At 41.8% G+C, this 288,358-nt stretch overlaps 2 protein-coding genes and 2 pseudogenes across 9 annotated transcripts; 2 read left to right on the forward strand and 2 right to left on the reverse strand.

Annotated features, from left to right (window-relative positions):
* Window positions 1-9,666: 9,666 nt before the first annotated feature.
* LOC137760605 (poly(rC)-binding protein 1-like) lies at window positions 9,667-10,959 on the forward strand (annotated as a pseudogene).
* Window positions 10,960-22,806: 11,847 nt separating this feature from the next.
* On the reverse strand, window positions 22,807-149,368 carry ABCA4 (ATP binding cassette subfamily A member 4). 7 transcript variants are annotated; one of them, XM_068540355.1, is made up of 50 exons: window positions 149,177-149,368; window positions 142,014-142,107; window positions 140,479-140,620; window positions 137,893-138,032; window positions 132,004-132,131; window positions 127,271-127,468; window positions 114,770-114,859; window positions 112,214-112,454; window positions 111,059-111,198; window positions 110,262-110,378; window positions 109,387-109,584; window positions 96,670-96,875; window positions 95,831-96,007; window positions 93,589-93,811; window positions 90,079-90,300; window positions 88,007-88,211; window positions 78,855-78,920; window positions 76,231-76,320; window positions 74,269-74,443; window positions 72,464-72,595; window positions 71,380-71,519; window positions 70,753-70,890; window positions 69,614-69,807; window positions 68,449-68,533; window positions 65,619-65,824; window positions 65,199-65,247; window positions 61,182-61,423; window positions 60,380-60,504; window positions 59,793-59,891; window positions 58,787-58,973; window positions 53,499-53,593; window positions 51,990-52,022; window positions 50,500-50,605; window positions 50,298-50,372; window positions 49,873-50,042; window positions 48,008-48,185; window positions 44,244-44,359; window positions 43,069-43,216; window positions 40,103-40,226; window positions 39,606-39,735; window positions 37,081-37,201; window positions 36,595-36,657; window positions 35,437-35,543; window positions 33,288-33,429; window positions 29,613-29,747; window positions 28,746-28,849; window positions 28,567-28,659; window positions 26,565-26,814; window positions 25,198-25,284; window positions 22,807-23,173 (listed from the first exon to the last, which is right to left on the reverse strand). In XM_068540355.1, exons 1-50 carry the CDS (start codon window positions 149,240-149,242, stop codon window positions 23,012-23,014), a joined length of 6,954 nt encoding a protein of 2,317 aa, XP_068396456.1. In that variant the 5' UTR covers window positions 149,243-149,368; the 3' UTR covers window positions 22,807-23,011. The 7 variants fall into 7 exon arrangements, with proteins under 7 accessions (XP_068396456.1, XP_068396457.1, XP_068396451.1 ...); XM_068540356.1 differs by having other exon boundaries at window positions 22,807-23,632; XM_068540350.1 differs by lacking the exons at window positions 142,014-142,107; window positions 149,177-149,368 and adding an exon at window positions 23,566-23,632 and having other exon boundaries at window positions 22,807-23,407; window positions 140,479-140,589.
* Window positions 54,678-55,562, forward strand: LOC137762425 (nucleophosmin pseudogene; annotated as a pseudogene).
* Window positions 149,369-192,285: 42,917 nt separating the features above from the next.
* Window positions 192,286-268,943, reverse strand: ARHGAP29 (Rho GTPase activating protein 29). Of its 2 annotated transcripts, none has more exons than XM_068540358.1 (23): window positions 268,822-268,943; window positions 251,571-251,807; window positions 237,813-237,947; window positions 228,363-228,459; window positions 227,922-227,994; window positions 225,318-225,366; window positions 224,750-224,887; window positions 223,782-223,846; window positions 223,247-223,357; window positions 223,058-223,138; window positions 222,261-222,449; window positions 221,370-221,507; window positions 209,242-209,399; window positions 208,559-208,698; window positions 208,174-208,278; window positions 205,602-205,700; window positions 203,827-203,966; window positions 203,349-203,537; window positions 202,945-203,082; window positions 198,280-198,512; window positions 196,729-197,059; window positions 196,487-196,595; window positions 192,286-194,331 (listed from the first exon to the last, which is right to left on the reverse strand). In XM_068540358.1, exons 2-23 carry the CDS (start codon window positions 251,773-251,775, stop codon window positions 193,448-193,450), a joined length of 3,807 nt encoding a protein of 1,268 aa, XP_068396459.1. In that variant the 5' UTR covers window positions 251,776-251,807; window positions 268,822-268,943; the 3' UTR covers window positions 192,286-193,447. The 2 variants fall into 2 exon arrangements, with proteins under 2 accessions (XP_068396459.1, XP_068396458.1); XM_068540357.1 differs by lacking the exon at window positions 268,822-268,943 and adding an exon at window positions 257,066-257,192.
* Window positions 268,944-288,358: the final 19,415 nt, after the last annotated feature.

Consider the following 288,358-nt stretch of genomic DNA (forward strand, 5'->3'; position numbering starts at 1 on the left):
TGGTGGGAGAATACACACAATAAGTTATATGATATGTTGGAAGGTGATAAATACTATGGGGAAAAAGGCAGAGCAGAGTAAGGAGGGTTTGGAGTGCAGGTAGGTAGGGTTGGCAAATGTGTTACAATTCTAAAAATGTTTCAGGTGAGAACTCATTTAGTTTTAGACAGAAACCCAAGTACTGTGGTTGGTGCAGAATAGAATCATTAAAAGAAGGGACATGGAGGGCGCAATAAGAAATAAAGCATATGGTTGAAACGAATTGCCTTGATTCATTATTCCTTCTAATAATGACTTGTGTTCAATTTTGTGTGGTCAGAATCAGACAAGGGTAATGTCAGCACTAACTCTGAATCAGGTTCCCAGCTAATTTGAGGCAGGCTTAAAATAAAGTACTGACCAAAAACCCAGCACAGTAATGTGACATTGTAGTCATGTGGTCTGCTAGGTGATCTGAGGACGGATAGAGCACTAGATAGGTGTGGAAGAAGCCCCCTTGGAAATGGGGTCCGTGAGGCCAGCACTGAACCTAGAATTGGCAGATTTATCTTTTCTTCCCTCGTTACAGAGCTGGATGTTGACATTCTTGAGATGTTGTACTCACTTGTTTCTGTAGGAAGAAGCTTCAAACAAACCCTGGGGTCCATCAAAACATGCACATTCCTCAGAGAGCTGTGTTAAAGTCTTATTGAAGTGACTGTTACAAGAACCGGCAAGAGAGACTTAGAACCGAGGGTAGGTTTAGAAGACGTTTGGTCATCTACTTCAACACCTCATTTTATAGATGCAGGAATTGCCCAAAGACACGGCAATTAATGGGTATCAGGTCTCCTGACTTCTTATATGGTGTTTTCTCCATCATATTGGTCTGTCCATATTATAATTTTATGCTTAGAGTTTGGAGTTAACCACATTTTTTATGAATAATTATTAAGAGTGACTAAGAACTCTGCCCCTCATAGGGGTGAGTCTGGCAGCCATGTTTCTACCAGGTAACCCTGATCCATAACTAACTGGATTAGTTGGAACCATTCACTTCTCCTTCCGAGAATTTGGCCTGAGTCCCGCAGTTGGGAACTGAGTCATGAAACCTGCCTCAGCTGTCAAAGGAAGGTCTTTAGATTCCCTACAAGCTGTCTTGCCCTAGTTCTTGGATTTCATCCTTCCAATAAAACCCTTGTTTTATTGATGCTAACTCAGATTGGTTTCTGTTATTTGCAACCAAAAAAGTCTTAGCCAAGAATCTTAGAAGCTGAGGACTAAGCACATCATTTATTTTCAGATATGAGTTTTAGAGTTAGAAGTCATGGTTCTTTAATATAGGTTATTACGACATTACCATTTTGGTTATGATGTTAAATTATGAGGGCGTGTATTAAGACTTAGTCTACTTGGAACTATGAAGAGATTGAGCAATCACTGTGAGGGGCTTGTCCTCCAAAAAACTTATTTTCTTTTGTGTTCTGTTAAGAGTCTTGACTTGTGTATTAATAATACTTATATGAGACAGTGTGGAAAAATGCTTGAGTTGAGTGTTCCAGAGGACAAACTCATTGCAAAAGCAATCTCAGTTTCCTCATCTGTAAAGTAGCCATAATAATACCTTCATCATTATGTGAAGAAGAGTAAATTCTATTAATGAAATAAAATAACGTGGGTGTTTAGAGCGGCAGACTTTGGTTCAGATCCTACTCTGCCTCTCACTAGCTGTATGAGTTTGGCAGATCATTCAGTCTCCCAGAGCTTGAGTGGCCTCATCTAAAAAGCAGGGATAAGAATAAATACTTCACAGGATTATTTTGAAAGCTTTTTGCTTGTAATGGGAACTTGACAATTGTTAATGTTCCTCCCACACCTGTTATGTCCTTTCAGGCTTCTCTGTTTGCCATGGGTGGGTTACAGAGTCATAGGCTTTGCCAGATGATTGTTACAGCTTGGGTAGTTGGAGGTTATGAACTAAGATGACAATCTGAGAATGGGAAGGACTCAGCCCAACCCATCTGAAGTACAGTCTCTGAGAGGGACCAGGCAGGTGCACACAAAGCCTTTTGTATGGCTGTTAAGATGAAGGGCAGACCAGCTGTGTGTGTGTGTGTGTGTGTGTGTGTAAATATCGGTCTCCTGAAACTCATGTTTGTCATATGGTGTCTGAAAACTCTGTGCATTTCTGAGTAGTGTCTCTGAGCTGAGGGCACTTGGGAGGGGTGGAAGCGTGGCAGTGGGGTCCCTGATTTTGATTCCTGCCTTAATGGCACTGTATAAATATGCTGGGGGTCATCCTAGGCCAGTAGGCCACACAGGACCAAAAGGTAGAGTTTTTGTTGTAATCTTTTTTTTTTTTTAATACATTTATTTATTTTATTTATTTATTTTTGGCTGCGTTGGGTCTTCATTGCTGCGTGCGGGCTTTCTCTAGTTGCAGTGAGCGGGGGCTACTCTTGGCCGCAGTGCACAGGCTTCTCATTGCAGTGGCCTCTCTTGTTGCAGATCATGGGCTCTAGGCATGCGGGCTTCAGTACTTGCGGCACGCAGGCTCAGTAGTTGTGGCGCAAGGGCTTAGCTGCTCAGCAGCATGTGGGATCTTCCTGGACCAGGGATCGAACCTGTGTCCCTCGCACTGGCAGGTGGATTCTTAACCACTGAACCACCAGGGAAGCCCTGTTGTAATCTTTGTTTACATCAGAGGGAAATCCTTGACTATAAGACAGAGAAACAGCTGTGTCTTCTGGGCAAGGCAGCAAACCAAGGTATCCTAAGTATGGCGTGGTGGAAAGAAAGTGTGGTGGAAAGAATATGGGGACTGTGGCAGACAGATCTGGGTGAATCCCAACTCCACTACTTACCAGTTATATTATCATGAATCTCTGAGCCCCAGGTTAAGCCTCTTAAAGTTGGGATAATAATATCTAGAATTAAATGACATAAAATGAATGTCATGTATGTGGAAATGCCTGACATGTATGTCCTTACTTTTAACAAAAAAGCTATAAAATGACACAAACATATCATTTTGAAGGCTACTTAAAAGTCTGTTTTAATTAAAATAAACCAATTTCTAGATCTTAAAGTTCTCTTGAGATTTTAGTTATCTTTATCCCAGGTCAAAATGCATAGTGCCAGGGCCAACCAGCTGGGCCAGTTCCAGACCCCTGTGCCCAGACATCACAGGCAGTAGAGAGACAATCATCATTGGATTGTCCTGACCTCTTGGCCTCTGTACCAAGACATATGGGTACTTGGCTTGGTCTCACTAATGCCAACCACTCAATTCCTCATGTTAATGAATTGTAATGACTTTATTACTTTAGTTCTTTAGAGTAAATAGTATCCTTGTTGGCTATCTCTTCAAGTTTTAATCATGGTATTGAAAGTTAATTACAAAAGATCAACTCTCTAGAAACTCAGTAATTATAAATGTTTTGACACCTATGTCAAAACTTACCCTTCAATTAATAATATCAGGTTGATGTTTCTTAGATTTTGTAAGGTATCAACTACATGCTCACAAATGTCATTAGATCACACACACACACACACACACACACAAATTATGTTTAAATGTTTATGGCCTAGAAACTGACCAACAAGTTAACATAGAAAAGCCAAAATGGGGCTTCCCTAGTGGTGCAGTGGTTAAGAATCCGCCTGCTAGTGCAGGGGACACGGGTTCGTGCCCTGGTCCGGGAAGATCCCACATGCTGCAGAGCAACTAAGCCCGTGCACCACGACTACTGAGCCTGCACTCTAGAGCCGGCGAGCCACAACTACTGAGCCTGCCCGCTGCAATTACTGAAGCCCATGCACCTAGAGCCCATGCTTCTCAACAAGAGAAGCCACTGCAATGAGAAGCCCGCGCACCGCAACGAAAAGTAGCCCCCGCTCGCCACAACTAGAGAAAGCCTGCACTCAGCAATGAAGACCCAACGTAGCCAAAAATAAATAAAAATTTAAAAAAAGAAAAAAAAAAAAGAAAAACCCAAATGTTTGAGGTAGGCCCCCTGTAGCTGATTTAAATGGAATCATCTCCTAATGGCTGTTTAAAGCACCTGAATAAGACGATTTTTCCATTTTCTTCTCTAGATCATCAATGGTGTCTTGCCAGGTAGTCCGTGAGGCTCCATCCCACCAAATTCCAGTCAGGATTCAGCTGGCAAAGGGGCAATCCTGCTAAGCATAAGCCAAAAAAATTATCTGGAGAGAGTTCAGGAAACAAATGTCCCAGTCTAGGGTCTAGTGCCTGGGCAACGGCAGATCTGAGCTGTTAGCACTTTGGCGGGGGCTGAGAGTGAGGGCTGGCCCACCCACACGGAGGCCTCTTGGTCATTTCAGACCTGCTCATCTGAGTAGCTGCTTGGTGGAGGGAGCCAGAAAAAAGAAGCCCAAGACAGGGTTCTTGCCCTCTGAGATGGTAGAATATGAAACAAAATGTTACGGACCACAGCATTGTCCAACTTTGGGAGAGATGAGACTTTTGCTGTGGACGAGGCATGGGAAGATTGAACAGGTGCTGGGCTCTGAAGGCTCATCGGGCTTGGACCTTGGGGTGGGCGTGGGTGGTGAACCAGGGAGAACATCACCCAGACTTCTGTGCTGTCAGTCAGCATCAGTCAGCCTGGATTTCTTTATTTTTTTTATTTTTTGGTCACACCGTGAGGCGTGGGGGATCTTAGTTCCCTGACCGGGGATCGAACCCACACCCCCTGAATTGGAAGCACGGAGTCTTAACCTCTGGACCGCCAGGGAAGTCCCAGCCTGGATTCTTATCATGCTCAGAATCACCAGGTTATAAGAAGGCAATTTCTGCAGAACTGCAGCTCAGTTGATTTGGCAGTTCCAGAAAATGAGTGTGCAGGCTCTTGGTTGGAATGTCATTGTTGTAGCCATCACAAAATATTTATCAGTGTATTTATCACCATTGGTTGCAAGAAACTAGGCCACGCTAATCAGGATAGGTTCAGTTCTCTGAGATGCCATAAGAGGCGTCTCAGGGGTAAATAGCTGACATGGCCTGCACCCAAATCCCCCTGGGTCTTTGTTAACCAAAGGGGCACAGGTTCTGTCCTGTCAGGAGCTCCTGGAGGCCTGACTAGACTAGACATGGATCTGCTCCAGGCTTCAGCCCCCAGCAGAGCCTGTGTCCTCCAGCATCCAGAAGTCCATCAGTGGACTTGGGGCCCCAAGGCTTTCATGATTTCACAATCAGCACCCCTTGCTGCCCTGGGTTTGGGGTTACAAAGGTCCAAACAACAGTCCAGGAGCATTCAGGCATAACTTTCCCAGTGGCCTCTCTTCTCAGGAGACTGTCTCTTTCAGAGCCAACTCTGAGCTTTGCAGGCTCTGGGCAACAGAAGGTTACTGGAGGATTATCAAAGGATTAGGGGGCTTTGCTGAGTGAGCATGTACGGGTACTTTCTGCCAGAGTGATTTTTCTGAAACAGATCTGATCATGCCACCCCTCTATGGCTCTGTGTCTCCTGCAGCTGTATTTGGAAAAGTGTTGCCCAACCACACTCTGCATCAAACTCACCCAGCCGATGTAGTAGTTATTAAAATGCAGATTCCTGAGTCTACTCCCTCATCGGTTGAATCTGAATTTCTGTGTGCAGCTTTCAGGAACCACAGTTAAAACAAGCTCCCCACTAAAGTCGGAGAACCAAAGTACATTACAGGATAAAGTCCAAACTGCTTAGCCTGGAGGACAAGGCCCACCAGGATGTTGCTATGCCTGTCTCTATCTTCTCACCCATCCTGGAAGCACTTACCTACCCTGCACCCCCAGTGATGCACCTCATAGAATTAGGGTCTCCCTCTCACCCCCATGATGTTCCTACTACTTAGAACACCCTCCCTCCCAGCCCCACCTCCCTTCCTCTCTTTACTCTTTTATTCTTAACAATTAGCTCAGCCATTGTCTTCTCTGGATTAGACATGCCTCCTCTAGGTACCTCTTAGTGGTGCCCACACTGACTCATAACCGTTTGGTACTTGTCTTTCTTCCCATTGCACTATGAGCTCCGTGAGATGGGGCCATGTCTTGTCTTGTTTTCCAAGTGTGTGTTATGTTCCCTGGCCCTTAGGAGAGGCTCAGAAACAGTTGGGAATAAATCAAGTTTTCAAGTTAGAGGTACCAAAGCCTTGGGTCTATTTGGGTTGCGTACATCTTCTTAACAAAACCCAAATATTGGCAGTGGTGATTGTTTTTAAATTCTAATCTCTCAAAGACAACGATGGGAATAATAAAGAAGTAATAAACTTAGGCTATGAGATGAATTACGTACACTTTACTGGAGATAGTTAGGCATTATATGTGCAACAAATTTCAAATGGAGGTACAATCATGGTGTGTGGCCCTGTCCTCACTGTACAAAATCACACTCAGGGGGCCGGAGTTAGATGGCAGGGGGTGTTGGACGGGTGGGCCACCGCTGGGAGTTGAGGAACCCAAGGCTGAAGCTAAGATAGGGGGTCAGGACCTCCAAGGAGAAAGGAGTCAGAGGTCTGGGTCAGCACTGGCAGGTGTCCTGAGGGTGGTTGCTTCCAGGATTAAGTAACCTGACCAAATCCTGAAGGCAGCAGTTTGTAGAGGCACAAACACCACCATCATCAAGAGTCAGGAGCTGGGTAAAAAGTGGGCCAAGAATGGTGAAGAGTTTGGAAAAGGCGGGCCAGCACTTCTCTCCAGGAGCCCTTGGCATAGCATGCCAGGCCTCCACAATGGGGTTTTATAACGAAGGCCTTGTTTTGGGCAGTCAGCTGAAGGTAGCTGTGGGCCCTGGGCACGTGTTCGTGGGAACATGACATCTAGGGGAGGATGGGCATCTGGACAGCATAGTCAGGAACCCCTGATAAAATTCTTACCAGCCTCCCCACCCCCCACCTCTCTCCCTTTAAAAATAAACAGCAGAAATTTATTTCTCACAGTTCTGGAGTCTGGAACTCTGAGGTCAGGGTGTCAGCACAGGAGAGTTCTGGTGAGGATCCTTTTCTGGGTCACAGACTCCTGACTTCTCATTGTATCTTCATGTGGCCAAGAGCAGAGAAAGGAAGCAAGCCTTCTTGTTCTGTCTCTGACTCTGGCACTGACCACGGCTTTTGTGGTTTTGGAAAAGGCCACCATCCCTCTTCCTGCTCTGGCCAACCGTAAATGGTGACATTTTCATCAACTGCCCTGCCCCTCCAATGAAGTCATCTCGTGAAATGGTAAGCCTCTGAGTCTGCGTGTTTGAAACTTTAGTAACACTCTGAAAGCTGTGGGCCTCTTTACAGCAGGTGTCTCTGATACAAGATGCAGGTCCCTAAACACTGCTGCCTGTTTTACCTCTGCACACTTTTCTTTCAACCTTGGCCTGACGGGACGCTCATGTTTGGCCTCCCTGGATTAACTGAGTCTCTTCCCAGAGCCCCAGGGAGTGTCAGCACTGGAGTGGTTGTTCCAAATGTCTCACCACTTATGCCTCTTTAGCTTTTTTAAATCCTTTTGTCTTTTTATTTCCAGTTTGGCCAGTACCTGCCATTCTTTTCACCTCATCAAAATGTTGAATGAAACAATGTTTGTTCACCAGACTTCCCATGGAACCATGCTTTTGGGGAGTATCAGAGAGGCAAATTATTTCTGTGTTCTCCAGCCTCTGTCCTGGGCCTTGGTCCTCCCAGCTTGGCTGTGTGCATGACCTTGGGCGTGTGCCCGCCTCCAGGTGGCCACCCTTACCCCCCAGTCCCACTGTACTCTGTTTCATCATCATTTCAACCCCTTCTCCATCCAACCTTGCTGTTCCAATCCCAAAGTTTGTTTCTCCTAGTGTTTTAAGCACTGCAGTGCCCTTTGGTGGTCATTGTAGATGTACTGTGCTTTTGAGAAGAGGGTCTGAGGGTCTGTATATACATGCAATTTTGGGCCCTTGCTTGATACTGGTCTGTTGCTGTGGTGCTTTTTTTAATTAAAAGGGAGGCAGGTATGAGCGCGGGCTGAAGACAGGACTGGGGTCATCAAGACTTGAGCCTCATCTATCTCTGACATTGAGTCTCCCTCTGGCCTTGGGTGAGTTCCTTAAATTTTGAATGAAGACTCTAATGAAGGGTCCAGGAGTTTCTTGGGGACATGCTAAATATTGTTGAAAACACTAATTATTGAAAATATCTTCTCGACGGCACAGCTGTATCCATTGGCAAATGCCAAATTTCTTTTTGCAAGTCCAGGACCAGATACCCTAGCTTCCCTCTGCTTGAGCACCATCAGATAGCTGTCTCATTTTTCATCAGAATAGGAATAGCAGGCATAGGCATTCATTAATTGTAGCTATTAAAAAAAAAAACAAACTCTTGAGCAAATTCAAGTAGAATGTGATTGTGAAAGCCAAGCCCTGTTGCCAAAGAAAGGTGTGTGTGTGCGCGTGCGCTCTGGGCCACCTGCTATGTTATGTAATATCTGATCCTTGACCCTTGGATGTTATCCAGTGAGTAGCTGGTTGGATTTGGGGTCTAACTTGCCTTGGGAGCTGTTCATAGCCTTGCTGGGAACTAGATGACTATGGTGTTTCAATCCTGCTTGATAAACAGTCTCTTCCCCTGGTCCATCTGACACAGCCCAGCTGGTTTGCAGGGCCGGCAATCGCCTACTGTGTCTCTAGAGAAAGGCTCTGAATGGTCAGCGAGGAGCTGCCACAGAGCTCTTGGCAGCCCATCCCAGGTTTGCAGGAAGGGTTTCGGGGAATTTTGAGGACATCTTCTATGCAGGGATTTACAGGCTTTCTCTGTTAAGGAACTTTAACATTCTAAGCAGCTGCCTGAGTTTTTTGGAGGGGACGTATGCATTACTTCCACTCTAAGCCAGGCTCTTTCTTTGGGGCTGGGCCAGGGCCTGTTGCTGTCTGTGCACAGGGCCTAGGGGACCGTTACAGCATTGGATTTGTCTAGAACAGCCTATTTTTAGCTGTTGAGTGAATCAAAAATGATATTTCTATCACACCACCTAAGTCAACCAAGCTAGGCTGCTGTAATGTAACCAAGATGCAGACTAATTTGAGGCACCTAATGGTAGGGGGCAGTGTGCTGCACTGCTAGACAGCTCTGCTCCACACACACACTCAGGACCCAGAGTCTTTCCATCTTGTGGCTCTGCCATCCTGAATCCTTAAGCTTGTTTCCATGGTTACCACAAAATCAAGTTCCAGTCAGAAGAGTTGGGGAAAGAGCATGGAGCGGCCCTCCTGGTCCAATGTCACACCTGTCACTTCCACTCCATTCTGCTAAAGAGAGCTTAGTGACCAGGCCACATGTACCGCAAGGCTTGAGTAATGCTGTCTCCACCTGGGCAACTTGGCACCAAGTCACTGCTCTGTTATAGTGGAAGAAGAAGTGAATGGATGTAGTGCATAGCTAGCAGCCTCCCCGTAGCCTATTCTTTTAAATCATTCAGTTACTTTATGAGTTCTGTGTTCAAAGCCTGCCCTCAGGGTCGGATTCATGGGTGGGAAGCCTGTGCGCTTGTGCTTGATTTAATGCCCTGCTATTGCCATCTTGAAATTCTAAATAATTTTTTAATAAGCTTTCATTTTTCACTGGGCCCGCAAAATTATGTAGCCAGTTCTGCCTGCCATTTCCCAAATTAGCATTTTCATTCTACCCTATTCAATATTAACTGAAAATCCATTTTATAGTAAGACAGTCATGAAAGGTCACAGGAGGGATGGGATGCAAAGGTGAGTGAGGTTCAATATCTGGCATCTTCCAATTCAGCGGGGGGGGGGGGTTGAGAGAAGTGGAGTAGTTATCATTCAGAAGAGTCCTCCACACGCTGCTGTGAATATTCCTGGGGTGGCCTCTGATGGTGGTGCTGTTGTCAGGGGGTAGCGTGTGGTGGTGTAAGATATTAGCTCTGGATAGGATAGTTTTTAAATGAATTGTTTCAAGCCTACAAAAAATAGAGAGAGCGATCTTACAACTATCTATGTATCCACCACTTAGTTTTGTCAACTCTTAATATGTTACCATGCTTGCTTCAGATATTTTTAAGAAATCTGAATATTATACATATAGTTGAGCCTCCTTTGTGTCTCTTCCTGAATCTCATTCCCCTCCCTCCCACCTAGAAGTGATCATGTCCTAAATTTGGTGTTCATAATCCTCAAGCATAGTATTTTTCACTGCTTATATATGTATCTATAAATAATTGTTAGTACTTTCACATGTTTTAAATTTTATAAAAATGACAACATACACTATTCATTCATTAATTCAACAAATACTTACTGAGTAGCTACTATGGCCAGGCACTGTTTTCGGCACTGGCGGTGGGGGAAATGCTGGCCAACTCCACCGAGCGGGCCGTCACCATTGCTGGTGTGCTGCAGTCGGTTACCGAGTGTACCAAGCAGATCTGCCTAGGCATGCTGGAGATGCTCTCCCAGTCCCCAGAACGGAGAGTCATGACCATTTTGTACCAGCCCATGCCAGATAGCTCTCTAGTCATCTGTGAGGGTGGCCAAGTTTCATGCAGAGATGCTGCAGGCTACCCCACACCATCCATGACCTGGAGGGACCACCTCTAGATGCTTACTCAATTCAGGGAGAACAAACCATTTCTCCACTCCATCTGGCTAAGCTGAACCAGGTGGCAAGACAACATTCTCACTTTGCCGTGATGCACGGTGAGACTGGATTTACCAGAACTGACTCCAGCCTTCCAGAGATCAAGGCTATTGGGCAAGTTTGGACGCATTTAGTCAAACTACCCATGAACTCACCATTCCAAATAGCTTAATTGGCTGCATAGTCAGTCGCCAAGGCACCAACATTAATGATATCTGCCCGATGTCCAGGGCCCAGATCAGAACTGCCAACCCAATGGAAGGCTCTCCTGGAAGGTAGATTATTGTCACTGGTTCTGTTGCCAGTATTAGTCTGGGCCGGAATCTAATTAATGGCAGGCTATCCTCTGAGAAGGGCATGAGGTGCAGCTAGAATGGTGTAGGTTCACTCATAACCCCTTTATGCTGTATTCTCATAATCCAGCTGTGTAATTTCTGGTCAGTGATTTCCAGGTTTTAAATTATTTCTGAGTGTTCAGTTTCTACACAACTTTATCTTCCCCTGAGAATTTAAAAATCACATTCTCTGTTCACTTGTTAATGCTGGGATTCATATTTAGTTTTATAAGCTTTTCTCTGTTTTTAGTTTTGGTTTGGGTTTTTTGGCTCATGGATTTTATTTGTGTTTGTTGATAAGAAATGTAAGAGCAGAATGTTAAATTCAGTTCAGTTCTGTAATATCAAGAATTAAAAATAAAAAATGGTTTGGTTAATAACAACCAGAAAAAGTAAGAGACTAAACAAAAATTCCTGCCCTCATGGAGTTTGTACTCTAGAGGAGCAGTGAGACAATAAGCAAGAAGAGAAAGTAAAAACATGTAGTATGTTTGATAGTGATAACTGCTAAGGATATAAGAAAAAGCAGAGAAGGGGGTATGATGTCAGGATGGGGATGGGCAGTTGAAATTTTAGACTGCGTAGCCAGGAAGGTCTTGCTATTTCTATCCTGCTGCCATTAGATATTTTTTCTAACCATTAAGTTTTGAGACTTATCAATTTTGAAATACATACTTTTAATTAGTTCATTTCCACTGCTTCATGACATCAATAGCATGAATTGGACATAATTCATTTATCAATTCTTTGGTTGATTAATATTCAGATTGATTTTTGATATTCTGCTATTAGGAACAAGGCTACAAAGAGTACCCCTGACCGTGTCTCCACATGCACTAATACAGAATAGACCTAGGAGGAGACTGTTGGGCCAGTGGACATGCATGTCTTCAACTTCATTAGACGTTTCCAAATTGCTGTTCAAAATGATCATATCCATGTACACTCTGCAGAAAAGGGTTGCCATAGCAGACTTGAAGCTCCTGCCTTCTAGAAGGGCCTGCCTGCTAGGTTGGCCCTTGGCTGGTGCCTGCGAACTCAGATTTCTGGAGTGTTCCCACTGTTCTTTAACAGATAAGGGTGGTTACCTGTGCCTCAACTGTGCAACATTGCTGTTTATGCAGAGCACCTACTTTCCCTCTGGGAGTCTGGAATTTTGGAACCTGCTAGTTGGAAAGTGTTTATGTGACACAATAGAAACCTTGGGTGTTGCGTCACTAATGGGCTTCCTGGGGCAGAAACACCCATGTGTTGCTGTGTTTTTGCTGCTGTGAAATGACTTTTTTATTTGGATTTTCATTCCTTGTCTATTAGTGAGGTTAAGCATCTTTTCATATGTTTAGTGACCGTTTGAGTTCCTCTTCTGTGATGTGCCTATCATATTCTTTGCTCACTTTTCTTTTGAGTTGCTTGTCTTATCTTACTGCATCATAGGAGTTCTTTATATCTGGATACTAACTTTCTGTTCATTATGTGTATTGAAAAATAATTTCTCTCTCTTTAGGGTCCGTCTTTATTTCTTAGAGTGTGTTTTGTTTTAAGGAAGTTTTTCATGTTAATGTATTCAAGTTAATTATTCTTTCCCCTGTGGTATGTGTGTGTGTGCACGCACACATATGTGTTTGTCTTGTTGTATGTCTTTTTTTTTTATTTCATTTATTTTTTATACAGCAGGTTCTTATTAGTCATCCATTTTATACACATCAGTGTATACATGTCAATCCCAATCGCCCAATTCATCACACTACCACCCCCGCCCCCCCCCACGGCTTTCCCCCCTTGGTGTCCATATGTTTGTTCTCTACATCTGTGTCTCAATTTCTGCCCTGCAAACCAGTTCATCTGTACCATTTTTCAAGGTTCCTGCAACTTTACCAAATTCATTGATTAGCTCTAGTAGTTTTCTGGTGGCATCTTTAGGATTCTCTATGTATAGTATCATGTCATCTGCAAACAGTGACAGTTTTACTTCTTCTTTTCCTATTTGGATTCCTTTTATTTCTTTTTCTTCTCTGATTGCCGTGGCTAGGACTTCCAAAACTATGTTGAGTAACAGTGGTGAGAGTGGACGTCCTTGTCTTGTTCCTGATCTTAGAGGAAATGCTTTCAGTTTTTCACCGTTGAGAATGATGTTTGCTCTGGGTTTGTCGTATAAGGCCTTTATTATGTTGAGGTAGGTTCCCTCTATGCCCACTTTCTGGAGAGTTTTCATCATAAATGGGTGTTGAATTTTGTCAAAAGCTTTTTCTGCATGTATTGAGATGATCATATGGTTTTTATTCTTCAATTTGTTAATATGGTGTATCACATTGATTGATTTGCGTATGTTGAAGAATCCTTGCATCCCTGGGATAAATCCCACTTGATCGTGGTGTATGATCCTTTTAATGTGTTGTTGGATTCTGTTTGCTAGTATTTTGTTGAGGATTTTTGCATCTATATTCATCAGTGATATTGGTCTGTAATTTTCTTTTTTTGTAGTATCTTTGTCTGGTTTTGGTATCAGGGTGATGGTGGCCTCAGAGAATGAGTTTGGGAGTGTTCCTTCCTCTGCAATTTTTTGGAAGAGTTTGAGAAGGACTGGTGTTAGCTCTTCTCTAAATGTTTGATAGAATTCACCTGTGAAGCCATCTGGTCCTGGACTTTTGTTTGTTGGAAGATTTTTAATCAGAGTTTCAATTTCATTACTTGTGATTGGTCTGTTCATATTTTCTATTTCTTGCTGGTTCAGTCTTGGAAGGTTATACCTTTCTAAAAATTTGTCCATTTCTTCCAGGTTGTCCATTTTATTGGCATAGAGTTGTTTGTAGTAGTCTCTTAGGATGTTTTGTATTTCTGTGGTGTCTGTTGTAACTTCTCCTTTTTCATTTCTAATTTTATTGATTTGAGTCCTCTCTCTCTTTTTCTTGATGAGTCTGGCTAATGGTTTATCAATTTTGTTTATCTTCTCAAAGAACCAGCTTTTAGTTTTATTGATCTTTGCTATTGTTTTCTTTGTTTCTATTTCATTTATTTCTGCTCTGATCTTTATGATTTCTTTCCTTCTGCTAACTTTGGGTTTTGTTTGTGCTTTCTCTAGTTCCTTTAGTTGTAAGGTTAGATTGTTTATTTGAGATTTTTCTTGTTTCTTGAGGTAGGCTTGTACAGCTATAAACTTCCGTCTTAGAACTGCTTTTGCTGCATCCCATAGGTTTTGGATCATCGTGTTTCCATTGTCATTTGTCTCTAGGTATTTTTTGATTTCCTCTTTGATTTCTTCAGTGCTCTCTTGGTTATTTAGTAAGGTATTGTTTAACCTCCATGTGTTTGTGTTTTTTACGTTTTTTTCCCTGTAATTCATTTCTAATCTCATAGCGTTGTGGTCAGAAAAGATGCTTGATATGATTTCAATTTTCTTAAATTTACTGAGGCTTGATTTGTGACCCAAGACGTGATCTCTCCTGGAGAATGTTCCGTGCGCACTTGAGAAGAAAGTGTAATCTGCTGCTTTTGGGTGGAATGTCCTGTAAATATCAATTAAATCTATCTGGTCTATTGTGTCATTTAAAGCTTCTGTTTCCTTATTTTCATTTTGGATGATCTGTCCATTGGTGTAAGTGAGTTGTTAAAGTCCCCCACTATTATTGTGTTACTGTCGATTTCCTCTTTTATAGCTGTTAGCAGTTGCCTTATGTATTGAGGTGCTCCTATGTTGGGTGCATATATATTTATAATTGTTATATCTTCTTCTTGGATTGATCCCTTGATATTATGTAGTGTCCTTCCTTGTCTCTTGTAACATTCTTTATTTTAAAGTCTATTTTATCTGATATGAGTATTGCTACTCCAGCTTTCTTTTGATTTCCATTTGCATGGAATATCTTTTTCCATCCCCTCACTTTCAGTCTGTATGTGTCCCTAGGTCTGAAGTGGGTCTCTTGTAGACAGCATATAGATGGGTCTTGTTTTCGTATCCATTCAGCAAGCCTGTGTCTTTTGGTTGGAGCATTTAATCCATTCACGTTTAAGGTAATTATCGATATGTATGTTCTTATGACCATTTTCTTAATTGTTTTGGGTTTGTTTTTGTAGGTCCTTTTCTTCTCTTGTGTTTCCCACTTAGAGAAGCTCCTTTAGCATTTGTTGTAGAGCTGGTTTGGTGGCGCTGAATTCTCTTAGCTTTTGCTTGTCTGTAAAGCTTTTGATTTCTCCATCGAATCTGAATGACATCCTTGCCGAGTAGAGTAATCTTGGTTGTAGGTTCTTCCCTTTCATCACTTTAAGTATACCATGCCACTCCCTTCTGGCTTGTAGAGTTTCTGCTGAGAAATCAGCTGTTTACCTTATGGGAGTTCCTCTGTATGTTATTTGTCGTTTTTCCCTTGCTGCTTTCAATAATTTTTCTTTGTCTTTAATTTTTGCCAATTTGATTACTATGTGTCTCGGTGTGTTTCTCCTTGAGTTTATCCTGTATGGGACTTGCTGCGCTTCCTGGACTTGGATGGCTATTTCCTTTCCCATGTTAGGGAAGTTTTTGACTATAATCTCTTCAAATATTTTCTCGGGTCCTTTCTCTCTCTCTTCTCCTTCTGGGACCCCTATAATGCGAATGTTGTTGCATTTAATATTGTCCCAGAGGTCTCTTAGGCTGTCTTCATTTCTTTTCATTCTTTTTTCTTTATTCTGTTCCACAGCAGTGAATTCCACCATTCTGTCTTCCAGGTCACTTATCTGTTCTTCTGCCTCAGTTATTCTGCTATTGATTCCTTCTAGTGTAGTTTTCATTTCAGTTATTGTATTGTTCATCTCTGGTTGTTTGTTCTTTAATTATTCTAGGTCTTTCTTAAACATTTCTTGCATCTTCTCAATCTTTGCCTCCATTCTTTTTCCGAGGTCCTGGATCATCTTCACTATCATTATTCTGAATTCTTTTTCTGGAAGGTTGCCCATCTCCACTTCATTTAGTTGTTTTTCTGGGGTTTTATCTTGTTCCTTCATCTGGTACATAGCTCTCTGCCTTTTCATCTTGTCTATCTTTCTGTGCATGTGGTTTGTGTTCCACAGGCTGCAGGATTGTAGTTCTTCTTGCTTCTGCTGTTTGCCCTCTGGTAGATGAGGCTATCTAAGAGGCTTGTGCAAGTTTCCTGATGGGAGGGACTGGTGGTGGGTAGAGCTGACTGTTGCTCTGGTGAGCAGAGCTCAGTAAAACTTTAATCTTCTTGACTGCTGATGGGTGGGGCTGGGTTCCCTCCCTGTTGGTTGTTTGGCCTGAGACAACCCAAAACTGGAGCCTACCTGGGCTCTTTGGTGGGGCTAATGGCAGACTCTGGGAGGGCTCATGCCAAGGAGTACTTCCCAGAACTTCTGCTGCCAGTGTCCTTGTCGCCACGGTGAGCCACAGCCACCCCCTGCCTCTGCAGGAGACCCTCCAACACTAGCAGGTAGGTCTGGTTCAGTCTCCCCTGGGGTCACTGCTCCTTCCCCTGGGTCCCGATGTGCACACTACTTTGTGTGTGCCCTCCAAGAGTGGAGTCTCTGTTTCCCCCAGTCCTGTGGAAGTCCTGCAGTCAAATCCCACTAGCTCTCAAAGTCTGATTCTCTAGGAATTCCTCCTCCCGCTGCCGCACCCCCAGGTTGGGAAGCCTGATGTGGGGCTCAGGACCTTCACTCCAGTGGGTGGACTTCTGTGGTATGAGTGTTCTCCAGTCTGTGAGTCACACACCCAGCAGTTATAGGATTTGATTTTACTGTGATTGCGCCCTTCCTACCGTCTCATTGTGGCTTCTCCTTTGTCTTTGGATGTGGGGTATCTTTTTTGGTGAGTTCCAGTGTCTTCCTGTCGATGACTGTCCAGCAGCTAGTTGTGATTCTTGTGTTCTCGCAAGAGGGAGTGAGAGCACGTCCTTCTACTCCGCCATCTTGGTTCCTCAGTTGTTGTGTGTCTTCTGAGAGGCTGTATGGAGTAGTGATTAAGAATATGGGCAGTGGACATAGACATAGAGAATAGACTTGAGGACGTGGGGGGGTGGGTAGGGGAGAAGCTGGGGCAAAGTGAGAGTAGCATCGACATATATACACTACCGAATGTAAAATAGCTAGTGGGAAGCAGCAGCATAGCACAGGGAGATCAGCTCGGCACTCGGTGCTTTTTGATGACCTAGAGCGGTGGGATAGGGAGGGTGGGAGGGAGGCTCAAGAGGGAGGGGATATGGGGATATATGTATGCATATGGCTGATTCACTTTGTTGTACAACAGAAACTAACACAGTATTATGAAGCAATTATGCTCCAATAATGATATATTAAAAATTAAAAAAAAATATGGGCAGTGGAGCAGGACTCTGTGGGTTTAAATCCCAGTCCCACAACTACTGCTCAATTTAGGTGAAGTTAACCTCTCTGGGCCTCTGTTTGTTCATCTGTAAAATGGAGATGATCACAGTTCTTGCTTATTAGGTAGTTGTAAGGATTACATGATTAAACATGTCAAGTGTGTCAAACAGTGCTTGGCACACCGCTGGTGCTCAGTTAAGTGTTAACAACAAACATTATTGTTCAAGAAAACTCTTCTCACCCCAACGTGATGAAGACAGTGTCTAATGTTTTCTTCCTAAAATTTTCAGGTTTGGCTTTTCAAAAGTCTTCCAAAAAGTCTTTAGTTACTCTTCCTTTTCCTTTTCTGTTTCCTTCCTTTCCTGAGCAAATCATTCGTAAGGCCATTAGCTGGGGTAGAGCAGGGTAGGTGTCCACGTGGGGCTGAGGGGGAGCCTTGATGGCCCTGAGTGGGGTGTAAGAGCCTAGAAGGGGTGAGGAGGGATCCATGCAGGAAGGTGGACTGGTGTGGAGAGTCAGATCCTGAGCAGGGAGAGGAAAGTGTGGTATCAGAGCCCTAGTACTGTGAGGTGGGATCCTTATGGGAGCGAGAGTGGTGGCAGAGATGGAAATTAGTTACTTCTAGGGGGAGTGTTCAAATAAGTAAATACGTATGTAGTAATAGAAGTAGGAAACTAATCAGTTCAGAATTTCAGAGAGTGACAACAATTAAAATAACAAAAAGTGTAAAGTTGTATAATTGCTTAGAATTCTGTAGTTCTCAAAGCTCATGTCTTTATAGTGGTAAATAACACTGGGTACTCCAAAAAAGGGAGCCCCTCTCCAAAGGGGGGACTAAAAATAAATGGGGACTTCCTGGTTCTTCCCTGACACCTTTGCCCAAAAGCCCAAATTTAAAAATGTATCAACCCTATTGACCATGCTATTATGTTTCTAAGAGCTTCTGAGTCAGCTGAGGAGACCAACATGGATGTTTGGAGCTGGGCCCTCAAACACCACTGGTTTATAGGTAGGAACTGATGTTGTGCTTTAAGACGTCTTGTTGCATGAAGTGAGGTAGATACAAGCCAGGTAAAAACTCAGTCTCAGTTATACCTTCCTGTAAACTGGGCTGCTGTCAGTTTTTATCACTAAGGATTATCTTGTACACTGGGGCATCAGTCAAGATTGGAGATCTGAAATGATAGTTTCTGAGCTTGAAAATTATCTCCATTCTCTGTCCTTGGACTTATCTTTGAACATCTGCTGTCCCATCTAACCTGGAGTTACTTGAAGTCCCTATTATAAAACAGAGGAAAGGAAACAAGTGGTATCAGGGTCCCTAAAAGGCACCTGGAGCTGCTTTTGCTGGTCTTCTAACCTCTGCTTTCTCACTAGAACAGGGGTGGGCACAGTATGGTCTGTGGACCAAATCCAGCCTCGCCCCTTCCATTAGATATTGTCTACAGCTTTTTCCCTGCTAAAAGAGCCAAGCTGAGTAGTTGCTACCAGAGACTGTATGACCTGCAAAGTTAAAAATATGTACTATCTGGCCCCTTCAGAAAGTTTGATGACCCTCGCATGAGAATGTTAACACCATAGAGACATTGGCTGTGTCTTGTTCACTGCTTTAGTTCCAGAATGTGGAGAACTGGATGTTTTCCGCCCCTCCCCTGCCCTCAGTGTCCTCTCCCCTTCTCTCTTACACCTTTGCTTCCCTAGTAGGCATAAGAGGATGGACTCAGCAGTCAGTATCATTCAAGAGCAAAGAGATTGCCAAGCTCTGGTAGAAAATGAGAATAGCACCACAGCAAAGCTGTGTGCCTGGGATGCTGTTGACCAGGTGCTATGTGTGCACTGCTTTGTAGATAACATGTGCCCCCTGAAACTCACTACAACCCAAGACTATGGGATTCAGCTACAAGAGGCTGTGGTCCCTTATGAAAGTTACTAATGTACAAAACCAAGAGGATGACTGGTTTGGCCAAAGCTTGACTCACGAGACGTAAATATCTGAGCCTTGATATCAGGCAGCTGCTCAGAAAGCCAAGTGTGTGTCATGGTGAGCTTTGGGAAAGGCTCTGAGGAGAGTACCTTTTGGGAGTCCTCATACCATATATGTCTCAATTCTTAAAGTAATAAATTAAGCTAAGAAACTGCTAAATAATGACCTCTATGATGACCTAGGCTCAACTCTGGAGTCCCACATTGGACAGTGGTGGTGCAGAGCCAGCTGCCCCATGACTCACCCCTCTTTTCATTGCTTTCCTGCTTTCCCAAAGGGCCTCGTGTGTCTTGTGTAGACTTGAACCTGTGTGATCAAGGACCACCTGTGACACAGGAAAGAGGCCCACCAGGCCCTAGAAGCAGACTTTACACCAGCTGGGCCGGGATTTCTGGGTCTGGTGGGCGTATCTCCTCAGACATGGGAGTGAAGTAACTGGAGGAGGACCAGAGTGGGGCCTGAAGGGAAGGCTGGATGGCCAGCCATGTAATTTAATCCTTCTGGGACTTGGTTTCCTTTTCCATTAAAACAGTGTAAACCAAGCAATTATATAAGGGCTTAGTTTTTGAACAGGGAGCTATTTTCTAGCTCTGCAAGCCTGTAGGTCTATGAATCTGAAAACTTCTAGTGCCTGTGCTTTCCTCAACTTGACAAAACACCTTGGACAAAATGTGGCAGCAATTATGCCCTGTGGACACCAGCAGTCATGAACCGTTCATCCCAGAGGACCTGCTGAGACATTGAATTACCACACTGAGGAAACCAAGCCCCAAATAGCCTGGGTCCAGGGGGCTGAGTGCTTCTGCCTGTTTCAGAAAGGTAATGCTGCCATTTTTTTCTAGGGGAAAACCTTCTTCCATTCTCCATAAGCCCCTCAGGCCTCTGGTGCAGAACTTCCTCCTCACTGGTCCCTGTGCAAATACCTAGGCTGCCACAGGAGACCCTTTCTCCCAAGCCCAGAGCTTTGCTGACCTGTTTCCTGCCCTACTTCCCTCTTCTTCTTTCTTTAGGAGAGCCATAGTAGTGGGACCAAATGAAGCTATGAGCTGTTCACTCATAGTAAAAGAGATTCTCTTTTGATCCCAGCTGTTTTAAAATCTCGAGTTCCACAAGGAAGTATGGAAGCTTAGAAAATCTGGCAGCAAGTCATATTCCTGGAATATCTGCTGAGTGGTCTTGTTTTCTGAACTGACTCTCTCCATTTTCTCCTCCTCTTCTTTGTAAATCTCTCTTATTAAACCAGATTGGGAGAGTTTTCAATAGATTAACATGTTCTCAGGAGATCTGGGCCAAGTTTCCAACTTGAATGTTACTCAAACCCAAACAAAGTGTGTGCATGCCTCCTCCTTCTCGAGTTTTCCCTGCTTATGTTTCGTGACTAGTATTTTTAATTTTTATTTTTAAATGTGTGTTTGTTTTTTTTTTTTTTGGCCACAACTTGCAGCTTATGGGACCTTCGTTCCCAGAACTGGGCCCCCGGCAGTGGAGGCACGGAGTCCTAACCACTGCACCGCCAGGGAATTCCCCGTGACTAAAAATTTTTTTAAAGCATAGCATCCCTGTTGTTTTGCCTGCCCTTCCCTACTGTCTTCGGCTGTCTGGAAACATCATTTTTTGGACCTACTTCTTTTCTGTTTTTTTCTTTTTTCTGAGTTTTTAAAGTGTTCAGTTCAGCAAGTATTTTTTGAGTGTTTTCTGTGAGTCAGGAGCTGGGGAAAATGATGAAAAAGACAGACCTTGCCATTGGAGAGCTTGGGTGTAGTAGAGACAGACAGTTAAACTGAGCTTTCCTCCCCAAGGCAGGGCAAGATTTTACCTGTACCTGACTCTTCCCAGCCCATGATGCTCGCCTCAAACCCTTACCACCCACCACGAATGACTGCTGATGCCCCTCCCTCCTTAGTCTTCTTCCTTGTGATATTGTAGTTGCTAATATAAATTTACAGAACCAGCTGGACACAACAGGGTGATGTAAGCACCTAGGTGATCAGGGTGATCAACAGTACACTCCTGGGCTCTCCCAAACTCTAGTCTAACCCTAGCTTAAGTGATTTTTTTGGTTTTGGTCAGTGGTAGATTAAAAAAAAAAAGTCAAAACTAGATTAAGCTCTGAGGCTACCAAAGTGGTTTTGTAAACTCTATCAGCAGTTATTTGCCAAGAATCTATTATCTGCAAAGCTGCAAGCCAGCAGCTGTGCAGGATGTAAAGTTGTGTTGCCTTCTGCCCTCTCTCTACCTCTGCAGAAGCACAGGACTCTCGTCGCCCAGGGAAAATGTCACCACTTCATGTTCAATTTCTCCCATGTCCGTTTCTCAATAACAGTTATTGGGTCTCAGCATTTTTCTCTTCCTCTTCCCTCCCTCCTTTCTTACCTCTGATGAAAGAAGTTTTCACATATCGAAGTATGGGGAAGTCATTCTGGCTTATACATGAGTTAACTTAAATTTTATGCTAACTGAAATAGCCTGTTTGTGGCCTATCAAACATACATTGTATATCTGCTTTAATTATTAAAGAAAAGGGCACACTGACCAGAAGTAAAGAATGTCCATGTTGAAAATGAAATGCCCCTCTTCCTGGGACACCAATGTCGGTACTCTTTTGATGATAAGAATCTCTTCCCAGGTTCCAAGGCCATACTGCATATGCTGTAAGTGTATGTGCTGGTCTGTCCTTTTTTTTTTGAAGAAATGTATCCCTGACTTGTTTACTGTTCTTTGCTCTGACAAGATATAAAACTGTGCTGAGAAACACTGCTTCTCCAGAGCAGTTTCTCAGAGTAATCTGGGAAGCTGGCTTCCAGGCTATAGTCCTCAGTTTGGCTCAAATAAAACTCTTTCCTATTCTTATTATTGATTGTTTATTGATTATTTTCATTGACACCTCCCTCTATCCCGGACTCTGGAGTATACCCACAGTGTAATGTGCACTGAGCTGCACTGCTCTAGAAATTGTGTGAACTAGGAAGCCCATCTGTGGGTCACGGAGGGGAGGCTGCTTGGCAAGGAAGCCCATTTGCCCTTCTTGTCCATAAGTCTTTTGAAATAATTTGGTTTGAAAGTATTTTTTTTCTGATTCTTGGTGTGTTTTTATGTGAACAAGTAGATGTCCTGTAAAGCACTGCCTCCTAACATCATTGCAGAAATGCACACGTCAGCACTGTGGAAATGGCCTCAGCATCTTCAAACAAAGACATGTTGGATCTCAAAGCCAACCAAAGAGCCACTCTCACCTGTTCTTGCCTCTCTGTATCCTGTCTTAATTATACCTATGAGATAGGCATTCAAATAAGCTGGGCAAACAGATGGAAAACCTAGACGCAAATAATACCCAGCTGACAGTGGATAATGTTTACATGCATTGCCAGTTGGGTGTTGTCTTCAAACCATATGAAGCTGACTTGACATGGAACATCAAGACTAGTCCATTCATTTCCACCACAGCATTGCAGAATCTTGCTGTGACTGGCACTCCTGTGGTAATAATTCTCACAGAAGCTCATGCAATGATGGGAAGCCATATAGGCACAAAGAACGTCTAAATCTATACCAGATGGTGCACACCGGGAGATCAGTGAATTTGGATAGTTTGTGATAAGTATGTTTGCATTTTATTTTCTCCTTAGAAATAAAACACACACAGAAAAAAGCAGATCCACTTGAAATGAGAGCAGTGTGGAGGCCACAGCCACTAGGAATATGGACCGAGTTTTCCACTTCTGTGGTTCTGATGAAAAGGGTTTTCATCAACTGGCTGGGTCAGTTTCACCATCAGGTGTTCCAGGTGAGCAAGTCAGTTCTGGTTTCCTTCTAAAAGAGCCCCCATTTGGAATTCGCTGTGTGCCTCACATGTGTTTGTTTCTGCTGCCAAGGGGTTACTTATGCTGGCTGGCCTGATTGAATGACCATATGGCAAAGGCTCCTGCACTTCCAGCGGCCCAGAGTTCCTTTCCGGCTTCAGAGGAAACACAAGCAGCGTAGGAGGAGATCAGATGGACTCTTCTCATCTCAGTTTTCTGGAGAGGTGGTGCGATGGCTTTTAGATTTTAAGTCAAATAGCTGTCAGTCAGTCTCTGAAGGAAGCTCAGCTGAGGGCACTGAAGTCTATCAGATCACCCAAGCTTACAGTTTATGCTCGTTTCCTTGTCTGTAAAGGTTGGAGCCGATGATCCTGCAGGTCCTTCTGATTCTACAATCCAGACGTTTTAAAGACTCATGCGCACACCCCTACCCCACCCCCGCCCCACGCGCTACATGCTGACATGCACGTCAGCTACGCCCTCTGTGCGATTTCCTATGGTGCCTTTTGGTTTGTTTTTTAGCCCAAGAAAGTTATCATGCTCTTACTGTCTCAAAAGCCCAGAAGTCACCATTTAGGTCATCCTTGAGGTGCAGAATTCCCTTTGTCCACTTCCTACGGAAGAAAATTGTTTTAAAGTGGGATAATGTAAACAAAAACGTTATTACTATTTGTTTCATGACATTTATTTATGTACAATGCTATGCAGGAGGATTTCTGCAAACCTTTATAACGGTGGTATGTCATAGAGTCAGAGTTAGGTTTTGAATCACAAATTTATTATAGAAAGATACCAATTTAATAAATGTGTTGCAGTAGGTCTTCTAATATTTGTATGCTAAAATGTGACAGACAAAACAGAAAAATGGTCACATCCAATAAGGGGGGAAAGTTTGGAATTAACTGCTGCAGATCATAGCCTGTGAGTGCCCCTTGTTGGGCCCAGAGATGACCTAGTATTAGCCCTTTAAGAGGGCATATGCCAGGTTGGGGTGCGGAGACCATTTGTAGCTCTAGGAAATGCTTTTGCTACCTAATTATGTATTCTGAGTTATAAAAAGGATTTGTAACTGCAAGTGGTTTTCAAAGAATAATTTTCTACTGGTGTAAACAGCAACTACGAGATCTATAAATTAGAAAGAGTGGCTGGAAAATCTCAGCAAAACTAACTTTCCCTGGACAGGTGCCTTTACTTAGGCATTTCTGGGCAAAGTCAGCTTTGCTAAGTAGCCATTAGGTCTCCACGGGTCCAGAGAAAGGGGAAAATTCATCCCAAGCCGTGCCTTGGAAAGGAGTGTTTCAGTCGTTACCTGTACTTGGTTTTTCTTGCAATCAAGAAACTGGTGGGAGGAATGAGAACTTCATGGGAAATAAGGCTTTGCATTCTTTGTTTATTGGAAAAATGCTTTGCTTTTATTTGATTTACTGTCCAGGTAAGTCAGGAGAGGATGGCTGAGTTCGCTGGACCCTTTAACATCCCAGGCTTAGGCCAAGGCACCTGGGTCCTGGCACCTCCTCCAGAACTTTCTCCAGATCTCTCTTGTTCTCTTTCTGGGGAACTAGGATGAATGTGCTCCTTACGTGGGGCGCTGTGTCAGGGCAGGAACCTGGAGGCACCTGCCCCGAGAGTTATCACAGGCCAGGATGCATACCTTGTGTTGTTTCTTCCTTCATCGTCTTGATATTTTGGTAAAGAACAAAGAGCCCTCTTCATAAAACACACAGTAAGTCTTGCTCTAACCAAACGAGTCCACCACTGAAATGAGTGCCAGTTAATTTCCTTCCTTTGAAACTCAAACATATGATCAGACATATATGTCAAGTATCCCAACAACTGAAGTGTTTTAATATTCTCTCCTATCTTCCCTGCTTATTCCCAAAATCCAAGTGCTTTTTTGCTGTAAGCAAAACTATGCGGGAAAGTTCTTTTCAAAAATGCTCTCCCATACCACCGAAAGGTTTCCTGATTATAAAAGGAACCTGCACAACTACTGATAGAAAAGTCCTGCAGCACAGAACAGGTGAGGAGAGGCAGGGCGGCGGTGGGGGTCTGATATGGGCGGGGCTCTCTGTAGGAGGCATATCTGGGCCTTGGGGCCCCGCAGGCCCAGTGGACCAGTTGGGTCCCTGAGCCAAGAATCTGCCTCAAGCAGGGGATGGGGGAGGGGTGGCAGGGGTACCTTGGCCTGTCGACTGGCTCCAGCAGCTCGAGGGTGCAAAGGGAGGTCATGAGTTTCAGTCTGCTGCTTAGCAAAGTTCACAAACACCTGGAGGCAGGGGAAGAGCAAGAGTAGGTAGATATTTCCAGAAAACGGCACCCTCCACCCACCCACCCACTTTGCTTTCTGTTTTCCCCAGTTAAGGACAGCCCTGCTGGAGCAGCTTGTGCCCTGCCCAGGGCACAGGGCTTTTTCTTGGAATTGTGAGCTAAGCCAAAGGAGTGCCCACAGGAGGATTAAAAGGTCAACAAGGCAAGGCAGATTCTCAGCTACCGGTGTCCTCCTGAAACTCTAAAGGAATAACTAAAATATCCCAAGCCAGGAGAACAGGAGCTGATCTCCCCACTTTTCTCTCTTCAGTGTGCCTGTCCTTGCCTCCACCTGCTTATGCTGATAAGAAGCTCCTCAAAGGGTAAACAGAGGCTTGCCTATTTCCACTGCTTTATTGAATAGTCTTTAAGGGTGTTTATTTAAAAAACAAAAAACCCCCAATAAAACCCAGAAACAAATGTCCATATGGATGAATGGATAAACAAAACATGGCATTTACATGCAACTGAATAGTATTCAACTTTAAAAAGAAAGGATATTCTAACACATGCTACCACGTGGATTTACCTTGAGGACATTATGTTCACCAAAATAAGGTAGGCACAAAAGGACAAATATCATATGATTCCACTTATATGAGGTACGTGGAGTAGTCAACAGAAAGTAGAACGGTGGTTACCAGTGGCTGGGAGAGTGGTTACTGGGGAGTTATTGCTTGATGAATACAGAGTTTCAGTCTGGGAAGATGAAAAATTTCTGGAGATGGATGGTGGTGATGGTTGCACAACAATGTGAATATATCAATACTTAATGCCACTGAAGTGTAATGCCACTTAAAAACGGTTAATTATGATATATATATATATTTTTATATGTATTTTTTACCACAATAAAAAGTGATCACGTTACAAAACCTGACACATGGCACACATTTATCAAAACTCACTGAACTGTACACTTTAAGTGGGTGCTTTCTATTGTATTTAAATTAAGCATTAGTAAAGTTGATTTGAAAAGAAAAAAAATGGCCACCACCACAAACCAGGAAGGAGAAATAATGTCCTAGAGTTGTGGGGAAGGATGCTGTAAAAAAGTCCATGAAGTCTGCTGATGGCTGAAATATTGTTAGAAGACAATTTCTGATATTCCAAGTTTTGCCCTAATGGACAGAGGGACTAGAGTGTTGGCACTTGGGCATGTCCTGCCTCGCTCTCGTGTGGATTCCAGCCCAGCCTCTGCCCGGCCCCGCTCTGCACGTGGCGCCCTCTCGGCCTTGCCTGGTCCAGCGTGGTCTGCGTGACCGAGTACTCCTCGATGAGCAGGCTGTCCTTGTGGGAGACGAGCAGCCGGAAGACCCTGGCCAGGGAGGAGGAGGAGACCTGGAACTGCAGCATGTTGTAGTGCCTCTCCCTCTGCACGCTGCCTGGGAAGTTCCCCTGGAAGAACTGCTCCACGGGACCCAGGTCGGGAAGCAGGTCGTCCTTCGGGGATTTGATTTTCATTGTGACGATGTAGCCATCTCCAAACCTGAGGGAAGCATGTGGTGGTGTGGTACAGGCCTGTTAGCAGTTGGGTCTAAGGAAATCCTGAAATGAGGACTAGACTCATCAAAAATATTGGGGATTAAAGGCATGTACTATAGACCTTGTGTACATGTTTAAAACTAGGATTAAAAGGGCCATGATGGTTCCTGGAGAAGTGGTTTGATACTAGTTTTTAGAGGTCTAAGTGCCTTGTGTGGTGAAGTGGGTCTCCAGACCTGTGTCACAGCTTCCTGTGTCCACCTCTTGGAGACAGGGGTGTTCCCTGCTCCTTGCCCTTTAACATACTTGCTGAAGTCAAGGGTGGTCTGAGCCCTGTGCTGAGATCACAGGCTGCCCAGTGCTTACTCGGTGGTGGAAAGACTGCCCGGCCCTTTAAGAGACTGGCCTGGTGGGAGCAAAGGTTTGGGAAGGCAGTGCTTCCCTGGGGAAGCTTCCAGAACAAATGGAGCTGCCAGGGCCAGGGCCATCGGTGCTTCCCTCCTCCCCTCACCAGGTCACCCACCTGTGGATCAAAAATGGTCCACCAGAGTGAATGCATGGCTAGCTGGCTTCCCTTCACACTTACACCAGGGTATACTTACTTCAGTGCTCCCTCCATGATCCAGGATTGTTCCCCTTTACAATGAAATGCCTTTACCTTTCAGCCCCGGAAAATTGACCATCCTCCACGTGGGAACATTCCCTCTCACCTGCTCTCCCATGGGGATATTGAAGACTGAGAGGGAAAGGAGTAGGGAGCAACCAGGTCTCCAGCAGGTGGCCACTCTAAGTTGCCGACATGGGTCTGGTGACCTCACATGCTGAAGTCCCCCTAGATATCTGTGTAGTGTGCAAGCTGTAGTTGCTCAAGATATCATGGGTCAAGTGCCCAAGTGCAGCTAATCTACTAGACCTTCCTCTCAACCACTTATCTGTATGATGTGTACGAAGCATGATGTGTATCGTGCAAGACACTCCCCTGGATACATGGAGATGAAGCGTCTCGGTGTAGATGAGGTGAGTTAGGTTCTCTTCCTTTCACCAACGGGCATGGTGACTTTTCTGTCCTGGGCTCTCATTTATCTCTGATAAATGAGTGATAGCTATAAGTCCACCCTTCCTAGTTTATAAAGCATATCAGAAGGCAAAGGAGCATGACATTCTTAATAAAATCTTATTTTAAGTGATGGTCGGCTTTGGCGCACAAACTGTTATTAATAACACATTATTTACAGCTGTCTACAATTTACAGGGACGGGATAATCCTGCTGAAGATTACTGGCATTGCTGGTTTGTCATATAATACATGGCCATTTCTCAAATTCAAAAGCATATGACATGGCTGAAAGGAACACTGATTGCTCAGGCCATTTGGTCTCTGAATCATTCCTACCGTGGTTGTGGACTCTTATTAAATGGGTCATGGGTCCTGGATCTGTTGGGCTAAGTGGTGGGATAATTAGGCAGTGGTAGTGACCCTCCCTTATCCCAAGTGGGCTCTGCATTTGCCCCGATCAGAATCCCCATCTGGAGGCTCGGGGAGCCTTCAGCTATAGGCAGTTAGCCCAATAGAGAGGAGTTACATTCAGCACAACAGCTTTCTCCATCTACTGCTGCAGAATGAGGCCCAGACACCTCTGCCCGTGGGATGAAGGGGCAGCAGGATCCCCCCACATGTCAGTAGAGAGCACAGGCCCTGGCTGACTGCCCCTTCCTCCCCAGAAGGTAATAAAGGCAATCCCCACCATATCCTTACTTGTACTTGAGGTGCTGAATGGTGCCCAGACACTGAAAGGCGCCCTTCGCCATGATGGCAAGCCGGGTGCACAGGGCCTCGCACTCTTCCATGCTGGGGGCGGGGGAGAGCAGGTGAGGGCTGGGAGGACTGGACTCCATTGCCCGCCTGCTCCACCCCAGTCCCTGGGAATCTCTTGCCTGTGGGAAGTGAGGACCACGGCTCTCCCTTCTCTGATGATGCTCATGATGGTGTTCCACAGCATGCGGCGTGCCTGGGGGTCCATGCCTGTGGTGGGCTCGTCCTGTGGGGAGGCAGAGAGGACAGGGGGCTGGTTCCGGCACCCTCCTTGGCTGACTCCCTCTGAGCAGCTCTGCTCTCTGGTGGACAAAGCACAAATTCACTCCCCCGTGGGGCAAGACCCGGGGAAGCCAGCACAGGGCATGGAAGGCGGGAGGTGAATCAGGACCGTGAAGAAACATCATGCACACCTCTAGACCCATTTCAGCCCGTGAATGGGTTAAGGTTGATTAAAAGGCAATGATAGAGTTATCTTAAAAAAAGGAAAAAATTCTCTATATATGTTTGCAAGGAGGCAGGAAGATAACTCAGGTGATTCTCAGGGTCCCTCCAAGGCCTGTGATCCATGCCCTCATAAACCCCAGACTACAAGGGTATGGGGGCCTCAGGCCTGGTCCAGCTTTGGTGAGAACCACATGAGCCGTTGCTCCAGCCCAGTGCGCCTGTCCAGTTAGGACCCCAAACAGGCCTTGTCAGGCAGTAAAAATTTTTGACCAGTCCCTGACATTCTGCAGAGGGGCTGAACTTCCCTGCTAGAGCCTGCAGCCCCCAAGAGGCTTCCCAGGAACCCAAAGTGAGAATGTGTTGCGACTCTATCTCCCCCCAAGAGCTGTGAACCAAACACTAGGCTGATATGCTCAAAACGAGCAGAATAGGCAACAGCCCAGACAAAAACAGCCCGCTGCATTTTCTAAATCTGCTGACCCAACAACAGAGATGCAGCACTCCGCTCTTGCAAGCCCTTTGGTGGTCCCGGTGGTGCTCACCAGTAGCACCAGCAGTGGGCAGCCTATCAGTGCAATGGCTGTGGAGAGTTTCCGTTTATTGCCTGCACTGTAGGTGCCGGCCAGGCGGTCTGCGTAGAGAGACAGGCCCAGGCTCTGAATACTCCAGTTTGTCACCTAGGGAAGAGAAAGAAATCCCATTTGGGATAAACAAACAAGCAAACACCCCAAACCTCCACCAACTCAAAGTCTTGGGCTCCCAGATCGCACACCTTCAGGATGACAGACCCAGCTAGGCTGAAAAAGGACCACCTGCTGGCTCATGGGGTGGCTCGTGGCCTTCAAGGGCCAGACGTCTCCTTTCCACCGTGGGCCTTAGATCTCAGTGTGGTTTGGTCTGCTCCACACCCGTTGGGTGTAGCCCCCTGAGAAATGGCCTTCAGCTTTACAAGAGTCGGACAATGCTTCTCACCCAGTGTCCTGGACTATCGCTAGGAGTAGAAGAGGAAGAGTCCTAGGGTCTGTTTAAGAAGATGGTGGGTCCCAGACCTGTTGATACCACCCCTCATCACGGTCACACTTGAAGTCTTGTGTGTGCATCTAATATACACTTATTGAGCACCTTCTATGAACCAGGCATAGAAGGGTGCTAGAGAATAATGGTGAACATGGCCATTGCTGCTGTACTCACAGATGGCAGGGGGTGGTGACAGACAACCAAAATACACAGAATGACGACAGATTGTAACAGCGCTTTGAGGGAACTCAACAGTAAACTATGATAGAGAATACCGTGTGTGTGTGCACACGTGTGCACGTGCATGTGCACAGAAGGAAAGCTAGGGAGGTCTCTTGGAGACAGGCCCACCATGCCTCTGCCTTCTGCACCTCTACCTGGAATGTTCTTCCCCTAGATATCCACATGGTTCACTCAGGCCTTCACCCAGAAGTCACTTCCTCTGTGAAGCTGTCCCTGGGCCGCCCTACATAAAAGTGCACACCCCACAATTCTTCCCCGCTTTATTTTTCCCCTAAGGACTTTTTACTCTCAAATGTACTGTATATTTTACTTGTTTATCTTTTTAGTGTCTGTCCCTCCCACTAGAATATAAGCTCCATTTTTTACTTTTTATTTGGAATAGTCCCCAACTGACAGAATCGTGTAAGAATAAGAATAGTACAAAGAACACTCATAGACTCTTAGTCTCTATTTTCGCTCTCCTTCTCTTACACACACAAAAATACACACACACACACACACACACAATGTTTTCAGACTCATCTGAGGGTCAGTTATACTTGGCCCTTCATTCCTAAATACTTCAGTGTCTATTTCCTAAGTATAGGGACATCCTCTTACATAACCACAGTACAGTTATGATTGTCAGTAAATTTAATATTGTCACGATACTTTTATCTAGATTATTACCCTTCACAGTCTGGTTTTGCCAATTCACTCAGTAATGTCCTTTCCAGCACTATTTTCTCTCCAGTACAGGCTGCAGTGTAGTGTACATTATTCAGTCACTGTGTCTACTTAGCCTCCTGTGATCAGGAACATCTCCATAGGCTTTCTCTGCCATTCCATGTCTTTTATGACTTTGATAATTTTTAAGAATACAACCCATATATACATATATATATTTTAATAGAATGTTCCTCTAGATCTTGTCAAATGTTTCCTCACGATAAGGTCCAGGTTATGCATCCCAATCAGAATATTCTGTAGGTGAAGTTGTGTCCTTCTCAGGGTATCACATCTAGGGGTGTGGGATGTCCATCTGACCCTCAGCGGTGATGGTGGTTTTGAGCACCCAGTTAAAGTGTTGTCTAATTTCTCCACTGTAAGATTATCAGGCTTCCCCCTCACAACCAATAAGCAATCTGTGGGAGATACTTTTAAGCCATAAAGATATCTTGCTTTTCATAAAAAATTGCCCCTAGACTCAGCAACCACAAATCTTGTCACAATCCGGTCTTTACTCTGACCCTTGCAAAATGATTTTCGAGCTCTGGAACTTCCTGCACACTAACTAGCTGGCTCTCAGCATTTGACTGTAGGCAAGAACCATCCCTTCTCTCCTGATTATTTACTTATCTACTTAACAATATGGAGTTATAAATCCCTACCTTTCCTCCAATGTTTTATAACTGTCATGGTATTTAATTACGTTGATGCTTAAATTGTCCCATATTTGGCCATTGGGAGCCCCTTCAAGATGGCTCCTGTGCACTTATGACATGCCTCTATCATTTTTTTTTTAAAGCACTCTTTACTTTCTGACATAATAGGATGTTCCAGGCTCATTTTACCTATGGTGTCTCAGCCCTGGAATTTGTCAGTTGTCTGAAGAGTCATAATTCCTTTTAGTGGGGAATGGTATTAGAGATCAAAATCTGGACACTTAAATATATTCATTTTAACTGGGGCATTTTTGTTTCTTGGCCTTTTCAGAGGACAGATATATGCACACACAAACATACACACACATGCACATACCTATGTATGCATATGTGCAATATACATGAGCACATACGGCATGCATGCACAAACATAAGCACATAACTATTTCATGGGTTCACAGTGATAGCTCCAATTCCAATCCATCCTTACAGGATTCTTTCTTACTTTCCCCCTTTTCATATTTGTATGTCTCTTCTTCCACGTTGAGAACTCTGGCTCCAAACAACATAAACGCATTTATTCATTTACTTAGTCCTATGAAACATGTAAAATTGTTTCAGAATTGCTTTGCCTATGCCACTATAAAAAACAAATCAACTAAAAAGAGCCCACAATTTGCTTGCAGCTCTTTCTCTCTGCTCCACCTGCCCAAGACTGAGGATATACTGTCAAATATTATATCATCAGTTATTCGTATTAGTTCTTTTCCTCCCCTCCTGTATGATTACTACATTCATTTGAAATAAAATTGGATTAATTTGTTTTAGTTTGCTTTCAGTGTTAGGATTTTCTTTTTGTTTTCATTTTTACCTCTTCTTCATTCTTACTGATTTAGTTTTATTTTTTTGAATATGTAGAACATTAACATGCTTCCAGAAGTTTAAACTATACAAAAAAAATACCGAGAGAAGTGTTATTCTCTCCCATTTCCCTCTTGCTGATCACTACATTTATTGTTTTCCAGTTTATCCTTCCTATATTTCTATTTGTAAAGGTAAGCAGACATATTTATGCTTTCTTATTTTTCCTACTTTCTTACACTAAAAATTAGCATTCTACATGTGCTCTTTTGCACTTTGCTTTTTTCACTTAACTATATCTCCTAGAAATAACTCCATATCAGTTCACAGAGATTTTCTTTGCTTCTGTTTTTTTTTTTACAGCTGCATAAGACCTTATTGTATGTATTTATCACAAATTATTCAGCCAATTTCCTATGTCTGAACATGTAGCTAATTTCCCATATTTTACGAGTAAAATGCAGTGAATAACCTTGTGCATAAGCATTTTGTACTGGATCAAAGGGTAAATGTGTATACCGTTTTGTTAGATATTAGGGCAGGACTTTTTTTATCTGTTTTGTTCACTGCTATACCCTGTTTTCCAGAACAGTACTTGACACGTAGCAGACACTCAGTTGAGCATTTGTTGAATGAATAAATGGATAGCGTGCTCCAGCTTTGCCATCTCTAAACAAATGTATTCTCATAAAACAGGTTCTCGAGTGGCCATAACAAACCATGTTTATTTACCCTCTTGATTTTCTCTGCTGGTACACCTCGAAGCCGGGCATAAAGGTAAAGATGTTCTCGCCCTGTAAGCAGGTCATCGATTGCATCAAACTGAGGACAGTAGCCCATACTTTGGTGGACGTCAGAAATATTGGTTAAAATACTGCAAGAAGAAAAAGCAGTTAGCAGGTTTCCTTCACAAAGTGGGTGACCAGAGATCTAGGGCTGGAGGAGTTTCTGCCAATAAGATAAGAAAGCTGCCTCTTCTCTTCTCCCATTTTGCTTTAGATATGTGCACGACATTTAGCAATCAGAGCAGGGGCTGTTTGGTTAGAAACGGATAAACTCCAGGAGTTCTGAGCTTTGAATCCAGTCAGATTCTCCCGTTTCCCTGTCTAGGATAAACTGAATACCTGCTACCCAAAGACAGCTATGCTTTTGGATTGGTTCACCTCTTAAAAACAAAGGGAAGATCAAATTTAAGAAAATGACTAGTGGTTTTTGATCCCTTTCAAACATTTGGAAAGTTGCTAGAGAAGACGTGTGCTTTCCAATGGAAGTAAATTTCTCCATTTGTGTTTACTGGCAGAGATACAGTCAATGAAAGAGGAACCAATCAGATCACCACCTAGAGCAAGAGGCTGGCAGAATAGAAGAAGAAATGAAATGAACTGAGTCTATCAACTCCCTTTGACCAATATATTCTCTCCCGCTAGGAAATATATTGCCTTGATGAAAAAATAAACTGTCCATAGACTGGTCTAATTTCTTTCCCCCTTCTCTTATAGCTTAGGGTCTGTGAATAAAGGATGGATGCAACAGTATGCAACAGGATGGGACAGAGAGAGGCCATGTAGTTCCCCACTATGACAAAAACTACTTAGGTATGGCTGGGCCAATTAAAACCACCCAGAGAAGCAAGGAGGGTCCTTCACCAAATTCACAGGAACTACTCCACTGAAGAACCTGAATCCTGTGTCTTAAACCTATACGTTCTTTCTGGCTTCTGTCTTGGTTTTACCTTCTGGGCATCTGACTGTGTCTCACTTGGAGTATAACTTGATGTCTCATGGTAAAACCTATTACATCCCTCTGCCCTCCACTCCCTGCCCTTTCCCCTTTGTTACCATCATGAAGTCATTTGCTTGGCTAAGCTAGATCTGAAGATGAGATAGACCCAGCCATGGCTCCACCTCTGCCATTCCCTTTGCTCTAGACCCAACAGGGATGGCTGGGAAACCAAATTCATCCTATTTGAGCCAGTGAAGAATGCTCAGGACTCCCCCTACCCAGGGAGCATTGGGCCATGTTGAGGATGGCTTTCCGTAGTCAAGCAGAAGTTGGTTAGATATCAGCAGTGCTTAACTCCACCCATAAACCAGGGCAGAGAGTTTCTCTGGGCACATCTAATGTGTGTGAGCTCTGCTGATCAAGGGGCAGCCTGGAAAGAGGCAGACAAGTGCAAGCTCATGTTCTCTGTACTGTCCTGTGGATGACCAGTCTGTTTCCATGCTCCTTATTTCAGAGAGCAGCAGGCACCCTCCCAGAATCCAAGGGCACATGCCAGTTTTCCCTTTATAGAGGAAACTTGGCCTGCAAAGCCAAGTGTTGACACAGAAATAGCCAATGCAGATTAAGGCCTCTGAGGGCCCCAAACCATCGCCCATCTAGAAACTCAACCCAGAGAAAGGATGTGTCACCACAGAGGTTCTTAACCTGGGGTCCAGTAGTTCCTGTAGGGTCATAAATGTGCTTCAGGGCTCAGTAAATTCCCCAAATGCAAAGAATGTATGAAGAGAGGTAATGGGAAACAATGGTGTATTTTTATAGGAAGAAGGTGCGTGTGTTCATCAGAAGTTCAAAGGGTGAGATGCTTATGACCCACAAAAGACTAAGAACCACTGATTTGGTGCTTCTCAGAGCTTTCCTAGAATTCACGCTAACAGAGGAATCTCTTAACAATCACAATTCAATTAAATTTTCCAGAGAGTCTATGTCTTAGACTTTTTGGACCATGTCCTCTGGGAGGTCCACCCTTCTGCACAGATCTTTCAGACTCTCAGAGTCACCCTCAGATACAGGGTCAATGCTTACCCTTCCTATGGTGGGACAAGGACATGGCTTAGGACCTGGGAGAGACACCCTGAGACAGGATGAGCAGGACACTCACCTCTTGCCTGCGACAGTGGCATCGCCTGACGTCACTGTGCTGTCCCCAGTGAGCATCTTGAACGTGGTTGTTTTGCCAGCTCCGTTCACTCCCAGGAGGCCAAAGCACTGAGGGAGAACACACAGAATTGGCCTTGCCCTAGAGCCCAGGAAGGTGTGGAGTGTCAGGCCCTAGGGCAAGTGTGTGGGGTGGGGGGAGGCATTTTAGGCCTGTGCTGCCTTTGTGGAGGTCACTAGCCATGTATGGTGTAAGGCAGCAGAATGTGCCACTTTGGCATAAGGATGCTTTTGAGCCGAAGGCAAATGAGAAGAAGCAGATATAAGAAAAGCTCTCTGCCCTCCCCCCTATTTGCTTCAAAGCAGGACATAAATTTACAAGGTGTTTCCCTTTCTTCTCTACCAAGATGGACAAAAATTAATCACTGGAGACAACTTTAGACTCTTACCAGCTTGGAGATGAAACCAGAGGAATCTATACAACTAACTTTACTAACTAGCCTTTATCTACCATTAGTTACCCGTATACTTGCTTTCCTACAATTTGCCACCCTAGAAACTATAAGTCCCTTTCCTTTGTCTTGCAACTTCCCTAAAAATGTATTGTTCCTTTGCTAAGATGCTATATAAGCCCAAGTTCTAACCACCCCTTTGGGGTAGTCCTCTCCCCTGTGTATGTACGGTACACATGCTAACAAACGTCTCTTTGTTTTTCTCTTGTTAACCGGTCTTTGGTCAGGCCAGTTGACAGAGCCCCAGCCCCAGAACCTAACAGGGTAGTAGGAAGGAGAATTTTTCCTCCTTGACAGTGGCTACTGAGCACTTGAAATGTATCTACATGTGCTATAAGGTAAAACACACACTAGATTTTGAAGACTTAGAACAATAACAAAAAAGAATGTAAAATATCTCATAAATAATGTTTTATACGAATTACATGTTGAAGTGATACTATTTCAGATATATTGGATAAAATTAATGATTACGATTAATTTCACCTGCTTTTACTTTTTTCCTGTGGCTACTAGAAAATTAGAATGATCTGACCTACGGTGGCACATGTTTTATGTCTACTGGCCAGCTGTGCTTGAGAGGAGACCAGAGACAAGCATAGGAGCTGATTTTCTGAGGCCCTTTCACATGTGGCCTGCAGAGTACCCACCTCTCCGGGGCGGACTCCCACACACAGCCTGTCCACCGCTGGGCTGGAGCTGCCTGAATAAATCTGTAAGATCCAGAGAAAGTGAGCTGAGGACTGAGAGAGGGTTAAGTAGGGAGGGCAAGAGAGCAAAGGACGGTTTAGGCGAAGGTTACATTTTGACACGAATGTGCAGAGAGGTGTTGTGAGCACTGAGTCTCGAAGCTGACCCCGTGCGGAAATGGAACGGAGGAAGGTTAGCGGGGCTCAGCTGCAGTGGCTGTGGCCGAGGCCCTGTGTCCGTGCCCAAGATGAATACTAGGGAAAGCGCATTGAGTGCTCTTGGAAGACACGTTATAACACCGAGGTTTTATAACCTCACATAAAATTAGGGAAAGGAATTGCTTGGATAAGCATATTGCTTATTCTACAGAAGGCAAATTACAACGTGGTGCCCTCTCTGGTCCAACTGTCACCTCCAAACTAAGATGCCTGCAACTATTCCCTTACCTTGGTTAGTTCATTTAGCCTTAAGATATCAGTTTTATTTCCTCCACTAACAATTCTTTGTCTTTCTTCAGCCACATCATCATCTTCATCTATGATAGGCTCCTTAGCGGGCTCGGTAGTCCTAGATGAAGAAAAGAGGACGGAGTGGGCTGGGGTACAGCATCCTTGGCACTGTTCTTTTCCTCTGACATTCTTCCCATTCCCTGGCTTCTGCCCCAGCCTGGCCTTCCACCCCCGCAGGCTTGAACTCTCAAAAGGACTCCCCACAGGACAGGCATTAGGCATTAGGCAGAGAGGGCAAGTGCTCGAGTCCAGAGTCTGCCCTGGGCTCCAGTCCTGGCCTTCCCATGTGTGACTTTAGGCATGTCACTGAACCTCTCCAAACCTCACCTCCCTCAACCATAAGATAGGGAGGGGCTGGTAAGAGCATGTGCCTCATGGGATTGTGGTGGAGATGCACTTGGCACAGTGTGTGGCACAGAGTCAAGACTCCTAACCTGGGAGCTGTTATCATGAAAAACCCTTCGTCTATGGCAAGCACTCAGCAAATGATAGTTACTAGCGCCCAAGCCCCCACTTCTTTTAGTCCATAAGGTTATCTCACGCCCCCAACCATAGTTCTCCAGCAGCTGTACGTTAAAGGCCTAACTCCCCAGCTGAGATCCCAGAGCCCTGCGGTCAGGCTGCACCTACTCTTCCCACCCGCTCTCCCGTTTATCTCTTGGACTAACTCCTCCGCCAACCACTCGATCTACCCATGGTCCCCAGCCCATGCTAGCCTTTCCCAGCTCGAGCCCCCGCAGGCATCTCCAGTGGCCCAGTGTTCTCGTTCTCCTGCCCTGCGGAGGAGAATCCTCCTCGTCCTTAAAAGCACAGTGTCTTCTCTGAAACCCTCCCTGAACACCTTGACCTCCATGCTTTCCTTCCTTCCTCCCTGGCCATATCCAGTTCATTACTAAGTACTGTCTAACAGACTTCCTACTATTTATCCAGTCAACTTCTTTTACTCCATCTCCTAATGCCCCCACTCCTTTCCAGGCTACCACTGTCTCACACCCGGGTGCCAAAGCAGCCTCCTGTCTGGTCTCTCCCCTTCTAACCCCGGCAGATCATGTCATTCCCCTGAGCAAAACACCCCAACAGCTTTCTGCTGCCCTCAGCCTTAAATTCTACGTCCTCACCAAGGTGGGGGGCATTTCACCACCTGGCTCTGCCCTCCTCTCCAGGCCCATCTCTCATCCCCCTCACCCTCTCCTTTCACGGACATCCTGAACTCCCCACAGGCAGGCATGTCCTCTACTGAGAGCACCTCTTCTTCCTCCCTCTCCTTCCTCTCTTTTCCTGGTTGCTTCTCAGTATGGGCATGGCTGTCTTCTTGAAGCCAGAGACTGTGGCATACTTCTCTGGCCTTCTTTCCGGCCTAATGCGGCAGGACGCGCTCAATGGTGCTGACACCAGAGTCTGAAGCTAATGAGTCTGTTTTAGTAAATAACTCCTCCCCCTCTCTCGCCCCATGCCCCCTAAGATGTGGCCAAAGCTGCGGGGGTCCTGTAAGGGCTGAGGCTCCCGTGGACGGCGACTCCTCACACCGTCTCTCCCACACTAGAACCACGTACTGGCCATGTTGTTTTATTCTAAGTGTGTTGACACCCATTATCTCATTCAAACTCTTTCCAACAATTCAATTCCCTGTGGATCAAAACCTAAAGACAAGTCCTCTGAATCTTTATTTACATGTGAGCACATTCAGCCTGAAAGGATGAGAAGATAAGAGACAAACACTGTCAAGGAAAGTTTCTTCTGAGTGCCCCATGATTTGCAATCTGGGCCTCTGGGCTGAGCCCAGTAAATGTCAGCCTGGGTTGCAGAGGGGGCTGCCTTCTGGAAAGCTGAGCACCCACTTCAGAATGATGCAGGGCCTCAGGCAAGAGCATGGGAAGAACGGCACAGCTGGGGTGGGTCAGGGTTGGCAGGGACCCCCTTCTTCCCCAACCAGGGGGGCACAATCACTGCCCCACCCGCTCCACACTGCACCTGGCTGCCTTCACCCCGAATGTCACCCCCATATTACTCCCTTCCTTCCCTGCCCTGTCCGCATTCTCAAATCTCTAACTAGCATAGGGGCCTGCTTTGTCTATTTTCTCATGAATGCATAAATCTATTTCCTAGTACTTTGGATACCAATGAATCATTATCATTTGCAATGCTATGATGCAATTTAATATGACTATCTGTTTCTTAAATGAATGGGATTAAATATTAGTGATTGAAATTAATAGCATTGCATTTTAAACACTTTAAAGTTTAAACTTTTAAACTTTAAATACGCACAAATTCTAATGTGCCTGTTTTAATGTACCTCTCCTTGTACTATTCAGAACAAGCCAGGCTTTGAGAGCATAAAAAACTTTATGGAGTGGGGCTCATGAGGAAAGAGATGACCACTTGGATGTGAAATCAGGTTCCCTGACTGACAGGCACATGGAGCTGGCCTTGGTACCCCCAGGGCAGCGGCGCGAGCGTACCACAGGCTGAAGAAGAATTGGTACTGGATGAGGAGTGTCAGAAGGAAGTACACCAACCCTTCTACTGCCATGGCAACCAGGTTCTTCCCAATCAGGTCCCACTGGAACGGATTTGAAGAGTGCTCCTCACCTGGGGATGGAGGCCACCGGAAATTGACAGGAATTAAGTCCACTTAGCTGCCCCAGCTGTCCCGAAAGACCTAGTTACAACACTAGGCTCAGCTAGACTAGGCCTTATGCAAGGGATTAAGTCAGAGCCAAACCCGAGTCTCATACTGGCTCCTCAAGTCAGAGTAGGGAAGAGTAGGAACTGCCCTTGACCCCTCCTAGTCACCTTAGCCATGGATACAGAGGCACTCTGGTTCCTTCTAGTGTCAGGAAAATCCCAGACCAACCAGGCACCCCCAGCCCCAGCCCAGGCTGCAGGTCTGTCATAGGAACTCCCACTGCAGCCCTCCTGGCCTTGGAGGATCCAGGGCCATGTGACTGCTACCCACCAAACCGGGCATAGACGTCTGTCACAGCCTGGCTCAGTGCCAGGTCAATGAGGCCCCGGCCCAGGCAGAAGTGGGGGAAGATAATGAGCAGCTTCCTCAGCACGGCACTGAACCTGAGCAGTGTCTGAAATACAGAAAAGCAGGACAGTCAGTGATGGAGGCCAAGCTTGGCTGCCCCCTCCTGAGCGGGGTGGGGCTTGGATGCCCTCACAGACCAGGACCAGTGGAGGGCCTGCAGCCAGAGGGGATGTAGCAGCCAGACTGGCTACCGGAGGGATTTGTCAAGCAGATAGGAAGTTTTGGAATACTCACAGGAGGTGCCTCTAGCCGGCAGCCTGCTTGAGGAGCTTTCACTGCAGACTCACTTTGAAAGTACACAGGAACCCTCCAAGGCTTTTGTTAGCAGGAGATGCAGCTGCTGGGAGTGTGGCCCAAGCTCCCTCTCCTTTGGCACAGCTGTGAGCCACGCTGGGGGCTGAGGCTCTGTCACCGGCAATATCTTAGCCTAGCTTGTGCTAAACGGGAGAGGGGGCCTGAGCATCTTCTAGCTCTGCTTCTCAGCTCCCACAGGACAGCTACAGCTGTCTGCAACTGTCACCAGCAGAAAAGACGGCTGAAGACTTTCCCTGGTGTCTGGGTTGAGTTGTGGGGACTTGTTTTCAGGTGGTAGAAGGTACTTGCTGCCTTAGCCTCAAGTGTCAGTGTCAGGCAGAGGGGACACCGAGAGGGTGAGGCTGACCCACTCTTCCGGCCAATCCCTGCTGCACAACCTCCTTCCTCTCCAGCCTCCGAACTTTTGCTAATGTTACCCCATCTCCTTCTATCTACCCCTCCCCACGGTCCCGCCCCACTACTCCTGGAAGGAACTATGCTCTTTTGCCTCTAGGCCTTTGCACTTGCAGCTTCTATTAACCACTGCTATTAGCTGGAAAGAATGCTCTTTCCCCGCCTGCTCTCTGGAAGATTCCTGCCCTTCTTTAGAAAGCTAGCTCAAATAACCCCTTCTCTCACAAGCCTTTTCAGATTCCCATGGTAAAATATCCGATCCTCTCTTACAGGACTTACCACGTTGCCATGATTAATTATTCTTTTACCTGCCTATTTTCTGCACTAGTCAGTGGTCCCCAGGGAATAGGAACTGGGTCCAAATCCTTTCGGTGTCCTTCCTAAACACCTTACACATGATTAGTTCATAGTAGGTACTTCATTGTTTATTAAATGGGATAATAAAATCCTACTTATTCCACGCCAGGCTCAAACTGAATTCCTCTACCAAGATCCTCTTGACCCCCATAGCCCAGCTCTTTTGGCCCACTCTGGTCTGTAGTGTTTTATCTGTCTTGCTCCTTTGATGTTCTGCCATACACTGTCTTATGGAATGTCACGTACCGTGGTTTATATCAGTTCCTAACTTGGTGCGCAAGTCACTTACTGACTGGAAGGGGAGTTCCTGGGGCCACGCTCGTTTATATCAGCACATCCATCACACGGTGCTTACCTAGTGGATGCCTCTGGGACCTGGGGAGCCTCCTGTGGCATCCTGGGAATTTCTGCAGCATCTGTCTATTCCACAGTTTAGGTGAAAGAAACAAGCTTTTTTTTTTTTTTTTTTTTATGCAGGGGAGGGGGTGCGTTCAGTTAATTGTTGGCTAAGTAAGTGCAGCCCGCAGGAGGGAAGTTGTTTTGAGTTGCTTTAAGCTATTTAATTATTCTGAAGTAACACGCTCTCTTAAGACTTAGTGAGCCGTGAGCCTGTGACACAAACAGCTCCGAAGAGCAGCATTTTCAGTCTTCCGGGATGCTCTGACCATTGGCAGAGTCTGTGTTCTCATCCACCTCCCTGCTGGGGTCTGACTGTGACATGGTACGTTTTTTTATCAGTCATGGGACAGATGGGGTTTTGCTTCTTGTTTAGCGGCCACAGAAAGCCTGACAAGGTCAGGGAAAGAGTCGCTCTCAGGCCATTGGACTGAGTGGTTAGTGCAGGTTTGCTCTGGGTCTTCCCAGCAGGGCCCAGAGGCAGGAGTGGGGACAGGGGCCACAGGGCATCTGTGCAGATGCTCTGGCTGGTACCAACCCTCTCAACTTCAAAGACCTTCTGAGAGAGGGAAAGGCTAGAGAGGTGCTGGGGACACAGGCACACAGGAGAGCCCACCGATCCCTGGGTATGTTCCCAGGACAGTCATGGCCAGGGCTCAGACACAGGGGTCTGGGAGAGGGAGTGTGGAGCAAAGACAACCCTGTAGTCACCACCGCTGTTTTTAGGATTCATTCTTGTCAGTTCTTTCTGGGCAAGGAGAAGTCTGGGGCATGTGAACGGGACAACTGAACTTCACAGCTCATAAAAATGAGTCACTCAGCACTACAAATTCCTAACCCTAACCTCAGGATTAATTTTCATGCACAATAGTATGTGTTACTCTGTTACAATATATGTAAGAAATTTGGAGAAAGGTTACATATGTATTTGCTTATATGCCTCTAGAACACATAAGAAACTCATATGAAAGGTTGCCTCTGGAGAAGAGAACTAGGTGAGTGGGAAACAGGAGTAGGAAGGAGGCTTTTCATTGTATGCCTTTCTGTTCTTTTTAAATTTTGAAATCACATGAATGCATTACCTCTGTGTGTGTGTGTGTATAAAACCTAACACCCAAAGTCCCCAAGGAAACCTTCTTGAAGAAGTAAGAAGATCTAAAAGCTTAGGATTATGAAAGGTCATTTATAACCTGCAGAAAGGGCTCAGAAAACTATGACACTCAGAGCACACAAATGAACAAGGAGCTTAAAGAAAAAAAGAAAGGAAGGGAAGAAGGGAAGGAGGGAAGGATAAAGGAAGGGAAGAAGCAACATTCATTTATACACTAAGATTGTACAGACACAATGCTTGCCTCTGGCTCTGCTTGACCATCACACTCTCCAGTATCCTAATAATCAAACAAAGAAGCTGAGAAAGTCATGCTTACCCGGTTATTCTCAAATAATTCCAAGATGAAGGTGATGGCACTGCTGTTGATGCCGATGAACAGATTAGCACAAGATAAGGCCACATAGGCTGTGCTGGGGACATCAAACAGGAAGGATGCTGGGTACATCATGGGAATGACTGCCCATCTGTGTGAAATGGCACAACACAGTGGATGGAGTTCCAATTTCCATTCCATCTACTGTACCCCTAGATATAATACATTCCCCTCTCACATGGGGTGGTATGTTTGAACTGGTGAGAGTCCTGGGGAAACCAAAGAGATACTTCTCCCCTTGGTCTTTGCTCTTCATCTTTGAATGGAGATAACAATGCCTTTCCTGACCACCTCTTGGAGTTTTTGTGAGAAGCAAAAGCTGTGAATGTATTTTGTAAATTATAAAGCCTTACATAACATAGGAGTGTTCTTCCCACTCTAGTCTGGCTCAGCAAAGCTGGGCTGAGATCCCAACAGGCTCATAGTTCATTGTAGCTGACGTGTCACAGTCACACTGGTTCCTGAATTCTCTATTTCCAAGAGAGATGAATGGAGACCATTGCTCTGGCAAGACTCTACTGGCCCCCCCATAGGTAGGGCTAGGTATCATGATCTCCATTTTACAGATGAGGAAACTGAGGCTCAAATGGGGTGAATTACTTGCCCATAGTTACATATATAGTAAGTGGTGGGCCTGGATATAAAGTTGCATGCTCTATAATTCTATTGGATTTAATCCCTGTGTTATCCTCTGGCCCTGACCCAGAGCGGCTTTTCAGGTGCAGTCTCCCATGTGCAAATAACTCTTGGCTGGTACAGGAGACACTGAGATGGATGGACTGGCCACAGATGAATGAGAGTCAGAGCTGAGTGAGGAAGTGGGGAGTGATGGATTCCCAGACTTTGGTCAGGTCACAGTTGGAGCGGAAGAAGACTAAGATTCAAGCCCTGTGGGGCGTCTCCACCGTACCCGAGTGGATGAGTGGACTGAGCTGCAGGAATCCCTCTGTGCGTGGAGTCGGAGACAGAAGCCAGACAGATTCCTGGTCAGCAGCCGCAGACCCTGCTGGGAGCTGGAAGCTGACCTTGGCACTGCAAACCCTGGTTTTCTGTCAGAACTGCAGCCTCCTCCCCTGGCTTCCCTTTGGCAACATTAGCTAATGGCCCACACAACTCACCCATACAGCATGAGCAGTGCAACCAGGGCTGGAAGATTGTCTGAAGAAGTGTAGGCTTTCTTCTGAAACCCGATGAAGACGCCCACCACCAGTGCAGCGCTCACAGTGTAATTCATCTTGAAGAGAGAAGAGGGGAGGGAGGCACTTGACCTCTCTGCACCTCTGCTTCCTGTTCTGCAGAATGAGGGCTGGGCCAGCCTCCTCCAGCACTTATGTTTTGGGATTCTGATTCCATTCGTCTAAACATTTCTTGGCTAGCAAACGTATGTTAAGTTGTCCTTAGTCCTCCTACCCCATGCCACCCCCACCTCCCTACACAGGAGGGAGGGTACAGTCTGTATCTTTTGAAAGAATGAATTATAAAATTCCACCTGATCTCTCCTTCTGTCCTTCCAATCGATCTCAAAGTCCTGTTGATTCTACTTTCTGAGCATGTCTCCAGAATTCAGAAAAACTTAAAGTATAATCCTTGGCCTCACATCACTTCCTCCCTTCCCTTCGTACAGAATTAAGCCCTAAAGCCAGCAGGCTTGACAGGGAACTGTGGGCAGCCACGGTGGGGGGAGGGGAGAAGTCAGAGTGGTCCCAAGCAGAATGAGAACCTAAGAAGGGTGAGAAGGGCGTCCACGGAGGTGGAGTGCTGTGAGGTGTTGGAGCCCCCGCGGGTCAGGAGGGTGTCTTTACAGGGGGCTGATCTGTTGCGGGATATCAGAGCCAGAGCACATGAGGAGGACCTGCGCCTGGGGGGTGGCTGGAGCAGGGAGAGGAGCGTGGCCACACAGGGGAGAGGGTGAGGGCAGAGATGGGGGACTTATTACACACAGGTGTATTGCTCAGGTAGGTACATGAGTCAGGGGCAACAGAAACCAGTTTCTCACTTGTGGAGAAGGGAGTTAAAAATATGGAAGGACAGAAAACCAGAGGGAGCCTGTGGTGCTGGATTGGAACTAGTGGTTTTAGTGAGTGTTTTGTTCAGTGTATAGATAGATAGAGATGTATAGATGTAAACGTGTGCATGTCTGTGTATATACCTGCATATCTCACCTAGTTCTCTCCACTGAGAAGGCCTGGGACCAGTGAATATATCTAACACCGAGATCTTGGTTTTTGAGGGACATTTTCCCCTGGAAGGAACCAGAGCTCCTTGGGGGAGACAGTTGATTCCAGGGTAGGGCTGTGGGGAGGAACATCTTGCTGGGCAGAGAACTTGGAGGTACTCAACGAACGTGGGGACACAAGTCAAGAGGGCACAGGAGCCAGCTTGAAGGGGCTCCCACTGGCCAGACTGGGGATAATCTGAGCACCAAAATCAGTAAGAATGGTATCAGATTGTAGTCTGTTGATTAACACAGGAACCACAACTCCATACAGGCATAAATAAATACATGAATAAATGGAAAGCTTGATAACAAACAAACAGGATATTTACATAACTTCAAAGTACACCTCTCTAAATTCTTATTAATTATAAGGAAAAAAGTAACTTTACAGTGAAGAAGCTCAGCAGACACCATCTTAATCAAGTGACTGAAGTGACCACCATCAGTAATAGGACAAACTGAAATCAGAAGCTACCTGACAGGATGCAGTGAGCAGGACAGAGCATCCCTTCATGAAACTGCTGCCATGACCCGAATCCAATCATGAGGAAACATCAGGCAAACCAAAATTAATGGACTTTCTGCAAAATAACTGGCCTATGATCTTCAAAAGTGTCAAGTCATGAGTGTCAAGGAAAGACTGAGAACAATCCCAGGCTGAAGGAGACTAAAGAGACAGGACAACTAAAAGCAATGCATGATTCTGAGCTGGATATTTTTCTATAAAAGGCATTATTAGGGCAATTGACGAAACTTGAGTAGGGTCTGAGGATTAGATGGAAGTGATACATCAGTGCTAGTTTCCTGACGTTGACAGTTGCGTTGTGATTGTATAGGGTGAGTCCTCGTTTGTAAGAGGTACACATTGGAGGTGCCGGGGTGTGTATGTGTATGTGTGTATGAAGGGTTATCTTGTTTGGAAGTTACTCTCAAATGGCTGAGGAAAATAGTTTTGAATGGTGTTTACAACGTTTCTGTAAGTTTGTGGTTGTTTCCTAATTTAAAAGAAAAGAAAAACAGATGATATATAAAAAATAAGAACTTACAACATCATATATGCGCTGCATGAATGATATAAACAATGAGTATCTGTTCATTTATTCAACAATGACCCCCAGGCCAGTGTTATCTTTTCGCCACTGGCTAAGGAGGGTGCTTAGCTCCAATACCATAGCTCCTTGAGCTCAGATTCCAGGCCAGCCTTAAAATTCTAGAGCATCAGGAAGCCTGCTGGCATCATAGTCACTGTCTCCAAACCCTTCATTAGGCTGCCAAGTGTCTACTTTGCTAGTATCATCTCTCATTCAGACACCCATTCTGTCCTTCTGTCCACAAATTTCTCCTTAGGCTCAGAGATCTCTGTCTGTAGTCAAGCACACACGTGGGTCAGCCCCAAGTGTTAATTCTATTCCTTGTCTTAAAAAAAAAAAGTAGAAAGCAAAAACCCAGCACTTTAATAGCTTTTCAGTGCAGGTGAGCCTAGCTCCTCTCATGTTTTAAGCACAGGGCCAACTTGGGTGGCTGCAAGGGATGTTCTCATCCAAAGTGAGGTTTATTGGCTCTGACCTCCTCCCCATGTGTTCATAAGTGTTTCCTCATGTAGACAGAAGAGAGGAAGGAAGATTAGTTGGGACTGATGATTTCTGGCTTTATATTGTTAAGTGATGGCTGCTTAGTAAGTTGAGTAAGATATTTGTCATCATTATTAAAAGCCATAGTGGAAACAGTTGTTTGTGTTGGTCTCCATCGTGATATACATTATCATCACCATGAAGTGGAGACTCACGTTAGTCTTAGAATGTTGAGATAAAACAAAACATCTTGTTCCCCAAGACGCCTGGAATAAACTGGAGTTAGTGTCATAACAACTTCCACATTATAACCAGGCCTTCACTGTCAAGTCATTTTGACCCTGTGGCCTGTCGTAAGGTAACCCATCCTGACCCCTCTCTTCCCCCACCAATCCTGATTGTGAGAGAGGTGGTAGTCTGCTGTTGATTTGATAAATAATTTTTTCTTCATGTTCCTCCAAGTGGTAGCTAATCTAATATAGTGAAGTTCTGGTTGGGTAGGCAAAATAAGGCCACTGGATAGGGTTCCCAGATTTAGCAAATAAAAATATAGGATGTCCAATTAAATTTGAATTTCAGACAAACAACCAATAAATTTTTTAGTGTAAGAATGCCATATTTGCGGGGGGCGATTAGGATATACTTATACTAAAAATTGTTCATTTGTTTTATCTGAAATTTAAATTGAACTGGATGCCCCTTATTTATCTGGCAACTCTACCACAGAGCAGTTTCCAGTTTACCCCTTTGAGGGTGGGGTGGGGCCTAACAAGAGGATGTAGGGTGAAGGGCCTCTTGATATCATCTCTTCAGCTCCCGGTTACTCTCAGGAAGGCCAGCCTCAGTGCTGCAGAGCAGTGATTATTTGGTGCGTCAGAAGGCCCCTTGTGCAGGGCCTACAGAGTTCCCACTCAGCAGTTGCTAAGCTGTGCCCTGCATCTTTCCCCAGCTTGGGCGCTGGGCACATCACCTTCCAGCAGCCCTGGCCGTAAGAGAGCCCCACCCTGCCATGTCCCTTCAGTCAGAGCACACACAAACGCCCACCCACCTTGGGCCCAGGGTGGTGAGGGAGGTGCTAGGTCCTGATACTTACGATGTCCCAGAGGAAGTTGGTCAGCCAGTAGGTGGTGGGGCTCACCCCACTGACGAACTGGAGGTGCTTAGCTTTGTTCACCCTCTCCTGGATCAAATAAAGGACAAAGCTGGCAGGGACGAAGGACATGGCAAAAATCACACAGATGGCCACCACAGCATCCACAGAAGTGGTGAGCCTGCAGAAGGACGGGAGACAGAGGGAGAGAGGTGAAGGAGGAGCAGAAGCAGGAGAAGAACAAAGTTAGGCTCTCGGAAGCCCTCACCGATGCCAGGGAGCCGCCTCCAGAATGCCCTTCCCCAGCCTGAAGCTCGTCATCTCACTCAACTGTGTAAATCAAACTGGGTCAAGCGTAAATGGATATTTGTGCATTTCCTGTTCTAGGTTAATGTTGAATATCAAGGTTAATATCAAATATTGTCCCCTGTTAATATAAAACTCTAGATACATTTTCTTTTTATTACATTTTCTAATTATTTGTTGATTGTGTATAGAAACGGATTTTTACATTAATCTCATGCACTGCAATGCTCTTATTAGTTCTAATAATTTGTCTATAAATACTCTTGAATTTTTATGTAGATAGTTATAGCGTCTGTGAAAAGAAAGAAATTTTTAAAAGAAAAATTTATCTTTAATTTATTTAAATTATCTTGTTAAATCATGCTTTCAAGAAACATCATAACATAGGGAAATGTTACGTTATAACATAAATTTAAGTAAAAAGGGAACAGGCTGATTTTACAGGATCTTGGCTCTATTCACCCTTTCCCAGATCAGATAGAAAGCATCTGGCTAAGGGGGAAAGTGTGGGCTGAAATCCAACCCGACCTTCACATACAAGCCATGAACTCTGGTGTAAGCCAGCGCCTGCCTTGAGAAAGGAGCACCTTTTACTAATTCCCACAAAGGCACCATATGTGCTAGTCGCTGCCCTGTTAAAATTACAAATAGCTTGATCCACACACACACTAAGATTAGAACAAATTACTGGAAGGAAACACCCAAAAATGTTTAGAGGAAACACCCTAAACTGTGTTGGGTTATAAGTACTAAGTTCTTAAAACTCTATTCTATAAACTTTATTTAATGAACATATACTATGTTATATACTATTTTTATAGTCACAAAAGACTCCTCTCTCATATTTCATATTCAAGAGGCTTGGCAGGAGGTATAGAAACTTGGGCTAAGTGGGAATGGACATAGACTCCTTTTCCTCAGTCTAGGGCCTCAGAGGGTGTCCTGAGGAAGGTCCCATGGGCCCAGGACCCACCCAAGTTTAGCCATGACCCTGGGCATGTTCAGGGCACTTGGGGTATATTGGGTCCCCTAACTGCCTTCCAGAAGGAGTTTGCTCTAACAAAGGCATTCTCACCAAATGTAGGCCTCGAATAAAGCAAACATGCTACAAATTGCAAAAGAGTGAGGTTTTTACTGCTTGAAGCTGAGCCTAGGCTTTAGGAAGGTAAGGATCTGTCGACATGCCCAAAGCCTGACTGTCTGGGGGAAATTACCGGAATCTAAGATAATTACTACTGGGGCGATGAAAGATTTACTGAACTTCCCAGTTCCTGGCAATCATTTTGCATACTGGAAAGGAGAGTATTTGTGTAAGCTCCAGGAGCAATGTGTTAGCAAGAGCCAAAAGGGAATGGAACCAAACATATGCTCACTTTCCAAATAAATATGAGGAGAAAGAATGGCCAAGCAGTTTGGCACACGAAGTCTTATGCTCGTGTGTGCGTGTGATTAAACAAGCTTGCCATCCAGCCCAGCAGCTTCTGCTGGTGAAAATCCTCTTGGGGTGTTTAGAGCGGAGAAGGTGACAAGAAAGCTGTGAGGCCGGGGCCACAGTAGCTTACACTGTAATTTCGGAGAGCTGCTCCTTGGTCAGGTTCAGGGGCTGGCTTACAACGGTGATGCCATACTCCTCGGGGTCCCCGTCCTCATGCAGGCTGGCCCGTAAGATGGCGTTGTGGGCCACGTTGAGGAAGCTGACCACGGCATGCCAGCCTTTGTTGTTAAACCACACCTAGAGGGCAGAGATGTGGCTTTGTTAGGCTCTGCTACTACATAGGAGACTCTGCACTAACAGCAGCTGCTTAAAGAAAAAGTGAGCCGCAGGAAAAAGAATGTGAGAGGGAGGAAGGTTTTGGCCGCTGGGAGACATTCCATGCCAGATTTAAACAGGAGGAGGGATGGAATTTAATTAAGCTGGGAAAATAAAAATAAAACAACCGGCTCACATGAGTTTTTAGCTCTAGGGCAGATTGTGTAGGGCCGATACCTTAATGTTGTCTTCAGTTTCTAGATGTTTAAGGAAAGCAGACATTTCTTTAGAGGCTTCTCTGGTGATAGGGCCCTGGAAAACCATAATAAACAACCAAGAGGTTTTTTTTTTCCCCCTTCCCTGAGCACTCATGATCATTTCTATTTCATGATAACTGGCAAGTTGAAAGTCCTACGAAATCTCCAGCTGGTTTACATACCCCGCTCACATTCATTAACTGGCCAAGGTCACTTAAAAATCCAACAAGGGTTTCTCCAGTGATGGGGGGAGCCGGGAGCTTTCCTCCAATGGAAATTCCTCCGTACCTGACAAGGGAACAAGAAGTTCTCAGACCTGTGCCATGAACCATGTGTGTGTGCCTCGTGGTTGCCGTAGCTCTCAGTTTCTGTAGGAAAGTGTGTATTTTTGCAGGAATTGCCTGGCCCATCGGGAAACATAGCTCCCCTTTACAAACCAGCTTTAACATCTTCCTCACTGCCTCCAGGACTGACCCCTTCTGACCCTGGTGTCTGCGCACCTCTCCAACCTCACCCCTCCTCAAGTCTTCCCTCCAGTGGCCCATTCCGGCCATGCAATCATTTCCAGAGCTCCCAGTGGTCCAGGCTGCCTCTGTGTCTCTCTGCCTTTGCAGGGCTCCCAGTTTCCCCGGGTGCCTTTCCAGCTCATCTGTCCTGTGTCATCTTCTCTTTGAGGTCTTCCCTGACTTTCTCCCACCCCTACCAGTGGTTCTTTTTCTGTGCTGCTTCTGTACTTTGCAGGTACTTCTGGTGTGCTGGACTCATCGAAACTGGGCCAATCCCGCCGTGCCTCTCTTGGTGCCTCTCACCTACCCCTGCCTTGACTCCTGCTCTAGTCCTTAACTGGATCCTAGCCTTGGGTCTCTCCCACTCTAACCCATCTTTCACACTGCTCTGGAAGTCTTCAGTAACGGTGCTCAAACACTGGCCTGGGCGTGTCACTCTCTGGCTTAAAACCCTTCAATGGCAGCATAAAAGCCAAACTCCTCAACAAACAAAATTAATTTGCTGGACAGGCAAGGCAGAGGAGAACTTTATTTCTCAGGGACTCAACTTGTCCCCCCGCCTTTCTGCTTCAGCTGAGGCCCCTCACTTCCCTCTCGGGAACAATTCTAAAAGCTGAATTTCACTTTTATGGTCTAGAATTTGCCCAGGAAATCAAGTCAACATCAGCTCTGCATTCATTCTAGAGGCCCTGTTCCTGAGGGAGCCCGGGAGGCGGGCTCACTCCTAGGCCATCCCTAGAGGATTCTCAACCTTGGGAACCGTGTGAACCTTCGGGATGCCTCAGGAACGGGTGAGGCTGGGGCTGGGCCAGACGCCCTGAGGCTTAAAAGGAATGGGCCAAGGGGTGCCAGGGCTTAGGTTACATGTGCTCTTGCTCTAAACTGTTAGTTGCTCGGAGGTTTTAGAACCTTCCTGGAGTGAGAGTGCTCTGGAACTCCTCTTCAGGGAGCATCACCTCTCGTTTACGCCCTCCAAGGAGATCTACTGCTGAGCATCTCCGGGCCCAGGGTGTGTGCAGCCATGCATCCTCCAGGCATGTCTTATGAGCTCCTGAGCACATGCAGAACAGCTCAGCCACATGGCTTTGAGGTGGGGCTTTTTTATGTGCAGTGAATTTAAATAGATCACTCTGAGATTTTAATTTCTTACAAAAATAATTTCTTACCTCTGTTCATTGACCCAGTATTTGCTCTTCAAACTGAAAGCCAAAACAAATCATACAATGAATACAACAAGTATGCAGTAGTGTTAACTTTCTTCCCCAAATGCTCACTGGGGTCTCCCAGTCTTCAGGGGTATTTTTTGCATTTCCTGATGTCCAAGCAATGTGGAAACCTCCAAGGCCAGGGGCCGAGCCTGAATAAATATGTGGAGAAAGGACTGATCTTTTCCAATCCTGGCTGTCCAAGTCACATCCTGCCTGTCCAAGTCACATCCTGCCTGCAGGGCTTTCTGAGTGGCCCTGTTGTAAGGTCACCTGTCAGATGATCTGGACCCAGAAAATATGGCAGCCCTCCCCTCTTCCACCCTGTAAGAATGAGACTTTCATAATCACCTGCACACTTGGAGGAAGTTCTGAATTACTCCTAGCCCAAAGTTAAGAGACTGACTTCCAGTCAATCAGGGGCAAAATTACAAGATAGGAAACACACAGACACCAACTCTAGTACTCATAGTTCAGCCCCATGAACTATCATTGTCATTAAGCACAAAATCCAAAATTCCATACTGCAGATTTGCTGCTGAGAACAAAGTTTGGGATGGTCGTTGCTTACTGCACTACTGAATAGATTCTATGCACCCTGTTTTTATTTTTGTGCTTGGATGCTGTCCTTCATTTTGCTAACTGCTGGCTTGGCACCGCCTCCTCAGCAGCTGCTTTCGCCATCTGCAATGTGTTGTAGTTAGCTGAGTCCATTTATCCCTTGTTGAGGGACTGGGAGGGAAAGCAACTGTAAATACTACTAAAATTAGACAGTATGTTTTATTTTAAAGTTCCAGAGAACATGGGGCCCAGATCAGGGTCCCCTATAATCCTCTCTCCATAGCATGCTCTTGTCATGCTGCTTGCTCTGATGGGACTGCTGAAGCAGTCCCGGGGTGGGGCTTGTGAGAACAGTTGCAGAGCTGCATTTGAAAGGGCAGTGATACAGATGATAATTCACAGTTAAGAGTGTGACAGGTGCAGTTAACCTGGACAACCTGTGGGCTCATGCAGACTATCCCACTGCCTCTCTCCTATCTTGGTCTAATTGTTTCCTTTCTCCTTTTTGCTTCTTACTTTTCCCTCTTGCTTCTCTCTTTGTCTCTACCATTTCCCCTTACTCTCCTTCCTCCCTTCAAACTTCACCTCTGTTTTTTAACTAATTAAAATATGAGGCTGTATTTTAGACAAATTCTATACTTTCTTATTTTACTTGTAATAGTGCATGGCTTAAACGTTAACTGCTTGTCCTAAACAAAATCAAAAACAAAGCAAGATTAATCATAAGTTGCATTCGACTTGTATATGCTTCTATTGCTTTTTCTATTGGATGAGGCTCTCAAATTAGGAAAAAGAAAAAATTCCACTGCCCTGATTGTTGATAAATCATGAGAGGAAATTATCTTCTGTCCCTACTTAATATTTCCCACAGGGAGCCAGGATGAAAAGTATAGAAAGGTCTCTTCTTACCTGCTTCGTATAAGAGCAGGATACGTTTTTACCAAGAAGTCGGAGATATTCCTGTCTGTAAGGTCCTGTAGAATTTCAGTGCTGCGCTGTGTTCTCTGAGGCAATGAGATATCTGCATTAATTACTTCAGAATTTGAGGTGAAACTTCTTGTTCTTTTCCAAAAATTATTTATAGACTCAGCTACTGGGAAAATACTAAGTAAAGCACTGGCATCTCCCCATTTCCCATAGCAACGATGTGGGAGTCACCTTCGAACCCTCTCTTTTCTTTATTCCACTGATGACACAGGACAGTTCTCACTTCAAAATAAATCTCCAGTCCATCAGCATCTCTCCAGTTCTACCACTATCACCCTAAACCAAGCCTCCACCTACACATCACCTGGACCTCTACAGACACTTCCAAACTGGTCTCTGGTTCCACCGTGGCCCTGCACAATCCATTCTCCATTCATTAGCCAGACTGAGCTTAACAGTATCAATCAGAACATCCCATTTGCCTTGCTTACCACACTCCAGTAAACCCTAGGATCAGATCCAAATTCATTACCGAGGCTGAGCTCACCTGCTGCTACCCACCCCCACTGCCCACCTCCCCACTTCTTCTCCCTGTTTCTCAAATGCACACCTCTCATTCCTGCTGTAGTTTTGCACTTGGCAGCAGCTCCCTCTGCCTGGAATGTTCTCCCTGGACAACCTCTCATGGCTAACTTGTCATCGTTCAAATCTCAGCCCAAAGTTTATTCCTCAGAGAAGCATTTTCTATTTCTAGTCACATACTGTAGTATTGTCTCCACATCTTCGTCTCTACCTGAAATTTTCTTTCCAATTAATCTGTTTACTTGTTTTCATCTGTTACCCCCTTTTGGATACAAATTCTGTGAGAGCCAGGACTTTTTCTGACTTGTTAGCTATTGTGTCCCCAGCACCCAGAATAGTACCTGGCATATAGCTGGCACCATAAATTGTGACATGAATGAAAGAATTCAAACAGTGCATTACAATTTACAAATCACTTTCAAAATACATCTAGAAGAACTCCGAGTTAATCAAAAGATTTTAGAGAATGCAAAAGTGCATGAGCCCTGGTGTGATTCTGTCCTGCGCGACTGTTCCCTGGAACAGTAGTCTTTTATCTCCGTCCGCCTTCTCTCCCACCTAAGTGCATGCCACCAACCCATGGAAGATTCGATGGACATGGACATGAGCCCTCTGAGGCCCCGGAACTATCTTTTCGGTTGTGAACTGAAGGCCAACAAAGATGATCACTTTAAGGTGGATAATGATGAAAGTGAGCACCAGTTATCTTTAAGAACGGTCAGCTTAGGGGCTGGCGCAAAGGGTGAATTGCACATTGTCAAAGCAGAGGCAATGAATTATGAAGGCAGTCCAATTAAAGTAACACTGGCAACTCTGAAAATGTCTGTGCAGCCAACAGTTTCCCTTGGGGGCTCTGAAATAACACCACCTGTGGTCTTACGGTTGAAGTGTGGCTCAGGGCCCGTGCATATTAGTGGACAGCACTTAGTAGCTGTGGAGGAAGATGCAGAATCAGAAGATGAAGGGAGGAGGATGTGACACTCCTAAGTATGTCTGGAAAGCGCTCTGCCCCTGGAAGTGGTAGCAAGGTTCCACAGAAAAAAGTAAAACTTGCTGCTGATGAAGATGAAGATGATCATGAAGATGACGATGATGATGATGAAGATGATGATGACTTTGATGATGAGGAAGCTGAAGAAAAAGCTCCAGTAAAGAAATCTGTAAGAGATATTCCAGCCAAAAATGCACAAAAATCAAACCAGAATGGAAAAGACTCAAGACCATCAACACCAAGGTCAAAAGGTCAAGAATCCTTCAAAAAACAGGAAAAAAACTCCTAAAACACCAAAAGGACCTAGCTCTGTAGAAGACATTGAAGCAAAAATGCAAGCAATTATAGAAAAAGAGCATTGAACAATCCTGGGCACTACTGGTAAATTAAGCCCAAAGATGGGGAGAGAGGAAAAGGAGAGACAAATATAGTGCAAACTGAGTATCATCAACAATCCAGACTGAAGTCTTCTATTTTAATCTCAATCTCCTTTCCTGATTTGCCCCCTTCCAGGCTGGAAGCAATCTCTTGATCTCCTAAAACACTTTCTTTTGACTGCTGTGATTCAGTGAACCTTATACTTTGCTTTCTATTACTTGTGGATTTGCCTCACCTCTTTGACCATGTTTTAATCACCTTTGTATCTCCCTAGCTGCTCAATAAATATTTGAATCAAAAAAAAAAAAAGTGCATGAGTTTGGCCACCAGGTGGCAATATCACTTTAAATTTGGGAATACATAGCGATTAGTTTCTGGTGAATCATGAACCTGCGGTATCAAGGGTGCCACCCAGAGGCAGCCGAGGAAATTTCTGGCAGTGTTACACCACCATCATCACACTATTCATTTTTCGTCGTTTCTGTCTTTCCCGCCCCTTTCTCATTTTATTCCCTTCTTCAGTTCACTTTCTTCACCTTGTTGCTCTCTAACCCTAGGAGGAGAACTAGCATCCCCTGAATGCTTACTGTGTGCCAGGCACAGTGTTAAATGCTCTGCATTATCTCCCTTAATCCTTATATCCTGTGAAAGAATTGTTGCCTTAATTTATAGACAGAGAAACTGAGGTTCAGAAAGGTTAGCTAACTTGCACCAGGTTAGAACTTGCGGGTGGTGGACCTAGGATTTGAATCTGCATCTGTCTGACTCCATAGCCTTGTTCTTTTCACTCCGTCACCTGCTTCTCAAGCTGAAAATGGCACCCAGGTAAACTGCCAGGTTCCCCTGGTGGAATCCAGGCTGGAACAATGGCTGGTGCCTGGGAATTTATGACAAAATATTTTCTAAAAGTTCTGTGAAATGAGATCTTCCTACAACTTTATCTCTGTGTATTCCAGAAGTCAGGGATGGAGCACCTCCCCCTCAGGACCCAACACCATTCAAAGAATGTTATAACAGGAAGGGACCCTAGAGAAGACCACAATCCACCACCCCATTTTCCAGATGAGGACAATTTACCATCTCTGAATCAAACCCATACTCTCTGGTCTTATTCCAGGCAAATGGGGGAGTGTGTGTGAGTAAGTGTGGTGAGTGGGTGTGAATATGTGTGCATGTATGTGTGAAGGAGAGAGAGACACTCACACACACACAGAGCAGCTTCTGTGCAGATGCCTGATGCAGATGCTCCCAAGAGAAGCATGAATGATAGTGAGGAGAGGCAGGAGTGATAGAAAATCACAGGAACTGATTTGCTTTTTACCAGACTTTGGCTAAAAGTCTTTTACACTTTTTCCTCAAGGACCAAGGATTAACCACTGAAAATACATTTCTAAGTGAGGCAGTGAGCCTTAAAGTCAGGATTCACTGAGGAATGATTCCCTTCACAGCTATGCTTGGCCTTTCCTCCCTGTTCCAGCCAAGGGCTCACTACACAGGGTCACAGCCTCGGTGCCCTGCCACTGGATGTATTTGAGTAGAAGCAGCCACAGGGGTCCTCCGTAAACCCAACAGAAGCAAAGCTTCCTCTGGGGTGCTGAGAATTGGGACAAGCCCCTGAGTCCCTCTTTTGGGATCCCTGTGATGCTGTAGTGGCTGAGTTATGATTCAAAGGGAAAATATATTGCTTGAGAAATAGAAAGGTACATGCTTTTAGCATAAAAAAGGGAAAGGTAGGATGTTCATAAACACGGAATCATTTATATACAAGCCAGCAACTGTGACTGACGCTGTGGCAAAATTTAGTTGTCCCCCATTACTGCTCTGCCCTCTGCCGTTTGCCATAGGAATAGACTGTTTTGCTGGGTACAAGGACACCCAGAATAAAGACGATAGTTCCCAGTCTCCCGTGATGTTCCGTTCTGGCCAATGATGTACACATGAAAGTGTCTCTGTGGTAGCTTCTGGAAATCTTCCTTTAAAGATAGTGTATTCACACACTTTGCCCTCCCTTTTTCTTCATCCCTTCTTCCATCTGCTGCCTGGAAAGTAGATTTTGCCATCTTGGCCAAGGAGGTTGAGACTTGTTTACCAGAAAGGAGGGAGCGACAAAACAGAACGCCATGAACCACCCACATAAACTTTTACATGAGAAAGAAACGAGTTGTGTCATATTTTATCCACTGTTAGTTTGAGGTTGTCATCAATTGAGTTGAAACTATTTCTAACTAATAGTTCCTTTATCTCATTGAATTCTCATAATAATGCTGAGAAATAAGGGCAGTTATCCCCAATTTATAGGTGAAGAAATTAAGGCTCAGAGAGGCCAAGTAACCCACCCGTGGCTCTCTGATGCCAGGGCCGGTGCTCACCCCACCTGCCACACTGCCTCATGGGGAGTCGTTCATTCATTGGCAAATCATGAGAGAGGACCACATAGGACCCAGCTCTGTGCAAGTCAGCTGGCTGTCCCGTTATCAACCTGAGACAAGGTGAGACTTCTCCGGCCCCATTCACTGTCTCTGAAACCCCTGGAGCGGTTTACTGTGACACATTATGGCATTCAGAACTCCTGAGACAGGAGGCTGCTCAGAGCCAAGACTGTTGTTATCCCTGCAAAACATAGGTCGCTAGCTGTGTGTGTGTGTGTGTGTGTGTGGTTGTGTGTGTGTGTGTGTGTGTGTGTGTGTGTATGCATGTTAATTACACAGCACATGGAGAGTTTCTTAATTAAAATTGTTAGTGTGCATTTGAAGGGACACTACAAACACTGTTGATAACAGAAAAATTGAAAGCCCACATGTCCAGCAATGAGAGAGTAGTTAAATAAATTAAAGTAAATCCAAACAGTAGGATAGTGTGCAGGCATTAAAAACGATAATGTAGATGTATATTTATTGACATGGCCATATGTTCATGATACGTTGTTAAGTGAAAATAGCAGGTTTCAGGACAGCATTTTGAATATAATCCTGCTTGAATGGATAAAAACTAAATGTTATTGGTGGTTATCACCAAGTGATAGGGTAATTTTTTTTTGTTCTGACTTGCCTGTATTTTCTAATTTTTCTATAGCGATCATGCCTGATGTGTAATTTTCTCAATACTTAAATATATTTTCTTACTAGATTGAATGGGGAGTGTCTGCTGGAAATGAAGCTTTTGGTCAGTGGCTTCCTCCAGGCGGTAAGGACCTGGAGCCTCATTTAGTCCTTCACTCAGCTGTCAGTTTGAAACGTTAGTTGGCTAGAAACTCAGGAGGCGCAATGGCTGTGGTCACAGGCAGGCTCAGGGCCCTAGCAGTCCCTGGAGGTGGAGGTACCTGAGGGGGCGGGAGCCCCCCTGCGCCCTCAGGGCACTCGGGGAGCATGGTGAGCTTCTCTTTGGTGCTGCACGTGCAGGAAGGCGAGGGGTGGTCTGCTGTCCATATCTGCTTCTGGAGCAGGTGGGTGACATCCGGGGACACAGAGGGAGTCTTCCAGGGGGTTGAATTGCCACAGGGGAACGCCCTCATGGAAGACAAGAACATATTCCACAATCAGCTTCAAGGTTGATAAAAATTCCTCAAAATGAGAAATAGTACCCAACCCTCTCCTTCCGAGCCTTTCCTCCTCGGACCCATGCATTTTCTTCTACTCTTGGAGGTTGGTTTCCTCTCAAGAAAAAATCAAGACTAGAATTTTATGATTCACTAGATGTGGGTGGGGCTGGGAAAAATTATCTAGCTTGTGGATGGCTTAATCTCCCTTTTATCTGCTGGCAGCTCTCGCTGTTTAGAGAACAAATACAAGAGGTTTTGAAATTAATCTATTTTGGTCCTTATCAATAACTCTGGAAAAGACTGGATGAGAGAAGCAGTTAAAATTACATTGAACGTTTTGAATTCTTGGTGGATTTCAACTGCCCTCTAGAACGCTCTTCTCCACACTTAAAGCAATAATTGAAAGTTGGCCATATATGTAACTAATGCCATTCTAGGTCCAATCACACTAGGGCACATCCCCCATCTCCCCCCCTTCTCCGTTCAGATTCCTTTCAAATAAGTTGTGAGTAGCATATGTCAACTCAGTATGGTACTTTTATATCGAGAACTACAGAAGTACAGAGTTGTCCTGTGGTACAGGGGCTTCCTGAGGGGTCGTGAACACCCTTGCATACAGGTGTTGATGGAGAGTCCGGGTGAGCGCTGCTCAGGGGTATGGTAGTGTTCGTGTAACACAGAGCAGGACTGAGATGGGGCCTCTCCCAGCCCTGCCATCCCAGGCCCCCACCATCAGGGTCTCCCAGGGCAGCTTCTGGTGTTAGGGCAGCGGTGCGCAGGGACTTACGGAAGCCACTCTTCCTTCAGGCAGCGGTTGCCAAAGCCTGGCTTATTCACGAGGACGTCTGCAAGTACCACGAGCTGCTCGCTGTCTGGCTGGTCCATGCTAGACAGAGTGAGAGGGGCTTACTCGATGGGCATGTGACTGGGACAGAGGGACAAAGCAGCCAACATGCAACTCAGCAAATGTCTGTTGAATGGCTACGACATGCCAGGCATGTAAACAAGGCAAAGGATGCTGCCTTGAGGTGGCTACAGGTCTCCTGAGAAGGGGGGTAAGGCTATCTGAACACACCAGTGGTCTGATTCCATATCATGTCTGCACTTCAAAAAATGGAGCTTCAAGCCACTCACCCAACCTTTGCTTTCTCTTTCCTTCCTTCCTTCCACCTCCCCCAAGGTGTCCACTTGGGGGTCACCTTTCCCAAGTGGCAGACACATTAATTTCCTTTCTGAGGGCAGCCTGAGGACCACTATCACGCTGGTGACTGTCCCAGAGAGTGGGAAGGTCAGGGCCGCACCAAGCAGCAGGTGACCCAGGAGCCCCACAACCCAAGGAGGTGGATGATGACATCTGAGGATGAGTCTACGCACCTGAAGAAGGTGTACTGCTGCCCATACATCCAGGGGTGAAGGGTCAAAGCAGGGTATTCGCCGAAAGGAGGGATGATGAGGGAAAGCATCAGAGCCAGAAACACAAAAGTGGCCGGGAGCACAATCTGTGGGAAAATACACATGGTAACTGGGGCTGTGGTATGTGGCATGTTACACACACACACACACACACGTGCACGTGCACATGCACGCACACACACACACACACACTCTTTTAAACATTTATCCAGCAGCCTCAGCACTGGGCCCTGATGGAGAAGGTCAGTCTTCTGGGGAACATGATGGGAGGATGTGCAAAGGCAGGCTGTGAAGGAGAACACAGAATGTTCTGGTAACCTTTGAAGGGTGGTTGAAGCAGGTCAACGTTGAACCCTGAAGTAGGCCAAGGCTCAGCCAGAGGTGAACCAGAATTTCTGTTTCTGAACAAAAAGTATAAAAAGAAAAAGCGGACAATGACCTTGATATGTAGGGTCATTACAAAAAAATGAATGAAAACATGACTTCACCCTCCCCTATAAAAATAAAAGCAATTTTAACATATCCACTATTATTCTATTTTCTCTGCTAAGTGAGGTAGAATACTTACAAAGAAGCTTTGTGTTACCAAGAAGAAACCAAGGTTGGCAAGGAGGAGACAAAGCTGACAGAACCCTAAGAGGGTGCTCATCGCCGTGTCTGATCCCACGTGCACCAGAAAGCCTGGGAGAGGATGCGGAGGCTGGGAGAGGGCTGGTAGGCGTGGCCACCGGCAAACAAGCACAGCCGAAGACTGCAGTCATACCTGGGCCAGGAAGTCCTTGTGGCTGCGGACAGTGTGGTGGAAGCGCTTGACCAGCAGCGCCTGCACGTGCTGGAGGGCCAGCTGCACTCCCGTGTTAAGTCGGCTGTGCCCCTCCTGCTCCGGGGGAGCAGCGGGCTCCGTGGGGTGGCCGTGGGAGCCCTGTGGAGTCTGTCTGGCCTTCCTGCTGGAACCCGAACAGGGGTGTCGGAGACTGATGTTTTCTCTTTTCCGCTGAGCGCCGCCTGGTTTGGGAGATGGAATTAATAGTTTAGAAAAACATGCACAAGATCATTGTTTTCTTACTGTGTACATTTTCCCTTCATTTAAGTCAGTGACAAAATATCAGGCCAGGAAGGTTAATAAACTTCTTAAAATTCTATTTTCTGATATAAATCACCTATAGACAGAATTGCCTGAAATTTCTTTAAAATCCTCTACAGTAGTTAAAGGGAACAAGACAGAGAGGTCTGAAACATAGAAGTAAAAAAAACCAAAAAACAAACGTGCAGAACAATATGTGTAATAAGATCATATTTGTGTTAGACAGCACATTTATCATATGCAAAGAAACATATTTTATGTATACACATACACTCACAATGTGTACACATGTGCAAAGCTCTGAAAGAATACCTGTCAATTGTTAAAAGAGGTTACGGCTTCAGGGGCAGAGCTGGATAAGGGCATAGGATGAAGTGGGAAGGATTAGTGTTTTTTGCATTATTTGAATTTAACAACAAAATATATTCATGTATAACCTGTGTACATAAAAAAAGTAAAAGTCAGAGTTGATTTGGTTCTTTCTAAATTTTTAGAGGTCACTGAGAAGTAGTGGAAAGAGCAATGAACTAGGAGTCAGGAGACCTGGGTTTGAATCCTGACTCTTACTAGATGTTCAAATTTGGCTAAAAGTGACTCAACCTGTCTGAATCTGAGTTTTCTCATCTGTAAAATGAAAACAAGAAAAAGGTTTTTATGAAGATTAAATGAGCTAACACACGTGAATGTGTTTTATAAACCATTGCCAAGTCATCTGTTAAGTTGAAGCTATAGTTTATCATCACTGATTAATATTTATTTGCAGAATATGTTGTTGGACATAGAGGGCCTAGAGGATGGCTAGTTGCCCCTAGCTGCTTTCTCCTAAAGTCTCCCAGGACAAGAGCAGCTGCAAAGGGAGCTGGGTCAGCTGAGTCATCCTTTCAGCTAATGTTCACGGGCACCTGCAGTGTACCAGGCCTGCTACTCAGAGGGTGGAGAACTTCTGCAGGCTCGCTGACTACCTGGCACCAGAGTCCCATCTCCACTTCCTTTCTCTTGATCTGGGCTCAGACTTGGTGTCTGCTGTGGATGGCCCTCCCTCTGGTAGGATCGCTGCCTGTCCTCGTGTCTATCCTCTGAGCTTTGCTCTCTCCCTGATGCCCCATCCAGACTGGAGTCCACAGTCCAGACCAGAGTTGAGGGCTTCAGGTCTGTTTGTCCCTGGCTTTCTGCTGCCCTCCAGAGGCCACTGGCAGTGAGCCACCCTTCAGAAATGGCTTGGACCCTCTTGGTACCATGCAATGTATGACTCCACAGACAGCCACAGGCTCCTTCAGACTCTGAAGACAAGATCAGAAAAATGCCGTCCTCTAAAACAGAGCCTATTCAAAACAAATGCAATTAGCCACCTGAAAAATGGGAGATAGTGGGAGTGTATAATTGAGGGTCCTAGATTTGAGAGCTGAGACCAGGGAATAATAAGACTCAAAAGCCTGTGTGACTTTAAGGCAAGTCATCCAACTTACATGAGCTCAGTTTCCCCAGATGGGGCCAATCCCTGCCCTACCAGCCTCACGAGGTTATAGTGACAATCAAATAAAACAACGGGTATTTAGCCCTTTGTAAAGTATAAACTAGGGCTGAGTTGACATAAGAGATATTTGTAAGTGTTGAGATTAGGGTGCTGCTGAATCATAACCAGAAATTGCATACTGTGTTAAGACCTGGCATGTTTTAGCTCATTTAATTCTCTCAATAACCTTAAAAGGTGGATACTATTATCATCCCCATTTTGCATATGAGGAAACTGAGGTACAAAGAAACTAAGTATTAATAAGTACTAGGGATGTAATGTACAACATGATAAAATTAATTAACACTGCTGCATGTTATACATAGAAGTTGTTAAGGGATTGAATCTTAAGAGTTCTCATAAACAAAAAAAGAGGATAAGTATCTACCCAAAGCCACTCAATTAGCAAATTACAGAGTTCAGGTTTGATGTTTGGTCTGCTTCATTCTAGAGGCTATGCTCTTAACCCCTACCCTTGACTGTCTCTTTGGAACATTCTATTCTGTGCCCAGAATGACCAGTCTTCTGATGTGTAATTTATTCTTCTAAAAGGACCTAATTTTTCTTTTAATTTTATTTATTCATTTATTTATTTATTGGCTGTGTTGGGTCTTCATTGCTGTGTGTGGGCTTTCTCTAGTTGGGGCAATCGGGACTACTCTTCATTGTGGTGCGCGGGCTTCTCTTTGCAGTGGCTTCTCTTGTTGCGGAGCATGGGCTCTAGGTGTGCGGGCTTCAGTAGTTGCAGCACACAGACTCAGTAGTCGTGGTGCACGGGTTTAGTTGCTCCACAGCATGTGGGATCTTCCTGGACCAGGGATCGAACCCGTGTCCCCTGCATTGGCAGGCAGGTTCTTAACCACTGTGCCACCAGGGAAGTCCCAGGACCTACTTATTAAGAAGGAGCATTCTGTGCAGATTAAAGGCCCTGATTCTTGAATCCATCATAGCTTCTAATATAAATTAGCATGTTTTCATTCTGGTCTTGGTTAATGTAAGTTTTTGCCCTTGGGTGAGCTGAGGGAATTTAATTCCTGTGCCTACAAAGCTGGAAAGAAGACCTGGGCCCTGTGGTGAGCTGCTCCCACCCCCTCCAGAGCACTGCACCTTCCTCCCCACTCTGCCTGGATGGCCACCTCTTCTGGCTGCCACACAACCTACCTGGATCATGGCACATGTCTGGGCTGATATATTTGACTATTGTTAGTTCTAGGCATAGCTGGGATCACTTACAAAGCAAGATGAAAACCATGACGTAGAGCTAGCACCGGAAACTAACAAAGAGGAAACAGTCTTTGCACAGGAAAATACTGTGATGTGTTACACTGGGTAGAAAGAGGTAACCAATGGCAGGTGCCCAAGACAGCAAAGGAGAATTGCCTCACAGCTTTGCCTCTGACCAGGAGAGAGGAAAATGGAATGGGAAGGGAGACGCCAGGGAGAGGATTTTATCAGAGTGGGTGGATGCCTGTTGTTCTATCAGAAGTGGCCTGTGTTGTGGCAGGTAAGTTCTCCTGCATGTCCATCTCCCCATCCTCCACCCTCCACAGTAAAATCCACTGCACTCATGAGTGCTTTGTGTGGCTCTGAGATTTGGTAGAAATCACGGAAGAGGATGGTTGGTGGCCGGGCTCACACATATGGAAGAGAAACCCCCAGAATCCACAGCAATTATGGTCCCCCCAGTTTCAAAGCTCCGCAGTGCACTAAATGAGGGCTCAAAATAATTTTATCTCCATCTCAAAGAGGCCAGGAGGTCCTAGCTGGCATCTGGGTTTTATTTACTGTCACCATTATCTCTAAGAACTCTGCGAGCTGTCACTCTTGCAAGCAGGAGTGGATCAGAGGCCTGGTAGAGATCAGAGGAGGAGATGAGGATGGTGATGTGGCAGGAACAGGAGACCAGGAAGTGGGGTGAGAAGCTTGGGGGTCGCGAAGCTCCCAGCCTGACCTCCTTAAGAATCCTGATTTTGTCTAGAGTCTTCCCACCCAGACCTAATTCCATTTGTCTTTCTTTCGTCAATCAAAGGAATTGAGAGTGCAAAATGCCTGTTATTTTGGGGTCAGATGAAGGCGATGGAGGAGTGTTTGCCTGCTTTGTTGTTTTATGCGCTTTTCCTTAGGCTTTCAAGATAGAGCTTGTGGTGTGGTAAGGGAACAAACTCCACGCTCGGGCGCCATACCAGCAAACAGAGGTCCTGACCCACAATCCTCTGTGACCTTCAGAAAAATCTGTCAAGAAGGAAAAAAGAGAGAATTTGGTTTAGGCATTCCCACTCTCAGAAAAATCTAACCCAAGCTCAATTTTGTTGGGGATTGCTTCATCATAGAAAGATAACACATTATGACTCTTTGTCTAAGAACCTAGTCTTCTATAAATACAAAAGTGTATGTATATGGTGACCACAACTATGTAAAATATGTGCGCGTATGGACAAAGGCAGGAGGAAATAAGCCAAAAATGAAGATAGTTGCTACGCTTGGGTGAGGAATTATGGCTTTTTGCCTTTACAGAATTTCCCTTCTAGACTTTTGTGTTAGACTTTGGCAAAGAACCACCTCTTCTGGTACCTGACAGCAGCCGCCCGGAATCTCTGCCTTACCTCTTCCAGGGGAGTGTCAGAAATTCCAAAACTGCTGAGCCCCAGGTCAGCCAGGCTCTCCTCCAGCTCTCTGAAAAGGCTGGCGTATGCCCTCTGCTTGAAATTCTTATTTGGAAGAAGGAAGATGAGCTCTTGACCGATGCATTCCACCAGCTTCGCCTCCGGGACATGGTGGCGAACCATATCCATCAGCTCATTCACATCCCCTAAGACAAGAAGAAAGGCTGACATCAACTCTGTTTTCCAGAACCTGGAAGACTGTGAACTTGCCCAGGTCCCCTACTTTCTTCTGCCTCTCATTTGAGAAAAGGGCATTTCCTTTCTCGGTAGTGACTCTTGTGGAGAAACAGCACTCCATCATGTCTGTTTTTAGCTTAGTTGGCCCTGTGATGGGCACTGAAAGGGAGATGGAGATGGAAGCCAACACCCCCCCTCCCCCGCAACTAGCTGTGCAACCTTGGGGAGCTCATGTAACACTCCTGTGCCAGTTTTCTCCTTTGTTCAATCAAATGTTCTGTTCTTTACAAGCTATGCAACATTAGGCAGGTCATACTCTTGTTTCTTCATCTGCGTAAAGGGGAAAATAATGGCACCCACTTTATTGTTATTTGTGAGGCTTGGATCCGTTAACATGCATAAAACACTGAGAATGATGTGCCTGGCCCATAGATGAGTGTTAGCTGCTACTGTTATCATGAACATCAATCTCAAGTAAGAAAGCTCTTGTCACACACCCAGGCCTGGTCTAACTTTTGGGAGGCCTGCACCATTTCCCCTGGGAATGCATCTGCCTCCTCAAACAAACAAACAAACAAACAAAACCCTTAATCCCCAGCTCACAGGAAATGCAGAAGGGGGTTGAGAAGCTGTGGAAATGGACCATGGGATGGAGTACAGGAAGCACAGCATGGGGTGTGGGGAAGTGTCCAGTATCAAGTATTCACCTGATACACTCATACCATCAGAACTGAATTTTATGCATGAGCATGCGTTACTTTAAAATTAAAAATCTAATTAAAAAATTTAAAGCATGCATTTAAAGAGACAGTTCCCTAGCACACTGTCTTGAGAGGCAGGTCAACGGGGAAGGGATTCTGGGGACTCAGAGCCCAGGTCTTGTGTGTTTCTGCAAGCCATCCTCTCAGAGTCAGGATCACCCAATGAGTTCTCTTCCTTCTTTGTTTTAGAAAATGACTCATGTGGAGGGATTTCATGGCTTTCAACCCAGATCCTTCTGCCTAGCTGCACTGGAAGGCTTGTTTTAAGTCAAATATGCAAATTAGACTCAATTGTCTTCAGCTCCAAGATGACTTCATGCAGGGGCCGGAGGGCTCCTCACGGGAGGAAGCAGCTCTGCCCTAACAGCTCTCTAGGGGTCACGTTCATTGTTCTCTTAGGAAGGAAATCGAACCTGAAGCTGCTGGATTCCCAGGAATTGTGTCTTAGACGTGTGTGTCAGCCTTTCCAGCAGCAGTCCTTCAAGGCAGTAGGGCTTTCAGCGTCTGGCAGGGAGGTCTGCGAGTGTGCGTGGTATGTGGGTGTGTGTGTGTGAAAAGCCTTCCAAGGAGCTAATGGGGATTGAAATGATCTTCCTTCTCTTATTTCGGGTACAACTACTTACTGTGCTTCCCACCCTTCACAGCATCCCTCTTCTAGTCAAAGAAAATAAACTTTTATTTAGAAGTAAAGTAATATTTAAAAAATTCACCCCAGCCAGCAGGCTCTGTTTCCACCTTAGCTTTGGCGCACACAGTAATTAAATGTATTCTTTTAAAAAGAATTATTCAGAAAGCAGGGAGGGGCCCATGGCAAGGCAGACTAGGAAAAAGACACAGAAATGTTCTAAAAAGATGTGTTCATGTTCACCACAGGTTCTGTCAGTGCAAAGAGAGGGTGGGAGAGTAAATATGATGCACCTCTGGGCATTTTCCCTCAGCTTTTAAGCATGGTGCATAAATACTGTCTCGTCTTCTTGTTTCACCAGATTTTAGTTAGAAAAATATCTGTGCTAAGTAGGAAACTTTGTCTTTTCTTTGATAAGCAGATATTTTCCCCCTTCATTAACTTGGATCAGTACATAGGTTTAGTTTTGCTCCTACTTAGGAATATGGGAAGTGTGGTATTCCAATTGTGAAGACACCCCGGGGAAAGGATGAGAGGCAAGCACTCAAGGAGAATGGAAAGAGCTGTTGACAAGCACTCTAGGGCAGGAGGTCAGGTCCTGCACGATGACTGCTTCTACAGCGAGAGCCTCTCTTTGGCATCTTCCTGGAGTGGAGGCATCCCTTATGAGGTTTGACACACCCTAATCCAAGCAAGAACCACTGGAAAACTGGGAAACTGAGAGGAAAGCTGGGAGTGTAACAGGGAGGGATGTGCGATATTCCTCAGATTTGGCATCTACACCGTGCAAACTGACTCTCTGGAAAAGTGCACGATGAGGGCTGTGCATCGCCGTGGCTCCACCGTAGGGCTCCAGCTGGCACCTTTAGAACCCCTTCTCTCCAGACACTGAGGAATGTGGCTTGGAGCCAGGCAGGAGGACCCCAGGAATGGAGGCTTACTATGGGCAAGGGCAAGGAGTGTACAAAGACTGGATTCGTCATTAAAGGGAGAGGGCCTGTAGGTCCATGACTTTAACATCCCTTTGGGAACGGAGGAGGAGAAAAAACTCAAAGAAGAAGATGAGCAGTTGCATGACTGTGGGCTTGAGAAACACACAGAGTGTTCTATTTGCTCCCGTTGAAATGCACGACAGCTGGACACACCCAACAATACCCAGAGATGATCACCAGACAAGAACTGAGGTACAGTCTGCCTGAGTCCTTACCGTCCAAGACTTGTTCTGGAGTTATCTCATCAACACAGGACGGACATCTGATGGAGAAACCCTTAGACGCACAGCTGCAGTTCCCCTAAAACAGATGGATGTCAGTCATTTCTATAGCATCTCCCTGATGCTGACTGAAGTCACCACCATGCTTTGTTTCTCACGCCAAGTGTAGTCAACACATTTTTCTTCACTGTTTTAATCTATTACTTCATCTGAACATTTTGAAGCTGTGGCTGTTTGATTTTGTTCTGCAGAGTGTGTGAATCAGGCACAGAGAGAACCTTGAAGGATCCCTTTGGCTTGTCATTACTTATGTGAAAGCTATAGGTTGGCCTGTACAAGACATTCTGCTTCTCCCTCCCCAGGGATGCACGCTGGGCTGTGGAAGTCTATCCAGGACTGGAAAACCCAGACGCAGCCAGACACTTAAACTACAGGGGCCAGAGGCATAAATAATGCTACCATAAAATAAGCATGACAAGACAACTTGAATGCGAGCAATGCCTTTCTCGATGAGCCCAAAGCACATTTATAATACTTTTTATCTCACTTATCTTCACCACATCCCCAAGAAGCAATTATCAGTTTCATTTTCTATGTGGAAAATACCCCACAACAAGGAGGAATTAAGGAATTTGCCTAGGATGACACAGTTTGTTCACCTTGCAGCCCAGACTTGAACCTGGGGCTCCTAACATGCTGAGTTGGTCTCTGCTGGTTGGTATTTCTTCACTTCACCATTTTCAGGTTATAGTTATCAGGGAATCTTTTTCTTAGCTTTCATTTACCAATGAAATTTGGGTTTAACTAGGGAACATAAATGTTGGAATGAAAAAAGGAACTTAAACTACTGTCCTTTAATTAGTGTAACCTTGCAGAATAAGTCACTCCCTTCTATGCTGCACCAAACCACATGTGTAGTTTAGGATTCTGGCCTATAACAATCAGAGGTCGTTTAAAACTAGTTGTTTTATTTGGGGTAAAGCATCTCTGTAAGAGAGTTCAGAATGCCCTTTTATCAAAATTTACAAATGGTTCCAGAAACAAAGAGGTCAATTCTGCTGGCTGGAGTCTGATTTGGGTAGAAGTGTCCAGAATGACAGCACCACCCTGTGTGTTCCTTCTCACCCAGGACAGGCTCCTTCCCTGGACAGACACAGACCTCACAGCCTCCTCCTTGGCTCTGGATGGTCTTCATCTTGCGCACCAAGGTTAAGTAGAAGCCTGTGCCAAAGCAGTTCTTTAGGAAGAGCGGGGTGCCGGAGCAGTAGAGCCGTCCCTGGGCTATGATGGCGATGCGGTCCCCGAGGATGTCGGCCTCGTCCATGTGGTGAGTGGACATGATGATGGTTCTGCCTGCAAGGGCAGGGGTCAGGGGAATCACCAGGCAGGCCTGGGCCAGGTGTGGATGGGAGAGGATGTATGGCAAGCTTCCCATTACATGGGTTGCAAAAACTGGGAGTTAATAAATAAAAACAAGTTTTCTGCAATAAAGTCTAGAATATTAGAATAAAAATGAAAAAACAGCTAACGTTTTTAGCATCCTGCATATTGTAAAGCACTGTTTCACAGATCATTTCTTCATTAGACATAGGACCTGATGCAAATAAATCACCATACATGGGACATGTTTATTATTGTCAGTCAGCATCTTTTGAGTTCTATATGTATATTCTCTGGGTTATTAAGCACTGCATTTATAATCTTTGCAAAGAACACACACACACACACACACACACACACACACACACACTTTGATACTAGCTGGAGATGTCATTGAAAGAAAATGGTAATGAGGATTCCAGGAAGGCAAATCGACCGCAGGATTGAACCACACAACCGCTTTTACGGGCACTAGCTCTGCTTGCTGTCTCTTCTGGATCTGTACCTCTGGTTGTACGTGCCACGACAGAGGAGGAAATGTCACACTTTGAGACATCTCCATCTGCAGCAGTCCTCTGTAGCACTGAATACAGGCTCACTGTCCTCACACCTGGTTTCCAAGGGGGAATTTCACTAGAGCTGCTCCCATTGTTCCAGACAGAAGGGCTGCAGGTCGAGAGAACTTTCTAGAGCTTTTTGGGAAGTAGGCTGCTTCATCGGCAACTCCCTGCTTGTACTTGTGTAAAATATCTCAGGAGGCTTCATCTAGAACTTAGACTCCCCCAAGCCAGTGATAAAGCCCCATCTGGGTATAGTTGTGGCCCTTACTATACTGAGTTGCAAAATGCTAGGTGTGAGAGAGTGGAGAGCACCCATAAAGCCTCAGTGAGAGCACAGGCGATGCACAGTGGCCATTACCTGAGCGATATTTCAGGAGCAGGTCCCAGATTGAGCGCCTCGAGTAGGGATCCACCCCAGAGGTGGGCTCATCCAGAACCACCACCTTGGCATCTCCCACGAAGGCAATGGCAACGGACAGCTTCCTCTGCATGCCACCTAGAGGTACAAGGCGGCAGGGTCACGGGAGCTGTGGACAACTGGAAGAGAAGGGCCCGGGGCTGACCTCATAAGGAAGGTACCTTAGATCCAGCAGCAGCTTGATGCTGCCTCCTTAGATATTCATACAGTGTTCAAAACTCTAGCGGTACAGGCCTCATAATGCAGGAAAGAAAATCCCTGCCTCCTAGGATCAGACCATTTGAAGACTGTTCTCACCTTTGAGTTCAAACACATAAACATCAGAGCAAATACAGCCCAGGCTGCTGCAAGATAGTGTTCCATGTGGGAAATAATCCAGAGGTGGGTTGGTCTCAGATGGTCAGAATAACTTTATAGAATGTTCCAACCCTTAGGAGCTCTCCTGTTATAAGCCTAAGAATATACACACGTACACACACATGCACACATGCATATGCACAAGGCCCTGAGCACTGGGAAACCACGGATATGCCATCTGAAGCCCTGTCTTTTCCCAACACCAAGCACCTGAGAGATCCTGAGCTGCTTCGTTCCTCTTGTGGTAGAGGCCTGTGTCCTCCAGCATGGCTTCCATCTCCAGCTGGGCCTCCTCCCAGGACCTCCCTTTCAGCTGCGCGTAGAACAGGATGTGTTCAGCCACTGTGAGGCTATGGGGACGGGGCAATGAGAAAGGCAGTGTGCTCAGCAATTCCACTTCTAGCAATTTACCTCATAGAAATAATTAAAGATGAGCACAAAGATTTAGCAATCACGATGTTCATCATGGTGTTGTTTCTAACAGAAAAATGAGACAAGATACCAACCCCGCCAAAATATCTACGACAGCTTAAATAGCACGTTATACAATGGAATAGTATGTACACCTTAAAAGTTACTGCATAGAAGGATATGTAATAGCACGAAAAGGTGTTCATGATATCTTAGGTTTAAAAAAACCGCAGGTTACAAAATGGTATGCAGAGTTTTATTCTCCTTTATAATTTTAAAGTATATATGTATATCTATACATGCATAAGAGAAAGGTTTGAAAAATTATATATCAAGGTGTTAACAGTGGTTTTCTATGGCTGGTGAAATTACAGGTGACTTTTATTTTTTGTTTTAATCTATATTTCCTTCCTTCCTGTCTTCCCTCCTTCTTTGCTTCAATGACTGTATATAACTTTTTAAATAAGAAATAAAAGTTTGGGAAAAAAGCAACTGAAAAGCTTCCTCAAAAGTCAGTTTTTAATGCCTGGCTGAAGAGGAAAAAAGGAGCGATGGCCTCCTCTCTGGTCCCTAAAAGGGACCAGACTTCTGGGCAAGTACTGAGCAAGGGGCCCCAGGACCAGCCACCCTGACAGAGAGAAGGCAGCACCACCCTTCTGAGCAGGAAGACCTCAGCTCTGAGTGCCAGAGGCACAGTCACATGTTCGGAGGGACTTTCTCATTGCAAGCAGGACAAAGGACCCCGAATGTGGGGGAAGCCAAAGAAGAGTACCGCCTTCTGCCCCCAGAGCTGGCATCCCTCAGCTGCGCTCTAGAGAACATGTTGTTGGAGGGCAAGGTGAGGTTATGGCATGGGGAGGGTCTCAGTTCCTGTTCTACTTACTGGTGGAACAGGATGTTGTGCTGTGGACACATGCCAAGGCTCTGCCGGATAGCATCCAGGCTGGTTTCAATGTCCTTTCCCCTAATGAGCACAGTCCCGGATGTCGGTGGCAACAGACCAGTCAGGATGGACCTGCCGAACGCAGGAGTCAGTGGTTGAAAGGCTGGCCTTTAGTAAGGCCTTGGGACAGCAGCCTCCACCCCAGGGTTGGTGATTCTGCCCCTCAATTAAACCCCAACCATCATCAGCTGCAGGAACCAACAGTTTCCTGTATGGGGCTTGGCACCAGTGTGTACGTCCAGGCCCCTAGGAGGATGAGCACTTATTTCCTAGTTCTTTCAGGCAAGCACTGATGGGTGTACACTGATTCCCAGCTGTAGAATGCTCACTTGCAGCCGGAGATCCCTCCCCAACTCAGCCATCACAGCTCCTGGCGCTGTAGGGGGCTCAGTTAAAGGTATTCAGCCCATGGGTCCAAGTTTTGCCTGATGTCACCATTACGAAAGGCAAGGTCTTATTGAGAAGCCCAAACGTTCAACATGTATTTGTTGTTTAAGTGATTGAACCCAGGCCTGGGAATTATCACCACAATAATTTTGGATCCAAAATAATAAAAAGCCCAATAGCAATGTTGATTTATTTTGTGAAATGGGAAATGACGACTCTCACCTCATGGGGGTTTTTGGGGAGGATTAACTATAGTTAATACCTGTAAAGTACTTAGAACAGTGCCAGAATAAAGGAAGACTCAAAAATAGTATATTACTTTTATTAAACGTTGTGTTCCAGCCACCAGGGGACATTGCATTTCACATTCGTGAAGTAATGTGTTTGCCTTTGGGGTCCTGAACAGGGCTTGGGGCTCTCTGACCATATTAGTTAACAAGGAGAGAAATCAGCTAACCCTCCCAGCTCTGTCCCTGAGCCAGATACAATCTCAGGCTCTCTGAACTGGCCTGTTGATCGACCACTAGAGGGAAACAGAACCAAGTATAATGGCACCAGCCCCACATTCCATTCACACGGAACCGCCCTCAGAGAACATTCCAACGCAGGGTGTACACAGCTGTTCCTTCCTGGGGCTCTCTAAGAAGCCAAAGGACTTGACGACTGCGTTCATACGGGTTCCCTGCCCTGCTGCTCCTCTGGAAACCTTAGCCGGCCCTGTTCTCCTTCGCAGCAGATGACGCTCAGGGCCCTTAGAAAAGTGAGGGGAGCTTCCTGACCTGAGGCGTCCATGCAGAGCCTTCATCTTCCCTGAACTTAGTTTTCAGTTGCCAGGCAGTTACCCCACAGCCCCTTTTAACTTTCTCCAGAACTACCACCAACCCTCATAGGTAGGAAAAGGGACGCTCTCTGAAAGTAAGTAGCGCTCTACAGACAGAAGGCATGTGATGGTGGTGGCCATGACTTTATCACCACCATCATGACGGTAATGCTGGGGAGGCTGGGGGTAGGGAGGCCGGCTCGCAGCATCAAAGACAAGAGACAATTGTGGAAGGACCTGGCTCTCGCCCCCAGGGAACCACTACAACTTGGTGACCTTGGGTAAGTCACTTCAGCTCTCTGGATGTCCACTTCCCTGGCACAAAGGGGGCAATAAACTTACTACTCCACCTCTGTCTCCAATTTCATGTGAGGATCAAATAAAACAATATATGCGAATAAGCTTTGAAAACTGCATTGTGCTTTACATCTTCCTGGGACACAAATATTGGCACATTTTTGTCACTAAAATTCAGTGGGAAAGAATAGACTGAAGCTAAAAGAGGAAGAAGAGAGCCAGAAAATGAGTGGAGACTCACAAGGTCGTGGTTTTCCCTGCTCCATTGTGACCGAGGAACGCGGTGATCTGGTTTTCATAGAAGGTAATGTTAAGACGGTCCACGGCTGGCCTGCCACTGGGCTCAAAAATCTTTACCAGATTCTTCACACACACCCCCGGAACCAAGCCTGGGAGCTCACGTTCAAAGAAGCAGTCTTGTTGGAAAAAATGAACATGATGTAACAATGCCTCAGTGTACACATTTCCCAAGGTTCTTTCTTCAGACTATTGTTTTCTGCCCCCATGGCTTTAGCTATGACCTTTGTAAGGATGACTACAGAATAATAATGGTAATAATAGTGTCCAACATTTATTGAAAGGTTACTCTGTGCCAGGCATTATTTCAAGTGCTTTATATGGATTTCCTCATTTCACCCTTACTACAGCCCTAGGGGAATAGATATTACTGTGCCCATTTCTATTACTGAGGAAACCTAAGACACAGAGACATCAGGAGTCCAATCAAGGTCACATGGCTTATAAGTGGCAGAGCTGGGATTCAAACCCAGACCGCACTCACTGTCTGTCTGGAGAGTTAGCCCTAAGCTCAGCCTTCAATCCCAGGTCCTCATTTCTGATAGTCTGCTGGGCTAGAAATCCTCATGGATTTCCTGTAACAGCTCAGGCGCCTCATTTTCTTCCCCAAACAACATTTTCCTTCAGTCTGTGCTATGTTCATTCTTGGAGCTGCCATTCTCCTGGTCACCTTGGCTCACATCTTTGAGCCAACTCTGACTGAAACTGACTTCTTGCTCCTCAGAACTCCAGAGTTTCTCCAATTAGGGTGGAACAGTCCACTCTTCTTCACTATCGTCCCTCAAACTCTGTCCCTCCACTTTTCGATTTCCACACCACCCTACTGTGTGAGGTCCACTTGGTGTTCACTTCTGCCTGTCCTCCAGTCTCTCCCTGCTTTAGTTCACTCTATACAGCGTCACTTAATTTGTCATCATAATATTGTAGTTCTGAGCACTTACTCCCCTGCAAAAAAAAAAAAAAAAAAAAAAATCCCGTTGCTTCTTCTCTCTGTGCCTCCTGGTCTCGCCTAAAACTGAGGTGGGACCAGCCCCCAACCCCCTGATTTTGGTCTTGGAATTACATTCTGGGAGGAGGGTCTTCCCACAAGTTCTGCTGACTGGAAACCACAGGAGCCACAGGTCTCTGACCTCAGCTTTGTGAAATGGCACCTGGGATGGACCAGAGGCATGGAGGCTGGACCCTCTTATGCAACATCAGGTGAAGTCCAGAGGCCATGCTGCCTCTCTAAACCCAGGGTGAGGATAGCAACAGCACTTAGTATCCACAGAGAAATTCTAGAGAAATTCATATGCTTAAGGAATAGAGAACATGGTGCGGGGGGAAGTACAGAACTGGTTCAAGAGGGAAGGTAAGGGAGGCAAAGGCCAGGGGAACACTTGCAAACTTAGTCCATGGGTTGAGGAATTATTAGGTAACTTCCACGGTCAGGAAAGGCTTTTGATGGCTTGAATGAATGGACTTCTAGATTTGTAAACCACGAATGAAATGTAGTCAGCTCCTTTAGACTCTTTCCCCCTGTGCACAGGAGCATTTATTTTTGTCTTTCCTTATAGCTCATATCCGCTTTAAGACCCAGTGACCCAAGTTATTGTTCTTGCTAAATCCTCGGAAGTCAGCACATTTGTGCAATTCACTTGGGGTTTGCCTAACAAGGGCACGAACACACCACATACTTTGGATTTGCTTTCTCCAGGAAATATGCGTTAATGTCTGGCTGGACCATTCATTCCGCACATGTGCAGCTGGACCCTTGAGAAGGTATTAGGTTTAACCCTTGTCAACAGAGACAGTCAGTTTCCTGGGTTCCATTTCACCTCAGTCATGAGGTATTTTACTCCGGCCCTGTGCAGTGTTCTGAGCCTTTTCCTTGTCTCTGTTCTGCATTCTTTACTGAGGTTTTTACCATTTATTCCTTCTGGGTGTTCCGGGTCCTCCATTTCCTCTGTTATGGGTTCTGTCTTTTCCAAGGCCCTTTCTTCTCTGGTTGAACACCCTGCACCAACCAGAAGCCACTGTTACTCTCCTGGTGAGACAGGAGAATCAGGAAAGGCAGGAAAGGAGGGGAAAAGAAGGCGGAGCAGAGTTTCCTACCATAGCTGGAAAACACAGTTCCCTCAGAAGGCCAAGTTGGCATTCCCAGGACAAGCCCTGAGCAAGGCTTTGCCAACCTCCGACCTGCGGGGCTGTGAAGTTCCGGCAGTGGCTGGAAGGGCCTCCCAGCTGGCTGATTTGGCAACCTTTGCTGAGCCCAGAGGGAGTTTTGTAACAGGAGTTTCACACATCCTCTCAAAATGCCAGGAGGAGCCCACAATGTCAGACATTGTGATTAAAAAAAAAAAAAAAAATTAACAAAAAATTAACTTTGAAATGGGTTAATTTTCTTTAGCTCGTTAACAGTATTTTTCACTCCCATCCAAAACATGTCAAAGTCATGGTGAACCTTGAGTAAAAGTCCATTCAAGCTGATATGATGGGCAGCCAGACTGAGACATCGTTTACCTGAGAAATCTACTTTTATGGGCATTCAAGTATTTGGAGATTAATACCAGAGTTGAGTCTGATTGACGTACAGGCTTGCACAAATTGTGAATTGTGGTGTAAACACACACTCGTTCTCACACTCACACATACACCTACCTCGCCCCACCCCCCACTCCCCCCCCCTGCCACAGAGGCACTTTTTGTAAACTTGGCATTTGGTTTAAAAGGATATCAGGACATCCTGAAAGCGGAAGAGAAGCAGAAAAGCAAGCCAGCCAGAGAAGAAAGCAGGGGCAGGAGGAAACCATTGTCGCCAAGCATCTAAAGGCTCTGGCCTCAAGTGCACATACATGAGCAGGGTGAATTTTTCAATGCTGCAGCCAACCAGGGCCTCTCTGTCCACACTGCTGCCTGTAGATTTGCAGGCTGTGTGGTGGAGTGGCGAGTAATGGGCCTGGTGGTCAGGGACCCGCCCCCTCCAGTACTTCTGTTTTCTGAAGGACTTTTAAATCTATTGACCACAGTTCCTTTGATCTCTTTATTAGCTATCATACTGCACTAATGTATAATAATAAAATAGCAGGGGGAGATATTCTTCTAGTCACTGGAGTGAGTTCCTTGCCAGGAAATGTATGTCCCAGTTCCAGATTTTGTCCCAGGTGAACAATGGGAACTGGGTAAGACACTGGATATCTCTTGGGCTCCATGTCTTCATCTGTGAAAGGAGGGGTTTTGGTGGAAAAACTCACCTCTTTTCTAATTTTAGAGAAATTTAGGAATCTATTTCAGTCTAGCCTGTGAGACAGGTGAAAAATATTTGGCTTCTGTTGGCAAAAATATGACTCATTTTTGAAAGAGCACATTTGTCTTAAGATTTCTCTTTTCTTTTTTTTTTTCAGAGGCAGCGTATCTGCTGAGATTATAGAGGGGAAAAAATGCCCACAAGTCCTGATATTCATTGAAATTAGAAACATTCCAGGAAAAGACTTCTGTGTTGAAAATTCCCATTTATGATGGGTTATAACTTTATTATAGTGGAAATTTAAAAGTTTATAGATAGACAAGAAAGACAGACAAGCTAACATAATGGAAAAAACAAACAAACAAACTGAGCTGTTGAAGTGCTGTTTGTTTGAACCATTAAAAAAAGGCAACCCCCCCCACCCCAAAACTTTTAAAGGTCCTAGGCTAATCACCTAGAGAAAACAAATATCTATCTTAGTGCTTAAAGGATAAATCCTGGCCCAGGCCCAACAGTACAAAGTAAGGAGCAGGTAGGTGAGGAACAAACAGATTGGAAAGCATTTCCTTTGCTTCCAGAAACTCCTAGCTCCAGGGGAGTCCCCAGCTCTCAGCTCTGGAATTTCTCTGCCTCCTCATACCTCACAAGAGTCTGTGGTTTCCCCCCAATTCTAGAACTCTCCCTTGGCCTCCTATCCTATTCAGGAGGAAAGGTAAATTTTATCTAGGATGCATTCTGGGCAAATGTCCTTTTAACCCTCTTTCCCAACCAGAGGAAAGACCAATACTAAGAGAATTTGGGAGTATTTGCCTTGAAGATCACAGCTCTGTCCCGGCCTCCAGATGGGCCCTTACTTTGGGAAAATAAATTCATTTATATTTGAAAAAGTAGAGAGGAATAAAAAAGCAGATGAGGGGAGGCAGCAGAAGACGAATGTAAAGATTCCTCTATGATTCTCTGGATCTGCTTGCTTTAAACTGGGAAGTTGCAAAACTTATTTGCACCCTGAAGTGGTTTGGCCTTCTTTTAAGAGTGTGCCTTAATCTACTGGGCACGACCAGGACTCAAGGGTTTATCAATGCTCAGCCATCAACCTGGCCCAGTGACTCACAAAATATGGGCTCCCAGAGGCTGTGATGCTACACCAAGGAGCAGAGGCCCCAGCAGACAGCTAACTAATCAGGAATCTCACACTTCATGTAAGAGCCACCTCTACAATGCACACACATCCCATGCAGAGCCAAAGGAGCTAATTTCAAACATTCATTTTTCTTTTTTTAATTAAAAAATTTAAAATAACTTACCTTCACCACCTAGCCAATAAGACTCTTGTAGAAGGAAGTACCAAGGAAGTGGGGTTCCATAGTCCCCTAAAAATAGATAGGCAAATAAAGAGAAAAGCCTAAGTAGTTCCACCTTACCACAGTTGTATAAGATCTAGAATTTATCTTCCTGAACCTCAGATTGTAACTGTAGATATTTATAGTTCATACGCATTACGTGGCTATCCACATGCTTCCTCCAAGACTACTTCTTCTAATATGTTTTAATTCAAAAGGTCATGTTTTGGGGGTGAAACTGGCAACACTAAGACTGATGATCTTGGCCGACATTAGTTTTCTAACAAAAAAGAATCTAAGCATACCCCTTTTCTTTATTTTTTTCACATATTCTTATTCTATTTTATTGTTATTTTTTAAAATATAAATTTATTTATTTATTTATTTTTGGCTGCATTGGGTCTTTGTTGCCGTGTGTGGGCTTTCTCTAGTTGCCGCGAGCAGGGGCTACTCTTTGTTGCAGTGCGCGGGCTTCTCATTGCGGTGGCTTCTCTTGCTGCAGAGCATGGGCTCTAGAGCGCAGGCTCAGTAGTTGTGGCGCATGGGCTTAGTTGCTCCGCGGCATGTGGGATATTCCCGGACCAGGGATCAAACCCGTGTCCCTTGCTTTGGCAGGCGGATTCTTAACCACTGCGCCACCAGGGAAGTCCCAAGCATACCCCTTTTCAACAGTTACCAGATAATAATAATAATGATGATAATCACTAACATTTGTTGAATGCTCTTTCTGTGTCAGACATAACTGTAAGTGCTTTCTATGTGCTAAATAATTTAATCTTCAGAACAACACAAGGGGATAGGTAGTATTACTATTCTTGTCAATAAGGAAATTAAGGCACACTGAGTTTGAAGCATCTGCCCAAGGTCACAGCTAATTTAACAGAGGTGCAAGAATTCCAACATAGGTAGTCTGGTTCTAATACCACTGATCTTAACCACCCCATCCTACTGGATCTGCCTGGGTTTCAAGGAAAAAACTCCCAAATTTCTAGTCCAGTTCTCTTAGCAGGCTCTGCTCCCTATAAATGTTGATTTTGTGAGAACACTATCTTTGCTTATTTAATAGTTATTCTGTGTTTTCATGGCCAGTGCTAGACTGTAAGCTCCTCGAGGGCAGGCTTGTGTCAGTCTTTCCCACTCCTTTTTTCTCAGAACCTGTGCTGCTGAGCCTAACACATTGGTGCTGCTTAGTACATAGTGGTTGAACATATTAAAGCTTTAGGTTGGCTAAAATAAAGCTCTTGAAAATGCACAAATTTTATTTTCAATCTAATATGCACTTATTATATCTCTCTCTAATGGCCCAGTGAGATAGAAAAAAATGGAGGCTGAGAAAGGTCAAGTGTATTTTTCAAATTCATCATTATGGGTTGAATTGTGTCCCTCAGCCCCCCTCCTCCCTGAAAAAAGATATGTTGAGGTGTGTGTCAGAATACAAAATAATACTTGGTCTTTGTCCTCATTTCCTGGCACAGAGCTCCTAAAACCATTGGAGTTTCCTGAGTAATAGAGTGCCTTTTGTTATTCATAATAGTTCATTATTAGTGTGAAGAAATGCAAGAGATTTTTGTGCATGGAATTTGTATTCTGCAATTTTACTGAATTTTTAAATTAGTTCTAACAGTTTTTTTGATGGAGTTTTTAGGGTTTTCTATATATAAAATAATGTCATCTACAAATGTTACAGTTGTACTTCTTTCCCAGTTTGGATGCCTTTTATTTCTTTTTTTGTCTGATTGCTGTGGCTAGGACTTCCAATACTATGCTGAATAGAACTGGCGAGTGGGCATCCTTGTCTTGTTCTTGATCTTAGAGGAAAAGCTTTCAGCTTTTCACTGTTGAGTATGATGTTAGCTGTGGGGCTGTCATACATGGCCTTTATTATGTTGAGATATGTTCTCTATGTACCCATTTTGCTGACAGATTTTATCATAAATGGATGCTTAATTTTGTCAAGTGCTTTTTCTGCATCTATTGAGACGATCATATGATTTTTATGTTTCATTTTGTTAATGTGGTCTATCACATTGATTGATATGTGGACATTGAACCATTCTTGTATCCCTGGATTAAATGCCACTTGATCATGCGTTATGATCCTTTTTAAATTTTTATTTATTTATTTATTTACTTACTTATGGCTGTGTTGGGTCTTCGTTTCTGTGCGAGGGCTTTCTCCAGTTGCGGAGAGCGGGGGCCACTCTTCATCGCGGTGCGCGGGCCTCTCACTATTGCGGCCTCTCTTGTTGCGGAGCACAGGCTCCAGACGCGCAGGCTCAGTAATTGTAGCTCACGGGCCTAGTTGCTCCGCGGCATGTGGGATCTTCCCAGACCAGGGCTCGAACCCGTGTGCCCTGCATTGGCAGGCAGATTCTCAACCACTGCGCCACCAGGGAAGCCCCATGATCCTTTTAATGATCCTTTTAATTTATTGAATCTGATTTTCTAATGTTTGTTGAGGATTTATCACCTTTGTTCATCAGGGATACTGGCCTGTAGTTTTCTTTTTTTGTGGTGTTTGGTTTTGCTGTCAGGGTAATGTTGGCCTCGCAAATTGTGTCTGGAAGAGTCTTCTTTCTTTTTTTTTCTTGGTGAGTTTAACTAAAGTTTTGTCAATTTTATCCTTTCAAAGAACCAGCTCTTAGTTTCATTGATCTTTCCTATTGCCTTTTTAGTCATTTCATTTATTTCTGCTCTAATCTTTGTTGTTTCCTTCCTTCTACTTTGGGCTTCTATTTTTCTTCTTTTTCTAGCTTCTTGAGGTGTAAAGTTAGGTTGTCTATTTGAGACTTTTCTTGTTTCTTGAAGTAGGCATTTATTGCTATGAACTTCCCTCTTAGAACTGCTTTTGCTGCATTCCACAAATTTTGGTATGTAACATTTCCACTTTTTATTTGTCACAAGGTATTTTTTTTATTAATCTGATTTCTTCTTTGACCCATTGGTTATGTTAGCATGTTGTTTAATCTCCATATGTTTGTTAATTTTCCAGTTTTCTCTGTATAATTAATTTCTAGTTTCATACCACTAGATCAGAAAAGTTGCTTAATATGATTTAAACCCTCTTAAACGTAAGACTTGTTTTGTGGCCTAACATATGACCTATGTCAGAAAATGTTCCATGTGCTCTTCAGAAAAATGTTTATTCTGTTGCTTTTGGATGGAATGTTCTGTAAGTATCTGTTAAGTCCATCTGGTCTAACATGTTGTTTAAGGCTAATGTTTCCTTATTGATTTTCCATCTGGATGGTCTATCCATTGATGTAAGTGGGATATTAAAATCCACTACTATTATATTTCTGTCTATTTCTCCTTTAGGTCTGTTAATATTTGCTTTACATATTTAGTGCTTCTATGTTGGGTGCATAAATATTTACAAATGTTATATCCTCTTGTTGGATTGACCCTTTTATCATGATGCAATGCCTTCCTTCATCTCCTATTACAGTCTTTGTTTTGAAGTCTATTTGTCTGATATAAGAATAGCTACTTTGGGTTTCCATTTCCAAGGAATATTTTTTCCCATCCCTTCATTTTCAGTCTTTGTTTGTCTTTATACCTAAATTGTGTCTGCTGTAGGCAGCATATAAATGGGTCTTGTTGTTGTTTTTCTTTATCCATTCAGTTACTCTATATCTTTTGATTGAAGAGTTTAGTCATTTACATTTAAAGTAATTATCAGTAGGTATGTGCTTATTGCCATTTTGTTAATTGTTTTCGCTGTTTTTGTAGTTCCTCTCTGTTCCTTTCTTCTTCTTTTATTCTCTTTGTGGTTTGAGAAATTTCTTTAGTGGTATGCTTAGTTAGATTCATTTCTCTTTCTCTTTTATGTACTCATAGATTTTTGTAGTTACCATGAGGCTTACATATAAAAACTTATACCTGTAACAGTTTAAGTTGATAACAACTTAAGTTGATCCCATTCTAAAGCTCAACATTTTTACCCTCCCCTCCACATTTTATGTTTTTGATGTCACATTTTACATCTTTTCCTCTGTGTATCCTTTAACAAATTATTGTAATCAGTTATTTTTACTACTTTTGTCTTTTAACCTTCCTACTAGTTTTATAAGTAGTTAATCTACTACCTTTACTATATATTTACTTTTCCAGTGGTATTTATTCTTTCACATGTTACTAATTAGCACCCTTCCTTTTCAGCTTAAAGGAATCCCTTTAACATTTCTTATAAGGCCAGTTTAGTGATGGTGAACTCCTTTAGCTTTTGTTTGTGGAAAACGCTTTCTCTCTCCTTCAAGTCTGAATAGTAACTTTGCCAGAGAGGACTTTTGGCTGGAAGTTTTTTGCTTTGTTTTGTTTTCTTATAGCACTTTGAATATATTGTGCTACTCCTTTCTAGCCTGCAAAGTTCGTGCTGAAAAATTTGCTGATGGTCTTACAGGGGCTCCCTTGTCCATGACAAGTTGTTTTTCTCTTGCTCCTTTTAATATTCTCTCCTTGTCTTTAGCCTTTGACATTTTAATTATAAAGTGTCTTGACGTGGGTCTCTTTGGGTTCATCTTTTTTGGAACTCTCTGGGCTTCCTGTATCTGAATGACTATTTCCTTCCCCAAGTTAGGGAAGTTTTAAGCCATTATTTCTTCAAATAAGATTTCTGTCCCTTTCTCTCTTCTCCTTCTGGGAGGCCTATAATGTAAGTGTTAGTCTGTTTGATATTATCCTGTAAGTCCTTTAAGCTATCTTCACATTTTTAAAATTCTTTTTTCTTTTTGCTACTCTGATTGAGTTCCATTGCCTTGTCTTTCAGTTGACTTATCCTTTCTTCTGCTTCATCTGGTCTATTGTTGAGCCCCTCTAGAGTATTTTTCAGTTAGTTATTGCATTCTTCAGCTCTGTGACTTATATTTGGTAACTTCTATATTTTCCATCTCTGTGTTGAAGTTCTTGCCTTGTCCATCTATTCCTCCCCAGTTTGGGTGAGCAGCTTTATGACCATTACTTTGAACTTCTATCACGTAAATTATTTATCTCCATTTCATTAAGTTTTTTTTTCTTAAGTTTTATCTTGTTCTTTCATTTGTAACATATCCCTCTGTTTCTTCATTTTGCTTGACTCTCTGTGTTGGCTTCTATACAGTAAATGAAACAATCACTTCTCCCAGTCTTGAAGGAGTGGTTTGATGTAGGAGATGAAACTTTTTGTTCAGCCCTACCCCAGCTCTAGTTGTCCCTCACACCTCTGTGTTTGTCCAAGCAACCTATTATATTTTTAATAGCTCCTGGTAGTTGAGGATGTACCAAGACCTGTCAGTGTCTCAAAGGGGAGGATAGCAGCACCTAGATGCCAGGTGACTGGAAGCCAGACCCTTGGGCAGCAGCTTTTACAAATACTCAAATGTATACAGTCCTAAGGGGCCACAAACATAAGTCTCACTGGTCACCAGAGCCAGATGATCTGGAGGTGTCCCCTGGGTGGCAATCACAGAACTCCAGGCTCCAGACAAGTGCATTAACTCCTTTCTGGGAGATACTGGTGAGCTGGAGTAGAGCAGTGTGAGAGTGCCAAGATGGCATCCACAGCCTGCGTTCCTTGAGAGCAGCTCTGTAGGCCACTAAATATGTGCCAAACCTGAAGCCTTCCCCTCAGTCCAAAGCTCCAGGACAAGCAAAGCAGCCCCTCACAGAAAGATTGGTGTGTATTCCGCAGTCCACTGTCTGTGCAATGCCCTGTGGGTGGTAGCCTGCCAAGAACCATCCTTCTGATTGCCATACTCCATGGAACCCAAGAACCCAAGCTACTCCAGCCTCAGAGTCAGGCAATCAAGGGATGTCCTCTGGATGTCAGCTGCAAAAATCAGGTACCACATGCATGTAAAGATCCCTTCCAGGAGACACTGACGCTCTGGAGCATGGCAAAGGGAGAACACAAAGATACTGCCCACACTCCGAGGATTGGAAAGGGTTACAGTTAACCCCGAGACGCATGTTCAATTAGAAGCCTATCCCTTAGGCCACAATCATGAGGATTAGCTAATAGGCCTTCTTCACAGAAAGACTTAGCTCCTGAGTCTGTTGCCTCTTACTGTGCCCTGGTGGTGATAGCTGTTTAAGAACTCTTTCTTCATTGATTACAGTCCTGTAGGATCCACTAGCATAAGTCCCACTGGCCACCAGAGTCAGGGGATATTAAGGTGTCCCCTGGCAGCAGTCACAAAAACCAGGTCACCAGATAGGGGTATGAGCTCCTTTCTGGGTGACACCAATTATTACAGTCCCAAGTGACCAGGAACACAAGCTCCCCTAGCCTTCAGAGCCAGGAGATGAAGAGGTATCTCCTTAGAGGCAGCCGCAAAAATCAGGGCATGAGATACGTGTAAAGGCTTCTGTCCAGGAGACACTGGTGCTCTGGAGCAAGCAAAGGGAGAGCACAGAGATGGCGCCCTCCAGTCTCTGTCCACAGAGAATGTTCCAGCAGGCTACCAGATGTGTGTGTTAAACTAGATGCCTGCCCCTCAGGCTAACACTTCAGTGTAAGTAGGTGAGTCTCCTTCATTTTAAGCCTGGACTCAATCAGCTGCCTCTAAGCTGGGCCCTGGACAGGTGAGTCTGAGCACATATGCCCTTTAAGTGGCATTTCTTAGATTGCTACCATCTTGTGGGTCTCAGGATGTGAGCCCTGTTGGTTTTCAAAATTAGATGTTTTGGGGGCTCATATCTCAAGTGCATGTCTTAAAAGTTGGGATGCCTGATGTGGGGTTTGAACAGTTTGTTCCTCATGGAGAAGCTCTGGGTTCTGAGATCCCTCCTGGTTGTGGGTCACTGTGCCAAGAGTGGGGCTTATGGTGAGATTGTGTCCTAGACTCTCCTACCCACTTTGATGTGTTTTTATTCTCCTTTGCCTGATGTGTAGCCATCACTCAGCTAGACTTTAGGTTTTTTTTAAAGAGGAAATTGTTCCATATGTAGCTGTAGACTCACATGTCTATGAGGGGAGGTGAGTTCAGGATCTCCCTACACTGCCATCTTCTGAAGAATTTGAACAGAGGGTTGACACCATCTGACCTAGATTCTGAAAGGATCTCTCTGAACATAGTGTGGAAAACAGACTGGTAGGAGATGATGACAGAAGAAGGAGGCTTGGACTGGGAAGGTTGTGTAGAGGTGGTGACAAGGGATCAGATTCTGAATCTGTTTCTAAAGTCGAGCCAACAGCATTCACTGATGGATTTTTGGTTCCTGGACTTAAGTTTCAAATGCGGGTTCTGAGAGTCCAAGTTGAAAGACCTTAGAAAGAATAAGATTTTTTTGAAAATTGAAGTATAGTTGATATAGAACGTTGCGTTAGTTTCTGGTGAACAGCAAAGTGATTCAGCTATATATGTGTGTGTACATACATATACACACACACACACATATATATATATATACTTTTTTAGATTCTTTTCCATTATAGGTTATTATAAGATACTGAATATACTTCCCTGTGCTACACAGTCTTTGCTGTTTATCTATTTTACACATAGTACTGTGTATATGTTAACCCCAAACTCCTAATCTATCTCTCCCCACCCCACCCTGTTATCACCTCTGGTAATCATAAGTTTGTTTTCTATGTCTGTAAGTCTATTTTTGTTTTGTAAATAAGTTCATTTGTACCATTTTTTTTAGATTCCACATATAAGCAATATCATATGATATTTGTCTTTGTCTGACTAATTTCACTCAGCATGACAATCTCTAGGCCCATCCATGTCAACGCAAATGGCATTCTTTTCTTCTTTTTTATGGCTGAGTATTATTCCACTGTATATATGTACCACATCTTCTTTATCCATTCATTTGTTGATGGACATGTAGGTTGCTTCCATGCCTTGGCTACTGTAAATAGCGCTGCTTTGAATATTGGGGTGCATGTATCTTTTCAAAGTATAGTTTTCTCCAGATATATGCCCAGGAATGGGATTGCCAGATTATATGGCAACTTTATTTTTAGTTTTTTAAGGAACCTCCATACTGTTTTCCATAGTGGCTATATAAATTTACATTCCCACCAACAGTGTAGGAGGGTTCCCTTTTCTCCACACCCTCTCCAGCATTTTTATTTATAGACTTTTTAATGATGGCCATTCTCACTGGTACCTCATTGTAGTTTTGATTTTCATTTCTCTAATAATTAGCAATGTTGAGCATATTTTCATGTGCCTATTAGCCATCTGTATGTCTTCTTTGGATAAATGTCTATTTAGGTCTTCTGCCCATTTTTTGATTGGGTTGTTTGTTTTTTGTTATTGAGTTGTACGAGCTGTTTGTATGGTTTGGAAATTAATCCCTTGCCAGTTGCATTGTTTGGAAACATCTTCTCCCAGTCTGTAGGTTGTCTTTTTGTTTTGTTTATGGTTTCCTTTGCTGTGCAAAAGCTAATAAGTTTGATTAGGTCCCATTTGTTTGTTTTTGCTTTTATTTCTTTTGCCTTGGGAGACTAACCTAAGAAAACATTGCTATGGTTTATGTCAGAGAATGTTTTGCCTATATCCTTTTCTAGGAGTTTTATGGTATCATGTCTTATATTTAAGTCTTTAAGCCATTTTGAGCTTATTTTTGTGTATAGTGTGAGAGTGTGTTCTAACTCCACTGATTTACACGTGGCTCTCCAGCTTTCCCAAAACTACTTGATGAAGAGACTGTCTTTTCTCCATTGTATATTCTTGCCTCCTTTGTCAAAGATTAATTGGCTGTAAGTATGTGGGTTTATTTCTGGGCTCTCTATTCTGTTCCATTGATCCATATGTCTGTTTTTGCACCAGTACCATGCTTTTTTGATTACTGTAGCTTTGTGGTATTGTCTGAAGTCTGGGAGGGTTATGCTTCCAGCTTTGTTCTTTTTCCTCAGGATTGCTTTGGCAATTCTGAGTCTTTTATGGTTCCATATAAATTTTAGGATTATTTGTTCTAGTTCTGTGAAAAATATCATGGGTAATTTGATAGGGATCACATTAAATCTGTACATTGCTTTGGGAAGTATGGTCATTTTAGCAATATTAATTCTTCCAATCCAAAAGTATGGGATACTGGAATAAGACTTAAACTAGATGAAAAGGGGAGGCTGGGGATCTGAAGAACCTAATTACCTTTACCCTGTGGAGGGGGACACTTACCTGGAAACACCTGGTCAAGATACCAGGCAAGCAAGCCATACAGAGCAGCATCAATAAGCATCATCTTCATGGACATCAGAAAACTGAATTCATCCCCTTCCATGGGACTATTCCCAATATTGTTCCACTGTAGCCCCAGGCCTTGCTCTTCAAAGCGAGCCAGGTACTCAGTACCAAACCCAAATGCCACAGGAGACAGCAGGCTCTGCAGTGGGGCAAAAAGGGCATGAAAGATGAGCAGAGGGTCTTTTACCCAACCCAACAGAAATCTACAAGGTAGGGAGTAGGGCCAAAAGAGGATCCATGTTGTATCCAGGTGTAAGACCACCCCAGGGAGCGGGTAAGGCAGTCTTCCCACAGGAATATAATTCTGGGAATACCTTTCAGGCCTCAGGGACCCCCACCCAATACTCACTGGGCCACCTCTCACCTGTCCAATGGAACACAGTAGTATACAGGAGAAGACAAAACCACATAGCATAACACAGCAAAGGACCAAAGGTCTTCATGTTTATCTTCCTAACTTTCCCCCCTTCTTCCTACCTCTTTCTTAAGATCTTACAGTTTTTGGTAGAACAAAGCAGCTTACTTGAGCTGCTTTGTGAGAATCCCATTAGAAGGGTCCATAAAGTCATCAGTGTTCTAGGGCAAGCTAGAGGGCTAGGCAGGGGATGGTCTCATGACCTCCTGAGCTCTGTCAGCCAAAAAGCCCTCAGGTTACATTGACTATCACTTTTTCCCATCTCCAGACTGGGGACAATCATTTTCTTAGGTTCTCCTTGGAGAGCCCTGGTAACTGAATAGGTGGCATACAGAAGGAAGTCTGAAGAGGAAGTTCCCCATCCACATCCCCATAGGTGGTCCATGGCATGGCAGAAAGCACATAAGCACATGCAGAGGGATGAGCTATTCCCACTTGCTCTGCTGGGTGACCTACCTCTAGTTTGAAGGACCCACGGTGGTGTTCAGAGTGTCTCTCTGCAGAAGGAAGGGATTCTCTAGCTATATGTTCACAAAAACCATTAAAAAAAATCTCAGCCCAGCCCTGGTCCACAGAGCTTCCAGAACTATAGCTTCCTGGTAGACCCACACACAAGAAACTAGTTGTGGCTTCAAAGTACCAACTGTCTATGCAGTGTACCAAGATAGTCCAGCTCTGCCTACAGGCTGAGTCATAAGGATTTCTTGCCCTTTGTGATCATGTTGGAAAATTGGGTGCCATAAATGACAGCAATTAATTCTTATTTAACATGAGAAATAAAAGGCAGATGCCCTGGCAACACTAGAGCCAAATAAGTTTGAGTCGTGAGAACAAGTTTGACTTAGATTTTCCCCAACGAGAAGCCAGTGGTAGTCCTTTCTCAACTGCATTGTACAAAGAAGTACGGATAGGGAGATTCTGGAGGACAAGGAAATTTTCACCCTACAGGGCTTAGAAGCTATTTAGCCTGTTTATGAGAGGGTGTAAATAGATCATTTGAAAACAATTAGAGAAAAAGACAGGGTTGTTTGGGCATTGTGAAGAGGTCTCTAAGGCAATCCAGAGTCAATTTCCAGAGACCTCTCTTGGCAAGAGGGCCTGACTGGCTCATTTCTGCACCCCTCTCTGAGTGCACTGGTAGAACATGACAAGGACACTGTAGAGCTGTTCCGATTCAAATTCTTTTGGAGAGAAACAAAAACTTTTAATTTACGGAAACATCTTTCTAGACAGAATAGTTAGGGGGCAAGCTCCCTCCCTTATGAATCTTCTCAAATGTTAGGAAAAAGAACCTGAGTGAAATGGGCCCAGTTGTTCTCCCCTTATGGATACACAAAGGGACCCATGAGCTGAACTGGTTTTCAATTACTTCCCAGGGCAGACTAATCAAGCAGATTTGGTGAGGAGGAACTCTTAGGTTGCTCAGGGTGAAGAATGCTCCCACTTTTGTACCTGTGCCTTCAAACCTTGTGTTCCTTTGTGCCAAAAGGCAAAGTGGATCCCCTCAAAGGGTGAGCTGGTCCTCTCAGACTGCTACATACCCCTCAGATGGAATGCATCACATTCTAGGTATAAGCCCAGGGTTCCTTACCACAGCTAGCTTCAGGTCGGCCGTCATTCGGTCCTGCCAAGCAAAGCAGAGAATGTGTGGCAGGTAGAGGGTGAAGTAGATGATACCACTACAGGCTGCTGCCAGGCTGGCCTTGGAGAAGAAGGTGCTGAGCAGGAAGCACTGCATGATTGTAGCAGTGGAGAAAGCCAACAGGAATAGGAAGAGGATAAATGGATTGCTATAATGCAGGATCCTTCCATGCTGAAACGAAAGAGACCACTTGAGTCAGTAATTTCCACGCACATCCAGGGGCACCACCCTTCTCAGGAGTGACCTCTGTGCTGTGATTCTGGGGCTTTCAGAAGCCCTCTGCCCCAAAGGGATCTCTCCCGTCAGCCTGTTGTTGGTGTCCAAATTTCCACATTTAAGACTCAATGTGTTGAGTTCCTTTAATTCTAATTATGTCATTTTTCCCCAGGAGGGTAACATATTAAGCTACCTATCAGTACTGAGTAATTATTATGTGTTCACTAAGGAAATCCTTGGGAAGGGGATAGTGTGGAGAAATAAGCCTAGAGCAGGGGAGGAAAATCTGCAGAGGGAGTCTTGGAGCATCAGTAGCTCTTGGGATATACTGAGTAGATGAGGAACAAAAGAGGGAGGTGGGAGACCATCCAACAAGCTTTAACATTTTGCCTGGGGCCTGGCCTGCTAACTTAATCATTTATATTGGGTTGGCCAAAAATTTTGTTCGGGTTTTTCTGAAACATCTTACAGAAAAACCCTAACGAAATTTTTGTCCAACCCAATACTTATATTCTGAGATTTGCCTCTCACATAGATAAAAATATCAGTAGTTAATCCACATCACTTGGAAGTGGATTAATCCTCCAGACCCATAATATCATACAAATACATTTCGTAGAACCTGTGGGCAATATTCAGTATCTTTCATGTTAACTAGTGGGTCAATCACTTTGGCTATATAGAAAATAGGACCAAACTAGGTATTTTTAATAAGTGAGCTGCTGTCCAGTTACATTAAAGGATAAATTGAGACATTCAAATTTATTAGGCCTTCTTGGTTCTCTTTTGCCATAGGCCTCCTACAGGATTTTTACCTATGAGGTATCCTCCTATGAGGATTTTTACCCTTTGCACATAACTCCAAATTCATATAGATCATCCTGTTCTTTTCTTGGGAACATAAAGGTACAAACTGGTTCACCTCTTGAATTGGTTCTGATTAACTGGTAGTGGGGCACTGGGTTTCTCTCAGTAGAAAAGAGAGACCAAGTAGCAATATATATAATGGGCATGTAAGATTTGAGTAGAAAAAATGTGCCACTTATCTCCTGCTGCTACCGTTTCTTCTTCATTCATGCTGTCATGCCTGCCAGACACTGACAGAACAGATTGGAAAATGGAATAAAACAAATGGCAAAGGAGGTGGAAGAGAGCCATGCTTAACTAGAACAAACTTTGAGGAAATCTAAATAAAAGTCAAGGTTAAGACTCAGAGTTCCTGATTTTGTGTGAAAGCACTTCCGACATTACCCTGGGAAGCTCACTCCTCATCCTTAATCACATGCAACTCAATAAAAGCAAGACCATGACTGAACATGTGGCTTCTGGCTGGAAGAACTTTAAGATGGTTGCTGTTATTCTCAGAAGAATGAAATTAATTTCTTATCTCAGCTCAAAGCAAAGTCCTACAAACTTCTAGGCTATATAATTTCTCATTGACTTCAGGCAGAGATGAAAGTCATTTGGCTGACCCAACAATTTCACTGGCCTTGTCTTCTTCTAATGACCACTTTTCTTTTTTGTTCTTAACAGCTTGAATAACAATGGAACCTTTCCATTGTCCCAGCTTCCAGTTTCTTTCCTGCATAGTTGAGGTGGGAAGGAACGACAGGGGAAAGATGAGAGCGTCATTCAAAGGAAAATCCTATTTTGTTGTGGAAAGCTCTGTTTCCGCCATCACTGGAAACTGGAACAATGTCCTGGTTCCCACAAGGAGAAACCCCTTTGTGCAAGAAACTCTTAGTAAACATTCTTTACCTCACGTCCTAAAAGCTTTGAAGTCCTAATGTCCATTCTTAGGAAGGCAAATCTCAATGCCACTTATTAGCAACAAATCTCAGGGCCATTGCAAGATGTCGTGCATGTTTATGAGTTTTGCACAAGTCAGTTACTCATGCATTTTGACTCCTTTAATTCTGAGGACACAAAATGTCTTAGTAGTGGGGAAAGGAGTAGACTGAAGGATGGGAAGGAACAAGGGACCCCTAGAGGAAGACAAGTTTCTCAGCTTCTCCCCTCATCTCTGGAACTCTGGGACCCTTTGTGTATTTAAAGCTACATTTGGGTCTGGTCAGATTGAGCAGACTGACCTCTACATCAGCATTGGTTTTGATTGGGCTCTAGCACAGGGTCTGGCTAAGGCCACAGCTCACTGAATCTCAGTGCAACACTTAAACTAAAAGCATTCAGACTTAGTACATTTTACTGCAAAGAGAAGGGGCAGGATTTGGTTTAACTGGATATGTGTTGGTTGGACAGGATATGGGATGGAACATTCTTGGATCAGGTAGGCACCAGGTATCATCCAGCATAACAAGGGACACAGTCAGAATCTGTGCATCAGCACATATAGTGCTTAGTGCAAGGAACTCTTAATATCATCATGGTAAAGAGGCAGAACAAGCTTAATGACACTATATCAGAAGATTGCAAAGCCTGAAGTCTAAGGCTTATACTAAATCCCATCAAATAAATATAAAAAGTTACCTAAATTTATGTCCTATCATTCAACAAGTACAAAAGATCATCTACTGTGGAGGAGTTAAACATGAAGCACAGCAGTGTGTTATGAAATAATGTTTTATTTACAAGTCTAACTTGCAAGGGAGCTGCAAGTTTGCAGAGGATGGACCTATGCATGCTATCTGCGCCTATAAAATTCCTGTCACTGAGAAAGGATGGACTCCAAATTCCACCCTTTAAAACAGAGAGGTCTTAGAGATTTTGTAGGCAGCAGAATGTTCTTTGGTCAAGACATGAATGGTGTGACATGATGGTAATTAATAAACATTCCAGATCTCCTCTCCTAATACACTGAAAAGGCCCTCCACATTCCCACCCCAGCTGGTGGTTGGGACAGTAATCCCAAGAAAAGAAATGAAATGGATTCATTTCTTCTGTATTTGAAAAGAGAGAACGCTTTGCACACACAATCTCCCTGTGCTGGGCTCTGCTAACAGCAGCTTTTCCAGATAGTCCACGTAATGGGGTTGGATAATCTACGTAGATTGTGGTTCCCCAGGCAGGAAGTGGGAGCAGGGAAGATGCTATGACGCAGTGGCTCTTCGGGGAAGACTTTGTCTCTCTAAGTGTCTTCCATCTTGGCTGAAATGGCCAGGCAGCTACATGTCATGCTATCTTTGGTGGCCAGGTGACTAATCTAGGCACAAGTTCATTAACAGGAAGAAAAGTGGGAGGAATAAAATTATTCAAGGTTTTCTGAACCTTCTCCATCTGGCTTACCATGATGAATATTGTCAGGAAACAGATGCTTATCGACATGATAGAGAAGCTGTCCAGGAACCAGGTACACCAAATCACTGTGTTGGAGACACCCTGATTTTTCAAGGTCTCCTTCAGTCTCAACTCCTTCTCCAAGACGATGCTCTTTACTGTTATGGAGACAGAGTAGATCCAGGCCAGCACCATGAAGATAGGGAAACAGCGGTTCAGGATGATCATAAAACTAAAGCAAGAGGAGAGAAGCAGAATAGTAGACTGCCTTGTACCTGGTGGAGGTGGAGTAAATGTTTGTTGAATGAATATGTTGAGAACAAAGCCCAGGTGGAGGGAAAGGCAGAAAAATCTCCACCAGGCACTCAATGGACTTGACTCTTCTAATACATTGCACTTTGTCCCAAAGGATTACTTTTTCTTTAGAGCAAAAGACTGTAGCCTTTTGGTTAGCCCAGATGAAAAGTCTGTGAGTAAAATGTGTAAATAAAATTGTACTACGTATGTTACACAGTATAGATGTTCTTTATAAGATCTCAGGCAGCTTTTTGGTTAGTCCAGATGAGTGCTCTGTAAATGAAATGTGTAAATAAAATCATACTATGTATGTTACATAGTACAGAGCTTCTTGTAAGATCTCCCAGGAAAGGACTGCAGACTTGATGATGCGGGATGTGACTGGAATAGGTAGGTACATGCTAACTGACACTGAAGCCCAAGAAGGTGGACAAAGGGAACTGGTGGTGGTGAGGTCAATAACTGGGCTCCCCAAGGGGTCAGCCAGTGAAGCACTGTCTACCCAGGAGGATCAAACCCCAGTTACACAGGAAGAGGCACAAAATAACTGACCCAGCAACAAATCAATCAGTGATTCAATAGTCACTGACTCCACCAGCCATGTACTGGTGGAGTACATCCATGGATATTCATTCCAGTAAGCAGGGCAGAGTTGATATTCTGGAATTACTCTACTGTGAACTTTACATATGTTTTCCCTGTGCTTGATGTGCTAGTAAAAGCCCTTGAGATTATTATTTCTTGAAAACTGTTGGGTGTCACCAAGAAGGGCCCAATTCCAGCATGGGAGGGTTTCACTCAAGATGGCCCTAGGGAGAGAACCATAAATTCATAATGCCTGCCCTTCTGGGACCTGCCACCAGAGGGCTCTCCCACATTGAATGGCCAGAATCCCTACCGCCTCCTCACTGTTTACCCCACTTCCTTGCCGGTTACTCCTATCCTGATCTTAGAAGTAGAGCTGGGCTTTTGCCCCGGCTCCATTTCCCATCTCTGCCTATTGTCCAAACTTAAACTGACTGACTGCAGAACAGCCCCTGTTATCTCTTTTAGTCTTCTGTAGAGCTGAAGGAGAACGGATTGGACTGAGGTGTTACACCCATACTGGGCTTTATTTTACTACCTTGCCAGCTGGCAATTTGACTCTTCCTTTTACAGGCTGTGCACGTTTATCTCCTCCCTGAACCCTGCAAACCCACACGTACACTATGGTGAACTTCCCAGTTTTCTTCTAGGAGTTGAATCCCTAAGCCAACTGCAGATCTCTGCTGCTGTCCTTGGGAGCATTTCTGCCCCCATCCACCATAGTAAATGAGCCCTCCCAGCCCCTTCTCCCTCTTTATCCCTCCCTCTACCACCCCCCAAATGCATGTTCAGAAAACAGTGGGCTACTTGCTTAGTTTGCTACTGGCCAGCAAATGTACAGGCCTGGGGATGGGGGTGGGCAGGCAGGGAGGGCCCAAGCTCATCCAACACATCCCTCTACCTTTTCATTAAGCATACATCATGAGAATGTTAATTAGGGAAGGAGCTGCATTATTCCAAGGCTCCTAGGAACCGGACCTACTTGTGATGCAGAGTCCTAATTTGCTGTTTTGGCAGTCACTGGGCAAACACTCTGACCTGAACCCTTCCACATACCAAACATACTACGTAGTGGAAATTTTAAAAGCCTTTGTCCCCTCCCCCAACCTCACTTCCCCTGCTTTAATTTTCACCTTCCCTTTTCCACCCACAACACCAGCTCCTTTCTCCCACTTTACTTGTCCATCTGACCCTGCCCGGAGTCGAGGAGAAGCAGGCTTCTCAATCAGAGCTCCATTCTCCCGGAGCCGGCCCCAGGCCCCGGGTTTTTTTCTCCAAAGAGATTGAAGCCTGGGGAGCACCTCCACCTCACCCCACCCCAGCAACCTGATCAGCTTGTCCTGGAGGGGGATTGGGACCTCAGACTCACGAGTCATCCACGAAGCAGGGGTAAGGCATCTGCTGGAGGTAGATTCCAACTGGAACCTCAGCCTGGGCCTGACTCCTTGTGATCCCCTGTTCAACCATGTCCTGCAGATAGGCAAACCCGCCCCAGATGTATCGGAAGTCTTCCACAGGATCAGCTCTGGGGCCAGAATCCCAGTACCTAAGAAGAAAACCGGAGAGAGGGACAAAGGATGGGAATGGGAATGGACAGCTCACTCACTGGTCATAAGCACGAGGGGACTCCGTATTCACCCTCCTGAAACTTTCCCCTGAACTTTTCCACACTATCTGATTCTATTTTCCAGTTCACAGGTTAAATCTCAATTATGAACATTAGCCACAGCACGATTTGTAATTGCTTTCATTCAAGTACTCTACTTTGAGCTTTACAAAATATCTTACTTCCTCTGATTTAACTTAATTTAATTGATTTACAGGCTGAGTCCAGTCTGAATCCCCTACCCTGTACCAAACATAATTTCCCAGTGACTTTGGTGAAACCTCATTTGCAGAATCTCTATGTGAAGATAACTCAATAACTCAAACCTAGAGGTTTTCATCTCCAAATTGCACAAAGGCCAGCCAGGGACAAGTGCTGAGTTGAGGGGGTAAAGACAGGGTAGCTGAACTCTCCTGGTCCCACCAACTAGCAGGATCTACTGTCTAGCTTAGTTCTTTGATATCAAAGTGCTTCTGTGCCTTTCTGAGTAACCTTTCTGCCCCTGAAGGAGATGGGTGGCCTGAGCCCACAGGAGCCCCCTTTCCTTGCCTCATACATCACTGGGGATGCCCAGGTCCTTCTGAGATCTCCTGAAACATCACCTGTCTTTGATCTTATTGGTTTTCTCCACCACATCTATGTCCATTCGGATCTTGTACTTCACATGGGGTGGTAGGGAGCTGGTCCAGGGATACATGTCGGGAAATACCACACCAGCCCAGAACCTGTTTTCCTCCAGCAGAGACAGGGCTCGTTGGGTGAGTTGAAATTCATCATCGTAGCTTTCAAACTTGTCCAGGATCAAGCACTGTGGATAATCACAAAGGTTGAGAGAGTCTGAGGAGCACCACCTGCAAAGACTCAACTGCAAGAAAATGGCAGAGGATCAGGGCTGCTGCCCCAAGGGATGGGTCAAAAGCAAGGAGACCTATAAACTTACTGTTTGCTTAACTCCGGGGTCTGGTGTTTTCAATGTGTCTAGGTTTGGGGGTGAAAGGGGGCTTAGGAACGCTGACTTGCTCTCATCCCTGCAGATTTAGTGAGGACCGCACTATCGGGCTGTCCAAGTATGCAAGTCGTCAAAATGACAAAAATACTCCCAGCTCTCACTCCCCAGCATGGGGAGTTGAGGGAGTGGGGTCACATCAGATACAAGCTGCTTTGAAGATCAGAAAGCCTGCTAATAAAAGAGTTTTAAAGAGAGAGAGAAACAGTCCCAACGGTAAACCTTCCTGCCTCTCTGCAAACACACAAGGATGGCCAGCTGAGGCAAGAACAAGGAGGAAGAAAGAAAATAACAGAAAGTCAAAGTGATTTCGTCAGGGAAATCATTTCCAGTTACAATTTTATGACAGGTAATGAGGATGGAGGAGGAATTTCCTAACATGTCTTTTTTTTTTCTCCCCAGAAGAGAAAAAAATCATTACCCAGAAAAGAGCAAAACTAAGAATTTCTTTTAATTTGAATATTGGGAGTTGTCCACTTTTACAGATTTGTTAAAGCGGTTGTATTGTACTTGGATGTGTTTTATCCTTAACCTCCTGTTTCTGTAATACACTGGGGTTATTGTGCGATGTTTCTTTCTTAGAATGTAACTCACAAGAGGTCAGCTGGCCTTGTCTTGATTAATCTGTTCATGGAATACTTACTGAAAGCCTGCAATGTGCCAGAGCCTGCTTGGCTCCAGGGATACAAGGAGGAAAGATAAAATCTCTTACTGAAAGAAACTCCAGACCTAATGAGGGAGAGGGTTGGAGTAAACCAACAATCAGAATGCAGAATGATCAGGTTCTGGTGAAAGCAAGCCTAGGGTAGTCTAGCAGCCCAGTGGAGGGATGAGGCTAAGTCTACCGGGGGCGGGCGGGGGGGGTCTCAGAGGGTTGCCTGGAGGAAGAGACTACTGAGCAGGATGAGAATAAGCAGGAATTAGCCAAGGGAAGAAAGCAAGGGAAAGGTCAGCTCAGGCACAGGGAACAGCTCGCAGGGTTTCTGGAAACCTGCAGGAATAGAATAGTGGTTTCCTTCCTTGGCTGTGCTTTAGAACCACCACGGAGCGTTAAAAAGACAACTATACTCAAGTCCCACCCCAAACAATGAAATCAGATTCTCAAGAGGCAGGGCCAAGGCATCAGCATTTTGTCAAACACTCCCCAGCTTGTGCCAATGTACAGAGAAGAACGTAGGTGAGCAGAGGTGAGAGGTAAGAGATGTGTACTAAGAAGGCAGGTGGGGACCAGGTCAGTTGCCCTGCTGGGTTTGCACGGTGACCGGCCAACTGAGAGGTTTCATGGGATGCAGGGCTTTCCATGCTAAAATCAGGAGTTTCCTGGCAAACCCTAAAAAGCCACAAGAAACCACTGTAGGGTTTTAAGCAGAGGTAGGACATATGAGATCAGACCATGTTTCTGAAAGATCACTGGTGGTGGGAAGGGGGAGCAGGAAGCCTGGTTAGAAGGCTGTTGATGTAACACAGGCTTAAAGGAACACATTAACTCTCCCACAGAGCCTGTGAGTTACCTGGAATCCTCATTTTATTGAAGAGGAGACCTACCAGAGGTCACGCAGCTAGACAGTGGCAGAGCCTGCGTTCTCTCCCCATTTTTCAACGCCAGGCCCAGACTTCTTCCCACACCAGGAGCCACAGGCAAAGCCTGATCCACAGGCTCTCCATGTGCTCACAATTGTCTTGCAAAGTAAGAGAGCACAGCTATTACTTATCTCTCTGTTTTAAAATAATCTGTCTGTCTCTCTCTTCTTTTAAATCAGTTCGTCGAGTTTAGGACTGCATATATAGAGTTTTAGTATTGACAAATAGAGTGAACTTGAAATTAAATTTCTAAAATAATCAGGAAAGTTCTTGGGGAGATGGAAATTCTCTGCAGTTTCTTTTAGCTGTGACACACACACACACACACACACACACACACACGAGTATTCTACCAATTCCCTCATAGCATCACAGGGCACTTGGACAGACAGAGTCATAGAGGGGTCTTACAGTCTGATGTGCTTGCTTACTGATGAGGAAACTGGCATCCTAGGGCCTTGCCCCAGGTCAGTATAGGTCAGAAGCAGAATATGAATCCATGTTTTCAAGCGTCAAGCCTGAAGGGTGCTGCTGTTCCTTCACATTGCTCTAAGAGTAAGCCATACTCCAACTACGAAGTCAGAGCAACAGAATTCCTAAACAAGATCTCTTGCCCCTGTCCAGTAGATCAGCACTGTCCAGTAGAACTTTCTGCAGTGATGGAAATGTTCTATTTCTGCCCTATCCAACATGGTAGCCAGTAACCACATATGGCTATTGAGTACTTGAAATGTGGCTAGTGCATCTGAGGCACTGAATTTTTCACTTTAATTTATTTAAATTTAAATAGCGACATGTGGTTACTGCATTGGTTAGCACAGCTCTAGAGACAGTAAGTTCCCGGAGGTCAGGGGCCATGTCTTATTCATTAGGTCTCTGGAACAGTATTTCCTCATGAAAGGGACTCAATAAGTGTTTACTGAATTGAATTAATTCAAATTTAGAAGTCCCAAATGCTGCAAGAAATATAACTTTACTACTGTGTGTTGTGAACATAATCCTGTGCACCCGAAATCAGATGGTAAACTAGGAGAAATTAGTGAAAGGTGAATTTTTGATATAATGTTAGTAAGAGTATAACTCTCAGCGAAGCAAAAAAGCTAATAAAAACAAACACATTTTAATAATGTGACTTTCCGAGCAATCTAGCCCATTCTCTTTGAACTCTCCTTTCATGTCTTAAAGGGAAATCTATACTGGAATAAGCGCTGATGTTTTCAGTGATATCGTTGAGTCCTGCAATGACGTGGGCTCCATCCTGGCTCTTTTATCAGGCAGCTGATTCACAGTCATGTTTCCTGCTGTATCCCCCTAGGCTGGTACCCTGATACTCTCTGGAAAAACAAAACCAAAAGGTTCTCAAACACTCATTTTTACCCTGAAACATCTGACCCATTTTCAAAGTTGAATTATCATCTTTGGAAAGATGGTACAGGGTAGTGTTTGAATGCCATCCCCACTCTGCTGTTTCCTAACTGTGTGGCCTCTCTTTCCCTATCTGCGAGCTGGAGATACGCCTACCTCACAGGTGTGTTCTAAGGATCACATGAACTTGTTTGGGAAGGGCCAGCCAGTGCCGCCTGGTAAGAATAAAAGCTGATGCTTACTGCAGGCTCACAATATGACCAAAACTGGTCCAAGGGCTTCGCTTATATTAACCCCTTGAATCATCACAACCACTTTACGATTATCACTCCAAGCTCTCTTAAGAGGCATGATGAGCAAACTTCCCCTGGAGAGAGCCTGTGTTTTAACCATGTAGGATACTAAACTATTTCACAAGTAATGAGGACTCGATGAATACCATTTTTATTACTGTTTTTGCAAAATATCTTGAAAATCAAAAGAGTCTAGTGGCTTTTAAGCCCCTGCCAGGTTACCTTTCATTTATGACAGCTGTTTGTCTGGGGAAGAAGGCAGTTACCTTTTAAAAACAATATGGCTGGGAACATAACCCATCCCAAGCTGATCCATAGCAACTCATCTAGTTAGAACAATGCTACGGACAGAAGCCAAAGCTCTGTGTCCACGTGGGCAATGGAGGGTGGCAGTGGGGTGGGTCCTAAGCCACTGGTGTTCACTAGCTTGCTCATTGGCCATTAGGTGAAAGTCAGACAACTCTACCAGAGGAAGGTCTTATGAAGCTAATCCAGAACATCTTCCTGAGGTCAAGGCAGAGCAATTGCAGATTTGGACATGAGTCAGAACTCCCTGGGTCATCCACTGAGGTATGACTCATGATGTACCCTTGCATTCTCATGGGGAGGCCACCTGGCTAACAGCAAATGACCTCGTTCCCTTTTGGTACTTGCTCTGGCCCCTGAAGTTAAGATCTTGGCTAACGAGCATGTATATTGATGAGAGTGTGTACATGAGTGTGTTTGGGAGGCAATGATGAATGACTAAACCCTTAACCAAGGTTATGGATTTTGACATATCTGGTGTGGTCTGATTAGCTTGTAAGTTAACACATAGTAGGTTCTAATGAGACTGAAGCCACAGAGTCTGTTTATAAAAGCTATTTGGTTCTACACAGAGAGAAACTGTGTGACCATGGATGTTAGGGAAGAATACTGTAGGTAGGTAAGTAATGGCTAGTGTAAGAGGCTCAGCATAAAAATAGCACCAGTACTGGGAAAAAAATTCAAAGGGCATCTTCACTGATTAAAAATTCGTTGTCTCACAGCTTCAGAGGCAGATTCTGGGCAAATTTTGCAAGCAGAATTCAGAATCTCAAAGAGAATTGTTATAATGCCCTGTGATAGCCAAGGGCAGTAAAGCAAGAGAAGAGGTTTCCTTGTCTCCTTCCGTTCCCAACTACTGTGGCCAAAATCTGGGTGGCAGGACCACTGCCATTTGAAGCCCACACATATCCTACAATTCCTTGTTTGTTGTTTTGCTGATACTCACCAGGAACCAGAGTGTACCCTGGCGGAAGAGGTGTGGCTCTCTCCAGGGCAGGCAGCTGTGTTTAAGACCTCTGGAGAATGCAGTCACTTGTTTACACAGCTAAATCAAACACTACCTTGGGAGAAGAAGCTGCAGTAGCAGCAGGCTTCCTTCTTCAACTGCGACCTCTCCAACTCTAATTCAAACACATTAAATAATAGATAAATTATCTATTAAGTGGGAAACGATGTCCAGTGGAGGCAAAGAGAGAAAGAATCTCTTTTTCTGCTTGAACCTGATAATCAAAGGGGATTGGCACTCTGTGCTGACTCAGTACTTTGACTAATACACCCAGGACATGTGAGGGATAAGAAAAGCACTACACCCTGAGAGACACTGCCTCTACAATCCTGCCTCTTACAAATTTGACTTCCACACTCAGGCTGAGGACAAAGCGGCTGATGAATGCCAACTGAGGTCTCAAGTGGTCCCGCTGGTGGACCTGGAGACACGTGGGGTTCCTTCTGGAAAATGCCAATGGATGTGGGCAAACATCCCAGAATGAATTTCCTGGCATATCTAGACCATAACACTCAAGATTTGTTTCCCAACACATGGAAAAAGCCACTGGATAAAATAGTTTTGGGCTGTTTGAGTTGGTTGAGATGGTGAGGTAGAGGCCAAAGGCGTTGCCATACATTTTATCTACCACACCGGGCACCGTGAACAGACATCTGAAATGTTCAACCACAAAGAGTGAGGAAATGCACCACGACAGGAAAACAAAGGGATAGGAAATGCACAGCTGTTAAAAAATGTCCGTTCCTAAAATAAATAAATACAATAATGAAACAAATGAAAAGGTCAGGTTGGAGCATGAAGACTCACACTAGGACAAAGCCACCAGGTGATGCTTCCTGTGTAGTTAGGTCCAAGGAAAGACAGAACAGCCTGGCTGACGACGGCAGGGGATTTTAGCTCTCAAAGCTTTCTTGTTTAACCATTCCAACAACTTTGGGAGGGAAGTGTTACCATATTCAAAATATTTAATAATCAGCAGAGCTGGGCACTGACCATTGAAAGGACCTGCCAGTCACAAACACCCAGTCCAGCCACACTGGTGAACACTGCCCTAGCTGTAGCTTCACTTATCATCCTTATTTTTCAGGCAGGGGAACAGCGATATTGCCCGAAATCACAGAGCTGGTACATCACGGCAAGACTGGGGTTTCAGAAAGATCTCACTGGAGGCAGTCTGGGAGCTGAACAGAAGCAGTGAGAGACCAGAGGCCCAGAGACCAGCTAGGAGAGATGGTACAGGCCCTAGTAAACAGAGGCCATACATGGAGAGGGTGAGGAAGGGGGATTTCGGAGACAATTTGGAAGATATTTGACAGTCCTTGGAGGATTTGTGACATTTTGACTTTGGATTTGTGTAACTTGTTTCTCCTCCATTAGATTGAATTCTAGCAGCTCCTTGAGGTACCACTACTAAGGCCTTATTTAATGACAAGCTTATCTCTCTCAATAGAATGTGAGCTTCCAGGGGTCAGGGATTAATTGTATTTATTCAGAGGTAGGTAGTTCAATTCATGCGAATATATGAATGACTGAATGAGCTCAAATCTCTTTGGTTTCCTACTCTAAACCTAGTTATTTCCAAGCAGAAAAGACTGAATCACAATAGTGTCTGTTATTCTGAATATAACAAAATAATGGCTGTCCCTATCCAACTCATTATGTAATTTATCCAAACAACACTGACTGAACCCCCTACTAATATGCCCCTTGTGGTACAAGAAAGAACTTCCTCTTCAGAGCCAGACAGGTCTGGATTAGAATTCTGGATCCACCTCTTATCTGCTGTGGTATGTTAGGCAAGTCAGTTTTTAATTCTATAAAATGATAACAATTACGCCTGCTGGGCAGGTAGTTAGGAGCGTTGCATGAGATGACATGTAAGAGTGCCCAACATAGTGGCTGGCTCACAGCAGGCTCAAATACAAGTTCCTTTCTTCTACCTGCAACTCGAGCCCCCCCCCCCCCCCCCCCGCCTCCCCAAACTGTGTTCTCCTTCCTCAGCCCAGTTCTATGTTTCTGAGAGGCCGATGAGCCATAAAATAAGGTCATTGCCCATGAGTTGCTTATGATCCAGTTCATGGCTCTTAAAATAATATTGCTCTAATGGTGTAGACTTTTGTACCCTTTTGACCTTTCCCCTGACTTCTCCCTAGCCTCCCAATGCACATTTGGAGACAATGAATCAACAGAAGAAAGCACTAGGACAGATATTATGCGAATCCCTAAACATCTGACTAAAGTAAATTACACGATCAGTAGCTTTACCTTCCTTATCCTATTTTTATTTAGGCTAGCCTGAAAAATACGCTCCCTGAGCACATTCTGGTTGGGTAGTGGTGGCATGTGGCCAGGACCATGCAAGGTACAGAGGAAAGGTGGTCCAAAAAATCCCCCTACTGATAATTCATCAACAAGATAATCACCATGTAGATAATAAAGAGTTATGCACATATATTGAGTGTGTTGACAGCAGAGGTAAAAGCAGTTAATGAATACATGTTTTTTCAAGACTTAGGGAAAGGAAGTTGTAACTGGTTAAAGTACAATTTTATGCCTTGATCAGAGGTATTTTCATATTAAAGTTTGGCTGAATTCAGCTTTCTGATGCTAAATTCAAGACCTGAAATTCAAATATACTATGAAATTAAAATACACTGTGAATTCTAAATAGTATTCCATCTGTGCCAGGCCTAACCCTTCGCTAAACAAAGAAATCAAAGGGGAGGGGTGTGGATATTTGTTTTAACTAAAGGGTTATCAGAGGAATTTTTCTAATTGTGCTTTTCTCAGAAGAAAAATATATGTGAATAAGACATATAAATTATGAATGTAAGCGTATACACATACCAGTTTAAGATATTTACCTACATGAAGACTCATTTGCCCTCAGCCTCCTTGGACTTGGAGAAGGTGATCAGAAGGCCTGTAGAGATGACTCTTTCCACGTGTTAGAGATGTGATGCTCCCAAAATGTCACCTTCACCCCTTTCCCTAGTTGACTGCCCACCTTCTGACCAGGAAGTCTGTCTTTTATTCTTGATTTTTTTTTTTCCCTGCTAAGGGCAGGGGATCAGGGGAAAGACTAAACATGGTTATGGGATGAATAAGGTTATAGAAGCCCTTTATTGAGGACGTGCTCCAAGGACAGAAAGAGTTCTGGAGCCACTGAAGCACTGTCCACAGAAGGGCCAGAATGGCCCCAGAGACATCCTCCTGGGCCTTCAGGAATGGACTGAAAGTCCTGATTCTAAGCCAATTCACAAGGTTAATATGAAGAGTGGCTTCACATCCTGGTTAATGCTTACACAAAGTGAGTCTGAGAAAAAGCTACATTCCTCACGTGGTCTGTGGTTCAAGGGTGGACATCCTTGTGGTTCATAGCAAGAGCTGCCATGCATCAAATGGCTCTACTATGTGCCCAGCCCTCTCCAATCTCATCCTCACAGCCGCTTGGAAAGGGGGGCACTAACAGCCCCACCTAAGAGATGGGGAATCGGAGGCAGAGAATTTATACACAGGTTTAACTAGTCAATGGCACAAATGTATTGAGTGCCCTGCACGCTTCACTCACTTTATCTTTAACAACAACTGTGACGTCTGTTGTGTTATTATCTGGATTTTACGGATAAGAAAATTGAGCCTTAGCAGGTAAAGTGTCTTTCCCAGAGTGATGTAGCTCATGGGCAGAGATCCAGGCCCATTTATCCTCACTGGCAGGTGAGAAGGTTCCCCAAGCAGTGGCCTAACATGGCATACAATGACCAAGCAAGGCAGCTCCGGAGGAATGGGACACTCTCCAGGATACTCAGTGGAATGTCCAGTAACTAAGGCCTCACCCCGAGCAGAAAGAAAGAGGACTTGGCCCTTCTATTAGGTGAAGAGAAAACTTATTGAATCACTCCCCTTTCCTGTAATGACAAAAGGCTTAAAAGTTTGCTCTTAGTTCTTGGACCTTCTGTTGTTCAATACCACATCTGAGTGCAGCACTGACCGGAACTGACATAATTTACATTTTAGAGTATTTTTGCTGAATTTTCTTGAAATGATTTTTTTCGTTTTTGGAATAGGCAGGGAAGTAGGCATCAAGGCTGGCCCAGAAGTTCTCAAAGCTCTTTAATGAAAGTCATATTACTGAAAAGGAGAGGCTCAGTCAAGCCTTGAACAGCCTATGAAGGAACATGCTTGCTGCCCTGTCCTGGAGAGGCCATCATGAAGAGGTTTTCATGCCCTGTCTGCTACTGAGTAGTCCTCAGGATGAGAGCTGGGGAGTTTCCAAAGCTCCTCCAGACTTCCCAAAACACAAGGACAAAAGCGGAAAATTCCAGGACCAGTTGTAATGATTGGATTCTACCTCACTGCTTTACAACACCCGCCCCCAACACCCCCACCCCCACCCCCGCCCCGTCTTCTCCTTTCAGTTCATTCCCCATCACTTTCCTCCTTCCTCCCACTCCCCTGCTCCCCAGGGCAGGAAGATCAGAAACCTCAGCATAATTACCTGCTGGGTTTCTGCCACCATCAAAACTCCTCTTAGGAACCCCTGGGGCAGGCCACTGACCTGTGGCAGTCTTGGCCTTTGCTTAGGAGCATTTCGCTGGGCTAATGGGATTGCAAGGCCCCAGGGAAGTGTTGGTGGCTTATGTGAGATGCGATTAGCAGTTTTGTAATCCCTAGAGGAGCACCAGGAGTGGCTCAGTGGCTGGGCCTGATTTCACTAATTCCACTCTCCTCCTCCCAAATAGTATTTTTTGTTTGTTTGTATTTTACTAAAAAGTTAGTATTTATTAAGTGCTTACTAAATGCCAGGCACTGTCTTAAGTGCTTTGCATGAATTAACTCAGTTAATGCTCGTAACAAGCCTATTAGGTAAGTATTATTAATATTCCCACTTTACAGATGCAGAAACTGAGGCACAACTAGCAGGGATTTGAACCCAAGTGGTCTGGCTCCAGAGACTGAATTCTTAAGCATTTAATACATACTAAGTATCTGTTGGGTGCCTTGTGCTACATTAAGCACAAGCTACATGGAAAAAATGATCCTTCAAGAAAACAAGCCCTTTACATCACCATGCAAATGTCAAGTCAAACCTAAGAAGTATTCTTTATACTGATACGTAGTACCTCACAAAAATATTGTGAGACCCACTGAACTCTATTCTGCAAGAATAAAGGAACAGAGTGCCTCCATCTGCACCCCATCCAAAAAATCCTGCCTGTATTATAAGCACAGTGGTGGATGGTGGTGGGCATGGCCAGGGATGGGGACTTAGCTGGTAGAGGCACCGTGAGAAGAAGACGATGTCAACTGAGTAATTGTACAAGGGGACTCCAAGATCCTACCAATCCAACAGGTTTGTAAAAATACAGATTACCAGGCCTCTTCCCTGGGAATTCTGAGTCAGTTGATCTGGGTTTGCGTTCAGAAATCTGTTTCGTAAAAAGCACCCATGGTCATTCTTGTCTTCAGACAAGCTGGGAATCACTTTGTAATGACCTGAACTTTGGCTGTGCTGCTGCCACACCTGACCGCTGCTGAAAGGCCGCCTAGACAGCCTGTGCCAATATTTCCACGGTTCTGGAGACGGAGCATCACACACTCCAGGGAAATTCTGGGGGCGCCAAGGGCAGCAGGGAGTCCTCAAGAGCACCGTGGTGACAGCTGGTGCCGGGCTTTTTCTCACTAGTTAGCTATCCTCAGGACCAAGGAGTCTGGGGAGAGGGGCTTGCTCTTGGGGGCCACTGGCTTAATTCCCTCTCCTACTGCCCAGAGCATCTTCTACCTGCTAATGGTTCTATATGACATGAGGCCCAGTGGCAGGTGTGATAAGCCCTCAGGCGGAGATGTTCCCTGGAAGTTTGAGGTCGAGAATTCAAGAATAACTAGGATGGGCTCCTTGACTCTGATAACTCCAGCCTGCTGATCTGCCAGAGACGGACATGTTAACAGCGAACTTGAATCTAACTTGAATACGGTCTGAAAGAGATGTAAAGAGGGGGCCAGGGAAGCACAGAGGAGTGAATGACTTAACCTATGTCGAAGCGGAAGTGACATTTGAGAGCTCAGTCTCAAACAGTGAATGAAGAGAAGCTCAACAGATGGAGAAGGAAAAGTCCTTTCAGACTTCTCTGCCTTATGTTTCTTCTTTCGGGGAAATACCCTCCCCGAATTCACAGTAATCCTGCTCAGTCCATGAGACTCAGATGAAGCCAACTGTGCTTTCCTTACCTCGTGGTGGTACACAATCCGCTGAGGGACTGGGGATAGGTAGAGTGGCCAGGCCAATCTGAGAACTCTCTAGGAGTATTATGTATGCTATGGGAAAGCCACTCCCTCTTTCTGTGTAGTTTTTGGGGTAAAGATGACCTTTGAGGGCTGTGAGCAGCTGACACACTACCAAATGGAAAGGGTCTGGCTGAGATCAATGCTGGGCCAAGGCAAACAGAAAGGTAAGATGGAAGGACACAGTGTCCTAGGTCCCCTGAACTTCCGGGTTATGTCAACCAGTAAATTCTCTTTTTCATTTAAGCAAAAAGGCTCTCATAAATAGGCAGAGAAACAGCCATTTGCAAAGGATGAAATCAGGAGAAGCTGGGGTGTCCCTGAGGGTGGTGGAAGGACCTGTGGAGCAGAGCTGAAGGTGTATGAGTGAGCAGAGGCTGGGAAGGTGGGCTGGAGCAGGTTTGGAAGGGACTTGTGTTCCCTGAGGATGAGTCATTAAGATTGTAAGAGTGACAGTGATGCCAGTAGATGTGTGTTTGGAATGTAACTCTGGTGTCAGCGTGGAGAAGCGCCTGAACCAACAGAGACTGGACCCTGGAGTCCAGGGAGTGAGCCTTTAGAACAGGCTAGTGGAGAGATGACAAGGCCTCTGGGGCTCAGAGAGCCTGGCAAGCAAGAGGAGGAGTTGGGAAATACCTAGAGATGTGGAGACAAAGCTCAGTGACTGGATGTAACAGAGGCAGTGGAGGGGTCAGGACGGCAGGCTCTGAATTCAGGCACACCGGATCTGCATCCTGTCTGTTCTACCTAATAGCTGTGAGATGGGATCTTATTTAAACTCTTTAAGCCTCAGCTTCTGCACCTGTGAAGTGGGAATGATGATAGCATACACTTGATGGAGCTATCAGAGGATTGAATGAACTAAGGTACGTGAAAGCGCTTAGCACAGTGCTTGGCAAAAGGTTACACAGTAAATGAGAGCTGTTGAGTGGAAGGTGATTTAAGGTTGACCCTTAAACCTCTAGCTTGAGAATCTGGAAAACTGCAGAGGACCGTGATCAGGACAGGAAACGCTGGAGGAGGAGAGGCTTTATGGGTAGGGAGAATACAGATTTGTTTTGGACATGTTGAGGCTGATGTGCCTGTATAACCCCGGGGTGGGAGTGTCTAGCAAGCAGGGGGACCTTGGAACTTGAGGTTTGGTGGACACTACCAATGGACAGCCACTGAAGCAATGGCAGACAGGAGATGGCTGAGGACAGACACGACACTGTATGAGCTACAAGGCAGAAGGAGTAGCCAAGGAGGAGTCAGGGAGCTGTTAGGAGGCAGAAGATGTGAAGAGGGAACTATTTAATTGTGGATAAGCTGTTAGAGAACAGAATCCATCTCTGGGGGCTGTGGGAATTCTTGTTTCTTCAGGGGGGAAAATGAGATTTGAAACCCAAGACCACTTGACTTGCTAAGGGATCTCTGGCTCCACCTACAGGGCTGTCCTGGAGGGGCCCAATGTGGCCCTCAGGTGGCTTGCTGCCCTTACCTCCAGGTATTGATTAGCCAGGCGTAGCATGCGATCAGTGATGTTAAATATATCCCTCCAGTCGAAGCTGTCCATGTCATCAGCCTGGCCCTCTCGTGGACCCCTATAGAGGAAGTTCAGTACGGCTTCGGCAGTAATACCTTCTTCACCAAGCTGCCTATTCCAAGAGGCTTTTACTGTTGGGTTCTCCAGGGTGTCCTTGGGAAGAAGCAATACAGTTACAGCATTTAGAATTCCACAGGATCTTTGGTCTTGTTTTTAGGCCATTTCTAATTTTTAACAAATAGGATAGACTTTAAGGCTCCCTAAAAATCTAGTGGGTTTTCTTCCATCATAAGGCATATCTATCTATATCCCATTTCCCCCCAATACATAGGTCTCTATAACAGAGGGGAGACGTTTATGTGGGGATGGGGGAGAGGGGCAGGGAAATGGTATATAGGAAGCTTTCTTTTTCTTAAGGATTTTCTTTGGTTCCCTTTTAATTATCCCTGCTATGCAGGACTCTTATCTCCTGGTTTTGTGAAAGTGAAAATGAGACCAGAGAGACACACTCAACCACCTTTTGCAGTTACAGAGCTGGCCCCTTGGGGAGATGCCCCTCTGAATCTGAGGCCCTCAAGTGAATTCATAACAGCAAGAAACCTCAGGAGGTCACTGATCTTACGCCGGTTTTCACATTTCCCCAGAGTTTCAGAAACCTATACCCCACCCTAAGTTGGTGATTCCACATGATGACAGCTTCCAAAACTGGTGCTTATTATATTTTGATCTAACTCCAGGGGTGATTAACCCTCTATTGGGCAAAGGAAACAAATGGAACTTTCCTGGCCTTTCTCCTCCCCCCGCCTCCCGACCTCTAATGCCATCCGTACTCTGATCATGGTCATCTGCATGCTCTTGTCAAAGAAGTACCAGATCTGGGGCCCTACTTCTTCCCAGGCTTTGACCAACTTCCTGAAACGCTCCAGCTCTTCAAACGTCGAGTTGGCCTAAAACCAGACAGAGACAGCAGAAGGATGGAGAGAGAAAAAGTGAGAGAGAATCTTGGTTGTACCTTTCCTGTCACGAACCCTCAATACTTAGGAAAGGCTTTTCAAGGAAGTGTCTTTATTTTCTCAGTTGATTGATATTTCCCAGAACAATCAGCTATTTCCCAGCCTCCCAGATTGACAGAATCTTATTTCTTAGTATCTTAGAGGTACTCATAATATTGATGATGCTATTGTCTCAGAACCTCATTAAAGCTGGATTTGGACTCCCTGTGAGCAAGTGCTCTTCCTCCCTTCCTCCCTATCTTTGTCTGTTCTGGGTAGCCAGGCTTCAGAGAACTGTGAACTCTTCCATTAGGGATAGAATTCAGGAAGTGAGGAAGAAAATCTCATTGTAGGCTGCATAGAGAGGGCAGGGCCAGGCAGGGGCATTGGTGCAAAGCCTTCCAATGATGTCTGTGGATGGGGGAGGAACCAAGAGTCCACTTAGCAAAAAGCAAACATGAGGCTCACCACCAGGAGGGCACAGTAAAAAATACAGACACACACGCGCACACACACACGCACACACACACACACACACTCATTCACACATACACGCACATGCATGCACACACACTCTCATTCTACTGGGTAGCCAGAGGAGAAGGCAGAAGGGACAAGACCAGCTGTGACCTTACGTTCTTCAGTATCCTGCGTATTGCGGGGGAATCCGGAGTAAAGAGGATTTTTCCCATCAGCAAAGGCTTTGCTGCCCTCCAGGCTATTTTGGTTAGAGGGTTTGACTCCAGGCTCTGGATCAATGCATTACAAAAGGTTGCTGTCAGGAGAGAAGGGACAGATTTTATAGAAACTCCCCGTTGCTCAGAGCTAAACATAGTCATTAGTGTGTTCAAATCACATGTCTCATTCAACTGTATGCTGGAGGATTTGACAAATAACCTAAATTAATAGGCTGTACCCCACAAATAACAAGCTCATCATTAGTAAGTAAAAATGCCACACTGCATCTCAATAAAGGCCTCATCAGAGAAACAAAGGATGGGGCTTGCCCTGTGGTTTTTTTTCTGTTTTAGAGGAAGGTTGAGAAGCCTGCTTATGATTATTGCAAGGAACAGAGGCCATTCTCAGATGAAAGGAACCGAGAGGCCAAACAAGGCCTCCCCTTGCAATCTCAGCTTTAGTCTCAATAATTTCCTTTCAATTAGCTGCTTAACTTCTCTGTTGTGTGTGGCTGTCTTAGGGCCCAGCCGCTTTTGGTGTGTGCCTTGCTGCTGCTTTTCAATTTTTAACTAGAGGGTTGCCCAGCTGCATTTCGTCCACACCCCACCCTCCTTTACCCCACAGGAGCCAAAAAAAATAGTGAAAGGTGGGAAAGATAACTTGCCAGCAACTTGCCATTTGGAACGTAATTCAGTACTACACACACGGATTTTCACTACATTGTGTTTGTAAAAACATCCCACAGCTATGTTTACTCTCCAGAGCCCTTCTGACCCCAGCTCTGCTTGCAACTCTGGGTTGCCTCCTCATTTATCTTTCTCTTCCTCTAGAACGTAACCCTAGTTCAATCAGATCAGTGGGAAATGTCCCTTCCGTTCCCGTTCCAAGTGGGTCTCAGTTATTTCCATGGCTCACTTCCAGAATTCTTTATGAGCACTGCCCGCTTCCTACTTGGGGAAATGGACTCTCTGGAAGGAGAAACCTCTTTGCCCAAGGCCCCTCAACAAGACCAGGGGAAAATCAACCCCAGGATTAATTTCACCTGGAAGTGTTAACCCATCAGCTTAACCAACATCAGAAGCCAATTTATATGCAGGACTTAGAAAACTTACTTGTTCTTTTGTCATAAGAATAGATAGGATCTTTCCTCGTGGAGTCAATCCCCAGGAAGGCTTTATAGTTATTGTCTTCGTACCAGTTGAAGGAGAACACCCGAGAGCCTCCTCCCTCTGGGTAGCCACACAAGAGGTCAGACAGGGTGCCCATCAGCTGTGTGAAGGTCTCTGGACCGCCAGTCTGCACGAGTGGCCTGGTCACCCACAGCAAGTCTTGAACACTTGGTCGGTGGATGAACTGAGAGGCAAGGCAAAGGCTTCAGGTTATGCTAAGGTAGTCAGAGTCACAATCCACTGGGAAGTCAAAGCTCCAAAGTTTGGGGAGACCTTGGCATAGGCATTTGATTTCCACGTTTAAAAGAAAACATATATATGCTTAGCAATCCTTAATCCAGCTGTGAAATAAATTCTACTGCCGTCCACTCAGGGCCTAGGAGGAAACTAGGATGAGCCTTAAAGAAAATAAAAGAGTTAACCTCCAAAGTATTTCAATATTATTTCTCTTTTCCAGTCCATTTAGTTTGAATTCCTTGGGAATGTGTCCTTGGGGAAACACAGAGAATATTTCTCTATCAGTCAGTTCTTAGGTTCTGTTATCCCACCAAGATGGAGCTACTGGAAAACTGGGAAATAAAATAGAGGAGTAGCTCTGTCCTAGAAAGGCAAAGTCAGGGCAAATTTCTTTGGCCAAATAGTTTAGAATTTAGCTTTCTATATTTGGAAAATTATCTTCTTATTAGCTTAGTTTACCAAATGTGAACTCTTCCATTTCCCTGAAATGTGTGGCTTGTGGTTTCTTTTAGTGTTTGTGTGTGTGTGTGTGTGTGTGTGTGTGTGTGTGTATTTATGTATGTTTTAAGATCTAAGCAAATATAGAACAGATGAAGTCTCCATTCTTGGGAAAACTCTCTTTAAATTCTTCACCAAACTAAGAAGAGGCTGGTGGTCATCTCTCCATATTGGTACCGGTGGCACTCAGTGGCCTCGTTTTTTGAAGGTAGATCTAAAATGCTGAGAACTAAGTTGAGGGCTGCCAGAGTTGCCAGGGTCTCAGTTCCCATAATAAATACCATTTGACTTTAAAGGAAAATACAAAATAAAAATCATGCTACTTTTATTCCCAAAACACACTTGGTTACTCATTCTCAAAGGCACTTGGGGATTTAAAAAACCATTAGGATTCAAACAGGTGAGACTGAAAACAGTTCTCCCACTGCAGTAAGTGATGTTTACCTGTCATCTCCTCTCTGTCCACATGCCAACGCTTGCTCTCTGAAACTGCTGAGCGCCATGTAGAATCCACATATTGAGTCATGCCTATAATCACAGTCTAGGCTTCAATAAAAAAGATGGAATCTCAAATTGCTTCAACAACAGTAAGTCTTACGACAGTCTTGTAAGGGGTTATTACCATTATTATGTTGCTCATTTATTCAAAGCGCTCCGAGATGAAGGGGCTGTTCCAGAGTCAAATAGTCTAGTATCAGTTAACATAAACTGGGCCATCTGCTTCAACCCAGTTCACGAATGCTAGACTTGCTATCTAGACAGGCAAGAAACCTTCTGCAACTCCCACATGGAATTAAGAGCTTTAATATGTTTTGGAGATTTAAAAAAAAATTCTCTATCAACTTCAACCCTATTATACTGATATGAATTTTTAAAATGCTTATGAAGAAAAGAATGTTAAACAGAGACTCCCCCTGCAGCAGGTGGCCATCAGTATATTGGGCCCTTCTCTAACTTTCCCTGCACGGCACTCTGCCCAGGCTGAGCTTAGTTTTATGAGGACAGATTCTAACCATGCAGTTTTCCAGGTTGGCAAAGCCCAAGTCAGCTGAGAATACTGGAGGGGAAAAAAAGTTTGGGGAAAATTATATTTCCCCTTTTGCCTCTCTTTCATAATACTCATTACACTTGAAGATAATTGTTCATTTCATATCTCTCTTCCCTGTTGGACTATACATTTCACAAGGCAGTGACCATATCTGTCTCTTCATCATTATGACCCCAGCACCTCTCATCTGTTGAGTGGAGAATCATTTTCTATATGGGCAATGGCTTGGCATTTGATTAATATGTGCACATCTTTTACAAAACAACACAAAAAAGTCACTATCTTTGTGATGAAATGAGTATGTAATATGTATGTAAGACACTTAGTGCCTGTAAGCACTGTGTAAGTGTATGCGATTACTATTAATGGTATAGATTTATGTGGATTTTAAGAGCATAATAGAATATTGGATCACATCAGAAAGAGTGGAAAGACTTAGATTCAGCTGTCAGTCCACTGATAATCTGCTACACCAGACAGAGTGTTATTTCTTTCTAGGTGTGAAATTAGACGAACAGTTCCTTTCTTGCTGCCTCCGACCCAGGAGCACAGATAATTAAGGATATGAACAGGTATTTTGAAATTGCTAGATGGAAAGATCAAATATATTACTCCTTGAATAGGTCTGAGGTACAATTAAATTATTTGACATAATAAGTGTGATAAAATGGTGGAAAGATATAATGAAATTATATTACTACCATCAAGCCACTTACTTCTTGAATTCTTGGCGACATATCAGATAATATTCTTCCCCAGGATCTCAGATTGATACCTTGAGAACTGCTGTCCAGGAGTCTGGGAAGCTGTAATTGATAGGAACAAATATTTTAAAAAATATAGTATATATATATATATATATAGTTCTACATATATACATGGGTGCTATCTGATCTCCTGTATGCTTGAAAAACATTTCCTCCCTTCTTTTTGATCACGGAACCTCTTCTGAAAAATTGCTTTCAGAAACAAACTTCTTTTGTCTAATCGAGAAAATCAAAGGTTCTTATTCTCAGCCCTGCTGAGCTAGGCAATCACAAATAGTTTCATGGTGACATTAAATACACCAAAGTGATTCTGATTGCTGGTTTAGCAACACCAGACAAGGCTCCTGGAGGCAGGAAGACAGAGCACAGCTGCTGGGGTGTAAAGGAAGGCCACGTGCAGAGGGTGCCCACCTGTTCACCTCGGGCTTCCTTGTCATTGTTGTCCCTTTATGTCCTTTCCAGACAGGTTGTGTCTCTTCCTCTGTTCAGCACCACTCTTACGGAAGATTCGGCCAACTCCAGAACCTTTCTTTTTAAAGCTGCGGCTGGCAGCCTTAAAGAGAGAGAAGTTCCCTTGCAGATTCTCTAAGTGACGCCAGTGTTCTGGTGACCCCAGGCCCACGCGGCAACACAGAGCTGTTTGTGCGTTTTCCACCGCGGTGGGGAACGTGGAAGTTCACAAGCTTGCTGGCTCCAAGTCCCAGAGCCTGAGGTGAACACCTTGTTTTCCGGAAATCAAGTTCAAGTCCTGAATGAATAACTTCATTCTTTACAGTTTCAAAAATGATTGAATCACCGAGTCTGTTTTTTAGGACTGAATTCTAACTTTTAAGATGGTGATTTTCAAACTCAAGTGTGCATCCTGAGTAGGCCTTGAGCGGATCTTCATTTTAACAAGCTCAACATATAATTCTGATTCATGCATTTATGGACCACAAGCCACAAGCCTTGCCTTTTTATTTGCCAGTGTGGCTCTCCTTAATGATGGGTGTACTGATCTAGCTGTGGCAGAGCAGAGAAGCAGGTGGAGTTAGGCTTTGAGCAGCCCAGCCTCCTATTTCTAGCTGTGGTCCTGCTCCCCTCTCTCCCGGCTGTAGGTGCAGGAGCCCTCGTATTCTCTCTGACTCTGAACTGAAGAATAAGTGTACGTGCACTCTTGGAGCATCAACATTTCAGGCTTACTTTCTAACTGTAATAATGAAAGGCTTTGTTACATATGAGAGCTACAAAGCAGACAGGTGGAGAATTTTCTAGAGGAAGGAGCAGCAAAGCCACCATTGAAACTATACCCCTGAGAAGAGTCTTCTCTCCTTAACCTTAACACTGGGCCTAGGCTTTGGTCTTGCCATAGTCTACTTTTCAAACTCCTCGAAAATAGCTTCAGTGTATGTTGGGCAAAGCACTTTAATTGCCGAGAAGAACAGGTAGGAAGGGAGAAAGCCAGCAGGTAAAAATGTGTGCCAATGGCAAGATATCACTCAGTCCTGTTGACTCTCCCTCCTAGCTATCTCCAATAAGATCTGTCACAGATGAAAGGGGATCTAAGATACACATCAATTAAAATGCCATTGTGGACCTTATTTTGATTTTGATCTGAACAAACCAGCTGTAACGATCAGAGGGAAAGTGAACATAACTGGGTATTAGGTAATATTGAGGAATTAATGTTAATTTTGTTGGGTGTGATCATAGCACTGTGGTTTTGTTAAAACAAGTAAGTTTTTATGTTAGAGATACATAGGGAAGTATGTGAGGATGAAATGTTGTCTGTGGTTTGCTTTAAAAGACTTCAGGGAAAAAAAGGAACAGAAGAAACAGGAGTAGCCAAATGTTGATAATAGTTGAACCTGGGTGATGGGTACATGGGGGTTCATTATATTATTCTCTCTACTTTTATAATTATTTCTATTTCAAAATTTTAAAAAAGTTTATTTTTGCATGCATAAATGGATAAATGAACGAATGAACGAATAAGTCAATATTCTCTCCTCTCTTTTTTCCTTCCTCACTAGACTGCCTTTGCTCAGGCTCTCCTTGCTTCTGTCTCAGAACATTCTATCAGAACAGCCTTCTTCCTGTCCCCTTGCCCCTAGTCTCCTTCCTTCCAATGTACCCTCCACACTATAGCCTGAGTTACCCAACAGCCCGATCCAATCATGTCACTTCTCCTGCACAAAGATCCTCCATGGCTCCCTAGTGCCTCCAGGAGAGAAGGTCAATACCCATGCTGGACACACCTGGCCTCTCGTGAGCTGGTGCTTGGCTCCCTCTCTAGCCTTCTCTCTTGCTTCTCTTACGGCATCCAGACTTCATTCTACATTCCCTAACGTGTTGGTCCCTTTCTCATGCCTCCTGGCTCTGCACATTGTTCCCCCTCCCCGCCTTCTCTGCCTGGTAAAGTTTTCTTCATTCTTCAAGTCTCAGTCCTGATACCACTATCTATGTGAAAGACAGCGTCCCCACGGTAGAGTTAGATGATACTTCTTTATCTATGCTTCTTTGCTTGCCCTTGCCCTGTTATGTTCTTTTAAGGTGTCCTCCTTTTTTCCTTCCTTGTACTCTTCACCACTGGTAATTATTCTACTGTTTATGTGTTATCTGTCTCTCTTATTAGATTCTAAGCTCCATATAGACAAGAACTGTGTCTGTGTGCTAGGCACATAGTAGACATTCAGGCACATATTGAATATGATGAATGAATGAATACTTATATTCTAGCAAGAAGCAGATTGACTATAAATGTTTCTATGCCTGATACTCCATGAAATGGTATGCTCATTAAGGGCAGTGTATTAGTTAGGGTTCCCCAGAGAAACAGATCCAATAGGATGTATATAAATAGGAAGAGATTTATTATAAGAAATTGGCTCATGCAATTATGGAAGCTGGCATATCCCAAGATCTGCAGGGTGAGTTGGCAGGCTGGAGACACACAAAGAGTTGGTGTTTCAGTTTGAGTCCAAAGGCAGAAAAAAACATCAATGTCCCATATCAAAGCCAGTAAGGCAGGAAGAATTCTCTCTTACTTGCGGGAGGGTCTTCCCTCCTCCACCCCTTATTCCCACACTTCTTGGAAGAACAGTTCACATTCAGTGATTCATTTCCTCACCAACACTTCCCAGTCTTCCACCCGCATCATCCTACTAAGATGCTCTCACTAGAATTCCCAGTTTTAAAGTCTAATGGATGCTTTTGGTTCTTGTCTGTTCAGACCTCTCTGCTCTTGACACTTTTGGTCATGCTCTTTACCTTCATGACACTCATCTCACCTGGTTTTCTCTGTTCCCTCCCTGCCTTTCCCACAAGCTCTTCAGCCTCCACTTTCCCCTTATATGCTGAGATTCTCCACCTCCACACCCTCACTCTTCTCATTCTGTACACTCTCTCTGGGTTTTTTCATTCCCTCTCTCATTTAATCTGCTACTTTTTTGTCGATGACTTCTAAATCTGCATCTCCATCCCTCAATTGTCTGTTGGACATTTGCATAACTCCAACTTGTCCTGAACTGATCACATCATCTTCTCCCAAACCAGCTTCTGTTCCTGGATGCCCTTCCTCAATTGGTGGCACTGCCTCCTGCCCACTCACCAGAGCTGGAAGCCTGAGTGTCATCACTGATGCTTCCCCATTCCCATCCCATTGTCAAAATCCCCAGCCTGGTGACTTAGGAGCTGGTGTTGGGTCTGAGTTTGGAGCAGGATGAGCCTTCAGATTGCAGAGAGGGGAGCAAAGAGATATCTGAAAGACCACCTTAGGAAGAAGCTGGAATCAAGGAATGGAGTCTAGAGAAGCTGTGCAGAGAAAAACAACCAGGGTCCTAGACAATGGGAGGTACCTAGAGGGACTAGAAACCCAGAGGCACAGAAAATAAGCAACTGTCACACTCATGTGTCCAGAGAGATTGGACAGCAATCAATCAGTCACAGCTCCTATCGCCTTTAATTACTTTCTCATCTTTGTGAGTTTGTTGTCTGCTTTCCTCACTTGACTGTGGGCTGGAGATTATCCATGCCTATGTTTTGCCTAAGTGGACATCTTCTTTCCATCCCCTCTCCTTCATCTCCATAGGCTCTAGGCACACTCTGGCCTTAAAACTCCATCCTGCCTCAAATTCAACACATTAAAAGCACCTGTGTCTCTATCTATAGCTATATGTACCTATATCTATATATTGATATAGATAGGTAGGTAGATAGATAGATAATTTTTTAAGGTTCTTAATTTTGCTTTTGAAATTATTTGACCTTGACTAACTCATTAAATGAATGATCTGGTACAATTTCTCAGCAATCATTGCAAATACTTAGGAATGTTTGTAAAGGGAGAAAACCTGAACTATAAAACAGTTTTTTTAATTTAAAATTTCATGAATATTAAATTTAACCAAAAAGTTGAATAATATTACCTTTCTTAAACATTCAATTTAATGTTTATTAATTTTAATTCTAAAGCTTTTTCTTTGTATTTCAGAGCCATAATTTTAAAATTTCAATTCTTAAACATTCTTGTAGGCCTCTGAAAACCCTTTTTCCCTTAGGTACTACGCCTATCATTTTAGGGCCTAATAGATAAGACAGCCAACCTACCCCATTCCACCCCATCCTCACCTTACCCCTACTGGCCATAGTCAACTCATGTGAAACCACCTCACCTTCTCCAGAAAGCCTTCCTTCCCCCACCGTCATGCTCTTCCTGCCCTCCTTATCCATGGGGTAGATGCCCCTCCTAGCTGCTCCTATAATCTTCAGTGCATTTATTTATCACTTTTATATTGGTTTGCTATTATTTTTTAAGATATTTGTCTTTCTACTACACTGTAAACTCATTAAGCATAAGAATAGGCTTTATTTTGTTTTTATATCTTCAGGGTATGGTACACAGTAAATGCTCCATAAATATGTGTTGTATTACTTAATGAGGAAATAAATATACTCTAGTGGAAAAGAGACGGAGTCTATTGTGATTTTACATTTCATGAGAGATGTTTTTACAAGGTATGATGGTGACTTACAGGAAGGGGGTGGTCAGTTCCACCTGGGGATGGCGAAGGTGACACTTGGCTAATGTTTGAAAGAAGACAAGGTGATGATCATGAGGATGAGGGTAGTATTTGTGGACAGAACGGGAGGACCAGGAATTCCAGGTGGAGGGAGGAATGTAAGGAGAGATGGCAAGAGAGACTGGAGAGACAGCCAGATAAGAATAAGACCAGAAATTTGGGGAAGAGGGAACAGGAGGAACAACTGCTTGAGATGCATTTGTGTGTCTGGTTAGCATTTTCTTTTTCAGTCTTGTTAATAATTTAATAATATTCATTATACAAATATTTACTGAGTTCCAGCTGTGTGCCGGGTACCATAGCTGCAATGCCTTTCCTAGCTCTTTCCAGTGGAGATGGTAAATAATGAAGGTCTTATACTCACACTTTCGTTTTAGATACCACCTACATCTCAGAACAGTGCCCGTCCCCCCAGGGAACACTTCATACGTATCTGGTCACCAATTGTCTGACTGATGTTGCCATAAATTATAAAATAAATTTCCCAGGGCTCCCTCTCCCATTATCTATTCAAATTCGCATGGACTGTTCTTGCCAAAAGAACCGGAAGGGACTGTAAATTTATTTGAATGGAAATGTGAAACCATTTCTGGAAAAAAGGTCACAGACCAAAATGGCAAGTATCATCACTCACACACACGCGCGCGCACACACACACACACACACACACACACCACTGCTTCCTATGCCAAATAAGTTCTCTTAATTTCCCAAACAACAAGTAACCCTTCCATGTCACGACTGGCCTCAGCACTGCCAACCCAAGTTCAAGGTCTGATTAGACCCTGTCAGGAAGGAAAATTGGATATACAAATAGGGCTCTTGAAAAGGTATGTCTCTATCACCTCCCATCAGCTATGGTTGATTTGAGGGGTCCCTGGGCCTTGATCCAGTACTTAAGAAATGGATACAAGGTCCTAGACAGTAGCCAAGAAGATTCTGGCTACATGAGGTCTCTGGGTTCCCAAGGGACAAGATACATGTCTGTCCTTTGGGACTGTGTAATATTTTTTCCTAAGGCAGAATAAGGCATATTAGCTACTAAAAAAGTCTTGTTTGAGCAATTCTTGCTGATGCTTTGGATCCAATGGGTTAATCAAACAGATGTCACTCTGCCAGCACACAAAAGGAATGTTTTATGAGTTGAAAGTTTTGTTTTACTTTCTCTGATTCAAAGAAGGCCATCTGGAAAACAGTATTGATTTCTAAGTTGAGGATCTATCTAACACAAGGGTAAATAGGTAGCCTTGGGTTAAAAGTGTCTTTATAGGGATAATGTGGCCTCCGGGAGCTGGTGGAAGGCTCTGGAGTAAGGGATGAGCTGCTGCCTTTGAAGCACCCAGACAGAGGTGAAGAACAGATGAAACGGTGGACAGACAGTGAGGGGCCCACTGTGTTTAATTGTGGGCCGCTACAGGAAATCCAGATTTATCCGGTAGGGAAGTTGTTGCTAGGCAACTGGAGGAATGTAGATTTGAAGCATGTTTGCTGCAACCTGACAGTTGTGAAGCATCAGATGAAAAGAGAGGAAGCTGGCTTCAGTGGTGAGGGGGCGACCAGGAGGGGACACCCTGAGTACCAGGAAATGCGTCAGGAGTGGAGAATTCAGACTAAATCACTCAGAGCAGGGGGGAAATGCCAAACTGTCTCTACCGGGAGAGGTCACAGAGACATGCTGTTTCCCAGGACTGGAGGGGGCAGAGAGTCTGAACGAGAGGGTGGGCTCTTGAACAGACAAGTTATGGGACTTTTTTTGGCTCAACAGAAACTGGGCCTTTTTCTCTCTGAGGTGACTTCAGTCTTGGTATTTGTGGTTGATGAAAGCAAAACTGGTTTTGGAATCTATGGGAAGTCAAAAGGCGACCCCATGAGATAGACCTCTTCCTAGTCTGAGGGTCGGAGGAAGGAGAATGTCCCACCTAAGTGTTTGAGGAGGACGCTTCTGGGAGTGGAGCAATGGGGGCGGGGCACAGTGGGGCCCTCCACAAAGCAGCTGCATTCTTGTTTCTGGAAGAGCAAAAATGCTTTTTGTTTCAAAGCACTTTTCCAACTCTTCTCTAATGTGAATTTCACCACTGGATCCCATGAGATACATGGAATAGGTTTTGCGATCTCAATTTTACAGATGGAGAGGCTGAGTTCCTTTTCAATGACAGCAAGAAAGGAGCCAGTGCAGAGCCAGGACCCAGTCCCTGACCACCAGGAGATCTCTGTGGGCCCCAGCTGGCTGCCCACCCTCTGGTCCTCTCACTACTGGGTCCTGTGCTCAGGGGAGAAGCTGATTACTTCATAAGGAGAGTTAAGGAAGAATCTGTGGCTATATTGAGAGCCTTTAGGAAAGGACATATATTAATGGTAAGTAGGAAAGAAATTTTAACGCAAAAGCTCTTAACTTGGGGTCTGACCTCAGAGGCTCCAAGAGCCCCACCTTCTGTGTGTCTGTGTGAACTTACGTTTCTCTAGGGAAAAGGTTTAGAGCTGTTGTCAGGTTCTCAAAGGCAGTTCTAATCCATAAAAAGATTAAGAACTACTGTTCTGGAGAGATAAGAAATGTCAGAGGCCAAAATCCTTCTTTAAACCAGTTTACCTTGGAGAAAACCGGATGCCTAACATGTTGGTGCTCAATCTACAGCTACTGAATAAAGGCCAGAACCCCAGGACCCATTATCCTAAAAGCAGTCTTTGTAGGGGCCTGTTCGTGTTCTAAGTGACTTTAGTATTGACCTCTCAGTCTTTTTTTCTTTTTAAATTCATAAAACAGCATCTGATCTGGCATGAAAATGAGCCCTAGCCTACTCATGCCTGGAGTCTAAAAGAAACCAAGGCAGGCCAATGGCAATCAAGCCCATGGGCCTAATAGATATTTAATGTACATTAATGTTCCTCTCTTCTATTTCCTTTTTATTTCTTCCTTATCAAAATCAGTTCGCCAAAATTTTGAAATATAATAGACACATAATTTTGTAGATGTAGGAAGAACAAATACTAATGCTGTAAATCAACTATACTTGCTGTGGCTTAATAATTTTCAAAAAACAAAAAAATCCTATTTGCTGACTTGGTTTTGCTTTCGCTCAGCAGCCCTGCTGCACCTCCCTCCACACTGCTGGCTCTGGATACCACTCCTTTCTCCTCTTCCCTCCCTAAACCCCCCACACAGAAATGGGAGAAAGTTGACAGTCCAAAGATTCAGAAATCAGAAGGGAGAGAGATCATGAAATTAAGTCATTAATGGGACCTCATGGTAAAATCCTGGAGACATGGGGCCTTTCCAGAGAATTTTGACGCAGCAATATCACCTGAAAACTGAAACGCATAGTTGAAATTTAACAAACTGCAACGAATGATCCAAGAGAGCAGAAACCATGGCCAGCTCACACTGGGCAGGGGCACTCCACCCACATTTATTCCCAATGATTCAGGAATTTAGGGAGCAGAGCCAAGAACAAAGCGGGACACTGAAAAGAGCATGCAGCAAGCACCCCCAAGACCGGCCTTTCTTCTGTGGAACTCAGTGTTCAGCCACCCCATAGTCACAAAGACACGGGGAAAATGAAGTCAGAAAAGTAAAAACCTTGACTGAGTAGCAGTTGAGGGAAAGGAAAGAAAGCTGAATCATGTCACACTGGAAGCAACTGCAAAGGGGAAAACCATGGGCCAAAATGCCGGGGAGGCCAAATTTCCTCTATCAACATCCACTGAGAAGGGGGAAGGGAGGGAACACAGATTTCCCAGCAATGTGGCAGGTCTTGGCACCTCCTCAGTTCCCCGCCGAACTTCCACAAATAAACATGCAGAGCTGAGGGGACAGATTCGCTTCTCAGCAAGATTTCAAAGCTGTGCACCAGAGTCAGAGAGAAAACAGGAAGGACTGCAGAGGGAGGAGGGGGAGGAGGGGGAGGGACACGCACGCCCTGGGCCAAATCAGATGGGAAATGGCCCAACCCCTCACCCGAAACTGACACACCATTTTTTATGAGGTGTGAAACGTTTCAGGTAGTGTTGGCAGTCACCGTACCTTGGACCCAGGTCTGAGCTCTGGGGTTTCAAGCTGGGGGCGTTAAGCCCAAAAAGGCCACAGGAGAAGACAAGCTCTTTCAAACTGTCTCAACCCAGGTGAAACCAAGAGGGGCTAAACCTCCTTGGAGAAAATCCAGCCAGCTGGCTGCTGTTTTCGTCCCAGCCCACCTAGGTCACTGGCCATCCAGCATGTGTGCACGTGCATGTGTAGGCACACAGGCGCGAGCGTACATATGGGGATGGGTGGGGTGGAGTAAGGCGAGGGTACTGCATTTGGATTATTTGAGGATGACAACACTCACTTCTGATCTCCAAGGGGCTGAGGAAAAACACAGCTGGCCCCAGTTGGTGCTGAGTCCCCAACGCCCCTCTCTGAGTCTCTTGGCTCCACGGTCTAGGTTTGGAGGTTACACTTCCACCCACACGCCCAGGTCCTGACACAACAGAGGCAGGAGCCGTGCGGTGGTTTGCTGAGATGGCCCCTCTCTCTTTGTTAGTGAGCACCAACTTGGCATTTACTGAAACCTTATTTATACGCTGGTGTACGTGTGCGTGAGAAACAGCCCAGGAGAACAGAAGGCACAGCATTCCGGGCGCTGGACCTAAGCATGGCTGCTCGCCAACCAGCTGCAACAGCAGACTCGTCCCAGAGAGGCCCCTGCCCCTGCCTCCCGCCTGGCCCAAGCCCCTCTGAGAGGGTCGGAGGCTCTGCCCTGAGCCTTTCTGTGCCTGCCTCAGGGCTATTTTACTAAAAACACAATAGGATGGGTACAGGAGGAAAAATCCCATCTTACTGCCTGCAATTGCTTTTAGGTTTCCTTCTTAGTAATTAAAAAAAAATGTGTAGCCACTCAGTCCATTTGTCAGCTGGAAAAGCACATTTCAAGGGCACCACATAGGGTGTTTGTCCTCTTTGCTTGGGGCCGATGTGTCCTGTCTTGGTTAGGTCTTCCCACACAGAGACAAGCAGGAACAAAAAGATGGTAGGTAGGGGCAACACTATCTCCTGGCTAAGCCTGTCTCCTGCCACAACTTGCTCCTCTTGGCAGTCTCTGGGGTCGCTCAGCGGCTTCGTTAAGAGGACAGCAGGCAGGATGCATCTGCATAGCATCCTGGCGTTAGGGGTGATCAAATGAAAGTACTTCGAAGCCTTAGGGGCATTTGGGTACTACTACTATTATTGGGCTTGCTCTACAGAAATTGAGACTGTAAATCAAACTCCTATGTTGTAGGTCAGTGATTCTCAGCCCTGGCTGGACATTAGAATGATCTGGGAAGCTTTTAAAAATGCTAAAGGCAACTAATCAGAATCTATGGGATGAAGGTGGGGGGGGGCACTTGTAGTTTTTAAAAGCTCCCCAGGTGACTCGGTGTGCAACCAGGCCTGGGTACCACTGCTCTAGGGGCCAAATGTCCTAAGCCTCAGTGCTGTGACATGGCCTGTTTGTCCGTCTCAGGGTAACTGGGAATTCAGTGAGGGCATGAAAGCCATGTTTGGGCCCTTGGCCTCAGCACAGTGCCTGGCCCAATTCAGGTTTAAGTGCATGGACACGGGCGAGTACCTAGGGTCCATCTCGGGTTGGTGAGGGTGACCGGCCAAAATTCTCCTCTGGTTTCTGAACTCTAACACTTGCCAGAGCAGCATGTAAGCGCAGCAGGAAAGACAGTCTAGTCTTTCTTATCTGATAAATAAACATCCTGAAGCCAGTAGCCTGAGGTATGGGTTCAGACCCTAATGAAAAGTTTTGCCCAGGTTCCCCTTTCTCCTGCTATTATCCAGGCTGTCCTCATGCCCCAAAGGTACATGTACTATACCAGTGGCCAAGGTGCTGCAAAAAGAGATGCAGGACCCTGCCCGTTTTCTAGTGACCAGAGGATTGCACTATCCCAGGCACCCAGGGAAGCTCCCACAGCTCTGCAAACGCAGGCACTGGGCTCCCACTGTGCTGGGGGGGGGGGGGCGGGTTCAGCCGCTCAGAATAAGGATTTTTATCACCTACTCACTCTCCTGTCTGATTCTGAAAACAAGCTAAGAAGTGTGTCTAAAATCGGGTTCCTCATGGAACTTCGGACAGAGAAGTTTGAACTGCATGGCTTTTTAATCTCCCTGCAGAGACCTTCTCTGGGGCCCTTGGCTCTCAGGGCTGGTGGCATCCATAGATCTGACCCCTCTTACCCATCCTGGAGGCCCCCCGATGAGCTGGGGAAATTATGGGGTAACATTCCAAGGAAAAGTCACACTGAAAGGGATGAAGTGCGAACCCTGCCAGAAACTGTGGGGTCTTGTTTTATTCTGTTTTGTTTTGAAAAGCCTTCACCTTGCTTTTGAAGGCAAGGCTAGAGCAAGTTTCCTGGGACTTGAGAGAGCAAATGTAAAAAGACAAAACACAAATTCCTCTGCCATGTTCTCACTGATTGACACTCTCCGAAACATAGTTCCAGAAATTAAAACGTAGGCAAAAGAGAAAACACAATTCAATGCTAGAAAATTCCAATTCTAATTTTGAGTGTTTCTTAAAGCATGGCCTACGATGACCTCCATCAGAATCACCTAAGGTAACAGGTCAGATTCTGGCCTAGCCCAGGTCTCCTGAATCAGTCTCTGGGGGTGGGAATGTGGAACTTGCATCTTTTACCGGCTTCCTTGATGATTTTCCTACACTCTGAAGTACGAGAACCAATGCTTGATGCCTCCTTTATATAATTCCCTCTCATCTTACCCTTCTAGCAAAAGAGAAGATATGACTGGATCCCAAGAAGTCTGTCTGGGATGCACTTCTGAACACATTGCTGAGCTAGGTCAGGCTTTCCAAATTTTTGGAAATTTTCTATGACATTTTCTCTTGCTTTGTTGTTGTTGTTTTTTTAATCCAGAAACTGTAAAGTTTGGGGTCAAGAGCAGACCCTGAGAAGGGAATGTGAAGCTCTCATTTACTGAAATTTATTAAATGCTTTGCATGTATTTTTAATGTATCTATAAAGTATTATATTTGTTTTGTAGATGAGTGATGGGTCCAGGAAAGGTTAACAATTTTTCCACGATCACCTAGCTCCTCCTTTCCACACTGCCAGAGGTGGTGAAGAGGGCTTATCCCACATCTGGGGGGGGACCCAGACCTGCCACAGCACATATCTAATGGTGATCCTAACGGTGACTCCTGGATGTCTGGGCCACGGCTCTGGAAATACTATCAGTTGATTCCCGGGCCTTTGGAGCCTGTCTCGTCTTGTCTTGAACAAGGAATGTCTGGAACACCAGGTTTGTGCCTTCCCTGACTGTCAATTTGTGAGTCCCCGATGGCCTGCCACCAGGCCCTACTGCCTCCAGGAATTACCCCCCAAGGGGCGGGCAGCTGGATACCTCCCTTACCACATGGAAGAGCTTGAAGAAGTCCACGTTGGCGTACAGGGTGTCTTCCATCCATCGTAGGGTGCCCTGGGAGAGGGAGCACAACGCATCACGCACCGTGTGCACCGCACGGCGCTGGGGGAAGATGAGGAAGCGCTCCAGGAGGGCCTCACTGCAGGCGATGTCCTTCAGCACTAGGTCTGGGACTCCATGAGCAAACTGCAGAAAGGAAAAGCAACACTGGAAACCTCCCTGTCGCAGAGGAAGACTGGCCCGCCCAAAGATGTCCATGTCCTAACCCACAGAACCTGTGAATACGTTATGTGGCACGGCAAGGGGAATTAAGCTTGCAGATGAAACTAAAGTTGCTAATCAGCTGAATTTAAAATAAGGAGATTATTTTGGATTACCTGGGTGAGCCTAATGTAATAACAAGGGTCCTTTAAATGTGGAAGAGGGAAGCAGAAGAAACAATGTCTGCCTTGAAGATGAAGGGAGGCCACCAGCCGAGGAAAGTAGACAGTCTCTAGAGGCAAGAAAATGAATCTTCCTCTACTTCCCTCAGTAAGGAGCACAGCACTGCTGGCTCCTTGACTTTAAAGATTCTGACCTCTAGAACCGTAAAATAATAAATTTGTGTTGTTTTAAGCCACTAAGTTTGTGGTAATTTGTTATAGCAGCCATAGAAAACGAATATATTCCCAGGCCTCATTTTAGCAGAGAGACTTTACAATTTAAGCCATCCCTTCTTAGCACATGATGCTAAGGTACCATCAGGAACTACTTCCTGAAGCTGAGGTGGGGGACTGGTTAGAATGCATTTGGAGTGATGGTGAATGACCACCCCTGCCTTCCTGTCTCACCAGATTTAGCAAATAAAAATACTGCACGCCCAGTTAAATTTGAATTTCAGATAAACAGTGAACAATTTTTGGCACAAGTGATGTCCCAAACAGAGTCCAAATGGGACATCCTCATGCTGAAAAACTGTTTGTTGTTTACCTAAAATTCAAGTTTAACCAGGCACCCTGTAGTTTATCTGACGATGCTAAGCCCTGGAGCTCCCACATCCGGAAGCTCCTGTGGAGCACAATCCCCATGATGGCCTCCAGAGGCCAAGGAGGCCTCAACCCTGGCCAGGGACCCTTGTCCACCCAGCACAGTAACTGGCCTCCTGGAGTCCTGGACTCCCAGTAGTGGACAAAACCCTAAATACCATAAATAGAACAGGTTCATGAACTTCCCTGGCCTCCACAGTCCCATGCCTTCTACACAATCCTCTGGGCTGGAGAACGGAGCAGGTGGGTCTCTGTTGCCCCCTGTATGGAAACTGTCCAGACCACACACAGAAGCCCAGTCCCCAAATGAGGCCCAGGTCACAGCTGGTGCTGAGTGGGTGTGGACTCCGTGGATCTCAGGGGCCTGTAACTGGGTGCATATTCCAACAGAGCCTTCCTGTTTTGCCCATACCTTACTTCTCATCTCCAGGCAAAACCTCACCCCAACTCTATTCCCAGAGTCTGAAACATTTTGAGGTGGAGGGAATTAATGAGCTCATTAGAGTCCAAACCTCTAATATTCCAGAGGAGGGAAGTGATGGAAAAGGGGTTAGGTGACTTGAGAAGGTTACACAACAGGCGAGGGAGAAAGCTGGGACACCATGAAAATGCAGCTCATTCATTCAATGCTCATTCACTGCGTTCCCATTCTGCAGGGACTAGGAGAGTTACTGGGGATACAGCGAGAATAAGATGAATTTTCTGCCCTCCCCAAAACTAGCTAGGCTAGTTTCCAGGCTAGCTGGAAATGCAGGCATTTAAACAGCAGGAGGTGCTAGACTGAACGTCGTGAAACCAGAGTGCAGAAGAGGGAGTGTTGAGAATTGCTAGCAAAAGTAGCTGGTATTTATTGAGTGTTTATTATGTGCCATGCACTATTCTAATTGCTTCACGGATATTAATTCTTTTAACCCCCACAACCACCGTATATGGTAGGTACTTTTATTATCTCCATTTTACCAATGAGGAAACAGATCGCTTATTAACTTGCAGTGAACCTCGTGACCTTGCTGAGATTTGAACACACAGCTTGTGCTTAACCATTACCCGTTAGCTCTTTGTCGATTAGGGAAGGGGGAGGACGCAGGACAAAGAAGGGAGGGTTTATGAACTGTTTCACTGAGGAGGCAACACTTGAGCTGGGCCTGGAAGAATGTTCAGGAGGTTGCACGGCTGGGGGTGAGAGGTGTGATGAGGGATGGACCAGAGAACCGTATTACTTTAATTGCCTAATAATTCCCTCAATGGGGAGAGACCGAGTGATGTTATTCCCTTTGGAGCTGTGCTCAGACACTAGGCAGAGGGATATCCAGTTCTAATGGTAAAAAACGAAATTCCATGTATAATGAGGATGATCGGGTAGAGAGCTGCAAGCCCCATGTAGCTGTTTAAATTTAAAATAATTAAAATTAAATAACATTTAAAAATTCAGTTCCTCAGCTGCACTAGCTCCATCTCAAGTGCCCACCAGCCACATGTGGCTAGTGGCTACCCTACAGACAGCACAGAGAGAGCACTACTGTCATGGAGGAAAATTCGCGTGGACAGTTCTGTCAAGGAGACCGAGATAGAGATCAGGAGGAAAGCACACAAGGCAGTCGGGCTAAGAAGCAGGGTGGGCACGGAGGCATGGAGGGAGCTGGGTCCACATGACCGGCCTCTGGAGCACAGGAGCTGGGCTCCTTCCTAAGCTCCGAGTTTTGCTGATCAGGAAAGCATCAGCTAATCAGAAACTGCAACACTAAATAAAGGCACACCCCAGTGGCCCAGGCCCTGTCTTCTCCCCACATGAAAGGCCTCAGCCCTAATGCCAGCAGCACAGCAACTAGAAACCCAAATGTCACGTAGGTGAGGAACTGGAAAGAAATTTGCCCTAAATTCGTGCCCTTATCTCCATCTCCCTTTTATTACCAACTGGAAGTCATCACAGGCATTTCCAGGACTTGAGTTTTATGAGCTGAAGAGAAAGCAAAGGGGAAAGTGAGCAAGTGATGCTGCCCACCCCCCGCCCCCGGCTTGGGATGGGAGGGGAGCCAAGCAGGGCCGGGCAGCCAGGCCTGACCCCAAGGGCCGCCCCAGGAGCGCACTGTGGCCAAGCCTGGGCACTGGGGGTGCCGGGTTCCAAGGGCCCTGACACTCTGCCTCAGGGCTGAACCTCAGCTCCCCTTGTCTAGTTTCAGTGAAAACCTCAGGGTCTGAGAAGCCAGAAAAGCAGGTATGGGCTTCTCCACTGTTGTGCTGGGAACCAGCTTGAAAACCCCCTTCAAAGGAGCCAATCTCAGCCAGGCAGGTGGTTCCCCTCCCTTCTCTGGGCTCAGACAGCACCCTGTGCAGACCTTTGCCTCAGGACTGACACAGGCCCTGAAATTCTCTATTTACGTCTCCGTCTCCCCTGGAGTCTAGAGGAGGTGCAGTCCTGGCCAGGAGAGCCAGGCGGGGCGTCTGTGCTAAGGCCCCTGCTTATCATGCATTCTCACCATGTTCATCACACTAGGAATCCACACCCCCAGGATGCTGGGCCAGGAGCCCATGAGGCCCCAAACTAGAGCAGTGGTTCTCATCCCTGAGCCATCAGAACCACCTGGAGGGCTTGTTAAAGCAGAGACTGCTGGTCAGTCTGGGATGGGGCCTGAGAATTTACTCCCAGTCCTTGCTGAGGCTATTGGTCTTGGACCCTGAGAACCACTGAACGAGCACGGGACTAGGAACGAGAAGACCTGGATTCCGTGCCAGCTCGGACAATTCTAGCTCTACAGCTGTGCACAAGTCAGTCAATCACCAGGCACGTCAGTTTCCCCATCTGTTTGACACATCTCGGGATTAATGTGAGGAGCACAGGCGCTAACAGATGTGAAAGTCATATGTTAGTGGTAAAAACACTCTGAATAAATACAGGAGATTATGAAAACAGACAAAATCGATTTGGGGGGGATAGAAGGAGTTCGCCGGGCACTGGGAAGAAATGGTCCAGGAAATCAGAGGTCTGCTTCTACTTGCAGCCGTTATTGGGCTCTGTGACCTCGAAGGTCACCTCAGCACACTCAGACCCTGGCTTTGCCTTTTTCTTGGCTGGAACTCTCCTCTCACAGGCATTTGCATGGTGCCTTCTCTTCAGTTAGATCTGCTCAAATAGCACCTCCTCAGGAAGGTCTTCCCTGCCCATCGAATTTAAAACTGCCCCCAGTCCCTCCTTAACTCCGACCCTGCTAGACCTTCCTCACAGCCCCTTTCACAATCTGGAAACGCACGTAGGTGCCCTTGGCTTACTTGATTATTGCCTGTCGCCCCCGCTGGAATATGAGCTCCCAGAGTCAGGGGTTTCCTCGTATTGTTCCCACTGTATTCTGGTACCTAGAACATCTCTACGTATTTGGTGAATACATGAATAAAGCTCAGTTTCCTCAACTATAAAAGGAGTTTGAGCCACATGGTCTCTAAGGTTCCTTCCAGTCATAAACTCTGAGATGTTTTGAGGGCTGCCAGGATTTGTGCCGCTCCAGAATCCTGCGATGGGAATGCTCATCACCACAAGTGACCCCCAGGTATTCTCCTGAGTGTGCGGCATGAATGTGAATGATTCTGAATGTGAAAGCAAGAAGGAAAAAAGAAACTCAAGGTCTCCTTTGCCTTTCTCAGGCTCAGGCTCAGTGCCCACCCTTCCCCTCCAGGGACCACTGACCAATGACATCCACCTACCTGCTCTGGACGGACTTGGGAGTTGACCAGAAAGTAGACAACTGAGTCAGACAGGCCAATGTTCTTTATGAGAAACAGTGTCAGTGTTTCCTCATCTTTTAGGACATCCCGTGTTCGTATTCCTCTTCCTGCGTAGGAATGAAAAAAAGAACAGGGTGTCGGAGGAGAGATGGGTCAAAAAAAGGAAAACATCTAGAATTGATTTCTAACTTGACTCTCAGAGGAAGGCTCTGTTTTGGGTTCCCTGGGAGCGCCTAAGAGCCAGGGCCCCTGCCAGTGGCAGTCACAGCATTTACTGCTGGAGCAGACGAGCCAAATTTAGTGAGAAGGCACACAAGGTGGAAAAAGTTAGGTCGGGGTGGTGGCCATCGGATGCTTTGTGGAGTTGGTCTTGGACAATGGGGTGGGGGTGAGGAGCAGTCTTGTCCCCCTGGGAATATTTGGCAATGTCTGGAGACATTTTTGGTTGTTACAACTGGGGAAGTATTGATACTAGTGGGTAGGGGCCAGGGATACCACCAAACATCCCACAAGGCACAGGACAACCCCGTTTCTCTGATAAAACAAAGAACTATCTGGTTCAAAAGGTCAATAGTGCTAAGGCTGAGAAAGTCTAGAATTGGAGGAGAATTAGTGCCGTTGTCATGGGGTACAGAACCCTTCTTGGTGATTCTGTCATCTCAGCTATGGCTCTAAGCTCAGGGTATGGACATGTACTAAAAGAGATCAAGCTGTCTGGGGCAAGAAAATCTTCACGTGGGGAAAGGGGGATGGCCTGTTGCCTGGGCTTGCAGTTTCATACCCTGATCAGCTCAGTCACATTCTTTCAGCTCCACTCAAAACCTATTGGAAGCAGAAATTTCTTTATAAGGAGGCATAAAGGACTTCTAACAGTTGAGGTGACCTTGGGGCAAGTGATTGAACCTCTCTGTGTCTGCACTTTCCACATCTACCTCTTAGGATCGTTGTGGGGTGACTCAGGATAAGGAGTGTAAAGTGCTTATTAGCTCCCAGCTCAAAAAAATGCTTGACCTGATTGCATTAATATTATTCTTACCCCTCCCAGGGGAGGCACACCCACTTTCTCTGCTTGCTTCCAGGGCCAACACTCACTCTGAAGCTGGCCACTGCTACAGTTCATGAGGCACCAGCCAGAGAAGAGGGGGACGGGCCCAGATATTTATGAAATCATTTCAACATTAAGGGAAAGCATTTGGGTTGCATGAAAACAGTTATCTCTACATCCCAACGTCTCCGGGAGCCTGGTTGACTGCTTATCTCTTAGTTCTTCTTTAACTAACTTTAATCATCAAATGCCCCTGTTCCTTCCAGCTTCTAACACCACAGTGCTCTTCCTCCCCAAATTCTCCCCAGGCCGCCGAGAGGCCTAGCCCCCCAAGTGCTTGACAGTCACCCTTCATGTTCAGGTTGTGACTTTCTTTGTGTATGTCTTATCCAGATTGATGTCGCTGCTAATTTCCTCTTGAAAGGGGATGGGCCAGCCACAGGCCTGCCCGTGCAGCTGGGGCAGGGGAACCAGCCCCGAGGTCCCACCACACAGCAGCCTCTCTCACCACAATGGATGTCCCTTAGAGTTGTACTGCCAGGTAGCTCAGTATCACTACCTTTTGATTAGGAAAAGCCCAAAGCCTTTAGGGGAAACTGACTATAATATATAATAGTCCCTTTTATCTTCAGTGGATATATTCCGAGACCCCCCCCCCAGTGGATACAGATAGTACCAGACCCTATATATACTATGTTTTTTCCTATACATACGTACCTATGATGAAGTTTAATTTATAAATTAGGCACAGTGAAAGAATATCCAAATTGCCAGCATCACTGGTCTTTCACTTTGGGGCCGTTATTAAATAAAATAAGAGTTATTCATACACAAGCACTGTGATACTGCGATAGTCGATCTGATAAGCTAAGCTAGACAGCTAGTAAGTGACTAACACGCGGGATACCTGGGCAAAGGAATGGTTTCCATCCTGGGTAGGTTAGCCCAAGATTTCATCATGCTACTCAGAACGGCACACAATTTAAAACTTATGAGTTGTTCACTTCTGGAATTTTCCATTTAATATTTTTGGACTGTGGTTGACCACAGATAACTGAAACCATGGATTGGGGGCATTCCCCCAAGAGAGGGGGATGGTTCTGAGAGGGGCTGGTCTATTTTCTTCTTGCCTTCTTTCCTTTTCAGTAACATATGTCTGTCATCTTCCAAACCCAGCTTCCTTTTTTCTTCCCCTGGGGCACCAGCTTGGTTGTTCATCTCTGAATCATTTCTTTGTATACAGCATTATACTACATCCTCTGGCCTCCAGCAATGCAACCCCGAACACACACACACACACACACACACACACACACACAGGCTCTTGAGAGTAGGGAGCTAAGGATCCTGCTTTTATTATACTCCCCATCATACCGAGCAATGCTGGGCACAGAGATGTAAGCCCTCCAAGTCACCTCTATCTGACACCCAGCATTAGAGCCTGACGTGGAATCAGGTCCTTGGTAAATGTCTGCGGAATGACAGGAGACACCCAATAAATATCTGTTGTCTTGACCTGAGAGTCAGGGCCCTATCTGACTAGTGTAACTCTTTGTTATTCTTTAACTCCCTCACCTGACCTTACATACAAATACCTTGCTGGGGAGAAGGGACAAAACAAAGGAAACTGGGAGTGATTTCGCCCTGGTCCAGTTTCCCACCCAGGTGCCTGGGCTGCCGTGGCCCTAGGGAGAAGGGGCAGGAGCGTGCTGGTTCAGCACACCTGAGGAGGGCTGGGGGCCACCCTGTTCGGAGAGCGTGGGGCCGAAAGTGTAAGCAGTGGCCGATACCAGACAGCAGCTACACCAGACTCCCGAGGGAGAAATGTGAACTGGGGGCCTGAGGAAAGAAAAATAAATGTAGTTTAAAATGTGGTTCTTCTTGTTCTCTTCCCTGGGAAGATTAGAGGCTGGGGGAGGGGGCCGCTGAGGCCCATGGAGGTCAGGGGAGCTGAGGCTGGGGTGGGGGAAGCCAGGAGAAGGTGTGCGTGAGGCTAAGGGGAAGACAGCGTTTAAAGATGATTGAGAGACCGCAAAGCTTGCTTGGGGGTGAGTGCGGAGGGGGCTTCATGGCTGGTCTTTTACCATTAATCCTCCTCTGCGGAGAATGCAGTACTACAGGTTTGCTGGGAAAGGAAAATGCCCTGGGTCACCATTGGCATACTTTCCCAGGTGACCGGGAACTGACAGGCAAAAGCACACCCCAGTTACAGCCACCCACCTCGCTTTCAAAGGCTTAACCCTCCACTGCAGCTTTGGGCTGAGGAGTCAATGCTCAGAGCCGGCAAGGTCCCCAGGGGACCCTGGGACAGACTCTGAAACCGTCTTCAGTTCTGACGGTGGACTTCAGTCCCCGGCCTGGAATTCCTTCAGAGACTCTGTCTCTTTTCTTGGGGATGGTACCCTTTACCCTCTCATGGCCACCAAGGTCAGGGGTTCTGCAGAGTCTGTGTTCTCGGCCCCCAAAGTCCTCTGGAGAGCCTTGGCTGGCCTTCCCTGACCCAGTTTTCCCAGCGCCCCGAAGCTGCCCTCTTGAAAGGAACGTTCGCCGACAGCCTGAAGGCCAGCAGAAGGAGCATCTGCGTGCCAATTCAAAACTAGTCCTGCGTCGGGCCGGGAAGGAGTGGTTTTGGTTCCCATATACAGGCTTGAAAGACCACAGAGACACTGTGGTTTGAAATGACTTCCTTTATATTTCCTCCCAGCCGGACTCCATCCGACAATCAGAAAACAAAATGAAATATCTGCTGGATGAATGGGGTAGACAGTCATTCCAGGGGTCGGATAAGCCCGTGTTCTCATCCGCTTGTTTAACCTTGGGGAAAAAAATGCTTTCTTGTTTGTGCTTTCCCCTTACTTCCCTCACTATTAAAATGCTAACCGTGCTCATACCCTGCAAGGCCCTTTAAGCTTGAGCTAAGTAAAATCTTAGTAAACTTCCGAGTAGCAAAGAAGACAGTGTTTGTAATCTGGTTTTACTACTTAAAGTATATGCATTACTATCTTTGAAAGAATTAGAATGTAATGAAGTAATCTTAACGGTCATCTGATCACACTGGTGTCCTTTATTACTCCAATGGGGAGAGAAGGGAGAAGGTGGCCCAGTGGGAGGAGGGTCAGGTTCTCCTTGGATAACTTTCCCCTCCTGACTCCCCTGTGCTCTTTGAAGCCCCCCTGCTTCCCTCCACCAGCCCCCCACATGGTGTGGTCACTGACCACTTGGTCCTTCCACTTCTGCCCAGGGACCCCTCAGGGGAGGGCACTGGTCTGACCACCTCTCTGTCCCCAGGGACTGGCACACTGCCTGGCTCGGTGGGCGCTCACCAAACATCTGCTGACTGTGCAGCATGGGTGAGGAGCCCTGGGGGGTTGGCTTGTACCATTCTCCCTGAGCAGAAGCTTTTCTATCCAGCCCCTCCTGTCCCCTTGGATGTCCCCTTCCTCAACCCTGTCATCCTCCAAGATCATCCTGACAGTCACTTCCCCATCTCCATCCTAGGAGCAGACATCTCGCAGCAGCAACAAACCACTTCCTTCGCAGCCTCTGAGCCCCACCCCTGAAAAAACTTTTCCACTCCCAGGACTGCAGTGACCCCTGGGGTCCTGGCAGCCCTGTTCTCTTCCAGCTGCTCATCTGCCCCTGCAAGGGGATGTGGTCCAGCTGGTGCCCAGGCCACTGCCATGGCCAGTCTCTCCAGCCACCTACAGAGGAGTCTATGGCGGATGTGACAAACACAACATTAACTTGTGCTCTAAAAAGAGATGTCAGAGTGGTTACTGGGTTTGGGTTTTGCTTGTTTCTAGTTCTTCCCCTGGGGAGGAGGGGCATGGGAGAGGGAGCTCCTCTACCCTTCCTCCTCACACTTCTGGACTCCAACGGGCTCTCCTACCCACACCACCTCAGTGTCCATCCAGCGTGGCCTCTCATTTCCTTCCCCTCCCCATCACCTAACCTTCACCTCCGCTCCACTTCAACAACCATGGCCACACCTGGGGGCTTGTTTTTATCTGTCCTGCATGCCTTTGAAATCCTGAATTCGCATATTTCACATTCTGACCACATCTGTCAATCTTTCCATCCTGCTATTTCCTCGGTCCTTAAACAGGGTCATGGAACCCTCCAAGACCTCTATTCTCTTGCCCCTCCATTTTCCCCTGGGCAATTGCAGTACTTCTGGCTTCTCCTCCATCCATATGCAGCCTGAACCTGATCCGTGTAGTCCAATCACCACCCTCAACCCCCTGGACTCCTGGACTTTCTGTGGCACCTCCCTACCAGCCCCCAGCCCTGCATCCCCCCACTCTGCACCTGCTCTGCCTCAGGGCCTGGGATGCTGAATATTACCAGAAGAAACAGAATAACTGTACATATTTATGTCATGATAAACATGTGCTCTGACCTCCCTGGCTCCTTACTGCTACTTGGCATTGCTTCCACACGGTCCTGGGTAGGTCACTCTCTAGGACTCTGTGAAAGTGTTCCACACCTTTACCATGCTCCGCACACTCCTCCCCCTGCTCCCAGCCCTTCATCTGGCCTCAGACTTCCCAGAGCACCATCTCTCTCCGCATTCTCCTATCTCTGGACTTACCTGGGATGAGACCTTTCCTGCCTTCTTTCCCAACTTCCCACCTTCAAGCCTGGCAGGAAGAGGAGTTCTTGCCAAGGTAAGCCTCATGCTGCCTCTAGGTCCCATACCTTCCTGCACCCTCTGGTATCTTTTGCAACCAAATCTCCAAACTCTTTCCTGTAATCTTCAGTCTCTCTGATGGAGAAGGCAAGTGAGAGGCAAGTGATAGTAAGAACACTAAAGCCCACCTCACCTGCAGTCCTCTCGGGGTGCATCCGGAGGGTGTTCATGAGTTGCGACAAGGTGCAGAGTTCTGTCCAAACCTGGCCAAGGTGCTGGCTCTCTGGCGCATCCATGAGGAGTTCTCGAAAATCTTGATACACCCTTGCCAAGCTGTAAGAAAGAGCCTCATCAATAAAGACATAGCTGTCATTTTCATCAACATCATTATCATCATCATAATACCTTGTATAATTTTTTAACATACCACCTGCTTGACCTATCTATTACATTATGTATTCTCTCAATATTGCCAAGGCAAAGGAGAAAGATATTTTTACTTCCTTATACATATAAGATAACATGGGCAGTGAGAAATTTGTTGTCAAAAGTCTTCCAACTTTGCCAGGGCTGGGTCACCTCTCAACCCCATTCTCTATGTGTGTCCTGTCCCAAGAACCCTTAAATAGGATGATATTAGGAGATATTACTGGAGGCTCTTCCCAGCCAGTACCCACTTCTCTGAGACCTGCCCTTCCAGCCATTCATATGAGCAGGTTCTAACAGCCATGCTTAACCCGCAAAGTCCTCTCTGCACGCATGTACACACACACCTCCACCAAGGCTGATGGACAAGGAGAATAAAGCTGGGCTAAGCAGATTTGTTCCCAGGAATTCGAATGGTACTCAGGGATGCTCTTCTGATTGCCCAAGCTGAGGGGCCGTGAACTGGGCAACTAGCACCAGCCCAGGCATTGAGAAGCAGGGGATACTGGTCCATGGAGAGAGGCAAATGGAGTAGAAGCCCAGAGGGAGGCAGAGAGGCTGGACCTTGTAGGCCCAGACGGGAGGGAGCAGCTCCTGACGGCTCTCCAGTTCTTCTCCCACTCCCTGAGAACTGCCTTGCTGCTCCTGGCTTTTCAAGAAGATCTAGTGTCCAAACTATATCTTTCCCTCTGAGGCTTAAACTTGTTTATGTGTTTCTGTGCCTTGCAAGCAAATGAATGTTTCACTCATAATGTGTGTGTGAAACATGAAACCCAGATTTCCTTGTTCACATGCTGAGTACAGCTGGAGTCCGAAACCCCTTCCCTTCCCCAGCTCCCACCTCTCAATCTGTAGACACTGTCAGTGCCAGTCCCACCAAAGCTCCATACAGCCTCCGCTGAAATGCCTTCAAGTCTCCCCGATCCCATCATGGGACCCATGGGATCTCTAGGCAGGTGTTTCTTCTCAGGCACCTCAAGGAGGCTCAAGCTGAAAGTACAGATTGTAAATTAAAGCTTCCAGGTGGTGTTTGCAGCCATGGGAGCCCAGCTAAAATGCCATCTGCTGACTTTCCCAGGAAGGTGGGTGTTCTGTGTTCCCTCCTCCATCTTCCTATAATCCAGGGGTTAGCAAACAGATTATAGGCTTGTGGACCGTGCAGTCTCTGTCACAACTACTCACCTCTGCCTTTGTAGGGCAAAAGCAGTCGCAGTTTGTTCCCAGTGGGGAAGGCTACCTCTGAGTATTAAGCTGAATTACCAAATGTTCTTTTTATTTTAGTCAAAATGCAGTTTTGTCCTGGAGGAATTATATCCAGATCTCCTCTAAGGAAAGAACTGGAGTAACCAAATATCTCAGTTTCCCTCTGACTTGATGTTTATACAAGTAGGTGAAGCCTACTCCCCAACAAGCCTTTGTTGGTGAAATGCCACAAGCTGCAGCTCGAGGTCAGCCCAGTGGCTGAAGGACAATCCTGTCCTCATCCCTGAGCCTCTGTCCATAGAACATGTTACATCAAGTCCCCCTACCTCCTGCTCTGAGAGGGAATTCCAAAAATAGACCCTTTTCGTATGGAATTTGACCTGAATTCGATCCCAGACCAGAGGTCATTAACCTGGAGTCCACAAGTCCCCTGAAATCATATGCACAGTGTAATGTTTTGTGTGTGTGTGTGTCCATCTTTCTTGGGAGAGGGGCCATCAGTTTCCATCAGATTCTCGGAATGGTCGTCAGCCCCACAGGTTAAGAACTTCTGCTCTCAAGCAGTATACTAAGATTTTGCCGACCAAGGGAACTGATGGCATTTATGACAGAGGATTTGGAAATTGTCTTTGTCTTCCAAGAAGCAAACTTCACCTTGTAAACTTGATTTCATTCACCCTCAGAAGGTTCCCTGACATTTTTCTTAGCCTTTAGATGTCCAAGAAGGCTTTTAAAGGAACAGAGATCTCTCAGAATTGATCCAGCGTGGCGAGCGATGTAAGGAAACAGAAGGGGAACTGAGTTGTTTTCATCCAGTGACTCCACCCAAGCAGGTGAATGGCCTGGAGGCAGTGGACACATCTCAGCAGGGGGCTGAAGTCAGACTCCAAGTCACATCTTGGGGATATATGGAACAAGAAATTGTGTTATGTGGTCTTAGTTTGAAGCCTTTTCCTCAAGTGCCCTGACAGCTGATAGAATGCTCCAAGGAGGAAACATGCCCTGCTCCTTTGAGTTTAAGGCTTCAGCAAGCCACAGAAACACTCATTCAGCATTACATGCTCTGTGTGCTCACACATGAACTCCAGGGCAAGATGAGAATAAAGGGTGCACAGCCTCCTCCTAGTATGGTGGGAATCTCAACACTTACATGGAGTTGTTATAGTTTGACACAATTCCAGGAGATTCTCCCGGGGTGGGACTTTGAAAACAAGGATTGTTCACATTGCAGAAAATTCCCTGGAGCCATGGCAACATTCCTGCTGAGGGCATCGCCTTGTTGGGAAAATGGCCTTTAAGACAGGAAATGAAGACAAGGAGTTAGTCATTGACACTAAGTAGGATGCAGGCCCTAGGATCTAGAGCCTCTGCAGGAAGGACCCCTGCCCTTCTGGTGCTTTCCTTCATTCACCAACATTTAAGAAGCAGGGGCGGGACTTCCCTGGTGGCACATAGGTTAAGAATCCACCTGCCAACGCAGGGGACACGGGTTCAATCCCTGGTCTGGGAAGATCCCACATGCCGCGGAGCAACTAAGCCCGTGTGCAGCAACTACTGAGCCTGCGCTCCAGAGCCCGGGAGCCACAACTACTGAAGTCCGTGTGCCTAGAGCCCGTGCTCCGCAACAAGAGAAGCCACTGCAATCAAAAGCCCACACACCGCAACGAAGACCCAACGCAGCTAAGAATAAAATAAATAAATAAATTTGTTAAAAAAATAAAAAAGAAGCAGGAGCATCTGCTGGAGACAGAGTCTCTTCTCTCAAGCTCCCAGTGTAGTGGAGAGATGGACAAATGTCGTAATAGAGGCATGGACGGAAGTGTGAAGGGGGAACAGAGGAGGAGCACATCATTTCGGTGGGGGCGTGGGGAGAGGCAGAGAGATGTTAGCGCAAGAAGCCTCCGCGAGTTGCTGATGCTTGAGGAGGAGAAGAGGTCCATCTATTCCTTCCACAACTCTGTATTGAGCATCTACCCCCAAGCATGCAAGAGGGGGCCCAGGCGCAGGTTATGGGCTCCTTGGGGGATGAGGTAAAGAGGCAAAAGTTTGATGCGTAGAAGGCTGAGTCAGAACTTGGGGCCTGAAACTTAAAAACAAGAGGCTGAGGAGCAAGAATAGGGGACTGGGCAGCTGTGCATAACTCCTGAGGCCCTCCCATCAGCTGTCTAGAGCCAGAAGATGGCATCCTGGCCAGAACCCAGATGAAGGCTTTCTCTGAGGGGCATAGTATAAAAGAGGCACTTACAGGCTCACCTTCGGTCCCAGGACACCTCTGGGGTCCAAGAAATACTATATTATTAATATATTATTTTTTGTCCCTTCTCATTTTTCTTTAGCACCATGTCTAACATATCTCTGAACTGTCTCCAAAATATTTCAGAGAACTCATCTATAATCTTCTCCCTTTAAAGTCAGGAAGAGTTTAGGTATAGGAAAAAAACAACCAAATAAAAAATAATTACACAATTCTTCAGTAACCACATGTAAGTATTTGCATAGAATGTGTAGGATTTAAAAGTTAGTTTGCATAACGCCGATGAATCTCTGTTTTCTGAATCGTAGGCATAAAATGATGATAAGCAGATCAGATCCTGGCACCCCCAGCCCCCAAAACCTTTCTAAACAAATGGATAGGACCTCCAGGCCTGCCAAGGCTCCCCCTACCCTCACCCCCATTATGCTTACATTCATGTTGGCTGTAGAGTGGGTTGACATTCCTTAACCAGATCAGGACCAGAAATAAAGATAAAGGCCACACAAGTTCCACCACAAAGCGAATCTGGGAAAACAAAACAAAAAGAGAGAAAGACCAGTGATGCTACGAGATTACAGGAAACATACCCAAAGCAGACATACTTCACTTCAGTGTCTGTCTATGCAATAGGACTTTGGTTGTGGTATATTTACCTAAAGGACTTCCTTTTTTTAAATCCCATCTCCCATACTGCCTCTACGTTGATATATTAGACTAACAAGACTTGGTGTCCCTCTGGGTTCCATTCTGCCTCTATTTTAGAAAACTGCATTAGCACAGTACTTTCGTTAAAAGTCATCAAGATATGCGCTTCGATGTTTTTGGACGTTGCTGTGCATGTGAATGCAAATTCTGATTCTGTAAGACCCCATCAGATCTCACATGTCTAACAAGCTCACAGGTAATGCTGATACTGCAGGTAGTAAAGGTCTCCTTGTAACCTCTCCTTCTGCAGATAAGGAAACAGAGGCCCACGAAGGGCAGGTGACCTGTGCAGTGTCTCATCAGCAGTGACAGCATTGGAACCAAAATCCAGCCTCCTGTGTCCCGGCTCAGTGCTCTTCCACATTCCCCCCACTCCCACACACACACCGGCCCTGTCTTCTTCTAGTGCTGCTAGACTTTGCATACGTGGTCACTGAATGAATGAATGAATGAATGAATGAAGGTGCAAATGCCTCTGTGAAATACTGTGATCCATAGCAAAGTCAAACCCAGAAATCTGGGTCTACCAACGTTTTCCTTCAACAGTTTCTTGTTGCTTAAACTTATACCGCCATGGGATTTTATAACACTGGAAGAGGTTGCTGGTACCAACATACAATTGAAAGTAGGTATTTAAATTTAGGTTCAATTTAGAGTTTAAGGACTCTTGGCTCCAAAGGAAGGAGAACAAGTTGGTTGCTACAGCCCACACCCTGAGGCATTGCACATGAGGGTATGGTTGGACGTGTGGGATTACTGGGGGAAGGGTGGGGGGGTATGTATTGGGGAATGTAATAGTTCTTCTACTCAACCCCCATTCCAGAGACCTTAGGAAGGAAACTCATAAGATTTAAAGGAGAATTAAGGCAGATGGCTAAGAAAAGAAATGTAAGTATATATAGATCTGCTAGGGGCTATTCGCATGGTTTTAAATTTAACCCTTTGTTGTTCCTTCCAAAGAAATGTACTTAAACTCTCAGCAAAGTAGTGGACACCATAGCAGGTGCTCAATAAATCTTTGTTCCTTTTCTGTTGGTGAGGTCTGCTGGCAACTGAATTATGACAAATCATAAGTCGAAGACGGAAAAAAGATAATACATTGAAGAAAAAGCAAAACATGTTCAGGGTAGGTGGTGATTATGCAGTTGTAACTTTTTACAAAATGTTTTATCCAAAATATGTCTACGGAGGATGTTTTAGAGGAAAAACTCACACAAACATTATGGGAAGAAGAAAGAAGATTTTTCCTTAAGGCACATATTCTCCCCCAAAATGGCAAAACACCAGTATTGGACAAGTCCCATCCTGTGTTAAGAGGACTGACCCCAAGCATACTTGATAGCCATAGATATGTTGGCAGTCCCCCCAGGTCATGCAAGTCAAGGGAGGAAGGGCAAAGACTGTCCCCGGTGACCCTATCTCACTGTTAACAGCTTCATCCATCTTTGCTGGGTACTAGCCAGCACAGCTGTTCCCACAGCAGCGCACTTCCCCGTTTTATCACTCATCGTACTTCAGAGTCATTACTCCTTCATGAAGGTGGACCCCTCACTAGCTATAAGCTTCCTGAGGACGGGGACCACATCTATTCTTGTCACTACACCCAACACAGGGCCAAGCTTATAATAAGTGCCCAGTAAATATTGGTGGAATGAGTGAGTCTCTGTCAAGACTGGTCTAGGAGGCTTCTCTGGAAAGCTGGAGGTGACTAGAGGCTTAGGTAAACAACCGTTTGCAGACTTAACAAACTGCTTCCCCCAGGGACATGTATGCTGGCTTCACGCCTTCCATCCCAGGTCACCCTGTCAGTGGGCAAGGTCGGGGAGCAAGTTCCACAAGATAGCAATGTGAGTGATACATGCAAGCAATGAAACCAAAACTTATTCATGGTGTCCTCACCAAGGAAATGAGAAAACCAGTCCAGATTCTACACATTTGACTCTTCCTTAAGACAACTACTTGCAAAACTGGCTTCCTACCTAGTAAGTCAGCCACCTTCCATAGAGCAATGTCTATCTGGGAATTGTCTGGTGTATGAGACACTGATGTTGATTTGGGAATGGGAAGATCTAGATTAGGAGTCACTTTGGGGCTTGCTTAATCCCCAAGTCTCAGTTTTCTCATCTGTGAAATGGGTTTTGTCCTACAGCTTATACTGAGGGTTAAGAGTGTGTCAATACCAGGGGTTCTTAGCCAACTTCACTATTAGCTGTACAACCTTGGGTAACCCATTCTACCTCTCCATGCCTCAGGGTCTCTTCTGTAAAATGGGGGTGATATCAGGACCTACCTCTCAGAGCAGCTGTGAGGATGAAATGAGTTCACTGTGTAAAACACCTAAAGCAGAGTCTGGCACATGGTAACATTCTATCAACGTGAGCCATTTATTATTGACCCTCACTTCTCCCAAGGGTCACAGGGACATTGTAGGTGACAGCACATTATAAAGTCTGAAGAGTAAGCAGTTATAATTAAAATTATCTGCAACTCCTAGGTCTGCCCTCCACTCACATTCATGTTTCCTCCTTTTCTCCCTTTCTGGAGTCAGAACTGCTCAGTTGTCAGTTTGGAAACACGGGGCTTCCTGAGAAAACTAACCACACACTGTCCCCTACTCCATATGTTAGAGGACCTTGGACCATGGGAGGGTCAGCTAGCCTGTCTTAACTGTCCCATGGATAAAATTCCCAAACTTAAGCTAGTGCATCTCATCCCTCTTTGCCATGTGAGTCACACCCTCTCTCATCTACTCACCCACTCACTCACTCACTCTTGTGTTTTTGAAGTATCTGGTCTTTGGAAGTCCACCCAGCAGGAGGAGGCCAGATCAGAATCTTCCTTTCCTCCTTCATCCTCTGCCTAGTGCTAGGACTAGTACAGATTTGCAGGAGCTCCTCTTCACCATATCGCTGAGTTAGGGCTGCTGTTTTCTGCCTATAGTCCCTGCCTCTCCAATGACCACCTTCGTTGACCTAGGTCTGCGGTTCTCACGCAGCTGCAGGCAGGAATCCTGTGGGGAGTTTGGGCCATGCCCCACATCAATTACACCAGGATGCCTGGCCGTGGGACATCAGCTCGGTGTCTTTTGTTTGTTTTTTAACACTTCTCAGGTAGTTCCAACGTGCAGCCGGGCCTGAGAACCACTGGCACAGGTAGTGTTTGGTAATCTTTGAAAAGCATTTTTTGAGAAGTCGGTGTTACTGCTCCAACTCTGCGAGCATTTGTTTTGGAAGGGCTGCATTTCACACTTCACTCCCTGCACAAAGACCACCGGCAATTCTTTTCTAGCCCTTCTAGCCCGGCAAGTCCTCACAACAACCTCTTCTCCCTCCCCCAGAATTGTGGACTCAGCACCCCGACCCCAGAGCGGCATCTTTGTCCTTGATGCTCAACTGTGCACAGGCATACCCTAGGGAGAAATTCCACAGTGTAATTAAAAACATGTTTTCAGAGCAGCTCTGACTCCCCACACCCCTTCTCTTTAAACATGTCTGTAACTTTAATTAAGCCCAGTCGAAGCTCAGAAGGGGCCGGTGGAAATTTTTTTTTCCAAACTGGTATTTCCTTGTTCCCTTTTTTTTTCCCCTCCCCTCCCCCTCTCTTTACCACTCAACCTACTTAGGGGAGGAGGGGTCACATGGAAGGGCAGAGTCGTGCTTGTTGTCTTAAATCTTGGCCAGTTAGGTTTTCTTCCCTCCTACTCTGTTTTCAATTTGAAAGCGGGTGGCCAAGTTTTGAAATGAGCTGCAGGATTCTCCCTTCTGCACCGAGAGCCCAAACAGGGTTCTTAATCTGGATGAATATGACCCAGGACCTGGGAAGGCTTGGAGCTGGCTGCCCAGCTTCTCCACACCCGCCAGGTTTTCCTCACCTAATTCTGGGCCCCAAGTCAAAGGTCACAGCGGTACCAGATGTCCAGGTCTGGGGTCCAAGAAATGATAAGCCCCGTACTCTCATGAATCCTTAGGCTTCCCCAAGTATCCTGCCCAGATACGGAAGCTGGGACCAGGGAGATGACACTAAGGGGCCCTAGACTGTGGGCTCTAAGGGGCAAGAGACACATCTAATGGTCTTTATAAACCATCCCAACACAGTGCTTGACCCATCGAAAATGTGGGCGCACATGTATTTGTCCCCACCAGTGGGAGAGGTCTTATCACTGGAAACGCATGCTCTGGGGAATGAACTCCTTGTGGAGCCTTCTCTTACTCCTGCCAACCCCAATCTCTCTTCTGAGCTCCCAGAGCTTATCCTCATCCCCCACCCCATGCTTCCTTCTACTCCACAGTTGCACATGGTTTTCAGCTCAGTAATTGTGCACAGACACCTGCTTCCACCTGGCTCTGAATTCCATGAGGGCAGGGGCTGTCTAACTCACCTGGCTATATAGGACATAGAGGGTGACCATACAGCCCAGTTTGCTAGGTCCAGTATCAGTTTACACTTACTGTGCTGGTGCAATTATTAATTATTACTATTATTAATTATTAATAGTGCCTCCTTTCACTTTTAAAACTACCCTGGATTGGATGATAAATTATACAGTCACCCTATCTTTGTGGTCTTCCTGACCAGCTTATTAGACGGGGCTTTATACATGGGGGCAGTGTGGGGTAACTGACATGTCTGCCTGTCCTGGAGTCCTGGATCCAGCCCCACCAGTCACTAACATCTGAAGCCTCAACGACCTCATCTGTACCCATGGCGGATAATAGTGGTAGCTCTCTCACGGAACTGAGGTGAGGGTTAAATGAGGTGATACTTACTGCAGTGCCAGGCACTTAGTAATACTTAATAATGTCAACAGAGGAAGAAAAAAAGGGAGGGAGGAAAGCAGAGATCTGAAGACTTTCATTTATGCTCTTAGTGATAAAGAGGAGGAATGGGGAAATTTGGTATCTGGTTTTTGCTCCTGCTCTGCTCACAAGAGTAAACATCAAAAACCATGAAAGTTTGAGGAATTAAAAACCTAGGAGCTGAGTTATGAGCTGCGTGTGTTGTATTTTTCTTTCTTAGAGTCACCATTTTGTGAAGGCAGAAGCTTCCAGAAAGTTTACAGCTTCAAAAGTTTACAGAAGGAGCCACAGATCCCTATCAGAGCTTTTAGGGGCTGTGGGGATATCTCCATCATACCCAGACATCCTGGAAATTTCCATAATGTGGGAGCAGAGGGGAAGCTAGCTGGAGGCACACCAGACAGAGACCTCAATTTCCAGGCCATCATGATGTCATCATACAAATGTCAGCCCCAACTAGGTGCTTCCTGGGAGATTCCTGCAGTCAAGGTCCTCAGCCTGAAAGTCCCCGTCTCGCTGCAGAGGGGCTGGCAATGTGCTCCCCTAGGAAGCACACTGGAGAAGACAGAGTCCCTGAACAGGGGCCACCTACCAACACCAGCAAAAGGAAGCAGAGACTGTGAGGGCCTCCTGGGTCTGGGCCTAAGACTGGGCTCAGAGACCCCAGCAGCAGCCTCATTGCATCGCTTACTCACAGGTCTGAGGTCCACCTCTGCTAACATCTCCTCTGTGTTCTTCTCCTCTGTATTCCGCTTTCTCCCTTTGGTTCTCTCAGCTCCAGGGGTGGTAGCTGCATCCTGCAATTGCTACCTCCATGTCACCCCGGAGTTCTGTTACATCCTCAGTTACCAGCTTTGTACTAGCTAACACCTCCTTGTGTTAGAGTCCCTCCGACTGGACCCTGACTGAGACACTCATCATAGGTCTTCAGATGTTCCACCTGTTGGCCCCCTTCCCTCTCTAACCTTCTTTCCAACGCCCACACAAACCCTGTCCTGCCCACACAAACCCACGCTGAATCGAGGCTTGGAACAGATCTGTCCTCTTCTTCCCTACAGCCCGTCTTCCTCCCTGTCTCCTTCCAAGCTCTCTTGCCTTGCCTGGCTCCCTCTAATCTCAACCCTGCCCACCCCTCAATCCTCCCCCCTTCATCTTCTCTTGGCTCGTTTAGTCATCTGGCATTGCCATGCCCCTGAGGCCATAGCAATGTGCATTATTTCTTTATAGTTATATATTCACTCTTTACCCTTTCTTAGAAAAAATTTAAAAAGGCCAGTCAGATTTACACGTACACCCCTGGGATCCTCTGATCTCCTGTGGCTCTTGCCTGTTCTCAGGGGATATTTGGCCTATGTTCCTTTTTCTTGTTCTTGGTCTCAAAACATACTTTGGGTTCTCCCAGCCAGACTCGAAGTGAGTAGGATCTGTGTCTTTTAAGTCCCTGGTCCAGCCCAGTCCCATGTGTGCTCACTGGAAGTCTCAGTAAACGTCTGTGGTTGTTGATAAGATATCTCATTGAATCTAAGACACCATCAATTGCTAGATGCACTGTTATTTTTTGCACACTAAGAAAAGAACGTGACACTTGATTGTGAGCTGCAGTCCAATTTCAGAAATGTGAAAAACCAGTGTGCTTTGTAGAACCAATGAAACACAGTATCATTGGATTGGAAAGCTCTTAGAGAGCATGGTTTTCCTTTGCACCTGATCTTCAGGACTTAGGGCTCTTCCTGCCGCACAGGATGGCTGCACAAGGGCATGTGGACAGAGGAGCAGGTTTAAAAACCAGGGGCAGGGGAGGGATGGGCAGGCAGTGGGTTCCTGCTCAGGGCAGGCAAAAGCAAACTTTATCATATGGCTGTGCTGGGCTGTAGGTGGAAGGCAGCTACCTCAGGACAGAGAAGCACATCTTCCTGTGAAGGACACTTGTCAGAGAGGCTCACAGAGGAGCCAGACAGTTACCTGATGCTTCATTGATAAATGGCAACCAGCCCATTGGCTACTCACTTTACCCACTCCCACCCCACCCACTCTCTCCACTGTCTATTTGCTCCACACCTCCTCAGTTTGAGACCACAAGCTGCACCTGTTACCTTTTGCCTTTTCCGCAGGGTCCAGTTCTTCCAGAGCAGAAGCTTGATCTGTCTGGCAAAGCCCATGCTGTTGACCACTGAAGACCGGGAGACCACTCCTAGCCCTCTGTCTACGGCTGGGGCTCACAGGCAGCAACAGGCATACATGGCGCCCAGAGCACCTCCAGCTCAGGCTGCTGTGTCCTTCTCTGGCTGATTAAAGGCTAGTTTCTTCCTTCAGAGCATAATCCCTTTTAATTACACGTAATCCCTTTGTGGAGGAAAACAGGCTGACACTCCGTTGGCACCTTTTCAGGAAGACAGGAGTGGCTGAGCACTAAGTGAACTGAGGTGGGGCCATTTCGTGGGAAACCAAAACCCTCAGGCTCCCTCCCCCATCAAAGGGGGGTTTCTGGGGTTCCTGAAGGGGATGCTTTGGGAATCTTCGACCTTTCAGTTTGGGACAAAATCTCTGTGCATAAATATAGTGCGGGCCATGTCCTCTGAAATAGCCTGCCCTGAGCCAGCACCCAGGGATTGACATCTACTTTAAAGCCCAACTAGCCCACATGCCAGATCTGAAGTCATCCCTCCCTTTTTTTAACCCTTTATCTTGCTCTGTAGTGACTTTAGGCCAGCTATTTGCAGGCATCTCTGAGCTTAGTGGATGGTAAAGGATTTTTCTCTCTTGGGCTGAAATTGATCAACTAGTCATGGCTACCTGGAGCTGTGTTGGAAAAGTTGCTGGAACCCTCCACGCTCAGCAGAACAGGGCCTGTGACTGACCAGCCACGTCTAACGCAGTCCAGGCTTGAGGACTGGCAGCGGGTGGGTCAGCTACTGTCATTCCAGCTCACAGTGGATGGACTTGTCATTTGGAGGTGGATCCGTGATCCCAAGGGGCATCACAAACAGAAGACTTCCTGCTACTTCACCACTAGGAACTTTTAGTCTCCACCTCTTCAAATCTTAGAAGTTGATTCTCTTTGAAAGACTCTAGACCCTTGAGACCTTGATAGGGTGGAGGGAGAGTCATGGAGTAGGAATGGATGCTGACTTCATGGAGTTTGTGATCTGGTTGTACACATGAGACATGAACTTGGATAAGTTAAGGAGTGTGATGGAATCCATGAGAGCATACGGGCTATGTATGGTGGGGCTTCCAAGAGGAAGAGGATGGTTTCTGCTTAGGATATCAAAAAGGCTTCTTGGAAGTGGTGGCATTAAAGCTAGGCTTTGATGAATTACAAAATAACATTTTATAGCATTTTTATGGTTTACAGACCACTTTTGCATATGTTATCTCATTATATCCTTACTACAATTTTGTGAGGTAGGCATTTACTCTGTTTTACAGGCAAGGAACCTGAAGTCTAGTGGGGTTAAATACGTTGCTCAGGGTGACACATGACAACGTTGGGTTCCTAAACAAGTCATTTAACCCCCCTGCAAAGATAGGGAGGCAGGAATAGCTTATCCTGCCCAGGGAAACACCAAGAAGTAAAGCAGGCTGGAGTGGAGGGTATGGATGGAGGAGTGCTGAAAGACTAGGCTAGAAAGGGAGCCAGGGACCAGACTGATGAATTGATGATTATTATTGACTCAACTAAGATTTCCTGAGCACCTATGAAGTGATCTCTGAGTGGCCCACAGGTGCAGGGCACACCCAAACAGGAGCGGGCTCTGGGCAGAATCGCTAAGACACTGTTGCATGCTACAGAATATGGATTTTATCATGCAGGAGGCTATTGCAGATTTTAATCCAGTGGCTGCCAAGAGTGGTAAATTCACTCTGGCAGTGGAGTGGGGGTGGGGTGGGGAGCAGAGGCCTGAGCAAAGGCAGTAAGAGGGAAGGGACTGGAGACACAGCAGGCTGGTGGCTTATTGGAAGTGGGTGATGAAGAGGAGGGAGAAGTCAGTTAGAATGACTGGGGTTTAGGGCTTGGCTGGCTGGATAGTGAGGTGGTGGTGCCCATAACTGAGAGGAAAATGCCAGAGAAGGGGCCAGGGGATTAGGAAGAAGCGGGAGAGAAGATGGGCTTGGATTTGATATATTGATTTTGAGGTCCCTATGACGACATCTAAGTGGAGATATTCAGCAGGCAGTTCTGGGATGGAAACATAGATTTGGGAATCATCAGCATATAAGCAGAAGATTAAGCCCTGGGAGTGATTAAGTAGATTCCCAGGGAGGATAAAGTTGGAGAGTATGTGGGATTGCTCTGGGGAGCTACAGCTGGTGAAGAAATATGCCTCCTTCCAAATTCCCAAAGGGAAGAAAAAAAGTGGTGGTCGTCAGACATCAGCTTTGTAAATTGTGTCCTGTCATAGTATAAAAATATTCTATTTTTCTTTGAGTTACAATAGAAAAAGTTAAACTATGAGCACTTTGTTCAATTCAGCTGATGATACTCCAATGGCATTACTCCTACCTAACTGATGTTCTTGCCTGCACAAATGCTTTTTTGATGTAGACCCTCTTTTTATCGTGGCAAAATATACAGGACATAAAATTTACCGTTTTAACCATTTTTAAGTGTATAGTTCAGTAGTGCCAAGTACATTTACATTGTCGTACAACCATTACTACTATCCATTTCCAGAAATTTTTCATCTTACCAAACTGAAATTCTATACCCATTAAACAATAACCCTATTCCCTCCTCCTCCTGCCAAGCACCATTCTACTTTCTGTGTCTATGAATCTGACTACTGTAGGTACCCACATAAATCAAATATGATGTTCTTTTTGTGTCTGGCTTATTTCATTTAGCGTAATCTTCAAGGTTCATCCATGTTGTAGCATATGTTAGAATTCCTTCCCTTTTCAAGGCTAAATAATATTCATTGTCTATATATACCACATTTTGCTTACCCATTCATTGATCCCTAGTTATCTGCACTGTTTCCATATTTTGGCTATTGTGAATAATATTGCTATGAACATAGGTGCACAAATATCTGTTCAAGTCTCTGCTTTCAATTTTTTTGGGGGGGGGTAAGTACCCAGAAGTGGAATTGCTGGATCAAATGGTAAATATATATTTAATTTTCGTAAGAACGACTGTTTTCCGTAACAGCTGAATCATTTTACATTCCATCTGTAGTGCACAAGGGTTCCAATTTCTCCATATCCTCACCAACACTTGTTATTTTCTGTTTTGTTTTATAATAGCCATCCTAGCAGGTATGAAATGGTATCTTACGGTTTCGACTTGCATTTTCCTAATGACTGGTGACGCTGAGGCTCTTTAAATATTATAACTACACTTAGGTGTGATCTCCACCCCACCCTCACCACCACCGCTCCCCCTAGGTAACTACAGTTTTTTAAAAATTATGTCAAAATAAAAGGCTGTGTTCTTAGTTTTCTCAGATAACCTCTGAGAATATGCCTAGTCAAGAATGGTGCTAAAAACTTCGTATTTTATTCTTATAATTATCACAAATAACACTAATTGATTGGGGTAAATCTAGAAGTGACATAAATGTAAGGAATGCAGTGGTTTCAGGCTAGGACCCTACATGTGGACTGGGAATTGTGCATGGTTTGGGAATTGTGAAGTTAACATATCAACCCATATTTACCTTCAGAAGTACAAAAATTTAAGACAATTGATGAAGTTTTAAAGCTTTCCTCGCTCCTATTTCTGAAGGTTGAAATGCAGTGTTATCAAGAAAGAGACATTCTGGGAGTTCCTGGCGGTCCAGTGGTTAGGACTCGGTGCTTTCACTGCCATGGCCGGGGTTCAACCCCTTCCCACAAGCTGTGTGGCATGGCCAAAAGAAAAAAAGAGAGACATTCTGTTATTTGTACCAATTATTCTGCAAAAATTCAGCAGCAGAGAAAAATAATTTATAATTTTAAAAAGTTTCTATTTGGAAAAAATACTCTGAAAAATATATAAGTTAAATGGGTTAGAATCACTGTAATTTTGGAGTGGAGATAAATTTGATAATGAACTAATACCAACAAATAGCCATAGTTCATTTCAAACAAGCTGAAGAAAGTAAAATGTTCCCTGAACACATCACTGAAAATATATTTCTTTGAAAACGGTGATTATAGGTAGGGTGGGAAGCATTGCGAATCTATGTCATAAGCATAAAGACAGTTTTGAGACATCACAATGTAAGATAAAGGGAAAATATCTTGATTTCTAACTTTGAGTTCATTCCTACCAAATTTAAAACTAAATCATTGGCAGTTAAATCCTCAAACTCCTTCGATCATAATGAAAAACATAAATATTGCCTCAGCGTACTCAATAATATTTGATAATAGTGAAATAAGTGAGTATCAGTTTATGTAACTTTCTCCGAAAAAAATATCGAAACCTGGGTAGGAACTGCCAACAGATTGGCTGCCTAACTCACAAAGAATTTGTTCTCTTCTGGGGGTGGCCCCAACGCCAAGGGAAGGGTCTACAGTAGACTAGTAAATGCTGCGGGTCCCTGGCCATAGCTGACTAGTCATGTGTGGTTTCCTGACCTTAGCTGGGCCAATCAGAGCCTAGTCACAGAATATTTTATTGTGGACCTGAGAGAAGCTTGAGTTCAGCATTACAGAAGTACAGAAGCTGCTGGAGAAATCAGAGGCCATGCTGGGTCACTAGGTTCAGTTTGTAGTTTGTGCAGGAGAAGAGTGGAGTGGCTGAAATCTCACTTACTTTTGCTGACCAAACCTTGGGCCTTGGTATAGAGGTGCATCCAAGAAAAAGGAGTGTTTTTTTTTCAATTCACAAAGATGCCTCTGCTCACCAAACTATGCAACTGTGAAGCTGCCTCCGCCTTCTAATTTGCACAAAAGTGCCATAGGACGGGCAGTGGACCCAAGGCTGTGTACCCCACCGCTGAGAGAAATCTGATCCACCGCTTAGAGAAATCTAAGAGGGAATGAAGGGAATGCACAGGAGAGGCCAAGGCAGAGAGCATGAGTCCCAGCTGCAGCTGTGTCCCTGTTTCCAGCTGTCCCTGGGACACAGCTGCTCCCCTGCTTTTCTTTCAGGCAATTTAGCTGTGAGACACCCCAATCCTTCCAATAAAATCCACTTTTGCCTAACTTAGCTCAAGTTTGGCTTCTATCACTGGCAACCAAAAGACTCCTGACTATTGTGAGTTATCTTAATCCAGGCGAGGATATGACCTGGACAACTGACATAGGGCAAAAAAATTTATTTGCAGCCTATAGAATGTATCTGAATAAATTTCCTGGGTAGGTACATGATTGCAATATTAATATAGCAGAAAACCCAATAGAGTTGCAGCAAAGTTTAAAGAAGAGCTATACCGCCATAAGGATCTTTTAAGAAAGCAGAAGAATTCCAAAATATTCAATGTCGTCAATTCCTGTATCCATTAGGAAAAGGTTGACAATTTTTAAAAACATGCTAGGGCTTCCCTGGTGGCGCAGTGGTTGAGAATCTGCCTGCTAATGCAGGGGACACGGGTTCGAGCCCTGGTCTGGGAATATCCCACATGTCGTGGAGCAACTAGGCCCGTGAGCCACAACTACTGAGCCTGCGCATCTGGAGCCTGTGCTCTGCAACAAGAGAGGCCATGACAGTGACAGGCCCGCGCACCGCGATAAAGAGCGGCCCCCGCTTGCCACAACTAGAGAAAGCCCTCGCACAGAAATGAAGACCCAACACAGCCAAAAATAAATTAATTAATTAATTAATGAGTTAATGGGTTATTAAAAAAAAAACATGCTAATCACTGTGAAGGCATAACAAGTGGGAAGATGTGTGACGGGTTCAAAACACACCAGCCATTGTGCATTGTTAGCTGGGACTGAAGTTCTTTCATAGTTTATCAAAACTGAAAATTATATCAACTGATTCTTTAAATACTGTACTTTGGTGGCCAATGAATCAAGTGGGACATTGCTATTTGTTTCCAATTTTGAACCAGCTTTTTGTTTAACATTTATTTACCATTCACTAAGTGTTCAAGAATTCTTTCTAAAGAGCCTCAAAGGGAAACTGTAAACACATTTTTTCTTTGTTTTTAAAAGTAGAAGCAATAGCACATAGTTTATCATCAGAGAGAAATGGTGAATATTTCCAAACCATTTGGCACAGAGTAGAAGAGATAATTATTTTTCTTCAAAAAATAATCTCTACATGTCTTGTATTTAAAAATATCTTTGGAGGAGAAAAATAATGAAATCATGTGACTTTTGGCAATGCTTTTTTTCTACCTCCTCAGGACAGTATAAAATTAATATCTTTTGGGACTTCCCTGGTGGCGCAATGGACAAGACTCTGCACTCCCAATGCAGGGGGCCCAGGTTCGATCCTTGGTTGGGGAACTAGATCCCACATGCATGCCACAACTAAGGAGCTGGCGAGCTGCAACTAAGGAGCCCGCCTGCCACAACTAAGGAGGCCTGGAGCCGCAACTAAGGAACCCACGTGCCAAAAGCTAGACCCCATGCAACCAAGTAAACTAAATAAATAAATAAATAAAAAAACTTACCATCATGCTATTAAAAAAAAAGTAGTATCTTTTAATATGGATTGCTAATTATATTACTGGATTTAAATTGACATTTTTTCCTGAGAATGGTTGTACCAAAATAAAAATAATTTCTGAATTATCAAGTAAAGCAGTAGCAAAATACATTAAAAATTCCTTTACAGACTTGATGCAAGTGTAATCCCAGAACTCTGCTTTTACCTAAAGTATCTACAGCTCAATTTTATCTGTTAATCAATCTTGACTCTTGCTTGATGTGGTCTTATTAATGAGCCTTGTTGCTTGGGGCTATCATATGTTGCTTTGACTTGGTTGATCACTGCAGCAAGATTGGCATGCTCATTTTCCACTTTGCCTTGCTAGAACATTTACACGGTGTCATAAAAGAGGTGCGGGCCCCATCACTAATTTTCATGGAGTAGAAACTAATGATCAAACTAACAGAACGTGAGCTTTCAGTAGTATTATGGAATCATTGGCCCCATCTGCTGAAAAACAAATATTTTACTAAATTAATCTCTCCTATGAGAATCTTGCACATTACCTGCTACTAATTTAATCCTTCCTGTAAGAATTTTGGACTTCAGGTTTTTGTTGGGCTAATGCGCAGATATTGAATTTTAGATTTTGAAAATAGCAATTGAAAAAAATTTACGTGAAACATTTCTAACAGCTTCTTTCTTACTTAGTGAGAGGGGACACTGCTTTCATGTCTAAGCCATCTTTGCCCATCTACTCTGTAAATATTCCAGATTCTCACTGGGGGACTATGTAGAGGGAGAGGTCTAGGATGGAAATCTAGGGAATTCATCATTTAAAAAAGCAGGTACATAAGCGTTTTATCACACCATGCCTTCTAACAGCAAAACCTCGGAAATTCACCAAACACCCGTCACAGAAGAATGGATAAATGAATTGTGGTGTATTCTCTCAGTCAAAGCTCATACAGCAATGAGCAGGAACAAACTACATCTAGAAAATCATGGATAATTCTCCCATACACACATGCTAAGCAAAAGAAGCCAGATACAAAGCATTCATAGTTCACATTTATCAATATATAAAGGTCAAGCACAGGCAAAACTCATGCTTGATTTTCAAGCTACTCTTTGTGGGCATGGTGGCTGGAAGGGAGTACAAGGGCCATTTCTGGGGGCACTGGAAACAGTCTGTCTTTTGATCTGGGCGCTAGTTACTTTGGCGTGTTCAGCTTGTGAAAATTATCAGCCTGTAAACTTAGGATTTGTACACTCCTCAGTATGTGTGTTATATTTCAATAATAATAGTTTCTTAAAAAGCAGGTGAAGGAAGAGAACCCAGTGAAGGTACATGAGCAGGATGAGCTAGAGATGATGGGAAAAGGTCTGGAAAGAGGGGTGCCCTGGAAGCCATGGAAAGAGGAGGTTTCAAGGAGGAAGAATTGGTCCGAAGCCCCAAATGGCTCAAGAAACGTTGAGTAGGATGAAGACTGAAAGCTGTCAGCTGGATTTGATGACTGACCTCTGAGAGAACAGTCTTATGGGAGGCAGAAACCAGACAGCAGAGGACTGAAGAGTGAGATGCAGACAGCACAGAGGGACATCGGGTTAGGCAGGTCTTCTTTCCCTGAAGACAGGAGAGATTTGACCATGTTAATATGTGGGAAAGAGCCCGCTGAAAGGAAGATGCTAAAGTTAGTGGGGATGATTAATGGGGCCCCAGGGAAGGGGAGGAGGTGGAATTAGCCGTGGGCAGGGGCAGGGACACCTTGCATCCCACGAATACTGTGGGAAGGAGGCCAGCAAGGTGCAGGTGCAGATTCACTTAGGGAGCGGAGGCTGGGAGCAGAGGGAGCTCACCCTAGTGGTTCCTATCTTAAATGTGGCAAAGGAAAAATATTAGGGGATTAAATGAGATGATGTGAAAATACCTTGAGAATTACAAATGGGTAACAGACGTGCAAATTTAGTTCTCATCTTTCCTTTGTCCCCCTTTGAGCTTTTGTTAAGCAAAGTATATGTTTAGCCGTTTATAATGGGAGAGTTATTTATCTACAGTGTGTAGAAATCTTAGGAATCAAATTATTCATTGAAAATCTCCCTCCCCCCACATACTTGCTATTATATTCGCCTAATTAATTGGCAAATCATAGGTAGAGACTTGTTATCAATTCAGCTTGACAGTTTAAACAAATAACCAGCACCAACAAAAGTGTTTTCTGGAGATTCTTTTCCCAGTTACAGTTACTTCTGCTCTGGAGGGCAGGGCCCTTTGAAAGGTCTGCTGTCCCTGGGAAAACAAGGTCTGAGTCCCTGGGTCTCACCCTCCACCTCAACCTGCGCGGCTGCTCCACCAGGCCTCGTTGGTTTCCCTAGAGCACTCTTCTCTTTCCTGGATACCCAGCGCCATGTTACTGGAGTTGGTCTGAATTTCTTCTCATTCTTCAGACTGCAATGGGACTTCTACTGGCATCCTCACTTCCATCAAAGGCAGATCAATTCGGGGAAATTATCATATGGAAATTTAAGCTCTGGAAATGTATTCATGTCAGCTATCTTGGCGTGATACCTTTGGAAAATCTTCAAGGAGTTTTAGGGTGCGGGGGTGGTAGCCCACATACCCCAGTATAAAGGACTCTGCTCTGGCGGAATAAGTGAGACTAAATCAAGCTGTTATCAGAAATGAGGAGGCAGGTCGCTGTTCCAAGCACATTTTATGCACTCACTTCAAAATTTGTTTAGAGTTTTGCTGACTTGACATTCAGAAAACCCACAAGAGCCCAGAGATTTCACATTTTCTGGGTATTAAGTACAAAATACTTGCCAGATAACAGAGTTTTAGGGGATGCTGAGGAGTGTTTCATAGCAGACCATTAGTCTGGGATGTTATCACACGAGCCTCAGCAGGGCTTTGAGCTGCTGGCTATGCCCAGAGTCTGACATCACCTGAATAACCTCTCTCCTGGGGCCAGACCTGCCACTCGGCAACCTCAGGGCATCATGAGCTCGGCTTCCACAACCAGACATTCCGAAGGGCTCCGGCTAGAGGCAAGCAACAAAGCAAGGGACAAGCTTAAAGAGCGGAGGGAAAGAGATATTTCAGTGCCAAAAATAACTGAGAATCAGGGACCTGGACTAATTCAGAACAAGTTCTTTGTGGTGATCCATTTAATAAGACAAATAATAGGGATAACTTGAGTGCGTGTGTAGAAGGTGTGTGCTCATTACAACGTTAAGGAAGACTTGGCACCCATCCTCAGGAATTTGCCGTCAGGAGGTTAACGAGTGAAGTCTCTGCAGACCCTGCCCAGCGTGTCTGCATAACCCAACAACAGGTGCAGAGACTGCCTCGTGGGCAACCTCACAACGGGCCAACGATCAGGAAGAGCTTGCTCCAATTTACCCGCCAAGTGGCAAAACCACACAACAGCCAAAAACCGTGTCAGCTTCCCAGTTACTGTTTGACCTTGAGCATAGGAAAACAGGAGGAAAATGGAAACTACTTAGGTAGCATTCTGTGAGATGGTGGAAGTGGCGTGGGAAAATATTTCACATGGTTCTTGCCTGCTCAGCCTGACAAAGAAAGCTTGTGGTTTGCTGTCAGATTCCTTCAGCTAAATTTGTCAAAGGGAGAAAAACCTCTCTCGGGTGAGGGAAAACTCTCTCTTCAAACAGCTCCGTATCACCCCCACTCCTTAATGACTCAGCACCCCTGGCCCTCTGTTTCCCCCCTCTTTACATCTTCTGGGGCAGGGGGACGGGTAAGAGGTCCACATGCAGAGCTACAAACTGTGTGTCAGTCCCTGCTCTGGGCTCATCCTTAGCTCAACCCCAGTGGGAGCGTGGCTTAGCCATTTTAGCAAACACAGACAGCCCTGGCAGCACTGGGGTCCAAGCAGTTCCCCAGCAATCTCCCTGGAGCCCCCATGAATGGTGTGCAAGCACTTCCGTCCCCATAGCTTAATCAAATTCTCTTTTCTCTTTAATGAAATTAAATTATTTTAAAAGTGCTACTCCTTTATATCAATCAATCAATCAGGGTTTGAGTACAAGGACTGTGGTATGGGGGAAAGTCCCTGTCTTTGGAACCAGAGAGACCCCGGTTCGGATCTCAGACTACCCCTAGCTGTGTGACTGCTGGTGAGAGAAAATGTCTGTATTAGACCAGGAACTTCTCAAGAAAATACCTGGAGGGGTTTTTTTTTTTTTTAATAAATGATGCTTCTTTATTTTACTCTCAACAGCTGTTTAAGTTGCTAGATTATATTTGGAGAAAAACTGAACATGGTCCATTGAAGTCCCTTAATACAGAAGACTATGTTGCTTTCTTTTGAGGTCACATCAGGTCAATATTGGTTTCTCAGCAAGCCTGGAGAAGCCAGCTTAAATGAAAGCCCTGTATCAAAGGCTTGCAAAACAAGCCTTGCAGTAGGATAGTTGTCACTAGCTTTCAACCTTTAGCAGCTAAGATGCATCTAGGGACCGGCAAATACTCAGGGCCTGAACTGAGGAATCAGTCCCAGTAGGGCTGTTACAAACCTTTCCAGAGCACTTAGGCTTTCTCTCTGAAACATGTTTAAGATACCAAGAGTAAATTTTCACTTTTCAAAGTAGAGACTCATGCCCTGAGTAGAGGTACATCCTTGGTTTGAATCCTCTGCGTAAGGCAGGGTAAAAAGCGTATTTCTTGGAGAAAAAATAAAACAACCCATTGGCTCGAACTGCCTTCCTTATGGGGTAAGTGAATTCACACAGAGTTGGGGAGGTGCCGGTGGGGGGTGAGTTTTGGAGAGAATGTCAACAGAGCTCTTTACTGTTATTATTACTGTTGTTGAAGACATGAAGAGATCAAGAGATCAATCAGAGATAGCCCTGACAAGCTCCTCCGAGATAAGACTGTGTTTTCAAACAGAGCACTTTTGTCAGTGTTTCCTAAAATCATTTGCCTTCTACTTTTACCATGTTTGCCAGATCCACATAATACCTGTACTTTATTATTTAATTCATTTTAAATTGACTCACTTTTTATACTTAGCTGAATTCTCAACAATAACCTGGGAAATCACAGGGTTTTTTATTTTTCTAGAGTACTTTAGAGCACAGAACTATTAAAATACATTTTTCAAGTACCTCTTAAAATAATCTTGTGTCCCACCAGTAGGCACACCATACTTTGAAGAACACTTTTTTAGACGATCAAATGTATCATGAAAGGAGTGACTATTACAGGGGATTAAGAGTTCTTTTTCTTTTTCTGTATTACTTACCACAACTTTTCCCAGTCTCTTGCTGGCTGAAGAAACTTTTAACAAAGACCCCCCCCCTCCCCCCAGCTTCTTTAATATCTAAACATACTTTTATGTGCACCATTCTACTTGATCTTCCCAACTCCCTGTGAGGTGGGCTGGATAAACATTATGACCTTCACTCAAAGAGGAAATTAAGGCTCATATTTTAAATTACTTACTCAAAGATACATAGGTAGTCAGCAATAAGGCAAGAATAAGAGCTAAGCTTTCTGACTCTTTATCAGTCAGTAACAGCCCACGTCTCCTTCATAGCAAACTCATGGCTGACAAGAGCCAGGTGTGAGGGAGGGGTGTGTGTGTGTACAGGTGTCTAAGCTACTCTCATCATCATGTACTGATTTCAAAGACAGGAACTTAAGGTCAACTTGTCACAGAGGCAAGACTTCTGTTCCAATTCAATGGAAAATAGTGTGACTTCCATTCTCTTCAAGATTTTGGTAGTTAAGGACACATGCCTTAGGGTGAGACTTACTAGGGTTTGAAACTCTATTGCACTGCTTATTAGGTGTATGACCCCGGGAAATTTTTTTTAAATTGAATTTTGATCAGTTTCATCATCTCTAAAGTGGGAATAATAATACCTATTGGCATAGGGGTGTTGTCGATAGTGGCTGTGGATAACTCCTACATCACAGGGCAATGATTTAATGTGATGGTATGAAAAGAAGAGCTTATTATCACTGTGCTCAGTCTAAAGGGAGCATTAAATGATGGCTATTATTACTTTGATAAGAAACGCCTACTGTTGATGCATTTGCTATCTAATATTTTGAAATCAATGGTGACATAATTGAACGTTTCAAATGGAGGTCCATCTTCATACATATAAAAATACACCTGTGATAATGGGTAAGTCCATTCAAACATTCACTATTTCCCCTCTAAATGCAATAATAATACACTGACCTCTCTCTGTGACCCAGTAACCATTGCCAACCCCTCCAAATACCTTCACAGCAACAAAGATATTTACATTTTTATAGGCTTACAATGTACATTAACTCAGGTATACTAACTCACCTGTCTTTCACCACTGCCTTGTGATGCAGATATTATTCTCATTTCATAGATGATGAAACACTCTCAGAAGGGTTGGATGACCTGCCAAGGTCACATAGTGTGTAAATAGAAAAGTTGGGACAGAAACATAGGCCTTCTCATTCTTTCCCACCACATGAGTCTCTGACAAAGCAGGAAATAAATACATGGTTGAATCTTCCTTTGACTTACATCTCTTCTTCCTGGTACATAATGTCATAAGCTTCTGCAAAAAGTTACCCAATGCATCAGTGAGTGGGAAGTATCCCCTTTTTTGATTGACACCAATGCAGGAAGCAGTTATTAACTCTCCATCCAAGATGCCATTGGTCTGTCATGGTTTTATCCCTTTTGTTTAAACAGGGAAATCAGGCAGCTGGAATTGAACATTTTATAAAATGGAAAACTGAGTCATCTGTTTTTCGATGATTTCCATCCTAACCTCCTTCTGTCTTGCTAGATGGCAAATAGTTTCCAGACCATTTAGTGACTCAGCTACAGGTTGGCAGCTTGTCTGGGATTCCAATTCAGTTTCAGGTTGCTAATTTCCTGTTTCCTCCTTGTTTCAGAAAGTATCACAGTAGACTTTAATTACCTCTGTTGGCATGCAAAGGAAGGAGAAAAATGGGTTGGTTTTACAAACTGTTGTGCCCTTTCCATCCTGAAGATGAGACCTTTGACTGAGAGCCTGCAGGTCAATGTATCACCCAGCCATCTTTTTAAAAGGTCAAATACCCCCTTCAATGGGCTCTAGGGCCCAGACTTCACTCATGACTCTGAGAAAAAGGAAAGGAAAGCAAAAATGGAGAGCAAGGGAAAGAGGGGGAAAATAACTAGAAAAGTTAAGGGCAGACGGAAAGGAAAGGTGCTAACCTCAGGTCCTTCTCACAGTCCCTAAACCCCAAGTAGGGAAAATCCCAGTGGTACTCAAACAGTTGGAAAGCATCACTATTCTTCTCTCCTCTCCTCCCACAAAGGCTTCACAGTCTAAATCACCATTTCAACTGAGCACTTTTGCAACATTGTTTACCAACTGCTTCCCCACTGTAGAGAAGTGTTATCCGCGTCAGATTACTTAGCGGTGTTCTCTCTTGATTAGATTATGAATTATATCTGCAGTTGTTTTAGTGGCGTCTGTATTCTATTTTCATTTGGATTAAAGGGTAGGATTTGTAAAACATTCCCAACCGCTTTGGTAAGACAGTTTAATTCACTGGACTTGAAAACATTGGCTTCAAGACTGAATTTCAACCAGGAATAAATGTTTCCAAGGGGCATATAAAGTTCTTTGGTATACAAATACACTTGTTAAAAAACAGATTAAAACAAAAAACAGTTTAATACCTGCCTAGCACAGAAAGCTCCCATAATGGCCTAGGCTGTTAAGCCCTTGCACAAGTTACCTTCAGATACTGGAAGTAGGGGGAAAAAAAGGCACAATCCAATCCTTCTGTGTCATACCCCCTGCATCAGAATCAACCTGGAACAGTTGTTAAACATACAGATTCCCAGGCTTGGTGGCTAAGCCACTCAGTTAGAATCTCTGGGGGTGAGGCCCAGGAATCTGCATGTTTAACAAGCTTTCCAGGTGATTCTGATGCACCTAGCATTTGAGGAGCACCCTAGAGATCAAAAAGATGGGCCTGTCTTCCACTGGGGTGCCAGGGTTTGCCTTCAGACACTGTCATCCAAGCCCTATTAATTTTCATGGCTTTAGCATTGCTACAAACCAATCGCTGTTGTAGGAACCACCAAGAGTGGAATTGGTTTATACTAAGAAAATATAACATTAACGTCCATTACATCACCTGCAAATCTTTGGGAATTTTAACTTATTGAATCATGTAACTCAGCTCTGGGATCTTTTACGTGAAGCGCTTATTTGAACACACAGTTATTAACCCATTTTTAATTCAAGGAAAAGGACTCCATAAAGACTGTTTATGATAAAAAAGTTATATTCTTTCTGCAATCTTAGATTGTTAGCAACCAGAATCTCCTTACAAAAAAAAATTTTGTTTTAATTACAAAATGTTGGGCCTGTCCAGATTAAGTCAATAATTTGGTGGGCTCAAATGACACAACTCAAGTGCAGCTGTGGCTTTGTCAGTATTTTATTTACTTAGAATCACTGGACTTACTTGATGTTATGACTGCCAATGACCCCTCAAATGAAGCTCCACCTCAAACCAGTTCACCAATTATGTAAATGTCAACGGCAAAGTCCATTAACAATTCCCAGGAAATAAAAACAGAATCTGGGTAATAAAGTCTAATCTTTTTTTTCCTTTGTGCTTAGTCTAGTTTCACTTGCTCATGGGGTACTGCGTGCAGAGGCCTTGCACCTGGCACTTCAGGCCAAAGTTCCTAGTGCAAAATGGCTGCACCTGTGGGTGGCCTGTGTGCAGAAGTGCTGCACACGACACTTCAGTTCAAGACGGCAGTGGTGGGCCATGTGCAAAGATGCTGCACTTGGCATTTGGATCTGCAGCACTCTGAGCAGGGCAGTTGCACCCAACCTGGAAGAACTCTGCCCCCCTCCCCACTGATGAGAACCCTATAAAGCAGCCCACCAATGGCCTTTAGGGGAGAGCGTGTACTCTAGAGCGAGAGCTTGCACCTCTCCATTCTTTGATCAAAGAATAAAGCTTTCCTTTGCTTCTGATCCAAACTTGGTCTCATTCTATTTGCAAGCTACACCGGGTAGGAGGACCCTTACTGGGGCCTGACAAAAAAAGGTCATAACAAATTTTGGTGACCACGAAGGGATGGATGGTGGCTTTTTGCCGGCACCTACCCACTAGGTTCCAGGCCCACCCCAGCTCCAAAGGAAGAACTGCAGATGCTTTGGGAGGCTCATGTGAGGATGAATGACTCTAGCCTTTGAGTATACTCTGATGAGGTAGAACAGCAGCAGCCTTCAGCCAAACTCAGAGCAACTCTGCCCAGGAACCCGACACTTGGGTGTGGTGCACACACAGTGTAGCTCCCAGAGTAATCTGGACTGTGCCCCCTTGAGGGGATCATAATATGGCATCATTGGGGATTGGAGACTGAAACTCACACGTGTCTGCCTGCTGCCTCTGGCCGGCCTTTCATGGTACCAGATGCCCGGGGATGAAGGGAACCTATGGATGAGAGGGAGCCATGGCAGTCTTGCCCGCTGTTTTGCTAGTAGTGTTGTCCTCTGGACCCCTATACAAGGCAGTACTGGCTGCACCAGGGCTTTCTGTCCTCCTTGCCAACCTCCAGGGTCAACAGTAGCATTCTCCATCATCACTTTTGGTTTGGTAAAGGAAAATGGCCAGCCCTGTGAGCCAAGAGGTGAGACTGGGAAAAGGGCTAGGTAATAAGGGCCACTTGACAAAACGGAATGAGGACACTCAATCTGATGTCCCAGTATGAAAGTGTCCCAAGGTAGGTATGGGACTGTGACTTGACCTCTTCCAGGCAGCTCTAGTTTCTCTAAAGTGGGCTGGGGAGCCCTGTGAGCCACTCACAGGACCAGGAACCCCATTATCAGGAAGCCCTGTGAGCTACTGACAAGAACAGGAAACACCACCACCCGACCTTTCGTCCCCACTCTGCTTATGAGGCAAATCTTGGGTGATTACCGGCCAAGATTCCAAGGGCTCTCCTCCTGGTATCAGCACAGAATACCAGCTGCCCCAGCGATCTGGGCCGTTAGTCTTGTCTAACATTCTGTGGGACATTCTGACTCAAGAGGGACTAACTATCTCAAGTACAAGCCATTACAAATTCAAGGGGGATCCCCCGTTATATCAGAGTCCATGCCATTTGGATGCCCCCTATTTTGATCTTTTGAGGAGTCCATTAATAGTTTGGTGCTGGTTCCAAATTTCCTGAGCTACAAATCCTGTGTAATACAGCCTAACCCCAATACTGGCTGGGAGATGGGAAAGTTGGCCCATCGATGGGTCTCCAAATTATAATATTATTTTACAATTGGACCTGCTATGTGAGAGACAAAAGAAATGGGACGTCCAGTTTTCCCTATGTCCAGTTTTTTATGGCCTTATATCAGAACAAAGGCCTTCAAAAGGGATGTGGACCCTCCTCCACTGAGGTAATACCAGTCCTTGACCTGCCCCCCTCCCCCGCCAAGGACCTTCTTGATCTCTTCCCTAACCCTCCTCCTACAGCTCCCTCCCAATGCCCTTCCCCTTCATATATTCCGATTTGGGCCACAGGCCCAAGATGCCCCCTCCCCAGAACCCAGGCCAGCAAGTACATGAAGCAGGACTAATTACCAGCCAGGGTCCAACAACCCACCAGGAAAAGTACTACATTTGAGGCAGGTCCCCGATAGAGAATGAGGGCTCGTCTAGGTATATGTTCCATTTATCACTTCTGATCTGTATAACTGGAAAAGTCATAGTAAGGGGTTGAGAGAAGATCCAGAGGGGTTCCTGAATGTGATTAGCGGAATCTTTCAGACCCATGACCCCACCTGGGCTAACATCCAGACCCTCCTCAATGTACTCCTAACAGGGGAAGAAAAGGCCACAATCTTTTCAAAAGCCCGAGAGGAAGCAGACAAAGAGAACAGAAACAATTTAGGTCATGCTATCTTCAGACTGGGGAATCAAGTGGTCCCAGATAATGAACCAAACTGAGACCACTGAGACAATGAAGAAGGGGGTGGAAGACAGAGTGTGACCCATTATAAAAATATGATCCTCAAGGGAATCCAGGCAGCAGGAAAGAAACCTGTTAATTGGAATAAGATAAAGGAAATCAATCAGGAGCCAATGGAAAACGCTTCGGCATTCCTAGAGTGCCTCAGGGGATGCCTCCGTATCTATAGTATCACGGTCCCTTCCTTCATTGGAAGGAAATACAATCCTGAGGTCATATTTCATTTCCCAAAGCACATAAACTTCTGGAAATAGAACCAGATACCCCTACCTCTCACCCGATCAAGATTGCCTACCAGGTGTTTAACAACTGAGATTTAGAGAAGGAAAAGTCAGAGGATAAAAAGGCCCAGAGGCAAGCCCACCTACAGCCTATTGCCTTCCAGTGTCAATGGGTCAGCACAGGGATCTGGACTGACCACCCATAGAGACTCTCAACTCCTGTGAGTGACCCCTGGTCCCCACCGACGGGCCAAGGAAACTAGGATCCAATCTTTGCCATATGTAAACAAGAGGGACAAGAATGCCCTTGCGCCCCCAAAGGAGGACAGAAATGGCAGATCCCAGCCACTACCCTTGAAGGCAGATAGTCCAAACAGATGAAGAATGATGGGGCCAGGGGACTCCTAAGCTGGCATTCCAGCTGACCCCTGAGGAGCCCTGGCTGACACTGGACATAGAAGGAAAGACTGTTGAATTCTTAGTCAACACCATTGCCACTTACTCAGTTCTGAACACCAGATCAGGCAAACTCAGTCACCAGAGTTATAAAACAATGCGGGTATCAGGGAAGGCCCAAGAATGGGCATTCGTAGAGCCATTAGAATGTTAATTGGATGAACACACACTCACCCATTCCTTCCTGTATGTCCCTGAATGCCTTATACCTCTGCTAGGAAGAGATGTCTTACATAAATTGGGAGCTACTATCCACCTAATGGGAGACAAACTGGAGACTGGCATCCCCTCAGACAAAGGGCACAAGATGATAATGTTAGCGGCTGAGGATAAACCTCTACAGGCAGAGTAAATCGATCTCTCCAGAGTAAATCCCGAGACCTGGGCCCAGGGACTGGCGAGACGAGCTGTAGGAGCCACCCCCGAGATAGTCCATCTAAAACCCTGACATACATGGCCCAATAGAAAACAGTGCCCTCTCTGCTGTGAGGCCTTTTTGGGCATCGCCCCTGCTATATAGGGTCTAATTGACCAGGGCCTTGTTAGACCACGCCAATCAGCCTGTAATACCCCCATTCTCCCTGTAAAGACACACAATGGGAAATACTGAATGGTACAGGACCTCAGAGCAGTCAGTGAAGCCACCAAGGATAAACATCCAGTATTCCTAATCCCTACACTCTGCTGCCCACTCTACTGTCCACCGGGACCTGCTATTCTGTATTAGATTTAAAAGATGGCTTCTTCTGTACTCCATTAGCCCCAGAGTTACAAGCCATTTGCAGCCTCAGCCCTTCTAAAACTAGAAGACTGTTTAGGGGTTTCCTGGAGATGGCCAGGTTTTGCCACATCTGGATCCTTAAGTATGGTCTAATAGCTAGGCCTCTATATGAAAAGTTGAAAGATGATGATCCTTTTGAATGAAATTCAGAACGCAAAAGGGCCTTTCAAGAATTGAAAAAGCAATTACTTCAGGCCCCTGACCTGGCCCTCCCAGATTTAGCTAATCCCTTTGACCTTTACATGCATGAGAGAAGGGGAATCACCCTAGGGGTATTAGCTCAAAAACTGGGAACACTTACTCGGGTGGTTGCCTATTTCTCTAAACAATTAAATCAAACTGCTAAGGAATGGCCACTTTGACTAGGGGCAGTAGCAGCTACCACAACCCCGTTAAAGGAGGCTGAAAAATTAACGTTTGGTCAGCCAATCACTATATGGACCCCACAGGCTTTAGTAAGTTCTAAGGGAACACAATGGCTATCCTCTGGAAGGTCGGTGCAAGTTCAGGCTGGGCTTTTAGACAGTCCAGTGGCTACCATAAAAACATGTTACATGCTAAATCCTGCCACCCTACTACCCACAGAAAGGGGGCCCCTGGAGCATGACTCTGTAGAAACCATAGACACAATCTGTTCCAGTCTCTCCGACCTAAGAAGTGAGCCTCTCCCAAATGCCAAAGAGGAATGGTTCACAGATGGGAGCAGTTTTATGAGAGAGGGGAAAGGGCTGGTGGGATACACAGTAACTTCCCAGACCCATGTCATAGAAGCAAGAAGCCTACCCCTAGGGACTTCTGCCCAAAAAGCTGAGCTGATAACCTTCACCTGAGCCTTAGAGCTCAGGACCTGGAAGATAATAAATGTTTACTTAGATTCCCAATATGCATACGCCATCCTACATGCACACAGGGCTATTTGGAAAGAAAGGGCGTATGCTTACTGTGGAGAATAAACAGGTAAAACATGGCTTAAGTATATCGAAGCTCTTAGAAGCAGTACAGCTTCCCAAAAAGGTGGCAGTGATTCATTGTAGGTGTCACCAAAAGAGGGATGGGGAGGTAATAAAGGGGAACAAGGCGGACATAACTGCCAAAAAGGTGGGCCCTGAAACCAGTAACTTGGCAACTACTCCTCATACACAGAAGGCCAGATCCATCCAATTACTCCCCAACCTACACAAAGGAAGAATTAGACAAAGTCCGAAAATGGGGCTTCAATAGAGATCCAGGAGGCCACGTGTGACTAGTTAATGAACATGGGCAATACTTCTTTCCCCAAACTGCAGTTGTCAGGCCATCAGGGAGACTCATCAAGGAACTCACTATGGGAGGGAAGCCCTATATAACTGGTTAGTTGAGATCATGGTAACTCCTGGCATGAAAAGTATAATCAAATAGTTGAGACTTGCCCCATCTGCTCAATGAACAACCCTAACACCAACCCTAACACCAGACTTCCCAGAGGCCCCCAGATAAGGTCCATTCAGACCAGAGGGACATACCCTGGAGAAGACTGGCAGACTGATTTCACTGTCATGCCAAGAGTCCCAGGCAATTTCAGGTACCTCTTGGTGCGAGTGGACACATTTTCTGGGTGGATAGAAGTATTCCCTGCTAGAACCTAAATAGCAGCTGAAATGGCTAAGGCATTACTAAAAGAAATAATCCCCAGGTTTGGGCTCCCAGGATCCCTCCAAAGCAATAATGGTCTAGCATTTGAATCTCAAGTGACAAAGGGGATTACGAGTGCCCTGGGCATAAAATGGACCTTGCACTCAGCCTGGAGACCCCAGTAGTCATGGCTAAGACATGGGCCTTAGCCAATGTCAGGAAACTCAAGAAACTTGGATCACCTTGCTCTGCATGTGGTTAGCACCAAGGAATAAGTTAAAGTTAAGAGCATTTTAACTCATGCATGGTAGACCCATTCCCCAAGCCTGAGAGAAAGGACACCTTAACCCTCTCACTCCCTTAGCCCCCTTAACCCCCTTAGTTGAAACGGAACAACTCAAGTGTGCCCTACAGGTAGGAGAAACCATGCAAGCCCTCGTGGAATACGGTAACCAGGTGCTGCCCATACCCACTGACCGTGCCTTCCAGCCAGGAAACTGTGTGTATCTAGAAACCTGGAAAACCAGCAGCCCGTAAGATCCGCTCACTCGTAAGCAGAACGGACCCCACTTGGTGATCCTAACCACCCCACCCATTCTGCCCTGAGGTTGCAGGGGTCATTCTGTGGGCACATCACACTCGAGTGAAGAGGGCCCCCAAGCCCCAACCTCCAGAGACACCACCTGGGGCAATGAACCCCCTTGGCTACTCACGGGAACCTCACTCCGACACAAAGCTTCTCTTCTGAAAAACAACAAAAAATGACCATTGAGATTCTGGCCATGACAGTGAGCCACGACATCAGGGCACACTTTTGCCTACAGGCAAAAGACCTAGGTACCGTCACTTTCAGGAAGAATTTGACATGTGCCCATTATTCTCTTGCTAATATTTGGGCCACGTGTCTTAAACTGTCTGGTGTCGTTTGTCTCCATAGATTAGACAAATGGTGGTCTCTCAGTGACATGAACATCAGGGCTGAGGCCTGGTGACAGTAAAGGTAGCTTGGGAGAAGTTCTGTTCCTCTAACCGGGTTTTAACGATGCCCAAACCAGCAGGAAGCAGTTTCAGAAGACCAACCTGTGCCTGTCAGCGGCCCTCAAAAATGAGGAGCAGGACAAACGGCAGAGGGGGGATTTGTCACCGGCAAAACCCACTAACAATTCCCAGGAAATAAAAATAGAATCTGGGTAATAAAGTCTAACCTTTTTTTTTTCCTTTGTGCTTCGTCTAGTTTCATTTGCTCATAGGGTCCCGCATGCAGAGACCAGCTTCTGACCAGCGTTCCAAGTGCAAAATGGCTGCACCAGACAGAGCTTGGCGGGCGTGTGCAGCAGCGCTGCGCACGACACCTCAATTCAAGATGGCAGCAGCGGGCCGTGCGCAGAGACGCCGCCTCTGGCACTGCGATCTGGAATGAGTGCCGTGAGCAGCACGCCTGCGCGGGAGGCGCAAGAGCTCTGCCCCTACCCCCACCCCGCCCCTGATGAGAACCGTATAAAGCGGCGCCGCCAACGGCCTTTCTGGAGAGTGTGTGTATTCTAGAGTGAGAAGTTGCACCTCTCCATTCTTTGATCAAAGAATAACGCTTTCCTTTGCTTCTAAACCAAACTCCGTCTTCTTCTATTGGCGCGAGTGACACAGGGCAGGAGGACCCTCGTTGAAACCCAACTCGAAAGTCTTCATATCATAAACAGTTTTTGAGGGTTGTCTGTGTGCCAGTTACACTGGGTGCAATGGATGGAATTAAGCGTAATATTAAAAAGAGTGCCTCCCAACTCTTAGCTGTGTATCAGAATTACCTATAAAGCTTTTTAAAAATACTGAGGTATAGGCCCACCCTATATCTGATCTACCGAATCAGAACCAGCAGGGGCAATATCCTTATGACCAAATGTATAAACCTCCCAGGTGGTCGTAATGCAGAGCCAAGGTTCAAAGCCATGGTATTAAAAATCTTACCTTCTGAGATTTTTTAATCTACAATAGGTAATATTGATGTAAATACATCTGTCATAGGACATATAGTAAGAACACATATTAGGAAAAACACAATAGCAGTAGATAGCATTAAGTCTGACATAGAAACAAATGTGTAGACAAAAGGATAAATGCAAAATTGGCAGAGGTTAGGGGAAGCACAGAGATAACTCTAGGCAGATTCTATCGCATCTAGTTGATGGGAGGAATAATACACTCTGCTGTTGTTGTTTTGTGTGTGAATTTCAAATCAAAGGCTTATAGTCAGAAAAAGTGGTTCTAGTTTAAAAGGAAATGCTTTAACTTCTTCAGAATTCTGATGCATTGGAAGTTGTATTAAAATTACACAAAAAATGTACCTAGAGTGTATGCAATTTGTATTAAAATTATATGACCTTTATATTTTAGGGTAGAATTGCAAATAACTAAGTTCTGCATAAGACTGCATATGTTGTCCACAAAAAAATTGAAAGACTAAACCAACATGCTGTGAACATATATGAATGTATATTACATCCATGTTTAAATGAATTCCAGGCAGTTGTATATTAGGTGAAAAGAAATCAAAGGTTTGCAGTCTGGCTAATGAGAGGTTCTCTGAAGGGCATTCAGTGGAATGTATTTCTCTTGGCAGTTGCTCTAGTGGACTCAGTTCAATTCTAAGCAGATTTCTTTAATCCTTAGCTCTAACTGCGTCAGCATCATCTGATTTTAAGTATTATTACAGGAGACATATGCACAATGATAATTGAAATAGCTGCAACAACCTTGCCTGGAAAGTTGCTTTTTCTTTGAAGATGCTCAAAAGGCCCAATTCACATAAACTGAAAACTTTCAGGTAGGGCCCCTATTATTATAGGGGAGGGAACAAACCAAGGTGGCCCTCACATGATAAAAATGCCAAAAATTCCATTGAGTCTTTTTTAATAGGCTGCTTAGAAAACTTGCTTAATTAACTTATCGTATTCTCTGTATTGGTTCAGGAAGATTCTGTTGGGTAATTTGAGGACTTGGACTTGAAGATAATTTTTCAGAGTTAGGAGGACAAACATTTTTTTTAAATCACAAAATGCAAACAAAACAGTCAATTTTGTGTTTATACCTCAACAGAGACAATTATCAACAGGTGTGTCAGTGATACTAGTGAAACCCAAGCAAATGGCTCACAGATATGAATAAAATCTTAAGAGATCACGACTTCAGAGGAGCCATGAGTCCTTGAAATAGGTTGCAAAAACTGAGTTTACATATATATCAACTATAACAAGGTCATACAAAACATTTACTACTGGTACATATAATATACACATGCTAATATGGACATTTAGGCTATCTTGGCCAGTCTTATATTCTATTTTAGACACATGAGTCAAAACCCAGAAAAGGCAATTCCTGTATGTAAAACACACATTGGAAGAGCAAGTGTAGTATTTAGCTCACAGTCTGACTCATTCATCAAATCCAGAGGTCTGTACACTTTTTTTCTGTAAAGGGACAGATAGTAAATACTTTAGGTCTTGTAGGCCGTAGGGTCTCTGTCCCAACTACTCAACTCTGATGTTGTAGCAGGAAAGCAGCCACAGACTCTGTGTAAATGAATGGGCATGACTGGATTCCAGTAAAACTTTATTAACAAAAACAGGTGGCAGGCCAGATGTGGTCTGAACTAAACCATATATTATACTCTAAATAACATTGAGTTACTCAACTACTCAGAAACAAGCTTAAATTAATCTGATCTCTGTAATAGTTAACAACTTGTGCACTGTTCACATATGAAAATATATCATTATATATTATAATTGATATGTTATAAATATATAATGATGTTTTAAATGTTTTATATAATTGTGAAAAAGCTTAAAACTGTATTGTATTTATTTTTATGCCCGTATTTCAATTGTTAACAGTTTTTTTCTTAATTGAAGTAGAGTTAATTTACAATGTTGTGTTAGTTTCAGGTGTACAGCAAAATGATTCAGTTATATATATGTGTGTGTGTGTATATATATATTCTTTTTCAGATTCTTTTTCATTATAGGTTATTATAAGATATTGAATATACTTCCCTGTGCTACACAATAGATCCTTGTTGTTTATTTTATATATAGTACTGTGTATATGTTGTTGACAGTTTTATATTGTGTGCTTTTACAATGAAAAAATATAGTTAAGATGGTCTTTGAATTCTGAGGTTCCAGAAATATTATTTGAAGTATGGTTTGATGGCTTAAAACATCTCTCTTCCAATATTTCTTCTTTGTTCTATGTACACTTTGTTTTTTAAATCTGTAACCCAGTTCTGAACTTCTTTCACCATTATATAAAATATTTGTTGCCACATTGAATTTAATTGGAAATTTAAAATTTACGTATGTCAAAGCCCAAGGGCTGAAAGGTAAGCTATTAATATATTTTAAAATCCAAGTAAGAAGATTAAACCACATGATTCAGAAACAGGTTTTAGTGCATTTTCTTTGTGCTATCCAGATGACTGTCGCTGGTAAAAATTTCAATCCTGGTATGAAAATATATAAATATAGTTGCTAGCCTTTGACTATTATAGAAAATATTAGAAAATGAAGCTGTAAATTGTCATTTGGAATACAAAAGCTTACATTTAACAGAGGACAACTGTTAAAAAAATCCTGTTATCTCTTTTTATAACTTCATAATTTATACTGAAGAGGTTTCTAATTTTTTTTTAACCACTGTAGTCAGAAACTTAGTTCTATAAATAAGCACTTAGTTGCACTCAAGAAAATGAAACTTTCTTACTGATTGTATCTATCTGCTTGACAACTGTACTTTTTGAAGGTAGATTAAAAGAGATCATTTTACAGGAGCAAAAAAAAAAAAAAAACCAATGGAACTTTACAACTTGAAAATCAGCATGTTGTATTTATGTTTCAAAAACAAAACGTGTTGATGTTCGTACTGCTTAAAAGTCACTCAGGAGACTAATAGAACGTCATTGCATGTTTGGGCTGCAATGTTCTTAGCACCCTGAAAGTAGTTCAAGAATTTGAAACTGAGAGAGATCTAGATATTTACTGATTTTTTTTTTTAAAGAATATCTTGTTTCAAGGCCAGAAACTTGATGTTTTTTGAAAAAAAGGAAATGTCAATTAAATTTTTACAGACCAAACTTGAAGGGCATTTAATTAGTAACCAAGTGTGACTGAGTTCATAGATATGTAATAGAGAACTCACTACAGTTTGTTGAGAAATAAATGCAAAGTGCTTAGAACAGTACCTGACCTAATAAATTTTCGGTACACCTAGCTATTTTATTATGATCAACATTTCTTTTATTTTTAATTTATGTTTAATTTATTTTATTTTTGGCTGTGTCGGGTCTTCATTGCTGCAAGCGGGCTTTCTCTAGTTGCAGTGAGCGGGGACTACTCTTTGTTGCGGTGTGCGGGCTTCTCATTGCGGTGGCTTCTCTTGTTGTGGAGCACGGGCTCTAGGTGCGCAGGCTTCAGTAGTTGTTGCATGCGGGCTCAGTAGTGGTGCCTCGAGGGCTCTAGAGCACAGGCTCAGCAGTCATGGCACATGGGCTTAGTTGCTCCATGGCATGTGGGATCTTCCTGGACCAGGGATCGAACCCATGTCCCCTGCATTGGCAGGCAGATTCTTAACCACTGCACCACCAGGGAAGTCCTGATCAACATTTCTTATAATGTACTCAATATCATGAGATAGCAGAATCACCACAGGCTTAGAAGTCCACCAGCCTAGGTTCACATCCAGCCAACTGAATTACTTAACTTCCCTTGGATAGTTTCACCATGATGGGCAAGATGGTGATATTCCATATTCTATAGAAGAACACTTGGAAAACTTGTCTTAATTTACATTTCCTGTTTCTGCCTCTCTCTCATTAGGAGGACTTGTAAGAAGTCTGTCTACAGGCAGAGTTACAGGTCTAGTCAGATTTTAGAGGAAGCTGATTAGGGATTTTTCAGACTTTTTCATTTTAAGGGAGGAATGATGTTTTGAGCTCTTGGTCTCTGAGTAGCTATATACTGTCATCTGACAAGAAAAGAAAAGAAAGAGTTGTCACTTTATATATCAAAATCAAACTTGGGTGACGCGATAAAAAAGCGTGGGTTGACAGATGGATTCATTCCCAGGACAATAGAGAAATTATATAATTTTTAAAAACAAGTTGTTCTCAGTTTAAAGGATACATAGGAATTAGTGAATATTTCTTTCTGCTTAGTAGACAAAAACTGCTCCCTACTCTATAGGAATCCCTATCCCTAAAGTTACATTAAAAGATTAAAGCTACACTTTGAATGAAATTGTAAAATTATATATATATGTGTGTGTGTTTAAATTAATGTAACAAATGACTGCAAAATATACTGTTTTTTGAAAAAACTTTGCTTCTATGAAGTTCCATTTATAAAAATTTCAGCAAGAATTTCCACAAGACAAATTCACAGAAGTGAATTGTTGTGTCAAAGAGTTCTCATAATTTCAGTAGGCAGACATTGGTAATTAACCTCAGAAAAGTTACACCAATTTACACACCAACCAAATGCACATGCCTTGAATCCCAAGGCTTTTGTCAACTCACTTAATCCGCTTTTCAGATACACTAAACCCACACCACAGTGAGAGCACATCATATTAAATGCCTTAGATGCCCTTCTTAACTGATCAGCTAATACATGGACTATAACATTCATCCTGTCTGATTAAGGTTGAATAGTTTTATTTTCAGTAAAAATTGCCATTCTCCCCATTTACTGTTTACTCCCAGACCTAACTTTCTTCTCTTTTTAATCAAGTCTGGACCCATGGTCCATGTTTTCTCAAACTAGTACCCTGAGCTCCTTCGAACCCTGTCCCTTTTTGCTGCGTCTCTCCTAAAAAATTCCCATTTCTGGAAAATTCCAGCTCTTTGCTCACACTCCTTTTTATAGCTGAAAAACATCAAACAACTCTGAGCCATGGCAGCATTCTGGCTTTGGACTTCAGCTGCCCCTGAGCACAGCATGCAATCCTTTTCCCTGTTGCCAGGTTCTTCTCCCATCTTTTGGGCAGCGGTCTGCAGACAGGAGCTCATCAGAATGACTTGACAGTGGTCTTTCCATCTGACCTGAGATTGTGGACCTCTCTTCTCTGGGCTTCCAGGGCAATGCTCTCTTGTTTTGATTTCCCAGGTCCTTCCCCATGTGTATAGAACACCCTAAGGGACCTGACACACTGCGGTCGGGCTGTAGGCACCAAAGTGCATTCTTAAGTTCTAAGGGAAAAACCTATAGCGTAATGGATAAGAGTGGAGACTCTGAAGCCCAGTGGCCAGCTATAGCTCAGCTCTATCCCTTTTGCACTGGGCAAGGCAATCTCACTGTCTCTCAGTGTCTTCATCTGTCAAAAGGAATCATAGTTGAATCTATGGTGTGTGGCCTAAATGATCTAATCATGAAAAGTGCTTAGAATTATCTAGTACATTGTAAGCACTCAAAAAATGACATTTCTCTTTCCACTATGTTCGGGTATACCAAGAAAATAACCATCTGGAAACTAGGAAGAAAGTTCTCACCAGACATCAAATCTGCCAACACCTTGATTTGGACTTCGAGCTTCTACAACCATGAGATATAAATGTCTGTTTTTAAAGCCAAAAAAAAAAAAAAGAAAAGAAAAAAAGACATTATTCTTCATAACCAGGAACCCTAGATAATGGGATAATGAAATAAGCACAGATATAAGAATCAGACTGGGTTTTCACATCCTGACGGAACGATTTATTAGGGTCATGATATGGGCCATTTTATGAAACTGATCTTGGCCTGCTGGATTATGAGTTTAATGGGGCTAATTCTACCTTTTTTTTTATATTTCAGAGTTGTTACATGAAATAACATAAATGGAATTAAGCACCTAGCACAATGCCCAGCATAGAGCAAGTAAGAAGTTACTATTTTTTATTGCCATCTTTTTTGGACCCTGTGATTATTGATACTATTTTATTATTGATACTAGATTGCAGATGAAACTTAACATACAGGGCTGTATTTTCAAATATAAAATGGAATTTAGTTCTACTAGTGTATAAATCTGCAGTTAACAGTGGAGACTTTTCCATCAGCATCTATGAACTCTGCAACTAAAAAAAAAAACAACAATGAACCAAGTGGTACATTTAATGAAATAAAAAATATACATATACATATGTGTTCATAATGAGCTCAAGGCCGACCACAGCCAAAAGCATTTAAGAAAAACACCTATGAAGTTCAGAAGTCTAGTTTGACCCCTGTTTTTGAGCAGTTAGACCAATATACTTAACTGTGAAACCACAGAGGTCTTAGAGAATTCTCACTTTACACAACACATCCTTTACTTGGTGTTGATTCACAGCAGAATTTCCCATTTGTTATAAAACATATTAGATAAATATATTAGATAAATTAGTTTTACTGGTATTCTTGTACTTGAATTTGTAACATTTGATTAATACATTATCAATGCATATTTATACAAACCATCAAGATATACTTTTCATTATGATGCCTTTTGTATATACCCAATAAAGTGACTATTTTTCAAATTATCTGTTTTCCTAATATCATGTATTGCTACTGATTCAAGTAATTTACTGAGAACTAAACCAGTTTAAGGACATTCTCTTCTGTTCACAGTTTGCTAAGAGTTTTTATCAAAAAGGGGTATTAAATTTATCAAATGTTTGTTTTTTTAAACATCTACAATACCAGCTTCTAGATGTAATGGTTCTTTAGGTCAGCACCAATAGAACTTTCTGCCATGATAGAAATGTACTAAATCTGCACAGTCAAATATGGTAGCCACCAGACACATGTGGCTGAATCACCTGAAATGTGGGTATTATAACTGAGGAACTAAACTTTTAATTTTATACAATTTTAATGAATTTCCATTTAAGTAGCCATATGTGGCTTCTGGCTACTCTATTGACAACTCAGATCTAGATCAGCAGCAGAAGACATCTTTCCACTTAGACAGAGTTCATGATGGTTTTCAATTAAAGTCTCCTAAAAGAAAATTGTGGACATGACTATCCTAATTATTCATTGCAGAATTTTAGAAATGGGTAATGACAGTATTTTAGGAATAATACAAGTCGTACTATTTTAGCTTCAATTTAAAATGTTGTTTCTATTCTCAGACTATATACAGAAAAATTCCACTATTCATTCCTGGAAAAAAAATTGTATTTAACAATTCTGGCTTTTCTAAATGTGAAAATAGAACCCACCAAGAGCCACCCTCTGGTAGCATTAGGTTGTAAGGTCTGCAAGGACAGGAAGTGTTTTTTAGTTTCTGTTTTGTCTCTATGATCTGGTTTAGTGGACGGATGGTACATGCTAAGTTGTCATTAAATGCTTGTTGAATTAAGTGATAAAGAAATACTTATAATGTAACCTAAAGCTTTCTAAAATATACGAAAATCTACAAATATAGCAATACAATAGTACCATCACATTTATGTTGTCAATAAGACAGGAGACCGGGAACCAGGACCAATCCTGGCAGGGCTGAGAGCACGGGATACAAGCTGTCAGCCAAGGACTCTGCCATGTGTCTCAAAGCATGTTTGGAAGCAGCCCGACCAGGTAATGAGGTTTGTTTGCTCCCTGCTGATATTGCACACAGGGCTGTGTCTAAGTGGAAGGTTACACTTAACTCAAGCCCTTAACAGCCTTAGGTTCAGAGTTAGAAAGGGCTTTACAAATTATTAAACCACATCTCTCCCAAAAGATTCCCCCCACTTCAAACTATGCTTAAAAGGTGGTGGTCTAGTTTTTGTTTTGAATGTGTCCCCCAATGACTAAGAAATCATGAGACCACATGTTCATTTTAGAACTATTCTAACTGTAAAATGACTTCCTTGTATTACTGAGCAGAAACCTGCCACCTATAAATCCCAGCTCTTGGTCACATGTCTCCCTAAAGGAGCAAACGAGCACTCTGACTCTCATCCCTTTACACTTCCAGTGTCTGAGGACAGCTGTCACATCCCCAGGTTTCCTCTTTCCCAGACTATGCATCCCTCAGTCTTCACCCATTTATCATGCAACCAGTTTCCAGATTCTGACTATTCTCTACCTTGTCCAGCTACAGCCTCAACTTTCCCAACTCCACGTTCGTAATAGGTCACTAAAATCAATTATAGTTCCTCAGTTTCTTGAGTAAATCTTTAGTGTTCCATCCCCACTGCCAACAGGTGTATGTCGACAGTCTTATAAAGTTATACATTGAATTATTACACATTATACTTCAAATATTATCTGACCGGTGAGGACGTCAATGTGATCGCAAGGGGGTCAGATAACACTGAGGAAGCCCTGTGCAGCTCTGGGCACATTATTTTATGGGGAGACTTGTGTCAGATAATAGCTTAGCCCAAATAAGATTATGGGCTTTAAAAAATTCTCTTTGAAATTAAACTTAGCTTAAAGAGAGAGATGCAATAAGGAAAGAAAAGACTTATTCAGTGAATAAACTAAAAGAATTTGTGACTAACACAGCTCACTCAACTCCCTCATGCTAGGAAAATTTTTGTCTTTATTACATAAAATCTTCACAGGATCCCAAATAATTTAGGGCTTGCTCTAGATTGAGTCTTAATTTCTGGGGATACCTAGAACCTTGTTTTTACAAAGCTAATTACAAATATTTAATTAAATATTTAGGCTCACATCTCCAGAGTGTCCCTGAACAGCAATAATTTTAAAGTAGAACTCAAAAGTAGTTGCTGACAATCTGCCTATAAACCTTAGTGCTGCATGGAAGTCATTTCTAACTTTAAATTCAAGGGCTTTTTTTTTTTTTTTTTTTTTTTTAGAGTTAATCAATCGTGGTTATTCTTTAGCTGTTACTTTTTTTAAAAAATTTATTTATTATTTATTTATTATTTTTTATTTTTGGCTGTGTTGGGTCTTCGTTTCTGTGCGAGGGCTTTTTCTAGTTGCGGCAAGCGGGGACCACTCTTCATCGCGATGCGCGGGCCTCTCACTGTCGCGGCCTCTCTTGTTGCGGAGCACAGGCTCCAGACGCGCAGGCTCAGTAGTTGTGGCTCACGGGTCTAGTTGCTCCATGGCATGTGGGATCTTCCCAGACCAGGGCTCCAACCCGTGTCCCCTGCATTGGCAGGCAGATTCTCAACCACCCCGCCACCAGGGAAGCCCCCCAAGGGCTTTATTCACATGAATAAACTTTCTGTAATATGTAGAACACTAAAAAAAAAAGCCTTGGACTTTGAGGTGGGTCAAATCCTATAATGTATCTCCAGCAGTGCCAAGATCTTAGGAGGAAGGAGTGTAACCAGGAAGAACAGGACTGGAGCAGTTTTTGGTGGAAGAATGAAGGAGAAAGAAAGAATGTCCCTGTAAGAATCCCATGGGTTTATGTATTGCCTTCTTCTCCTGCTAGCGGTATATCCCATGGCAAGTTATCCTCTTTGAAGCCGCTAAGGGCAAGTTCAAAACACCTGCTCTGCCTCTCTGAGGATCATGAGACTATCTTTATCAAAGTACCTTAAAGCATATTTGTCAAAAAATTAACACAAATAAAGAAGACTGGGTTGAATGTACAGACCAATTTGGGGAGAACACCTATCTTCAGAATATTGAATCTTCCAATCCACAAAAATGGCATATCCTTCATTTGTTTAGTTCTTCTTTAATTTATACCAAAATATTTTGTGTATTTCAATGTATAAGCATCTCTACATATCCCACCTTAGATATCCTAGCTCATTGATATTTCAGTGTTATTTTAAACTCCATTTTCTATTTGGTGTTGATATATAAATAATAATGACTTTTGAGTACTGAACTGATAAGCAGGTTGTTAAATTCACCTACTAATTCTAATAGTTGGTAAATTCATTTCGATTTTCTATGTACATAGTTATATATCATCTGCAAACTAATGGCTCTTTTATTTCTTCCTTTTCAATCTTTATGCTTTCATTTCTCTTTTTCCCCATTATTGCGTGGCTAGACTCTCTAGTACAATGTTGAATAAAGTAGTGATTGCAGGTCTTCTATCTCAGGGGTAAAACTTTCAATACTTTACCACTAAATATATCTGCTATAGACTGTATTTCTATCAGTTTAGGGAAGTTCTATTCATAGTTTGCTATGAATTTGTATAGTAAATTTTGAAATTCATCAAATCCTTTCTTCAATTTGCATGTGAGATACCTATTTTTCTCCCTTTAAAAAATTAAGGTGGAAAATTATGTTGACTTCTCAAATGTTAAACTATATTTGCATACATGGAGAGTTAACCTCACTTGGTAGTGATACATTATCCTTTTTATATATTGCAAGTTCCTTTTCTATGTATTGTGATGTCCTCGTCAGATTGTGGTATCATGAGTAGACGGACTTAGTTTGGAAGTGTTCCCTTTTTCTATTTACTGGAAGAATTTGTATAAAATTGGGATAATATCTTCCTTAAATGTTTGAAAGAATTCACTGGTAAGGCTTTACATTTTCCTTGTGGAAAGGCTTTTAATAACTGATTCAGTTTCCATTAATAAAGGAAACTCTCCAGATTTTTCTCTTTATTTTGTCAGTTTAATTTTCTGAGGAATTTGTCCTTATTCGAATTTTGTTTTTCATTATAAGTTGTTCATTATGTCATTACATCTTTTCAATGTTTGTAATGTCTTTAATGATATTCTTGTTTTCATTCCTAATGTTCCTTTTTTTCTCTTTTACTGATGTCTTACTGGGGGTATATCAAACTTTTCAAAGAACCAGCTTTCTAGCTTTATTATTTTTCTTTAGCTTTGTTTTCTATTTCACTTATTTCTTATCTTTATTATTTCCTTCTATCTACATTCTTTAGATTTGATTTACTATTCTTCTTGACTCTTGAGGTGAAGTTTAATTGATTTTAACCTTTCAACTTTTATAGTAAATGTAGTGAAGGCTATAAATTTCTAAGCTTTGCTTTAGTTGCAGCCTACAATTTTTGATATGCTACATCTTCATTATCATTCAGCTTAAAATATTTTCTAATGTCTGTTGTTATTTCTTCTTTGATCTATGGGTTATTTAGAAGTATGTTCTGTTTAATTTCCAGGCACTGGAGGATTTGCTAGTTATCTTTTGTTACTGATTTCTACCATAATTTCCCTGAGGTCAGAGAGCATATTTTGAATTATTTCAATCCTCTGAAATGTTTTGGGGCTTTCCTTATGGCCTGCTTATTATCAGTTTGGGTAAATTTTAAATATGGGCTCAACTGAAATATGAATTCTGTCATTGTTGACAATGTTTCCTGCATGTCAATTAGGTCAAGTTTGTTAACTGTGTTCTTCAGATCTATCTTTTTACTACTCTTTTGTCTGTTCACAGGCATGTTAAAGTAACCCTATGGTTGTGAATTTCTCCACTTTTCCTTTTAGTTGTCTATTTTTGCCTTACACATTTGAAACAATGTTATTAAAAATTATAAAATCTTCCTGGTAGATTGACTTCTTTATCATTACAGAATATCCCTCTTTATCTCCAGTAATGCTTCTTGATTTAAATCTGTTTTATCTGACATTAGTATAGCTATATCAGTTTTTTCATTAGTAGTTGCATGGTTTATCTTTTTCCATCCTGGTACTTACTGTGCATCTTAAGATATGTCTCTTGTGAACACAGGTTTTATTTTCTTCCCTAGTCTGATAACATTAGTTTATTACTTGGTTTATTTAGTCTTGGTTTATTATTACTTAGTTTATTTAGTCCATTTTCATTTAATGTAATCACAGATTTAAGTGCTTTTATATCTACCATCTATTTGTTTTCTATTTGACTCACTGTTTCATTTACCTTTTTTCTTCTGTCTTGCCTTCTTTTGGATTACTCAAATATTTCATTTTTCCTCTCCTTTTATTTTACCATTCTTTTAAAAAAATTAATTAATTAATTAATTTTATTTGGCTGCATTGGGTCTTAGTTGTTGCGTGCGGGCTTTCTCTAGTTGCGGTGAGTAGGAGCTACTCTTCGTTGTGGTGCACGGGCTTCTCATTGTGGTGGCTTCTCTACGTTGTGGAGCACGTGCTTTAGGCGCATGGGCTGCAGTAGTCCGAGCACACAGGCTCAGTAGTGGTGGCTCGTGGGCTCTAGAGCGCAGGCTCAGTAGTTGTGGCGCACGGGCTTAGCTGCTCCGCAGCATGTGGGATCTTCCTGGGCCAGGGCTCAAACCCATGTCCCCTGAATTGGCAGATGGATTCTTAACCATTGCGCCATCAGGGAAATCCCTATTTTACCATTCTTTTTCATATTACAACTTACATCTGAATTACATTTAATAAAATTATTACATTTGCCACTTCCTTGATAATGCTAGAACTTTATACTTCCATTTTTGACTCTTCCATTATTGTTGTCATGTATTTTAACTCTATATAAATTTTATACTCCACATTACCAGTATTTTTTAATAACAGGCAACATTCATTTATATTCTCCTTTTCTAGAGGTCTTCACTCTTTCCTGCATTCTGTATTTCCACCTGGGATCATTTTCCTTCTGACTAAAGACCTCTCTAAAGAATTTCGATTAACGCAGTCTTGCTGGTGACCAACTCTCTTTTTTGTTTGTCAAAACCATCTATATTTCAGTTTTGTTTCTGAAGGATATTTTAACCCTATATAGAATTTTGGGTTATCATTTTTCCCCCTAGCACTTTAAGGATGTCCTGTAGGTAATGAGGTTTAAATGCTTCCTTGTTGACATCAAAAACTGTGGCACAATGAAAATACTGAAATTGCTTAATGTAGTGATTTTAGGATTTGCAGCACTGAGAAACATCTCCTTCACTTTAAATTCAAGGTCATAGAATCATGGTCAGAGCTTGAAAAGATTTACAGATCATCTAGCCCAATTTCCTCCCTAATAACAATCCTAATAGGAGGTTATTTAGTTTTTGCCTTGAACACTTTTCCAGTTTTGGGGAATTCACCAAATCACAAGATAATGCACTCCATTCAAAAAGAGTTCTAATCATAAATGGGTTCCTTACAGCGTACTGAAAAAAAATCTGCTTCTGTTTAACTCCCAGTCATGGAGCCTTATTCTCCTAAAGGAGCAAGTAAGATATTTAACTTTAATTATTTGTTTTCACTTATGATATCAAAGAGAGGTATTATGTCCTGGCTTCCAGGTTAAGCACGTCTTCCTCCACCCTGCCCAAGTCGACCCTCAACCTTCACCACCTCCACGTTCATGACGGGCCACTAATCCCTGTCAGTTATGTTCCTAAAAATAAATTGGAATTTAGGTCATCATCCCCATAGCCAGTGGCTTAATTTAGGGCCCATTTCCCACCTGGATTGCTGACTCTTTCCCTGATTACAAGCAGATGCTAAGAGATCTCATGCAAATCCTATTCTTCCATGCATAAAATCTTCAACAGCTCTCCACTACAGAATTGCTTTCCAAACTTTTTTTTGAGATAGAGGGTGGAGGGTAGAGTTGTTTATTCTGTCATTTGCTCTGTTGTTCTCTCATTATCAGCAAAGTTCAGCCTACAAAACTCACTATAACCCAGGAAAACTTTAGCAATTTTAGATGCAATGGTTTTAACTAAATGAATAAAGTCTAACACCCCCCCACACACACACACTACAAATGACCTTGGAGTTGGGATATGATAACCGTAAACTTCAATATCCTAGCAACTAAAAAGAAAAAATAAAGCCTGAAAGTACACTATTTATCACAGCCTGTGGCTAAAAAAATGAAGATGAAATAATTTAGAAATGACAGAATTTATAATAAAGACACCTGGGATCAAGTCTTATAACCCTTTCTTATTAGCTATATAACTTATAGTAAGTTATTTCACCTCTTTGAAGTCTATTTGTTTGTCTGAAAAAGGCAATTAAGAATACCTGCCTTGGTAAGGATTAAATGATATAACAACCACAAAACAGATTTTTTTAAAAAAGTGAAATAAAGAAAAAGTAAAGATTAAGTTTTCAATGCAGCATTGTTCATAATGATGATAAATTAGAAGCAACCTAAATATCTGTCAACAGTGAGATGAATACTAAATTGTATGTATTTACCGCAGGAATACTTTAGATTTAAAAAAAAGAGGAAAAAGAAAAAACATGTTTGCAGCTACTAACATCTACATGGATGAATCCCCAAAACATGTTAAATGTAAGCAAGCCAGCCACAAAAGAATCAATCATGATTCCACTTGTAAAAGCTTCAGAAACAGGCAAAATTAAATAATACATAGATAATAATTTTTTTTAAAAGCCAGGGAATGATGAACATAGAATTCAAGAAGGAGGTTACACCTGGAAGAGGAGAGGGAGAGACAGTCATGTGATCAGGGAGAGGGCTCTGGTGGCTTCTTAACATTCTATTAAGGGGATTGAGGGTTAATGGGAGTTCATTTTATAATCATTCTTTATATGCTACATGTGCCCATATACACACTTCTGCATTTGTGAGTCAATTAAAACAAAAAAAATCATTTAAAACTCTCACTAAATCTGAACTATTAAGTATATATCTACACTTGTAGATGGAGAATTCATAGATTCACTGCTTTCTCCTGTGTTTAATCACGACACATTCTGATTTGACTGGCAATTGACTGGATGAACTCTCACAACTTTGAAGAAAATAGTTGGATATAAAAAAGTTTTGCTTTCATTGGAAGTACATCTCAAAGAGCAAATTTCTGATGTAAAGTGAAATGAGATGTAGATAATTAATTTAGCAGGGAGCAACTATTATTCGCCAGGCTCTGTGCCTACAGTTGTAAGTAAGATCTTACCACACTTAGTCTATGGCCTGATTTTGAAATTTCAGGCCCACATTCACTTATTAATCAGCACTCCCTAGACAATAAAAAGCTCACTGGTCTATTCACACTGCTACACCATCTCTTCTTTCCAATTCTTTCAGCACTATAAGGAAGATACGATATCCCATACTGAGTGGGCAGGACCATGAAGACTGGTTTCCATGTGACGTATGGCTATTATTTATTTGTTGTTTACTTAAAAGCTGACAAAGAACCCAAATAAAACTTGTAACTCAGAAACATGGACAGTTAGTCTCTTTTACTCTGTCTTCTGAAAAGTATGCTAATTTAATATATGCTGAGTAATTAAACTGGCTGATTGTAAAGACATTAAAAAATAGCATAATATGTGCTATGGTTTAGTTATTACAGGAAACATCAATTATATTTTTAAATTACTTGCAAGTATTAGAGCTGAGACAAAAAAGGAGAGAAAATCATAATTTAAAACTTTCTATATATTTCATAAATATATCCAGGTTTAGACATTTCTGTTAAGTGTGTATGATCACTTATTTTTAAACTTTTCCTAGGAAATTCAATAAACAAATATTTAATAGTTGCTCTTTATCAAAAGATCATGAATTCACCCCTTCCCTGCCTTCAGGTTGGGGTCAATTCAGCCAGATGACCAGGATCTAGGATTAAAACGGCACGGTCAGGGTTGACATCACTGGGGTCAAGGATTCTGCTGGCCTGGTCTTCCTTGTAGATGAGGCTAGGGGTTTGAGTGGCATGTTAGGCAGCAGTGTGGTCAGGACCAGTGCAGCAATGGCTGAGGCCTTATTTGACATACTTAGGGCTAGTGGGCCAATGCAGCAGCTGGTACTGTCAGGAGGTTGGAACATGAAAAGTAAGCAAATAATGTATTTAGGATTATGGGAGGCAGGTTTCTCACTATGAGAGAAAGGAGTTACAAGTATAGAAAGGGAAAGACTAAACCCTGAAGTACTGAATTAGAAATGAAGGTATCAATGTGAACTCAAGGGTTTCCATTTATATGATAGACAGAAATACATACAGATGAATGTTTGTGTGTGTATATACACATGTATTTCTTTAATCTGTCCATCAATGGTGCTTAAAACCAATGACTTGCCAGTATCAATGAGTACTTCTCAGCTCTTTGTTTCCACATACTACTATCCATTGAAAGGAACCAGGGTTCCTTGGAAATATGACTAGGGCAGGGAAAAGTACAAGATAAGCTTGGGACACCTTGATGCGCCAAAAATAAGAGCTCAAGAAGTCAAAAGGACATAGCAGTGAGCTTGAGACTCCCATAGACCAAGTCTGGGAAAAGTTCAGTATCAAAATAAGTGACAGTAATATATTGTAACTTACCGAATAAAGCAGGAATCCATGAGTCCATACTAACAGAGATGAATAAACAAGTGGAGAAGGGGCTGCTCTTCCTTAAAGCAAGCAGAATATTAATCAAAGCATCAGAAAGGATGGACTCACCATTTGACAACCAGAATAGTAATAAGTGATTCAGGCAAGAACTGTTAGTGGACTCGAACTAATTGGTGACAATTTGGTGAGAAAAAGGACATTCATATAGTCTCAAAGAATATCCTCACAAAGTGCTTTTAACTTTACAATGGAGAAACCTGATAGATACTATCCTAACCAAGTGATCAAAGTTAATATCATCAGGAATGGGACAATTTGACATGGTGCACTTCCTGATAGGATACAGTGAAAGAATACATCATTTTTGTAGTATTTTTGTAAAAAAAAAATGTATATCCTGAGTCTAATCATGAGGAAACATTAGGTAAACCCAAACTGAGAGACATTCTACAAAGTACCTGGCCTATACTCTTCAAAAGTATCAAAGTCATGAAAGAAAAGACTGAAAAACTGTTCCAGATTGAAGAAGAAAAGAGACAGGACAACGAAATGCACCAGGCGGTCCTGGACTGGGATGCTGGAGCAGAGAGGAACATTATTGGGGCGATCAGCAAAACCTGAATGTGGTCTGTGGATTAGATGGCATACGTCAATGTTAATCTGATTTTGACGGTCAGACTACGGTTATGTAGGAGTATTCTTGTTTTAAGAAAATATCACTAAAGTAGCGTTAATGGGGCATCACCTGAAACTTTCAAATGGTTCAAAAATTATATTGGATGGAATCACATTGAATCTATAAATAAATATAAGGTATATGAACATATTTACAATATTGTGACTTCCAATCCATATAACACAGAGCACTCCATTTATTTAAGATCTCCTTAAGTGCCTCTTGAGATAGCCTAAAATTTTTTCCATGAGGATCTTGTGTGTATATTGTTAGATTTATTCTTAGGTACTTCAAATTTTTTATGCTATTGTTTAAGAGATCTTTCTAAAAACATTCATTTTCTGTTAGTTGCCGATATACACATATACAACTGACTTTTGCATATTGATTGTGAAGGCAGCATCTTTGCTAAACTCTAGATGTTACTGAATTGTCTACATATATAATCATAGCAACACAGGAACAATTTCCTGCCTCTGGGAAAGAAAAACCCAGAGAATTATGGTGACTATAACTTGTCATAAAAATATACAATGGCTGCCATTTAAAGAGATTTTTATAGTTGTACAAACACAGTGACATAATGTTAGCTGGGAATAGTGTAGCCATGGACCATCTTTAAATTAAATCACATCAGGAGGTAAGGTATGATTCTATTTGCTTCTGAGACCTCTAGGCAACAAGTCCCTTACAAGGATCATATCTTCTTTAGGTCTGTATCAAAAGAAATACATTGCCTAAGATGCACTCAAAGTAATTTTAAATACTCATAAATTCTAATTAAGTTCTCAGCATGTAAAACAAGCCTATCTAGGGAAGTTATGATCAACCCTTCACAAATGACTTCTTGGAAACCTGAACAATATGCTTTCCACAAGCTTTCTGGTGGTCTGGCAGCTCTGAAAGGACTCCTGACTTTTGCCCTCTCCCTTGGCTCACATTCTTTCCATGTGAAATAAAACAACTTCCTAAAGAATGACTGCTACCACATTACTGGGTAGCAGGGCACAGTGCACGTGTGGGTACTCTGGAAAGAGCAACATCTCAAGAGATACTTGCTTAATGTCCCAGGAAACCAGAAAGCATCTACAGACTAACAGCTTTAGCTGAACAAGATGCCAGAGAGCCCTAAAGGCAAAAAGGAGCCAGAAGTGGAACTGTCACTTGTGAGGTTTAAAAGTGAGGGGAAACAGAGAGCCCACTTGATTATGATATACTCTTTGGGTTGTCTCAGTAGATTAAAAGAAACATTAAGAGTTTAAAAGTGCATTTTCTACTGGGTGAAAGGTCACCAGCTGGTATTCCACACCCAGGTCAGTGACCTATCTGCTCCTTACACAAGCGTGGCAGAAGGGACAGCTCACTCATGACATTACTTCTCCAGAGTCAGTGTGTTATGTCTCTGCTTTATGCTCCTTAGAAAGAAGATGAAGGACTTGAAAGCCTTGATGTGAGTTTTCCTAGTAGTTGCCATTGGGATTAGGCTGAGCGAGATGTTACCTGAGGACTTTATCCCGTGGTGTGCCCTACTCTTATTTTTGCTTTGTCCACACGAGAAAAATAAAGATAACTTAGTGTTGAGATGTGAATTTGGGGGTTTATATGCTATGGGGAAATTTTAAAAAACAAACTCTATGTACATTATGAGGAAATTATGGAATAAAAAGTCTAAAAATTAAAAAAATACATTTTCTAAGTTTCAGTATGAAATGATGAGAAAGTCCTGGACATGGATAGTGGTCATGGTTGCGGAACAACGTGAATGTACTTAATGCCACTGAACTGTACATTTAAAACTTAGTAAAATTCTATGTTACGCATATTTTACCACAATAAAAAAATTTTAAAGGTGCATTTTCTATTGTTAAACACTACCTGGTATTATTGAGTTGGCCAAAAAGTTTGTTTGGTTTTTCCCGTAAGATGGTTCTAGCAGCACTTAGCTGTCTTTAACTATATGCAAAACAATTTTGTTAGATTGTATTGTGACAGCTGTCATATCAGTGTGCATTTAAAAAAAACTTATCAAAATTGGTGAATTTTTGTGTACCTATTTAAATATTGAAGATGGAAGAAAAAAAAGCGACATTTTCGGCATATTATGCTTGATTATTTCAAGAAAGGTAAAAATGCAACTGAAATGCAAAAAAAAAAAAGATTTGTGCAGTGTATGGAAAGGTGCTGTGACTGACTGAATGTGTCAGAAGTGGTTTGTGAAGTTTCTTGCTGGAGATTTCTCGCTGGACGATGCTCCGTGGTCGGGTAGACCAGTTGAAGTCGATAGTGATCAAATCGAGACGTTAATTGAGGACAATCAACGTTATACCACGCGGGAGATAGCCGACATACTCAAAATATCCTAATCAAGCGCTGAAAATCATTTGCACCAGCTTGGTTATGTTAATCGCTTTGATCTTGGGTTCCACGTAAGTGAAAAAAACCTTCTTGACCATATTTCTGCATGGGATTCTCTACTGCAACATAATGAAAACATTCAATTTTTAAAACAAATTGTGATGGGCAATGAAAAGTGGATACTGTACAATGATGTGGAACAGAAGAGATCGTGGGGCAAGCGAAATGAACCACCACCAACCACACCAAAGGCTGGTCTTCATCCAAAGAAGGAGATGTTGTGTATATGGTGGGATCGGAAGGGAGTCCTCTATTATGAGCTCCTTCTGGAAAACCAAACAATTAATTCCAACAAGTTCTGCTCCCAGGTAGACCAACTGAAAGCAGCACTCGACGAAAAGCATCTGGAATTAGGCAACAGAAAACACATTATCTTTCATCAGGATAACACAAGACTGCATGTTTCTTTGATGATCAGGCAAAAACTGTTATAGCTTGGCTGGGAAGTTCCGATTCATCTGCCGTATTCACCAGACATTGCACCTTCGGATTTCCATTTATTTTGGTCTTTACAAAATTCTCTTATTGGAAAACATTTCAATTCCCTGGAAGACTGTAAAAGGCACCTGGAACAGTTCTTTGCTCAAAAAGATAAAAAGTTTTGGGAAGATGGAATTACGAAGTTGCCTGAAAAATGGCAGAAAGTAGTGGAACAAAACAGTGAATACGCTGTTCAATAAAGTTCTTGGTGAAAATGAAAAATGTGTCTTTTATTTTTACTTAAAACCCGAAGAAACATTATGGTCAACCATCAGAATCTGGCAGCCCTGTGTTTGAGACTTGACTCCAACTGTTACACCTGTGGAACCTAGAGCACATTATTTAACTAAGCGTCAGTTTCCTTACCCATAACACAGGAATAATAAAGTACTTACCTACCCATTATAGGCTGCTGTAAACTTGAAATAATTTATGTGGAACTTAGCAGAGTTCATGGCACGCAGAAAGGGCTCAATCAATGTTGGCTCTTATTTTCTTTTTAGGTTTTCATACCAATACAATTCTTTTATATTTTTTACAATGAGGACTAAAAACAAGGCTCCAGCACAAAAAGATGCGTTATTCTTTCTTCCTAGTCCTTAATGTCATATAGAACTATATAACAGCTTCCCATAAAATGAATTCCATGTTGTAGTCAAGGGACATATGAGCCCCAAGTGCTGACCACTAAGCCAATGGTTAATAAACCTTAAAGTCTCACACCCTAAGAGGACACAACTTCAGAGAAACCACAAGAACTTGAAATAATTTAACAGGTTAATATATATATTTTTTATCAAGTATAACATGGTCATACAAAAGCATTTGTTACAAATATAATTCACACATATAAAAAGAGGGTATTTTATTTTTTGTCCCTTTTATATCCTATTTTACGCAAAATGACAAAACCAAGAAAATAACAGAACTATACTAGTTCTAAAAACTGGGAATTTTATAAATGAAATATATCCAATCATCTATACTTCCTCTCAAATTCCAAACAATGAGGCTTATTGAATTATACTTAGAATCAACTTAAATAAATCTTTGTATGATTCAGATGAAACATACATTGTCAATGGTTATAAACTCAGGTAGAAAAAATACATAAAATTATTCATAAGTGAAAACACTTCATACAAAAGAAATGTTTTTTTTAAAGAAAATCCCAGACAATATTAAAAGGAAAGGCACTGAATTTTAAAACATTGTTTTGGACTATTATATAAAATACCAAAAGGTTCAGAACTGTTGAACAACAAAAGTTTATGCAGAACAAAGCCAAGAAGTGAAAATTATTAAATGTATAATAGCTAAAACCAAATAAGACATGACTGAACTATACAATTTAGGAACATGTTTAAGTGCATTTTCTTTGTACAATTCAACTGACTATCACGTGTAAAATCTGGCAATTAATTAAAATGCAATTAAATACAGATTTGCAAGCCTTTTGGCCATTACGCAAATATGAAAAAGTTAAGTGACTTGCCAATTGAAAAATAAAAGGTTACACACATACCATAAAAGCACAAATGGTCAAAGATACACTATAAAATTGTGTGAAAAAACAATCATACCAAACAAAGATCTTTCAGGCACTTGCACTTGGAAACATTCCTTTTATAAATAAGCATGTAGTTTCACTTCAAAAAAATAAAGCTGATTTCCTCAATTGCACCTATTAGTTGAGAGCTATATCATATATTAGGGATGCACTTAAATGGACCATATTATGGGGAATCAACTGAACTTTAAAAAACATGAGTCTATCTATTTATTCACAACTTCAAAAATACATATAATTCCAGTGAGGCACAGATGGGGCCCTATCAAAACATTCTGTCATTCAGTATAACCAACACAGGATAACACAACACAATGACAAAAAACAAAATCCACGATTTGGCAATCCTATACAAGAGAGGCTCTGTCAAAAATTTCTTCCAGAAAACAAATACACCACCACAAAACAACAAAACAAAAAAAGAAAAACTGAATTCTGACAACCCTACACAAACTGTGGGATTTCATCTTCAAGGTCTTCAAACTGCTGCATTCGTTTTAGCCTCGGTCTCTGACATGCTGGATGTACACCAGGTAAGTCACGCTCTTCAGCCTTCTCTTTAGGCTTGCTAACTGGCTGCACGCGACCAGCTGATGCATTTTCAGAACCGGGAACTGATTTCAGCGCGTGCTCCTGGGGAGCGTGAGTTGTGCAAGGGGGCACAGCTGCGGAGGTTGTCACAGATTTCTCCTCATCCCCTCTCCCACTAGCAGCAGGAGCAGGTGGTTTATAAAACGTGGTCCAGTGCTGGGGCTGCAGTGTTCTGGGTGCTCTGACAGGAGCAGGAGGGCAGGAGTCAGAAGACCGTCTCTCTGACACCTGTCTGGCTGACCTGATGGGTTCTGTGTATGGCTTACTGGTGGTGCTGAGTGGGTGGTCCCCACCACTCCTGATGCTCACTGACACTTCTCTTTCCTGGAATGCACTGGGCACAATCACTGCAGTCTTTGCAGTCAGGTCATTTTGTTCATACCGTTTCTCCCGAGTTTTCGGTAGAGGTTGCTGATCAAAGCCATCAAATTTGGAACAAACAATAGTTGGGGTGTCTTTTCTATTAACTCCTTCAAAGGTAGGATTCTTGCAAAACTTGTCTGAATTTACATTCCCCATATTTCTGCCATTTCTCTCATTAGGGGAGCTTGCAAGAAGTAGTCGTCTGTCTATAGGCAAACTTACAGGTCTAATCTTGGTCCTTGGAGTATGCCTCTCGACGCCATTTATTTCCTTATCGGACTTCAGAGTAGGCAGCTTGGAGGTTTTACAAACATCTTCCATCTTTTGTGATGCTGATTCAAGCTCTTGGTCTACAAGCAAACGCACTTTGTTGTCTGAAAAAGGAAAAGATTCATTTAAAAATCAAACTTTATGGCACGTAGTTAACAAGAGAGTCTAAATGAGTTATAGATGAACACCCTCTCAAAACAAGGGTCTTCGTATATTTTTTCCAAGTTATTGTCTGGTAAAGTACTCATAAAATATTAAAGGTGCACTTTGAATTAAAATGTTAGAATTCCATATTTATTTAAATCAATATAATACACAGCTACAAAATTCACTGCAGGTTAGTGAAAAAAAAAAAAACCACACCTGCTGATGTAGCTTCTCTTATGTGCTGCGTGTGAACAAGTATTTGCTGGCTGAAAGGGTTGTCATGATTTCAACAGGCAGATATTGGTGTGTTACCCTCAGAAAAGTTACACCAATTTACATGCCAACCAAATGTAAGTATGTCCTGAATCCTAAGGCTTTTGCCAACTCAATCTGCTTTTCAGTTATGTTCAACCCACAGTGACAGCATATCATATTAAATGCCTTAGATGCCCTCATCTGATCAACTAATAAGTGGACTATAATATTCATCCTGTCTGATTAAGGTCCAATAGTTTAAGTAAAAAATGCCATTCTCCCTATTTGCTGTTTACTCCCAGACGTACTTTCTTCTCTTTCCTATCAAGTCTGGACCCATGTTTTCTCAAGCTGGGACCCTGAACTCCTTCAGACCCTACCCTTTTTTGTAGCATCTCCCCTAAAATATTCCCATTTCTGGTAAGTTCCAGCCTTCTGCTCATGCCCCTCTTTTGGGCAGCGGTCTGCAAACAGCAGCCCATCAGAATGACTTGACAGTCCTTACCTCATCTGACCCTTCTCCTTACCTGAGACTGCGGACCTCTCTTCTCTGGGCTTCCAGGGCAGTGCTCTCTTGTTTTGATTTCCCAGGTGCTTCCCCATGTGTATAAAACACCCTAAGGGACCTGACACACTGTGGTCAGGCTGTAGGCACCAAAGTGCATTCTTAAGTTCTAAGGGAAAAACCTTGAGTGTAATGGGTAAGAGTGCAGACTCTGAACCCCACCTGCCAGGTTTAACTCAGCTCTACCCCTTCTGCACTAGGCAAGGCAATCTCACTGTCCCTCAGTGTCTTCATCTGTCAAAAGGAATCATAATTTTATCTATGATGATATGTGGCCTAAAAGATCTAACCATGAAAAGTGCTTATTTATCTGGTATAGAGTTAGCCCTTGAAAAATGACATTTATTTTTATTACTATTCCTAATTGGGAGACCTAGCTCACAGAATAGTGAAATAATCACAAACATAGGTTCAAATACTGAACACTTTATTGGGGCATGACCTCTGACATTATTTAACCTCTCTCAGACTGTTAGGCTATGGGTTGAACAGGGCTGTTACTACCTATTTATAGCACAGAATTGTTCTGAAGATAAAATCAGATAAATGGAATCAAACAATAAGCACGGTGCTTAGCACAGAGCAGGCAGGTACTTAATGAATGTTAGCTCCCTTACTTTTTAGACCTGTCAGGCTGTGATCACTAATACTTCATTACACTCAAATTTAAAATATATGGCTGCACTTAAAAAAACTGCAAGTTAGCTCTAGTGATGTACAGAATTATAGTAACAAGTGGAAGCCTTTCCACAAATGAACAGCTTGGTAGCTATCACTGCAACTAAAATTACCATGCAGTGAATAAAATGATTACAGTCGAGGAAATTAAAAAGATATACACATAAGTGTGCTTAATGTGTTACAGGCAGGCGACAGGAAAAGGCATTTGAAAAAAAATTTTTAGAGGTTTTTTTGAGTCTAAATTTTTTGAATTTTAGGAGTCTAGTTGACACCTTATGAGTAATGAGATCAATACAATGATCTATAGTAACAGAAGATGCTAATGAATCATCATACTGCTTAACAGATTTCGGCCTTGACTTTAACTAATGGCAAAAATAAAAATAAAAGAAGTTTTCAAAACACAAAACACACCTTTGAACTCCAAGATGTCTTTTTATAAGAAGGGCTATTGTAAAGAATGAAGGCAACTTTCTTAATGGCTGGCAAAGATGCACTTACTAATGAAGCTTCTTTCTCTGACTTCTCTCAACGCCACTCACCTTGGCTTTTATCATGGTTTATTGGGACAGTTTTAAGTCAGCAAATATGCATTTTACATGGCCACTCACCAATGAGGCATGCATCACATTTTTCGAATGCATTTTGCTTCCGTTCTGATTCCTCAAATGATGCAGTGGATTCAAAACTTTTGCTTTCACTATCTGCAGTATGGATATCCTGTTGATGGAAGAAAATTTTTAAACTGGAAGAAGCAAAACACACCTCAAAATAAACAGTTCAAAGATTCTTAACTTATTAATAACATAAACATTACAAAGTTCCAACACAATTCCATAAGAGCAAAACTCACTTCCTTTGAAGAGAAAAACAGTGACTTCGCAGAATGTTCTGGATCTCTTTCTTCTGGTGATAACAGAGGCTTCGGAAGATAGCCTTGGTCAACCTGAGGTGCACCACCACCTGCACTACACACAGCTACATCTTGTGGCTGTAGGGACCCATCGAAGATCTTCTGTGAGTAGGTAATGAGGAACTCCACCAATCGAGCTTGATTTGAATAGTCAGCAAGAGAGGAGATGGTGATAGGAGCAGTTGTGGGTCTTGGCCTAATGAGACTTGGTCCAAATATCACCCCCAAGTTTCTGGAGTTCATTTTGTTTTCTTCTGCATGATCTACGACTCTGCGATGCAGAACACATAAAGCTGTATTAGATTTCCTTGACAGTAGTTTACTATGGGCTGGGAAGGGTGGAGGAAAAATGGGCTGCAGAAGTCTAGGGAAAGGATATATTTATTTGCTTAAAAACTGACCACACACCAAGTTGGGTTTCACAGTATTAGGATTAAATTTAAGTAAGTAGAAGGAACCAGTACAGTTTTACCAGCAGAAATTAAAAAACACCCCTAAAAGCTGCTCCCACCTTAGTAAATATATATTACATCCTCCCAGGTCCATATGCTGGAAACTTTCTATCTCACTGCTAGTCCTCAAGCCTAGTTGAGCCTAAAGATCTCTCTGCTTTATTGCCAATCCCACTGCTCTGGCCTTACTTCAAGCTCTCATCACCTTTTATTTCTCTGGCTATTCAAAGAGATCCGAACTGAAGTAAATACCTCCCCTCCAACCTATTCTCCATATTGCTGCCATAAAGATCTAATAGGCAAACCTGAGCATGTTAAATTCCTGGCTTAAAATTCTTCACTGAGTACAGAAAGAAGACAGTCAACTCATCTGCCAGGTATGTATGACTTTACCAGGACTCCTCCAGCTCACTCTGTGCTACTGCTTGCTATATTCTGGCCTAACCAAATTACTTAAACGTCCTCAAAAGCAAAATGATCTCTTGTGTCTCTGTGTCTATTACCCTCTGCCTGGAATGCTCTTTTGTACATTCTCTGTCACCAAACCATTACTCAGGTCTTCAAGTCTGGCTCAGTGTTACCTTGTCTGATTCATGACCCCCTCTCCCCCATCTTCCACTGCATGTTGAGCAAAGTTCCATCAGAACAAGAATGATGCAGCGCTGCACTTGTGTGCCGGTCTGCCCCTCAAGCTAACAAGCACAACAGATTACAGAAACCTTGTATTTGCATCCTAATTTCCCCAGCCAGAGCCTGGCATATAATTGGCATCTGAGGGAAAGATGTTGGCTGCATGAACATATATTCAATGTTTCTCTTTCCCTAACACATATTAGAAATGAAACATTCAATGTAAAAACACCACAAGAGTGTGAATGTACTTAATACTACGGAACTGTACACTTAAAAATGGCTAAAATGGTAAATTTATATGTTATGTGTATTTTACCACAATTTTTTAAAAAACCATAAAAGCAAAACCAAAAAACTGATCAATTATCCACCCACTAATCAATGTCTGTCTTATTCAAATTCTTACCGCTTAAGATGAACTATGAGGTAATGAAGGCTGTTAAAATTTGATGCTGGCAATTGTCTTAGAAGATCCTTGCTTTTTAGAAGAATTCGGTTTATTTCTATACACGTGCTTGGACATTTTTTGTCCTCAGGATTATCCTTTTTCATCTCTTGTTCTTCATTTACATGTTGGATCTCTATTGCAAGGTCTATAAATTCCTTGTACAATCGGAATAAAATAAATGGTTCTGGGAGCTAAAGAAATAAAATTACGTTAGAAATACCATTCTGCCCATTTTTTCCCTGTTAATAACCTACTGAATAGCTACTGAGTGGTTTAGCATGTTCTTTTTAGAGTAACAGGTCAATCACATTTAGAAATGTACATGTCTCATCACAAGGAAAAATACTTTTCTATTTCTTTAATTTTGTATCTGTATGAGATGATGGATGTTCACTAAACTTACTGTGATAATCATTTCATGGTGTATGGAAGCCAAATCATTATGCTGCACACCTTAAACATAGACAGTGCTGTATGCCAATTATATCTCAATACAACTAGAAGAAAAAAAATTACACCCAAGAACAAGAAAAAAAAGAAATGTACATATGTTTGCTAGATGTGATCTATAAAGTGAATCCGATATCACCATACATTATATCTATATTAAAAATGACTTACCTGGCAATCAGTAAAACTCTAAACCTAAAGCCCCATGATATGATTTTAAAACTCTGATAGATATTCTATACCAATTACATTCATGACTGCCCCAAAGTTAGCATGATCTCCAACTGTTTTATTAAAACAAACCCAGGCTAATATACAATATAAGTCAAATTAATTAGAAAAAGCTTATTTTCTGTTGGTGTGGGGGAGAGAGAGAACAAAAAGCTATAGGGTGCTTGTGTTTTACTCGGGCCAGATTGAAGATTAGCAAAAGACAATATGACTTACAAGAAAGAAACTGTCAACATATTGTTTTCCAATTTTTAAATACCACTTGAATTGCCATAAGTAGGTCAAAAAAAGTTCCTCTCTCAAACTGTCAATGGGCATACCACCTTGATCTGTCTACTGGCATAACTGATTTCAATGATTCCACTGCTCAGCGATGGAAAATACAGCATCTCTCTGGCTAGCTGATGTCCTACAACATCTGTCGTGAGGTAGGCACCACTTCTCCAGTTTCCCCTTCTGTTCCCAGAGAGGGGAAGCCTTGAGATTAATTTCTACCTCTACCATCTTGGTCACTCTTGGAGCTTCAGATTTACCACATGGTAATGAGTAAATAAAGGCTACTCTCTTAACACTGTAAGAATTGAGCATGGCTTCCCACACTAAAGCTTTGGTCCCATGTATTCCTAGGATAAAATGAGAACTGACAGTATTGGACCCCATTTATTTCCTCTCCTTGACTGACTAAAAGAAATAAAGCATGATTCATTATGAGATTAAAAAGTCATTCAAAGATACTGTTTCCACTTCTCAGTTGAGAATCCTAAAAAATGTGATTGAAGAGATATCAATAGTTTCCTGGGCTAACGTGGCACATCCAACATTTGTAGCTAATTTCTTTCCCTCCTACAACCCCACTGAAATACAGTTAAGCCTGCAGGACTGGAAGAACAGGAATGGGGACAGAAGTAACATTTCACAAGCTGAAGAGGAGGTGAACAAGTGCTCACTTAGCACTCCTGAGAAAGCTGAAATTCCAAACTGAGAACCAACATGATTTAGCGGATCCTAAGGAGACTCAGGGATTGTCAGACTAGGTCCTCTGATCTCGGGGAAGGGTGAGCTATCTAAACAGCATTAGATCTCTAGATCCTTGTCTCCACTCCATGCTCCTGAGCAACCTCAGAAGTCTGGGGATTTCTTCTCTGGGCAGTGTGAAACACAGGGTCTCTGGACGGGCAATGCCAAGCACAAGGAACAGGTGGGCAACTATCTTAAAATAAGGATTTAGTGACTGTATGCCTGCTGAATGCAGAGATCCTGGAGCTTCTGACCTAACACGGCTCCCAGAGTTCTGGAACCATACCTGTAGGCAGGGAAAGACCTTTCTCCTGGGTATCAGACGAGCCCAAGAGCAGAGAACTAGAGATACAGACATCAGGTACTTCCCAAACAGCTCTCCTAGATAACACTACAGTAAAGCTCAAAATCTTCAAAGCCTTCATGTATTCAAGAGCTTCTGGATAGATTTCAGTTCCCAAAGCTTTACTTTTAAGGAGACAACTATGGAAGACAGAGTCAAAATAAGTAGGAAAAAAACCAACTTGAAGGTCTACAACTGTGCTGTCAATATCGTGGCCAGTAACCACATACGGCTACTGAGCAGTGGCAAGGTGGCTGCTCCAAACTGACATGTGCTCCAGATGAAAAGTATATACCATATTTCCAAGAGTCAGGGCCAAAAAGGTAAATGTTTCATTAATAATTTAAGAATATTGATTAGATATTCAGATAATATTTTCAATATGTTGAATAAAATATTAAAATTAACTTCACCTGTTTCTTTTTATGTGGCTACTAGATAATTTAATATTATATATAGGGCTCACATTATATTTCTATTGGACGGGGCTAGAAGCTAAGCAGAGGAAAGAATCCTCTTTAAAAAAAGCTACGGGGCTTCCCTGGTGGCGCAGTGGTTGAGAATCTGCCTGCCAATGCAGGGGACACGGGTTCGAGTCCTGGTCTGGGAAGATCCCACATGCCGCGGAGCAACTAGGCCCGTGAGCCACAACTACTGAGCCTGCGCGTCTGGAGCCTGTGCTCCGCAACAAGAGAGGCCGCGATAGTGAGAGGCCCGTGCACCGCGATGAAGAGTGGCCCCCACTTGCCGCAACTAGAGAAAGCCCTCGCACAGAGACGAAGAGCCAACACAGCCAAAAATAAATAAATAAATAAATAAAATAAATTTTAAAAAAAGCTACAAATATTTCAGGTAGAAGAGATGGTGCATTCAATTAAAAAAAGAATGCTATAAAAGGGACAGAAAACCAGAATTCTTGGAAACTAAAAGATGATCTCAGAAATAAAATAGTTTACAATCGGAATGGAAAACAAAGTTGAGGAAGTTTCTTAGAAGGTGTTAAAAGAAAACAAAAACAAAAAGAAATGAAAATAGGGAAAAGGGAAGGAAACTAGAGAACGAGTGCAGTTGTTAAGTATCCAAATATAAGTTCCAGAAAGAAAATAGAGAGAAAATAGAGAGGAGGAAATGAGCAAGAAAATTAAAGTTCCAAGAACTAAAGGACAAGTAAGCAGAATGACAGAGCTTGTGGAGTGCCTGACACCACGGATGAAAATACACCCACATCAAGGCATACACTGTGAAATTTTAGGATAATGGAGAGAAAAAGAAGATTCTACAAGCTTTCAGAGAGAAAACAATAGGCCACATAAAAAGAATCAGGAATGAGAAGGATTTCAGGCTTCAAAGAGAATTAAAAAACACCTTCAAATTTCTGAACAAAAATAATTTTCAGCCTACAATACTATAAACTTTCACAGTATTCCCATTCAAGAAAGCAGAATAAATACATTTACAGATCAAACAGTTTCAAATATTTACTCTTATTCCACCTTGCTCAAAGATGGGCATGACCAAAACAGGACAATAAATAAAAAACAGAAGACATGACACAGAAGACAGGTGTTCCCTCACAGAAGAGGGTAGAGAAGAGAGATCCAAGGATGACAGCTCTTCATCATATTAAAACGGACCCAGATGAAGAACAAAGCTCCTGAGATGGACACAATGAGGACCATCGTCACTATGCTCTCTGTAACTGTCTCTTCACTTTCACCCAAGGACAGACAGTTTCACCCAAGGACAGAATGCAGCTGGGCTTGTCCCAGATCTTTTGTACTTGGCTTATCATGACAATGTGCTGCTTGTTTCTGTAACCCTTCCATGAACTGCTGCCTGAGCCGCTAAGGCCACTTACTTCACCCACAGAAGCGTTTTCTTCAGACCTACTCCTATAACATAACAAGAGTGAGCAAAGAAAGAGAAAATATAGAGCAAGTCCACTCCCGACCACATTCCTGCTGAATTTCCAGTACCTAGCTTATAGGATAGCCCTGCCCCCCAACTATGGTGAACTTCATGTTCCCTGAATGCATTCACACCTTGACTACTAACCTCCCACAATAGCTATTTTAAAATATCTATGAAAGTAAAGCCAAACTATGACCCAGACACTGTTCTACTGGCTGAATTCTTCATATAACAGTGTGAATGGTGGACTTTTCTTAAACAGCTAGATTTATGCTTTCTACTCAGTTTTCTAGAACTTAATGATATATTGTCTAGGAATACACAACAGGTATTAAAGCTATTAAGAAAAGAGAGGGAGGTATTAACATGGTTAGGAAAGACCACTGGGTAGAGCTGTGGGCTACAACTGGGGAGGGGCATACAGGGGCCTTCTATAAGGTATAGTGATATTTTATTTCCTTAAGCAAGGTGATGGAAAATGAGTTTTTACTATTATGGGTCTTTAAATTGTACATATATTTTATACACTCTTTGATCTGTACGTTAATAATTGGAAAGATATTAACATGGTCTATGTCAATGAAAACAATATGTGTGGCAAACGTTATCAGCAAACCGCAAATTATATTTTTGCTCTATTTAATGGTAAATTTCAAGGCTAAAAACTTTACCTGTCGAAGGTATAATTTCAAGACATCACAGATGTCATGTGAACTAAATTCTGAAATGTCTACCAAGTGCATTCCATTTTCCAATGCTTGACACAGTTTTTCAGTTTTTATTTTGTTTCCACATACACGATAAATTCCCTTAAGAAAAGAGAAAAAATTTTGCAAAATTCTGCTTCAGTACAAATGATTAAATGCAGACCTCTAAATATACTTAATGTCTACTTCAATTCTAAATATTTTAGAAAAAAACTAGGACCAAATGAGGTAATATTTTCCAAATAAATCTGAATAAATTCAGTTATTTAGTAAAAACTGAGAGCATTGTTCTCCTTTAATGTCTCCTTATCATTAGAACAAATCACATTTACATTAAAAAAATTTTAATTTTAAAAGTTATAATGTACCTGTAGACACAAGGCTCTATTTTCAATCTCTAAGGCACATATTTTGAGTACAAAAGGGATGCCATCTGGTTCCTTTTTTGCAACTTGTGTGAATTCTGCTCCAAATAAGTGTATTTTCCCCAGAAGTTTCTGATGACCACAGATGATGACTAAATTTTCCAAACACTTTCGGTGACAAACAAGGAGACACTACAAGAAAATTAAAGTCTAAAATGGTTAACTCACCTTAAAACTATTCACAACTGGACGAACTACAGGTAGAGTGGTAACAGAACAAAAATGAGTTTAAAAGGTATTACTTGTGGTGTTTGAAATACATTTACTAGCAAAATGAAATATAAAATTATAGAAAATACACAGTGGTTCAATTTATTAAAAATACATTTGCAAAAGATCCTAATCGGTAAAATTAATAACAAAAAGCATTGCTCAAAGCAAAAAGCATAAAAGGGCTAATGTAATTCCAGAAAGATCTTACCTCTTCGCATTCAACACCCTGGAATACCACAATGCCTTCACAGTCCCTGCACTTCGTGGGGGACCTCAGTTTGCGAAACTTGTGGGTGAGAGCTGCCTTTGACATCAAAGTTTTCTTAAATGTTCCGAGGGAATTGGGTCCTTGTAACAGAAGTAGAATAGTATGTAAGAACTGTAAGACTACAGAAAAATTATACCATATGATACTACATTTAAAAAAATCTTTAAATAAGATTACAAAAAGCTCTTACTATAATAACAAAATAAGCATCCAACTTACAGATCTCTTACAAGGCACACATACATCAAACATTTAAGCTACGAGTAAAAATCACCATCAGACAAATAAGATACTTCTAAAATAGCATGGCATAATGTTTCCAGAATCAGCGAATTTACACTGTTATTAACATGTCCTTTATTACACAGGTGGCATTACATTCTTAGAAAATGACCCTATGAAAGCTTGGAATAAAACTAGCTATATGAGGTTAGTGTGTCAGCATTATTTGCATTAAAGATAAAGCTATTCTCAATTCATTACAAAATTATAAGTAATACTAGCTAGTTATCTATCAATATCCTACCAGAGGGCTTCCCTGGTGGTGCAGTGGTTAAGAATCCACCTGCCAATGCAGGGGACATGGGTTCGAGCCCTGGTCCGGGAGGATCCCACATGTCGCAGAGCAGCTGAGCCCGTGAGCCACAGCTGCTGAGCCTGCACTCTAGAGCCCCCAAGCCACAACTACTGAAGCCCACGTGCCTAGAGCCCGTCCTCTGCAGCAAGAGAGGCCACCGCAGTGAGAAGCCCGCGCACCGCAACGAGGAGTGGACCCCGCTCGCCGCAACTAGAGAAGGCCTGCGCGCAGCAACAAAGACCCAACGCAGCCAAAAAAAAAAAAAAATCCTACCAGAGGTCAGATGTTCTTATACTATTTAAGAAAATGATACCAGAACAGGTATCTGGAGGTCTCAAATGAAGCCATTAACGTGACTTCTCTTTTATATCCTTCAGCATTCACAACTTTCCCTGCCCTCAAGAAGTACATGTATTTAGTTTTCCCGCCTAGCTTCTTAAACTATTTCTTTTTTTTTTTTTTTAATTTATTTACTTATTTATTTATGGCTGTGTTGGGTCTTCGTTTCTGTGCGAGGGCTTTCTCTAGTTGCGGCAAGTGGGGGCCACTCTTCATCGCGGTGCGCAGGCTTCTCACTATCGCGGCCTCTCTTGTTGCGGAGCACAGGCTCCAGACGCGCAGGCTCAGCAATTGTGGCTCACGGGCCTAGTCGCTCCGCGGCATGTGGGATCTTCCCAGACCAGGGCTCGAACCCGTGTCCCCTGCATTGGCAGGCAGATTCTCAACCACTGCGCCACCAGGGAAGCCCTACACTATTTCTTTTGAAGAGGCTTTTCTCATATAGAAATTCTCATGAATAGAATGTCTCATGTATTGCAACACTCTGAACAATTAAGTCACTATTAGATTTATGAAAGACCAAAATATCTAGCCTATTTTATCAACATGCTAATACATTTTGGCCTGGATCCAGTGGTTTTGCTGTTTATTCTTATATTTTTACTTGTAACATTTGATTAATACATTATCAACCCATACTTGTACATAACTTGTTGGGATATATTTAAGTCACCATAATGCCTTTTTTTAAAATACACAGTTAAGGAATTCTTTAAATCATACTATTTTTTCCCTAATATCATGCAATGCTACTGATTCAACTGGTTTAGTGGAAACTTGATTCAGGTGAGTGTAATACCAGCTTCTGAAGGGGAAGGTGGCTCTCTTTCATCCAGATCATCTGCAGAAGACATGGTTCCACTGGATGGAGTTCGTGGAAGTTTTCGATGAAAGTCTCCTAAAAGAAAATTCATTGTAGAATTTAAGAAATGGGTAGTGACAACATTTTTTGAATAACGCAAGTCATACTATTATATTAGCTACAATGTAAACATTTGCTTCCATTCACAGACTTTGGATACAGGGGATTCTGATACTCTTGGAAACAAAAGAGAATTGAGCCAAATCTGACTTTTCCAAATAAATTTAAAATTGAGGATCACACATTCCAATGAACCTTACTGTCAACTTCTGATAGTAAGTGCTAGAGATTATAAACTCAAGGACAGGGAGTATTTTCTATTCAAGCCTTATATCTAATGTCTGACAGAATAGCTGGCACAATGGTAAAGTTGTCATTAAATGCTTGTTGAATTAAGTGATAAAGAAATACTTACGATGTAACCTAAAGCTTTCTAAAATAAACAAAAATCTACAAATATAGCAATACAATAGTACCATCACATTTATGTTGCCAGTAAGACAGAAGACCAGGAACCAGGACCAATGATCCTGGCAGGGAGCAGAGCATGGGATACCAGCTGTCAGCCAAGGACTCTGCCATGTGTCTCAAAGCATGTTTGGAAGCAGCCCGACCAGGTAATGAGGTTTATTTGCTCCCTGCTGATATTACACACAGGGCTGTGTCTAAGTGGAGGGTTACACTTATCTCAAGGCCTTAACAGTCTTAGGTTCAGAGTTAGAAAGGGCTTTACAAATTATTTAAACCACATCTCTCCCAAAAGATTCCCCCTGCCTTCAAACTATGCTTAAAAGGCGGTCATCTAGTTTTTGTTTTGAATGTGTCCTCCAATGACTAAAAAATCATGAGACCAACATGTTCATTTTAGAACTATTCTAACTGTAAAATGACTTCCTTGTATTGCTGAGCAGAAACCTGCCACCTATAAATCCCAGCTCTTGGTCACATGTCTCCCTAAAGGAGCAAACAAGCACTCTGACTCTCACCCTTTTACACTTCAATGTCTGAGAACAGCTGTCACATCCCCAGGTTTCCTCTTTCCCAGGCTATTCATCCCTCAGTCTTCACCCATTTATCATGTGACCAGTTTCCAAATTTTTGTCTTTACCACATGAAGTCTTACAGGATTCCAAATAATTTAGAGCTGGCTCTAGACTGTCTCTTAATTTCTGGGGATAGCTAGAACAACTCTGTTTTTACAAAGCTAATTACAAATATTCAGTTAAATATTTAGGACTGCATCTCCAGAGTGTCCCTGAACAGCAATAATTTTAAAGTAGGACTCAAAGTAGTTGCTGACAATCTGCCTATAAACCCCAGTACGGCATGGAAGTCATTTCTAACTTTAAATTCAAGGGCTTTATTTACATGAATAAAATTTCTGTAACATGTAGAACACCAGAAAAAAAACAACAAAGCCTTGGACTCTGAGGTAGGTTAAATCCTAACTTATCTCCCGCAGTGCCAAGATCTTAGGAGAAAGAAACTTAGCCAGGAAGAACAGGACTGGGAGAAGTCTCTGGTAGAAAAGTAGAGAAGAAAGAACATGGAAAGTAATAATCTCAAGGGTTCAAGTAACACCTTCTTCTCTTGCTAGCTGCATTACGTCTGGCAAGTCATTCTCTTTGCAGCCACTAAGGGAGAGTTCAAAACATCTATTCTGCCTCTCTAAGGAGCATGAGACTACCAAAGTACCTTAAAGCACATTTATAGAAAATGAAATTATCACAGGCACAAGAATTGTTGTTAACTGTACAGTTCATTATAGTGATTAACTACAAAACAATCCAAAAGACAGATAATCACAGTTACGTTCATAAAACGGAATACTATACAGCATACAGTACACAGTATAAAATAAAGACAGCTTCTCATATCAGTATGAATCTCAAAAAAAAGATGCATGAAAGAAGTCACAAAAGAATAGTATGATTTCATCTGCATAATATTCCAAAGTGGGCAAAGCTCAACGAGATATAAGTACTAAAACATTTAAAATAGCCAGGGAAAGATTAACAAAATTCAGGATGATGGCTCATCTCGGGGGTGATAGAGCAAGGTTATCAAGGAGGTATACACAGGGGCCTTCTAATATACTAATAATGTTTTATTTCTTAGGCTAGGTGTTGAATATATAAGGGTTTGTTCTATTATTTTTATTTAAACTGTACACATATATGTACAAACTCCTCTCTATGAGACAGTTCATTATAAAAATAAGATAGTTATAGACAACAAGGATTTACTGTATAGCACAGGGAACTAAATTCAGTATCTTGTACTAAACTATAATGGAAAGGAATCAAAAAATTATATATATACATAAATATATGTATAACCTAATCACTTTGCTGTAAACTTAAAACTAACACCATATTGTAAATCAACCATACGTCAATTTCAAAAAAAAAAAAAAAAAAAAGAAAAAGAAGGTAGTTAAAAATATCCCCCAAAAGGAAAATTTTAATCTGTCATTGAATTTTCACTCTAGACTTAAATACTTATGTACCTGGACTTATAGATTCAGAATCCAGAGATCTAGATTCACTGCTTCCTCCAGTGCTCTCAGAATCACTAAACATCCCAAATGTCCATGACCTTATAAAAGAAGGACCTTTAAGAAAAGAATATTTGAAGTCAAACTTGGCTACAGACAAATTTCATAAGTGTTTCAAAACACTGACATTATTTAAAATGAGACAAGTCAAACTTCTTTAACAGTGTTAAGCAACTGACTGCAAGACAAGCACAGTGCTCACAACTGTGAATAAAACCTCATAAGGTTACAATTCAAGGCCTGGTTTTTAAATTCCAGAGCTGCAATTCATTTAATGGTCACATTTAAACAATTTGATCTTTCATAAATTAGTGCTCTCTTTAATGTGAAACACTACCTGATATGTCTGCACTGTTAGAGCATCTGTCCTCTTCAATCTTATTAGAGTTGTCAGGAAGGCGCACAACATCTTCTAAAGAGTCGGAAGGTCCATAACCAGAAGTGTGAGGGGTATTTGTTAACTGTTTATTTACATTCCTAAGAAAAACCCAAATAAAACTCATCATTCAGAAGCATGACTACTTTATTCTATTTTCAGGAAAATCTGTTAATTTAATGAACAGAGTAGTTAAATTAACTAAATATTAGGAACAAACCATATTATACAGTTGAACTTCTTAAAAGAGATGTGAATAAAACTTATTAATCATTTGTATTTAATACAGCTGAAACACAGAAAAGAATAGCAAAAGTACAGTCCATTATTCATATCATGGTTAAACTCTTCTGGTATAACCTGTGTGGAAAATGTAGGTTATTAAGTTTGTGGACATTCGAAATTGATATGACCATGATTTGCCATTCTCAAAGGATTTCTACATCTCAAAGAACTGAGCTCTGTGTTAAAATGGAAAGCTTTACTCTTAAGTGAGTCAGATCTTAAATAATATTTTAAAAATTCAGAAGGTTTTAAAGTCAATTCTACCAGTGTTAGAAAAAAACATCACCTGACACCAGATAGGAAACTTAGCAGTAAAGATTTTATGCCTTGAAATAATTTCACCTAACATTAATTCTCACCCATCAACTTTTTCCTCCTCAGCTGAATTCGTGGCCCTGACAAACTCACTGTACTCTTGGCCTGGGTCATAGAGTTTGGCACCATCACAGAGAGACTGTAAATTGTTCGCGAGGGAGGCAGCCTGCAGGTGTTGCATCTGGAAGAGGTTAACTGTTACCTGTGGGAACAGATAGAAACAAAAGGCAACGTAACTCATGTTATAGAGAATGCTGCGTAAATACACATTTATTTCAAGTGACAGCACCAAGAAAAAGGTCACACAGTGAAGAGCTCAACAGTGAATCTCCTCGAGAGCACACTATGTTGCCTGACTCAGTACCAGGTCTAAATCAGAAAAAAAAAAAAAGAAAGTAGTTTTAATCCAATACCTAAGAGCAATCATTTCTGGCAAAACTGGCTTTAATCTGAAACATTTAAAAGCACAACTCCATGTCCCTAATGGTTCACAATTTTAGGAGACAGATATGTTTTTGAGGATCCCCAGCTCCGTACTGATGGTCTGACCACAACTGTCTAAACTGAAAAACACGGGGAAAAATATTCCAATCAGAACACTTGTTATTTTGACTTTCACTTCTTCAATCCTTTACAAATAGAAATGCTTTATACTTATAATGTGTCCTACAGCGCTCAGTTTTTATAATTAGGTACTATCCTGAGTCTCTTCAAAATACATTATTCCACTGAGTTTCTACAAATGCCTAAATACACTGTCACTACTGCCACTTATAGTAACAACAACAATAGCAGCTAGAGCGTGCTTACAATATGCCAGATCCATTCATAGAGCTGTACATGAATTAACTACTCTCATGTTCACAGAAACCCAGGCTTCGGGTATACTACGGCAAATAAACAGATGAGATCCCAGCCCTCATAAGAGTCTGCATTTTCCTGAGGGTGGCGTTGGAGAGAAAGGACAAACTAAGTAAATAAGATAATTTCTGGTACTGAAAACTGCTATGAATACGATATAATATTGTCAGGTTATGGAATATGACCAGGCATATGCTTGCAAAAGGGTACTTTTGACATGACAGTTTGGTGAAGGACTCTCTGAAGAGGTAACATCTGAACTGAGACCTGATATAAGAAAGAGCCAGTGTGAAGTTTCAGGGAGAAGACCAATCCAGACAAACGGAAGAGGTAGTGCAAAGATCCTAGGGCAAAAGCGAGTAAGAAAGAACTTGTCATGCTCAAGAAGCAGATGAAAGGTCAGTGTGGCATTTCAGTTTGAGATGAAGCCAGAAGGGGAAGATGTAATCTAAACCAATGTAAGGGGTCTGGATTTAAGTACAACTGAAGGAAGCCAGTGGAAGGTTTTAAAAGGGTGTTAAGAGCTATAACATGATCTGATTTATTTTTCTAAACGCCACTCCGGCTCCTGTGTGGGAAATGTGAATGAATGCCAAATTTCAATTGGCTTAATGTTGTTATTTCAAAGACTGCCATGTTTCCTCTTTCATCTCTCTTGATTATACCAGATGATATGTTGAACTTCTGATTAGCCTCTAAGTCCTTTCCAAGATAGACAGGCATTCTCCAAGGATAACTAAGAGTCAGCATAAATAGTATTTGAAAAGTGCACATAAATGAATAGCTTGTTTGTGCCCTCTTTCAAGGAACATAGGAAATTCAAACTGTGGATGGTAAAGTTTAAGTCCAGCAATTAGCTACAATCAGGGAATTCTCCAGTTAAAGGTAAACTGAACTTACTCTCTTGAGTAAAGGTAACTAACTGTATGTTCATTTTTAATACTTTTTAATAAGCTCTATGAATCTAGTTAGAAACACCAATAATTTAAAAAGCCAAATGAATATACTGGCATAATTGCTCATCTGCTGAATGTTTGTCTCTGGGTACTTATTAATAATAAAGACTTAAGCAGTAATATATACTGGAAGCCCAATCTTAAAATCTCTTTTCCCTAAATGATTCAGCCTTCTCCCTCACCTAACAGAAATGCTAAAGATTGAGGTCCCCATGGGGTAGATCCTACGGGACTTGCTGGGCATCTTAACTGGGGTGGCTCATGGGTACCTCAACAACCATCATGCCTCTAAGATCTTTTTTGTCCCCCAATCCCTTCCTGAGTCAGGGACTTGGTCCTTTTCTTCTAGGTCCCCAATGTGTAGCACAGTGTCCTAAGTGCTTCATAAAGGGGAAATGACCAAATGAATAGTAGTAGAATGTGTTATCAGTCATGGTCATACTGAAATTCTGCACGTTTCCTGGTACTGCTCACTCAAGCACATAGGACTTCCAACTCTATGCCCAGCTTTTGTCACCTACATCTAATTTTTAGCTACTCCATGGGCACATAGATTAGCACACATTTTTCTGACAGTTGTTGAAACAGAATATGCCATAATATCAAATCAATGGGAACAGATTCTCCCACATAGATTAGCAATAATCTAAAAATTAATTTTTGTTCAATATAATTTTCTATCCTATATTTTTAAAAAGATAAATTTTTCTTGAATACTCTTTAAAACAAAAGGAAAAACTCTTGTGATAATGTTTCCCATTCTTCAAAGCCCATTGATTTGATTAGGTCTTTAGTGACTGACTTGGTAATTTCTCCTTTCTCTCACTTAGTAATGTAATTATGATTTACATCCCATACCCTTCAATACTTCATAATTCAAGACAATTTTGAATATTCAGGAGTAATTCTTGATGTTCATGATATAACTTACAATTTTGCTGGGACATGAAACTGATTTGTGTATCTTCCTTAAGACAGTGAGTGAATATAACTGTGTCTAGCATCTTTACATCTCAAATAATTTTGTTTTCTCTGCAATGATATACACAATAACATATCCTAGAGTGAAAATAAAATTCTTTTAAAAACAACTGGAGAGATGGTGTTGAAAAATAAGTCACCAAAATCCCCCAATTCTCCTGCTTTGATGGAGAAGAAAACATAAAGAAATCTGAGAAAATTATGGCTCTTACCTGGGAAAAAACACCAATATTCAAGAACTCAATGTTGGATTTGCTATCTGCTTGGATCTTCATGTGAATAATGCCATACGGAATAAGTAAAACTGATTAAACTGGTTCAAAAGAACTCCAGCTAGTAAGAAATTCTGCTCACAAATATATAGAGAGAAATTTTCTATAAACTGTCTCTATACATTACATGCTGCAGTAATTTTCAGGAGTTTGGGGATTTGTTCAAGTTTGGGGAACTTTAACCTCAAAGTCTACTTCATACACTGATATGTACTGCTCTCCAATTTTTCAGATGTATTAATTCTCTCCCTCTAAATAAATGCTAAACTCCTTGAGAGCAGGTATCTGTCTTATATTTCTTTTAAATAAATAGTAGGCATTAATAAATACAGATGTTATATACAAAATTAGGTAACTTCTTGTTTGTATCACATCAAATTAAAAGAAATCATAATTGTTGGATCACCAAATAGCATCACTTTTTAAGAGAGAGGTAGACAAGCAAGATTAAGCTCGTGAGAGAACTCAAAACCATATGTTACATGAAGAAGAGTAATCAGATTTGGGGGTGTTTAGCCTGGAAAAAAACATCCAGGGAGAAAAGGTAATAACTATCTTTAAATATTTAAAGTACTATCTTGTGGAAGAGGGATTATATCAGTACAGCACAACTTGAAAGGTCCACAGGAAAACAGATCTTTTTTTTAGCTCAATATAAATATCACATTAATTTTGAAGCTGTTCAAATCCAGGCTAAGTAATCATTCAGCAAGACAGCATAGTATTTAGGAGCACAGGCTCTGAAGTTATTCAACCAGGGTCTATCCTAGCTTTACAACTTACATGCTGGGTGACCTTGGTATCAAGTTATTTATAACTTCTCTAAACCTGTATTTCCAAAAAAGTTAATGTACAAATACGTATCATAGGGGATCTTGTTCAAAATGCAGATTCTGATACCAAAAGTCTAGGTTGAAACCCAAGATTCTGCATTCCTCACAGGCTCCCAAAGGAATGAGAATGTGACTGGTCCAAGGAACACATTTTGAGAAGAAAGGCTTTCTAAGCTTTAGTTTCCTCATCAGTAAAATGGAGCTTAAAATAACTGTTTTTACCTAGTAGGACTCTGTGAAAATTAAATGAGTTAATGAAGGCAAAGACCTTAAGGCACTGGCAAGCACATAATCTTAGCTATCATCAGCTATTGTTTGAGGTGAAAAGGGCTTGTTAAAGGTAAAAGATTGGCTTAAATAATTTACGTGGGAATTTTGGATCCTGGGATTTTGTAATTCTTTTAAATAATTTTACTAAAATTGATTCTGTAAATTAACCACATATTAATTAATCAGAATTTGGTAAATAAATGAAATGCAATCTTAAACACCCAGAAACATTTTAAGGAAGACTTCTGATTCAAATGGAATAAGCTCACTTCCCACAGTCTCTCAATGAATTTTCCTAAAAACCCTTGACAGAATGCATGGATTAGCTATCTGAGGGCTCTGAAAAGTAAATGGTAGCAGGTAGACTGTGGAAATAAACTACAAATCAAGGTATGACCAATTAGTGGTATGCTTCCTGTTATTTTTTTTCTGCTACTGTGTTTCCCAGCTAGTACACAGATCCTACTCCAATAAATGTGACTGAAAGAGTGGGGGAAATCCTTTGGTTTCTTTTGTATGTTTGTTTTCTCTCCTGCCCCAGCCCCCAAGCAACCCCCAAGCCCTAAGATGAAGTCCTGTGGCAGTGGCAGTGATGGCAGTAGCAGTAGAATAGACACCTAAAACTCTTCTCTATAAGCAGAGGGGAATTCTCTATAAGTAGATGAACTGTGGTCTGAAGAGTGAGGGGTCTGAAATTCCTGGGTTTTTTTTCTCTTTATCCTTCCCCTACTTGGCTCTTAAAGCAGCAGACTAGGTTGACTACAGCTTCCCAGCCAGAAGACCTAGAAGGGAGCCCTTAGGAGTCGAAGAGTGAACCTAGCTAGATCAAATGCCTGCAAAACTTTTTAAGAATCAACATTCAATATAGGTTATAAAGAAAACCCAGAGTCATATAAGGTAATATTGCAAATGTCTAGGATATCATCCAAAACTACTTGTCACACGAAGAACCAGGAAAATCTCAGTGACTCACAAGAGAAAAGATAATAAACAGATACCAACCCTGAGATGACTCAGCTATTTGAATTATCAGATAAAGACTTTAAAGCAGATACTATAATGGTTTCAAGAAATAAGGGCCAACAATATTAAAACGTGGAAAGACTGAAGTCTCAGCAGAGAATTGGAAGATATAAAAAAGAAACCAGAGGAAATTTTACTACTGAAAAATATAATATCCAAAACAAAAAATTTACTGGATTGACTGTATAAAAAATGGAGATAACAAAGGAAAGAGTCAGTGAACTTGAAGCTAGATCAGTAGAACAAGAGGAAAAAAAGATTGGGGGAAAAAAAGGTCCCACATTCCTGTGGGATAATAACAAAAGGTCTGACATTTGAGTCTTTAGAGTCTTAGAGGAAGAGGGGAGCGTGTTACAAAAAAATATTTGAAGAAAAAATAGCCAAAAACTTCCCAAATATTGCAAAAGTCAAACTTGCAGTTTCAAGAAGTTCAGGGAATCCCAAATAGGAGAAACTCAACAAAATCCACACCCAAATACATTGTAATCAAACTGTTGAAACCCAAAGATAAAGAAAAAATTTTGCAAGCAGCCAAAATACCCAAAACAAAACAAAACAAAAAACAATGCATGCCACATAGGGGAACACTGATTCAAATGACTATAGATTTCTCATTGGAAACTATGGATGCCAGAAGGCAGTGGAATAACATTTTTAAAATGTTGAAAGAAAATAACCGAATTCTATAACCAGTGAAAATATCCTTCCGGAATGAAGAAGAAGTAAAGACATTCTCAGATGAAAGACAACCAAGCGCATTCATCACCAGAAGACCAACTATAAAAGAAATGGGAGGGTTTCCCTGGTGGCGCAGTGGTTGAGAATCTGCCTGCCAATGCAGGGGACACGGGTTCGAGCCTTGGTCCAGGAAGATCCCACATGCCGCGGAGCGACTAGGCCTGTGAGCCATAGCTACTGAGCCTGTGCGTCTGGAGCCTATGCTCCGCAACAAGAGAGGCCGCGATAGTGAGAGGCCCGCGCACCACGATGAAGAGTGGCCCCCACTTGCCGCAACTAGAGAAAGCCCTCGCACAGAAACGAAGACCCAACACAGCCAAAAATTAATTAATCACTTAATTAAAAAAAAAAAAGAAATGGGAAAGGAAGTTCTTTAGACAAAAGAGAAATAATACCACAGAGAAGGTGGAACTTTGGAGTGAAAGAATAATAACAGAAATGGTAAATATCTGGGTAAATGTAAAGACTATTTTTCTTCTCTTCTCTAAAATATGAGACTTTTGAAAACAAAAATTATAAGATTGTCTGGTGAGGTTTTCAATGTACATAGATGTAATATACATGTATTAAGCACAGCCCAAAATGAGTAAAGGAACTTATATGGTGGTATCGTTTTTACATTCCACTTGAGCTTGGTAAAATATTAGTTCTAAGTAGACTGAAAAGTTCATATATATATATCTCTAGTGCAACCATTTAAACAAAAAACACTATACAAACAGATATAATCAAAGACCCAATAGATAAATTAAAATGTATACAAGAGATAAATTAAAATTTAGATAATCCTTTTAGATAAATTAAAATATAATTCTAATATATAAATAAAACAGATTAAATCTTTAATAGATAAACAGATGAATTAAAATGTAATTCTAAAAAATTATCAATTTATACAAAATAAGGCAGCAAAAGGGAAACAGATGAAGGGAAACATAAGGTACAAATAGAAAACAAATAAAAAATAGTAGGCCTAAATCTAAACATATATTTACATTAAATATAAATGGTCTAAACATTTCACTTAAAAGAGATCATCAAAATAGATTTTAAAAAAATCAGCACTGAACAATATGCTATATAAGAACTTCATTTAAAATATAGTGATTAAAAGTAAACAAATGGAAAAAGATATACCATACTAAAAATAATAAAAAGAAAATTTAAATACTTCTATCAATATTAAATAATGTAGACTAAAAGGCAAGGAAGATTACCGGGATAAAAAGAGACATTTCATAAAGATGAAAGGATCCATTCACTGAGAATATATAACAATCATTAATATATAAGCAACTGAGAGGTTCAAAATATATAAAGCAAAAACTGATGGAATTAAAAATGTACAGTATATTGAAAACTTCAAAACTCCTTTCTCGATAATTGACATAAATAAAAAGTAAATCATCAAGGATATAGAAGAAATAAATAACACCATAAACCAAAAGGAACTAATTGACATTTACAGAATACTCCAGCCAACAACAGTAGAACACACATTCTTTCAAGTGCACACACACGGAACAGGCACCAAGATAGACCATATCCTGGGTCATAAAGCAAACCATAACAAATTTAAGAGAATTAAAATCATACAAAGTATTTCTTTCACCATAACAGAATTAAACTAGAAATCAATATCAGGAAGATATCCAGAAAATCCTCAAATAATTAGAAATCAAATAACAAGCTTCTACAATATCCACAGGTAAAATATGAAGTTTCAAGGGAAATTAGAAAATATTTTGAACTGTATAAAAATGGAAGTATGTATAAAAATGGAAGTACAAATTCAAAATTTGTGGGATGTAGATAAGTAGTGCTTAGAGGGAAATTTAAATCATTAAATATTTTTATTAAAAAAGCAGAGGTCTTGATGAAACCTAAGCTTCTACTACCTTCAAGAAACTAAAAAGAATAGCCAAATAAATGCAAAGCAAGCAGAAACAATAAAAAGCAGAAATAAAAATTTAAAAAGACAACTAGAGAAAAACCAATGAAATCTAAAGCTGTTTCTCAGAAAAGATCAATGAAATTTATAAACCTGTAGCCAGACTAAGCAGAGAGAGAGGAAGTGAGGGAGAAGGCACAAATTATCAAAATCAGGAATGAAAGAAAGGATATCACTACAGCCCACTGAGACACTGAAAGGGTAAGAGTTATGAACAACTCTATGCACATAAATACAACAACTTAGATGAAAGGGAGGGACCTAATTCCACAAAATACCAAAATTCACCTAAAAAGAAACAACTAACTCAAATAGGCTTATATCAAAAGAAATTGAATACATAGTGAAAGATCTTCTAAAAATGAAAACTCCAAGCCCAGATGCTTTCACCAGGGAACGCCACCAAATATTTTAAGAAATAACACCAATTCTACACAATCTCTTCCAGAAAACAGAATAGGAAGGAGCATTTCCCAACTTATTTTATGAGGCCAAAATTACCCTGACTCCAAAACCAGACAAAGGCAGTATAAGAAAAAAACTAAACTAAACAAAAACATAATACCAGTATCTTTCATTAACAGATTAGAAAAAAAATACTCAACAAAATATTAGCAAATTGAATCCAGCAATATAGAAAAGGAACAATGCATCATAACCAAGAGCAGCTTATCCCAAGAACGCAAGGCTAGATGAACACTCAAATATCAAATGTAATCCATCATATTAAGAGACTGAAGAGAAAAATTATATTATCACATCAGTCAAATGATGCAAAATAACCCTCATTTGATAAGATCCAAGATCTTCATAATAAAATTCTCAGCAAACTAGAAAAAGGGGAAATTCTTTAACATGATAAAAGGTATCTTTAAAAAAACTTACAGCTATCATCATGTTTAATGGTGAGAGACTGTTTTCTTCCTAAGACCAAGAATAAGGCAAAGATGTCTTTTCTCACACTCCTATTCAACAATGAACTGTAAGTCCTAGCCAGTGCAATAAGAAAAAAGAAAAAAGGAATAGTTTGAAAGAAAGAAAGAAAACTGTCCCTCTTTGCAGACAACGTGATTTTTTATGTAGAAAACCCCAATGATTCTGCAAAAAACGTTCCTAGAACTAATAAGTGAGTTTAGCAAGGTTGCAAGATACAAAATCAACATACGAAAATCATCTGTATTTCTCAACACTAACAATGAATAAATGAATTTGAAATTAAATAAGTGTGTGTATGTATGTATGCATAGATACATATACACATGTACACATAAATCATGTATGTATTTATTTATTTCAATCACATTCACAACAGACCCCCAAATAAACACTTACATACATAAGCTTAAATCTAACATAACATGGGGAAGACTTACATGTTAAAAACTACAAAATGCTGATTAAAACTATCATTTACCTAAATAAATGGAGACACATACTGTGTTCATGGATTGGAAACTCATAGTTAAGATGCTATGTATATAGTCAATTCTCCCTAATCTGATCAAGATTTCACACAATTCCAATCACAATGTTAGCAAGATTTTTTTGTAGATACAGACAAGCTGATTCTAACATTTTAATGAGAGTCAAAGGATCTGAAACACTCAAAACAATTCTGAAAAGAATAAAGGTGGAAGACTCACAGTACCTGATTTTAAGACTTGCTAGACAACACCAGTCATCAACCTAGTAGTGTTCTGACAAAACGATAGACGCATATGTATATATATCCACGGAACAAAATAGAGAAACTAGAAATTGAACTACAAAAACATGGTCAATTGATTGTGGACAAAGATGCAAAGGCAATTCAATGGTGATGGCACACAGCGTCTTCAACAAACAGTACTGGAACAAGTGGACGTCTGTATTAATCACGTTTTCTTTTAAATTTTCTGTATTTTATGATGTTTTAATACCTTAAAAAGCTTGCTGGCTGGGGAGGGACTGCTCCATCCAATGCTAGCCAATTCTTAGCCGGGGAACAAGCATGTCTTTCATATGCAACTCCAACCATCTCTATCTAACTCTCACACACCAAGCCAACATTTCCCCCTGCCCTAAATCATCCCAGGGCCAGGCACCAAGCAATTGCAGGCCATCCCTACTCCCCAAAGCCCACTGAAATTACACGGACTAGCCAATCCTTTATTGGCTTATCCTGTCCTGCCTTGCCTTTCCCCAGAAACCCCAATAAAGGCTTTATACTCAACTCTCCCCTCACTCCTGCTTCTGCTTCACCAAACCTGGTACCTTTATGGCCCTGTGTGGCATAGTGTGTTCCCTTCTCTCAGGAAATCTAAGTAATTCACTTTTCAATGACACTGACCTCTCCACGTCAACATTCAGTCACCTCTATAAATTAAAGTCCCGTGGGTATAATTTTAATACAACATCCATACGCAAAGAATGAATTTCAACCTATACTTCACACCTTATAAAAAATTAACTTAAAATGGATCATTTCTCAATGCCAAACTATAAAAGTTTTAGTAGAAGACATAGAAGTCTTTGTGATCTTGGGTTAGATGAAGCACTCTTAGATATAATACCAAAAGCATGACCCATGAAGGAAGAAATAAAGTTAGACTTAATTTCTTAAAACTTTCTGCTCCCTGAAAGACACTGCTGAAAGAATAAAGATATGCTTCAGACTGGAAGACAATATATGCCAGCTCAACAATAAGAAAACAAACAACTCAATCCAAAAGAATAGGCAAAACACAGATTGCAAACAAGCCCCTTAAAAGATGCTCAATATCATAAGTCATTCTAAAAAACACAAATTAAAACCACTACCTAAGAACAGCAAAAATATAAAAACAACAACTGACAAGTGTTGTCAAGGATGCAGAACAACTGGAACTCTCATACATTGCTGGTTAGAATGAAAAATGTTATGGCTACTCTGGAAAACAGTTTGGCAATTTCTTATAAAGTTAAACAGACATTTACCATACCACCCATTAATCTCACTCCTAGGTATTCACCCCAGAAATGTGAAAACTTATAGTCACACAAAAAACTGTAAATAAGTATTCATAGTAGCTCTATTGCTAATCACCCCAAACTGGAAACAATGCAACTGTCCAACAGGTGAATGGATAAACACTGTGGTACATTCATATAGTGGACTACAACTCAGCAATAAAAAGAAATGAACTATTGATACATGCATAACACTGATGAATCTCAAAAGCATTATGCTGAATAAAGAAGCCAATCTCCAAAAGATACATACTATGATTGCATTTATACGACATTGTGGAAAAGACCAAACTACATAGATGGAGAACAGATCAATACTTGCCAGGGATAAGGGGTGGGTGGAGAGTTTGACTACAAAGGGTCAGCTTGAGGAAATTTTTTTGGAGTGATGGAATTGTTCTGAATCCTGACTGTGACAGTAGTGGTTACACAAATTTATATACGTGTTAAAACTCGTGAAATGTACACCGAAAAAAGGTACAGTCATTCCTCAGTATCTGAGGGGAATTGTTTCCAGGACCACCCATGAACACCAAAATCCACGGATGTGCAAGTCCCTTAAATAAAATAGCATAGCATTTGCATATATATTACTATGCACAACCTCCTGTATACTTTAAGTCATCTCTAGGTTATTTATAATACCTAATGCAATGTAAATGTTATGTAAATAGCTGTAAATACAACGTAAATGCTATGTAAATAGTTACCAGCGCAGGACAAATTCAAGTTTTGCTGTTTGGAAGTTTCTGGAAAATTTTCCCCCCTGAATATTCTCAATCCATGGTTGGTTGAATCCATTGATGTAGAACCCGTGGATACAGAGGGCTGACTGTATTTTGCACATACATTTTTTTATAAAAACCATGGTAAAGAGGCAAATGAAAACACCTGAGAACAGGATGCTTTGTCTTCAAATAAACCATTGGGTTCAATTTCAATATTTAGTTTACTCAAATTTTGAAGAAAGATCTCATACTGCTTATAGAAGTTCCAGGGATTAAATCCATTTTGTCAACCAAGCTGACAAAGACAGTGGCATAGAGGCAATTTCAAACTCTCAGACTTCAGTTTTAACCGAACAAATCATCAATCCATGGAGTGGAGAACCAGATAAAAACAATGAAACTCAAACCACGTACCAGTATTAAAAACTGAGAGTCAACTTTTAAAGTCTAAACTTTCCGTTAATCTCAGAAATTAAATCCCGTAAGAATCATGACTCATCAAGCATTCCTCTCCCTTCTTCAGATATATAGACTTTTTTTTCCTCTTTAAAATACTGAAGAAATTACTTACAGCTTTAAGGGTAAGATCACACTGGAAAACAAGTTTTCGGAGTTGTGTTAAAATTTCTCTTTTGGTATTTTCTAGATCATTTCGTCTTTCTTCAACATTTGTCACACAAACTTTGTAGAGTTCATTTGCTTCTTCTACCTTCAGGAGTATCAGAGAAAAAAGTGACACTGGTTCACTGAATCCATATTTTAAAACAAATGCTTACTCTAGTAAGGCTTGACTTAAATAATTGAAAAGGCTTATGCATGAAAGTTCTGAAATATTCTATATTTTAAGTAGAATATTTCTAAAGAGAAATATTCTGTTTTGGTCAGCAATTCAAGGGCACTTGTCTTTCATGAACAGTCAAGTATGATTTACAATTAGTATACTGTTTGTCTATAAAATAAACATCCACTTCTATTTAATAGCCTTTTCTATTTATATTTACCATTTTCTATATAATCTTCTTACAGAATTTATCAGTTATATTTCATAAATAATACAAAGCTTCAGCCTAGTCTTGCTACCAGGTATTAGAATAAGTACACATATACACACAGTTGCCTAAATGGTGAACTTTCTGAACAATCAAGTAAAAAATATTAAACTACTGCTCTAAGATATATCTTTCACAAACAAACCCCAAAATTCAAAAGATAAGCAAAAATCTCTTAGCACAGTGGTTCTCAAAGTGTGGATCCCCGGCAGCAGCAGCACATGGGCACTTAGAAATGCAGGTTGTCTGGGGCCAACCCTAGACCTGCTGAATCAGAAACTCTGGGGATGGGGCCCAGCAGTCTGTTTTAACAAGCCTTCCAGGTGGTCCTGATGCAGGTTAAAGTTTGAGAACCAAAGCCTTAGCAGATTATTGCTAATTCAGTAATAACAAATAACAAAAAAGATGATTACTTTTTGAAGAGCCTCTTCTTCCAGTCTTCGCTTTTTTTCTAGCTGCCTGTTGAGATTTTTTACTAATCCACCACTTGAGCACAGATGCTCCTCTTCTGCACGAAACATGGAAGATTTTGCTTTTTCATATTCATCTTGACGTTGCATGCACAACAATTTTGCCTTTTTAAGAGCAGTCTCTGTTTCAAGCTACACAGAAAAAAAAAGAGTATTAAATACAGAATAAGAAAAATCCTAATGTACAAGTTTCTTTAGCATATTCAGCAAGATAGTTAAGACTGCATTTTAGATAACCTATAGAGTAAGATATGCATCTTCCCAGGGTAGATGCTTATAGACTGCAGATGATTTTTTTTTAAAGTCTTTTTTATTTTTATTTTTTTATTTTTTAATTAATTAATTAATTTATTTATTTATTTTTGGCTGCGTTGGGTCTTTGTTGTTGCACGCGGGCTTTCTCTAGTTGCGGCGAGCGGGGGCTACTCTTTGTTGTGGTGCGCAGGCTTCTCACTGTCGTGGCCTCTCCTGTTACGGAGCACGGGCTCCAGGCGCGCAGGCTTCAGTAGTCATGGCACGTGGGCTCAGTAGTTGTGGCTCGTGGGCTCTAGAGCGCAGGCTCAGCAGTTGTGGTGCACAGGCCCAGCTGCTCCGCGGCATGTGGGATCTTCCCGGGCCAGGGCTCGAACCCGCGTCCCCTGCACTGGCAGGCAGATTCCCAACCACTGCACCACCAGGGAAGCCCCTGCAGATGATTTTTAGATGTTCATAAATAGATGAAACTCTACTGTAATACTAACCATTTTATTTTGTTCCTGTTTCCAAAGTTCTTTTATTTCTTTCCTTTGTTTTTCCATTTCATTTTTCCTCCCAAGTAGAGGCTGGCAAGGGTATTTTTAAAAAAAGAAAGAGAGAAAAAAGCTGTTTTCTAAAGGTATACTGCTGTTGTTTTTTTTTTTTTTAAGTATATTGTATTTATAAATTTTTACCTGCACAAATTTGTTGGCTTGGAGAGCTGCAATTGTTTGTTGTAAAAGGTGACTGCTCTCTATATCATTAAGAAGAGCATTGGTAAATAAAGACTGCAGTGGCATAAACTCCTAGAATTTAAAATTGAAAAGTAAATTTTCCAATAGAAATGTACTAGAGTTCTAGATCCTCCCCACCCCCACTAAATTTCTTCAAAAAGAGAAATTTTTAAGCTTAGATTTTTTTCAGAAAAATGACTATTCATAAATATGACCATATGAGAAAAATACTGAAGAAAATTAACGAAGTAATTCTAAACCTCGTTAGCAAAGTTAGTAGCTAACAAGATAATCAACATTCATATAAAACTGTGGATTTCCTAGTTTCTTCATAATGCGTATCCTTATAAGTTTAAAAAGATTTTATTTTGTCAGTAAAAAGGTTATTTAGCATGTAAGTTCTTTCCTATGTTAAGTACAAAATTTTCTGATTTTGCAAGGCGCTCATCTGAGTAATCTCCCGGCAAAGGACCCTAGTAGTTCACTGACCACTTACCTGAAGTCCAATGTTAGTTCTAGTTGCCTCTGCCAACTTGACAATATTTCTAGTGGACTCCAATTCTGAAAAGGTCAAAGAAGGCATCAGAAGGTAAATTCAACTTATTTTTCCCCCCTCCATACTCTAAAAATATTTGTAATCCCCCAATTAAAAAGTGATCACAAATACTAGTCTGCATCATAATATGAAGTTATGATTCTTAATTAGAAGTACTCATCAAAATCAACTGGGAAACTTTCAAAATGCACTTGATTAGATCTCACTTCTCTGGGGGAATGGGACCTAGGTCTGTGTATTATCTGTTTCTAAGGCTATTCAGGTGAATCTGATGGGCCTTCCCTATTAAAAGCAAATAATGTAGTGGAAAGAGCATAGCCTTTGGGTAAATTCTATACTCTTCCAGTTACTACTATATGACCTTAGGCAAATCTGCTGACCTTAGGCAAATCCCCTGTCTCATTTGCCTCCACTGTAAAATGGCGATGATAATCTTGTCTTGCCTACTTCCCAGGGTTTTGGTAAGGATTAAATGAGAAAATGGATGTTGAAAGCATTTTGTCAACTGTAAAACACTGGGAAAATATTAGCTATTAAGATGTTCCTTATATGTTTCCATTGCCTTCTGATCCGACAGCTACTGTTGTTTTTGTCTCCTTTAACCATATTATCTGATTGCATTTCTTTTCACCCACTAGAATATGACTTCTTTAAAGGCAAAGACAGTTTACTATCTGTCTTGGTGCCCCCAGATCTAGTGGTTGGTCCACATCAATGTTCAATAAGTATATTTACTGTGAGAAGAGTCTTTCCTATTTTAAGAAGAGAAAATGGGCAATGATTTTATGTACTACAATGAAAGAGCTACTAATTTGGAATCATATTATTTATAGTCTGTAGAACATGAATCACAAACAATTCAGTTCTTACGTTCCAAAGTTAATCAGATGCCCCAAAGGGCAACTCACCCAAGCTCAGCTTCTTTTCAACCCATGCAACTATGTTCTTGGTATATTTTAACCATGTTTTAGCATATGACAAAGCCAATTCTATAGAGTTAGTGTTCTTTAACAGCATGCTGTCTAATTCTATAGGAGAAAAACTTCCTGAAAATAAAAATATCAAGGTAAGTATACATTAAATATGAGCTCATAACTCTAAACAAAGACACATTCATATCCTAAGATGTTCTTCAATGTAAACTGGTTAAAAAATATGTGACAAATTCATAATTAAAGGGTCACAGTTTAAACTGAAAATAATTTTAAATTATATTTTTTAATCAATGTGTATTTCTATTATTCATCAAGTTACAAGCCCTATATAATTCTTGATCAGTCTCTATCATCACATTATCTATCTACTCTAGCAGGTTTTTTTCCTTAAGTTTCATATGTAAAACTTCACACATCATTCATTTTATGTCTGAAATGAATACTTTAGGTTACTAAGCAAGGAGAGACTAAGTAATCCAAAACATTTATCAAAAGTAACTGTAAAAAGTTTGACTAAAGTTTTAAGTACCTCAAGCATTACCTTTTTCACTGGATGAGTCCACTGATTCCACAGAAACATTTTCAAAAGACTTAAAACATGGAAGAAAACAAATTTAAGATTAGAGCAGAAGATAACAGAACTTTGCTTCAAAATTTTTTCACTCTAATTTGTTACTCTGACATAATTCCTACTAAAGAATTTCAAGCATTTAGAACTCAAAGGGCCTGAGAAGTCTGTTTAAATGCCAGAACATTTAATAAGAATTATATAGCTTTTTACAACAGCAGTTCTCAAGGTCCAAGAATGAATAACCTCATTGTTTACTAACAGCATTAGTTAACATTAATGAATCCATTCAAAACTTTAGATTCTGCAGATCTCAAAAATATTAGTCAGCAAGTTATAGAAGCAATCTAAATAGACTGCTATCTAAATAGAAGACAAAGACCTCTCTCTTTCAGCCATCTTTTACCATTTCATTGTATGATAAGCTGTCTCTGAAGGTCCATTGCACAGCTTAGTGCAGAACTTTCTATGATGATGGAAATGTTCTATATCTGCACTGTCCAGTAAGGTAGCTAATAGCTACATGTAGCTATATGAGCATTTGAAAAGTGGCTAATTTAAATGAAAATTAAAATTTTAATTTAATGAATTACATGTGACAAGTGGCTACCTTATTGGACAGTGCAGGAAAAGGTTATATACCGAAATTGTGAGGATTTATATTTAGTTGGGCAATACGGAGTATGAAGGAATTCAATGCAACAGGAGTAAAACCTGGGTTTGAAGTCAAGCTCTATCACTTAGTAGCTGTATAACACTGAGCTATGTATTTATACTCATTTAACTTTGGTTTGCCCTTCCATAAAATGAGGATAAGAACAGTACTTCATACGACTATTTTAAGGATTAAGATGATGTAGGTTTAGCACAGTGCATGGTTATCTATTAAGCACTATTAAATAAATAGCAACTATTATTTTAAAAGATATTTTTCAAAACTCTTCATCGAACGAAGTAATTTTATTAGTAGTATATCATCATGGATTTTTAGATTTCAATTCTATGGTAAATTAAAAACTGCAAAAAGGAAAAAGTATTATCCTATTAAGAATTAGTATACATGTGCACAACAGAAGTACACGAATAGGAGATATGATTTACACCTAAAATTTAAATTGTTTAGACCCCTTTTACACTGATATAATGTTTTATTACACCTTCTAAATTAGCAGCAAGCTTGAAAATATGAAATTGAGGAAAAATCATAAATATCAGCAAAATATTTAAAGATCTTAAAATTCTTCATCATTCTGATATGGTTTCTACACTATCCTCCTTTAGTCCTTCAGTCACCAAATGGATGACTTCAGAAGTTGTCACAATTGTTTTCTAAATACTGTAGTACATATAACAAATGCCTTAAATAGTCATTCATATTTTGTATTATTTAAGAAAGATCTATAGTTTTTATATTATTCTGATATAATAACAGGTACTTGGCACATTTCCAAATATTTGTTGAAATCCTTTTGGATTCCAATCCTTTTTGGAAATCCTTAACAGGAAATGATCAACATATGTCCCTAATGCAGTTTGTTTAAATATCTTGCATTTGGTGAAAAACTTTTAGTCAAATGAAAATATTACTACTACAATTAGTATAAATCTTTAAAGCAATATTCTCCATACATTCCTAATGTTCTTTTATTTCATAGCAATTTTTCTTCCAATTAGGAATCAGAACCCCAGTTCTCTAACATACTTATAAGGATGCTCTCAGGGAGAATTCAGACCTTCAGTTCTGTTAATAAGTGTTTCATGGTAACAAACAAACCGTAGGATGTGTGAAAAGATTAACACCCTCTTTACTTCTTTTATCATTTTTCTACCAGTCTTAAAATCTGCGACAATGTCAGGAAGGAAAAACAGCTATGAATTACTTACTAAAATTTTGGACCATAGACATATAGGTTCATTACATAAGACACTATAAAATTACCAGCTATGTTTTTTTAAAAAGATGGTTCGGGACTTCCCTGGTGGCACAGTGGTTAAGAATCCGCCTGCCAATGCCAGGGGACACATGTACGAGCCCTGGTCTGGGAAGATCCCACATGCTGCGGAGCAACTAAGCCCGTGCGCCACAACTACTGCGCCTGCGCTCTAGAGCCCGTGTGCCACAACTACTGAGCCTGCTTGCTGCAACTACTGAAGCCCATGCGCCTAGAGCCTGTGCTCTGCAACAACAGAAACTACTGCAATGAGAAGCCTGCGCACTGCAACGAAGAGTAGCCCCCGCTCGCCGCAACTAGAGAAAGCCCGCGTGCTGCAACGAAGATTAGCCCCCGCTCGCCGCAACTAGAGAAAGCCTGTGTGCAGCAACGAAGACCCAACAGATCCAAAAATAAATAAATAAAATAAATTTATTAAAAGAAAAAGATGGTTCCACTTCAAAAGTACAATTAAATTTTTGGTCCAGAAACTGACCATAATTTATCATATTTAAAATGAACTGAGCTGTTTTTTTGGCTAAACGAAACAACTATCAAAGACTAATGCTGAGATTAAGATTAGGATATTATTAAAATATTAAGTTAAAAACATTAAAATCTTTGCTTTCATACAAACTTGGCCTACCTTACTTTCCCGGGAAACAGGCAGTCGCAATAATGAATCATTGCCTACATCTCCCATGAGGAAGTTTGTCAGGCTATCCAGGGGAATTTAAAAAAAAAAAGAGAAATGGAAATAAACAAGTCATGACATTGCTCTGTCACAAGCTTTACATTCAACATGTCATCTAGGTTAAATTTTTTAAAAGTAAGAACCTTAGAAATAAACTGCTAGGAATCTATCCACATAAACCACATATTCACTTGCAAATGGATGTTGCTTCTAAACAGCGATAAACACCTCCAAATACAGCAATAAAGCAACACAGAATGTAGCTTTTCTGCAGTTGTGATAATATTTCATGCTAGTTAATACTTTACTTTGCATGTATGTACTGAATTATTGTGACATACTCTCATTGAGACATCTAGGCCCTAATTCTTTAAATGACAATCCTCTACTTACATATTTCCAAAGGTAAAGGCCAAGGTTTCAATGGAAGAAAACACTTCTCTGAAGAGATCATTTTTGTTATCTTCATTTACTTCTGTGAAGTTCACAGCTTTAGGGAAAAGTTGGTTACAATAAATGAGGAGAAAATACTTTAAACTAGATTTATACAAAGTCATTTAATCCCATAAAAATCCATCATTACTACTAGAAGCATTAGAAGATTCAGAAACTGAAAAGCCTAATACACAAAATAAATATGATGTTCAAGTTCTTCATTAAAGAAATCATACAAAAGAATCACCTTGCATAAAAGTAGCCGACATTCCAACCTGACTACTCCACACATTACATAATTTGACACATCTAAAAAGTGACTCAATGTGAAATCAATCGATCTTGAGTCACACAGTCCATGTTATACCAGCCTTCCCTCATTAAGAGTGCTCTGTGTTTTTTTCTCTTGCTTATTGCTTCACGGCATTTTTTAAAAACAGCTAAGTGCACTGTGGCTCACTTAAGTCAATATGAAGTACATTTTCCACTACAAATTACCAATATTTGAAGTCACATATACATTTGACATAGCATAAAACCTATATACAAAGCATACCAATTAAAAACACACAAAGCTTTAAAATTTTTCAATTCCTATTTATTTATACCCTTATTTCTTATAGGGTCTTGGGCTCTGAGGTCCATTTTAATTGATACATAGCTGTCTTTTGTTTATCACAGGGACAGTCTAACATTTTGCATTTTGTTAAAATTATGAAACATAAACTGAAAAAGGTTTCTTATCATAACTTCATCTGTATGCACCTTTGTTAAAAGCCCAGATACAATCTACAGAGACAAAATCTGAGGGTTGAATAGGTAAATTTTTTAAAGTAACTCATTCTACTCAGATTGAGTTCAAGGAGCAACCGGCTCCCTGTATCCCACCCTCCCTAGGATCCTTGCCAATAACTGGAAGGAGAGAAACCAAGTGGAGAGGAGGCTATCCTTTGTTTTAAAACAGAGTTGTTCTGAAGCTTGCCTGCACATCAGAATTACTTATGCGGCTTTAGAAACAAAGTCTGAGTCCCACCACCAAAGATTCAGATTTCACAGGTCTGGTGAAGCACATATATTTGTTCAACAGCTCTCCCAGGTGATTCTAATGTGCAACTAGGGTTGAAAATGTTTCCTGGAAAGTCAGGATTCCTAAGCAGGGATGAATTAAATCTTAAGCCTGGAAGCCTCATGAAATTACAACCAAGATTTTACACGCCTTTGTAGATATGAGGGGGTAAGGTCCACACCTTTCATCAGATTCTTCTAAATATCCCTGATACAAACAAGAAGAAAAATTTAAGAACAGCCATAAATAATTTTTAAAATATTTTTTGATTTCTGCTCTGGTCAAGATGGAAAAACAGGCTTATATATCTGAAACAACTAAAAGAAATCTGTACAAAATATATGAAACAGCAGTTTCCATGACATTAGCTATCAGGCAACACAGAACAAAAATCCTAACAGACAAGAAACAAACATGGTGAACTCTACAACTGCCCCAAGCTTACTGCCTAATAACACACAAAGATTTCTAAGCAAAGGAAACTACCAGAGATAAAGAAGGTCATTTTATAATGATGGATTCAATTCATCAAGAGGACATAATTTTATACATTTATGTACCTAATAAACAACTTCAAAATGCATGAAGCAAAAACTAATAGAACTGAAATGACAAATTCACAACTATAGCCAGAGATTTCAAAAACCCTCTCTCAATAATTGACAGAACATGTAGACAGAAAATCAGTAAAGGATGTGAAAGCCTTCAACAATACTATCAGCCACCTTGACGAGACCGACATATAAAGAACACTCTACCCAATGACAGCAAAATACATGTTCTTTTCAAACACACACTGAATATTTACCAAGATGGACCATATTATGGGCCATAAAACAAGTCTCAATGGGTTTAAAAGGATTCAAGTCAGGCAAAATATGTTCTGTGACTAGATGGAATTAAATTATAAAAATCTCTGGAAAAATCCTCAAATATTAGGAAACTAACACACTTCTAAATAAACCATGGATCAAAGAAGAAAAAGGGAAATTAGAAAGTATTTTGAACACAATGAAAATGAAAACACAACATATAAATATTGGTGAAGGTGGCGGCAGAGAGGCACAGAAGGGAGGGATGACAAAGGGACATGCATTACCTGGATTGTGATGGTTTCACAAGAGTATGCATATCAAAATTGATCAAATTGTACCCTTAATTTAAATATGTGCAGCTTATTTTAAGTCAATTATACCTCAATAATGCTGTTTTTAAAACTGCACTTGAAAGTAGACTTTAAATGTAATTTATAATGTTAATACCAGCAAAAATGTAAAGCCTACTCCTATTTCCCAACTTTAACCTGTTAGACTTTAAAGAAAAAAATACTTTATAACACTTTGCAAAATTCTATAATTATTCTTCGTTTCCTATAAATATATTTTTCAAAGCACTAAACATGACTGGGAGATAACTGTAAGTAGTAAAAAGACAATTAATTTGAACCATCTTCAATCGCTATCTTCATCCTTACTCAAATGAGGTTACAGCCATCTAATGAAAATTCCTATTACGGCCCTTGCCTCTACTTCAAAACAGCTCTATACTTCTAATATCTTTTCATTTTTTTGCTCCTGTCCAGTGTTTCAAAGAAAAGTCTTTGGCTCCTTTCCAATAATAAATCTTCCCATTCTCTCCCGCATTCTCCAAAACCCTATACCACCATTACTCCTCCCTCATAACTTCACTATCTCCTACCAACTGACATTTTTTCTTCTGCTACTAACAACATACCCAAATCTTTTCTACAGGAAAAAAATTAAATTTACTATATTTCTTCTTAAAGTTACCATCCTATCTAATTCAGCATTTCTTTACAGCTAAAACTTTATAAATAGATAATGACAATTCACCAGGATTTGGCTTTTCATCCAGTTTAATGGTTAGCAGGGGTTGGAAAACTTTTTCTGTAAAGGGCTAGATAGTAAATATTTTAGACTTTTCAGAACATACAATCTGTTGCAACTATTCAGCTCTGTATAAAGTAGCCAAACATAAACAAATAAGAGTAGTTGTTTCCGATAAAACTTTATTTACAGAAACAGGCAGCAGGCCAGATTTGGCCCACTGGTAGTAGTTTGTGCACCCCTGGTTAAAAGGATGGGTTCCAAAGCCAGTCTGCCTAGGTTAAATCCTAAATCTGCCTCTTAACGAGGTTAAGTAACTTAACTGCTCTGTTCTTCAGTTTCCTCATTTATAAAATGGGGATAATAATATGTATTTTGAGAAACACTGTGAAGATTTAATGAACTTAGAACAGAGCTTGTTACACAGAAAATGCTCAATGAATGTTAGTTATTTTCACTCAATACCACTGAACAACACTGTCAACAATAACCTCCAACTGTTTTAGTCAAACTTGGAAGTCTTTTTCCTTCTAAGTTTTCATCCTACTTCACTATTCTGCAACTCAGAACAACTCTACCACTTCATACATATGCAACCTTGGACAAATCACTCTATGTCCCAGCTTTCTTATCTGCAAAATGGGAGTTGAGATGATAATAATTTGCTGTGAAGATTAATGGGTAATCCATGTAAAGAGCTTAACAGCATCTGGCATACAGTAAGTACATCCTCAATGTATTATGTCAGCTATTATTAATACAAATATTAACCATTTCCTTCTATCTTGAAGCATTTTGCTTAGAAGCAATACATTATAGCAACTAGAAAATGCAAGGCTTCAGAGTTTCAAACCTGAGTTTAAATCTGACCCTTACCACTTCCTGTGTTACTCTGGATACATCACCTAACTTCAATTTCCCCATATGTAAAATGGCGTGTTACTGAAAGGAACAACTGAGAAACAAATGTAAAACACCTAGGGTACAGTGCTTGGTATTTAGTAAACATGAGCACCCCCATATTCTACATCTGATTTGTGCTTCATACAGTTGTTTCCACTCAGCCAGCAGTTCTCATCTGGCCTTCTTCTCTATACATTACCCCCAGAGAATCTCATCCACTTTCAATACCTTTAAGGGAATGAATCCTTAAACTACCTGTCTAGTTTCACCCTCTGAGCTCCAGACCCATATTTCCGATGGTCTGTTTGATACATTCCTCCCCCTATTTCCCAATCTTTACCCACCAGCACTGCAATCTCAACATGTACCAAACTGAACTCTCATCTCTTCCTATCTACTCTGCCCCTCAAGCCTACTCTCTTCCGTACATTCCTTAGCTCATTAGTTGTGCTTCCAAAATGCCTCTAACTTTTTTTTCTTTCTTTCCATTCCCATTGACACTGACTTAGTTCAAAGGCCATATTTTACTTCTAGTTTGGACTACTTAACAACCTGCTAAGTGGCCTCTCTCTCTCCACTCTCTCCCCTCTACTAGCTGACTTTCGAATCAAATCAAGATTTTGCTTAAAGTTTAAATAATTGTTTCCCTTGGGTTCCCTATTAAAATAGTCACAACAATGAGCACTAAGACACATTTAGTATCTCTTTAAGAAAACACATGAATAGCTTTCATACATATAACCTATTAGAAACAGCAACTTTCAAACAGTTTTACCACAACCTTCGGTAAGAAATACGTATTACATCATGACCAACTATACCATACACACATAATAGTTATTAGTTACATAACACCTACAAAGTTTCTGAAACATCCTTAAGTCTTATACAATGAGTGTTAACACTCCGATTTTTCTTTTCTATTCTCTTTCATATTTTAAAACGCTGGTTACAATTCACTAACTCGATGTCATAAATCAAAGGCCAAAGTTTGAAAACCACCGAATTAAAAGATATAATGGAAGAAAATTTTCACCATTTGCACAGGGAAAATTCCTTAGGGAGAAAAACAAAACAAAAGCTACAAGATTTATAAACTGAAAACTTCACATTGCTTCTGAGAAACAAAAAAAGACAACCTGAAGAACTTAAATGCATACTATATTCTCAGACAGAAATGATAAGTATATAAATTCTCCTTAATTTTATTTATAAATTTAATTATAAATTAACTATAATTTATACATTCATAAACTTAACTATAAATTAATTTATAAATTTACATATTTAACTCAAATCACCCTCAAAATACCAATAGGTATTTTTTGGAACTAGACAAGCCAATTCAAAAATCTTGATGGAAAAATAAAATCCTGAACAAAAACAGTAATAGAAAGAGAAGTTACCCCAACCAGACATTAAAACATACTCTAAAACCACAATGAAGACAGTATGGTACTGGCACATAACTAAACAAATCAAGAGGACAGAATAAGGTCCAGAAATAAATATATGTGACAAGTTAGTGTGTTTATGATAAAGATGGCATCTCAAACCAATGGGGAAAATATGAATTATTCAATAAATTAGCTAGAAACATAGATACTCTAGAATGTATCAAAGATTTAAATTTAATAAATAACACCATGAAAACATTAGAAGAAAAAATAGTGGAGAACGCTACTATAATCTCCAAGCAGGGAAGTCCTTCCCTAATACTCAAAAAGCATACAAAAGGCACATAAAAGATCGAGATAGAAATGCAAAATAAAACAAAATACCATAAGCAAATCAAAAGATAAAAAAACAAACTAAAGAAAATCTGTAACTTATATCAAAGATTAAGGGCTAATTTCACTTATATGAAGTTTCTATAAATCAATACTAAAAAAAGACCAACTATCAAGGAAAAAAAAATGAATAGTCAAGTCACATAAAAGAATGTGCAAATGACTGCAACATATTAAAAGATACTCAACTGTACTCAAAATGAGGCAAATGCAAATCAAATCTATACTGAGATACCAGTTTTTACTATCAGATTGGGTAACAAAGTTTGGTAACCAGCTTTGTTGGCAAAGGGGTAGGAAATCAGCTTCTTCAGCATGGCTATCAGAAGGACAGAACCTCTACAGAGGGCGTTTAGCAATATACAAAATATAAATGCACATGCGCTCTGTGCCAGTAACTACCCACCTAGGAATATACAGGGCTATCCATTGAAGCATTGTTTGTAACAAAAAAAACCTGGAAACAATCCAAACATCTATTAGTAGTGAACTGGTTAAATTAATTATAGTAATCAATATAATGGATTATCATGCAGCTTTGAAAAAACAAAACAAATAACAACAAAAGAAGAAGACTTTTTATATACAGATAACTCAGAACAATGAGCAAGGAGCAGAATGCTACCCTTTGTGTAAAGAAGAGAACATACTGTGTTTGCTTCTATATGTGTATAATGTCTCTGGAAAGATACACAAAAAACCAGTAATAGTTGTTGTTATCTAGGGAAAGGAATGGTGGCTAAGGTCTGAGGTAGAAAGACACTTCACTGTTTGAATACTCTTTTATACCGTTTGCACTATGAATCACGTGAACGAATTGCCTATTAAAAAATTAAGTTTCAAAACAGAAAGAAAACATGAGGCATCTACAATTTTGGATGCATAATTAAAGCTTATTTTCCTTTTTTGTTTCCAATTTTTAAATATAGGGCAAAATACAAATCATGAAAAACCTTAAAAATGGTCCTTTTAAATTATATTACAAATAAGATTTACCAGAGTACTTCTAAATGATGAAAACACAAATACTAAGTACACAATAAATTACTGAGTGCTACGATGCCTTCATCTACTTCACAAATAAGCTGTATCTCTCTTACCATACTGCAAATATTTTGTCAGACTGAACTTCCTACTTGGAAACAAGAGGAGACACAGGAAATACAAATCACTATTAGAATGAATGGGGAAAAGCTAAGGATTCTTCTTTTAAAGTTATTAAAAGGTAAATTCCACATTTAAAATAAAAAATAAGAGATGTTAAAAGATTCCAATTTTATTCCAATGTGCTTATTCTTATTATGCATAGGAAGTGGATAGATTTCATGCATTCAAACCTGCAGCAGCACAAATAAGATACCTCCCTGATCTAAAGTTATTACTCTGTATATGTTATTTTTTAATGGTTTGGTATATTTGCAAAATGCATCTGACAGTTGCAAGATCTCCAAAGCAAGTCAGGTTACCACTGTTTTTTAAATGTAATTAGGAGGTTAAGACAAAATGATCACATTCCTGACAGCTTTCTGGTCATAAGATACAATAGTTTTTAAGTTTTCCTCTTTAATATAGAAGTAAAAATGTACCTTTGTAAGTTTTTTGAAAACATGAAAGTAGACAGCGTATGCAAAACATTTAGATTGCCACAAGATAGACATTCAAAAATGGTTTCTACCTCCCCCTTGCCTTTCCAGGGTTTGAAAACAAAATTACCATTCAATGAAAGAATTAAATAAGCTCCAATTTGACATCAATTTTCCAGGTTACTGAATATTTTTCATTTGGGGTATCAATGATATTTTCACATGGCCTCAACAATAAGATGGGGGGGGGTTATTTTAAAACTTAAACTTACACCAAAGAAAACACAATTTTTAAAGTTTTCTAGCATCATGGAGCCCTACTGCAACAGAGTAAGTTCCCCAACAACGAAGTAATTTTTAAAATTTCATCCAACAAAAAAGTAAAATCGTAACAATAATTCCAAGGGTAAAGACAGTCTTAGAGGGAAATAATACTCAAAAGATTGCTTTACCTCAAAGAAAAAAAGATCTATAAGGCAGCTGAGAGGCCACTTTCTTCAAGTCTGTTTCTGGAATGTGGACATCAACAGACACACTCCTTCCCCAGGACATCCTGACTGCACACAATAGCTACTGACAACAATTGAATGAACTGTGGTCGCTATTTCCAAGCATGGAAATTTTACTATCTACAGACACAAATTTCCCTAACTTAAGTTAAATTGCACTTATAAACAATCTATTTTAAAACAAATTTGGTTACTAAGCATTTTTAAGAGTCACAACAGAAGCTATCCATTTTGAAGCCATCTACATTTTTTTCAGTGCTTAAAATACAGAAAAAAGAGAAACATGGAAACATGATTAATCTATATAAAAATAGGGAAGGCAGTTCTTAAGTATATGGACTATATTTTATTGACAAGGTTTTTATTTTCTCTTCCTGCCTCATCCCCTTGACACTTGCCCTTTGCCCTCTCTACATATGAGTATGTTCATCAATCACATCCTGTTCTTCACATCCAGAATTCTCATACAAGCACCCTTTATCACAGTGCCAATCCCCACTCTAACCCGGTTAATGCCCACCTGACCTTTGAGACTCAGGACAGGTAATCCCTCTCCCCAAAGAAGCCTTTCGTTTCCTTACTCAACCCATGGTGACTCACTTTTGTTAAACATTTTAATTCATATTACCTAACAGATTGACATTTAACTCTGACAATCACTTCCTAGAATATGACACTTTTAAAATTCCATAACACCTTTCTCCAATCATCTCCCTACTTCTTTAGTGTTTCTCAGTTTCCTCTATCTTCTCTCTGTCCCTGGGATCTCACACTCAGTCCTCTACTTAGTCGGCACACTCTGAGTTGGTGTCATCCTCTTCCATCGCCACCCATAGACCAACAACACTCAAGTCCACGTCCTCAACTCCAAACTTCAACTTAATCCCTAACATTCAACCTGTCCTATGTTTCTTCAACAGCCATCCCCTCTTCTGTGACAAGCACATTCCACCTCTACCACACCCCAGCTTCTGCCTTAAATCAGACTATTAACCCTCATCTAGCCCATTATTTCTAACAATCTCCTAACTGAGCTCCCTGGTTCCAGTCACATTCTTCTCAATCTTTATATAATCTTCACCCTCAATTTTTATATAATGCAGCCTAGGATAACAGATTCTAACAATTTTTGGTGGCAAATCATTTCATCAAAGGATAATGTCCCAATTCTTATTTCTTTTAGCACATGTAATATACACACACACACATATATATATATACACACATACATACACATATATGATAAACTTATTTTCCAATTTTAGTTTCATTTTTCCACATTTGAAAATAAGGTCCCAATTAAGTCTTCTTTTTCTCCATTTGTTTCCCTCCTTTAAGTGGAATCACTACAAATGGCCATTTTCCAGCACCAACTGTCCTCAGATAACAAAGACTTTTTGTACCCTAATAACCTACTTCAAAAGAGCATACATTCTTTCAAAAAACTCAAAAATTGTAAACCTCAGTTGTTTAGTTCATTTCAGTTAGCATTTTTAGAGTGTTTCCTGCCAAATAAAGTTTTAATTTTTAAAAGAAAGAGTTTTAGGTGTGACTTAGTGGGGATATTTAAATACCAAAGTGTATATAACTCCTACTGATACACATCATATAGATGCCAAGAGAGATGGTTCTATAATCATTATAAACGAAAATGTATCACCTGGATCCTTTTTGCCCATGCCAACCCACTGTTAATATTATCTTTCTTACCTTTCACTTTTGCAGCAAGCATTTCTGCAGCATTTTGAAGATCAACAGAATTGAGGTTCTGATGTTTATTCATTACAGACTTTAAAACACGAAGAAGTTCGTCCAGACGTATATGAATGACTTCTTTAAAACAGTCTTAAGAAAAAAAAATTTTTTTTTAGTTTGTTAAATCAACCATTTTGAAGCACATTTCAGGTAGAAGCAGTAGCTCCACAACTTTTGCCTACTGTACGTTCACTTTTATTTTCACTACTGCAATTATATGTAATTTATTTAGCCTTCAAAAATCCATAATCATTTTAATTCATTAAAGATTTCAAAGTCACTCACAGTCATGGTCAACTTAGCACTACCTTTTTCAGTTTTCTCAGTCTAAATGTGCTCTCCAGATTTCCCTTGAGGCAACTTTACAAGTTTTTCCTGTCCTACAGTTTTTACTATAATATACTTTTTAATATATATATGGTAACAGAGTTAAAGCCCTATAATGCCTGATATATTAACTAATATTAAATAGCACTTACATGTTAAGTTTCTACATAAGAATTGACTCTTTGCATTAAGTTATCAGATATTAGAAATGAGCAACTCACAGGCATATATATAAGGACCACCACCTGACCTGCACATCTTCAAAACTGTGATATAATTTACATACAATAAAATGCATAGATCTTTATATGGTTCAATGAAATTGTGTACTTTTTAGAAAAACTGAACTAATTGCCAATGACGAAAAATTGGGGGATCATTATAAAAGCTCCAGATTTATGCCTACTCTTGAAAAATCAAAATCTGGTTATACCAGGCCCACATCCTCCTTGGCCACAAGCAGCTGAAACAGACCAGTACTGCTCTCTTAGGTGTGCTTCTTTCCCAGTCGCTACCTGCCTAGCCCTAGTCTGCTCTACCCATTTACAGCAGCCCCGGTCAGAGGGACACAGACAACGTTTTATAACCCCTGGAAATAAGGTGACCATATAATTTATCTTCCAAACCAAAATACTCTAGCAAGAGAAAAGGTGCGTACTACTCATAATCATGCCAGCAAACAGGCATATCCCTGGATCACCATCCCAGGCAAACCAGAAAGTATAGTCACCCTAACCTGTAAAACTCCTGAAGTAGGGACTTTCCCAATGGTCCAGTGGTAAAGAATCCGCCTCCCAACGCAGGGGACATGAGTTCAACTCCTGGTCAGAGAACTAAGATACCCACATGCCGCAGGGCAACTAAGCCCACACACCACAACTACTGAGCCCGTGCGCCACAACTACTGAGCCTGCGTGCCACAACTAGAGAGAAGCCCACACGCTGCAACGAAGAGCCCGCACGCCACAATGAAGAGCCCACGTGCCGCAACAAAGACCCGACACAGCCAAAAATAAACAAATAAATAAAATAATTTTTTTAAAAACCCTGAAGTAATCCTCAAAAGTTTGAAAAGACAACCACCTGAAATATAATACTCTGATGTAATGTTCATTTCTATAACCTTACACATAGCACTAGTGTTTAACAATGGCACATTTATTAAGTGCTTCCTATGTACTAGGCACTGTTAAAAGCACTTAAAACCTATTATCTCATTTAATTTTCACATCAATTCTATTAAGTAGATGATTTTTTAAATCTCCATCATACAGATGAGAAAACTGAGGCAAACCTAAGTTTACCAAGTCAGAATTTGAACCCAGAGAGTATAATTCTAGAAGCTAAGCTCTTAATACTGTCTCCCTATTGAAACAGCTTAAAAATCAAAAACATTTTTTAAAAGTGTTTTATAATTATGCAATTTTTTTCCAGAAATGTTAAAAGATAATCACTAGAAAGAAAAACTGTCTATAGGATAAAAAACAAAAACAAGTAATTCTACTATCATCTATCAAATATTCCATTCATTAACAAGAAAGAGAAATAAGTAGTATAAGAGGAACAGGCAAGGTGAGTGCAAGGTGGGGAGCTGGGTATATTAGGGCAAAGAGTATCCCAGGAAGGGGTAAAGAAAGAATAGTTCAGGTAGTGATGGAAGGAGAGAGAACAGAGTGCCTTCAGGAAAAAATCCAACTCATTCATCCAAAAATTTTAATAACAGAAAAAGAAACACAGGCGATTAGGTGCTGGCTTAAGCAGCTTTGGAAATGACTGGAGTCTATAAGATTAAAGGCAAAGGAAATGCACATAAGCACTGTACTCTAGTTGATAAAGTGTTTTCAATGAAGATTCAGGTTAAAAATGTTGATATTGCTATACATGTATTCTGGAAGTGAACAACTAGGTAACTGGATGGTGGATGGTGGGAGCCAGGAATCTCACTGTTGGAACGGAAATTTACAAATAAGCAGGGAGAGGAGGCTATAATGATCCATGTGGTGATAGATTAGAGTTGGATACTTCCGTAAGAATTCATATTTAGCTTAATATAGATATAGGTGGCTAGAAATATTTATAGATGTGTGTATATACACAGGTTAGTACACATACATATATTTCTTTTCTTCATCAGGTGAGAGGGCCTAAAAGAAATGATGCCCCAGTAGCAACAAACACACCTAGCACCCTGATCTTGGCTTCTAATACCATTCTCCAATAAAAGGAACCAGGGCTCCTTAGAGAAACGGCTCGTTCTAGGACTGTGTCAGGAAATACACGAGATGAGTTAGGAGCATCTTGTAATGCCAGAAAGTAAGAGCTTAAAAAAAAAAAAACCCTCACATTGAAGAGGGTATGCCAAGGGTGCACAGGAACCAACTGAAAGACCTCCCAATGGCCAAAGGTGGAAAAATTTGAGCCTTAAATTAAAAAAGTAGCACTGGATTATAACTCAAAGTATAAAGTAAATATCCATGAGTCCATATTGATACAAATAAATGTCTGAATAAATTAATAAATGGAAGGAAAGAGACAACTCTCTTGTATAAAAGAATTCCAAATAATTTATATAGATATTTTGTCCTCAAGGAGGTGAAGCATGTGCACAGTGACTTCCTTCCAAAGAGTACGATATGGAAAGGGGGACGAAAAGATTAAACAAACTTGACAACTACTTCTTATGACAGGTGATCAAGGTCACCATTAACAGTGATAAATCATGTACTCTTGAAAATGACAAAAGAAATATGTCACTTTACATCTGTTAGCTTCTTCTCAGCATCCCATAACCCCAGTCTAATCATGAGAAAAACATCAGACAAATTCTAATCAAGGCGCATCCGGGACTTCCCTGGTGGCGCAGTGGTTAAGAATCCACCTGCCAATTCAGGGGACATGGGTTCAAGCCCTGGTCTGGGAAGATCTCACATGCCGTGGTCACATGCCATGGAGCAACTAAGCCCGGGCACCACAACCACTGAGCCTGTGCTCTAGAGCCCGCAAGCCACAACTACTGAGCCCACGCTCCGCAACAAGAGAAGCCACTGCAATGAGAAGCCCGAGCACCACAATGAAGAGTAGCCCCTGCTCGCCACAACTAGAGTAAAGGCCGCGCACAACAACGAAAACCCACGGCAGCCAAAAAAAAAAAAAAAAGGCGCATCCTACAGAATACCTGACCAGTACTCCTTAAAACTGTCAAGGTCATCAAAAATAAGGAAAGTTTGAGAAACTGTCATAACTAAGAAGAGCTTAAGGAGACATGACAATCAAATGTAATATGATACAATTCTGGAAGAGAAAAAGGACATTAGAAACAATTTATGGAAATCTGAATAAACTATGGGCTTTAAATAATAATAATGTATCATTATTATCAAATACTGGTTCATTAACTCTAACAGATGTACCATACTAATGTAAGATGTTAACAAATAGAAGAAACTGGGTATAGGAGTATATGGGAACTCTCTGTACTATTTTCTCAATGTTACTGCAAATCTAAAACTGTTCTAAAAATAGTCTATTTAATAAATGAAATAGAAATGGACAAAAGATTTTAGAAATTTTATGTACTGTTGGAATTTTTCCCATAAACATATATTACTTTTATAATTAAAAAATTCATTTATAATTTTTTAATTCCTAAGGAAAATGTAAGCATGTAATTTCAAGAATTATCTTAATTAAATGATCACTATCTATTCTGTCTGTTTTATCACTGTGGATATTAGTTTGGTCGGTTTACTTAGCTGAGGCAATACAGCTTAGTGGTTGGTTAAAAGCATAGTTTCTAGAAACAGGTTGCCTAAATTTGAATTCCAACTCCATGGCTGATAAACCTTGGGCAAGTTACTTAACCTCTCTGTGCCTCATCTATTAAAAAAAAGAAGATATTGGTAGCTACGTCATAGGGTTGTTGGACTAAATGAGTTAAAACACATAAAGCACTTGGAACAGTGGCTGGAACATAGTAAGCCCTCCATAAATGTTGGCAGCTATTTTTTTTTTAGTTTATACAGAAGTAGAAATAGGTTAACAACATAGGCTAGGTCTGAAATAGAATCAAGTAGCTTCGAAATGAAAGAAACTTCTGGGACAATAATATAATTTGAATACCTATAAAAAAGAATATAAATGTATTTTTTCCCAGTTTTGCATTGCAAAGTCTATCCTTTGTTTTATACATATAGTATATACATATATATATAACTAAATAAAGCTATTTTATGGTAATACTTCTGCCTACTTGTCAAAACCAAGGCTGAATCTAATGTCATAAAGAGTTGTGCTATACTCTTTCTGAAGCCTAATCTATGTTAGTCTTAAAAAAGAGAAAGGTGGGAATTCTCTGGTGGTCCAGTGGTTAGGACTCTGAGCTTTCACTGCTGGGAGCCCAAGTTCAATCCCTGGTTGGGGAGCTAAGATCCCGCACAGCGCGGCCAAAAAAAAAAAAAAGAGAGAGAGAAAGGAAAGCCAGTCATTTCTATCCCCTACTGATGTTTCACAATAAAATCTACAGATACTAACATACTTAGGAAATACTAAGTAAAAATACTTTGTCTTATTTTGAGGTCTCAGGACAAAAGAACTTGATTTTTATGTGTCAACATCATCAATATTCAAAATTAGGGTTGGATATTAAGCAAGAACTACAAAATACTAATGGTTTAAATGCCTAAATAAACCAAGTTAATAAATTCTGGTCTTCTCAGAGTCAAGGAAATTAACTATGTGGAATAAACATATTTCAAAATTATTATAGTGTTTTTGTATGTTTTAAAAACATATTATTATACATTTTTCAATGTTCCTAGTTTTAATTTCTAACACAGTAAATAGTAACAGATACAGCCCACAAAAACAAAAATTTTTCTGAATTCTCAATAATTTTTAACAGCATAACGGGTCCTGAGGATTGCTGCTATAATTTTTCTTTAAAATCACTGCAGAACATTCCAATAATTGTCAACATAAATGTTTTACCAATTTGAAATTCTTTTTTTCCTACAAGGAAGCCCTTATAAACAGATATTGAAGTTGTTTCAAAGCAAAATACTAGAAAACAATAACTGAGCTATTTAGTAAGAAATTTCAGAAGTATCTCAAATTACCCTATAAATAAGTCCAATTTTTCTGTGATTGAACACATCTCTGAAGTCTATAAATCAACAGAAATGAACAAGACAGCTAAATTCAAGCGTTAATTACAAAGATTCATAAATTCTCCTATGTATTTGAGTAGATGAGTCAACTACTAGGACATCAGTATATTCTGATAATACTTCAGCTGGGACTTTATAAAATAGCAAGCCCTTAATTACGTTTTATGAGTGGTAAAAATGTTCCAATGTTCTATTTTCTTATAGTAGAATAAAGCTACCTCAAATTATTTTTATGAAGCAAAAGCCTCATGAACTTTTTTTTTCAGAAAGTTTTAAATTTAGGCAGCTCCTTCACCAACACTAAATATCCCCACATCAACAGCAGCAGCAATGAGCAAAGCAAAAGAGAGAGTAATTGTTCTTCCCTAATACAGAAGAAAGGTAAGTGGCTGATTGGTGTGGTAGAAAACAATAGATTTAAAGCAAGAAACCTAAATTCCAATGTTTGATCTGCCACTTGCTTGAAATGACCATAAACAAAACTCTCAGTTTCTCTGACCTCAGATTCATCATCAGTAAAACAGTTGTTGTAAATATCAAATAAATTAACAGAAATGAAACTGCTTTATAGTCTTAATGTATGTAAACTATTATTACTATTAAATCTGTAAACCATTCAAACTAAATATCTTTGAAAACAGAATTGTCTCACACAGAATTACACTCAGTAACAAATTACAGTATGGTCCCACAATATTTTGGCTAATGAAAAAGAGACATTAAAGTTAAATTTCAATTTAATTTTATATGTAAAGTCTAAATTAGTAAATTACTTAGAAATAAAATCATAATTAAGAGTATATTTTACAAAAATATTTCTATACCTATCAAGTTATAGTATTTAATTTAGTCATATAATTACCAGATAATTTTTAAGTTTTATAGTGGCCATGTTATAAATGTAATAATTCAATTTATACTACAAAGGTATTATATATGCAAATATTATAATGTTCAACCAGTCTTAACACCAGTTATACAGAAGAGTAAAACTCCTGTATCCCAATGTTTGCTTGTTTATCTACCATCCCTATATGGTAATCTGAATTTTAATTTATTGTTTCATTCATTTGTGCCATTTATTTTCTGCTTCATTCAGCTTATCAAGTGAGAACAGATTAGCCAGTTCCACTTTTTGGTTCTCATGCATTAACACAATACCGCAGTGTTTATATTGCAAACACTTCATGGAAATGCTTATGTAAATAAATGAAAAAACTACGGTGTTTTCCTTGATTTTTAAAAAACTGACAATAATTTTAAAAATCAGTCTTGTTAATTCAGCTTAACCCCTCTGGGAAAGCAATGAAAACAAGAAGCAAGGAAAAAGTTTCAGAACTTATCACTAGGAAAACTCACTTTTTTTTTTCTGTAATGACTTTTGAATTTACAGGATAAAATGAAGCCTGAAGTGCAGCTTTCGTTATCCAGCCACTTGGTGATTGTAAAAATAATAATAGCTGACATTTAAAACACTTATTCTATGAGCTTTATATAAATGAATTATGAACTCATTTAATTTTCACAACTCAATAATGTAGGTACTATTATCTCCTTTTAGCAGATGTGAAACTGAGGCAGAGAATATAAGTAACTGGCTCAGGGCTATATACAAACAGTGGCCGAATGAGGATTCCAACTCAGGGTTCTGGCTCTAGAACTTTAACATGGTTAAAGAAGTTATAGCTTAATGACAGGTACACTCTGCAATCTGTGATTTAACAGGCTTTAACTTCCAATCAAATATGCCAGTTAACTACTGTAAATGGTAACATTATGTAAGCCATTCTAGGTAAGTGCAGAAGAGGAAAGCTATCTCCTAAGAGCTGGCACATGTGTAATAAATGAGCTACCTGTATTTCACACTTCATTCCTCAAGGATTCATTTTGTACCTTCTAGGCACTAAGCCATAAACTACTAACATTCATATTAGCTTTTCCTAAATGGTAACCATTGGAAATCACTTCTAGAGAGGTTTACTTCTGAAAAAACATAGCAGGAGGACATATCTGAGAGTAGCAACTTAATGTTTCCAATATTTCACAAAATATCTTGCACACTATAGAGGGTGAAAGTTAAGTAATAGTCAACAATGGTAAAATTAATACTCACTGGAATTTGCCTAAATAAATTTACACATCTTCCTGTATATTGATTTACTCTGGAAAAAAACTGGGGTAATCCACAAGACAGAATTTCAATTAAGACTGAAAATTTATACAGAACTTCCCTCTCACAACAGAACATAATATTTAATGACATTAAAATTTTTACTTAGTTCCTTCTTTCAATAAAATTTGCTTTAGAAAGTTATATACCACTTCTGACTATAGTTCTGTCAAATTTAGGACCCAGAATTCATCAAAAGCTATCACTTAAGAGATCAGTTACATTTTTACAAATTAAAAGTGATACACTCAAATTAGAAATCATTTTTAATAATGAGAGAACTTAACTAGTTTATCTAAAACTGAAGATAAAGTTTAATCTTCCTTTCTAGCCTATTTAAAAAACAAAACAGAAAAACAAGCCACCACTGTCACAACAGTAAACTTTTATTAAAATCCATTTAAAAAATAGTGTTACATAATCAAAAAGCTACAAGAAGTATTAGACTAACTGCCAATTTTTCTTCAAATATATGTTATAATGGCAATGGACACTGCCAAGCATTGAGTACCAGACAAATTTGCACTACTCTTTCTAGCTCAATTAAAAGCCTTGCACTTTTCAAATTCCCAGATTTTGAACTTCCATGCATGGTGTTCCACCTGGGAATGGGAAGGTATGTCACAAAGAGAGAGTTTAAGATTACTGTATAAACTAGAAGAACATTTATGAATGTGTTCTTTGGAATTCAGAACACATTATTCCTCAGGGGGGCAACCATAAACCTGAACTGGTACTTAGACTGCACATACATTAATCTGCAGTGCTATATTTAAATACAAAGGACATATGCATAATTGCGTGCCTTCAGCATTTTAACATAAGATGAAAATTTTGCCCTGTAATTATTCATAATGCACCTTAATGACACTAGATGGAGATCTAAAACTTCAAATTCCACATCTGCTACTTATATAAGACTACAGGGTAACCTCCTCCTGGAAATAAGTAGCAGACAGAGAATCAACAAACTATCACTTACCCTATCAAAGTAAGCATGTTCATAGTCCTCTGATCTCCCACATTAAGCTCTCCACTTTTTGTAAATAAAAAGAGTAGAGGACTTCCTTGGTGGCACAGTGGTTAAGAATCTGCCTGCCAATGCAGGGGGCACAGGTTCGGGCCCTGGTCCGGGAAGATCCCACATGCCACGGAGCAACTAAGCTCGTGTGCCACAACTACTGAGCCTGCGCTCTAGAGCCCACGAGGCACAACTACCGAACCCCGCGCACGTAGAGCCTGTGCTCCACAATAAGAGAATCCACTGCAATGAGAAGCCGGCGCACCACAATGAAGAGCAGCCCCCACTCGCCACAACTAGAGAAAGCCCGTGCGCAGCAACGAAGACCCAATGCAGCCAAAATAATTAATTAATTAATTAATTATTTTTTAAAAAAAGTAGAGACAAAGTGCATACATATCTTAACTCTGTTGGGGGCAAAGAGTTCTTTGGCAGACAGTAATTTTCTCTAATCAGTTCATCAACACCTACTGCAATACGAGCTTCACGTTCTCACTTGGGAAAATTTCATAAACCCACACTTAAGAAAGTTATCATAAAACTCACATTAAAAAATCCTACAGACTGGTGGGAGGCGAATGTCCTCTAAAATGCATTATATAGTTTGAAAACAAATATGTAGCTGTTTTCTTCAGCCTTGAATTGTCAATATTCCGCACAACGTAGAATTTCCAACTCCAATCAATTTTTGGATCACAGAATTATAAAATCAATACCATCTGGTGTAAGCGCCTCATTCTTTTTTTTTTTTTTTTTTTTAAATTTATGTATTTATTTATTTATAATTTATTTATTTTTGGCTGTGTTGGGTCTTCGTTTCTGTGCGAGGGCTTTCTCTAGTTGCGGAAATCGGGGGCCACTCTTCATCGCGGTGCGCGGGCCTCTCACTGTCGCGGCCTCTCTTGTTGCGGAGCACAGGCTCCAGACGCGCAGGCTCAGCAGTTGTGGCTCACAGGCCCAGTTACCCCGCAGCATGTGGGATCTTCCCAGACCGGGGCTCGAACCCGTGTCCCCTGCATTGGCAGGCAGACTCTCAACCACTGTGCCACCAGGGAAGCCCAAGCGCCTCATTCTTAACAAATTATTAAATGACTTAAGCCATATTCCAAAACTTGTTAATAGCAGAACTAGGCCTAGAACCTAGATTGTGTGATTCTCTTTCCTGAGCTCTTTCTGCCATTCCTTACTACCAATCTCACCAACTTGTATAAAATGCTTGGAAAGTGATCTGCTAGTTCAAATCAAAGAACGGCATGAAAGCTAAACATTCCAAAGGCAATTTGAGGGAGATTCCAAATAGATTCCAAGCGTTCCTATTTCTAGGTAAAATTCTCTTTAATTTGCTCTATTAACAACTTTTTCTAGGTTTTCTTTTCATGCTATACAAATCAAAAATACTTATAGCTCAAAAATTCATCTCAATATTCTCGAGATTGATAAAAGCCAAATGTCTATACCATCACTGTCTGATAGAAATCTCTGTAATGATGGTAATTTTTATAACTTCACCATCCAAAATGGTAGCCACTAACCAGAGGTGGCGAATAAGCACTTGAAACGTGGTACTGCAACTGAGCTGCATTTTAAATTTTAATTAAATTTAAATAGCCATATGTCTAGAGGCTACCATATTGGATAGTGCAGGTCGAGATAAACCCCAATGGAAAACAGAATTGGTTAATGAAATAATGAAAACTGAGCAGTGTTTTTATAGTACGTGCCACATGAAGCAGTTGAGATAGCAAGAAAAGAACACACCATTCTGCATTCATGACCTCTGGGTTCCAAATGAAACCACTATTTATCAGCAATAAGAGGTTGATGAAATCACATAATCTAAATTATATATACAACTCATCTGTGAAACAGGTCTAAAAGTACCCGCCTTTGTGGGGACTGCATGATTAAATACCGTTCGTATGTAGAAGTACTCTGTAAAATGTGAAGCACCATATACAATTATATATCATCTCTGTAACTAGTTTAGGAAAGGGAAATGTGGCTATAAACCCATCACAAAGCTATTAACCTAAGCCTCGTCTCAACAACATGATTTAACACTTGAAGCAGTAGTCAAGTGATTTTGCACATCATTGCCTCATGACAGGTAAAGTACATAAAGAAAATGGTATTCAGATAACATCAAAAGGTGATTAGTATACCCACAGTCTATATTCTTAAAAGCTAACTTTTTAGCTTTTTAACAGCCAACTGACATGAACTGAAAAGTAACAAACAATACCAAAAATTTGGCTTCCTTCTTTTAAGGAGGCAAAAGACAAAATACTGGCAAAGCCGCTGATACAATATTGACAAGGATCCCTCACTCCAAAATAAAAACAGTGGCCACAGTTTACAACTATGCTGGTACTAAAGAACAGCAGAAGTCCAGGGATATTTCTCAATACCCAGAGACAAAGGCATGGCCTATGTCTATGTCCAGTAACATATATAATAACACCACCTTAAATAGTTACAGAATTTAAACATTTTACCTGTTTTCCTGAAGATATCATGTGATTGTTGTAATAATTCTATTAAATAAATAAATAGTATGATACTCTAACAAGCTGAAAATCATGAGCAAAATTAAAGAAGCATATTATTATGTAGTATTTCTTGTCATCTATAATGAGGTTAATTTATATGTTTAACATACTCCCCCTAAGGAAAACAACAAACAAAAAAGGTTCCATCAATTCAAATAAACTAAAGAATATATTTCCAGATTTTGATAACAATGATGCAAAGACAGAGAAAACAAATTCTTGTTAAATCCAAGATTTATTCTGAGATGGCATACATAAATCCTTTTAACTCTGACTGAAGAACCAAGCATTAAAATCAATCCAAAGATAAATTAATGAAAATACTCTGGCCACTGCCTACTAATGAGAGTTGGTTACCCAAAAGATGGTTTTTACATTTTTAAATTAATCTACCAATCATAAATGGCAAGCTTTTTTATTATTAGCAATATAATCAAGTCAAATTATGAAGTACTGGTTTTCTTATTAAAAGAATAACATCCTTTTGGATTTTTAATATTACATTTCTGTAAAAAATATATTTCCTTGAGTCACATTGCTGTGCACCTGGAACTATCACAACATTGTTAATTGGCTATACTCTAATATAAAATAAAAGGTCTAAAAACAAATAAAAAATAAAATAGATTAAATAAAACAAGGAGACAAGTACAGACACACTCCTAAAATATATATATATATATTTCCACACACACCCTTTTACCTCAAAAAGTAATCTCCTTTTGCTGTCTTATATTTATGTATTATCTATTTTCTCTTTTGTTCTCACTTAGGATCAGCTTTCAGTCCTCTTTCCTCCTAACCTATGAACTGTTTACTCACAAATTAAAACTCATATAAAAAAATTGTGGAGATAAGGAATGGGTCCAACTTGTTTTAAATTACCATCATTTTAAATCTGTGAAACAAGGGATAAATATGCGAGATGAGGATTTCAAATGATATAAATCTCCTATGGAAAACAAATAAAAACAAACAGATATCCTAACTAAAAATCTTATTTATATTAATGAAAACCTATTTTTATTGATACATTAAATAAAATCAGATTTTACCCTAAAGTGAAGTAAATGATTTGTTAATTAATACATCATTTTAAATTTCAAATTCAAAATTAACCCAGCTACAACAAAAAGAGTACATTTTACTGTACGTAAATTAAAAAACAAATTTAAAACAAGTAACTCAGTTAAGAACAAGTCTTTATTACAAAGGTATGCTTCTTTAAATAAATGGCAGATGTGTCATTTTAGTATGAATTTGTTACCAGTATAATGCTTAATGTATTTAGAATATCTTTCCACACTAACAAGATAACTTTATTACCATTTAATTATCCATAATTAGACTTCAAATTAAGCTATTAAAATGAACAGAAGTGTAGGTAAATTCTTTTCTAAAAACATACATATAGTGTCAAAAGAATGACTTATGTGATTGTCATTCTAAGGAAAATTCAAATACTAAAATCTTGAGGCTACAATTCAAGTCCAGGTATTTTGGGCATTTCAACTTGAAAATTACAATTAGGTTAGAAATAAACTCCTAAAAGCAGCATTTAGGACAAACAGAAGACATGGTTGCAGTTTCTGTTTTTCAGAACGTATGTCAGAAAACGAACATCTAATTTATAAACACAGAAAATATTTACGGAAATCTTATAAATGTCTATGAAGCCTCAGAAGATCTCATATAAGTAACACTAGGAATCTTCATTTTTCTACATCCAGACATACCTTTATGAATATGGACTGAACTGCTACTTATTACAAAAGAATAGGAACTGTATGATTATTAATTACCATTGCCATCAAAATTAGATATAAAAGAGGCACGGAAAGTTGAAAGACTTAAGTACTAAGATCAAGTCAGGGAGTACAAATACATATAGCTCTTTACTTCCGGAGAATCAAGTCTCATGCTCCATTACCCATTTCTAACTAGACAGAGAATAAATTCTGTGATTATCTCTTAATTGAGGAAGAGAATAGCAAAACAGAATTAAGTTTGATTTTTGAGGAAAAAAATTCACTCAAATCAGTGATTTTAGATTCTTTTAGGAACAATATAGAAAACTGAATCCAGGCAGAAATGTCAACAACGTAAATTAAAAACATCAGTCTGCTTATTAAAGACCAATCAATGCACTGTGTTACCATTAACAAGAAGGCTAAAATTCCAATTATCTAAAAATCTCCCATGTCAAATGGGTCCAACTTCTAAGAACCAAAGAATGATTTTTTTTTTTTTTTTTGTATTCTTGTTCCCTCACTTACCAAAGTTTCTACTATGTATTGCACTGTATCTGATTATAAAATACTTCACACTGTAAACATCAAACATTTGGAAAAAAAAAAAAAGAATAACTAAAGCAGAATACCCTGTTGCTACTACTGTGTATACACTTATCTGTAGCTAGGCTGGCATTTAAAATTTTACAAACTATTCAGTAAGAATGCTAAGAGAAAAGAGTTGACAAACCTGAAAGAATAGCTTCTTTCAAATATAGTAACACATGGGAGAACTTCCTGATATCATTCACCAACTCCTTGATGTAATCAGGATCCAAAATGGAGTTGGAATTTAAGGACTTGAGCCCCATTTCAGAAGTTGTAACATCAGTAGAGAGCTGGCCTGTTGACAAGACACGTTTTTTCTTTGTCTTTTTCTGTTTGTGAGCAATCATCCTTTCATATAACAGTCAAAAAACCGGAACTCCTTAAGGGGGTGAGAAAAAGAGAGAAACACAAATACTACATTAATCAGGAGACATTATACTAGATTTTCACAAATAGCCCAAAGCCCGCCTCAATATTCTATTTAAAACAATAACAACAACAACAAACCCTGTATTACTGATAAAGCAACTTCCGTTTATTAAGTGCCAATAATCTTGACAACTCTATGATATGCAAGCTACTGTTCTCTTCATTTCACCAGTTAGGAACCTGAGGTTTGGAGGTTAAATAATTTGTTTAAGCTCTCAGCTGATAAATGAACTGGTACTTAAACCCACATCTGCCTTGTCACCAAAACCCATGCTCTTAATAAACTCCCTCTTAACTCCTAAGGTACAGAATTTTTTAAACTGTAAAAGTTATTCGGAAATGTCAATTAGTGGAAGAAAATATTCTCCCTCCATGACATCACCTTCAAAAATAAAGGTGAAATATGAGCTTTGAAAAAAGAAAGACCTGTTTTCAAAATCCCCCTCCATCACTTACTATGCGTGACCTGACAAGCTATTAATCATCTCCTCACTTTGGTAAACTCATTTATAAAATGGAAATAACATCCTGACAATACCTACCTCATGAGATTATTGTAAGCATTAAAAGAGACAATGGTATAGAAGTGTCCAACACATAAAAGAAATTCAAGTAGAGTATGTTCTCAATAATAATGTATACTCATACACACACATACATATTCTGGATTATCACCTTTCATGAAGAACATTTCTCTGCTGAAAACAAGTTCTAAAGATGTCCACTAATCTGACACACCTGGATTGGTTGAACAAATACATGTATGATCACTGGAGCAATATTTTTGGTAATTTCAGGGTCGTATAATAAAAACACAATCTTTGTTATGAGAAAGATTGAGAATTGAATCATTACTGAATACTTCCTAAATGTGTGACCTGTACAATTTGCTTACAGGCTGTGTGAAGATTAAAAGGGAACACAAAGTTAAAAGACTTCATATGTTAAAACACCTAAACCTTGCACATAGTTGGAACTCAAGAAAATCTTAGTTTGTTTCTGCTTCATCCTTACCTTTTACCTTTCTGGAATTAAAAGTCCTAATTTTGTTTGAAATCAAAAAGGAAATGACTGGAGGAATTAAATTAGCTCAAGCATTATCATTAAAACATTTTTCAAATGTTTGAGCTGAGATCAGAATGAGTAAACAAAGAGGAAGGTGTAGTCTAGCTGCTGTTACTAATTTCCAAATAATCTCTCCACATCTATTCTTGCCTCATTCCAAATGTAGTGAGTACATTTTCAAAACATGAATCTCACCACATCATTTCTCTGCTCAGAACTCTTCCAAAAGACGAGAAGCTACCGTGCACTACAAGGCTCAGCGTGAGATCTGGCTCCTACCTCCCTCTGCAGCGTTGTCTGGAGTCACAATTCCTACTCAACACTTTCAACACTCCTGCCACACACACCTCTTTCTCATTTTTCCAACAGTATTTGTTTACCGTGACCCACAGTGGAGCCAGTATACACATTAAGTATGTTATGTTTGTGTGTGGTGTGTGTGTAGGAATGTGTAAACGTAAAACAGATTCTGGCTAAGGAGCCAGGTGATGTACTCAGATGTTTTCTTTCCTATCCCATTTCATTTTTTAAAAAGCCGACTGCAACCCACCAAATTGGTCTCAGACTTATAATGGGTTCTGTCCCTACAACTTGAGAAACACCAACTGTTGGACTCAGGGTCCTGTCTATAGGCAGTTCCATTTGCCTGGACTACTCCTTCCTCTTTGCTTACTCATTCTGATCTCAGCTCAAAGATCACTTCCCCAAAGAAACCTTCCTGGACCTCCCCTGCTCCCATAACCACCACCACCACCACCAAACTAGAACAGAATCTCCTGTTACATGCTTTATACCATCTTATACTGTTCATCACTGCACTTATCGAAGTTCCCATAGGTGATTCGTGTCTCCCTATCCAGACTGTAATCTCAAGGAAATCACGACCAATGTTTGCTAACCATGCGTTCTCTGCTTATAGCACAGTGCTTGGCACATGAGGGATAAACAACTCAAAACTGTCCGCAGAATGAGTGATGAATTTGCAGAACTAATAATGAATAATAATAAATAAGTAGTTTATAACGAATTTATAAACTTAAAAAATTTATGAAGTTTCAATTAATTTTTACAGAAATAAAAATGTTTAACTCTATATTGTTGCAGTGTTTTGAATGGAAAATAGAAACGGTTTTTAAAAATCTGTCTCTAAAATAGTATCTTAACCAAAAAACCAAGCATATGAAGTTGAGTAAAGGCAAGAGTACATAAAACTAAAATCAAAGGTTGATTTCTATTATTGTTTCTCTACTTCTGATTATTAAATAAGGTGTCCTGACACTTCTTCAATGGCTTTTAAAATTCCTTTATTCAGTATTCTTATTAATCTCAAATTATTTCTGGAAATGCAATTTCTACATTTAATCTAGTTTCAAACCTATCTAACATTAATCCTTAAATGTGTAAATAACTTCTAAAATGAACTTAGGTATAATAATAGTGCCCCCCAAATTGTCCTAAGGCTCCCCTCCAACAAAAACAAACAAAACACTCAAGTGCCTTGTTTGGGCAGCTCTTTTACAAATCGTTAATTGAGAAGACTATTAGCCTAATTTATCACTTTTGCAGCTTACTTAATAAAGTCACTCTGATTAATTTTGATGGCTTTTAGTTTAGTAAATTAGAAAATTGGTCATTGTCACTGGTAAAAAGATGGTTATAAATTTTAAAGCATATATCACAAGCTTCGAATAAAACAATTCACCTATCTCAGTAAAAAAAAATTTATTTTAACTGTCGAATTAGTAGCCCAAAGTTGTAAAAAGTGTTTCAAAAATGCTTGAATATATTTAGTCAAGACTAAGAATGTCTGTAAACGAACAAAAACGATGGGGAAGTGAGGAACTAAAAGGGGTTATACTCTACCTCTAGTCGGCATTACGGTGAGCAATGTACTACTTTTATTAATATACTTTACTACTTTTCATATTTCAAACTGAAAAAAGGAAACACTACAGTTGAAAAAAATGTTAACATAAAGTTAATCCAAGCTTTCACAAAACTGAACTATGATAATGAGAAAGTTTGGAGGTTATACACTTCCCGAGATCATCCACATTACTTTCTCATGTCCCAAAATGAACATCCTCTAGTTGGTGGTAACATAAAATGTAGTTACTAACAAATTGCAACTGGAAATTTAATTAAATGAGATAATAATATGGAAAGCACTTAGCACAACGCTTGGTTCATCACGAAGACTCAATAACTGTTAGCCATTATCACTAGCGTGCTTCACTGTGGGAGATTGTTAACATACATAAGTAATGAACAAAATGTGACTTCACTACAATATATCTGTAAATTGTGAGCAAGAAATATAGGACTGGAAACAATTCCAGAAACTTAACTGACTTCATGGAAGCCTACTAAATGGCTTCCAAGTGAAGTTTGAACTGTGCAAACAGACTGTTGAGCAAAATATTTGTGAAACTCTCCTAATTCTCTGCATCTCTTCCAACTCCAAACCATCAACATAAAAAAAGCATTTTATCCACTTCGCAAAGAACTTTGTAGCAAAGAGAAAATCACTGTGCCAAACTACTTTCTCTATATGTTCTAAATTCTAAGTAATATGTGTATTAGAAATGTGAACACTAACTTCCGGTACCCTGGAATGTGGCTTTTCCAAGATTTCAGGAGCCTGTGTTAATCAAATGTTCTTGCCCCATGTTCCTCCTCCTCAAATGTATCCTTACAGAAGTATTTTCATTTTAGGCGCCTGGCTGCCTAATTGAAGAGTAAAACAAACCCAAACATCTGTACTTAATAGTTCCCTATCTTACTATTTCTACCTCAGGAAAAACTGCCATATATTTCTGAAATCTGCTACTTCAACAAATTTCTGATTGGTAAGACTCTATTAATACCTAGAGATGTTTCTTAAAAATCAGAAAAATTCATTCTGGAGGTCTTTGATTACGTTTTTTAAATGCACTCTTCACAAAAACAGAATGGGGCATGTTAAAAAGCTTTATCAATAATATGCAAATAACTAATTTCTAAAGAAAGGTGTGCAACGCACATACACTTCATTCCTGGGCAGTTAGAATTCAGCACGTTTAAAGAAGATGAAGCTGCCCAACCTCCCACGCCTCCAGAATGTCCAGCATTCCTGACAGGCAGGGCTCTCCAAAACTACCCAATGCCAAAGACCACGTTCCCCATCCCAGGATTTAAATACAGAATGGGAAAATGGAGCAACCAAAAAGGGCTGCAGGCACTGATAGCGATGGACAAGAGATACCATCTCGGAGACACCTGGAGAAAGAGGAAGGGGCGCTCAGCTCCCGCCTTTATCAACTAACAGTCCTCCTCTCCGAAGAGGTATGAGGCCAATTCCTTATTGAGGAAGAGAGTCAAAAAAGATGAATATGGAGACACAAGGCTCGTGAACCACTAGCGCTCCAGCTTGAAACGTCTCAGACTTGAGCTCACCCGTCAAAAAAAAGAGAGAGAAAAAAAAGTCAAGCCCCAAACACGTCCACAACGGATTGGGAAAAAAACATTGAGGCTGAAGAGGCCTCGGAACGAAACACCCCTCCCTCAGCTCAAAAGACAGGGACGAGAACAATGCACCACGGAAATCCTAAGATATCTCGGGACAGAGACCCAGTTGAATTGAGGACTGCTGTCAGGGCAGAGGGGGGTGGGACAGCATCCGATCAGACTCTAGTGGTAGGGAGCACAGATTCTGGAGCAAAACTGTCCGACTTTAAATCACACTGTGCCAATTACTAGTCTGTGTGTTCCGACAGGTTTCCCCCGTGTGAAAAATTAGTTAAATAATCGTGGAACTCTCGTGAAGTTAAAACGTGTAGCGCTCTTAGAAAACTGTACGCCGAACGTGGGACGTGCTATGTGTTTGCTTTTACTATCTTCATCATCTGCTCAGGGCCACAGCTCGCGCCCTCGCCGCTCCTCCGCGCCCGCCGCGCCCCACGTCCGGTCGGACCCCTCCCGGAGGACCAGGAGTTTCGGGGACACCGGCCCGGCCCGCCGCCTGGGCCCCCAGCGCAGCCCGCAGTCGCCTCCACTCCGGGCCGCCGCCTGGGCCGCCCGGACCCCAGACGGCAACTCGCGGGTGACCCCAGCCCCCTGCCGCCGCCGCCGCCGCAGCAGCGAGCGCCGCCACCCTCCACTCACCGCGGCGCTCCATCCCGCGTTCCGGACGCGGACGCCCGCCCGACACTCACGGCCGCCGCCGCCGCCGCCGCCGCCGCCGAGGGCTGGAGCTCGCCGCTCCCATCCCCCACGGCCCGCGGACGCCCGGCCAAGCCGCCGCCACCGCCCCTGCAGCTACAGCCACGACCACGCCAGCCCCGGCCGCCCCGCCCCCGGCCTCGCACCTCCCGCCCGGCCGCGGCCCGCCCCCTGGGGCCCAGCCCATTGGCCCGCGCGCCCGGGGGGCGGGGACGGGCGCCTGCGGCAGGTGGGGTCGGCCACTGGCTCTCGCGCGCCCGGCGCAGGCTGTCAGCTTCGCCTCGGCCCGCAAACTGTCCCGAGCCTTGCAGGACGTGTTAGCCGCCCCGTGCGGCTTGTGGCAGGACAGGCGGAGGAACCTTAGGTACAGGTCACTTGATGACTTCATCTGGCAAATCGGAATTTCTTGGATGAGCAATCTACATTTTTTATGAGGTACTTCTTTGACCACCTCGTTCCTCTCTCTCCAACTCCTTTACGAAAACAAAAACAAAAACAAGACCCCACACAGGTAAAGTGTAACACAGGCCTGGCTCCTTTCCGGAAGAATAAACTTCCTCAAAACCAGCCAACTACTCTGCCCTCTGTACAGGGTCATATTTTCCACTTAGACCTATATTACTTCAACTGCACTCTCAAACTCGCTCAGAATGAGAAAAATTTCTGAGAAAGATGGAATAATTAAAGAAAGCAGCAGGGGCTGAAAGCTTCTACATCATTCTACTCACGAGAACAAGCCTCGTCATTAGTGATCTCAGTTCTGGAACATTCAGAAAGAACAGATGGAGAAACAGAGGGCACATGGGGAGGGTAGCTGGGGGTAGTGGTGGAGGCAGAGAAAAATATTATCGCATGTGGGAGAAAGCAGAAAAAGACACGGGAGAGTGTGAGGAGAAGCAGGACGAAAGCGGGCTGCAGACATAGGGAGAGAGAGGGGCAAAACCAAGGAAGGCAGAAACAGGTGGAGGCAGAAAGAGAAAATATTGAGAAATAAAAGAGAAAGGAGAGACTACCTACTTACAGAGACAAAAAGGAAGTGAGCATGAGAGAGCCAACGTGTGAAGTAGTGAGACAGGGAGAAAACACTCATTGGCACAGAGAAGAGGAACATCTCTCATATCTTTGAACCCTTATACTAAAAACAATGTTGGGGAAACAGAGCAAATTTAGCCCTTCAGGTGCTACTTGGAAAAGATAAATATGAAAATGCTCAGCGTCTTGGATATTTTACCTCCACACTGGAATTGTCAGACTCAATTTACACAAATTTACCCCTTCAGACCCCAAACACAACAGTACCAAGGACATGCCACAGGCACTAAGGAAACCTCAGAACCAAACTCTCCTTCTAACCACACTTAAAAAGAACAATGCACCATGGACTCTCACCATGGAAAATGATGATGCCCTGAACTGAAACAAACTGAGAGGTCAGAGGTCCCAGGGCAAAAGGGGGCTGGAGCATCCCAACCCTTATTAAATCATCAGGAAGATTTGGGGAAGAAATATAAGCCACTCAATCTCAAACACTCCTTTATATCTATTTTTAAATACCTGTATATTAATTATTTTGTACTTTCTTATTCCATTATCACCATTTTCTTAATAAAGAGGATTGTTTTCCTTATTAAAGTTGAACAATGTCGCGCACAAGATCCTCATGGGGAGAAAGCGTATGTGAGGTAGAAGTGGTGGTGTGACAGAGACAGAAAGGAGCACATGGGAGGGAAGGAGAGGAAAAAGCCGTGAAAGAGAGATGTGAGAAGGTGAGAAACAATTATGGAGAAGAGAGAAAGAAGACCAAGAAAGATGCAGAGACAAATGGAGGCAGAGAAAGAGAAAATAAGATACAGACAGAATAAGGAAAAGAGACAGAAATGATAGAGAGAGAAAGAAATAAGGAGACTACCCATGGACAGAAAAAGGGGAGACGACACCTCTCACACCCAAACAATTCTGGACAAATAAACCCAATTAGGGCCCTAGGTTGTTACTTGGAAAGGATAAATATGAGAACCTCAGGCTCCTTGATTACCTGGGCTCTACTATCATTTTGCAGATAGTAGAGCTATCTTAATTTTTATTTATCGTAATTTCTTTTATCTTTGCTTAATTTTTAAAAACTTTAAACTGTGCCAAGATCAAAAGCACTAAAAATGCTGGGGACACCTAACAACCAAATGTTCCTTCAAATCCTAATGGAGGAGAATGATGCACCATGGACACTCACCATGGAAACCACTGATGACTAAACGGAAGGACACCAATGGGGGAGAGAGGAAAGGATTCTGAAGGCCATGGAAGGTAGAGGCAGGGTAATCCTCAGGGAGCTCAAGGGAGGAAAGTCTGCCCCTTGGATCTGCTCTGGGTTAATCTCAAGACCCTTCCCACCAGATCTACCTCTAAACCATCTCAAAACAACCAACTGTTCTGCATAGAACCAACACAGAGTGAATCTTCAACAAATATTAGACCATTAAATTACAAGTACAGTTATCTGAGGGAAATTTTGAGAAGTCTCTCAATCCCAGTCCTCCTCTTATAGCTTTTAAAAAAACAGATTAATTATCTGTCATCTTTTCTACTCTTTTTTCTTAGTAAGGAGGAATACAATATTTGGAAACATTAGCAAAAATGGTAGTTCACTTTTAAATTAAAAGGGTTGTTTTATTAATTCCCCCTAACTTGCATTTGTTTAAAGAAATTTTATGTCACACAAGTAAGTTTCAAGTATGAAAAGTACACTATTGAAACAATACCTTTCTGTAACTCCAAAATTCTTGGTTTATAATTAAATTATAAAGGGTTAAAAAAAAAAAGAAAAAGTAAAACCATCTGTATATCTATTGTAGAAGTCCAACATCTTAAAATTGTGTTTTTACCATTTTACGTTATTATTGTCTCAAGTATTTTTCCCTTCTAAAACAGAAACACATCCTCTGTGATATTGCTCTTCTGTCATTCTATGAAGCCTCAACTTGCATATTGTTAAAATCTTTTTCATGTGTTCTCTTCAGTGTTAACATAGGTAGTATTGCTATTTTTGCTGGGTAAGGATCTTCATATTCCTGAAGTTGATTCTGTAGTTTAGGTAGCCTATTTTTCATAACAGAATATGGTTCTAAAAACATTTTACAATGTCTGGAGACATCTTTGATTGTCACAACTGGGAAGGAGTTGTACTGACATCTAGTGAATAGAGCCAGGGATGCTGCCAAACATCCTACCTGCACAACAGAGCATGCCTCAGCCCTCCTACCTCTACCCCTAAGAAAGAATTACCCATCCCCAAATGGCCAATAGTGTCAAGGTCGAGAAACTTGGCTCTAGACCCAATTACCACTTTATAAGCAATACAGAAGACAAGGGAATATGTTCAATTCACATCACAGGATGCACTCAGTAAAATCTAGACTGTGGGTCATTTTATAGAGCAAACAACAGTTTCTTAAACAAATAAATTGCAAGGAAAACGATGAAAAGAAAATCTCCAGATTTAAAAAAAAAAAAAGTCTTAAAATTTGAAATACATCAAGTGCAGGAACAAATGAGATCAGACCTGCCCTTCCACTATACTGTTTTCAGACAGACTATAAACAGCACAGGACTGTGATCCTGGAGAGATGGGATCACAAACAAATGAGGTGATCCCTACAGTCACCCCAACTTTCTGCCTGGAGACACACTCTAGACCATGGCATGCAAGGAGGAAGCCAAACAGAGTGTGGTACTCTTGCTAGGTTGAGGAGAAAGGGATCATAGTTCAGGGAGACTGGGACAGCTGGAATCTGTAGGACAGAGTACCAGATAGGAAGAAGGTAGGCAGAGGAAGAGCTCCAGAAATTTGCATAGACAACTCTTTAATTTTCTTGCTGAATACAAAGCTATATATGTATAGGGTGAATCCCCACAAGGATAGACAAAGAATTTCCAGGGACCTGTAGCTGAACAATTCCCAGGGCTCTCACAGGGCTGGGAGACCTCTGAGTGTTCATCAGCCAAAGTAAAAAGACCTGTTGAATACTCAAGGCGAGATCCCAGAAGGACATGTGTTAGTAGTATATCTAACCCAGCCCTACTAAAATAGTATTAGACTCACCCCAACAAATCTTCAAAACAAGCCTCATTTTGTAAATTTCTTTGGGAGAAAACCTGATATTTAAAACAAAAGTAATAACAATGTGCGTGGCATTTACAATATATGCAGGACAGCAAAAAGCATCACAATAGCAAAAATTAAGGGAGGAGGGAAATGAAAGTAAGGTTCTTACATTATATGTGAAATAGCATAATATTATTTGAAGGTATATTATAATAAGTTAAAAATGTATATTAAAATCTTCAGAGGTACAGTTAATAAGCCAACGGTGGACATAAATGGAATTTAAAAAAATTAATCCAAAAAAAAGGCAGGATAAGAAAAAAAAAAACAAAGAACAGATGAGAAAAATTAAAGACAAACAACAAGATTATAGGCTTAAACCCAATCATATCAATAATTACATTAGATATAAATACTCTAAACACCCCTATAAAAAGGCAGAGATTGTCAAATTGGATAAAAACTTAAGACTCAACTACATACTGCCTGTAAGAAACAGACTTGAAATATAAAGACACAGATAGGTTGAAAGTAAAACCACAGAAAAAGATATACCACGCAAATACTAATCATAAGAAAGCAGAAGCAGCTCTATTATATGAAACAACCCGTTTTACTAAGGATAAAGAGTAACATTTCATAATGATAAAAGAGTCAATTCATTATAAAGACATGATCTTAAAAGTATATGCACCTAAAAATAGAGCTTCAGAATATACAAGGAAAAACCTGACAGAAATGTGAGGAAAAACAGACAAATCTCAATGATAGTTAAGATTTCAACAATCCTCTTTCATTAACTGATAGAACAAATAAGAGAACAAACATATGGACACCAAGGGGGGAAGCGGGGATGGGGGAGCTGGGGGGGGGGAATGAATTGGGAGATTGGGATTGACATATATAACTAATATGTATAAAATAGATAACTAATAAGAACCTGCTGTTTTAAAAATTAAATTTTTTAAAAAGTAGATCAAATAAAAATGTGTGACAAGAAAAAAAAAAGAATAAGAGAAAATCTGTAAGGATACAGAAATTTTAAATAATACTATCAACCAACTTGACCTGATATACATTTATAGAAAATTCTACCCAACAACAGAATACACAGTCTTTTCAAATACACATAAAATATTCTCTAAGACCATATGTAGGACCATACAATAAGTCCCAATAAGTTTAAGAGAATTGAAATCATACAGTATGTTCTCTGACCCAAGCAAAATTAAATTTGGAATAAATAACAGTAGGATAATTGGGAAATCCCCAAATACTTGGAAATTATAAAATATGTTTTTAACTAATCCATGAGTTAAATTTTCACAAGGCAAATTTGAAAATATTTTGAACTGAATAAAAATGAAAACACGGTATTTCAAAATGGGTAAGTTACACAGTAAAAGCAGTGGTTAGAGAAATATTCAGCTTTAGTTGCTTTATTAAAAAGAAAGGAGGGAGACTTCCCTGGTGGCACAGTGGTTAAGACTCCACCTGCCAATGCAGGGGACACGGGTTGGATCCCTGGCCTGGGAAGATCCCACATTCCATGGAGCAACTAAGCCCCTGAGCCACAACTACTGAGCCCGCGTGCCTAGAGCCCGTGCTCTGCAACAAGAGGAGCCACCACAATGAGAAGCCCGCATTCAGCAACAAAGAGTAGCCCCCGCTCGCTGCAACTAGAGAAAGCCCAGGTTCAGCAACAAAGACCCAATGCAGCCAAAAAAAAAGAAACAAATGAGGGCCTAAAATCAATGGTTTAAGCTTCCACTTTAAGAAGCTAGAAAGCAAAGAGCAAATTGAACAGAAAGTAAGTAAAAGGAAGGAAATAATGGTAAGAGTAGAAATCAATGATATAGAAGACAGATAACAGAGAAAAAAATGAATTCAACTAAAAGTTGGTTTTTTAAAAATATCAATTAAATAGATAAATAGCTTGCTGAACTGATCAAAAAGTAAAGAGAGAAAACACAAATTACTAATATCATGAATGAAATAAGGAACATCAGTACAGACCCTACAGATATTAAAAGGGAAACAAGAGAATGTTATAAACAACTTTGCCAAAAAGTTCAACAACACGGATAAAATGGAGAAATGTCTTGAAAAACACAAATAACCAAATCTAACACAAGAAATAGAAAATCTGGATACCCTTATATGTATTAAAGAAACTGGATTCATAATTTAAAATATCTCACAAAGAAAACTGCAGACCCATATGGCCTCGCTAATGAAGTCTATTGAACCACATTAAATAGTCCTACAAAAACTCTCAGAAAATAAAGGAGGCAGGAAAACTTCCCAACTCATTTTATGAGGTCAACATTACTCTGATACCGAAGGCTGACAAAGATATTATAAGAAAACTACAGATCAAATTTCCTAACGCAGTATTAGCAGGTCAAACCCAACAATATATAAAAAAGGTAATACATTAGAACCAAGAAGGGTTTGTGCCAAGAATAAAGCTTAGTTTAATATACAATAGAGAAAAACCATGTGATCATCTTAACAGATGCACAAAAAGCATCTGACAAAATTCTTCAACCTTTCATGATTAAAGCAATCACCAAAGTAGGAATAGAAAAGAATTTATTCAACCTGATAAGAGACAGCTACAAAAATCTACAGCTAACATCAGAGTCAATAATGCAAGACTATGTTTTCCCCTTAAGATCAGGATCAATATTGTTACTGAAGGTCTTAGCCAGTACAATAGAACAAGAGAAAGAAATAAAATACACTCTGATTGAAAACGAGGAAGTGAAACACTTTATTACAAGTTGACATGTTTGTGCACCTCAAACATCCTAAGGAACCTATAAATAAGGTACTACAACTAATAAATGAATATAGCAAGGCCACAGATTACAAGGTCAATATACCATAATCAATTTTATTTCTATATACTAGCAACAAACAATTCGACAGTGACATTTTAGAAACTAATACCATTTATAATAACATCAAAAAACAAGATATTTTTAGGAATAAATTAGACAAAACATGTGCAAAATCCTAAATTTAAAACTACAAAACACTAGTGGCAAGAAATTAAAGAACTGGATAAATCAATAAGTATGCCATGTTCATGGACTGGAAGACTCAATACTGTTAAGACTTTAATTTCTCTCAAGTTGACCTATAGGTTCGAGCAATCCCAAACAAAATCCCTCCTGGCTTTTTTACAGAAATTGATAGGCTGAGTGTAAAATGTATATAAATATGTAAAAAATCTGAACAGCCAAAAAATTTTTGAAAAAAGAACAAACTTGGAAGATTCACAATGCCTGATTTTAAGATTTACTATAGAGCTACAGTTGTCAAGACAGTGTGATATTGGTATAGAGATAGACATAGATCAACAGAATAGAATAGAGTCTAGAAACAGACCCACAAATATAATCAGCTGATTTTCAAAAGGTGCTAAAGTAATTCAATAGGGGGAAAGATGGTCTTTTCAATAAATGGTGCTGAAATAACTTGATATCCATATGAGAAAAAAAATGATCCTTGATCCTTACTTCAGAGCATACCCTAAAATTAATTCAACATGTGTCATAGACCTAAACATATAACCTAAAACTATCAATCTTTTAAATACTGGAGTTGGAGGAGGCAGCTGCTTGTTTTTATAAATAAAAGTTATGGGGGGACCCAACCACGCCCAACTGTTTATGTACTGTCAATAACTGTTTTTGCCCTACAACAGCAGAGTTGAGTGGTTGAGGTGCTGTAGCCTGTAAGCCTAAAATATTTATGATCTGGTCCTTTAAGAATATGTTTGAGGATCCCTATTCTAAAAGAAAACTTGGAAGAAAATCCAGGGAACAATTTCTCAGACACAAAAACCAAGAACCATAAAAAAAAAAAAAAAAAAAACTGGTAAACTGGACTTCATCAAAATTTAAAGCTTCTGCTTTTTGAAAGACACGGTTTGTGTTAAGCCCACAAACTGGGAGAAAATATCTGACAAAGGACTTGTATTCAAATTACATCAAGAACTCCTACAACTCAATAATAGAGTGAACAACACGATAAATTAGTAAGTAAAAGATCTGAACAGACACTTCAAAAAAGAAGATACACAACTGGGCAATAAGCACATGAAATAGTGCTCAACATCATTAGTATCAGGGAAACACAAATTTAAGCCACAATGAGATACCACTAAATATCTACTGGAATTCTCAATTTTAGCTAGACTGAAATACCAGCTTTGGTGTAGGAAGGATTTATAGCAACTAAAACTCCCACACACTGCTGCTATACATGGTACACACCACTTTGGAAAATAGCCTGGCAGTTCCTTATACAGTTGAACATACATTTACCATACAACCCAGGAATTCTACTCTTTTATATACCCTCCCAAAATGAAAAATACATTCATCCAAAAACTTGTACAAAAATGTACGTAGCATTATAGTCAAAAACTGGAAACAACCCAAATGTCCATCAACAGATAAATGGTTAAACAAATTGTGATACAGCCTTACAATGAAATGCTACTTAACAATAAATATCTATGACATAGCAAAAAAACCATGGGTGAATCTCAAAAACATTAGGCCAAATGAAAGTCAGGCACAAAAGAATATATGCTGTATGATTCCTTCTACATGAAATTCTAGAAAAGATGAACCTAATCTTTAGTAACGAAAAGCACGAATGGTTGCCTGGTGACGGGGTTGTAGTGTGGGAGGTGGGGGGAGTTCCAAATGAGCATTACTTTTTGGAGTAATGGAAATGTTCTGTATCTTGATTACGGGCATTACATGAGTGTATACAATTGTCAAAACTCACTCATAGTGTATAAAAAGCTGTTATCATTTTTTAGTGCTCAATGAATATTAGATAAGTAAATTAGAAGTAAAATTGTAGAAGGTTCTGTTTGAATAATCCCTCAAATTCAACTTCCTCTCTCCCTTAATATTTTTCAAAATATTTTCCATCTTCTTCCTTAGAAAGGAAGACTATGGTATTTGAAAACTTTCTCAGTGACAAATACTGGAACATTTTTTAAGAAAAAGAAAAAAACCTTATCCTAGGGAGGCAATATCATCAAATGGCTCTTTTGCTTATCAGAGTAATGATAAAGGCAAGGAAGAAAATGCAAACCCTCCACAAAAATCCTCACCATATCGAAACGTGTTCCTGACCTTCCTTTTAAACCTCCTTGTTTCTTTACACATGAATGTGTCTTTCTGTGTTGTGGCTCATCATCATACTGGAGATGAGGTGGGAAATTAAAAACAAACAAAATAGCCTTCAAAGCAGAATCATGGAAGCTGATCAGTGACATCCTTGTATGTATTAGAGATAACCAGCAATTCTGCCCCGAAGGATCCTTCTGCCTTCTGTGCTTATTAAAATCATTCTCTTAATTAACTTCAATCTCACACAAAACATCACTTCTTCCAAGAAGCCTTTTCATTCCCTCCACTGAAAATAAATCGTCCCTTTAACTTTCCCATAGGACATTCAACATACTTTCCTCAGGTAACCCAAGATACTATGCCTTGGGCCCTATTTATTTGGAATTGTCTCCTTCTACCCAATAGACTGAAAGGTTCCACAGGACCTTGTCTAACACAGAATGGGATCACACTAAATTTTCTGAGCGAATGCTGAATGTATCACCAATGGTACAGAAATGAAAATCTTTCCAGGGTACCTTCTGGGCATGAGCTTTGTTCAATGCAGTACTAACCACTGGGACCAACAGCAGTGGTTGTAGAAGCACACATTCCTAGGTCAAGGGCTTTTACAGCTGGGAAGTGAAGGTGCTGATAATTTGGGTGGATGTTCTATTTTAGGGAGGTGGGCAGAGCAGGAATGACCAGCCACCATAGATTTGCTGAACAGTGCTTTCTTCATCTCAGCCAAAGTTTTATCTCCTGCCAATTTGGGGAGTGAAACATTTTCAACCCAGGTCTATCTTACTTCCCTTCAAATTCACTCTAAAACTTTTCTCAGAATCAGGAGACTAAAGCTATTTGTACCATAAAGCTAATGAAGCTTAAGTGTCCGGGTTCCTCACTTGCACAGTTCCTACAATCAGGAAGCATTTCTAAGTATGCATTCTTGGCAACTGCCTATAGAAATCTCTGAAGAAAGGGATTTAAATCTCCAAGACTCATAATTTGACTTGTGATTTCTTGACTCATTCTAAATATTCACTTTCATATTTAATTATGAATTCTTTTTCTTGAACAGGAAACTCCGCTCCCTCAAACGGAACAAAGGGGCGAAACTAATTGTCAACAAAGAAGAGAAAAGGAAAAGGTAAATGTGCAACAAAAAGTTCCTTGGTTATTTTGGCTCCACCGTCGTCTTGGAACTTTCACCTCCTAACAGCTCCTAAAAGATCCACCGTTAGAAATAGATAGAGGATGTCGAGGATCAAACAAAACAAAACAAAAAAAACAAAATACCACCAGTGGGGGTAGTTGGTAAACAAACCTCCCCCTCGTTTCTAAAGAGGAGTGGTGATGAAAAAGCGAGATAGACCCTGGAAACGTCAGAGGGGCTCAAAGACAAGGAGAGTCCCTGGCTACTTTGTTCTGGCCTTCCCTCGAGCTGAGGTTTGGAACAGGAGTCCTGGGACAGCCTGGGAAACAAACTCACAGGGATACGCTCTCCTCTCCTCTTAGTAGCTGCAATCCCCCGCCTGTCAACTTCTATTTCGCAAAGCACAGGGCTTGCCCTAGGACCAGGCTGGGTTAGCGAGCGCGTGCGTGCGTGCGTGTGTGTTGTGTGTGTTGTGTGTGTGTGTGTGTGTGTGTGTGTGTGTGTAGGACGGCTACAGGGGTGTGAGAGACAAGGGTCGGGTGGTGGGAGAGGGAGGGAGGAGTGTGAAGAGAGACAGAGATGCACCAGAGTAGGGCACTTGGGTTGAAAGGGGAGTGTTTTTCTACTTTTCATTCCCGACCCCCCAACAAAAATAAATAAATAAATAAACAGCTGGGCCTAGGTGAGACGAAGTGTGATAAAAGGTAGACAGGGAACACGAGGTGTTTGTTATTTTATCTCAGCCTTTGCATTTGTCAGACTAAAATTTCAGAAAAAGGCACCAAACTTCCATAAAGATCCCAAGTAAAGAAGACGAATGTGCAGACCCGGTTAAGGAAATCAAAAGGGGGGCGGGGAGGAGTAAAGGAGCCCCCGCCTGAACTCCGCTTAAAGGCAGATGAGGGCATGTGGTTGGAAAAGGGAGAGGGGCTACAGACGCTCAAGGGGGACTTGGAAAGGGAGTAAAGTCCGCCCCGAAAGCTTCTCCCCAGCGGCCGGGGCGGCGTCGCCTAACTGGGGACAACGGGGTCCGACGGTCCTTGCAACGCCCGCTCTTGCCCTCCCCGCTCCTCCGTTCCTGCCGCGCCCCTCGTCCGGTCGGACCCCTCCCGGAGGACCAGGAGTCCCGGGGACACCGGCCCGGCCCGCCGCCGCCAGCCCCCAGCGCAGCCCTAAGTCTCCTCCACTCCCTGCCACCGCCTGGGCCGCCCGGACCCTGGACGGCAACTCGTGGGTGGCCGCCGCGGGTGACCCCAGGCCCCGGCCGCGGCCGCAGCGAGCGCCGCCACCCTCCACTCACCGCGGCGCTCCATCCCGCGTCCCGGACGCGGACGCCCGCCCGACACTCACGGCCGCCGCCGCCGCCGCCGCCGCCGAGGACTGGAGCTCGCCGCTCCCATCCCCCACGGCCCGCGGACGCCCGGCCAAGCCGCCGCCGCCGCCGCCCCTGCAGCTACAGCCACTACCACGCCAGCCCCGGCCGCCCCGCCCCCGGCCTCGCACCTCCCGCCCGGCCGCGGCCCGCCCCCTGGGGCCCAGCCCATTGGCCCGCGCGCCCGGGGGGCGGGGACGGGCGCCTGCTGCAGGTGGGGTCGGCCGCTGGCTCTCGCGCGCCCGGCGCAGGCTGTCAGCTTCGCCTCGGCCCGCAAACTGTCCCGAGCCTTGCAGGACGTGTTAGGCGCCCCGTGCGGCTTGCGGCAGGACAGGCGGAGGAACCTTAGGGATAAGTCACCTTTCGCACCCTTCAGTAGGGAGCAGGTTCTTGTTGTTTAAGTGGACATTTCTCAGGTGGACATTTTGAATTCCTTCCAGGCAGGAATTTGGTCCCCAACTTGTTTAGTCCTACCCCTTCCCACACCCTCCTTCTCCCTTTAGGAACAAAAATACATTTTGTGCTTAACTTTAAAACTGCCACACTCTTTTCTGTCTTTGACTGATTGTCATTTTCAGAAAACTAAATTACCCAAAACGTCAACTATTATGTACAGTACCAGGCTCGTGGGAGTTGCTCAATAAATACTAGTCGAATGCATGTCCCCCTAATCATGCTACTTGGTTCTTACCATTAAATGCTCCTTTACTGATGGGACTCATCAACGCTATAGGGAAAATGAACAACAAAAATTAAAGCATTTATCTAGATTTGGATCACACATAATGAAAAAAGTACAGCGTTTCTATTGAATAGTTAGAGTACATAGTAGTAACACGTAACTCTACCAAGAATACCCTTCCTGTCATCTATGCTGAGACATAGCAGGCACTCTGTGAATATTAGCTGAGTAAATAAGTAAAATTATGGGAAGGGAATTTGGAAAAGTTCCTCAATCTCTTCCTCCCCTTAAACCTTTTTCAAAATACATCAAACATCTGCCATATTCTCCACTCCTCTTCATTAGTTGGGAGAAATATACTAAAAAACATTCTCAGAGGAAAATGGTAACTCATTTTTGCAATAAAATAAATACGATTAACTGAGAATAAACATTAAAAATCTGTTATCTGCTGTAAATCAACTATAATTCAATAAAATTTTTTAAAAAGGAAAAAAAGTCTTATCTGGGACAGGAGGCTCATGTGTTTGGTAAAGAAAAGAAGAAATAAATACCTCCACCAAATCCTATAACACTGTCACAGCATTTACCCTTATAAGCCAACTTGTTTTTTACCTATAAATGTTTCTTGGTTAAAGTGGCTCAGGGTCACGTCTTTGGAGGATGAGGAATCAGAGACAAACAAAAATCAGAGGCATAATTGGATGCTGGATCAATAAGGAAACATTCATGACAGACGGTGTAGTATTGCTATTTTATAATTATAGTATTTATTAATAACACATAACTACTCTGCCTATTGAAATGTTCTTCATTCTTTCTGTGATAGAGAGAATACAACCTCTGCTCTGAAGCCTTCTGTTCTCACTGAAAATTAGTCATCCCATTTAATATTATATGGTACATGGAACCTTATTCTTATGGCACTTTTGATTTTCATGCAGTCTTTTACTTTATACTAATACCAATGTTTATTTATATTAATTAGATTGTGGAGGTCTACAGTGTTATGTTACCTAAGTCTGTGTCCAGTACACAAAGGGTCCCTACTAAGTATTTTCTAGAGGAATGTTTAGGGACTGACCAGTGTGTCCAGAAATAAAAATTTCTTCTAGGATGCATTTTTTTTTTTTTTACCTTAAGCTCTATTCAATTTGTTGTAACTAATGAAATCAAGTGCAATGGCCACAAAAACCACATGTCTAAGCAAAGACGGTCCCAGGTACCCTGTGCCCAGAGGTGACGGGGCTGATAATGAAGGCAGGTGTTCCACGTGAGTGATGGAGGTGGGAGCCCAGCCCCAAAGGAGAGTACAATGGACAGGTGCTCTTCCTGTCAGTCACGCTTCAGTGACAGCTTGTTTAGGAGAGCACAACATCATCCACCACACAATATTTATTGAGTACCTCCATTGTGCCAGGCATTGTTCTAAGCACAGGGGTTATATTAGTGACCTTTCAATCCACTTTCAGACTCTCTTCAACCATGGCTAAATGCCTGGGAGAGGAAAAGAGGTAACGGAAGCAGGCATGTTCCCCGTCACTGAGGCTGTCTTTGCCCCTCACTGCTGGAGCACTCAGAAAGAACCACGGAGAGCCTGATGGGCCACAGTGAGTACAAAGGCTCCAGATTCCAAAGTGGACGAAACTCACCAAGCAGGTTATTAATCTTGATTCTGTGATGGTTGTAATTGAGAAACAAGGAATCAATTCAGACCACATGCTGGAAATGAATGTGAAAGATGTTGCAAACATCCAAGAATTCTGTGTTGTCTTAAGGAGTGGGAACTGAGTAAGATTGACGGAAAAAAATAAAGAAAAACTCAAGTGAGTATATGGATATGATATCATACTCGTTTTATGTCTAGCTTAAGGTTTTAATTTTTAAGCCCCAATTTGTTTATGTTATTTTAAGCTCTCTATAAGACATTTGATGACATAAACCTCTGTGCTTGAGTCACCGCATACCATGACTCTACCTAATGTCCTAACAGGTGTAAGGAAGCTCTCCAGATAATTAATGATTGGTGCCAAATTATACTATTGGCCTAAAAATTGAATTATTGATATTGTTGTGAATAAAGAGATGATGATTATGATGATAGTAATAATAAGTAGCCCTCCCTGGTTTACTCTGTGCTAGACACTGTCTTAATTATTCTTTATATTTAGTAAGTCATTTAGTCCTCACAACAACCCTATGAGATACTATCATCCCTATTTTATGAATTAAAAACTGAGGCACAGAACAAGAGAAGTTCAATAAAGAGTTTCTTTTGGATTTTATGAAAATCGATCTTAAAATGAAGATAAATTTGACCATACTTTTCTTAGAAAAAGATAGTGGGGACTCACTCTTATTCTTCCTCTGCCTCTCTGGCCTTTTTGCTGTTCCCCTGATACCCCAAGTTCCCTCTTGCCTCTGCTGTTCCCTCTGCCTGGAAGGGGCTCCCCTGCCCCATATATGTGACTTGCTCTTTGCTCCCTTCCAGTCTCCGCTCAAATGTTCCATGTCATTGACATGTTCCCTGACCACTCTGTAGAAAAGAGCATTCCCCTCTTTGATACTCCCTAGCTTCCTTACCCTGCTTTATTTTTTTTTACTACGATAGTTAATTTTATTTGTTCAAGGACTCATCTTGCAAGCATTAAACCAAGCCTGGGCTTTGATTCTGGGAGCCCAGATTCACATACTTAGGAAGATAACAGCAAAAACTGCCCCATGTACATGGATGAAAACTAAAGGCTCATGGTTAATCACACTGCAGTTTTTAAGTTTCTACAGCCTAGAAGCCAGAAGTCACCGGTCCTTTAGGTCCATCTGGATGTCCCACAGGGTTTCTGCACTTTTATTGAGTTGGGCAAACTTATCACTTACCCTGCTTTAAATGCCATAAAGTGCCATAACACGTATCCCTCTACTGACTTGGTATAGTTATTAATTTATTTGTATATTTTTCATTTCCTCTCACTAGTGTGGAAATGTCAGTGCCATGATGAAAGGGACTCTGCCTGTTTTGTTCACCATTGTATCCCTAGCCCCTGGAAAAGTATTTGGAATTAATCAAGAAATAAAATAGTTGAAAGAAAATAACAGTACAGCCCAAATACTAGATTTATCTTTCCAAAAGATTAGTTTAACATTTTGAAAGTTTTAATCAGATAAGCGAAACATATTGCTTTGTTTGACAAAAATTTTACATTAGCTGCTTATAACCGACATACTAACACATGCCAAGTTTAATTACTTCACCTAGTCTTTATCTGAAAGAACCATAAATAACTCTAGAATCTTAAATTATTTCCTTCCTTCTTTAAAGTGAAGGGGTGAACATTTTCTGCTATTGTTTTCTTTCATCTATTCCACCAGATGCTGACTAGATAAGTAAACAAATACTGCTACCCCTCACCTACATATTCTATTCAGTGGATGACCCTGTGCTTTGGAGTACATCATGTCATTTGACCCTCACAAAAACCTTTATGAGATGGGAAGACAAGATCTGTTTTCCCCAAAAGAATATTGTAATTTTCAGAGTCAGAGGATGTTAGAGCTCCTCTACTACATTCTCCTTTATTTTATTAAAAAAAAAAAAAAAAAAGCCCAGGTGAGTTTTCCCATAGATCACACGGTGAGTCATTGGCCTCAGTAGACTGGAACCAAGACCAGGGCTCTTTCTATACCAACTGATAAATTCAGGTTTTAAAATGTCCGTAAGTCTATGAAATTAGATCAAAGCCCCTACCTGAATCATTCTTAATTTATGTGTAAATATTTAAGCTATACTAACATGTTTAAATGTGAATTTGTTCTGCAAATTTACTCCTATTATTTCAGAGGTCTGACTTATTAAGTTACTAAAAAATGATGGCCCTTAAAAAGTGGGTGGCTTAGCATGGAGCCAATGAGGAGCTTGGTTTGCTCTTGAAGTAGAAAGTTGTCCTGAGGCATTCTGTAACAGACGCACAGATTACCGCCTCTCTCCTAGGGAGAAGGCTGGCTGGCTTCAGGAAGGAGTAGAGCCCAATGGAAACATTGCTAATCTCTTTCTTTATCTACACACTGAGCAAATATTGCTGAACCCTGAGAAACAATGCAACCACTAGGGACTTTAATGAGTGTTTATCTTTCTAACTGCGTATTTATATAGGGGTGGCTGCCTGTGGCACGCTTGCCAGTGGATTGGGAAGGGACTGCTTGTAAAAGCTGAAAAATATTTAGTTATATGAACCTGTTTCAGCAACATCTCCTTTTACGTTCATTCGAGAGGACATTACATTCCATAGCAACAGAAGAACTATTATTACTCAATCATTTAGATATCTGGATTTAAATGATTTTGTTTTGAAACTCAATATTATTAATTAAATTAATATTGAAATTAACTCAATAGCTGACAATGTATGACTTAAATTAGAAGAAATAAAATACAGGAAAAAATAGTATTGTTTGACTTAATATTCCTATAATATTGGCATCTTGAAATGTCTGTAAACTTTTGTGTCAAAGACCTTGAAAAATAGTAACTGAGAATCATTGATGGATTGACATCCTTTGCTGCTGATGGATTTGACATTCTTACTGTGCTTGATGACATATTCAGTTTAGGATGTTCATCAGTGTAATTAAATTTTCCTGGGAGCTACATGGTATTAGACTATAGGAGGTCACAAGCATAACATATATCCTACTAACCAAAAAGCTGATGAAATACCTGTTATGTAATATCACTGAAACCATCAGCTTAGTATACACAAGGTGGAGAACAGATGGAATGACAAACAAGCTATTAAGACAGTCAGTTGCCTTGCTTCGGAGTTAGCTCAAGTTGGGTTGCAAGGTGAAATGCTTTAGATCTTTCCTGTGAATAGATGAAGACAATCCTCATGGTTAGAATGAACAATATCAAGCTGACTTCTAATATCTTCCTTCTGGGTAATAACTAAGAACCAAGATGAAAAAAAAGAGTTCCACTCTGGAAAAGTTATTGAAAGGTAAACAAGCTTACCAAGAAACCAGAATCTAAGGAAATGAATAGACCAGTAGACAAGAGGTCTTGATATAAACCTTGGAGTTACTTAGGGACTAAAAAATTAGAAGCATAGGATGCGGATCAAGGAACAGTGGATTCTAGAAGGACTCTTTAAATGTGTTTCGCAGAGAACTGGTATTTAACTTACACAAGCTTTTCTTGAACACCAACAAGTCAGTGAAATGGAGCTGCCAATGCCAATGGCATTGTTGTATTTGCGAACCAATGTTTGAAGTGCAATGAAAACTGAAGGGGCTTTTTGTAGTTTTGTAGGTGGTAGGTGGTTTGGTAGTGGGGATGGGGCAGCGCTATGGGGAAGAGGAAAAAATAACGGAGATAGCGATTACTGGGAAAACTTCTCAAGAACAAAGTAGATCACTGATTTATCAGACAAAGTGCTGTAGGCTGAATTTTATCCCCTCAAAATTCATATGTTGGAGTCTTAACCCCTAGTACTTCAGAATGTGACTGTATTTGGAGATAGGGTCTTCAAAGAGGTATTTAAGTTAAAATGAAGCCATTAGTGTAGGCCCTAATCCTATATGACTGGTATCCTTGTAAGAAGAGAAGATTAGGACACAGACACACACAGACCACATAAAATACAGGGAGATCAGGTCTACACCATGCAAAAACCCAGAGAGGACAGCCATCTACAAGCTGAGAGACACCTCAGAAGAAACCAACCATGCCAACACCTTGATCTCAGACTTTTAGCTTGCAGAATGGTGAGGCAATACATTTCTGTTAAGCCACCCAGTTTGTGGTACTTTGTTATGGCAGCCATGATAAACGTATAAGACAACACCATTTAAGTTCTAGGAATCAAATAATAATACCATTAATGGGTTCCAGTTGGACCCAAGATAATTTACTTCCCCTACCCCATAGAAATATTAAGTCCAAGTCTGGCTGAAAGTTGCCATAATCCAACTCTTTAAGTGGACCATTTCTTCTTCATAATATTCACGAGAAGCAGTAAGTCAATATCACTCCTACTCTGGGGTGTAGGCCAGGATGGAGCATCATATCCATTGTAATATTATCATTAAACTCAGAAGGCAGGATGTTTACAAGCCTGGTGTTCTGTGAGTATTTTCAGTGGGAGGAGGCTGATTGGTTTCTGCTCAGAGTGGAAGGGATGCCCTGGTCTCTTCATTTGTATCCAGTAGAGGAAGATTTGAGAGTGGCCATTTTAAGGGTATAATTTTAAGCCACTGCAAGCAGTATTAGTGGCTAGTTAACACTAGTAATTTCATCACAGTGCTTGGTTCATAATAAGAGCTTGGTAAGTGTTAATTTACTTTTCTATTATTTTTGGTTCTATGGCATTTCACAGTGTACAAAGCTACATTATCTCAATTTATCTTCAAACTAAGTCAGTGAAATATGAGTTATTGTGATCATTCTTATTCAGATTTCTCATAAGAAAGCTGTATCTTAATGAGGGTAAGTTATTTACCCAAAATTGCACAATGAACTAATAGCAGAGATTGAACTCAAAGCAAGGTCACTGTCTCCTCAAGCAGGACTCTTTCCAATACCCCACCAGCTCTAAATAAGTTTAGAGCTGTAAGTTTCAAATAATCCACTGTAAGTTTAAAACAATCCACTTTAATCAAAAAATGACATATTCTGTATTCATCAAGTATTCTAGGTAGTAAAGAGCTTCGATATTTATTATACAAATTGTACCTATCCTACAAATACTACATGAATAAATACTTTGCACATGCAAATGGGCAGAAGAGGAGACTGTCCCCAAAACCTCCAAGTAAGTTACTTCTCACACCATTGGCCTTGGTCCAGAATTCCTAAAGAATGAGTGTTTTTTAAAAAAAGAATACTTAGAAGATACTTTTCCTTATATAAATACAGAGTTCCATCTACTGATACCCAGGGATCGATTAAGATCCAGTACTAATCTTTAGATATTCTATAGTGTATTTATTTTATAATACAGATAGAGTATTTTATTTTGAGTGTGTATATGTGTGTGAGATGGGGAGGCAACAACATTGTTCCTATAGGAATATGCCTTTTGATTCTTTATGCTAGACTTACAAGCAAACTTTTGGAATACAGTCCATTCATTGGATGGGAACTCCTTGAAAATTAAGAATTTTCGGAGAATTTGTTTATATTCCCCTTAAACCAATCCTTATATGATTCAGAAGGCACTTCAAGAATCTTGCATTGTCTACAAATGATTATTATGACACATGTGACATAGCCCAATGATAAATGCTCTCTAGATTCAGAGAAAGACGAACTAATAAGACACCAGATGATGATAAAGTGTTAATGACATTACATAGGCGTTGCTATGCTATAGGAAATTCTATCAGAAACCATAATAGCACTGAATGAAGTCCAGCATATGCACTGATTGATGACTCACCCCACACTCTTTCCTTCTAAGAGAAGGAAGATGATAGAAGCCCAGTTCAGAGACGTTGAATTCTGAATGATGGAGGACCAATTATTACATGTGATATACAAAGGTTAGTTAAAATACAGGTTTAAAACTCAAAACCCTAGAAGTAGGGGCAAACTGAGAGAGCCAGGTCCCCTCCAGGAGGTATTCACTCTTACTTAGCTCCAGATCACTGAGGTCACAGGTAGGGTAACCAACCACATATTCTGATTTGCCTCAGGCAGATTCAGTTAATGCCTGTTGTTCAGGCGTAATTATTAATAGAGCCTCTTCTTACTCTCAGAAGTGTGCCAATTTGTACAATACAGTATACGGACACTCTAGTTATAGGAAAATTTAGGTATAGTATTGCCTGGTCTTTTGGTTTTTCAAGCCAGAAATTTGGGTTTTAAAGAACATCTTTGGATTTTTTTAATGTGGCCAACAAATTCCAAATTTTTAAAAATTTTGTTCAGGTCAAGGAAAACTCATAAGGAGCAGGATCTGGCCTGGGAGTTGCCAGTTTGCAACCTCTAGGTTAAAACCTCTGGCTGATATGAGAGTGCTCTTTGGTTTGCCTTTTTGGAGAACATTTCTCTCTTGTAGCTGGTGACAAAGGGTCTTCGGATGTCTCCTACATGGGAGGGCCTTCTTGCTGTATGAAGTTCCAGTAGAAATCAGTGTGGAGTCAGGACATATGATATGAGCAGCTTAAGCCTGTTGTTCTAGGCCTTCGTAATGATTGTAGCTAGCACTTCCCATGTACTACATGCATTGCATAGATTATCTCATTTACTCCTCACAATAGGTCTGTGAGGAAGATATTACTATCTCCATTGTTCTAATGAGGAAACTGAGACTTAAGTGACTAATTAGTTTGAACAAAGTCACTTAGCTAGTAAGTGGCGAAACCAGGATCTGAACTCCTGACAAACTTAACTCCAAAGCCCACGCCCTTTTCCTCTGTGTCTGCTGCTTCCCAAGGTAGAGAGATCAACTTTCTCTTTCCCTTGGGACATTTTTCATTTGAGTAAATCCTTTTTGACCTCTTGTCACTATGGAAAATTATAGTCTTGACTCTGGGTCTACAAGAAGACATTTTCTTGCTTTTATTCAGGGCTTTAAGTCAGAGGTCCAGTGGTTCAGCTCACATCTCTGGGAATGGGGGACCCCAAAGGAGTTTAAAGCCGAAGTCCCACTGAGTCATAAGCAGTGTTCATTTACCAGGTGTCCCCTTCTACTCAGACCCTTTGAGAATCTATAGTGATGCTAGGCAGCTGGTCATAGATTTAAGGTTTCATAACCCCAGTCATCTCTGTATCCCATATCCATTTTAGAGATACAAGTAACAGACCTCATCTAATGGGGACTAAGAAAAAGCATAGGATTTTCTTTCCATTATTAATTTGACCAAAGATTGGGAAATGTTTAACATGTTATACTGGGTTGAATAATCCTCACCCTCCCACCCCCTGCCACCTGCCAAATTCATTTCTGCTTGGAACTTCAGAATGTGACCTTATTTGGAAATTAAGTTCTTTGCAGCCAGTAATGAATGAAGATGAGGTCATACTGGATTAGGGTGGACCATAATCCTAATCTGATGACTGGAATCCTCATAAGATAGAGACACAGAGACCTACACAGAGGGAAGGTGGCCATATAAAGATAAGTAGAAAGTAGAGCAATGCAACTGTAAGCCAAGAAATACCAATGACTTCAGGCAATCATCAGATGCTGGAAGAGGTAGAGGATTATTCTCTAGAGATTTCAGAGGGAGCACGGTCCGGCCAATGCTTTGATTAGCCAATGCTATCAGAACTGTGAGAGAATAAGTTTCTATTGTTTTAAACTATCTAAATTTGTGGTAATTTGTTACAGCAGCCACAAGAAACTTGTACATGTAAAGAAAAAATTGTGAATGCTGTAATGCCCTTTCAGGATGCAGCAGAGGTATCTGTATTGAATATTTAAATTCAGAGTTCACAAGTCAAAAGTTCAAGAAGTATTTCATGCCCCACTATTAGTTAAAGAACAAACTCTTCAGAGAGGAAAAGTTCTCTCCCTATATAATACAAAAGCAGCTGTGGAATTTCTACAGAAGACAAAAGGCATCCAGTATGTTGATTTAATATGGCTCAATTCTGTGCTAATCCTGACCAAAACTGGTTGTGTTAGGGAATCCCTCTACCAATCTACCACCATTATTCATCCTGTCCTAAGCTTGAAATCTGATAGAACTGGGGTGAGTCATTGGCACTGGAGTGTGCATTACGTGGTAGTCTTTTCCCATTCTCTGCCATATTTACCCTGTTTATCTGACTGGTATCTGACTCAATTTCTCTCCTGGGATTATGATTCTGACAACATCACCAGCTTTTATTTCTCTAAGGGCAAATCCCTGCCTTACTCTAGCCTCTGGCTGGGGTCTGCCTCAAATTGGATGGACCCTCTGTATTGGGCGGAAATCTCATATACTCTCAATTCCTGAAATGCCCATTGCCCCTTTTGAGGAAAGCTAGTCACAGCTCCTACATTCTGACCTCAGCTGATTCAACCAAATTTGGATGTCTTATCCAAGGCCAGCCCATCCATAGGCCTATCAGTGTTCTATGAAGCAGTCTGGCAAGTGAGCTCTACCCAATGAGGGAAAAGATAAGCAACAGCACCAATAGGACCCTCTATGTTGGAGAGTTTAAATAAGAGGCCTTTGGAGAGCCCCTGCTGTTGGCAATACGGACAGAAGTTGAAAAGACACACAGAAAAAACAGACACAGAAAGCAGAAACCATGAGGTAGAAAATGCCATCAGTGAGGAGAAATCAAGAGATAAAAAGAGGAAATCGGGCAGTTGGAAGTAAGTGGCAAAAGCAGTAAAAACAAAGACCAAGAGTAGCTGCATCATTGTAAAACTTGCAGAGCATTAGAGTCAGGCTGGCAGATGTCCAGGGGCGCAGAGGATAACCCAAACTGCATTGTATTCTGAAGTGGCTTCTAGTTCTTAAATGATGGTCTGGCCTCTGAAGCACAGCTGTGCAGCTGTTAAGAGTGTTCCCTGACTTTCTTACATTCTACATCCCTACACACCATCTTCTTATCCCTGTCTCCCCCACCATTAGCTGAGGTAAATGGGTCTCTATTCTTGAAACGTTAAAAACCATGCCATGAAACCACCAACTGCCACTGCTGAATTCCATTAGATTAGAATTCTTGGATACCAGCCCAGTGATCCTGAGTATCCAGTCTCCTGTTAGACACTGACACTTGGACTGCTCATTACTCTAGCTTGGCTAGGCCTTCTTACCCCCAGCTCTGCTGCTTCTCCTTTCCCCATTCTCTTGCTGCAAAAGCTCTGACATGCCTTGTAAATCAAGGCACATGGATTATGATAACACTGATCCCATTTAATAATGAAGTAATAAACTCTTGTGTTTGTTTCAACAAGGTGAGGTCTCATTTGTCTTTTACAGTGTTATGCATGTGGGTCAAGTATAACTACATCTCAATAGAATTTACAGTTTCAGTAATTTAGAAGTAAAAGATTTGTGGTATTGTGTGTCTGGTTTATCTGCAATCAGAAATGGTAATGTCTAAAGATGTTAGAGGACTTGCAGACCCTATGTACATGTGTAATTTTGAGATACAATTATGAAGGGTCACATAGGGAGGCAGAACCCCTCAATGTAATAAATTTCACCCCATCCTCTAATTCCCCTTGGGTGTTACACAATATGTTTATGTTTTTTGCATATAATAACACAAGTTCATTTTAGGAAATTGGTGAGAATTTTAAAATAATCTATAATATCACTACCCAAGATAGTGATTATTAATGCCTTAGTATTCCTCCTTTCAGTCTTTTTTTTTTGTGTTGGTATATTTAAATGCTTTAGCAAAATTGAAATTTTTCTATGTACGTCACTTTCTACTTCTGTTTGCTTGTTTTGTTTTTGCTTTTTTCCACTAGTGTTTTATAATATATGCATTTTCCCATGACATTTAGGATTCTTCAAAGGCATGATTTAGTGTGACTACATAATAGTTCACTTTCCAGAAGTTCCTTACTTTTGCCAGGTCAGTTCTCTACCTTTTAATGTTTGTATTGCTTCCAATTTTCCTTGAGTATGAATAACACGATGGTGAGCCTCCTTGTACATAAATCTGAGTCCACACCAATCCTTATTTCCTTAGATTAAATCCCTAGAAGTGGAGTTTTTGATCAAAGGGTAGGCATATTTTTATGGGTCTTTCTACGTATTACCAAATTGTCTCCAGAAAGAATATACCTCTTCATAATCTTGGCAGTAGCATATCAGAATTTCCAACTCATCTCAGCAGCCCTTGATTTCTTTCTACCATGTGTTAGCATTAGTCCCATTGAGCCTCAGGAGTTCTTGCTGGGTCCTCTCTGAGTCTTTCTTTGTTAGGTTCTATGCTAATCCTCATCTCATCTCCACCATTTGTAATTGGTAGCCAGACGTCCAAAGCTACCCCCTCTATCTCAAGACTGAGAAGGCTCCATTTGGGAAGAATATTAATGGCCCCTGCTGGACTAGTCAATGGAGTTCTGGAATGGTCTTTGGTTTACTGACTGAAACATAAGACCCAGGGGCTTCAGGGTCTTTGGGCAATGATACTCCCTGAATGCCCCTGGATGGCCCTCTGTAGCTCCTTCCACTTGTTTCACTTAGGCTTTTGAGTTTACTCAGGGGAGTCCCACCCTATACCCCACCATCAAGCTGGGATCTGCTTCCCCTGCATTACCCTTCCTGCCCCATTTCCTGGGGCTGGGCCACTCACACTCTTCTCCACCTCTATTGGATAGACTTCCCTGGAAGATTTAGCTTTACGTCTCACATTCCTCCTTCCCAACAATCCTCCAGACCATCTTACTCCTGGTCTCGGCCAGAGGCCGGTAAGGCCGCTCCCTTCAGCTGCTCCTCTATGTTAGTTGTCCCTTTGACTTTGACATCTATGAAAAGGGGCGGTATTTTCTATACCTTCTTGGTCTCTTATTGCCATCTTCTCCTCTGGGTTGCCACCTCTGTCCTACCTTTGCCCCTGACTCTGGTAAGTTCCTGTCACTTTGGCTCAGGGCTTCTTCTCTGTTTCCAGCATGCCCTGGCCCTTGCACTGCAAGTCCAGTGAGAAACTGACACTTCAAGGCCTTGCTTCAGGACATTAAGGGAGTGTACTAAATGTGCACCAAAGGGCTGTGGCAGTTGGCCAGTTTCATCTTAATAAACCCTATTTCATTCCCCAGACTTATCCCCTCCCTGCTCAAATTCCATTTGGTCCTTCCTGCCTCCCATTTGTTTAAGGTTCGTCTCTGGCATTGGCATCTTGGTTGACCTTCCCTTCTGGCCCCTGGCCCACCATATGACATTCTCGTTCATTACTTGGCTCTCCCCTCCTGCCTTGGCATTACTGGCCTGGTCTGGCTTCCCTATGAACTGTATCCATAAGCTGCCCTGGCAAGGATGACCTGGCATTCTTGAGGGCCCTGCCTCCTTCCAGGCTCTGGCCCTGCTCCAGAAGCTGTGTGGATAGGATATTTTAACCCCTCCAAGTTCAGTTTTCTCCTGAAAAGTTAAGGCCTAATACTTGAACGTGGGCAGCTCAGACTCAGACCATCCCTTTCCAGCAAACCCTTTCCAGGGACATGCCTTGGGGAGGAATGTGGAAAATAGGGGCAGCCACTCAGATCTGAAGAAATTCTAAGAAACAAGCCATCAATCATTGCCTAGAATTCCCCGATCATGCCTCTATGGGATATTCTTACCCAAGTCCACATCATCAGTTACTGGGAGCTACAACAGTGCCTTCACCACATAGTTGGGATGTCCTCTCCTTGCTATTGCTGCCTGTTCCCTAAGTTCCAGTGACTTTTTCCTTAGACCTGCTGCTGACTCTCTGAATCCCACTGCTTCAAGGGTGGGGGGGGGGGTGCTGGTTGCCTTAGTAAGTGCACCAGGGCCAGGGGCTATTTTACCAGAGGTAATGAGGAATACCAAAACCAAGAAGGTGAGGAGCTATCTCTTGATTTGTAAAGCTAAAGTACAAATCCATGGGGATAGTCTGGTCCTCTCTATCCACTCTAGCAGCTGTTACAGACTTGGCACAGAACCAGGAATGTGGATGTAGGGATACTGGGGAGAATCCCTGTTCTTGTTTCTGGCCTATTTTATGAGCCAGCAGGCGAGGCTCATGGTGGCATTGCTTCTGGTCAAATTGCTTTTGATTAAAAGAAACCAAAACCTACTCAGAGTTCAGGCAAATGGAATGAGAGGAGGGACTGGCCCTTCTAAGGCAAACTAGCAGGGCAGTGGGGTTGATAGGCAAATTGACTGACGTGTCCAGGGGAGCAAGTCAGCCAAGCTCAAATGCCAGCCACTAAATGGACACTGGTCACTGGTCATTCCTCCCCTTCTGCCGCATGCTTATTCCTGCTCTCCCTCCTGCCTGCACAAAGACTAGGAACTCCTGAAGCCCATGCTACTCCAGGAACTGCTCTCAACAGAGCCTATATTCTCTCCCCTCCAAACCATGTTGAGGAATTATCAGAGCTTCTAATAGGATTCTGAGTCTCTCTCCCTTCCTGAATATTGCGCTTACTGTGCCCACCTAAGAGCTTACAATATCTCTTTGCCTCTCTTCTCTTTTCCCCTCTATTCTTCTCTCCTCCCCATTTCATGGACTGGGCCCCTCAGTGCTGTGGACTTAGCTTCTTTTCACCTGCATCATGGTGGGATTCAGGGTGTAGAACACAGAGAGAGTCTGGGAGAACCAACTAATTCCCTTTAAATAACTCTAGTTCTAAAGAGGACTCTTCGGGGTCAATGGAGTACCTGTTGGCCATTTAGTTCCTAAATTCATAAAAACTTATCACTTAGTATTCATAGCGTCCCCTGCCCTGGAGTTTCCCATTCTAAGCTTTTTGAATCAAACTTTGTGGTTCCAGAGACACATATACAAATAAATTATTTGTGACAACCAATCATCAACTCTTGGAGGAAGTACACTCACTGGCATTCTTCAAGCTTTACAGCATTGGGCATCAAATGTATGAGGAAACCAAGACTCAGAGGTGATGTGACTTGCCCAAGGTCACATGAGTTAATGGTAGAGCCAGGACAAGAACTCAGGTCTCCTATCTTCAGTTCAGGAATCTTTTCATTACCCTATCATGCCTTCCTCAGAGCTTTGTTCATCTTTGGCTTATGCAACACTCTCTTGAGTTGAAATTACTTCTATAGCTTAGAAATAGGCCAGTTGCCTGTTCAGCATTTTCTTTCTGGCTTTCTGCAGTGGAGCCTCAGAATACTATGATCTGCTAAATTATGGAACTGAAGTATCATGGGACTATCTTAGATCTGAACAGGTGTGTTCATAATCCTAAATCTGGAAAGATCTTGTTGGTGTGTTCTCACTTAAGATGTAGTTCTACAGCCTTGGTTTCCAAAGGCTGTAGCGTCACAGTGCTTGAATGTGGATTATGGCTATGATGTCCTTGAGTACCCCTTTTTAAAATTCTGGGACCAGGTAAAAATACAATACGATTATCAAATCTTATGTACATTTCTGCTCTGTTCTTGTGAAGATTTAACTCACCTACATTTTATCTCCCATCATAGACATGAATGTAAGAGTAAAATGTAGTAGAAAGGTGGTCCAGCATAAAGAGTAAGATGGTGGAATCTGAAGTCAAACAAATCTGGGATCATATCCTGACCTGGCCACCTGCTAACTGTGTGACCTTGGGTAACTTACATAACATTTCCAGGATCTGATTTTCTTGTTCATAAAATGAGTATTAGTTGAAATAATTATAAAAATAATCCATGAAAAGGGATTAACCCTGGGTGTGGCCAATAGCAAATGCCCCCCAAATAATGATTTAGTATTATTGCATTCCTTTGAACTACCTCAGTCTTCACTATATAATAAGAGCCTGAATACTCAAGCTACTAGATGAAATAATTGCATTTCTTTGACATATTGTCAATGCTAATATTTGTTCTCGTACCTTGTCCCTCTTTCTCTAGCTCTCTTAATTATTTTTACACTGTATAAACCTCAATTAAACATGGGCTTCTTCCAACAAACAGAAAGAATGATTAGTAAATTGCACTAACTATAGTTCTGTTTAATATTTTGATTTTTAAATTATGTCTGTCAGTTCAGATATTCATTTTGAATAACTAAGAGTTTAATTAAAATATTTGTATTAAGTGGCAAGACCTATAGGCAACATTTGATATGTTAATTTCAAAGATATCCATTTTACTAATTCCCTCCCCTTCTTTAAGTTTTTGGTCAAATCTCACCTTATTAATGGGGCTTACTCTGATCATCCCATTGAATTCTGCAAGCTTTCACCTTCACTCGCTCCTGCCAACCCCTCACCAACACAAACACTGGCACCCCTGAACCACCTTATTTTGCTCAATTTTTTTTCCATAGCACTTATCACCATCTAACATACCATGTAATTTTACTATGTTTATTGTAGGTTTCCACACGGACAGGGGTTTCCCTCTCTCTCTCTCTCTTTCATTAATATATCGCAAGTGCCTAGAATAGTGCCTGAGATATAGTAGGTGTTCCGTAAATACAGTAAATATCAGTTGAATGTTTGCTAAATAAATATACTGGCACATTTAATTAAAGTAGGTCTACTTAAATATCAAATGATTATCTTCTATAGTAGAAATATAGACAAATCTCTGAGCCATTAACTTTTTAAAAAATTTTATAGAAATACAGTTGATTTACAAAGTTATGTTAGTTTCTGGTGTACAGCAAAGTGATTCAGTTGTACATATATATAAGAGTTTGCATTTGCTAATCCCAAACTCCCAATCCATCCCTCCCAACCCTCCTCCCCGTTGGCAAGCACAGGTCTGTTCTCTATGTCTGAGAGTCTGTTTCTGTTTTGTAGATAAGTTCATTTGTGTCATGTTTTAGATTCCACACATAAGTGATATCATATGGTATTTTTCCTTCTCTTTCTGACTTACTTCACTTAATATGATACTCTCTAGGTCCATCCATGTTACTACAAATGGCATTATTTCATTCTTTTTTATGGCTGAGTAGTACTCCATTGTATATATGTACCACATCTTCTTTATCCATTTATGTGTTGATGGACAATTTAGGTTACTTCCATGTCTTGTCTGAGCCATTACCTTCTATTTGTCCTTCCATATTTTCCTACTAAACCAAACTAGACTTTAGTAATGGCTATTTACTTATGTATGCACGTATATATATACACATGTACACACATATACATGTGTCATACACATATAAGTGCGCATATATCACATATGTAAAAAGATAACTTTTGTTGCAATAACTTTTAAGTCTGTCAAAAGAGTATAATTGTTTTTTCTATTTTTCTATTTTGAGGCTATGTTTATTTCTAAAAACATAGATATTTCTTAACATATCCCACAGAGCAATGAATGTTCTGGGGTGAAAGTCCAGAAAAACTTCCCTTTCAAAACTCCCAGAGTTGAGTCCAGTTTCGGCCAAGATCCAGTTAGACAACGGAATCATTTACCATGTTGGTGCTCGAACATGGAGCATCATTTTAGAGCGAAGCTCAGAAGGAATCTGTTTTTATCTAAAATAAATTTGTTTCTAGCTGCTTAGCCTTGGCAGACTGACTTGATTCATTTATTCATGAGCATCCATTTTAATTAACTTATTCATTCCTGTTGTTTGTCAGGCATTGTGCTAAGTCCTGGTTATATATGATGTTATATATGATGAAAGGACAAAGTTCATTCCTTTAAGGAATATAATATAGGACAAGTAACAGACAAGTAAAAAGGCAATTATAATGCAGTATAAGTGCCTCTGCATAGCTGACAACACAATGATAAAGGAAAACAAGAGGCTAGGATATACTCACAATCTCTAAGTAATCCAGACCACTACCAAGTTCACCTTTAGACAGTCAAATTTTTGAGATTGGATCAGCCCTTTTGTCTGCTCTGAAATGGCAATTGTTTGTGGCCAGGAGTAGAGGGAGCAAACTTTATTATTATTATTATTACTACTAGTAATATTACATTTTTAATGATAATGATGATCATGAAGAAAAGGCAGTTTACAGAATGAGAACTATAATCTTACTCATAATTAAAGCAATGCAAATTAAAATAATATTAAAATAAGAATGCAATAGATTTATGCAATTATTGAGCACTTGCTTACTGTGTGTCAGGCCTGTTGAAGGTGCTGGAGATAGAGCAGAGACTAAAGCCTTAAAAGTCATGGCTCTCAAAGAGCTTATATTCTTTTTGGAATAAACAACAAGAAATACAGCAGAGACATAAAATAAACAAATGAAAAAATAATATGTAGGTGCCTGTAATTAGAGTCCCAGCTGAAGCCCAGTTTACGGTGGGTCCACTGGGCCCATGGATCCAAATGGGGTCATTTCTTTTGTCCTCAAGTGTATAACTGAGATTGACAAACATGGAAGTTGGAGATAGAGAAAGTCAAGGGGATGAACAACAATGTTACAGTTTTGCTCCAGGGCTTTATTAACTACCCTGCTTGTCATAATATGATCTGAAAAAGAGAGCTGGACTTCCCTCAGAACATAATTACCTTGATAACATCATTCTGATCAGTCAAAAAAAACAAGAGATAGTTAGCATGCTGGAGACCTTGTTTAGATACATGCACACCAGAGGGTGAGAAATAAACCCTAATAAGATTTAGTTTTCAGGGTCCAGTGGTCAACAGTGTGCTGAAATATGCCTCCAAAGTAAGAGACACATTACTGCATCTTACATTCTCTACTACAAAGAAGGAAGCACTGTGCCTGATAAGCCTTTTGGGTTCTGGAAGCAACATATTCTACACCTAGGAATATTGTTCCATGTCATATATCAGTGTCACAAAAGATTGCCAGCTGTGAGTGGAGCCCAAAGCAGAAAAGGGCTCTGCAGCAGGTCCAATGCAAGCAGCTGGGCTGCTTGGGCCATAAGCTCCAACAAACCTATACTGATCAAGTTGTCAGTGGTGGAAAAATGGAGTTTATGGTAAGTCCCAGTGGGAGAATCACAATACAGGCCCCTAGAGTTATGTAGATGGTTGTGCCATCTGTAGCTAAACATTATGCACCTTTTGAAAAACAGTTCTTGACATGTTACTGAGCCCTGGTAGACAGAATGCTTGACCCTGGGACACCAAGTATCCAGAACTATCTATAAGTTGGGTTTTTTGGGGCCCACCAAGTCATAAAATCAGACAGATCCAGCAGTAGTCCATTAAAAGAAGGAGCTGGTACATCCAGGATAGAAGTCAAGCAGCAC

Source organism: Eschrichtius robustus, chromosome 3, assembly GCF_028021215.1.
Source record: "Eschrichtius robustus isolate mEscRob2 chromosome 3, mEscRob2.pri, whole genome shotgun sequence".
NCBI lineage: Eukaryota > Metazoa > Chordata > Mammalia > Artiodactyla > Eschrichtiidae > Eschrichtius > Eschrichtius robustus.

Coding starts and splice junctions, on each gene's coding strand:
- ABCA4 (XM_068540355.1), bottom strand. CDS start 149,242: ATGGGCTTTGCCAGACAGATCAAGCTTCTGCTCTGGAAGAACTGGACC. Junction 40,227..43,068: donor AATTATTTGAGAATAACCGG/GTAAGCATGACT, acceptor TCTGTATTTCAG/ACACTGCTCAGGTTCAGTGC. Junction 23,174..25,197: donor GAGCCAGTCGACAGGCCAAG/GTACCCCTGCCA, acceptor TTTCCTCTGAAG/CCGGAAAGGAACTCTGGGCC.
- ARHGAP29 (XM_068540358.1), bottom strand. CDS start 251,775: ATGATTGCTCACAAACAGAAAAAGACAAAGAAAAAACGTGTCTTGTCA. Junction 222,450..223,057: donor AACAGGAACAAAATAAAATG/GTTAGTATTACA, acceptor TTTTCTGTGTAG/CTTGAAACAGAGACTGCTCT. Junction 203,538..203,826: donor AGGGTGTTGAATGCGAAGAG/GTAAGATCTTTC, acceptor ATTTTCTTGTAG/TGTCTCCTTGTTTGTCACCG.